Here is a 266,638-nt window from a genome sequence, read left to right as displayed (position 1 = left end):
CCATGGTATGGTGGCTGAGTTCCAGAAGAGGTCTTCTAGAAGACCTACCAGTAGCAGAAAGGACTCCAAGGGGTGACACAGGCATCTCTAAGCCAAGTTTAATCCAAGACCAGTCACAGGAAAAGTGACAGGTGGAAATGGGACCCTGCTGCGAAAGGGATGGTTAGTATGGTAATATTTCTGTGAGAAGGCAATTATGTGAGACTGGTGGTCTTTGAAAAAGACAAAAGTTTGTCAAAGGCACCAACATGATATTCTTTGGCTATTGTAAACAATGTAACTCAATGTAGTTCTGGGTGAGCTCTGGTTTTGATTTAATTACCACTGCAGAAAAAACAAAGTAAATACAAAACAGAAAAGTGATTAACTGCTAAAATTACAAGAATAATCACAAATGGAAAATCTGTCTCCAGCATGTTTCTCCTGAAGCCTTTAGACTGGAAAGGATTACCTGCAGCCCAAGAAACCAGATTGCTAAATATCTTGATCTTGCCACATATCTTGAAGGTGAGTGGAAAGTTGTTCAAATCTATTTTAATGTGCACCATCCTTTTCTCAAGTGCTGCACTAAAAAATGCAGCACGCTAATGAATGCTACCATATTGTACCCAGGGGGTTTAAGGGCCTCACACGAGGCTGAGCCCAAGCATGCAAGAGCTATTAGGAGATATACAGTAGCTCCTCTTCTAAAGTGTAGACAATATTCATCCATCAAAGAAGCCTTTTCCTGTCTAATGGGAAATTACCACCAGCAGCGCAGACAAAAGGATATTTATTTTCTCCAGTCGTGTCAGTTTGAGGGTCTGTCTGTCTTTCAGGAATAATTGAAGTCTGTTTGTAGCTCAGAAATCTCATTGTGTTCTGCAGTCTTGGAAAGCAGTGATTATAATTTCCTGTGACTCATACACAGGGATATTTTATCACTGAGGGGACTGCTGTCAACTGGGGCAGCATTCCCTGCCATCTTAACTGAAGAAAGGAGCACTTTAGTTTCAGACTTTTCCTGCACAGACCAAACCAGAACCTGTGTCCTTTCCGCAGAAAAGGAAAAGAGGCCCCTTGCTGGGATTGCCACTTGAGTAGGGTGCTAGTGTTTCCCTCTCAGTGCTTCTAAATTTCTCAGGACTTCTGACAGCTAAAACCAGGCTGCTGAGGTTCATTTTGAATGTTAGAGAGGAAATGCTGGCTTCTCTTAAGTCTGAGATATTTTTTGTTGATTTTTAATACAGAGCCTGTTCTTATGTGTGTGTGTGTGTATCTGTAAAGCAAAAGGAAATTCACACATAAAAACACCTACACAAACATCAATCTATCTCCTTGTATTCCTCCCCTGTAGCTGAATGCTTAACAAAAATGTAAAACTGGGACACGAGTAGATTAGAGGACAAAATGCTGTTAACAACAAAAGAGCTGCTCTTTTTTCTTCTTGTTGTTTTCCTTTTTTTTTTTTTTTTTTTTTTTTTTTTTCTCCTCCCCTGCTGGTTCCCACTAGATGATCTGTTACAATCCCTATTCCCAAACCAGGAGAGCACTGCTGCTACAGCCCAGAGATGCTGTGGGTCTCTAGCTATTGCAATGAGCAGCCTGCAGCTGATTTTAAAGTCGGGGAGAGGAAGCATTTCTCCCAAGGGCACGGCTGCAGTTTGGAGCCTGCAGCAGGAGTGTGCAGGAGTGCTGAGAGAACTGCCCTCCCAGGAAAAGCAGGTCATTAGCTGGTAGGCACTGCACCGTGTGGGGGAGAGGCAGAGCCAGAGGCTGCAGCAGCAGCTGTGTTTGCAGCACCAGCTGCGCTCACAGCGCCTGTGCTTCCTTGTGCCCAGGGATTTGGGTGATGAGATTAGAGCAGGCTGAGCAGCATGAACTGCGGTTTCTGCTTCCTAATGTAAATATCTTCTCTGTTACAGCATAGAGGAAAATAGTGAATGTTCGAGATGGGGGAAAAATCACGGGATTGGTGTGGCCTGTGACTGCGAGGCAAGTGTTGGTTCTGCCTGACTGGGCCAGATGGGAGTTTCATTGTTTGGCTCATTGTTGGGAATAACTCAGCATTAAGCTCTGTGAAGAGCTAAAAGGGCAAAGAGTAAAGAAATGAGATTATCCTTCTTCCCCTACAGCCAGGCTAGAGCTTGCCAAGGGCTCTGGTTTGCTTTTTTGTGCATCAGCATTTGTTGCTGAGCTCCTTCACACAGAGCCTTGTGAAGTTTTCTCAGCTATTTCTATTGTCACAGCTTCACACAAAATTCCTGAACCCTGTAATGTATGAATTCTAACCTGGAAAAAGAAAAATAAAAGAAAAAAAGAAAAAAGAATGCAGGGTTGCTTTGACTGTAGGGGCTCAGCCTCACGCCAGAGGTCTGTGAGCTCTGGCATTCCCTGTGCTTTATTCACTGCTGCAGTTCAGGCTCTGGGCTGCCTCTCAATCCCACAGGCTGCTGGATTTCCCCAGCTAGAAGATGCTACTCATATAGGAAAGGTCCCTGGTTTTGGGAAAGGTCCCAGCATACCCCTCCTGGCACCACACAGGGCCTGGGCCACCACTGTTCCTGGGACAGGCTTCCAGGAGAGAGTGAAAATGCAGCTTCCCTGGAGGTCCCTTGGACACCCAGAGCTGCTCTGTTGGCAGCAGCTCAGGCACAGCTGGGTGGAGCTGCTGATGGGTCTTGGGGTGAGTTGGCCAGGGTTGTGTTGCTGCAGCCCATAGTCCCAGTGACAATGGAGCAGCAGATGCTAAATCCTGCCCTCCTAAAAAAACAAAGGCAAGAAGCCACATGGGGAACAGCTTTGTGTCTTAAAGAGAGAGGAGTAGGTATGTTTGATCACACGAGAGCTCAAGTGTTCCCACAAATTCCCATGCCTCCCAAAAGCAGTGCAGCCGCCAGCTGAGCTTTGTCTATGACCTCATATACATCCAGTGTATAAAACACATACCACATATTGAACATTTGCATATGTTACATGTCTTTTGTTCCACTTGGGTGGCCTTTTCCTCCCCTTCCTCCCCACCTCTTGCTCCATTACTCATCCACACAGCTCCCCTCACGTTATTCTGGACGTGTCATTTCTGAAGGACTACACATCCCTGTCCTGCAGAGAATGGGGGCTCTGTTGATTGTCAAATGTTGAGTGGGTAATGATCAATGGGTGACTAATTGGACACAAGAGGGAATGAAATAGGTATTACTTAGCTTCTGCTCTTAATTAAGAGGATGCATAGTGCTGTGGGGAAAATCTTAACAAATGGCAGGAGGGGTTTTTGTCATTATGCAGGGTTTAATTACAAGCATTGCACAAAGCTAACATCCAGGTACTGTTTTGTTTCCTTTCAGGTGTCTCTCCAGGGTGTGACTGAAAAATGCCAAAGCAAGAGCCTTAGAATAAAGTAAGAGGAAAATATTTTTGCAGGCATGTGCCTAGCAATGTAAACAGCAAGACATGGAAGAAAGCCCCAGTTTTCCTCACAGTGCAAAAGTAAAAGGGGCAAGCCACATACAGAGAGCCAGAGTGAGACCATCCTGCAAGTTATGCTGAGGCAGAGGGGGTTAAAGGCTCACTGCAATGTCTCCAGGTTAATTCACAGCACCAATGTTAAAAGAGGAGCAACATGACAGCGCTTTATTTAAACAGTTAATCATTTGGAAGCAAAAACATTCATGATTTATTTCTCCAAATACAGAGATATGGTAGGAAATATGAGAAGGGGCACTCAATACCAACACTTTCTTCCTAATGAAAAAAGAAATATTACAACTCCTGCAGGATTAGGGAAAAAAAAAAAAAAAAAGCCTGTGTTACTTGTCTTGCCAATGAAAATCATCCTGCACTTGAATCTGTCCTTTCTATGACAGGCCCAATATGACTCATCACGTTCTGCTTGTAAATAATGTACAGATGAGACACTAACTTTAGAGACTTCAGAATTTTATCTGTCTTTCAGTGAGAGAAGTCAGTGGGGTAGGAAGTCTTCAAATATATAAAAGAGGCCTTCAGAAGGCAATTATGATGGCTTTGGTTTTGGGGATGAGGGAGGTTTTTGAAATGCTGAAATAAACGGGTATCTGTTGTCTAAGTTTCCTAAACTAAAAATAAGCTAATTGACAGCAGTTTCTACAGCTTTGTGGGAGGGTACTTAGGTTTGGGCTGGACCTTTGAAACCCACTCGGCAGACAGCGCTGCTAACAGAGTCAGCAGAGTGTGACTTTCAAGCTATTTTTCCTCTCTTTGTCAGGCTGTTAATAAAGTACATAAAGCTCAAGTGAGAGGAAACTGCTCCAAATATCTGCTGTTTTCTGGGGCTTGGCAAGTTAAAGAGGGCACAGAGTCTGGTTCTTTGGCCGCATTTGCAGACACCATTAGGTCTCTACGTTTCTGGACCTGGAAGTGCTCACACAAGGGACAGATCTCACAGCCAGAACCTTCCTGTCCTGGCCAACTGGCAGCTGTCTACAGGGGTGGCAGGTGGATGCTGTTGTTTGCTGGATGTTACAGACCAGTGTCCAGGGTCTGACCGGCAGAGAACAGAGGACTGTCCATACCCATTGTCAGTGAGGGAGGCCATCCACTGCATGAAGGGAGGTGCTTGCTGGCTCCACAGCAGAGGTTTTTACAAAGAAACCCCACAAATGTGGGTATTGATGCAATGTTCCAGGGGACAGTCTTCCTGCCAAGACCCCATGCTGCCTGCGTTCCCTGAGGAGCTGGACATCGCACAGCAAACACTCCATACATCCCTCACATACATCCCAGGAAGGTCAGGCACTCCCCAGAGCAACCCTCCCTCCCTGCTTCCATCCTGTCAACATTCACCAAGGCCCTGATTTTGGCTCCTGTGTGCCTGTGGGCCCCTCCCCCACTGTGGCACACAGGTGGCAGTGGAGCCACCACTGCTCCCAAACTGGAGGCCAGTGGGAAAACTGGCAGGAGAGGCAGCACCAAGCCCAGTGTGGTGCAACTCAGGCAGCCTTGATGAAAATGCCAGTTGTCAGGGTGTTCATGGTGCAAAACAGCTGTGCAGCAGAGGCCAGGCCAGAGGGATTAAACCTTCAGCTGGCTCCAATGACTGTGGTTATAGCACAGCCACTCCAGCCACAAGCATCTAGTGCTCATCACATCTGGGTCTGGCAGGGACCAGCAGGGACTGTCCAGGAAGTCCAGCAGCAGTCAAGGACAACTTCAGGATGCTCCAAAAGGGAGCCCTGGTGTCCTGCTGGCCTTTGCTTTGGCAAAGGAGGGAGGAAGCAGGGAAGGAGATGGTTAGGATGGCCAGTTCCAGGGCCAGGCTGATGTGGGGCTTCTCCAGAGGGAGGGAAAGCCCAGGCTGCAGGGCATCACTGCACTGCCATCAATACAATCACACTTAGTGCTCAGCTGGGGACACATGCTGTTCCCAGCTGCTCGAGCTTTCCCTCCAAAAATGTGGGCAGTCATTCCCTGATGAGAGGAGATAATCGCCTGGGCCACTGCTCTGCCTTTGGAGCGGTGGGCATCCAGAGAGAGCCCTTCCCGGGGGCAGGAATGCCGGGCGTGTGCTCCTTCCTCCGGCCCCCGTGGCACAGGAAGGGCACAGGGAGGAGCAGGGGTGGCACTGCCAGAGCTCGGAGCTCGGGGAATGGTTTAGAAGTCCCTGTGTGCGCCGGCAGACCCGCCAGGCATGGGGGCAGCGCGGGGTGTCCGCCTGCGGTCACTTGGAGCATGAGGAGCCGCGCCCAGGCTGCAGCTAAGCGAGCCCTTCCTAGGGTTAAACTCAGAAAATGAGGCTGGAGATCAGGGAGAGCTGCTCGGCTCTGCGTGGGCAGTCAGGACAGTGGTGTGGGCTGGGACAAAAGCGGCCGCAGTGGCTCTCCTGGGGCAGCTCCGGAGCTGTGAGAATACAGAAGTCTCAGCTTGTAGGAAAAGCGAGTTTCTGTTCCTTGAGAGTGTAGAAACTTGGAAGCGTCTAGAAATCTAACCTAAAAGAAAGAACCAGACGATAAACCCTTTTTTTGTGGTTCTTTATATAGTTCTTACACGCATCATGTGATTGTCTTCAGTAGTCTGAATCACAGCTGATTGAACATTTGGCACTGAGAGTACGCGGCCGAGGGCTGAAAGCAAGGGATGACTTTCCCGGGAGGCACACCGTTTAGCAATCACGGCGGGCTTCCCCCGAGTTATTTATCCGCGGCGCTCACGCAGAGCCCGCCCGGCTCCCCCGGGAGAGGCAGCGAACCGCACGCCGGCCCTGCCGGGGCTCTGCCGGGGCTCCGCGCTGGCACTGCCCACAGCGGCTCTCCCGCCGCCGCGCTCAGCCCTGCCTGCCTCTTCCACTTCCTGCTGCAGAGCCAGTTCTGCCGCTTACCTGGGAGAGGCACGGAGGGTGTCGTAAAAGCAAGGGAAAGCCGCCCGGCCGGCCGAGAAGGAGCCGGGGCGCGGCGGGGAGCGCGGGAGGCGCGCAGCCCTCTGGCTCTCCTCGGGCCGCCCAGCGCGACCCTCCCGGCCCGCAAGGTAAGCAGTGCCCGAGGGCCGCCTCTCTCGGCCCCCGTTTGCCATCAGCTCCTGAACCACGCTGGCTTCTCCCCCCTCAGATTGCTGTCTCGCTCGCTTTCTCCCCCTCTCGTGTCATGAGGGCCCGGCTTTCACAGATGGTTACAACATGTTTCAGCCTTTTCGCTGCAGTATGCTTTGTTTGGTGGTTCTTGTTCTTTTATTTTTTATTTTTTTTTTTTAAATCAGGAGGGTTTTCGGGTAAACACTGGGGACGGACACGCCTGATGTCGAAATGTTGTCCTGCCTATTTACGTAGTTGCCTGGCAATGCCGGGCGGCCAGGCCTGATCCCGCTCCCGCCTGCCTGGCTCTGCAGGCTCGAGGTGCTGTGTTGGCCCATGGCTTTCCTCCCTCTCCCTTGCCCTTACCTTTCCCCTTCTCTTCCCTTTCTTTTCCCTTTCTTTTCCCTGTTTTTCCCCTTCCCTTCCCTTCCCCGACTGACCTGGGGCTGCTTAGGACAGGCCCACAGACATGGTGAGGGAGAGGTGGCTGCAAGACTGAAGAAAATCACAGACCCTTTTTGCACCGTCCTCTATATCCTTGGCAAGTGTTAGCAAGGTGGTAGTATTTTTTTTTTTTTTTCCTATTAGAATAAAATCAGCCATATAAAACCCGCTCTCACTTCACCCAGTTTCAGGATACAGGTTTTGCAGGGTTAGCGCTGGCTGGGCACTGAGATTGGCACATCTGGGCTTACTGGTCCTCAACCACCACCAGCAACCCCGAGACCAGAAATTCCCATTTCCTGCAAGCCTTGGTGGGCTCAAGGCCTGGACTGGCCACACCAGTGTCCCACCACGACCAGATGTTGCTGTGACACCTATAGCAGGGATGCGAGGGGCACGGGCGGGTGGCTGCTGATGGTGCTGTGCCTGCAGTGCCGCCAGCCTTGCCCTTGCAGAGTGCTGGCAGTGTCTGGAAGCATGCTGTATTCTTTATTTTTTTATCATTTTCAATGGAGTTGAGCTTTTTTCCTAAGGCAGGAAGCAAGGCATGTGCAATTATGGTGTTCGTGTCTGTCAGTGCCCCCCCAGCCCCAGCAGTGGCTTTTGAAGTTTGGCAGAGGGTACATGTCTGAAAGATACACACATTTCTGCACGTTTCATGGCTGCAAGTGAACGAGGCAGTTCTCACGCCAGCTGAGGGAGACACGTCAGGTCCCGCAGGCTTCCCTCGCCTCCCCTCCCACCACCCCCGCAGCCCTCAAGCTGCAAAGTAGGGAGAGTGCTTAGGGGTGGGAGAGACATCAGCCCTGTGAAATACCAGGCCTTCTTTAGGAACCAGAGCCTTCAGTGTAAGGCATGAAGCTACAGGAAGGCAGGCTGAGGAAGTTGGTGCCTCCCAGGGTGCCCTCCATCCCACTCCATTGAGCCAGCCCCAGTTTTGTGACAGGAATTTTGGATGTCCCAGTGCCATGGGATGTCACAGACTGGGGGTTCTTAAGTGCCTGTGAGTGTTTTATCAGCACCAGAAATGGGTGGGAAGTAGCCTCTGGAAAACAATTGCATTTTTAAGGATACTGAAGATAATTGTAGACATTTTCATATTTCACAAAGTTTAGAAAACTGGCAGGGAATGCTGCTTGTGTCTGAGATGCCTGTTTGGATCCTGCTAGAGGGTGTCACCCTTCTAGTTTCTTGCCACTTACTGCCCAGCATTCCTTCAACGTCTGTATCAATGTCTACACTAAAAAGGCAAAAAAAATCAGGTCCACTCTAGCCTTTGCACCATGGATTTTCCAACGAAGCAGCATTAGTGCTGCAAAAGAGAATGTGATGTTTGCCATGCAGTAGGATTTGAAGTATGTTCTCCTGGCACATACAGATTTTCTTGCCGTGGCTTCAGTGAGAGCAGCTATATAGCCAGAGGAACATTGTTTTCATATTCTTTTTCTAATTTTTCCATAAGTCATAAAAATAAACATTACCTGTCCTAGAGGACTAAAAGTCTGGGCTAGGAATGTGACACATTGCCTTAGTCTTTGCTGTAGAGGGTACCCAAGGGAGAGGGTCAGGGTCCGTGATGACAGCAGCCAAAATTTCTCACAGTGAAGTGTGAAACTCTGAAGCTTGGATTTCTTTGGCAGTGCTTACTTAAGTTGTAGACCCATACCAGTTCCCACATTTGCACTTGCTTCTCCTGTAAGGATTTCTCTCTGGGTTTTTTTTGAGGAAAGTTGTGCCTATTGCTTCTGTAGAGAAAGCTGCACTTAGATTAAGTGCTCTTACACACTTACGCTCATCTCACCCCCATGGCAACAGCATTCCATGTGCATCCTCACAGCAGCTTGCAAATTCTGCATCCACTTACTCCCATCCTGCATATGGATAAAAACAGCACCAGGGAGCTTAAGGGATTCAGCCAAAGTACGCAGGAATTATTTAGAAATCAAGAAATTCCTGTCTGTCCCCACCCCTTGTGATCTCAGCTTAATGTCTACCCGTGCCATTTCAGAAATGCTGTGACTTGTGAAAAAAGCCCTGTCCTTGTGTGTTGTGCACCAGGGAAGGTGGGGTTTCTTTCTCATCCTAATGTTTTCTGTTTAAACAAGATAGACAAATAAAACTTTGATCAAAAGAGCAAAGATATTTTCCCCCTCTCCAGAAGCGGCAGGGAGCACAACCATGCTCGTGTTGCAGTCTCTCTCTCCTCTGCTCCTTCATGAGAGAAGGTTTCTAATCAAAAGCAGATAGATGGGTTAGTGTGTGTTTTGGGACAGCACATCCTGACAAGTCTTCGTGCTGGGAAACAGATGAAATAAATACCTGGTGGATTTTGCAGTCAGCTGCAAGAAAATAGCACAGATAAGCTAAGCCCAACACCCTTCCCCTTGTCCTCTTGCCTCCATGGAAGGACTTTTAGGGGACTTTGGCCATTGCTTCAAACTCGGGTGCTCAGTTCCATCTCTACTGATCTGCAGAAGAATTTGCTCCCCTTCATTTATGATCTCCCTGCAGGTTTCCAGGAGTGGCCATGGCCAGCAGCAGCTGGCTGTGAGTAGAAGGTCAGGGTGGCTTCCCCTGTCTTCCTGGCAGAAACAGAGGAAGAAGCTCTCTGGCTGTGGGAGGCCTCACAAGAAAGCTGGAAGGGGGTTCTTCTCAGGAGCTTGAATCACTGAGCACCCACCCACAAAGGTTATTTGTTGAATTAATGCACACTGCAGAACTGGGTGTATAAGGAGAGGAAGGAAAGAGTGGTTTAAGGAGTTCCCTTGACATTTTTGGGAGCAATCCAGGCTCTGTCCCTCTAGGAAGGGCCTCCGCACTTTATTACAAGCAGAAATACATACAACGGCTCCAGCTGGTTATCAGTAATCTCCTGAATAGTCAGAGGTGCAGCGGGGATATTAAATTCTTGACGTTTTCTGGCAATATCATGAACTGACTTGAAGTTGAGCTGTCTCTCTGAATGAGGTTGGCATGATCTCTGCTCTCTAGCAGCCTCCGTGCCAGAGAAGGGATCAGGCTACAGGTTTCTGAGGGTATTTCAGTATGCTGAAGCATTCCTTTCCTCTAGTTCTTCAGCACAGGAGACCAAGCAGGTAATTTTTCTGCCCCATGCCTAACTGTATTTGCAGGATATGCTAACTAGAAAAGTCGAAGGAAACAAAATTAAACTCAGCAGCACAAGGCAATGTAAAATACAGGGATAATGGGCTCTTTTGGGTCTTTTTCCAAAAGCCAAGAATCTTCAGCTGAGCAGAAATAATGCCCTGAAGTACTGCTGTTGGAGGAGGATGTTTTAGAATAATCTGTTAAATTTTCAGCAGTGTGGAGATTTCTCTTGGGAATTTCCATCCACATGCCATTGCCGGCATTGCTCAAAAAATGTTCAGCATGTCCTGGGGTTAATTTATCCCCGGGGCAATCGCTACAGACAGAGCTCTGCTGTTGTAACAGCTTGTCTCTCCAGCCAGGGCTACTGAGGGAGGAGGAGGATGAAGTCACATTTCCTACTTTTTTAATTCCAAAGCCCTCATCCCCTTGGTGCCTCCTACCTCGACCCTGTGAGAGCAGGGGCTGTGCGTGGATTTCAAAGCTCGGCTTTTGCTCACACCCTGCAGCAGGGTCTAAGCAAAAACCTATCTAAGAAAACTTTGCAGGTAAAAACATAAGTGATGGAATTGGATGTCTCTTCTGTCTGACCAAATTATTTCACTGAGGTATTTGGAGTAATTTTTTAAGCTCATGTTACACAAGAAAGAAATAAGGCTGTCTTTTAGATATTAAGTTGATTTGGGAGATATAGAGACATCTATTCAGAGGTTAAACTAATAGGAAGGACATTTTTTAAATATTCTGAAGTAAGACATTTGAAGAGTTTGGTGGCTGATTTGCAATACAGTTTAATAGTCTTCATTTCCCTTCTCCAAAAGGCAGACTAAATACATTAAATAACAAACTTTAAGAAAGCAAACCTGAATTTTTCTTGCCCATGTTGTCCCTTTCATTAGATTCATGTAGTTCATTTCATAGATAGCCAGATGTTAGCAATAGAACTAAAAAAAAGACCAAAGACTTTGTTGTAGCCTCCAGAGGAATTTAGTAACTTTTAAATCCTATCTGACATCCAAAACCTACGGAAGTCAATAGAGAGATTTCCATTTATTTCACTGAGCTCTGGATTGAGATCTCAGTTTCTCCACAGAAATCTGTTCTTCTTGTCACAGTGCTAAACTAAAGGCTATTGAGTACAGAGGATCTGAATTAGATGTGTTTTCTAGCATTTTCACCCAGCTACTTCAGAGACCATCAAAACAGTATCTTGGTGTATGAGGCATTGCAAATCTGTTTCTGAAAAGTCTAGTTTGCATGTTTGCTAAGGATTGTATCCAATGGAGGGATGATTAGACAATGCATGTGGCCTACAGAGGTGGAGCTGTACCCCAGTGCATGGCTGAATTGTGCTTTGTGAACACCAGGGTGAATTTTGCACAAGTTTACTGGAGATGCTCAGAGCGGGCATAAGAGTTTGCAAAGAGATTTGTGCTGCTGGAGTGCATGTCATTCACTTTACGACCAAAGGTAATGAGATATCCACAAGTTGAAGCATATCTGAGCAGGCATTTCAGGGCCAGCTGATCCAAGGGTCAGGTTTACAAAGCTGTTGAGGTAAGCCGAAGATAGATGCTTTGCAGGGCATTTGACACCTCTCCTTCACAGGTGCCTCTCTGTCAAGGGACCACTCAGCAGCTTTACAGCCCAGTTGGTGTAAATCTGACTGTGCTCTACTGACCTGGTGAGTCACCACCCCAGGGCAGTCATCATTTAAACTGACATCTGACCAAAGGTCCCGGGCAAAGGACACTTTGCCACCCTCACACAGCACAGCATCAAATCCCTGACCCGGTCCTGCATGCTGAGAGTTCGAGGTTTTCTCTTTCCCATCACATCAATTATGCCTGTTGGAAAACCGGGACTCAGCAGGCTTGGCCAGTGTTTGTTACCTGGCGTAGAGGAAAAGGGGAGCAAACCTGAGGGAGAGAAAGGTGATGGTGGTGAGCTGACTGTCAGCCTTTCCAGCCTGGGCACTGGAATGGCAGGAGCTGGTTTGGCACCAGACCCAGTGCTCTCGTGCAGGGGCTGCAGCTGTCAGAGCAGCAGCGTGTGTGCTGTGCTGGTGCAGCTAATAGCTGCTCTGCGGACTTGCCTACATGGGAAAATTTACCAGTGTAATTATCCCACTGTAATTATCCCAGGATAGCTCTCCCTGTGGATGTGCTTAATATAACACAGTGTATGTATGAATACATGGCAAATCTTCTGCACAGATGGAGCTTAAGTTACATAGAGGAGGAATGTTTACATTGCAGCCCAGCAGCAAAGCACAGTTTATATCCTACTTCCCAGCAAATGTTACACCCAGAATTTTCTGTGGCAGAGGTACTTTGAGGGGGAAGTACGTGTTATTTGATCTGATCAGCAAAAATGTAAAGCCTCCACCTTGCCCTGTAACATGGAGCAAAACATTTCCTTTTACAGAATCACTGTGGAAGCCAGGATAAAGGCTGGGACACTGCTTTGTACCTCTCTGTGATCCTGTTCAACTCTTTTTTTTATAGAGTAGTCATTTCAATTTGTTCTTAATTTGATTTTTTTATTCAAGATACTGTGACTGAAGTTGGGAGTAGCCCTTAGATTGCTAAAAGCTCTTCAAGCATGTTGTGATTTTGACTTTCTCTACCAGGCTTTCAGGCCAGATTATTTCGCCAAATGTTGTCATTCCCATTGCTTGAGTGCTTAGTCCCCTCTCCTCTGATAACTCCTACTTGGGATTGTAGCTTCTTCGATCTGATAGAAGGTGAATGGCTGGAGAAATGAGCACCAAGAGCATTTTTCCTGTACTCCAAAATGAGAGAGAATTTGCTGGGAGGAAGCTGAGCTGCACCCTGTAAGAGGATGAAGATGGCTGCAGTTCCTGAAGGCTGCTCAGCATTCACCCATCACTGCTGCTGTCATCCTGACTCAGGGTGAAGCAGAGGCATCCATCATCGAAAGTCACTTGACCAGACCAAATTTTACTTATAGCAGTCCCAAAAGGAAGTGATACTTTTGTTTTGGGCTCAAGTCAGTTCTGAAAAGGAAAAAAAAATTAACCAATAACTAATGTCTTTTAGTTTTCAACAATTTAAAATAATGAGAGTTGTGTTACAATAGACTGGAACACATGGTGCAATAAATTAAGCAGCAGCACTTGGAAACAAGATTTCGAATTGAAATTACTCTGTATGTGTATGGTGAAGTTTAGATCTAATGCATCAGCTGTTATTAGAAGGTCAGGAGTAAAATAATTGCAAGTGATTGTGTTGTCTGAATTATGCCTAAACCAAACTTCCAGACCTAAGCAGTCTGATCTACTGTCAGGTGCCAGAATAACTTCTGAGAGACAGTTCATCTGCTTTTGCCCCTCTCCAGTGTCAGCACAAACAGGTTTCAGAAATCCCATAAAATATTAGATTTGCGCAACATAATTTCCAAACCTTTAACTGCTATGTCTTTTCTAGCATCTGAGATAGAGTTATTTTAGGATTATTGCCCATGTGAAACTGTATCATGTTCACAAGAGTCCTTTTTCTTGTTTTCCAGCTTGCTGCGAAATCCTGGCCTTGCAGTAAGGCAGCTGACTCACTTCCGGTTCAACTAAAAAATTTGGAAATGGCCTCTGTGTCAGGTTAGTCCAAATTATAACTCTCTACTAGCTTCACTCCTGCTAACCCTCTACTTTCTTGTTTTGCCAAAAGTCAGCCAGATCTTTTCTGCAGATTTCTGCCATCTTTTTAAAAAGCGTTAAAGTATAAAGAATATAAAGAACACATATTGCTCTTCAGTATTCCAGCTCACAGTCGCTGAATGATGTTGGATGATGGGCATTTTACTGTGTGGCTGTCCATTTCCAGTGTTACTTTTCTCAATTTTTCAGGCACTTTCATGGGTCGAAGCATACCAGTCGAAGTGGATGAATCTATGCCATGGTCCCAGTTACCTGAACATGTCTTGGAAAAGGCTTTGCAGCCTTCTGGAGGGGATATGGAGGATGAGGAGGCCCAGAGCCCACGTGTTGCTCGAACACCTCGGGCCGATCCATCTTGCCTTTGCAGAGCACCAGAACATCATCACTCGGCACTGTCCATGGAGCCGGACAGCAGCTTGTGGTCAAGATATACTGATCCTGATGGAGATGGACACTTCTGTTCCCCTGGTGAATCAATATCAGGAGTATTTCCCTTGAAGACCCATTCTGTAGCTATGGACAAGCCAGGCGTGCTGCCAAGATCACAGCTTTCAGCTGACACCAGGCACAACTGTAGTAAATCTGAGCAGATCTTGTCTGATGTTCCTGAGGACTCGCTGGAGGAGAGCAGCCAAGGGAGTTCACAGTCACAGCAACCCTCAGGAAACAGACTCCTGGCAGAGCTCGGGACTGTAGATACAGGGTACAACTCCCAGTCACAAGATGTCATGGGCATCAGGCATCTGGAGCCCCCATTATCACTGGTGTCTGTGCTGAACCCCCAGGACCTCCCAGGACCGCTGATCTCCAGAGAGTTTGTGGGACCTGAGCATCAGCAGTGCCATATGTGCCAGCACTTGCCCCATCCCAACACGCCCTCGCAAGCCCACGGCTGCTTCAGGCACCGCTGCCTGGCACAGCAGCTGCCCCAAGGCCCATGTGAGTAGATCTCTCGCCCCACAGGAGCTTCTCTGGGTGTATCTCAGCCATCATTCACCAAGGGCATGTTCCCAGCACAGCATACAATTATTAAGCTCTTTAAACATCTAATTGCAGTCCATTTTACAATTTCAGTTTTTTGGGTTGTGTGGCTGGACTCTCTGCTGCAATACCTCTGAACCTCTAAGTTAAAGAGGTTGCAGTTACTCATCGAGTGCAGGCGAATGGTTTTGCCTAGAAACCAGCCTTTGTTGATCACACTAAGCATGCACAGCTTCTCCCTGCTATTTCATATTCTAGTCATTTCCTTCCTCCTTGCATCAGTCATTCGGCAGCCTCCTATACCAACTCAATTCCTGTTGTTTTCAGAGATTTCCTTGTTTCTCCTTGGATCCCCAAAGTTGAGAATTTCCTGTCAGGATCAGGATGGGAGGTTACCCTTGATCTCCATAAATAGTATCTCCCAGCATTATGACCAGACTCACCCATGTGTTTTATTTCTATGTGAAAAGAGCATGACATCCATCATCCTCATTTTTTTTTTCTGTTGTCAGCTGAAATGAAAGCTCATTACTTAAAATGGAGCCCTCTCAGCTGCTGGTGATTGTGTCGCTGAGCGCTGATGTGACTCCCTCAATATGGGCATTCTGGCTCTGGGAGACTACAGTGCAGTTTACATCCTGCTATTAATTAGTATTCCTTTTCAGTCCCTGAGATTTTTATCTGTTATTAAGTGAGCTTTGAACATTCAACAGCAATACCGTTGTTTTAATATAATTTATATTACATTAGGCTCATGAGACCCTGACCTGTTTTGGGCTGGCTTTGTAATAAAAAGCTTTAGGCCTGTTCTGATAAACCTTTTTTTTCTTTTTTTTTTTAGCCTTTTTTTTTTTACTCCACAGCATTTATATTGTATCTGTTTAAGGAGTTTTGTCATTCCAGCAATGTGCTGTAATTAGGTGTATGAAAGAGGAGGGTTTCAGAAATCAGTTTCCAGCTTTGATTTTGGAGCTTTGTAAAGGGGAAGGGGCTACAGACAGACTTCCAACAACATCAGCTTAACATTTGGAAAATGTCCTCTGGTTTTCTTTTCTATCTTCTACTTTCAGTCCAGCTTTAAGCAGACAAAAGAGCTGGTTGCATAACACTTACTATTTACCTCCATTTACCTCCTCCACAAGCAGGCATCCTGAGAAGTAGGACATTAACTGAATGAAGACATTTGGTTTGAAATCAGGAACTCTGAAAGGCTTTCTTCAGAAAAATCACTACCATTCCAGCCATATCCAGAGGGCAAAAAGAATAAAATAAACTCAGACGGCTGGAGCAGATTTAGTCGGGACCACGAAGCTGGCAACTGTACTCATGTTTCTCACATGCCTGGTACAGTGTAAATCACCTCCTGACAGCTCCTTATGTCTCAGATAATTGTTGGGCAGTGGCAACCCACAACAAAGCTCTGCAGTTTGTGTGGTGCAACACACCTCCCTTGGGGAATAGCAACTGTGCCTGGAGGCTCTAAGCTGGCTCAGGGCACCTGCTATTTGAGATACAACGACAAAACTGCTTCTGAAGTCAAAGAAATGTTCACAACAATGCTGTGTGCCCAGGGACCATTATTTCAGACATTTTTCTTTGAGGGATGTGGGGCTGTGTGGGCACACACGCCTGGCCACGCTGTGCTTTGAACTGGTGCTGCATCCAATATACTGTAGCAGCAGACAGATCCAAAGGAAGCTGGTGAAGCATTGGCCTTTAAACCTCCAAACCAAACTGTCCCAGATCCCTGTCACCTTCCCTAGAGCTGGTCATGAGGAATCCAGGAGGAAACCATATTGACTAGTAATATGGTTCTCCCAGATCCTTTCACCCTGTCCTGTTGCAAATAGTTAAGAGTGGGGTGGGAAAATCTCTTAAACCAGTCTCAACAAATACAATGTTGCTGACTCACAATTTCATCAGGAATCTGTGTAATTATGGGGTTGGTTGAAGGGGTTTTTTCTTAAGTGTTCGCTCTTGGAATTGGAGTATTTCATCAAAGCCTTGTTTTCTTTCGTTATCCTTCCCTTAAAAACCTCAAAAAGATAGATAGTTCTCATGGCTGCTAGGGAAAAGAAAGCATGACCCAAAAATAGCTAAAAGGATTTAAAAAAACAGTTTTGGGGGAAAAGAGCATTTGAGTACTGCAGCTTTTAGAGACAGCTCATAACACCATAATCATGCAGTGCTAATAAGCCCTGCCAGGCTGGACTTTGATCTGCACACAGCAGCTTGGAAGTGCACAGAGCTGCTGCCTAATGAAAACTGCAAGCAGAAAGACTGAGAGGAAAAAAAATAAAAACTCCTCTTCCCCAGTTGGGAAACAAACAGCTTACATTGCTTTCTCTTTCAGTTAATGCCAACACTTCCGCTGTATGATAGTTATTAATCAGTATTACGTGTGGCCAGTAACAGTAAAGGTTTTCAAAATTACTTGAGCAGAATTATCACTTTGGGCTTCCCCTGCAGCCTCTTGAATGGCAACGGGAGCAGCAGCAAGTCCTTAAAATGTCACTTTGACAGAAAATTCACACAGGGTGAAGTAACACACTAAGCGATTATTTTTCCTCTTTTCATTTACAATAATCACAGTCTGTTTAGCCTTAGTGTTGCAAACTGATTTGTTCCAGGATTTTGCATCTGCTTTCATGAGAACTTTGGGATGATTCATTTTCACAAGTCATTGCCAAAAAGAAATTAAAAAAAAAAAAAACCTTCCAAAAAACACTGAGGCACAGTAAGCACAGGGAGAAGGCAGCCCTGAATGTTTAACTGTCAGCTGTCCCAACAGCCCAACCCCAAAGAGGGATCTGAACTGTGCCGTATGTGAATGGGAAATAGCAAGCTTTAGACTCTAAAACATTCCTTCATCTGGCTTCTTTCCAAGCGAGATACCTGCAAATGCCTCCAAACTGCTCAGTTTCCTGAGACATGCCTGGAAAGGAATAAACACAAACTGAGGCAAAAATGTGTTGGCTGAAATGATAGTTGCTGCCTTTATTTTCTCACCCTCCCAGATGGCAGAGCTCCTTACCATTTTGCAGAGCCATCACAACCACTTCCTCCTGTTCCTGGACCTTGCATGAGAGTTATCCGCCCAGCCCAGCAAGTCATTCCAAATTACTCAAACCTTCGTGCCCCCAAAGGCACTGGAGATCGACTACCGCAGAGGACGTGCTCCTCCCCTGCTCCTCCTCGATTCCCGTAAGTATGCCTGGGGGGGTGGGCGTTGTGGGAAGGGGAAGTTCCCCTGATCTGATTTTGTGGGCTTTCAACCAGTGATTCTGAATCCTTGTACTGTGAGCGTGCCCAGGCTGCAGGAGTACATGTGAGATGCTGGGTTGTTTTCTTTATTTGCTCTTTTACACGCAGTGGGGGCCTGACCCTCCCCTAAAGGACTTCAAAGCCAGATACCTGGTACGTTAAGAGCACACTCTGAAATGCACGAGTTAAGGAAGATAAAAGCTTGAAGGCTAAAGGGGTGAGGGGTTGAAAAATATCTCAGTTGAAACCTTAGAGCTGTCCTGCTCTCAGGCAAAGGTCAATTTGGTGGCTTGCTGGGGTCTTCAGCTTTACACTGTACCAGCCTGGGACAACTCAATCACTGGCTTCCAGTGATTTCCTTCTTACCTCTTCTGTGGTACACAGAAGAAGGGAAAAAATCCCATTAGCTGCTGATACATCTCTACAATGCTGTTTGCAGCCTTTTCTATGATTTGTCATGGCAGAATATCTGGCACTTTTCATCCAGGGCTTTTTGACTGATTTTGAAATATTAATTTCCCAGACCTTATATTCTTATAAGTATCTCATTAGCAGATGGGAAATCCTGTTCATGCCAGAGGTTCCTTCAGACTCAGCTATCTAAAAACAAATTGAAGCTTCAGGTTTTGAGAATAGCTGAAATCAGATTGTTTTTATTCAAGTGCCACAATACTTGTGTTGAGTTGTTAAACTTACAGGCATTTGTGCTTGAAAACGTCCAGTTACATGATATGGTCTTGGCAGGGAACTGTGAGAATGGGCAGGACAAAAGAGGGCAGATAGCTGAAATATCATTCAGCTCTGGCCTGTGAAAATTTAAGGGCTGTAACAGGAAAGTGACACCAAGATAAGGGAGTACTTGCAGCAGAGAGAATTCCACTGAAGAGTTCATATGAAAATGTAAAAATATTGGGGGGTAGTGAGTATCTTTTGTGGTAGTAAAATTTAAAACCAGACTCCCAATTTTTGGCACATTTGTTAGATAAGGTTCAGTTTCGGGAAGATCTGTAAATTAGTAAATGAGTAGTGCTTTGTGGCCATTGATGAGGCATGTGTTGTTTTTATTAGTACTTTCTTCTGCAAAAAGAGATCCAAAATACTTGGGGTCTGTCCTGCGGCTGCGTGGCTGCTGCTTGCAGGCTGACTCCAGGAATACCAGTTATATGTTGGTAATATTTGCCTATAGAGTATTTTGTAACAGAAAACATCTGCACCGAAATGAATAAACCAAATCTTAATGTGACAACAGAAAACATGCTGCGACCAGCCTGTCATCATTCATTTAAGGAAGGCTAAGAAAAAAAAAGAGAGTGGTCTTGATTGACTAAACATCATGGCTCTGTGGGGAAAAGCTCTCAGAGAAACCTAAATTTCATCCAACAGATTCAACCCAGCATATTGCAAGCACACCTCACATAAAAATCTCAATAGATTCACCTTCCCATTGACTTAAAATCTGAAGCCAAAGTGTAGTAGGACGAGAATTGCTAAGTTTCCTAAAATCATCCCCTTCTGTCTGTTTACTACAATGGAGAAGACGTTAGGCAAGGTTATTGCAGGTCTGGAATGCCAGTCCCTGACATGAGAAACTCTGATTTGGGTCTGCCGTTTCTGGTCAAGAAATTAACTTTGTTCCCTTTGGCAAAGCACTGGGTTTGTCCAAGACTGGACGCCCTCCAGAGCTGGAGCTGGAGTGCCCTTGTAGACCCATTTTCCCAATTTCCACCTTTCTGTGAGCCTCTTGCATTACTCAGGACATGGGGAGAGCATCTGAGGTGCCATGAAGCATTCTTTAGCTTTAGATAATGGGAAGAGGTTACCCAAGGGCCACCCTGCTCCCTGTTGTTACATGCATAACAACATCCATGACACGCTATTATTTCTCACTCAGAAACAGCTTTTGCCTCTGCTAATTGCAAGCTGAACAGCTTTCAGCTATGATGTGACTTACTTCCTGTGATTAATGTTGTTTCTCTGATAAACTGTTTCTTGTGGTGGCCTGTCACCAAGGTATCCGTTCCAAAGACACTGTAATAGCTAAGCAGATGTGCTGAGCCAAGCATTTCTGCAAGAACTTTTCACAGCTAATACGCAGATAAAGTTCTTAGTGTGCTATTAAAAGGAAAAGAAATTCTGAATTTCGCCTGAAAATAAGTATTCTCTAAATGCTCCATTGCTTTTCTTTGTAGAAACCAGCTACCTAATGGTCAGCTGCCCCCCAAGGCATGTGGCCTGGATGAAGCATGTGGTTGTCCTTCTGACAATTTTCCATCTCCAGCTGCTGTCCCGAGACCTCTCAGCAACCCTGCAGCCAAGGGAACTCTGAGAACCAGCAATCTGCCAGAGGAGTTGCGTAAGTGGTTAGCAAATTTGTTCTGTGCAAGATTTTACAGCACAGCCTAACAGCTTTAGGTGGGAGAGCTCCAGAGTGGTGAAGGGGGAGGAGAAGGCAGGGGGAAATTACACAAGGCACAAAGACAACAAGAAAAGAAAGTACTGAGCGTCACCACATCTGTTGGGTGTGAGTGTCTGTGTTTGGTGGGATGGAATTACCCCCTTGACTCCTGAAACACACTTCTCATTAAGTGCTTGTTATTTTGTTTACAAAAAGTAAATACTGTTTAGATTGTTTTCATGACTCCTTGCTAAACAGGAAGTCCCTTTGAGGCAGGAGGGGCTGGAGCTTACAGTAAAAGACTAATAACAAACAAAGCCTGAGGGATAAAGTGTTTCTGCCTGTCCCAAACCAGACAAATATGTTTAGCCTTGACCTCAGTTTCTCCCTGAACTGGTGAGTTCGGAGAGGACTCTGAAACATGCTGAGGGCAGCACAGGCTCTGCCTGACATGCCTCTTTTGCCACTACAAATGCATTCACCCTCCAACTCTTAGGGGAAAGTCAGGTTTCAGAAAAATAGCTTCTTTCTGAATACCAAGCTGACTAGTAGGTGAGATGTACCATTGCTAAGAACCCTTCACATCTCTCCTGTGGTTTTGATTTTTCCTTTATTCTTCATTCTGTGTATCACCTTCCAAATCCAGAGAGTCACATCTCTCTGGCCTGTAGGAGAGAGTTATGATACCAGATGCCACTCTTGGACAGACCCTACTTTATCAGTTAGTGTGTCTTAGATGGAGGAATTACTGGGTAAAGCAGGGTCATCTCTGGTACATGAACAGTTGGATTAGATCAGCTGTCTGGTTTACTCTGATGCAAATCCATGAAAACTCCTCCCACAAAGGCAAGGACCAGCCACACAACCTGGGGGAGCAACAGAGGGATTTACTCTCTGCAGCTTGCCAGTAAGGCAGGAGGAGCTCAAATCTAGAGCAGGGTTTTGTACAGGGGGTTGGTTTCAACACTGAGCCACTGCACTATCCCACATCCATTTCATTAACAACCCCAGGAGACCTACATGGGCAGAACGTGCAGCATGGTGGAAAAGGAGGGCTGTGACAGTCTCACCCTCTGAATGGTGTATTTAAAGAGGGCTGTAACAGTCTTACCCTCTGAATGGTGTATTTAAATGTGTTCCATATTCATACAGACTCTCTCTCCCAGGCAAGGTCTTTATAACCTACTCGGTGGATACGGCAGTGGAGGTTATGAAATTTGTGAACTTCCTGACTGTGAACGGATTTCAAACTGCTGTAAGTATTCCTTCTGTAAAGAATGACTTTCACCCAGGAAAGAGGCTGTTCAAAAAAAAGCACAGGCAATACACTGTCCACTTAAATGTTTTTCTGGTTATCATCACATTTCGTAGGCTAAAGAAGATACAAATAAAATGAACTAGCCTTGGTTTTGCAAGCTGTACCTTAAATGATCTGGTTTTTTGGTTATTCTTCTTTTAACTGAATTTTGTGCTTTGAAATATGCTTTAGTAATGACCCTGGAAAATTTCACTTAGTGACACTAGATGGACAATTGTATGAGCTATTCCATTAATATTGTCTCATATTTGATCTGTAATATGAGTATTACAAAAGGTCAGTTTTATGTTCATTCCTTCCTACCTTTTTTTTCTCCAATGCTATTACAATATTGATTCTTCAGATGTGAGTAACTTTCTGCTAAAAAAGATCTAAAAGTAGATTCTAAAATTCACACAGCTTAATGAAACAGCCCATCTCATGGTTTCACTTGCTTTGTTATCCCTTTAAAAGTGATTTTGCTTTGTTATACTTGAAAAGGTATTCTAAAAATCATTGGCCTGAAAAGGTCTGTGTCATGCTGTCTAATCCCATAAGCCATTCAGATTTTTACTGAATTTCTCATGAGTTTGCTTCATCTTAGAGGCCCATAGAGGTTCTAGGATTCAGTGTTCATCAAAATCTTGATTCATATTTTCTTATTTCAAGAGCATATGCTATCTGACCCCTCAACCTTCAATCTTTGGCTCCAATTCAGGAAAGCATTTAAGCAAGTGGCTATCATTAAACTGAATGAGACTCAGTGGGGAGCTTTGCACATGCTTATTTACTTTCATGAATCAAAGATTTTTTTTACAGAGACTGTGATTATACTTCTCTCCAGCAGTTCTCTACTATGACCAATTCATAAGAAGGTTTTTGGGCACCATAGCTTTACAGAGTAGAAGGCTCATTAATAGCACCTTTGCTGGACAGGCAGCTCTTGGAGCCTGTTACAGAATAATAAATACAGCAAAATGGCCCCAAAGCAGGGAAACAAGTGGGCTCTCTGCATTCAGAATGGGAAAAAGAAAGACTTGAGAGCAGATTGTGACTCTTATCTTGAAAACTTGGAGAAGTTAATACTTACTCCATTGGTCACAGTCACTGATTCTGGTTTCTCGGTTTACTGGGCGTGCAGAGAAACAAGCAGTGTTAGTCATATTCAGTCCTATGAAGTCCTCCAGTGCTCTGCTGTCTCTGAAGTCTGGGTGACTGCACCCAGTTATCAGTGATCTGGCTGACTTCCCACCACACACCCTCAATATTTAGTTCAATATGAAGCTAAAGCTTCACACTCAGTATACCCTTGCAGTCAGAAAATAGCAGGTATTTGCAGCTATACAGATGGAGAAGGGGGGCAGCACCTTGCTCTGTCCAGTAAAAAATGCCTGGGTGTTGGGGGCTGGCAGGGCAGCCAGTCAAAGGGCCAGCTGAGTGGGAGCCCAGGAGTGTGCCTGCAGCAGCCCCTCTGCCTGCCTATGCCTGTCCAGCTGGGCTCCGGACTGCACGGAAGGGAGAGAAGTGCACGTACGCATTTCTCTCCTAGGGGATTGGGCATGCTTGTCATAAGCAAAGGAAGGAGTAGGTGCTCTGTCAGTGCCATAAAACAGGGAGGAAAGGTGAAGGGATGCTCACCACGGACTTCCATTCTCTTGCAGATTGATATCTTTGAGGACACAGTACGAGGTATTGACATCATTAAGTGGATGGAGCGCTACCTAGGTGATGTATGTAAGGGCAATTTAACCTTGTTTATAGCAAAGGTGACCTGAGGAAAATGGCTGAATTATTCTAATACACAGCAGGGACAGAATGAAAATGTGAGACCCTACTGTTGTCTTCCCTGCCTCTGTAGAAATGGAAGAGGCATTGCAGAGAGAGTGTAGGCAAATCTCACATCTGTGTCTGATGCTTCTAGAGCTCTTTCTTTGAGAAATGAAGTGCTAATCCTGGCATTCTTGCCAGATTCTAATGCTGCCTGTTACATCCAGCCTGAAGCTGCCGTTGGAAAAGTTGTTCCTCCATCCCGTTTTAATATAGTGGGGTTTAACTGTGCTTGGTTACAATGATATCTGTATTTCATCCCAGGCTGCATAGTCATTGCTAATGTTCATCCTTCTCACCTGTAGCTTTTACACTGATATCTAAAATGCTGAAGGGTTCTGGATAAACCATCCTACATTTAAACTGGAAATTGATATTCTCCTGGTTGATACACAGATTTGTTTTCATCACTTCTATCTATCTAAGCAGTAAAGCAGAGATTTATCTTGCTGCCAGTGCTGTCCCCTGCAGCAACAACTTCCTCTGAAGTTCCCCTGAGCAGTGAGTGCACAACTCCTTTAGGATCAAGCCAAATGGTTGGACTATACCAGTACAGCTAGGTGCAAACTGGCAGTTCTGTTACTGGACAGGAGCCATCATGGGCTGGCTTCCTTGGATTCTCGCCTTGCTGAGTGGCCACTGACTTTCACCCTGGCCAGATCTCCATGGTTCAGGAACAGGATGATAGAAGTGGTGGACTCTGCTCCACCTGAGCAAGGAAGCTCAACCATCTGAGCCAGCCCTATGCAGGTTTCCTGCAGGTGTCCATGCAGGCATGGTACAACTGCATGCAGAGCCAGTCTGGGACCTCTGCCATGGAAAGGCAATCATGCCTACTAGGGCTTGCATCAGGACAAATTAGGCTTGGGCTCACTGTGTGTAATGTAGGTAATGAAACCAGAAGGCAGGGTGACTTTTCTTTTGCCAAAAACATCATTATCACTTAAAATCCAATCTGACAGATCTCCTCTGAGACTTGTGCACAGTCAGTAGGAGAAACTGGTATGAGCAGAGAACAATCTCCTGCCTCCACCTGAGGATCTTTCTCTGACTACCCACCCCATAAAAGTTTGGTTTCCCTCACTGACTGTAAATACAGTTTCTAACATCAAAACCTTTACATGTGTGTAGAGGAAAGGACTGCTTGGACACAAGCAGAGGAAAGTGTGCAACTGGGCATGTCTCTTGCATACTCTCAACATCTGTAAATGCTTACACACATGTCAAGCTCAAGCAAAAGTAATTCTGGAGTATGTTGAATCAGAGTAAAGGATAATGGCTCCTTACCATATTTGACCCTGTGGTGGGGCAGATTCTCTTGATACAGCACAGAAGGAAAGAGTTAATTACATGCCAGGCTGACTGTAAGACTTGGAAGCCTTACAGAGCCTGATGTGCTGGGGATGAAAGGCAGGCCCCAGGTAAACACAAGTAGGAAGCTTTCATCTGCTGCATTTCAGCTGGCCTGCCATTAAGGAAGAGAGACATTTCCCAGATATAAAGGAAACCCGAGCTCAGTGTGGGGCTGGGATTGAACAGGTCAGAGGCAGGATCTGGGCTACCCTAGCAAGGTGGAGGAGCACTGCCTTCAGCCCATCGTGAACAGAGCTGCCAGATACCCCTAAACCTGCCCATACTCTCCACAACAGCCCCCGTCTCTGCACAGCCACCTCTCTGCACTCTTTGCCAGCAATATCAGCAAGAAAAAATGCCATTTCTGCTACTGAGAGCCCTAGAAGTAGCTTCCACAGACCATTGTATTTAGTAGCTTTTTGTATAAAAAAACATAGATTGACTAAATAGATGCATTTCTATGTAAGCTGTTGGAAAACATTTGGGTCTGAATTTGAAGACAAAAGTTTTCTGTGTATGCACATAGACACTCTACACTGATAAAAGTAGCTTTTTAAGACAGGGATTCCAAGTGTCAACTGGTAGCTGCTAATACATCTCTTGACATTTAGGTTTTCTATATTGAGATGTTGAGAAATAATGAGGAGAACGAGTGTATGAGTTCTCCTGTATTTCCTGCCAGAACGAATGAGATCCTCTTGTGTTTGCCAGGAACACAAAGATCACTTAAAACACAAACTGGCAGATTTCCGATCTGCCTCTACCAAACATGCTGCGTTTCTCAATTTCATAAAAGTGCTTTTCTCTCTAACAGAAGACGGTGATGATAATCATAGCAATCAGTCCAAAATACAAACAGGATGTGGAAGGGGCTGAATCCCAGCTGGACAGGGATGAACACGGTTTACATACTAAATACATCCACAGGATGGTAAGCAAGGACATGCATTTGCTGTTATACAAAGACTGTCTCTTCTTCTCAAAAGACAAATCTGTCTCCAAATGGCAGGTTCTTTGCTTTGTTTTCCCTAATCCCCATAGTTAAACACCCCTCTTTGGAATTCATTAATCCTTCCTCTCATCAGCTCAGTATGCTCATTAACATCTGCTAAGAGGTTCAAGGAAGAAAAATCCTATTAAACATGCTCATCTTATTTCTTCATATTCTTTATTGTTCAATGTTTTTCCCCTCCTTCACCTTCTTGAGCCTGTGTATAGCCCTGAGCACAATCTTATCTGACAGTGTCTGACCTTCCTCCCTCTAAACCAGCCGTTTTGCTTCAGCCATCCTGGAACTAAGGTCTTTTCTTAGGCAGCAGTAAAGCTGACTGAAGGATATAATTGCAAAGCAAAGGGCAGAGATGCAATGTGGGGCTCCTGGGGAGTGCACAGTGCCAGAGACACCCATCTCACAGATGGACATTTAGCCCAGAAGAGTCCGTAGTGCCATGAAGTTGATCCTTTCTCCCTTAGTTTGCAGTTAGCTGCCTTTCTCGCCCTGTATCCCATCTGATCCCCAGTGTGAATCTGCAGTCAGGTTTCTCAGAAGCTGTCACCAGCAGATGAGCTCTCAGCAGACTTGCTATCTGTACCATCCATGGAGTGCCTGTGTCCAGGCCATGGGTAACAGGCTGGGCCCTAGCTCACAGACCTGGCCTCTGGCTGAAATCTTTCACCTGTTTGTAGGCCAAACAGGGTGTTAGTCAACTCAGGCTTCACCAGCTCGAGATGGATTTCATGGGATTGCATCTGCAGATAAACCCACAATTACTTCACACCATGAAACTAAATGTTCAAGAAATGTTGACAGATCTTTCCTGTATCCTTTCTGTAGCAATGAAGAATTAGATTAAGTGGCCAAACCAAACAACACCGAATCCGCGAGCAATAGATCATACGTAGAGTTCGGATGCATGCAGAGAAAAATTGTCATGTCATTACAATAAAACTGGCATTTTGTTCTATTCCAGATGCAGATTGAGTTTATACAGCAAGGAAGTATGAACTTCAGATTCATCCCTGTGCTTTTTCCAAATGCCAGAAAGGTAACATACATGCATACTTATATACTTGCCGCATGATTAAGTGCATATTATTTTGATCACAGTGCAGCAGATGGAATCTTAAAACCCAAACACTCAATTTCTTGGTTCTTAATAGCCTACAAGTAATATTCCAAAGCTTATAGGTTTATGTATTCCAAAGTTTATAGGTTTATGTACATGCAAATAAAAAACATTTCATCCACAATATAAATCAGCGTATAAATGTATTTCTGATGATGAATGTACAACTAAAACTCAAATTGCCTTGAGCACGGAAAGAATTTAAATGGAGAGAGGCAATCTATCCAGGAAGCATGCTTTTTATATTAACCCTTTTATAATTTTGTCCAAATGCAATGCTGATGAGTGAGATGGGCAGGATTTATGACTGATGTGAAGAGAGGGTCTGGAGGAGGGTGTGTTGAGAATACAAAAATAAAGAGTATAATAAATACTAAAGTATTAGGCTGTTCCTTGAACTTCAACAGGCCCATCAAAGGCAAACTAAGATTTTTTTGGGACTTGCAATTTCATCTGCCCTCCTTACTTGTTTTGAAGATTCATTTGAGAATAAGAAATAAGTAATGCAACAGATTCCCACCTCTTCTACCTCACTGAGAGAATCTCTTGGATTTTTACAAAAACAAAAATATTAAAAGGCTTCAGTTACAGCTTCCTAGATCTCCTGCATTATATTCATGTTCACTTTGCATAACTAAATGCTTTGTGCACTGTTGGGTAGCTATCACGTTGCCCCTAGGTACATTTTAGAAAAGCTGCATTTTAGAAAAGTATGGGAAAATTCTTTATATTTCTTTGGGTGCCCAAATTTTGAAAAATGAGTCAAAATTTAAACAATGTTATCAATGGCTATAGGGCTGTGCAGCCCCACCGCACTTGCAGATTTTAGTATAATGAAGTTCTTTATTCAAGCACCACTTTAAGATCAGAAATTTGAAACTATGTCCCTGGGTTTGTAAAATATGTGAGGTCCTGTGGGTTGAATGGTACCTCTGATATTTCATGTCATTCAGAGCCCTTCCTGAGTGATCTCAGTCTGCTGCTTACCTTAACTAAGTACCTGGAAGACAGCAATGGTGGGAATTGGGCAGGCCAAACAGGGAAGCAGTTAGCATTTTCAGTCAGTCTTTGATGGGGGAAAGGGCTCCTAACCTTGGGGCTACTTGAGTGCCCACCATGTGGACAAACCACACAGTCTAGAGCCACTTGGCACCTTAAGGGTTGCAGAGAAAAGTGTCCCAGGAGGCACTATAGCTGTCTTGGGTCTCTGAGACAGAACAGTAAGTTATGTTAATTTGGGCTCAACTTTATTTATCAGAAGACTATTTCCAGGAATTTCCAGGGTTTTTTTATCCAGCTGCCTCTATCAAAGCATCATGCTCCAGGCTTCTTCTGCCCATCTTTTGTAGTCCACATAACCCTTCAGTTTTTCGAGAGGTGCCTTTCTCATTAAATTAAACAGATCAGCATTTTCTACTGCTGTTAAGCTTTAGCCTCTCCACATAATCCTTTGGTACATCACCTACCTTCATCTAGCTACTTAATGATAATGTAACTGAGGACATCATGGGTGGAAGGAGAGCACCAGAGCCTGAACAAGTTGCAGTAATGAAGTCTGGAGGCAGTCAGAGGAAGCGAGGTACCTGAAAAATTGCCAAGTATATGTACAATTGGATGATGTTGGCAGCAAATCACTTCAATTTTGTCTTTTTTGTACTATCCTTTATACATTCAAGTATTAGCATAGCTGGCAGTGGAAAAGAACAGAAAATGAAGATTTGGAGGTTTCATCTGGGGATGGGGCTGTTAGATGAGTTAATCTCATACACAGCACATCATAAAGCACTGTTGGTATGTAAAAATTGTCGACCTCCAACAGGAAGAGATCTATGTGATCCAAAGAGCGTTCATTAGGAAACTGAATAATGAGGCGAGGAGCGCACAACACACAGTTAAGGTGGAACTGGCATTTCCAACTTCCAGTCATACACTGTGAAAGGAAACATGGGTCTTGCTGGTTCAAGGTTTGCATCACAACAATCCACAGAAATGTGTCCTCCTCATCTGACCACCTGATGACCAAAGCAAGATTGCCCCATGCTAGGGATTCCCTCTGGAAGCAGCCAAGGGATGAGATGAACAGGGCTGGTGCCAGGGAAGACAGGAGATGTCAAACCAGGCTCTGCTGTCGCAGCCCTGAACAGTCCTGCCCTCTGCACTAATACACTCTGCCCTCTTCCTACCAGTTTGAACTGTGGAGTTATCAAATACTCTCCCTATGGCATACAGAGAATTTCTTCTCAGCTCACAGATAAACAGCCAAATTTAAAAAATGCAAAGGATAGTAACCATTTTCCCATTACTCCCACCTGCAATGACAGATGCTGTTGCATGGCAAGGAAAAGCCCCTTTCTCACTCTGGATTAAAACAGCAGTTATAGCTGCCCTTTACCCCTACACACCTCCCTCAAATTAAAACTATTGCCAGAGCTGATTCATGTGCAGGTGCTTTTTGTACTGACTTCATTATGGTATTAATGGTATTAAACAATTAAGGCTATTAAAGGAAACTGCACGAGCAGTTTTGGAAGCAAGGCACAGAACTTGTCTCTGGATGTATAGTGCCTCTCTCATTATATCCCCACTTGCTGATTTCTTACCTACTACACATTTCTCACACTAATTTCCATCTTAACTAATGATTTACCCATGTGGATCTCTTATCAAATGCATTTCTGAAGTCCAGACTGACTATACCTACTATATTTCCTTTGTCCAAAAAAATGTAGCTTCTTATCAAAGGCAGGGAAAGGGCTCATTTGGTAAAACCCCTGCTGTATTTAATTGCATTTCCTTCTATAGCTTTTAACAAGTTTTAGTAAAGAAACAAGTTCTGTGTAACAGTGGTATGCATGTGCATGCAAACACAGTCATCTTTCTTTCTCCCAGTAACATTTGAGTCTCTTGGCCAATTCCAAAGAGCTTTGTCAATGGAATTGTAAAATCCAGTCCTATGCCAAAATAAAAAGATAGCAGGTGGAGGCAAGAAGCTTTATTTTTGTTCCTACCAAAAGGAATGCTGTGGTATCTCTCCACAGGGATCTCCCTCTCTCAGGGAGACCACTGACCAAAGCCTATCCTTTCTCAGCCACTGGAAAAAGAGGAAGGTTAGGCTTTATAGATACCTATGTCAGACACAAAGCTGCTTGTTCAGAAGCCTAGCTGAGTCATACTAATGGGTCTGTAGGTGCCTGTGTGACTTACCTCCTTGTTCCTATACATAAATCCTGCAGCTCTAACAGAGTGGTTGCATCAATTAACACAAACTGAGCAGGGAAAGTGATGCAGCCTTGTTTCTACAGCTGTATAGGCCAAGGAAAAGACAGCCAATTTGAGAAGCATGATCATGGGAATGAAAGGTTTGGACTGCAGCTAGGCTGTTTGCTGGCAGCAGGACATGTGCAGCCCATGCCAGGGCATCCCCTGGCAAGGTGCCAGGGATGTGCACGCCAGCAGCTTTTTGCTTGGTCCTCTTGGAGCTAGCTCCACTAGCTTGACAGGAACTGTGCTGCTTCTAACAGGGGCTGTCTAGGGAAAACACTGCTAAATAAGAGGTCCAGGGACCAAGTGCTGCATGTCATGGCTCCACATGTTGCTTACCTGCTGTCTTATTTTGGTGTCTCCAATTCCAAAACAAATCTCTGTCTCTTGGTGACCATAAACTGATTTTGGTCAAGAATCTGTCCCTCTGTTAATTAGTGGTATTATAATAGCCCTTCACCCCTACACATCCAGGCTGTCCATATGGTGACCTCCCAAGGCTGTGGGAACGTGGGAACATGAGGTGTGAGTGGGCTTGTCTCCATCTGCCGGCTGTCAGTCTCCAATGCCATGGTGGTCCAAGCTTCATTATGTTAATGGATATGAGCCAACCCCTATGAAGGACTGTACCTTTTCCAGGATGCAGGGATTGGTGGAGGTTTGACCCTGCTAATCTGGAGATGCATTAGTCTCTCCTCAAGCTCAGCATTGGCTTCAGCCTTCTGCTCAGTTGGTCATAGCACACCATGCTTAGTGAAGAAATGTGGGAGGGGGCGAGGGCTCCATCATGGGCAATGTTCCTGTGGGGTCCCAGTCTTTCCCTATTGATCCTCATCCCAACGTTGAATGTGGTGTATAGATCCTTTAGCAGCTACTACTAGGGGCACTGAAATTTCTCTCTTCTCTTCTCTTCTCTTCTCTTCTCTTCTCTTCTCTTCTCTTCTCTTCTCTTCTCTTCTCTTCTCTTCTCTTCTCTTCTCTTCTCTTCTCTTCTCTTCTCATGTTTATTTTCACAAGCTTTTCAATGCCTGTCACTGACATCAGACTTCCTTTGAAATGTGGTGAAATTAGCCAAAGTGATGGCAGAAGAGAAAAAGAGACAGGCAAGCTGTGAGATCACAGAGAGTTCATTTATTTAGAAACCCAAATATAATTCTGAAGCCAAGTTAACATTTCTTGTTGTTACAGGAAGTGCCTAGAACAGACAAAATGAAATCTTCCTTGGCAGGGTCTGACAGAATCTGAAAGGTTCTGGTAGAGATTCAGAAGGATTTATGGGATTTAGCTTTTATTTTCCTTGTTTTTTTACAGGAACACGTGCCTACCTGGCTGCAGAACACTCACATTTACAGCTGGCCGAAGAATAAGAAGAACATCCTTTTGCGGTTACTGCGGGAGGAGGAATACGTTGCTCCTCCAATAGGACCTTTACCAACACTCCAGGTTGTGCCGCTATGAACATGATAACTTGAAGCACATGAGGAGCGGTTGTTAAAGGGTTGTTCCTGGCAGGGAGCCAACACTCTTCCAGATGGCTCTTTCTGATGACAGAAGACACTCTTTCTGCTAAAGGAATTGGTTGTCTTGGGTTACTCAGGCTCAGCTTGTTCTCTACCATGTTAAACATCTATTTCCAAAGCCGATGGGGCAGAACTCTCTTCTCTAGATTTTTAAATAAGCTACAAATGGAAAGAATGCCCACTTTTATTTTAACATCTGGTTTGAACATATTCTTTTTATTAGTCATTATAGCAGACAAATACCAGAAATAATGTTGCAATAAGTGTAAAATAAAAATTACATCCTCTTTTTTGCTCAGGGTTTCTTTAAAGATATTCCTGCTTTGTATAGCATTATTGAACCATCAGTTTGTAAATACACTATTAAATATATTTGCCTTTTGTAAGGCAATCTAGTATATCGTGTCCACTTCTATTATTGCTGGGGACAACAGAGAAATGGGTTGGGTAAGGCAGATTTTTCTTAGCCTGTCTTGCATAGACTTCTCTTCAATTAGAAGACTTTCAGATCTGAAATCTCTAGATTTTCCTTACAGTCTGATCCCTCACACCTCCAGCATGTTGCAGCAATAGTCCCCAGAAAGAGAGGTGAAGCATGACTATGTGAGTGCTGTCAGTGCCATGGAACACTGCAGTATTTTTTATGGCAGCCCTTTTGCTTCACTTCTGCTCTTCAGCCCTTATTTAAAACAGAGCATGTCAAAGGACAATTGGCATTTGGAAAGCCAGCAATTGTTAAGAGAATGAACATTGACTCCTACAATTTGCAGTATGGAACAATAAAATAATCAAAGATGGAGAGCCACAGGGTGCTGGCCACCAGGATGGCTCAACAACATCACGTCTGCTAAAATTTGAACATTTTTTTAACAGACCACATAAGCACGACTTCAGTGAGGAATTTTTGGTTTTTAACAGCCTTAACCTTATTGAGGTAACAGTGGCTTAAAATCCTGCAGCCCTTATTCTTTAGAGCAGTCTTACCAAGATCCTCCTCAGCTTTAATATGTGTCATAGAATGACCCGAACACAGCTTTATAAGAAAGTACATGTGTTTGGTAGCCTGAAAAGAAAATTAGCCCAGAAGTTGATACTCCTTGTACAGTATCCAAATTATTTAATTAGCTTTTCATGGAGGTGGTGCCAGCATGGTGTATTGATGCAGCATGTGCTTTGTGGTGCTCATGGAGAAAAAAAATTGAAATTCAGAATTTTCTTCAGCAGATTTTTGCAAAAATAACTGCAGCCATTTAAGAGAAGGTGTATTCAGTGGTGTCAACTCCTATGATTTTGATTGCGGTATTTGGTGTGCTTCTTGCAACTCTGGTTTCAAAAGGGAAGATCAACAACTGAAACAGGCTAATACTTGATATGCTGGCAGCTTCCTGAGAAGGCACAATAAAACTCTGTTAGGCAGTGGCACTTCTTGGCACCTACTTATATGTGGGGAAGGGAGGTCTGTTTTTTATGTGATAAATTTTCAATTAAGAAAATAACTTCCTAGTATGTGGTGACACCCTAAAATCCTGACAGAAATCTATCTTAAATGATCCACAAAGTAAAGACAAAAGGGATGTGGGTCGACATTTGGGGTCATCTGGAGTGCACAACAACATCAAGTTCAGCCTCTAGGTTGAGCAAGTCTCCTGAAATGCTGTGGCATTATCTGCCAACTCAGTATGGCTGCCTCTGTTATTTTAAGGTATCTGTAGTGTTTTAACACTGTGAAATAGTCTGTCTCAAATGGCTTCTGAGCTTCTTAGCCAATTTCTGCCACATTTAATAGGGAGGGCTCAAAGATACTAAGAGCCTTTTAGTTTCATGGAAAGAATTACCCAAGCAAAGAGCAAGCCCCAAACCCACATGCTGAGGAGGGAGAGGTTCTGGTCTCTTCCCAGAGGTGGACAGCTGGCCACCCTGGCCCTGGCAGGGGGCTGGGAGGCTTCTGGGATACACAGCCTGCACAGGTCTGGGGGAGAGAAGCATGCAGGGAATGAGGCTGTGTCAGTTTTGCTGCTTGCAAAGCAGCGTATTAGGGAGTGCAGTTAAGCATTCAAAATGATTAGTGAGGCTGGGTAGTAAATTCCTTTCATCATTTTGGCTGTCATCCGAAAATATGTGCTCTAGATTTACCACAGATTTGCTTGGTTTGGGCCAGGGAATTTCATTAAGTAACTCTCCTGCATCATGTGATGCACAAGGTTGCATTAAATGGTCTGGTGATTATTTCTATTCTTCTGTTTGAATGATCTTTTTCTGCAAAACAATACTAGCAGAGTGAGCAAGAAAAAGTAAGCTTTGCTGTTTGGAAAGTATAAAGAGTCCAATGTATTTAAGTGCTGGGGCCTTTTTTTTTTTTTTTTTAATCGAATAACAATTCCCAGGATTCATTGATCTTTACATTAGTTAGAGCATCCTACAAGGACAGAAACCATGATGGGGAGAGTGTGAGTAATGAGCTAGCAGCCTAGTGAATCATTTCCCCTAAAGCTTTGTATTTGTAGAGAGACAGATGGTGGGAGCTGTGAAGAGGGAGAGGCAGGAGAAAAGCCGGTTTTTGCAAACAGCAGAAGTATAGAGGATGAAAAAAAAAAAAGAAATAATCAGCAGGTAAGGGAGAAGAAGAAGAAGAAGAGACTGAGAATATACCAGTTGTTTCAAAAATAATGCATTAATGTTAAAATGGATTAGGGTTAAGGGAAAATACAGAAAGGAAATTGCAGAAAACAAGAGCTTTGTGGCTGAGAGAGGGAAAATTTAACAAAAGCAGCCCTAAATATGTATTTGTAGATGACCTCTTGAGTCACTTATTAACTCTATGTGTAAATAACAGAGAAGTAGCTGAAAATATGCAAGACTCCATCCTGCAGGCTGGCAGTGCTGCTGCCCAGCTGGAGCTGCCAAGCTGCAGGTACCCACAGAGGCAAAAGGCATCGCTTGGATGGTGACAGCACCAGGGGTTTGTCTCACAGCACCTGTACATTTGCAAGGGGTGTGTGGGAGAGGAAATCCATTGTCCCTAGCATAGAAAGTAAGCAAAGCAAGAGAGTTACATATTTAACACTGGGATGAGTGCAGCATTAAGATAGAAACAGAGGATTTAGAGACAGCCTGCTTTGAAGGCTTGCCAAAACTCAGACAACATAAATGCAGGTAAAGATTTTGTGTGCAAGTCACCTGTGTGACAGAAATAGGGTTGCAAAATTTTATCCCACAGCTAAGTTAGATTAGCCTCTCCAGAGAGGGATGTGTAGGGTGATTCAAGTACAAAGTTAATTTAATAAAGCCTTATACACAACTCAAGAAATGCTGCCCTAAGAGCTCATTTGCTCCTGGTAGGGTCTTAACTGCCCTCATTTGATACCATTTAAGAAAATAAAGCAGCAGACTTCCCTGCAGCCCCTCCGGGACCACCAGCAAGGCAGATAATGAAACTGGCTCATTAAAACAGCTCCACCAAAAGGTGCCTTGCTGAGAGCCTTTCCTCATCTCCAGCCACTGACCAGGCTGCAGGTAACAGGGACATGAGCATCGCAATAACAGCATCAGTCTGGGCAGCAAACTTGGGCAGTGTGGTCAGGAAGCTCTGCAATGAGATAAGCAGCAATTCCCACCATTTAGGATGCTTCTGGGTTGTCAGACAGAGATGTTGGCAAAGCTGACAGAGACCCCTGGTCTTAAAAGGGAAGGGCATGTGGGAGGGAAGGATTGGGAGATCTGTGGCCTTGCAGTGCAAGAGATCTGCTGTGTTAATGAAGTAAAACATGTCCCAGAGAGTTCTCTCACCCTCAGTGTGCAGAACAGGTACACGTTATCTTCCAAAGCAAACACCTCTCTTGTTACACTTTGGCTTTAATTTAACAGGTTCCTCCATGCCCACATCTGTAGCAGTCTGCTATTGTTTAACTGGTGTTTGGGAAACAGATCCTGCTGGAAGGTCACAGCTTTCATCAGCCTCCTGCTCCAATATCCCTTATCCTGATGTTGCTGCAGGGAAGCACTGCCACAGCACCCAGTTCACAGTACTGCTGGGCTGGCACTGCTCCTTGTCCCCAGAACCCCAACACGGGTCTTCTGCAGGAGCTCCAGGCTGGCACACAGCACAATGGTATCATTACATCTCCAGTGTGTCACTTGTCTTTGAGCTGTGCCAATAGATGCTCACACAGTCCCTTTAGCCAGCATGAACCACACTGGCACATGAACATCTCACAAAAGCCATTTGCAAAACCCTCTCTGAGACATCAGATGCATCTCTCCCACCTGCATATTACAACCAGTGCAGGAAGAGAAATGCCTGTATTTGTGTGATATTTGTATTACAAGTTATTGCTCACAGCAAGAGGTGTTTTCTCTGGGATGCAGGAGAAAGACATCTGAGCAAGCAGAGGTTCCACTGCCATGACAGACGGGTGCTGGATGCTACTGCCCACACAGGCAAAGCCAAACCAGGCCCTGAGATGCCAGACCACAGAAGAAGGCAGCAGAGTAGCAGCCTGTCCAATCCACCTCCAAATTAGGCCAAGAATAAGATGGAATTGCTTAGCCCCACTCCAGCCTTCATCGGCTTGGAGCCCAGCCTCAGCCTGATCATGGAACAGTGCTCAGACCACCAGCTGTGTGTCCCTGCCTCTGGCCAAGATCACTTGTAAACAAACAAAAAAACCATCTAAAGCTAAGTTTCCCAGCCTGGCCAGATCTGCCAGCTAGGCTACATTTCAAGGGCTTGCTGATGTAGATGGGACCAAACAAAAACAAACACACATACTCCCCACATTGTGGCTCTGAGCACTGCATGCCACTGCACAGGTCCATGCAAACTGCAAGAAATGTCAGCAAAGGCAGGTTTTTTAGAAACATTTGTTCTTTATTGAAAAGTATCAGGGACTTCTCCAGTTTCCAGAGGATGAGGGGCAAGCGCTTGCCCACCTAACCCTTGGGTCGGATAAGAGGAGTTTCACAGCAACCTCTACAGGCACCAAGTCCTTGGCACTAAATGGACAGATCCAGGGAATCTCAGGTGAAATGTGGATAAACCCAGTGGATGTAAATCCCCACAGGACTGGCTGCTGTGGAAGGGAGACCTGCCAAGGAGTAGGAAACTTCCCAGGACCTGCTTTGACAATTGGGCAGATGAAGCCCTCTCTGTCTGACTCATACCACATTCTGAGAATGGGAAAATGCACACTGTTGGAAAGCTCCAGAGAATCTCAAAACCATGGGCTTTCTAGGGCTGCAGAAGAAGGTACTGTAATGGCAGACACTGGACAAACAGCCCCCCCCCCACCCCCCAAACTACTAAAATAGTTAACAACTGAAATGGATTTTTAAAAAATCATGACTAGCACCTGCTGTGGTGAGCTCATTCTGGCTGAATTTCATTCCTTGGATTTTCCACTTCTTTTCTAAGGAAATACATTCTGGAAATATACTGTATTCTGAAATATACTGTCTTGGAGGCCTTCTTCAAACCCACCTTCCTTTACTTGGGCTGACAGCCCTTGCAGCATGTCTGTTCTGTTTTTCATCAGCTACACCCAGGGAAAATCTGGTAAATGTGATGCATTGTGACTGCCACGTTCAGCACTGCAATGCTCTCGTGCCAGCCTTGGGATTTCCAGCAAGCAGCAGGTGCTGCAGCCCACTGTTAAAAACCCTGCAGTCTTCAAAGGAAAAAATTCAGTGAGAAAGATTTCTAAACAGATAACACTACTGGGGATTGAGTTGAACATCCCAGAAGCAGTGAATGCATTAAAGAATCTTTCATCTCTAGGCTGGTAGAGGGAATTGAGCCCAGCTTGGCACTGACCAAACCCAGCCCAGTCAGTATCTGGTAGCATCAGTTCTCAGTGGGTGCTGTGTGCATTTCACACATGTGCAAATGCACAGAGCCAGATGCTCCTGCCACAGTCTTCCTCCCAGAACTTCCCTCCAAACAGACTGCACAGAGACACTGAAATCCAGCCTCAGCACTGATAAGACACTAGTGGTTCCCAAATGCCAAACCAACAGCATAAAGAGGACAACTGACCACCCCTTCTTACAGACAGAAAATATCCCAACCAGCAATGGTTCCAGATGCTTAGTACTGGCTTTCCCCACATATGGGGCAAAGAATCATTTGGAAAACAGAAGTTTTATTCTTCACTTTATTACCGCACTGCTGCAGACAGCAGAAAGTTACCCACTCACTCTGGTCCACCCTCCTTAGCTAAGAAGCTGAGACAATAGCAAAGTGGCCATTTAGGTAAGTTTGTTGAAGTCTAACTGATTAAACCACGTACATACAAAAATTATTGATTTTTATGGGTCCTATCTCCTCACAGCCCTATAAGATACAATTTTTTCCTTGAAGCACCAGCTGTGTATAAGCTGAAACAGCAGAAAGCCAGCAGTAAGTTTTATCCCAAAACAGTGATGAAGGGGAGCTCTTAAAATAGACACAATAGCACCTGAGAAGACAGACAGAGTATGATAAAGAAGTAAGAAAGAGGAAGAGAACTACACTGTATTAAATTGAATGCAGTAGCAAAACTAATCAGCTAGCATAGACTCATCTCTTTTGGTCTCTTTTTTCTTTTTTTTCTTTTTTTTTTTTAAGGGGTAAAATAACTTAGCATTTACTATTTCTAAAAAAGAGAGGAAAAGGAGAGAAAAACAGTATTTTCCTCCAGGCTTTTTTGTCCCATTTTAACTTAGAAGTTGGAGACCAACCTACTAAAGCAGTCCCCCCTGAGGATACAGCCATAGTGATGACAATTTGATATATCAGTGTATCAGCAGTCAAGAGACAGCTGCATCAAGACAAGACACACAGGTACACATGTAAAACACAAGGAATGAAAACTGCACATCTCAGATCCTAACACTGACTGATGCAGTCAAGACTCCTTGCTTGCTGGAGTTAATTATTCCCAGGAGTAATTAACAGGTTGAATTTTAAGCTCTGGGCTGGATGGACTTGGCATTGGAGAGACAGGTTTCACCACTCCCTCAGAGCAGTGCCCTGCTGTGAATTTTGTGACTTGTTTTATCAAACCAGATTATCCTTTTTCTTTTGCCATATTTCTCAGTTGTGCACAGTTCCCTGGTTTTGATGTCTTACAGAGTAGCTTGTCTCAAACAGCCCCAATGTTCCTGGCCCCAACTGCAGTTTTTTTCAGCACGAAAATTGTTCATTCAGAGACCCACACACAGGCTCAGCCTGTGCATACCTACACAAAATCAACATTGGATCTGGGGTGACCCTGTACTGCCTTCACATGTCATGAAATAAGAGGTGTAGATCAGCAGTGCTATTGTATGGAGAGAGGGTGGTGCTTGGCAAAAACTATCCAGGGCATTTCTGTATTAAGTACGGTCCAAGCCTACATCCGTGTTGATATCCAAACTGGTCTTTTGCAGAGAGCAAGAGGACAAGCCTTTATGAGACACTGCCTGTGAAACAGCATTGGTGAGAAAATCCAGTGCGTGCCAGGCAATCTGGTGTCACATTCCTTGCGGCAAAGCTCAGTAAAATGAATGCCTTCAAGGAGGCAGAGGGGTCCTTGCCTACCTGCTCCCTACAACCAGGACATTTCTTAGGTACATCACAGGAAAAGGCATTTATCCCACCAGACATATGGGGTACAAGCACAGGCTGCAAACAGTGTGTCTGAAAGCTCTGAGCCTGTCAGACAAGTCTCAGTGCCTCGACCCCTTGGTGCACACGGGCATTTAGCAAAGGCTTTGGAGGCATTGCACATCAGCCCAGCTATCAGCTCTGACTATCATGCTGTAGACGTGCAAGATTTAACAGCTTGCTTTCAGTTCTGATTTCTCTTTTCTCTCACATGCTTCCATTAGGGAACCTCTAATCAAAAGAAGCATTTTTCATAATTTTTTGTGTATTGCTGCATTTTACTTTGTTAGAAGCAGCTATGTAGATACAGCTGCCTTGTGCCTAATGCTGAATACCAGAAGGCTGTTCTTACCAAGAGCTTACAGTCTGACTCTATCAGGGATTTGAGTGGCTAACTAAAATCCTTTGCAAATTATCTGTCACTTCTTTGTAAGCCCTGCTTCCTTTCTTTACGTCTGAATTCGGACTGGGGATAATGAACTTCCTGTATCATAGACTGGGATACAAGGAAACTCATTGTACACTCACCAAGGAAGAGTACATCAGTAAGTAGCTTATGAGGCAGCTCTGATGGGTCTTGTTAGAATTACTTATTCTCCAAGTTTCAGGGGTTTGATTAAGTGGATCATGTGATAAACACTTATAATGAACTTCTTCAAATGCTGCCAGGGAAAACCCAGCAGATAAAATGCAGAATCCCATGGCATTGCTCTCTACATAACAAACTGATTACAAAGATGGAAAAATCACGCAATTCACTGGCTTCCTCACCCACTCAGGACAGCACAACAGTGTTATACAATCTTCTCTTTGCTGCCCCAGATTAAAGTATCCCTGCTACTCAGTCCAGTTCAAACTAGAGCAATTTTTCTCCTACAAGTCACCAGGCAGATTACAGCTAAATGTAACTACTTGCAAGAAAGTCTAGTCATGCTTCTGAATTATTTCTTTCTTATTAAAGAAAACAAAATAATACAAACAAACATGGTAATGGTTAGAATTAGATAATCTTTAAGGTTGCTTCCAACCCCAATCCTATGATTCTACAGGGAAAAAAAACAAAACAAAGAACTAAAAAAAAACAAAACCACCAAACTGAGCATAAACTCACAAGTAACATATGCTAATTTGGTTTGTTTAAAAACAGCAGGCCATAGTTGAGAGCATCCCTTGCAGTTTTGGCCCAGCCAATACCTGCAGCACCAATGAACCAGGGTTCTACACCAGCATCTGCTCTGCTCTCTCCTCACCCCCAGTTCACAGCTTTGTTGCTTCTCCTTCTCAGCAGCACAGCCTTTCTTCTTTACTCTCCCAGGTTGTCTCTGCCTAACAAGCTACAGCACCTCTGCAAAAGGCATCCTGGCTCTGGCATGAAGCAAGGGATGTATGGACTTGCTGTCGTGCTAGCCAGCATAAATCACAGCACTGCTTCTTCAAGGCCCTGACTCAGGTGTCCCTGGAGCTGTGTGATGGATGGGCTGCCTTTAAGAAAGTCTTCTTCAGGTCCTGTGACTGAAATGAAGGAAATACCCCAATTGCCTCTTCTCCTTGACTTGCAATACCCAGCTGCTTCTGCTACCATAGAGAACAGCTGCACCAGGACACACCCACTGGTCCCACCTGACTATTTGTCAGGGCTCTGCTACACAGAAAAGGATTTGGAGCTCTGCTGGCACTTGGAGGAGTCAGGATGGAGAAGACAACTGGTAGGCTTTTATCTAGATATCTTCTTTATCAAAGAAGAGAACCTGTGCTGCTGAGAAGGAGAAGCAACAAAGCTGTGAACTGGGGGTGAGGAGAGAGCAGAGCAGATGCTGGTGTAGTACCCTGGTTCATTGGTGCTACAGGTATTGGCTTGACCAAAACTGCAAGGGGTGCTCTCAACTATGTCCTGCTGTTTTTAAACAAACCAAATTAGCATATGTTACTTGTGAGTTTATGCTCAGTTTTGTCTTTTTTAGTTATTTGGTGGTTTTTTTTTTCCTCTACAGAATCATAGGATTGGGTTGGAAGCAACCTTAAAGAAGTTGGGCATGGTAAAGGTGTCAGGAAGTATGCAAAGATAAACAAGTGCTGGACTCCTAAGTTAGGAAATTGGTATTACCTGGGACCCTTAATTCAGTAAAGGGTTAATGAGGGCACCGCCCCCCCACCCCCCCTCACCCCCCTTCCTTTAAGCTAGTTACTGACTGGTTTTCCCTCAGTCCTGATCCCAGACTTTACAGAGCAGTAGCTGAGATGGCAGAAGCTGAGAGCCAGCCCACAGTAATGCCTGTCCTCAGGCTACCTTGCTCCATATCATCCCACTGACTAATCAGCTCTTTAGGGTCACTGGGTGAATTGCCTTAAAGGGAATTGCTTTGGCAGTTCAGGTGCCAGTAGAAACAAGAGGGTAAAGAGTGGCAGCTCTGTCCTGCCTGTCACCAGTAGGTCTGATAGCTGCCAATGCCATAGAGTGGAACCAAACTGGCAGTGCTAATTCCTCCATCAGAGTTACAGCCCTTGCATTTCCTTCCTGCCTGCCACAAGGCAAGAGTGCCCAGCCTGGCACAGAAGTTGTGCACCATCACTAGAAATCCTGCTCTGGCACAGCACCTGGGGAATGATCTTGGCTATGGCTGGCATTGAACCGTGCTCCCCACTCCATCTGCTCCCCATGCACAGAGCAGTGCCACATGCCCTGTCCATTGCACTGAGCAGCCTGCTAAACCACCTCACTACATACCAGCTACCAAGCCCCCAGATGTGCACAGACAGCCTTGCAAGTGAGATCCTATGCTTGCAGTTTGCATTGACACTAGAGCTGGCCCAGAGGCAAGTCTAGGAGCATCCTTAAGTACAATCCCAATGTGTTAACATGCTACATGAGTCGACAGCCTCATCACACCTAGTGCAGCTGTTACAAAGAGATGTAGGGGGCAAACATTGGCCAGATGAAGAACACAGGCAGGAATATCAAGTGGACTTGTCAGATGAATTATAGCACTGGTGGGGGGAATAGATGCTCTGCTCCTTGGTTTGACCATCAGAATGCTTATCCATAAGTTCTGTTTTGAGGAATGGTCCAGCAATTATGGCATCTCAAAGAAGTCCTAGAGGATGGAAAAAATTGTTTGTGTTTTTTCAAGCAGCCAATCTGTAAACAACAGCAGTTTAAAATGTACATCAAACTGTATGTGAGCTTTCCTATGTACCCTTACTAGCCATTAAGTTTCCCCAGGTCATGCTATTATTCAATTAATGGGATTGCAAGCTATAATTGAAGGGATAATACACCTCTCAGATCTCATCAGTTGTGATGGCATGTGAGAAAGTGGGCTTTATCTTGATTTATTTCACAGCCAAAGGGAATTCATGCATCTAATACCAAGGAAAAAAGTATCTTTAAAACATGGTTCTATGCAATCAGCAAGAATCAATAATAATACTGCTATTCGACTCAGTTATCAGAGAACAAAAGAATTTTAAATCTGTAAACCAAGCAAAAATTTGCACATTCAGTCATTTTCACTTGATAAAGGAGCCTTCCTCCTACATGACAAAACAGATAAAGGTGTTTGTGCTTTAAACCATGGATGCTAATTTATCCATGATCTAGTCTGAAACCCTGAATCAATTTGGAGTGCCATTCAGCAGGTGCCTTTTTACTGGTCTCATACTTGTGTGTATTAAATACTGTCCACAGATTTCCATTGTAGGCCTTTCCTTTCAGGCCCCAGGGACTGAAAACCTGGTGTACTCAACTCATAAATAAAGTTAGTGATAGCATGAGCAAGAAAAAACATAGCATACTTCTGGGAATCACTCCAGGAAAATAAATATGCAAGATGGCACATCACCCTACACAAAGCTGGCAAAGGTAAAATAACATTTGGGTTCGATCATTATGGAAAAGAAAATAATTCTGTGTTCATATGTACATGCTGATCTTCCACTGAGACAAAAGGGCAAAGGTAAGCCTGGAGTCTGACTCACAAGAAAACAAACCTCCTGGCAACAGTTGTGGCTTATTTAACCAAATTGAGGGAATCAAGTCTGAATCTGATCCCTGTTTTTCAGAAGGCCCATGAATTCTCTAGGAATGACCACAACCATTATTTCCTATCTCTATGGTTCATGACTCTTCTTATGGCATATGCTTAATTTTAAATTCTAGGGAAAGGTATTCCTTTCCCTCAACAGCTACAGTGCATGACTTTATACAGTAGTATTAAAACATGGTAAAGAACAAAAGAGGAGCAATTGTCCTACTTTCCTACAATGTGTTTGGATGAACATGCCCTCCTGTTTCCATCAGTGCTTCACTCTTTTTTTTTCTTGAATAGGATAGTACATTTACTGGCATTAACTCTTTCCTCAGAGTTTTTTCTTTTGCTCTCCTTCTGCTCTTCTCTGATTTTCAGTCCTTTCTACCTTTCTCTCTCTCTTTTTTTTTTTTTTCTAGTCTCCTGAATCCTTATTTTCCTCTTAGACTTTGCACTGTCTAATCCTCAGGTTAGTTTACTGTTGTTATTTATGAGATACTGAAAAGTTTAAGCCCCTGTATAAAATGTACAATAACAACAGGATTGCACAGAAATGCTCATTATTTAAGGCATGAATTGGCAGAAGACACATCTTGCAACTATGCAGATTGCAAACAGATGTCTACCTGTGTTTTTTGGCTGTGATTTGGAAATGTACAGAATTCTTTGAAAGCAAATGTGATGAGCTCTTGGCAATTTTAATTTCATTGTGGATAGGTCCATATTTTTGCTTTTAGAGATGATGGCTTACTGTTGTCTTATAACTGTTTGCCTGGTGATGTTTGCTGGCAATTTTGTTTGTGTTCTTAAATTTTATACATGACACTAGAACTGCACACTTGCTGTACAGACAAAGGTTTAGAATAAGCTATTTATTGGTGCCACATTCCATTAATAAGTTTCAAAATTTGGAGTTTAAAGAAACTATCTCAAAAGTAGTAACTCCCTCTATTTCAAATACTGTTTGCTCAGGTACTCTTACTGTTGCTTTGTGTGTGCATTTTAAAATTATTTTATCCTTTGTATGATTGAACATGCTTATACTATTTGGCATTACAACTTGCATTGCACAAAGAACCTGCAGGAAAGCTTTTCATTCCTGTGATTGAATGACTGCTAAGATATAACACCAGGGTTCAATGAGAGGTATATATGCCTACCTGCTGGAGCTGCATGTTTGTTTATGGGACTGCAAGAGCTGACAGAACTGATACAGCACATGTAAGCCTTGAGGCACCTGGTTTAATTTGGACTACAGAACACTCACCGTGCCTTTGTGTGAGAATCCCAAGGGTGCAGGAATACAACAAAAGGAGAAAGGGTGCTGTGTGGGATATGTGCACATCTAGCACTCATCATTACTGATAGGTAACTCATTCTCTGTTTTCCTCCTAGCAGTTACCCATATGTAGCACATATCCGTGTTTTCACTGCAGTGTACTCAATAACAATCATTAGATCCCTCCCTGGCAGATTCAGATTCTTGAGAGGTTGCAACAGGAGCAACACTTTATGTTGCAACCCATCAAGAGTTGTTAATATATGTAACATCTGTTGAACTGGGAAGGATGATGCTCTGTAGATGTCTAAGATAAATAATTTTCCTGCTGAAATTGTCAGCACAGATGCTGCTCTGACAGAGTATGATCTAGTGCTTTACCTGGAATTGCTATAACAATCTTAAAACAGACGTGCAGTCTGCAATAACTAGGGTAGGAAAAGTCAAGTGAATATCTTCAAATACTTCACTTTTTGTAGCTAACAGGGCACTTTTTACATCCCAGGTATAAAGAGATAACTGACTCCAATAACGTGGTTTGACAGAGGAATGGAGAAAGATGAATTCTCTAGTTCAGGTGGAGCTCCATAACTATCATTGACAGAAATTGGAGGATTCCATTAAGTGCTCTGTATCCAGAGCACAGAGCACAGAAGAGGGATCAGCTTGATTTTTCCATTTCTCTTGTCATTGAAGTCATTAAGAGCATAAAATTTTTGTCAAGGATAGGGACTTCTGTGAGCTGATGGTTCCAGACACTGGTCCCAACATGAAGCAGGAGAACTACCACATTTACCTTAGATGTACACTTCAGGAACCTTCAAGAATTTAGTGAATATAGACTGCTGCAAGTTCAACTTCTCTTGGTCTTTCAGGACTGGCCATGCTTCAAAGCCAGAAGATTAAAACATAATGAAGCAATTCCTGAAATGTACTCAAGATACTTCACAGGTCTAGGAGGAAAGTCTCATTTTCTTTGCCAAATAGAATTGCCTCAATGAGATCTTACCATTGTGCAAGAATGAGTGAAAAGCAATGCTTCCTATTCTTAACAGCTATCCAGCATGCAGGCTAAGAGAGGGAACAGCTTGAAGTACAGATACCAACCAAACAATTCCTTTGTTTGGTGGCTCCAAATGCTGGAAGTCCATTAGTGCTACAGTTACTCTTATCCTGAAGGATAATGGGAAAACAGGACTCTTTTGACAAGTAGTGATTAAAAAGATTAATTTTGCTGAGTCTTACTTAATTTTGCCAAGTAATCTGCCAATTTGAAGAACTGACAGGAAAGACCAAAAGGAAACAGCTGTCCCTGGAACATGGAAATCATTGCCTTGTTGGCCTGTGCTTGAAGATGTCCATTCAGGGCAACTCTATCCTGAGAAGATGCCTTCAACTGTTTTTGATTTCCTGTCTGTGTTTGGAGGAGGAGTATCTGCTGAAATCTTTTAAGCAGATATTCTGCAGACTCAACTACACGAAAAAAGATTTTATGCAAATACCATAATTTAATTTCTTCCTGGCACAAAGAGTAATGTCACATTCTCATATTATTGACATGAAGCCATGTAAGATTGCTAACAATCATGACGACCCTTCTGGTTCAGATATTTGTCCACTAGAAACTGGTTTGAGAGTCTGACTTAACTGTAAAGAGGCCATCCAAAAACTATCAGATGACAATAACTTTCTGTCATGACTTGTGTGGTGTCAAGACCTAACATATATCCTGTAAGTTACCCATTTCCTACAAGAAATTACTTTATACTATCATAGACTAGCAACTACCTATTCTGCAGTGAAATACTTACCTACTTTCTAGTGTTTCAGTCTAGCAAGCACAATTTCCTTAACTGACAGAATTTTTACAGTAAAAAGAGAGGTAAGGGTTCTGTGGTTTGGGGAAGTCAAAGGGAAATTCACTGCCGGGTTCCAAAGCAAATATCCATGTGACCATGTCTAAATTAATGGGTTTCTGCAGCTCAGTGCCTTCAACAAGAAAAAAAAATTTAAAAGGGGAAGGACACATTGATTTGTATGTGTGAATTTTCCAGCTAATCTTCCCACTGGACTTATAAGAAACTGAGTGATGCATTTGGGGTTTGTTATTTTAATCCTCACTGTTTGAAAGCCCTCCTTTGAGGGTAAATGAGACCACAGCAGCTGTGTCCACACTGTAATTGAACCAAAAGTCCTTTGGACCAGGAGCACACATGGTATAATCCATAGCTCTTCCTCCCTAAACCCTATCCACTCCAGATACATTATGGCACAAGGACCACCAGCAGACTGCCCATGACCATAAGGATGCTCCCGTACTAACCCACCAAACTCACTCAGGTGCCAACATGCTCTAAGGAAAGGGCAAGATGCCCATTTCTGAAGTCACTCCTGTATCCTCACAGTGCAAAATGTGGTTAAGCATTATTTTCAAAAAGGTTTCAGGTCTGCTTTCATTGTAGCACAGATCTAGGTCTTAAGTGATTAGGCAAATGCAGTAATTACGTAAATCTATAGCACTTATGACAACTGGAATTAAGACTGAGGAAGGATGTAAATGTGGATCTTGCTATCTTGCATTTGGTGGGGGAGCTTTTCTTTTTCTGAACATTGTAGTATATGAAAACCTTAATTCCATCACAAATCTTTACTAACAAATCAGGTTGATGGACAGAATGATAAAGGTTAAGCATAATTTGTTATTTACAGTTTTCAAAATCACACACAAATCCCCATGTTCTGAGTGCTAAACTCTTGTGACCTATACATATGTTGTTTATTTTATTAGACTACATGTGAATGAAGTGAACAGCTGTGACCTCCCCTTGTACTTCAAAAGGTCTCTGATAAAAAACAAACAAATCCTCTTTAAGTAAAAATTCTTAATTTGGAGTCATTCATTCTGCTTATATAAGGACTTATGAAATTATTCCATGTTTTTATTATATTCAGAATTAACAGTGAAGAGGCAGGTAAGGTAGAATTTCACACCTATTCACATGGAGTTTTGGAGTTCTCTCTTAACATTTCATTTATAATGCATTGTTCACCACCACTGTTTTCTAACCCAGAACCAGACTCATTGTAAGTGGACATACGTTCATGAAGCCTCTCTGTGGGCTGAAACTGAGTTCAAGCAATGCCACTTCCTCTTTGTGCAACTTTCAGTTACCTAAAATATGTTATTAAAAGGATTTCCCTCTTTGCATACATAATCTAAACAATTCTTTGTTGGATTGGGTGTAACTTTTTAAGTGTTATCACTAAACTAATACTAGTATTTAACTACTTTTAATAAAGTCACTAAATTACTGTGTCTGTGCTGTACTCTTATATTGCTTTTATTACACCAAATTATTTCTTTTAAATAGCTAATAGTACATGAAAACTGGGTGTGTGTAACCCATTGCTAAACTAATGCATAACCTTATGTAGTCTAATAAAGATTTAGTTTATGTCAAAAAATGAGACAATTAACCAGTGTAAGTTTTGAATGTGACTAAACCATGCTACACATATTTCACTGTAAAACACTCACAGCAATTACCACTGATTATCCCTTCTCCATGCCTCCTGAACTGCACACATTTCTTTTTCCCTCCAGAAAACACAGATCTTCAAATATAAGCACACATAATGAGAATACAACTACAAAACAAGAAAAAAGGCCTCTGAACTCAGCTGGAGAATGAGGCTCTGCCTCCCCAGCTACAAGATGCTGTTGATCAGCTTGGTTTTCTGCAAGACAGCTGCTCACAGCTTCTGCTAAGCTGTGAACTCAGTATGGGATGTGGAAGAGAGGAGACGGGGTACTGGGACAGGAGTCTGGAAACTGGGAATACTGTAACTCATGTTATGGTGTGAAGGGAACTGAAGAAGGAAAATGCAACCAAACCATTGGTTTGTGACTCACTGACACCGTGTATTTTATCTGCCTTGTTCTTGGCCTGTGCAAGGTTTGATGATCTCTGTCTTTGGTCTTCTTCCACTTACTCCCACTGCTATGTGAGCTTTTGCATGTGTCAAATGACCCAGATGTTTCTCCTCCACTCAGTGTCTTCTAATTTGACTGAGCAACTCCTGGGATTAACAGGCAAAAAATATATTACATAGGGTGTATTTTCAGTAACAAATTCTTCAGCTAATTGAAAGCTAAAAATTAATTAAAATATTTTTAAACATTTAGTTAGTAGATGACTGATTTGGTGTCTTCTACTTTTTAAAATTTTCATATATAATCCAAGAATAATTGAAATTCTATGATGAATTACCAGAGTCTGTTACAGATTCTTTGCCTTTTAAGACTGAAGTAACAGAAAAAATTGCTCCTGCTTGCCATATCACTGCCTGGAGAAATGAAGGAACAGGCAAAGAAAGCAAGCAGAACATAGCTGTAGCTGGCTGGGCTCATTTAATCCAAATATTTAATAACCAAATGTTCCTACCAATAAATAAGAAATAGTATTATATTCTGTATCAAAGGATATATTTGAACTCTCTTGGCAAGTTTGGCTTAAGCTTATGAGGTATGTGTTAGTGGAAAAGAAATACACAAATGAAAGCTTAATATGTTCTGAACTATTTTACCAACAAAGAGGAGCAGAGGACACAGTTCTGTACTTTGTTCTTGAAACAAGCAGAATAACTTCCCTCAAAGCCCACACTGTGAACTGCATAGACTGTGACAAGAGCCCAAGCCTGGCCAGATACCCAAATCAGCTCACTGTGCCCAGCTAGAGTCACGTCGTGTCAGTGGATATGTTAGCTTAAGGCACAAAGCAGTGATAAGATCGTATTTACCCAGCTGAGAGGAAAAGTGCAGTAAATCTCTCTGTGCCATTTTCCACCATGTTCCTCAAACAGTTACACAAGCCCAACCCACATTTCTCTCTTACTATGTCACAAATATAATCCTCTCTCTAATAAAATAATAATAGTAAAAGATCTACATTTGAAAAAAACATGTTAAATAATTTGCAGGCATGATTAATAGTTCTGCTGAACGGTAAAAATCCGGTTAGAGCAGCTAGGGTATGACAGTTTTTTAGGGGCAGGATAAAGTTTATTTGATTCTCTGGAATGGTGTGTCCTCAGCTGAACCTACCAGCCCTTTGCTATGTGAGGATTATAACTCACACTGCAGTTGGATCAGCCTCTGTTTCTATTTTTAGTGCAGAATTTGCTCCTTATTTAGTCCTGATTGCATAGCCAGAACTGCATTCTCAGCAGCTCAGTGAAAAGCCTGCCTGTTCCATTTTATAACTTTTCCAGGCAAAAAGATGGGAAGCCTGCAGCTTTCCAAACAGTCCTATTTTAGGAGCTTGCAACACGATACAGTCCAAAAACCCAAGGGCCACATGAATCCCTGCTGAAATACTATAGACTTTCCTGAAGTTTTACACAGCAAGAATTTGGCTGCTTCTAAGTTAACTGGGATATTAAAAAAAAAAAAAAAAAAACCAAAAAAAACAAACAAAAAAAACCAAACCAAAAAAAAAAAAAAAAAAAAAAAAAAAAAAAACAAAAAAAAAAACAAACAAACAAAAAAAAACCCAACCAAAATAACACACCTAAACAACCAAAACAAAACAAATCCCCAAATTCCAAAAAAATCTTCCTTACCCTAAATACTTTAAATATATCAACAGAAACAGTAATATACATCTGGATCAAATTCATCAAAAAGCATTTAATCCTCCTTAGATTCATAGTTTATAAATCCAATACAGGAAGGCAACTACTAGCCAAAAAAGAAATAAACAAGGAAAAATGGAAAATGTTGGTTTTAAAGAATCTCATAGTAGGGATGACCACACAGAAGTAAGTTTCTGACACTCAATTAAAACCATAAGAACATTTCTGGTTTTGAATAAAGTTTTCCTACTACAGCAAGGAATTTCTGCAATTATGTCACCATCAGCTAAAATGTTTCACATTCACTTCTAGGATTTGCTTCTGGAATATCTCCTCAATCATTTATACTTCGTAAGCTATAGTTCCATTCATTGCACACAAGTGCATAACTAAAACCCAAGATTAAGAAGATCAAGACCACTGAGAGGCTATAAACACACAAAATGCAAAAAATCTACATGGATAATACATGTAAAATACATATATACTGAAATATGATGTCAAAAATGGGTCTTATTTTCATGTGAGAAGACATTGCATCTTACCACACACTGAAATTACTCATAACTCCAAACAGGTCTTTTATTCCTAACACAAGATAGTTACAGCTTGCATGCACAGACCTCTTTAATGTAATCCTGAATCCCTTCTCTCCAAACCTGCCATAAATTGCTAAGGAATCGTTATGCTGGTCAGGCAGTGGTCACTGAATTCAGCCAGTTTTATTGTACATATAAGGATACCCAGCACTCTTCCTGTAGTGGGGAGATTGATTGCAGACAGAAATCTCCCTCAATTGCCCCTGTATTCAGGCTATTGACTAGTCCTTTCATGGCACACTGAGAACACAAAGGCAGATTTAAAAGAAAATTAACTGGAGGAGTAAAGAATTAAAATCAGTGAAGAGAAGGGGGAACTGACATATTCTCATTGCAAATTTAATTACCCCTTAGTCAAACACTGGACAAATTACAAAGCCAATACAAAACAGAAGGGCCATAAAAATTATGTATTCAGCAGGTCTGCATTTGCATATTCTGTGCTCCCCAAATATCTTACTGATTCTGTGAAAATGGAGAATATTCCAAACACCTGAAGTCAAGTTCCATACCTTGATTTAAATGACAGGCTCGGAATGCCACAAGAAGCACTCAAGATCACTATGTGGAAGGCAGAGGGTTAGAAACTGAAAGAACTGGAAATCATTAACTGAAAAGACCCAAGTACTTGAAAGCCTGTTCATTCTAGCAGCTCTCAGAAATATTGTGCCCTTGTACCCTGAGTGGAGATTACTGAAATTTGGTTATTTGGGATGTGGAGTGTCTCGGCTGAGCTTCTCAGTGTGACACATAAAGTTGAAATTCTAGCACATTTGGACAAATATAGTAAAGAAATACTGATCCCAAGGCACCAATGTGCAAATTGGGGCAATGAAATTACGATTTGTGTGCCTAAAAATTCATTACAAAAATTTAAGCATGACTATTCTGAGAGAAAGATATTTAAGAACAGACTTCATTCTCAAAAAGCTACTCAGTGTTTTTTCAAGATTACTCTAAGAGACTGAACTGCACCTGAAATCCTTCAGAAAGTGCCTAAAAACCTAACAGAGTCAGAGACTAAGATAACTTCCTTTAAGCCCTTTTGAAGAAGGCGCTTTTGAGCTGATGCATGACAGAGGACTCAAGAAGCTGATACTTCCAAGACATAGTTTAGAAGTCTGTACACCTTTACATTCCAGTAGGGTGTGGAGAAGTTTTTCACAGGGAGACCCTATATGTAATCGTTACAAGATTTTCTCTAGCAAGCCTCTGGCACGGATTTTCTTGTGAAACACCACAGCATAGTGCAAAAAGTATCAAATTATTCACAACTATTCTGGACATATTTTTTTCATTTTAAAAATGTGACTGCTGAGTCCATTTGGAAGAAAACCTGATCTAAGTGTATATAGTTTTGTTTGTAATTCAACACTATAAAGAGTACCCTAACAAATTAAGAGTATTTTTCAACTGATGTAGTAACTATTTCTGTATTTTCAGTTAAGAGTGACCACTTCTCTGTTTTGAATTAGGAAATCTACATAACATTAAAATAAATTACTCAAGTGCCATTTTAAATCAAAATGAAGTAGGTCACTTTGAAGTCAGCTTTGATGGGCAGTTTTGTTGTTGATTTTGGTCTTCTTTTTCAAATGAGAGCATGAGTCTGTTCCCTCAGCACCACTTAATCACTGGTAACTTTCATGAAGAGCAAACAAAAGGCCTCTTCTATTTATCCATTATGTTCCTAAGAGGTGAGAACAGCTTGATGCAAATGAAAATCATTAAAGCATTCTGCACTACCATTAACTGTCTGAATATGTGTCTATGCAAATGCAGCACATTACCCAGTGAAACTGCAGCCTCATGACCTTTTTCATGGAAAATCTATGCCTTATGACTCTCTTAACAGTTGAAATGCTTTCTATGATGTGTCTTTGTGTTTGGTTTGGACAGGTATAGTAATGGAGTGCAAGCCATTTCACAGAAACATGTTCAGTTTCAGATACCCCTTCACCCTGTCTGGGGAAGGGGTAACATCAGAGATACCTGGTTTGCAGCAGTGCTATGGTATGAATAATAAGCCCAAATGTGATTGCCCAGATCTGATCCTGCATGCATTTACACCCTTAACTTCACTCAAATAAGTAGTTCCACTTAAGACACAATGAACATATAATAATGTAAAACTGTAAGTGGTTTGTAGGATTAGAGGCCGAATTAGATATAAAAGCTACTGACCTAATTCTTTAGAACTCTGTCCTTCATGCAGCCATTTATGCCCAACCCAAATGGTGTGCAGACCCCAGCTATTCCCACTTGGTGCCATGGTGCCTGCCCGACGAGATGGGTGAATGTATGCAACTGAGAGAGTTTAGTCCTGCAACAGCAGTACCTGGTGACAGTAATGCACCACAACTCCTGCCTTCTTAAAAGCTTGAACCAGAGACATATTTACAGTAGCCCACTGTCTTAGGCTGCAATGCAAAATGTAAGAAACATGTATTCTATCACCATCTGTTAAAACCAGGTGGAGCAGTGCTCCTTACCTCTTCCATGACCCATTCCTCATAACTCTGTAACTCCTGGGGGGAGATATCCTCTGTTAATAGGCCAGCTGTTAAAACGAAGTGGGGCAGTTTTTTTCTCTCCTTCATGATCCATCCTTTGTCCAGAAAATATCTTCTGTTAATGGGCCATAAAGTCTCAATGCATAGCTAATAAAATTACATCAACCCATTGAGATATCCCACCCAGAGGAAGGAGCAAAGCATTTCCTACCTAGATAAAATCTGAGATTTAGAGTATCAGAGTAGCCCTTTTTCCACTAGATTCTCAGAGGAAGACCAGGCCCATCTTCATCACCACTAGACATTCAGAAGAAAACTACACTCTTCTACAGGATCACTGCTTCAACAGAACCACAACCTGTCACTCCAAGAAGACTGTAGCCACCATTTAATCAGACTATTATCAACAACCTGTCCAGCAGTGTGTCAGATTGTATTCTGACTCTGTCAGTGTTTTGTTTTTTGTATTATTGTATTTTAATTTTAATTTTCCCAATAAAGAACTGTTATTTCCATATCTTTACCTAAGAGCTCCTTAATTTCAAAATTATAGTAATTTGGAGGGAGGGGGTTTACATTCTCCATTTCAAAAGAGGCTCCTGCCCTCCTTAGAAGAGACTTGTCTTTCAAACCAAGACACACAGACACAACAGATTACAGGACATTTATTGCTGTTCAGTCTGTCTCTCTCCTTAGCACAATTTAGGTCAGTCTTCAGGCACAAATCTGCATCTGCTGAATAAGCTTTTTTAGAACTAATTCTTTGGCGGAGGTTATCTCCCCCTCCTTTGGGATGTATACCTTTGTTGCACACTTTTACGTGGCCAGAGTGGTTAGGACAGTACATAATTCAACAGCAGCTGAAGAGACAACAGTAGACTGGATTCTATACTTTCCATTTGAAGGACACCAAGCCAACCTCCCCTGTCTCACAGTCCTGGCACACTCTGAGGAGAATGCTTCAATCAGCAGGTAGTTGCATGTAAAGCATCTCTTATCTCCAGTTTGGGATTTTGCCAATCATGAATGCAAATGCTGATGAATGGAAGACTTATAAGACAGAAAAAGTTAGGAAATTTTTATTTCCTAGGCCTGCTTATGTTTTCTTCATTGAACAATAATTACATAGCTTACATACACAATACTGAGTGCAGTGACAAAGGACCTTTAGGCAGGCGCCTTTAGTACTCCTTTATTTGAATGTTATGAAAAGTAATTAATGCATTTCAAGGCCAGGTTGGAGGGGGGTTTGAACAAGCTGGTCTAGTGGAAGGTGTTCCTGCCCTTGGCTGAGGGTTTGGAACTAGATGATGTTTGTGTTCCCTTCCAAACTAAACTATTCTGTGCTTCTATTTGAAGTAGAAAAGAAATCAATCAAGGGAACTGAATAACCCTAAAGGTATTGTTCTGAATTTGGCAAATTGGCACATTTTAAAAACCTGATCTGACTTAGCAAAATGGTCCAAAGGAACAAACCTGAACACCAGCCTGCTTATCACCTGGGCCAGCATGCTGGGGGGCAGTTTAGGACCATAAGAGCAAGAGCCATTCAAAGCAGCATTCCCACAGTGGTCAGAGACAGCATTGCAAGGCAGGGTGATGCAGTGATCTCAGCAGCCCTTTTACATTTCCCAGTACAATTGCAATATATGGCAAGTAACACTAAAAAAGGATCCAAAGGAGGAAATTATGAATTCTACTCTAATGCTACAGTTCATACCAAATAATTTGGAATTTTTAAGCCTTGGAAGAAGCAGTCTTATAATTTTATTAATCATTAAAGTAAAATAAGCTTAAAAAGTTTTGGGTTCTTAAGAACATATATATTAGGCTAACAAGAATACAGTATTTACTTAAAAGGTGTGCCTGTAACAGACTCATTCATCTAATTTGTCAGAACACAAGAAATAAGGCTGTTTATGTTTCCAGATAATGCACTTTATCCCTTTGGCAACTACTGCTGTATTTTCTCTTTATCTGAGTAGAATTTAAGCAGAACTATTTATTTAAAAAAATGCTAATACTTTCAAAATATGATAAAAGATTAAAGCTACTCAGGATAAGCTTGAAAAACATCGATGCTATGGATTCCTTTGTTTAAAAGAAGTAATTTCTAAAGTACTTTTTAAAAAAAGCAATTCTGTGCCAGTAAGAAAAAGGAGAAATTAGGAAACTGATTAGTAACCTTGGCTGGAGCAAGAGAGGGGAAACTCAGATTACTGGTATTGAAAGCTTGATCACAAAGTAGTGACAGCTAAAACATTTAAACAGGCTTTTTTTTTTTTTTTTCTCCAACAGCAACTAAGAAAAGGTGGACATTTTTCGTAAGAAATCCAATTTCCTCTTCAAACAAAGATATATTAAAAAAACTTAGATTGCTTTTAAAAGCTTATTCATTACAGCACAAAAATAGAGTTTGATTTTTAATGTGCACCTAAAGATCTACCCAGAATAGCCACCATAGCTGCTATCCCTAGACAATGATCAAGGGGAAAAAAATCAGAGTATGGAGAAAAGGTATTGTTTAATGAAAGACATACCCATTTTCCTCAAAGCACCAGAGACCTTGGCACTGATAACTGTTGTTTCAAATGTCCTGTACTAATGCCTTATTTCTGAATGTTGCTACAGCTTTGCAGACAAGCACACAACTACACTTGATTTACTGACTGATTATCTTCTGTTTCCTTTTAAAGGTAAAGAATGTGTCTAAAGCTGAGTTTGAGAATATGATCACTTCTTGGAAGGTTCTCTTCCCTCTCTGAACAATATGAGACTCTTTCAAAGTTATTTTTATGGCATAAAAATTTCCTATTTTCCCCTGTGCATAAGTAGTTTTACTTACCTTTTTTTTTTTTTTTTTTTTTTTTTTCCCAGAAAAGCACTGTTAAAAGCCTCAGTCCTGTCCTCAGGAAATACAGGACAAAATACCATCTCCACAAAATAGCTCACAAAGTAGCACAGGGAAAGGAAGGTGGAGTATGTAAAGAGGCTGGAATATGGAACAGTACTTAATACTTCACAGATTTTGGGGACAGTGTTGTTTCACCTTATTAGCCAAGTCATCAAGTTCCTGCCTTTGGACAAAAACAAGTGTCACTGATTTTCTAAGTAAAACATCTGCAAGATTACTCAAGACACAGCAGGAAACATGCACCACATTGTAACAGAATCCAGTCCCAGTCACTTAACTGCACAGCTCCCAGAGAGAACATAGCCAACTTCTGGAAGCGACTACGTGTTTATAAACAGCACACATGATTTTCCTCCCCAAAATCTGGAAACAGAATCACAGTATCTTGCCTTTCAATCTGTCCTAACTTCAGTTAACACATTGCATTAGATTAGCAGATCTACTCTAGAATTGGGGGTTTTGCCCATTTTTCATCTCCAATGGTACCTACCTCATGCTTTGAGTCATAAAATGATCAATACATTGCTATGAAAATTAATTTTATTTGCAAGACTCAAATTGTTGAGGTAGATCTATGTGCTGATGGGATCTGTGTTTTCAGGGCCATCCTTCAGCAGATAGTACAGTACAAATAGAATTGGTAGACTGTCATAGTAATAAGAATATCTCAATATTAATATAACATAGTAATATAATCCCTTCAGTGCAAGTACAGAAAAAAAAAAAGAACAGTAGCAAAAAGTATTCAGTAAGTGAACACTTTTGAAACCAGGCTTCAGTAGCCACAAAATGAGTTTTTTAAACATCTAGATAAGAGCTTTACCTCTGAAATTGCATTAAATTTAATTTCAGTCAAAGCAAGCCTGAAAAGGTTAGTCTTAAAGGACAGCAGAATACCAGGCAATATTTAGCTTACAATAAAACAAACACCACCACTTCCCCCAAAAGCCAGACCAAAATACAGGGTCCAAAGGAACTCTTTAGATATTATGTAACTCAATTTTTGGAATGCATATGGTACTCTAATAAAACCTCAAAAATCACTTAGGATGTGCTTCATAGATTACAATGCAGAATGAGATGTCCAAAGGACTGTAGCTTAAAGAAAATAGTGACTATATAGGGCTCAAGATAAAGCTGGAATAAAGGAAAAACAGTCATTTATCTATACCTGTGGTGTCACAAGGAACCATTGTAAGGCCTTGTTTTATTTGACAGCTTAATTAATCCCCTAGAGGCTACAATGTGGGCAACTTTGAGGACACTGAGATGCTTCAACATAAATTAGTGAGGTTAAAATGCAGAAAAATGTAAAATTAAATTGAATACAAAAAAAAAAAAAAAAGCAAGCTACTGCTAAAGAAAAAGACTGGAAAAGACTGAAAGAAATATTCTGGAGCAGATTCTGGAATATATTCAGTGGGATGGAAATACCCCAGAGACATCATATTTGTAAAGGATCTAAGGATAACGAGCAAGCAGAAACTACAAATAGATTTGTAAGAGTACCAACAAAGAGATTAATTTAGATTTGGGTTGCACACTTGGAAGCAGTGTATTCTGGAGCAGGAAGGTAATGGTTTGTCTAAACACGGCTGTAGGCAGACTCTGCAACACTTTATTTATGGACAGCCAACAGAGTCCTTCAAGTCTTGTGGTGGACCAAACATCAAAACTCCCAAGTAATTAATTCTGCCCTACAAATATGGGGTCATACAGTCACCTGGACACAAAACATAAATTCTTCATCCACACTCTTTACAACCATGTCTGGAAATCGCAACTGTGTTCAAGGCATATTACAAGAAAGATCTATGCAAATTGGATGGAATTCACATAAAAATAACAGAAATTCTTTGGGAGCTGGAAAGAATCAAAAGGAAATGTTACAAGCCTAAACAAGTGTCACTTTACTTGGCTTAAGCTAAGCATGTAAAAAGCTAAAAATGCTTTTTTCTTAACATTCAGTTTGATCAGGAAAATTATTTCAAAGGAATAAACCCCAAGAAGGAAAAATAATTATTTGAGGTGATAAAAGGTTATATATACATACTTATTTAGGAACTCAGTGAAACATGTATTGAGTTCTAAACTAGAGGTAATTGTCCTAATAGAAAAAAAAAATATAGCAGGCATCTAAAACTTCAGTATAATGTATACATTCATATATGACAGGGACCAACACCAACAGAGATGGAAAAAATATTTAATGGAGCTCTGCCATCTTGAAGCTAATCTTAAAACATTTTAAGTTTACTCTTATAACAACACTCCTCTTTCCTTTCAGATAACAGATGGCTGTTTGTGATCTACATATTGCACTGAGGCTTCTTTCACTTTGATGCATGAATGAGGAATGCCTCCCATAAGTCAGACTACATGGCAGAAGAAAACAGAGCATCTAAAATTAAATGGCTTTCACTCCTTACCATCCAGCCCCATTTCTGTGATTCATTCACAGAAACATATTTCCCATTTTAAAACAACTAAAATTCAAATAATTACCACACACTCATGTGAATTTGGCTACACAAGTTATAGAAGGATGATACAGCTTTTGACAGTTATAGTACTTGAAAATTTTCCATTATGACGTCCTTCTAATTACTTATTATTTGAACCATTTGGGCTAACTGTCTTCACACCAGACATATTTCTCAATGGAAACTTTCAACTAAATGCTTCAGCTATTCATCAGAACTAAAATATGAAAAATTATGTTTCACTTGCCTGTTTAAAGCAACTCTTAAAATCATCTACCTGAGCTGCATTGTGTGGAATAAAAATTTCAGAGTGGGGAGGGATTGGCAGCCCTTCTGTAAAAATAAAACTATTACTTTGATATTTTTTTATAAAGCTATTCAAATACTCAACCACTTTTCTTTGTATACTCCACTACTTACCAGTAACTCTGTTGAACATACCATTTCCCAAAATAGTATTAATGCTCAAATTTTATATGTCATTACACACTGTTTTCTCTTTTGAGTCCATTCCCAACTTTTACAGTTATTAGTACAAAGCAATAGACAGGTTTTTAAATTACGCTGGTTCAGCAATGCCAACAATTCTAGCATTATTCCTCAAATTCTAAGACTAAATCAGTTCATCTTAATTAAATATCATCTATGATATTCTCACTGTCATATGTGCAATCTCTAAATGTCACTTACTGTTAACTGCTACCCAACAATGTGTGTTCTTATTACACTAAACTGAATTCCTTATGCAATCATATAATCATTTTACTCTTGACAATAGGTCATTTTCCAAGCATGGAAGGGAACCTCAATCACTCAATCACTTGTTGATATGTAGAATTCTGAAAAAGCAGATCAGGAACCTCATCTTTACAATTAAGTGTTTACTGGCCCTTTTCCTACATGCATGTGCTGCTTCTCAATTAAATATTCTTCCTCAATTTTTAAAAAAAGTGGCATAGTTCCACATTGTTACGCATGCAATTCTTTATTAATTTTTATGTTTCAATTTATATAATTTTCTTGAATACTTATGCATTTTCCTGTAGGCACATTCAGTGGCAGCTTTTTCTAATTCAGGGCAACAGCAAGACCTGAAAATAATAGAAAAAAAAACATTATTAAAAAAAAAAAATCCCAATGAAAACTGTTTGAAACATAAGTTGTTAAATGAAAATACAATCCAAGAAACAAAAATGGTCAAAGTTAGTTTGCATTTTCACATAAAGATTATGTATGTGAGTTTGTACATACAATTCATTTACAGGTAGGAACATTTACATAAGGCTACAATGCATGTTGTAGAAGGGTTGCCTTTTACACTACTGTCCAGATTTTCTGAAACAGAAAGTTGTACCATCTTCCTGGTATACAATGTGTTTTGTACAACGATGATGAAAACTCATTTATCCTAACGGTAAATTGTCTGCACTGATTAGAGGAACCCATTATTGAAATGTTCAGGAATCTACATGCAGTCCTTCTAGAATTTTGATAACCAGGTGCAGTCATGTGGAATAACCAGGAAACCTTTTCCATAATCTCATCAATCTCCATATTAAAACTTACTAAAATGCTCTGCCCTGCTGCTTTCACTGAGAGAAGAAATACATTTGTCCATTGGATATAAACCTTCTTACATGGAAAGTTCATTTTCAGTTTATGTCTAAAAATTCTACATTGAGAGTGTTCTTTGGCTTAAATATTTTTTGTTCTTTCTTAACTCCAAAGTTTTGGATCTTATTTGATATGCTGTTCTCCTTCAAATTTAAGGTTATTGGCAACTTTTATTTATATGCTAACTAGGACTGCATTAAAGACATGAAATGGGCAGACTTTACCTGGAGCCAACTTTCAGTTTTATAGTCCTTCTCTCAAAGCAATCCATCAGTACCTCCCATCAGCGATTCTTTACGTTATGCATCTTCCTTCTTTTCCTATATGACACTATACCGAATCTTTCTATGAACACAGATTAAATCTGATTATGGTGGTGCTCGGATGACAGTTGGACTAGCTGATCTTGAAGATTTCTTCCAGCCTGATGATTTTGCAAAATTTACTTAATTTTGTCAAATGATTATTTTATTCAAAAAAAGTACAGTAACCCGAACAGAATCTAATGTTACTACACCAAAGACATATCTGTTTTTTACTTCTATGCCTTTGCATACCCTATATTGTCATTTGTTTCCCATGTCCCACACAATGCCCATGAGCTTTCCTTCAAGCACATTTGTGACTTTCCAATCACATGGCACTGTTCTTGGCCTGACAGGTTCATTAAGAGTCTTTGCCAAAAGACTTCTTTGATACTTCTAATATTTTCATAATTGAGACCTAGTTTTGTTTTTGCATCAGGTTTCTAGTGACAAGACACTGATGGTGTACTGCCATTGACTACACCTCAGAGCCTACTGCCTAGCCTGTAGCTAATAATTGAGAATTAGAACAAATAAATACATCTCATTAATTAGGATCTTAAGCATTATTTCCAAAACACTGTTACCCCTACAAATTAATTCAGCAGCCTAAGAGCGACTTTGAGATAGTTTGGTATCCACAGGTTGTTCAATTCCTTGCTGTTCACATACTGTCTTCAGATTTTTGTCTGATAACATCCAGAGAGTAACTGACTTTCAGCTGGTCTGATGTGCATGCATGGTATTATTGCTTCACATTCTGGCTTTAGTGGGCTTAACTACCTGGAGTATAAGCAAGGCTTGTCAGAACCCTCATGTGAGGACATCTTGCACCAGGTGTGTATGGAGCCTTAGAGTCTAACACAATACTATGGATTGTCACACATGACAAAGCAAGTACACTTGGGCAGGCCAGAATTATACAGCATAGTACCACATATTTCAGTGTGAAGATTTGGATCTTCTTCATTCACTTAGTCAGTGGGGCTGAACTGGGAAATAATCTCCACTGTCTCCACGTGTAATGAATGCAGCCAGTCTGACTGTCTAGGCTGGGATACCAACTGGGTAGACCACATATCACTCTTTGTCCCTGTGTCCAGGTTTTCTCCCTGCAAAAATAGTGTTTCTGTCACCTGGAAAAACAGCACTCGAGAATACGTGAGCCACACTCAGCTCCCATTCTGAAATAACAGTTTGGATAAATCCTCTGACTGAGAAAGAACTCCAAGATTTCAGATCACAGATCTCAGAAATACTGAATATCCCTGAAATCAATAGGAACTCAAACATAGACGACTAAGTGGGTTTTGAAGTTAAAATGTACTGCTGGGAATTTTACCTTTGTGTTATAGTCTAAAGTCTTATCAAATTTTGTTGCATTCTGCTACTATAAATAGAAATTTCAAAAATGTGGCTTTTCCCTTGGCCTCCATCATGTTTAGTCACAAGATGATTGTGTCTGCTCATATTTGCATTTATAATTTTTTGTGAACTGCAGATATCATTTCGTGAGGTTTTGTTTTTTTTAAGTAGCTACACAGTAAGCATAAACAAAAACTGAAAACTGTCATGGCTTTTGTTTTAAAAAACAGGGCAAACCTTTATTGATTTTACTGTATGGAGAAATTCAGACTTAAAAGACAGTCATCAGTTATGCTGATAAATAATACTATTAATACTCAAATTTTGATTGTACAGCTGTTTAGCTGTGCATGATTAGGACCAGTTATATATTCAGGAGTGATTATTTTCATGCAAATACTTGGCTGGCTAATGGGGAGAACAGCTGCTGCTTAGCAACTGGAGGAACAGAGAAAGGGGGTGACTTGCTTTATAACAGGAAATGGGATGAAACCTTACAGAGAGAACATATAGTGTTTGGAGGTACCAGAGAAAATGAGTGGTAGTGCTCTCTAACCAGGATGTTTCTTTTTACAGTTACTGACACCCTAGGACAGCAGCTTTTTCAGGTAATGAAGTGTAAACTACAAGAAAATTTATGTATCATACATGCATACACACATGAATGAACAACACATAAAACAATTCCTAAAAACAAACACTGACACACAGATTGAAATGTAAGATATCCAGAAACCGGCTTTGCGCCTGTCATCTATGGAAAGGGTTAAACCGATTTTCAGACTTCAGCAACTTAAACTACAAGCCAAGCTTTCTGGAAGAAGTGCTCTCTTTCTTCCTGCTGCTCAATCTCAGTCCCTGCACTGCCTCCTCCTCTGTGCAAGCACAGAGTTTCACACCCCTACATAATGAGGCAGATCAAGGACCTGATAGAGGTTAAAACTCACCCATATTTCTCAGTGGGATCGCTTTTACCTGGCTCAGTTTCAGAGTCGTTTCTTACGCAGCTATTCAAATGCTTGCACTGACATGAGGAGGAGGGCAGGGGACCTCCTGTGACAGTGCTGACTCAAACCTTTACTGAAAATATAATCTTACCTTGGTGCAGCCCTGCAGATGAACCTAGTGACTGACTGCAAGACAAAACTGAAAGCAGAAGTGAACTGCAGGAAACTAAGGGAAACTGAAAAGGCACAGCTCAGAAAGCATGCAGGTTCCACAAAAGTGTCTGCATGGCTTTTAAGACTTTATATCAAAGATGAAAGTCACTTTATTTTCCTTTTATTCTGAGAGTAATATTCTCTCAGAATAACACTTTCAGAAATCAAATTAATACCTCATATGAACAACCCCTAGGTTAGGTATCAACTGTTCTTGTTCTTTCTGATTTCAAAGCATGGTTCTACCTGATTTAATAAACAACCTTAAAAATTTTGTCATTTTAAATAGAAGACTCTGCATGACATGCTTTAGCAAATCCTGCTTTATGCTTCTGAGAAGTTAGCTATTTCAGCTTTCCACACTATTCTACCATGGGCAATTGGTTTTTCTTCCGCAGGACTCCCAGGTATGAACTTGTGCTATGCCTCACACACCACACTCATTTAGGAGAAACCAGAATCTACCAGTGGCTCAAATGTCTTGGTTTATTCACCAACCTAGCTAAGAGGCAGATACAACATCATGTTCTCCTGCCTGTGCAGATGACAACAGAATACAGCAGTGCTGGATACCCCCCAGCACATAAGAGGACTGCTGACATACCTTCAGCTCATGCAGGCACCAGACCACATCTGCAGGCATTCAAAGACATTACACTGTCAGTGAAATACATAGTGGCGGGAAGACACAATGCTCAGCAAGTTAAGAAGATCATGCGAACAGAAAGAAAACAGAGCATGGAATGGAGTAACACAAGAACTGTTATTGTCACTACCAAAGTTCTATGGAAAATTAAGGAAATGGATTAATGAAGGAGCAGTACAAAATGTATTCCAGTAACAATAGTTAGAAATGCTGTTTGTTAACAAGCCCCACCAGCAAGCTTCTAGTGATTTATTAGCCTTTGTGAAATCTAAGTATTCATATGAGTATTTTTGCAGTTCCAAAGGTTTTCCAAATATTAGCTTTGCAAATGTAAACAACTGTCAAAAATTAAAGTTGTAACTCAGTTATTCTTTAGATATAATGAAAATAGTTTGGATTTCAACCCTATTTCAACCACTTCTGTGATACAAGATTGCTTGATGACTAGGTAGTTGGATTTTTTTTTTCTGTTCACATATAAATGAGTTTAAGGAGGAAAACAGATGTGAGCTAGAGAAAATAAACAGCTTACAAAGAAAGAGTAGGAAACCAGTTACCCTTGAGTAGACAGGCAAGCTTCCTGTTCATTACAGTGAAAAAAATGAAGGGTAGCAACTGCCTGACCTGTCTTTTGTTCAAATCTAAACCCGAAACACATGTAACCAAAATGCGAAACATGTGTTCTACACATTGGACGTTCGTCAGGTTTTATAGATTTGTACATTTGTCTCGTATCATCCAGTTGTGCACGCACATGTATCAGCATGGCTGAGTGCGTGCGAGAGCATTCGGCCTTTTAACTGGCTCATCTCCCGCACCGCCAACTCTTCGGATATTTGCTGCGTTTTGGGGATTTTATCCCTGGATCCGCAGCTCTCAGACAAAGAGACTGCAACAGGAATTTTAAACGTAAAACTCAAGTTTTTTCAGTGCCTTAACCTAAAGTCAAGCCTGTTTTACGGTTTCCAATAAAAACCTGCACGAGAGCGCCGCAAACCGCAAAGTAAGCTCCCCTAAAGGGCGGAGGAGGCGGAGGGGCAGGGGCAGCAGGAGCAGGGGCCGCGGGGCCGGGCCGCCCTGAGGGAGCGGGGACGCGGCCCCGCCCCCGCCGCTCCGCCGCAGCGCGCCCGGCCCCGCCCCGCCCCCTGCGCGCGCCCGGCCCCTCCGCCAATCGCCGCCGCCGCTGCGCAGCCCCGGCCCCGCCCTCTCCCGCGCCGCGCGCGCGCACCGCCACAGCCCGGGGGCGCGCGGGCGCCGGCGGGAGCGCGGCCACTCCACCCCCTCCTCCCGGTGCCGTCTCCCTCCGAGCCCCCATCTTCTTAGGGTTTCGTTTTTGTTGTTTTTATTTTTTTGTTTTTTTGGTTGGCTGGCCCCTGCGGCGCGCGGAGACTCACCTCCCCGCCATTCAAAATGGCGGTCGACCCAGCTTAACCCCGCCGTGTCCCGGCAGCGCTGCCTCTCCCGCCCCATCCGCGGCTCGGGATTCCGCAGCCTCACCCCCAGCCCGCGCGGCCGATCGCCGAATCACCGAGGCCGTCCCTCTCTCCCTCCCTGCCTCCTCCCTCGCCGCCCGGGGAAGCGATAGAAACACATAACCCCGCTCCCACGCGCGCTCGCGCCCGGCCTGCCGAGCCCAACCGAAAGATCGGGGGGGGGGGGGAGGGAGACCGTGTGTGTCGAGGAGCGAGGACACCTCCTCCGCTCGTTGAACCCCTTTCCGCCCCAACACACGGCTCATCCACCCCCCCACACGTTCCCCCAGTGGTTGCATCCGTGACGACATCATCATGGCAACAGCAGCTGCAGCCCGGGGCCGGGGCGCCGCCGCCGCCGCCGGGGCGTCCGCGGGGCACGAGCCCGCGCTGTCCCTGAGGGGCGCGCGGCCGCACGGGCTGTAGGAGCGCGCGGGGGGCGCGCCGCCGCGCACGCGCCCAGAGCGGCGGCATCGGGCGGGGGGAGCGGAGACACAGACAAGGCGCGTGCGGGGCCGCGCGCGCTCCCGCGGGCGGGCGAGGAGCGGCAGGCGCGGGGAGTGTTGCGCTCGCGCGCGCGCTCGCTGCGGCGGCGGCGGCGGGCGGGGGGAGCCGTGCGGGCTCCGCGCTCGCTCCGCGCTCGCTCGGTGCTGTGCTGGTGCCTCGGCGGCGGCGGCGAACAAACATGTTCTCAGTGCGGATCGTGACTGCCGACTACTACATGGGCAGCCCGCTGCCCGGCCTGGACCCCTGCCAGTCCCGCTTCCGAGAGGCCCCGGCCAAACGGGTGCCCGTCGTGAGAGTGTTCGGCGCCACCCCTGCAGGTAAGGGATGACCCCCGCCACCGGCGGCCGGCCGGGCGGGGACGTGCCCCGGCTGCGGCGCCGCGGGTCGCGCTGGCGCCGGCCCCGCCGCCGCCCACCCCGCTCCCGCTCTTTGTGGCTGGGTCGCGCCCCCCCTCCGCGCCCGGCGCCGCCGCTGCGGCGCGTCTCACCTGCCAGCGGCGGCCGCGGGGACGGCAGGGCAGCGGGGACCTGCCCCGGGTGCCGCGCCGCGCCCGCCCGGCGGGGGCTGCGGGGCCGCCGGCGCTTTGTGCGGGGCTGCCCCGGGAGAGCGGCTCCGCGGTGCGCACACCGGGGCCGGCCCGTGCCGCCCTGCTCCCGGTGCCCGCGGTCCTGCCCTTCCCGGGAGCTGCCGACGAGGGGAAGCCGCCGAGCGCGGGCTGGAGCGGGACTTGTGCGGCACTTGGGAAGTGGGGGCTCGTGTCGCGGCGGGGATCGCGCCCGGCCCGAGGCACCGGGGCTGTGCTGCACTGCAGAGAGGAGCGTCCTGAGCGCCGGCCACATGTTGCCCCCCGAGACTCCCGAATGTCACATGCCACTTCGCTGCCTCTCCGCCCTGTGGCCTTGTGCTTGCCGCCGTCCCACGTCTCAGATGCGTTTCTGACTAATACAAACAAATACGTTCTCAGAACAAATTTCTAGCAAATTAGACACTTAGGAAAATTAATTTAATGTGTATTGTAGTTTCCGCATACATTAAGTATTAATCTCTGTTTTTTGAGATATTAGACCTACTAAGCATCATTGCTTGTGATCTCTTTTCACTTATGCTGTATAATGCTGACCTTGGAAATTAAGGTATTTCTGCATATTTTATTGATTGGTGTGTTAAAAATTATCTCTTGATACATGTACGTTAAATATTAGGCAAGACAAAAAACGTGCAATAAAAGAGCACAACAGAGGTGTCTTTCCCTTCAGGCAGTTATTATAGTAGAGCAGATATTTTTGTTGTATTTTTTGTTTTGTTTTGTTTTTTTTTTTAATCCAGAATTAACTGTCTTCTCTTTTTAATCACAGAGAAACGTGACATATTCAAGCTGTTGTGTTCTGATGCAACTACAGCCTCAAATTATTAAGTGAACGAGTGGGATTAATAAACACAATATTGAAATAGTGGAACCTATTTTATTGTAGCTTTAATTCTGCGTACAAAGGAGATATTATGTAATAATATTTATGTAATGGCAGGAGTAACTATTTCATGATTAAAAAATGTAGAGCCTGAGGTTGTTGGCAGGTAGCAGGATTTTTGTGCGTGCGTGTGGTTAACTCATTAAGGCTTATTTTCTTTTAAGAAAATGTTTAGGCTATGCCCTATCATGAATGTGGCATCATAAAGTAAACAGTGAAGTAGTTTAGTTGTCCAGCTATTAGGAATACAGTAGGAAATCTTTGGCTTCCCTAACCATAAACTTTAATGTTAGTTTGCATAATAGAAGTGTTTCTAATTTGTCTTCCTTAGAGAAGACAATTCACTAGAGTCTACAAAAGCAGTGTTGCTTGTCTATCCTATGTATTTCCTTTTTAAACTCTTAATTTCTTTTAATATTCTGTACCTTTAGTAATGTTTGCTATTAAGCTTCATGAGCTTCTTATTGCATCTCTGCATTGTTGTTTTGGTTTTTTTTTCTTTTAGAAAAGCAGACAAATGTAATTCTCTCTCTTCAAAGGAATTGGACCTAAGCACTCATTGTCAGAAGTACTCTGACAGTGATTCTCAGGTTATTTCTTGAGAGCTGAAATTTAAAATGAAGTGTAATCACCTACATCTACACTGACATTTTCTTTGAGGAAAAAGGGATAGTGAAAACAACTTCTAGCATACTGTCTAATACAATAGGATGTCCTTATTGTTTGGCTTTCAGACAGTGTGATGCTTGTCTTCACTTGAGTTGCTCTGGGTGGGAATAACCCTTTCTCATTGTTTTTAATGTGTGTGCCTTGCCTCCAGGAAAGGTGCTCATTTGCCTTTTTTGCCTCCATGGTAGCAACCCATTATGGCTGTATGGCTGCTCCACCTCCAGCGTGATTAACTTTGCACGACTCTTAGTGTGTTTATAGCTGTGTGCCCAAGCTGTGCAGTTAATTGGGAGTCAGGTTCAGAACAGACTGCAAATTTCACCTGCTGAGTGAAGGGGGTTTGATTGGTATGTGGCAGTGGCTTATGCAGATGTTCAGAAAGTCAAATGTCTGGTACCACTGTATCCTTGTGTCCAGCAGCAGCTATAGACAGTGGTCCTGAAGGCACCCACCTATGCTTTCTGCCCCATCTTGTGGAGGTACTGCAATCAGTGAATGGCAGGGATTGCCAGTGTTACCTTTGAAGGCTTTTATGTAATCCAGTACTCAACAATTTGTAAAGGTTTACTGGTACAATCTAGAAAATGGAAGAAGCTTGTGGTTGGAGGAGGGAAAAAACAGACTTCTAATTAAAAGTGAAGGATCAGCTCCTAGAACGGACTGTGTCGGCAATAACATTTGACAACTTCTTTGTGTCTTTTGAGGAAGAAATCTTGTTGTATTTGGCAAGGCCATTCAAATTCTGTGTTGATGTCCTACATCTTTGCATAATAAGAGCTTGAAAGATGGGAGATCAAAATTTTGTTTAAGCCCAAAGACCCACCTGCAATATTCTGTTATTTTGTGAAATTAAAGGGTAAAATTCTGATTACAGTAGCAAAAGGTGAAGTGAGCTGGTTGAGCCATTTCATTCAGTTTTAACTGTTTGGTGCTTTAAGCAGACTGGGATGTCTGTTGACATAGGGATGTGGACAAAAAGTATAATTTCAGAAATGCTGCAACACTGCCATGGTGGTAATACAATGAACACAGTGTTGAATTCATACTTTATTGTATAAGAGCATAGATATTATCTGATACACCAGTATTTGTATCTCTAAGGGAGTTTCATTGCTGCTTATACATAAAAACAATAGATTGTAATTCACTAGGTAATGCACAAGTATGAAACACTCACATTCTATTCTCAGGCAGTATGGTCTGCTAACTAGTACTTTTGTAAATGCTTTTTGTAAAAAAGAAAAAAAACTTTGAAAAATTGCAAGGCCTGTTGTTTAGAGTGAAATCATAATGAAAACTTACTTTTCTGCTAGTGTATTGTTGTTAGCTGAATTGTCAATTCTTGAATTGTCATTCCGGTTGCTAATCTGAATCTTGTTAAGATTTTTGCAACCACATAAGTATCTGGGTATATAGCTTCAAAACAGATGTATTTAAGGTAAGACATATCTATAGTCTTAAAAGGCAGGTATGTTTATAGTTTTGTTTGGGAAGAGGGTATTCCATAGGTCTTAGACATCGAATCATGGAATATGCTGGCTTGGAAGGAACCCATCAGGATCATCGAGTCCAACTCCTGACCCTGCGCAGGACGCTCCAAGTGTCACACCATCTGCCTGAGAGTGTTGTCCAAATTCTTGAATTCTGTCAGGCTTAGTGCTATGACCACTTCCCTGGGGAACCTGTTCCAATGTCAGGAAAACCTTTTTCTTGATGTCAAACCTAAATCTTCTCCGATGCAGCTTCACACTGTTTCTGTGTGTCCTGTCATGGGTCACGAGAGTGAAGAGCTCTGTACCTGCACCTCCTTCATGAGGGAGTTGTAAGACCACAGTGAGGTCTCCCCTCAGTCTACTCCAGGCTGAACAGACCAAGCAGACCTCAGTGCTCCCCATGTGGCTTCCTTCTGCTCAGGGCCCTTCACCATCCCTGTGGCCCTCCTTTGGATGCTCTCGGTAGTTCAATGACTCTTGTTCAAGTTGCCGTTGACCAGAACCCCCACATCCCTTTCTGCAGTGCTGCTCTCCAGCATTTTGTTCCCTGATCTGTACACAAAACCGTGGCTGCTGCATCCCTGGTGCAGAATCTGGTGCTTGACCTTCTTAAACCTCATGTGGTTGATGGTGCCCATCTCACTGATGCTTCAAGGTCTCTCTGCAGGGCCTGTCTGCCCTTGAGGGAGTCAGCAGCTACTCCCAATTTAGTGTTGCTACAAACTTACTTAGTTTTCTTTGGAATCCTGTGTCCAAGTCGTTAATGAAGATGTTGAAGAGAACTGGGCCAAGGATGGAGCCCTACGGAACCCCACTAGTGACTGGATGCCATGTCTGTATTATTTTCACTCCTCTGAAAAAGTATGTGGAATTTCATTCCTTGTTTGCTAATTAAGCACTGTAAGTCACCCTAAGCATTATTCCAAACTTATATTGAATTATGGTAATCTCAGAAGAAGATTGCTATCTCACGTTGCTTCTATTTTGCTGCTACTGTAAAGATTTGTTTACTATGAGATCTCTTGCAGTGTATGGAGGTAGTAAAGCTTTGATTTGTTTCCTGCTAGCTCTTGGCCATTTCAGACTCTTGGAATCTGTCCTCAAGATTTCACTGACCACTTCAGAACATGTATGTGGATGCTCAGTTGAGTATTTCTGATGGGTGCTTATGCAGCTGCAGAAAGAACCAAGCTGTAAATCCATTCATAAAAAAGTCAGGGAGACTAGATGAACTGGGTGTCATTTTCGGAGAGACATTAATAAGCAAGCTGAGATTGCTAAATTATCACTTCACTTAACAAGATGAGCACAAGTAGCTGAGGATACTACTCATAAACCACATAGGAGATACCTGTTGGTGTGCGATAATGAGTATTGTCAAACATATAGTTGAAATATTAGCAAAAAAAAAAAATTGATGTGCATGTGATTTGAGGCTGATTTGTGATAAATTTTACAAAAGTAGGTGCACATTTTTAAATTGCTTTTGAAGGGTGTTAGGCTGAGAAATGTGTGTTCAGTTGACAGGAGAGCCTTTGGAGAAGGCAGATTAGGAATTTATGTAGGAAAAAGCAGTGTGTAATTTGAGGAGTAATACAACTGCTGTCCTCAACTGCCACTTTATGTATTTGTCTTGTTTGGAGGGGTTTTGTATTTTACATTATGAAATCACTGATCCAAGAAAGAATCTTACTTAGGGCAGCACAAAAACCCAGCCAGACAAAGAATGTTTTTAAGTTATTCTTGCATGCTTTTGATTACAAGTTTTTCTGAGGCTAAATGTAATATAGAGTAGGGGCTTACATTCTGCAAAATGTAAATGTATTTCAGGTAGACATCTAAGCTTGGTGCTTTGACTTCTTGGTTTTTTGAGAGAGAGGAGGGAAGAAAAGCAGAGGCAAAAGCTCCAGCTAAAATCTGGCTCCCTTCCAGCTGCAGTAGCTCTGGTATGACTCAGTGAAGGGGCCTGCTTATCTTCTTTCTTCTGTTCTTCCCCCTCCCCTTTCCCCCTTCGCTGACCTGGCCAGGCTGTATATCTGATCCCATCCAATGTCTGTCTTTGTTATTGCCCATTTGAGAAGGACTGAATTCATCGCAGGATCTTGCTGCTTTCTAAGCTCAGCTCATGATGAACTTTTCCTGTCCCCATTTTCACTACCATTTCAGACACTGTCCCCCACAGTGGTCATTCCTTGTAGCTTCCTTAGTTCAGTGCTCACAGCTCAGCATCGTTCAGTTGCTGTTACTTCCCAAATTCCATTTCCTAGAAGTGGGTACTACTTCTTGCCAACACTCTTCCACTTTCTTCTGTGGCTTCACAGTGAGAAGATCAGAAGAGGATGTAGCAATTGTGGTGAGGCTTGTGCCTTTGCTTTACCTTTTCACACCCTTTCCCAAAACATAGCATCTTACAAGTCTTGATAAAGGGTTATTCTCTGGGCTACAGCATGACCTAAAAGATTTTTGTGTAGTACAGTGTAGCTTCACTTCCAGATAATGTTTCTGCATCTTGCACTGACAGGCTTCTCATACTTCTGAAGAACTGTTTGAAAAATTGCCTCGTGTTAAAAGGATATGTTTTCTAAATTGTCGGGTTTTGGTGGGGTTCTTGTGTTTGGTTGAGGTTTTTTTTAAGAGTCTTCTGGATTTTTGTTGCTGGTTTTTTAAATTTTTTCTTTTAAGAGGCATTTGTTACATACTTTGTATAGATTGCCTGCTGAGTTACTTGAGCAGTGAGAGGCTGACTGAATAAACTGAGATTCTGCTTCTCTAGCATGAAACTGAAGTAGCCAATTTTATACTTGTATATATGCAACTTGCTAAAATTCTGTTTCTTAAATAAACTTTAAAATACTGTGACAAAATTGATGTTCTAAATAGAATCCAGATACTGGGTTCATAACCAATATTGTCCTTCCTGTTGTAGAGAACGTCTTGGTCAAGTCACTGAATATTTTTGTGCTGTTGTAATTCAATGGATAAAATACATGCATAACTAACCCTACATGCTTAAAACTCAATCAGCTGCTGACTTCAAAGTGTCCCACAAAGTAGCTGCATCTATATTGAATCTGGGATTGGTTTTTATGATTAGTGGCCTTGGAAGTAGACCAGGAGCTTATCTATCTCAGCTGTAATTTCCAGTTCTGTTACATACTTCTTAAGGGTGCTTTTTGGCTGCTTGTTGAAATATATTCTTTTTCAGTGTGTAAAATGAGCCTCCTCAAAATAGCACACTGGTCTGAAAATAGTTGTCTCTTATTTTTATCAGAGAAGCACATGCATATCACAACTGAGGTTGGCAGGATGAGATGATGTGTAAACACTCAGTGCGAAGCAGCTCCTGCTTAGTAATTTTTGCAGTCTGAGTAGACAAGATAAATCTCTAAAAGAAGGAAGCAGGTGTGATAATACCATGCTATCAATTTCTTCTCAGTCTCTCATATTCAGAGTTCCAGTATCGATCATTTAATATACCCTTTTCTACTAACTGTTGTCATTACCTTGGTTTTGTCCTTTACCCTTGGTTGACTTGATTGACCTCTGTGTGCAATGGACCTCTGAGAAGCATGATGGTGAACATATAACCATTTGGAAGAAGGCAGTATGAACACTCATACTGAAAGATTTATAGTCAATATTCTATCTCACAAATGAAGCAGCTGAAATTTTTAATAATTATTGGACAGAGTCACTGAAGATTCAGTCTCATGTCACAGGAGACCTGCTCGTCAAAATCTCAGCACAATTGGCAGTTGAAAAATTTTTTCTTTCATTTCACCTTAAAGAGACTCTGTTACCTCCAGCTATTGCAAGGCCAGTATCTCAGCCTCCTGATTTGTCATCACTGGATGTTGAAGTGACAACTGATGAACTCGCTTCTTTGCCTTTTCCTTGCTGTTTGTCATATGTGCTGTCCCTGGATGTTACAGTTGTGTGCATTTTTAAAGTTTTTGTGTATGTCTCCTCTGTACCACATTTATTCTGTAGGGAAAATGGTTTCACTATATTGAATTATCTCACATTTCAGGAACCTGTTCTTGACAGACAGCAAGGTATACCTGTGTAAAGAAAAGGATGAATTTACTTAGGGTCCCACATCAAATAAATAGCTGAACTGATAGTACAATGAAGAAGCTGCTGTCTACAAGCAGTGTTATTTCTGTGCTACTACACTGCCCAGTAATGGTAAAATAGATAATAATATTATATAATACTGTTCACATAAAATAATTTGAACAGTAATGTTCTTTTATGTGTTGGCCAAAGTTACAGTTGTGGTAACAATTATAATGTTAAGGCATAGGCTTGGTTCACATGGTCCAGGGATTGATTGCAAAGATCTCCTGTGAAATATGTATAATTACACATAATTGCACTATTATTCATGGTACTTATATGTATTTTGGTGAAAGTAATAATTCTGAAAAATACAGTGGAATAATCAAGTATGTGAGCTTGCAAAAGGCAGTTCTGCCAGTGATACAGTTAAGACTGAGAATAGAGCCCAAAATATACAAGAATCTAAACAAATATCAGAAAAGTCTGCACCAGATAAAGGGACTGTCTGAAATGTCACTTCTTGCATAGGCTTCATGCATGTTTGTTAAGGCTCTTTTCTTTCAAGAGCTGCTTTTTATTACAGGGGAGTTATAAGGTGTGCAGAAGTTTGTGTGTTTTTTGGCAGGGCATTTAAATAAAACTTCACACTTGCTGACTGGGCTGAGCCATATGGCTTATTAGGGAACCATTTGATGTCTGTACGTTCCAGCCTCCCTGTGATCAGTATGCAAACAGCCATTTTGGATAGCTTCTTCCCCGACTCATATATTTGCAGTCTGACATGTTGACTGCATGTTTATGAGTTCATTTTATGCTACTTTCGTGTATGTGCATGCCTTCTCTGGTTTCAGGTTGGGGAGTCATCATCCTTGGAGGATTAAAGTTCTCGGGATGTGGTCCTGGGCAGCCAGCTCCAGGTGGCCCTGCTTGGGCAGGGAATTTGGTCCAGGTGACCTCCAGAGGTCCCTTCTAGCCTCAACCATTCTGTGATTGTGGAGATTACTCTTGTCAGCAGTGAGTATCCAGGTCCTCTGTGCAGCCTGTTTGTGCATCCAGGTAAACACAGCTGCGTTTGAATGGTGTGGAAAGGTTGCCAGGCACCTAACTGTCTTTAAGCTGATTGCCCTGCGGCTGTGAAAGTTACTGGAAGGTTTTGGTGGTGTTGGTGAAAACTGATAAAGATTTGGAAAGAGGGAGAAACAAGAGAATATTCAGTACAGACACCATTGCTAAGCTGTGTTTGTCCCTTAGTGACATGTTCTTTTCCTAAAAATTAGAGAAAAAGTAGGAGCAGCCCTGCTTATTTACATTCAGGTTGTGCCTCTGTGCTGTTTGCTGACTAAACCAGTGTTTACTACAGAAAAGCTGTATGTCCTATTTTAGGTGCAATATCAACATGGAGTACTCAGTATGAATATTGAAAGGACTGTGGAATGTTGCACCTAATCCATAATACCTGACATTGCACCTCAGGGGAGGTTTACAATAGAAGTTTTCCGAGTTTTGTATAATGAGATGTATAATGAGTCTTTCATTTTGTGTTTGAAACTGCCTAGGTGGGTTTCTGCATAGCACAGATCTTATTAAGCTGTGGGAATTGGAAACTGATTCAGCCCTCATGTTGGCAGGTACTGCCTTCAGATCAATAATGAGCAAATTCTTATTTCTGCCACCCTATTATGCTTATTAACTAGATGAAGAGACTGTTTTCTGGAGTTCTTTATATAGAAACGTCTGTATTTTCTTTTGAAAAGTTACATGTTTAAGATAGCTAAAATGTTATAAAATACTTGATGAATCATTCTGTATGTTTTTGCATGTCTTTGTCCATCAACCATTAAACAAATGGATTTGTGGCATTCACATTCGTAAAGCAGTGAAACCTGTTTTGCTGGAAATCAGAAGAGATTACAGGCAGATTCTTATGCTGAGGTAAAATGAATCTATAGTATCAAATAATTTAATGTTTGAAGTGTTTGAATTAGCTTTGTGGAAGTGGCACTTAGCCATCTTTACTCTGACCAAAATAGTAGCAATAAAAACAATCCAGTCCTGTGAGTTATCTGTTTGTGTATTTCTTACAGTAGAAGTGTGTTTTCACCCTCTGATTAATGTTCATGTTGGAAGGGACATCTCTAGAGATTGTCTTGTGAGCCCCATCACCATGGGCATAGCAGGACTATCTAGACCAGCTCCAAGGATCAAAATGCCACAATCTAAGTACCTTCCAGTGTTTTACCATGCTCACAGCACACTTAACCAAACAAATAAAGAAAACCACCAAACTTTTTTCTAAGTTTCTTGTGTTTCAATTTGTGCTCATTGCTTCTTGTCCTTTAATTGGGTGCCACTGAGGAGTCAGACTCACTCTTCTTTAGTGCTTTTTATCTGGTATTTATACACGTTGATAAGATCCTTCCTACCTTTTCTTCCTGAGGCTACAAAATCTGGGCTTACTCAGCCTTCCCTTGTAAGTCCAGTGTTCCCAGCCCTTAATTATCTTTATGGCCTGACTGCAGTATGTCCATGTCTAATGCTGGAAAACCCAGACCTGAAGCTAGCACTCCAGTGTGCATCTTACCAGTGTTGAGTAGAGGAGAAACATCATGCCCCTTGTCCTTGCTGGTGTTATTCCTCCTAGTGGAGCTCAGGACACTCTTGCCTTCTTTGTGGCTGCTCATTTACATTCAGGACCCCTGGATCCTTTCCATCAGAGCTGCTTTCCAGACAGTCTGCCTCCAACCCCTAGTAATGTATGGAGTTACTCCTCCCAGGTTAAGACTTTTCATTTCTCCTTGTGAGGCTCCATAAAGTTCTTCTACCTATTTCTTCAGCCTGTTATGAATGCCAGCACAACCCTCTGGTGTATAAGGCACTCCTCCAGATTTTATCATATGCAAACTTGCTGAGGTGCACCTGTTCAATGTCTAGGTCCTTAATGAAGGTGTTAAACAGCAATGGCCTGAGTTTTGACCTCTAAAGTACACCACAAGTGACTGGCCTCTGTGATCCATTATTGCAAGGCTGCTTCTCCACACTTAAGTTGCATTCCTCTCCTTGCTGCATAACAGTCAAATCTGTTTTAGAGATCTCCACTTTTTTTTAACATGCCATCCTCTGAGGTGAAAGTATAAGCATTGCATCTCAATTCTGATTACAGCAAGGTTTGTTTTCTGACATTTCTAAAACTTCTGTATAGATATCTTGGGTATGTTATGACTATGTAAAAGTAATAAATCCTGGATCTGAATTTGCTAGGTTTTGATGGTATGTTTTACCTGGAAAACATGAGAATTTTGTAAAATAACTAAACATAAATCATCATGTGACTAAAAGGTGTTCTGTATTGGAAATACAGTTTTAAATTGTCCCATGTTTTTTTCTTATTTCAGAAGAGTGACATATGTTGTACATTTATGCCATGGTAGTTCAGGTCATTCTTTGTTCTGGTTTTTTATGGGTTTTTTGGGTTGTGGTTTTTTTCTTGATGGTGATTTTTTTTGATGTACAGTTCTTGAGGAATTGTGCATTGGCATGTGCATTTGTAAACCTGCAATTCCCGTGCAGAGATTAATTTAGTATCTTTATAGTACAGATTCCTGATTTCAATCTGATGCATTAAAAAACTCCAAAAACCCGCAAGAAGAAAAACCAAAAACAGCAAAAAAAAAAAAAAAACGACAAAACAAAACAACCAAAAAAAAAACAAACCCAAAAAACCCACCCAAACAAAAAAAACCCCACCAACACATTTGCAGATAGATGGGAAGAACAGAATAAAGTACTGCTAAGCATTTGCAGATTGTGCCATCATGTCAGGTTTTGGTGAATTTGTGTTCTTATGCCAGCAGTTAGAAATCTAATCAAGGAAATAAATAGTCATTTTTAACCACTGCTATATTAAAGATGAAAGTTTTAAGAATCAAAACCAGTTGTTTTAGGCAGCATGCAGATAATAGTGGGATAGTCCTCACTCCAAAAAAAGTTATGTTCTGTATAAATGGAGCATTAAAAGGTGTAGAAAGAGTGATATGTTACAAAAACAGATGGCATGGCAGCTTTGTTAGTCATTTTTTTGAAGTGGAATTTTGTAGGAGGGATTTCCTGAATGGAAAAACAGGGAAAGGGTAGGATGTGTTGAAAGGAAAACTGGGACCAGAAATGAATATGTAGAGCATGTGAGGTGAGGTGGGAGGTGGGGGAGGTTGGAGGAAGGAGAGTGCTGAGAGCCAGGACTGTGAAAAATATTGATATTGGAGTTGCAATAACAGGGACCAGTTATCCAAGGCTGCTCCCTTTTGGATTTGCTTGCTTTGGCTCATGGGGCTGACTTGTCCCCTGAAATTTATCTGTGGACTTGTGGCTGGAGGTACATGAGATGTTGCATGAGGTTTATTGCTCTGTGCAGTGGGAGAAGAGAGAAAAACAAAGTTCCCCTGACTGAGAATTGTCCAGGAAGTATAGAACATAGTGAAGAACAACAGTATTCTCATCAGTGCTATACAGTTTGCAAGCACCTTTTGTATTGCCTACTTTCATGACAATTAGTATTATTTTTAGGTTAAGGGATGTGAAAATGTAAGTAAAACAAATATTTGGTGTTCATCTTCCCAGTGTATCAATAAAAATTAACTAAAACCAGCCAGGCTTCAAGCCAGACTCTGCAGTGATGGCTGCACAAGAAAATTCATCTCTTGCTGGCTGAGAAAGATAGGTGGGCCTGCATAATGTTAGGTGCATATGTGGCAGGTTTCAAAAACAGAACAAAACACAAATGCTGTGAAAAACAACACATTTCTTCCACCTAATCATCTCTTTTTAGTGCCAATGGGCTTCTTGTAACCTGTTTGTTAATGTTACTCGGTTACTTCCATAAAAATCTTACTTATGTTGTATAAGTAAGTTGTTGTGTAATTACTTATTGTAAGAAAACCATAGCAATATCTTGTTCTTTCCAGGTTAGTCTTTGGCTTTTTCAGAATGTTGTTCTTCTATGGAAACCGCTAGCAATGCAGTGTTTTATGTTTATTAGTAATTTGGCTTCTGTAGCTATCTGACTCACAGTAAGCCATTTAATTACAGTGAATGTTTCAATTTTACTTTTTAAAGGATGAGTGACTGCATTTTTTACTTCTAGTACCCTAATGACTAGGGATTTGGTATTTTGACAGCAGAACATGTAATGGCGAAAAGCTGAAGCTTATGCATTTGGCAATAAAGTTGTGGAGATAAAATGATGGTGGAAAAATAACGGTAGATCAGGGTGGAGTTGGCCAGAGAAGTCTGAGTAAAAAACTGATTTAGGAGAAAACCTGGTGACATAAGATTGCATGGTAGTGCTTTTATTGTCTGAAGATACATAATTTGGTATGTAAGGCTCACGAAAAGCACATGCAATGTTTTAAAGAGTAGTACAAAACTTGTCTGTTGTTGCAGCTGCTTTGCAGAAGCTATCAATTGGAACTTGATCATACAGTTGAATCTCTGCATCAGATAACTTGATGAGTTGCCAATCCAGTGGTTTGCATTTCTTTCTTCTATACTTAGTTAATTTTAAATGTTTTATGGTGTGCAGTGCTGAACAAGAGTTTCTTGGTCCGAGAATTTGATACAGCAACCATCACATTGCATAAATGTTGCTTTCTGAAGCCTTCTGATTTTATTTGGCTTGTGTTGTGACAAGTAAATGGTCAGGTGTTGTTATTTGCTAGCGCTTTTACACTAAGGAATCACTTAGAATTGCAGGGAAGAGGCAAGAGAGAGGAAAGGACTCTTTCAATGTGCTTGCTGAGCTGAGGAGGCTTTGGGGGGTGTTTTTGGTATTCTGGTTTTTTGTTTGTTTTTTTTAATTTTAATGGAGGTAGACTCAATCTGTTGTCCTCAAGTAATTGGGTTCATTGTTAGCACAGTGTAATTGTGGTTTCAGCTCTTCTAGAGCTGAAAATAACAGCTTCAGACTGTTTTGTGAGCTGCATATTGATTCTGTAATGAGTAACTGAGAAAGCCAGATTTCTACTGGCTGTGTTCTGAATTACTGCATACACTGCAGCTTTGCAGAAGTGTGCAGTTTGGGTTCATCAGAGCAGTAAAACAAGATACTTCTAGTACTGGAGGTGGCATACTCCTGTGAGGATTACAGGAGGAGAAACAGATGAGGAAAAAAGGAAAAATAAATCTTAGGGAATCAGAAGTCCATTCCATCTGCATTCATGAAGGAATCTCAACTTTTTTCCATTTAAACATACTAAAATGGTTTCTTAATTTCTTGAAATGTGAAATGATCTGTTACAGATACCAGCCATTCCTTAAATGTAACTAGATGTAATTCTGCTACTCTGAATATAATCCTTCAATATCTCTACATCGTGTTTCAGTGCATACTCAGAACCATAGTCTTTTTGACTGAGTAGAACCTCGTATAGCAGTTACAAATGTTATGATACAGTTTTGAACAAAATTTTGTATGTTTAAATTAGATATGACTAATTTTTCACTTTTTTTTCCCTCCAGCTCTTGTATTTATGTCCTTCATTTTCTTAGAGTTTTCAGAAGAGTAGAGAAGGAATATGTGATAAGGAAATCTGTCCACTAAATCTTTGTTCAATACCAGAGGGACTGGATATGACAGCAGTCCCATGTCATTATACTTTGAAGTGTGTATAAGTTAGTATGGGTTTTTTTAGAGAAAGTTCAGATGTTTGGGAAAACATTGATTAAAAATCTTTTCAAGGATGAAATTTGTAATTAAGGATGATAGTGTCATCAATACAAAATCAATGATTTCTAGTAAACATCTGTGGAGATGAGGGCAGTTCTTTTCTTTTTGGTGTTGGTTTTCTAAATCTTCTTTAATGTTACCGCCAACTGGTGCCACCCAGAATCTCTCAGTGTCACTTTGTTTCTATGAAGCCTACATACTGGTGAAAGAGAAGGCATGTTGTGCTTTTCATAGTTGTAGTGAATTGAACCTTAATTGCAATTCCAGAAATTCTTTCCAGCCTTGCAGCCAAGGAATAAACAATCAACACCTAGTTGTTATTACTGTTTGAGTACTAATCAGCTACTTTTTAAAGTGTTTCTTTTTTCCTTGTAGCTCTTGTATTCTTTCAATTCTGTGTAATATCTTAAAAAAGTACCAAAGAGTAAAGTGGATTTTTAAAATCAACCTATGTTCTAGTAGCTGCAAGCATTTAGAACAATGAAATCTACAAGTTGACACTGGAGGCTAGCCATGTGAAAGCATAAGGTGCCAACTGCATGAATTATTTGTTTTTCTGGCAAATAGCCTCTGTATACGCTCATCCCTAACTCAGAAGTAAATCTGGCCTGAGGTAATTTCTGATTTTATGAGTTAGTTCAAGTTTAGTTCTGAAGTCATGAAGCACAGGTCACATCTGTAGTGAAAAGTTTTGCTCTTTTCCTATTTTTGTAGTTGCGCAGTGGGGTCAAAAGTTCTTTTGCTATTCAGGAATTTCAGTCACATTTTAAAATAAGCTCAGTTGCAACTGGACATCATTTTCTCTTATTGCCAAGCTGTATGTTGAAGTGTTTAGCTTTAAAAAGGCTTCTAAAGATCATCTCTCATGAGGTTATTTCTGCATAGGCCCATTCATAGACAAAAGGCTTTACTACAAAGAAGTATAGAGGTGGTTGGAATTGCTGTAGCTTTCTATTAGACTTTGCTCAAGCAATTAAAAAATGTGTTAAAAAAGAAGGCAAACAGATGTTTGTTACTATTTATAAAGAATGTGATGAAAATGAAGTGATCTTTTCTAAAGAAATAAAGTGAGACAAAAGAAATTTTGGATTTAATTAAGAATCATAATTTCCATTAAGTGAAAGGAGAAAAAAGAAAAGAAATGCAGTAGATTTTGATGATTTTAATTCATATATATTTAGGAATGGCTTGCACCTTTTTCAGTGGGGAGACAAATATTTTATGTTCTGTAATTGTTAATGAAATTCTTGATCCCCAGCTATTGAGTGGTGGCAGCCACAATAACAGAATCAGTGTGTCCAAAATGTCACATTTGCAGACTTTTTGTTAACACACCATTGTTGCAAGGAACCATGTGTTAGATCTTTCTTTGTTTTAAGACAGTTTCTTAATACGTGAGACATCAACATTTCAATGGACAATTCATCAGCTGGGTGCAGGGAAATTTGTGAGTAGATGATCTGGTTGATATGGTTACATAACAGCAAGATTTGATTTTTCAGTAGTATATAAGAATCACGTTTGCTTTAAAACTAATAAGTTTCTGGCTACCTCTAGTTCCATTCTTACAGTTTTTTTTGTTTGTTGTTTGGTTTTTTTTTTAATAGAAATGCACTGCAGATGTTTTTAGAACCAGTAATTGGAGTCCTGTTGGGTTTTTTAATGCATAATTGTCAAGCGTAGTTACTTTTTTGTAAGAAAGAATAAGGAGAACCCACAATCTCATTTGTGATTGGTGTATGAGATTAAGTTTTTAGTTCTTTTTGGTCATAATTTTGAAGTGATTGCTATTTTTCATGCAGTCATATCTTAAGGATTTTCTCTCCCCCACAGCTCCACAGTTTACATGCTAAACAAAATTTTGTACATCAAGACTTCAAAACCTGATAAGAGCAAGAAAAATCAAAATACTTACCATATCAAACCACTGCCCATTTAAGCAGTATCGCTGTTACTTGGTCATTAGTTTGTACATTTACGTATTAGAGTTTTCAATTGGATTAAACTCTCACAAGATAATATTTTAAGTTCGCGTTGCACAATTATGCTCAGATTGAAAATGTGCAGAATCTTTGCAAAGACATTTGACTTTTCTTTCTTTTAATTTGACTCCTGCAAAGAGTGGGTTTTGAGTTTTTATCACATACATAAATTGTGTGACTGCTTTTTGCTCTGAATGCCATATATGTGGTTAGTGAATGACTTTAAAATATTTAATCAATTATGAATTTGGTTATTACAGATATAGAATCAAGACTGAGGGACTGAATGACTTTTGTACAAGGTCATGGTAGATTTGAATTGGGATTCATCTTTGTTTTCATGCCACTAGGTATTTTAATCACAAGACCATAATTTAAGATAATGATATGCACTAGTGCTTCTAAGAATTCCTCATAAGATATATGCCTTTATGCCATAGTATTGTGTGCAGGTTTGTACAGCAACCTAATGAGCAATAGGCTGGACAAAAGACATTGTAGAATATATATATTGGAATGTCACTAAACAGAATGTTTCATTAAAAGATTACATTTTGAGGGGAATTAAAGAAGGCCTATTTCATTAAAGTTTATGCTTTTTTATCATGTGCTAGAAAAGAATTTGAATACTCTGTATTGATAAGTGGTTTTCAAGACTCACAGCATAGCATTTTCTACTCTGAAAATAAGTTTTGACTGTGTCTCCTAATGTTTCTGAACCATATTCAAATGCAAGTCTGCATATATGATAGTGCACTTCCACTTCCTGAAAGAATTGTTTGAAGGATAGCCCCTGACATAGTTTGGCTCACATAGTTCCTTTATTTAAAAAAAAAAAAAAAAAAAAAAAATCCTGGACAGGGAAACTTGGCAGGCAGTCATTGGAAAATAAAAACATGCCTCTGCCAAAAGTGTTTGAATTTGTTACAGTCATCTGGTCAGGACTAGTAGCTGCTTAGAGAACTATGAATAGCAACAGTAAAGGCAGAGGAACAATTTTTCTACAGGCACAGGGTTTAAATGATGCTTATTTGGAAGACTGCCTTTGTCATCAAAGAATTGGAAACATAGGGTTTTTTTCTCTTAAAGTTTTTTGTCTGATTAAAATCTGTTTATACTAATTATAATTAAAAGGTTTTGGACATTGATTTTAGGATAGGACAGTGCAGAAACATCTCAGTGATAGCAGTAAATTAGTGTTCTGGCCAAAGCCAAGAGGGAAAATAAATAACTTTACCTGTGTTTTTGTATTTCAAGGTCTTCTGGTAGTTTGGATGGCAATTCTTTTCTGCCTTTTCAAGAGGAAATTTTTTGCTCTGAAAAGGCCTGAGCCCGGGAAGTTTTAATAGCCAACTTCTCTTTCAACTTGCACAAGATTTATTATTTATTTTTCTCTCAATAGGAGGGTTTCAGGTTGTTTTCCCAGTCCACAGCCATAATCCTTAACACCATGATGTAGCAGTCATCTGTATGAGAAGTTCTGCTGGGTCTGTGCTTTGCTATTGATTCACTTCATATCAAAAGTAAAATAACTACATTCAAATTAATTGACTTGGATGCCAAATAATCAGCAAAGTGTTGGTTCCAACTATATAAAATACTTTTAAGCATAGATTTTTCATTCTGATTATGGCTGTCCTCAAAAGGACCAGGAGTTGGGACAGTGAAGTAAATATCATTGTCCAGAATTGAAGTGAAACCATTAGTGCTGAAAATAAAATGCACATAATTTCAAATATGAAGTGTGAGAAGGGGAAAATTTCTGTTCTGTGGTACTGGTGTTCTCAAGAGATTTTCCTAGCCATGAACTGGGGCCTCTAGTTAAGTAGTGCTCGTTGCTTTACAAAACTGTACATCCTGAGAAATGTTTTACTTCTTTTTTAAAGGAGCAAGAGATGATGGCAACTTTATACTTCAACAGCCTAAAACCATTTATGGACTGTGAGTTATCTGCAGCAATAACTGTCCAACAGACCTTAGGGATGAGAAAAACCTGGAGCTGTGATTCCTCACTATACTTCTGAACTTGTATAAACTTTTTCATCTGTCTCCTGATCATTAGCATGAAGTTGTTGCATGGCTTCAGGAACATGATCTTTCTTTTCAAATCGTGAAAATGTAAATAATTGCTTCTGAGGAAGACTTTTAAGTGCTCATTTAAGGTGTGTCTTCACTAAGCAATTAGCAGTGGTCCTTCTTTGGTTGTTCTCCAAAAGTATCATATATTTTACTTATATTTTAAAAGTATCATACAGTTTACTTTAACCTACTTGTATTTTCAGATTTGGTCAAGCTTACTGATTTTAGGGAAAATCACAGATTTGAATTCAAGCACATTTCTTACTCAAGCTTGTTGTGACTATGCAGCTCAAATTATTTTGGGGGCTTGCAGTCCTCCAGTCGTCTGGCTGCAGTTGTTCTCAAGGGGCATGTAAGCTGACAGTATGTGCTGCTAAATGCTCTTAGAGGATCTCAGCATGAAAAGTAGGACACACCACTAAAGGTACATGGATGAACAAAGAGTAGTGAAGATGCAGAGTCACTGACTGGTGTTTTACAAACACCTCCTAGGTGCGTCTGAACACATGAATAAAGCAAAAGCTGTTTTCAAAGAGGTGAAGACTACTGCTTCTCTGACAATAAAAAGAAAAATATGTTCAGTAGCTTCTAGTTCTTTGTTTTCTTTCATGGGTAACTTCTACTATTTCATTAGTTGTAGCACAGGGAAGCAATGGTTTGAGAAGGTTACTCTGTGTGTATTCTGCCACCAGCTGAAATAAAGACCTAATAATAAATGCTTGTTTCTGTAAGCTCTTGGATAAAAAGCAGTGAATCCACTACAGAAAACCAACTAGCATGGAATAAACTAAAGTTTCAAAAGTTTCATGATTTCATAAAAAATTATATTAAAAACACATTAAATTACCTTTCATAGCTAATCTGTATTGTTATTTGCAACTTTTTCCTATTAGTGTGGTAAGGAGGCTTTATCCTGTTTACTTACTAAGTGTACAGTGTTCTGAGACTTCTGTCCTGTCCACATTGCTCCCACTTTTAATCATAAACTCTCCAGCATGCTTTTTGTTACTTTGGTTTTTTCCTATGTGTACTAGCCCTGCTTTTGTATGAAAACCCTTAGTCTACATGGCCCTTTCATTAGCGCAGTGAGATGTCTGTATTTGGTTTGGATGTTGCTATTCCAGTTACCAGGTTCTACTGAGGAGCTTAATTAAGTCCTCTGGGTGTCTTAAATGTAGATGGTCTCCATCCTATTACTAAAATATGCAGCTTTTGAACAGATTACAGATCAGAACTGAGGATTTACTTTGATGCAACTGGATAGTGATTATGATTTTCTCTGATTTTCTCAGTGTATTGGAAATGCAAGTTCTTAGTGTTCTTTAAGCATTCCTGTTGCTTTTTATGATCCACTCAATTCAAAGGCTTAATATAGTAAGATGTGAAATTTTTAGATTAAACTTTTATAGGTATTTGATACCTTTTTCTGAACATGGTAATTAGTAGACATAAATTTTTGAAACCTGAATCAATAAAGTTCTCTTAGTGTAACTTTGTATACTGTTCCTTGCCATCTTCACTTTAAGCAGATTTTTTTTACGAAGTCACACTTCTAAGAATAATTGCAGCAATTCCAGGGGACATAAAAGAAAGCCTCTTGGGAACACTTGTTTTGTGATTTGTCATTTTGTTTTCAAATGAGAACCAGTTCTGTAGTTGTAGTTGCAAGGAAACATTCAACACAAAAACGAAGTCAATCCAATGTGTGCTTGAGCTGTCGGAGAGCCTGAGACAATAGCTCTTAAAACTATGCCAATCTGAGTGCCAGTCGCGGTAGTCCAGAATGTCAGAGTGTTTTACTTTTTGTTCATTGAGCTCTAGAAAGTAATACCATATTTACATGCATGTAACTTGTATTCTGGAAAATGTAGAGCCCAATAATCAATAAAGTTAGTGAAACAGCATACATAAGTGAATATTAAACTGAACAGCAGCTAACTTTCAGATTAGGAATCTCTTTTCTGAAGAGACATGCCAATATAATTAATGTCAAATCAGGATGCTTCATACACATAATAATTTATTATATTTAGTTTCTTGAAGAAGAGCTACTCCACTGCTTTTTCATTTGTTTTATTTTTTGTTGGGCTTAAGACTAACTTAAGGGATTGATGGTTGAGATTGGATGGCTTAAATATTTGTTAAAATGCATTTGTTTAGAAATTGGAGTCAAATGGAGAGAAAAAAAAAACCTTAACTGAAGTACTGACATTGCCCTAGACCATCTGCTTTAGATGACTCTGCTTTGAGCAGGGAGGTTGGACTAGATGGTGCCCAGGGTGCCTTTCAAACTCAACTGTTCTGCCAATCTGTTATATGACAGGAGAATTGCATTTAATATACCTGCATTAAAAATGGGTTTATCCAACTAGTTTGTATTTCAGATTTTCTTTGTTTTGTTGAAATATTTTATGCCATTCTATTGTCTTCAATTAAAAGAAAGAATACTTAAGTCATTTTTGTTAATGGAGCTCTTTCTCAGTTCTGAAGGGGTATCTATGTATCAATGTCATGAAACTCGAATTATTTATTCTGCACCTACTTGAGATGGTCTTTGTCACCAGATGTATTTACAAAAACTTGTAATTCTAGGTCGCTTACTTTATCATTTCTGTGGTTTGGCTTTCTTCTAATGTCTTCATCAAACCACCATAGACTTTGTGATTTCCTGAAAATGAAAGTGTAATAGATATCCTATTTGGGTAAAAGAGGGTGATTTCATCCAGGTAATATAAGGGAGAAGCTCAGTACAGCTAACAGAGGTGCACTGTAGTTGCTCATGAGGGAGCATTACAGACTTCTAAGAACTGAGTTTCAGGAGACAAGATATTGAGTAAGCAATTAAATCTTCAATCATACAAAGGCAAACAGGCAACACTTAGTAAAATTTGCATAGTTCGGATTAGGTTGCATTTGATTGTTGGCATTTAACAGCTCACTTAGTGTGCAGAGTATCCCTTCAGAAGATTTAAATTGTCAGCTTTGGTGGTCAAAGTGAGTGAAATTAAACTAGGAATACTGCAACACAAGTGAAAATGAGGAAAAAAAAGGAAGTAAATAAATCTGAGTTTGACAGAGCTTTTTTAATCCCACAAGTAAAATTTTAGAATGCAGACATTTCAACCAGAAATGAATGAACATATCCACAGGCTCTAATAATTATATGTATAGATAAAATGTATGTAGTTAGAAATGTTCCTATACTTTTAATGCACAATGTATCTGCTTTCAGTTGGACTGATTTTGAGTTCTATGATAAACATATTTTTGAGTATTTTTTTTGATACATTTTTAGGGTTTTATTCTTGTACTTCTTGTTTACTTTATTGTTCCTTAGCTGTATGCCATGAAGTACAAGCATACTGGCTCTTTCTGGGCTATTAAACAATATTCCTTCTAACTGGAGTAAAACTTATTAAAGTAATTTATTGAGATTAGAGGACACTCGAGAGCTGCTTGAGAATTTTTTATTCTAATTCTCACTGCAATGTAAAATTCAAGGTAAAAGTTTTCTGTTAAATGTATCACCTGATACCATATGCTTTCATTTGTTTTGAGTTATATGTGGTTGCAGAGTAAGAGCTGGAGCTCGATCTTTAGAAGAGTTCAGTAACTTTGGAGTTTTCATCCCTTTAAGGAGCATAAATATTTCACATGAGAAGCTACTGATTATAATACTTACTTATAATAATCTATTTTAGTGCTAGTTGACCATGCAATTAATCTGTATAAGTAACATGTTATGTTCATAGGATTCAAGACAGAAAGTAGTAGCAGTCATACATAGTTATGTAGATCACTTGGTAGAGGTTAAGTGTTCATACAAAGTGCAGTGTTGTATGTAAGAACAAAGAACGTAAACAAAGTCCATGGTATGGAAAACAGGGACTGTGAAAAGAATTTCAGGTCATTGCAGTGGCTGAATGAATATTGGTATGATGCTGAAATGGCTAATGTAATTTTTTGTTCCAACAGAAGGTTGAAGGTAGCATTTGTGAAACAGATGTGCTAAACTGTGTGACTCTGTGCCAATGCATTTTAAACTATGTAGGAAAAATATAGGAGTCTTAGAATAATGCTCAGAATGTTTTTTTTTCCTCTCTAGAGGATATTAAGGTAAACTCTTATTAGATGGTATCAGGAGCTTGTGGAGAAGTGATGAATTCTATTTTAGTAGGAAAACCACAAGAAAAAAATACCTGAAATTCCGGCTAGTCAAATTTGAACAAACACATAAGCAATGAAGAATTCTAGAGAGAGGAATTTAAAGACTTCTGAGCTGTCTGTTAGAAGAAAGTGATAGCCACATGTTCTAAAGATAGATGTAGTTCTTTCTAGAATGGCTACCCTTGGTCATGTAAGCCACAGACAACCAGGTCTGTAATGTCCTAGAAAACAGACAAATTGAAGAAGTCTTCCCGCATAACTTAAAAAAAAGAACAGTCCACTGCACCAGTATGATTCAGTGCTGTGTCAATGCAGGCTTCTTCTGGTTGGGAAACACTGCTTGTAGTTCAGTCTCAGCAATGTGGAGTACTAGCCATAGGCATGTGAAGTAGAAAGATTTGAGTTCCAGCTCCCCATTAGGCTCCTTCTGTGTTACTTCAGAGTTCACTGGCTTGTGCAGATCTGAGCTGTATGCAAACAGATGACCCAAAATTCTGGGAATTTAGATAAAATCTATGGGTAGGATTGTGTTTTCTCTATCTTGGAGCTCATAAGAGAGCTCACTAGCTTTGCAGCACCATTTTAATGGTGTTACCCTGTAGTAACAGCTATGCAAACTGTCATAGCAGGAGCAGCTGATACGCTGTAAATTTATGTGCTGGTTCAACCTGCTGTAACTTGTGCATGTGCTCATACTTCCAGGGATGACAGGCAAAACATCTTGCCTGTGCTTTCAAAGCATTTGAGCAATCCGTTATAGTGTCTTCAGCTGGTGTCACTGCCATAATGGAATCAGGATTTGAAACTAAATGTAACTTTTCCATGAAATGTCTCCGTGGATAATCAGGGTCTCTCTCTGCCATTTTCTAGCTATGGGAGAGGGAGATTAGTGTCATAGAGCAGAAGCCTTTGTTGTCTTCCAAAAGCAGCTGTTAAATGCATATTTGAGTAAATTTTAGCTTGATAAACCAGTTTTTGAGGTGTATGTGTTCTTAGAAATGTATCTGATTAATAATTCAGCATGTGCAGGACTGGATTTTTCAGACTGCTTGTGACCTAAGAGAGGATGGCAGTACTATGTGCTCTCACATATGTAGCTCAGGGCATAAAGGGCAAGTGGCTTCTATCTCCTGTCTGCTTGTTCTGGTTCTAAGAGAGAATCCTGTAGTGAATGCATACCTTATAAAATAAATGTGACATGTTTAGAATTTATTTGCTTCTTGGTTCTTTTTCCTTTTCAAATAGGATGAGCTGTGTATGGTAGCATTTTGGCCAATTGCAAAAGCAGAATGTTTGGATTCATAGAATCATTTGGCTTTATTATTTATCCATCACTGTTAAACGTTTCTGATGTTTATTGTATTTTGGCAGATGCTATTTTCTTGTTTCCTTTGTGTGAGGAAACTTTTCTCCAGAAGGATGTAAGCAACACATGAGACACCTTTTCAGTACTGCTGGATCTGGTTAGATCTGCTGAAAGATCGGGCAAATGCATCAGTGTAGTAAAGCCACTTTTAGTTTTAGTAAATACAAGTGTAGTTAGGCAAGCCCAGTCTGTTTTTATTCAAACCTCTTTCTGGCATATAAAAAGTAACACTAAAAAGCAGCTTCAGGAGAGCACAGCATCAGGCCAGGTTTAATTTGCTTCTGTACTATGTGAAATAGAAGGAGGAAGCCTCTGCTGTTCTTTTCTAAAGCAGCTGTGTTTTTGTTCGTGTTAGTGTTAAGCACTTCAAGTGTTCTCATCATCACAGTATTCTTTGAAACAGTCCTCTTTATTTCTAGATTGAGTTATTTATGGCAATACAAGTATTTCACTGGTACTGATTTGATTTATGCCATTGAGAGACCTTCCTGGCATTGCCATTGCCCTTGTCTCTTTTTGAGAGCGTGAGCGCTCATTGCAAAACATGGCTCAGTACTGTTTTGGAAACAAATGTTTCCAAATAGTCAGACCCATCCACTGAAAGAATCTTCCATGCCTTTGGAGATTTCCTACTCAGTTGTACTTTGCACAACCCATGTTGATGAAGTACAAGTCAGAATGAATCACTGGAGAATTTTCAAGTGGTGTGGAGATGTAGAAGGAGTAGCTGACGTCATCACATTTAGTGCAGGATCCTTATCAGTCACAGAAGGATTGGGTCTCTTCTAGACAGTGGGCTTCATTTGTTGAAAGTAGATGTCCTTCACTGAATATTCTCCAAATTTGGTATTATTCATTTATGTCCATCACAGAGTAACCACTCCAGTTTGAGTGAATATTTTCCTGGTTGAAACCCAGTTTTTAAAAGGAGAACTAAGAAAGGAAGAAAGTATTTTTCGGAAGATCACTACTTTCTGGCAAGTGCAGCTATGGTCTTAGTTGAGAGGACTATACTCTTAGTGGCAAACTGTCAAGCATTGTGCATTGTATTTCTCATAAAGCTAAATACCATAGAACCAGTATTATTTGCTTGGCAGTGTAGATTGCATTTGCTATTTTTGATTTAGCATCACTGGCTTTGATTATTTGAGCTGAACATATTCCTAAAAAGACTTCAGGGAGGTGATGTCCATTGACCATTCCTCTGTTTAAGAAAGACAGTGAAATGTACAGTTTAATTTAAAATATTACAAATATCAGGAAGATATGATTCTCTGTGTGCATTTATGGGGTTTTTGTGCTTTTTTGCTTTGTGTTACACATTGCTGTAAAGTTTCATCTTGGATGGTAGTAGGAGGAAACCTGATTTATCTGGTGACTATAACACATATAAAAAGTAAGGAAACTTTTAGAACATGGTAGAAAATATTGGAAGTTTCTTAGAAAATGCATCTTCCTGTAACAGCTTGAAATTTCCTCCAGTTTATTCAAATTTGAGTGCATGTAACATGCCCCTGTAAAATGTATTTCTAAATTTACATGTCTGGGAATAGCTTTTTTGCTTTCTTGCTGTTTCTGGAAGTAGCTGAAACACTGGAGAGATGTTGTCTATAAAACTGTGGTCTTAATGTAGAATGAATTACCTGTTGAAAGGGTCCTCTTTGAAGCAGTGATGCTTAACTCATCAGACTGCATGAATGTCATGCTGTTAAAAAATAGTAGGTCTCTGGACCAAGGAAAAAGATTCATCTGATTTTGTAGTATGTCTGTTCTTCTGACAATTAGACGCATGGAAATAAAATGTTTTATTTTTCCCCTCTCTCTATTCAGGAAAGGAGCATCTCTATATAGTCAATGTTACCGCAAAGTATGTGATACAAGTTTTGGATTGAAGCACTCATAGTGAAATGAGTCAAGACAGGGAGGTGCAAATAAAGAGGCTCACACATATAGAAAGGATTCATGGGCCCTAAAATACAGGCAGGTAACAAGACAGCTCGTGTTGTTTAAACATGGTGTGATAACTACATGAAGAGTATTAATGTTACCCATGTACTGTCTTGAGTCTGCTTACTTTTGCAGTGATTTTTCTTTTGCTGAAATAATTTACTTGGGAGTAGGGATGTTTTAAAAATCATTTTGACTGTATTTGCTCCATTTGAAGTTAGACAGTCACTTATTATATGTGGTTCCACTAGAAAAAGGAAAGTTACTTTGTGCATGTTTATAGTGCACACAGGGGGCTTGTCTGCACAATTTTTTTATAAGCAATGAGCTACAAATTGGACTTCTAAGCACTTTTTAAAGCTAGAATAAAGGTACTTTAGAAAATAGCCTGTTTTGTAATACACATCCCTAGAGCTATATATCTTCCAGTTGAGTGCAGATGTTAATTATTAGTTGGTTAACCTCAAACTTCTCTGGAGCAAAAATGTAAACCTGGTCACATGGCAAGCCACAGTGTTGATTTCTATCATCAGTACTTCTTAAAAGTTTTCTTAATAGTCTTACTTCTTTCTAAATGTTTTAAGTAAATTTGCATTCTTTTGCATGCCTAACTGCAGATTATGGTGGGTGTGTCTTGAATCCTGTATCCTATTCCAGTTAGATTGCTTTAGTTTCAATTTAAGTGATTTGATAAATCATAGTTCTGCCACAGTAACTTTGTGCAGATTTGATTGAATTTCCAATGCTGAGCCAATTTCTTCTGCTATAATTTCTTTGTGAACTTTCATGCATATTTGTTTTCCTTACAGAGATCTTTATTTATTAGTGTAATTACCAAAACTGGCATTGTTTCACTTGTGCTGGAAAGACAATTTATTGCTGTATGATGCTGTCATATTTTAATTCTCTTTAATTGTTTTAATCAGTTCTGGAATCACAGCTGTATTCTGACTATTACTATTCAGTAAATCTGTCTTAAAATGGTGCACTTCAAACTATACTGATTTTATTAATGTCTGGTATGTTGTGAACCCATAGCCTTTCAGTATGAACACATGATTTCACATTGGTCTCTCATTCTGCCCGTTTATGTTGTTCAGCAAACAGCTGCAAAGTATATACAACTTCACTGGTACATTTCTTGATTGTGAGCACCTCAACCATCACCTTTTTTTTTTTTTTTTTTAATGTGAGAAAGGGCAGAAATGTGACTTTCACCATTCAGTAGCCATTGCCCTAACTTTGATAGAGTTATAGTAACATTAATATAATTACTCTAGTTTTAGAAATACTTAATTTATTTTACTCTCTGGAATAATTAGTTCTTTTTCTCCAGATGAAACTCAAGTCATGTGATGTGGTTTACAAGTTACAAGAATAATGGGATTGTGTCTTGAAAATATAGAACAAATAATTTTCTGCTTTATTAGTGTTTGGAAGTGACTTGCCTTCTCAGTCTAGCTTGCCAAAAATACTGTAAAATACTGTCTGTCCAGCTTGCTTTAGGTGCAGGAAACATTTAGAGATGTTGTTTGTTTAAATACATCAGAGCAGTTAGTTAACTGGTATTTTCTTGTATTTGCAGAAAATAATTGCTTTTTATCTCTCTGTGGAAGGGGCACAACATGAAAGCTATATGGGTGTACCAACCATTCCTTCCCACTTGTAAGAATGTGGCAGTACAGGGCTTTTTTTCCCTTTGCTTTTAAAGCAGCTAACAATTAGATTGTACTTTAGAATGCTGCATATGCTGTTTTTTAGCTGACATTGATACTGTAGGAAGCAAGAAGTGTGCACAGCTGCCCTGTGTGGTTTTGTGTCTTTGTGTTGGCACAGTAAGTTGTGCAGTTACGGTGAACCTGGGGAACTGATACGTGTTGAAAGGGTAATTGTTTTGCAGGATGAGTTTTTAGCCAGGTCAGTGTTCCAGCTCAGTTCCTAGTGCAGATTTCCACAGTCTTGTTCAGTCTCAAAAGGAGAAATGGAGAGCAGGAGCAAGACCAGCTGATCTGGACAGCTTAGCTTTCTTCTGATTTTTGTCTCTACTGTACAGCTTTTTTCTAAAGAATGACCTCTCAGTATTATTTCTCTCTGTATAAACACCTGGAAGATGTTTTTTGTATCGAAATGCATGGATTGCAAAGAAGATTTTGATTTTTGTTTCCTTATGCTGTATTTTGGTTTTTTCCTTACTTTTCTCAGAGAAATAAAAGGATAAAAATTAAAAACTGAGGAACATGTATAGCGACTTTCCAGGTTTGTAAAACTGTGTGTTATTTCACTTCTTCCTAAGTATTGATGAGGTTAAAAGTGAGTAGGGGAAAGAAGGTAATATCTAAACATTGAAATGTTTTCCATTCAGTTCACTGTAATCTGAAAACTCAAAGATATAAATGTACAGTTATATATGCTAGGTTCAAATATGCTTTAATATATATATTTTAAAAATTTACTTTAAAATGTAGTAACTTAAACCGTATTTGTATTTCAACAGTAATTTGTAGGTAATATTTAAATAAATTTGGCATTTATATTTAGGAGAAAAAATAGACATAAGCAAGTACTTTACTGCTTTCTCTTGATGGGAAGTAAATCTTTAGTACTTCAGCCTGTAGTATTTGCAACCAAACTCTGCTCATAATTTCACCTTTTGATACGCTTGCTGAAATTGATATGTGCAGATGCTGAACATGCAGTACTGTCATAAAACTGGTTTTAGATTAAAGTGCATAAGGAATCTAGTACATTATTCATTCCAGCCACAAGGTGACTTGTGCAGTTGTTGTTCTTACAGAGCTGGAATTAAATGAGAAAGTATATGTTCACCACAAAGGACAGCATACAGCAGTGGCTCAATCAAAGGTGGTTTGTTTGCCAGGTTTGTTTTTTTTTTTTGGCCTGGGCTGATCTTGATTGAGAAGGTTAAATAGTGTGACAGATGTCACTTGTGCTGAGGCCAAATGTCGATCAGTTTTTGTTTGGTAGACAGTTGTTCTCAGAACTGATATGTAAGAGCTGATGTTATTCCTCTAATAGCAAAGTCTTTGTGTCATGCTACCATTAATGTTTTTTTTAGTTCTGTTTGTTCTGGTAATATATTGCAGTTTTCTGTAGGAATTCTGTGACTTAACAGCAACCTTGAACTTCATTAAATTGATGCTTTAATCTTCAACACATTTACCTTTTATGTATCTCAAACTTTTTCATTATTCAGTGTCTTACTGTTAATTGGCTTGCTTCTTTATATTGTTTATCAAATTGTAGTAAATCATGGGAGGTTTAACCTGAAATATGGGCTACACCTAAGCAACAAATGAAAAATATGGCTTTCTAGAGCCTTGGAAATACCAACATACATTTTGGTACAGACTTTTGTTCCTTCAATGACCTGAGACAAAGAACAAATTACCTTAGACCTTGATCTAGATCAGCAAAATCTGTCAAGTGGCATCTGCTGGTCAATTCAAATTGGTTTTTCACCTTCAGAGAACCATAGAATGGTTTGGTTTGGAAAAGACCTTTAAAGGTAATTTAGCCAAACTCACTTGCAATGAACAAGTTCATCTTTGATCTTCAGAGTTGTCAAATTTTAACTAGTTCACTTCCCATCTCATCTTTTCCTCATCTGCTGTAGGAGTTCTGAAGTCTGTGTTTAGCAGTGTTGCATATAAATTCTTTGTTAAAAGGGTGAAAATATGTCAGAAGTATTTTCCTGTGTATAAAATATTGGGATGATTTTCAATAACATAATAAAATACTATATTTTCTGATTTTCCCTTGCAATTAACACAAGGTGCTCAGTGATTCTAATCAATTATTCTGTGAGTAGGCATAATCTTTTTTATCATCCCAGTCAAAAATTCAATCCAAATTACACATTCACTCTGAGAGGGTTTTTTTCCTTGTAATACTGATGTATTTGAAATTCTTTTGGAAGTTATCTACAAGTCTGAACTGTGGTAGTGATAGCAACTTGTATATGAGAAACTGACATTACAAAATGAAAATACTAGATTTTAATTTTTTTAAGCTTTTGTGGGGTTTCAACAGAAAGTATTATAGTTTAGGTTTCTGTAACATTACAGTGCTTAATGGTTTAATTAAACATAGAACTTCTTTGCTGTTTTCGAAACCATTTTAACTGTCTCAGTGTAATAAAGGCTCCCTCTGCCTATTTAACATATGACCTACTCAGCATCACAATAAAAATTCTGAGGGAGTGGTGGGAATGCTATCTGTTACTACAGTGATGTTCACCTGCCTCGATGATGAACCTTTCTGTATGCATTGATGTCTGCTTCATCGGCATAAATTTCTTACTATGATAAATGAGATATGCATTATTCTAGTAAATCATTCAGCATGTTACTCTGACTTGCAGATTGCAGGTCTTTACTCTGTATGTGTAGCTAAGGTTTTGTGAGAGAGTAACTATCAGTTGTACAAATGCACTTTAATAATGTATGTGAGGAGTCAAGGGCTTAACTAGTAGCAGTTTGTTCTGGCACTTACTGAGATTTCTGTCAGTAGATTGGCCGTGTTCTCCCCCAGCACCAACACCTCCCACTCTGTGGTTTTTTAAACCTCTGTTTATCTTTTTGCGCCCCCTCTTCATGCAGAGTATTTTTTTTTTTGGTTGGGTTATGTTGTGGTGGTTTTTTTTGGTTTTGTGTGCTCACTGGAGACCAGCAGTCAGGCTACTGAGAACCTAGGGAGGGGGAATCTTTGTATTTTAATGCACATATTTAGTTATTGATGCACACTTCATTAATGCTATTCAACAAAACCATAGAAAAAATCCCATTATTGCTCAAATATTACCTTTATTTTTTATTGAAAAATTTGTGTAGTATCTCAGTCACAAAGGATATAGTCTTAAGCTGTACCACGGGAGGTTTAGATTGAACATTAGGGGTAAATTTCTTCACAGAAGGGGAGTAGTTGGGCATTGGAATGGGCTGCCTAAGGTGGTGGAGGAGTCACAGTCCATGGAGATGTTTAAGGAAAGACTGGATGTGGCACTCGGTGTCATGGTTTAGTTGACATGGTGGTGTTTGGTCATAGGTTGGACTTGATTTAGGAGGTCTTTTCCAACCTAATTAATTCTGTGATTCTGTGACACTGTCTATCTATCACTGCTATCACAGATTTGGGGAAAGGGAGAAATGGTGATAAGGGAGAGTTCAGATCTGAATAGAGCAGTGGAGAGATTAAGTAATCAATCCTTCAGTGCATTTTGACATTAGCTTAAAATGTGAAACTAGGTTGCTGGTTGATTTTTTGAGTTAGACCCTTTGTTTTCAGTGCAGGAAGGTAGCCACTAGTTAGTTGTGCTATGCACAGAATTTCAGCAAATTAAAATATAATAGCCAGTGAGTTAACCTTGTAAAATAGCAGCATTTGGACTGGGTGACGCTACGTCTGCAACATACTTCTGAGTTACCCTTCAAACCATTCCTTAAAGAATGTAGATACTGCTATGAATACATTGCCTTTGCAAGCGGGGCATCCAGTCTACACAGTCTTTACAGCTACTCAGAAAGTTGTTGAGTATGTACAAGACAACACATGAAATGATCTGTGCAAGGCAAGCAGTCTTTGGATACACACTTTCTGTGAAGTGCTCAGGTTTTTAAATTTTTTTACTGTAGCTCTGAAACAGAAAAAGATTTTGTGGATTTAATCATGTGAAGGAGTAGAACGGTGTGTGTGTTCTCAATTAATGATGGTAACAAGCCTAAGGTAAGGATACTACAAAGCCTGGGCATTCTTTGCAGAAACAAAGGCCTAGAACAGGCAAATAGCCATGAAACCCTTCAAGTGCTGCCAAAAGACTTTACAGAAGATGGAAGGAGGGGGAAGGATGCCTAATTCAGGGTGAGAAAGGAAAATAGTGTGTTGAAAAAACCCCTAAAATAGGAAGTAAGGTACTTAATAGTATTGAAAAATGTGTAGAATAAAATAGTAGCATTGGCTGTATTTCTGCAAGAGCATTCATTTACATATTTTGTAAAATAATTAAGAAGGCAGCATAATAACATCACATTTCAAGAATGACAAATGCTGTGCCTGCATTTAACATCTGGTGACTTCAGTCATGCTTTAGTGGATGTTAAGATCTTTGTTCACCTGGAAACTAGTCAGTAAAGACCCTGCTTGTTAGTCTCCACAACTGAGGGTGTGGCAGACACCTGAGGGCTATACTTGCAGTAGAAGGGAAAAAGCTAAAATGTAGATTATTTTACCATAGAAAAAGTCTAAAAAGAGCTAGTTTCATTTACTTTTGGTTTCAAGGATTTCTTTTGTTCTATAAGACTCTTACCCTGCTATGTCTTTTGTAAAGCAAGGAGGCTAATATATTGACAGGCAAAATAAAATATTACTGTAGAGTAATTTCCATATACTGTGCTCTTTAGGTGAAGGAAGACAATTTTTAAAACACTGAAAAATGCTGTAATCTGAATTTTTTTCTAATGCTGCTATTGTTTCCACTATTTAAAACTTTTGTATTTGCACTTGCACAGTACACCTCAAGTTAATCCTGAGTATCTGTTGATGATAAGTATTTATTGAGCAACTGCTAAATTGAACTGAAGGTTAAGAATTATATGAAGGAAAAGGGAGCGGTAACATTTTTGTGTATGTATGTGATACAAACTTTAGGATTGCTCAGGATTTACAATTCTGTTAGGTAAATCAGGATTCAGACCACCAGTTTTCAAGAATACAGTTCCTCTAAGTCATGTATAGAGCCACTCCCTCTCTAACTGCATTATAGAATTGAGTATGGCGAGGATGGGTTCATGGTACACCAAGTGCTGCTATTACCAGATGAAAATTGTTTCCCTTGTGTAGCTGCTTGGAAGATCCTTTCAAGGATGAAGTAATGAGAATCTCAAGTAATGAGAATCTTTAGGAAAAACTATAATAAGGATTTGAGGTATGTGCAATCTCAACTTCAAAAGCTTCAGTGAATTGAGAGCATTTTATCTTTCTGTCTGCTTGCTGTAATTTCTTCCCCACATGGAAATGTCTTGAATGTTCTGCACCTTCACACACAACCTTTTTTGGAAGTCTCGTGAACAGGCGTATCTTTCACTAATATGTTTTTAAGTAGGTTTGTTGTGAAGGATAATACTACCTCCCACATTGTTTAATTATGTATTAACACAACAAATGGACAATATTTATACCATTACATAGTTTAATGTAACCTATGGTAATAGGACTACTTTATTTTAGTCAAGTTTGTGGTTAAATATATCAATGTTGCATTGAAAGGTTTTATTACTTTGGTGATTAAAGTTGTGTATTGTTTTTATTAAGTTAAATCAGGTAGGCTGAAACTTCTATTCTGAGTAAAGGCTTAAAGCAGAGATTTGCAGCTGTAACACCTTCTGAAGTTTTCTGGTGCAGTTCAAGATCACAAGAAGGTAGAAGTCTACTAACATTAAGACTTGCTTTTCTTTGTTACCTTTACTGTCTGACATAGTATGTTTTAGAGGTTGACACCCAGAGGATCAGTTCTGTTAAGTAGTGTGTGCAGAGCCAGATTTGGCCAACAGCAAAATTCCCATCCAGTTACTTGCTTGTGCAACCCACCACCCCCAGTCTGGTAATGCAGGGGGGTAAAGGAGGAAAAACAGAAACAGCAAAACAATAGGTTGAGATAACAACAGGGAAATTGCTTACCAATTATCATTGCAGGCAAAACAAACTCTGGGAAAAAAATAGCTGATTTATTGCCAGCTAAAATGGATTCAGGTAGTGAGAAACAAACTCAAAACATTACACCTTTCTTCCCCCTTCCCCCAGGCTCAGCTCTATTTCTCACATACCCTACCCCTGTCATGCAAGCTCACATGGAGAATGGCATGGGGGTTACAGCCAGTACATAATGCTGTCTCTCTGCCTTCTTCCTCATCATGTCTTTCCTCTGTTCTGGTGTGGGCTCTCCATGGGCTCCAGTTCCTTTAGGAATATCCTTGTGCTCCACTGTGGCATCCTCTATTGCCTGCAGGGTATATCTGTTGTTCCATGGAGATGTTCCTTCTCCACTTTTCTTTGACTCTGGTGTTCCCTTTATTAAACATTTTCACCCAGAAATGTGCCCAGCTTGGCTGAGGGACTCAGCTGTGCTCTGCTGTGTGTGTGTGCTGGGTCTGGCTGTGTCCTGCACAGGGCAGCCTCTGCTCTCTTCCCACAGCAGCCTCTCTTCTGCCAGCCACTTGCACATAAACCTGGAACACAGAGTTAGTAAGATATTAAGAACACAGTTTATTTTCTGGGTCATGAGATTCTGTCCCCTACTATTACTGTCTATTGCTATTACACAACATGCAGTCATTTCAAAAGCTTACACAGAAATTTGGAAGGGGCCTGTAGTAAGGAAGTACTTCCTAGTAAGTTGCTGCTTGTCCAAAAATTATAAGCCTAAAACATACAAAAGATATTAGGAATTTCTTTATAAAATAAAAGGGTATGTGAGAAGGAATATAAAGTCTTGCAAAGTTGCTTATGGATAGTCTAAGAGCAGGGCTTGTATTTGTGGAGCACATCCTCTAGCTTTCATCAGCTCGAGACGTGGGTTGAAAAGACAGTTACCTGCAAGTGATAAAACTTAATGCAAATACAAAACCAAAAATTTCAATAAATATTTATAGAATTATTTAGTGCTGTTTGAAGAATACAGGAAGAGAAAACAAACAGAATGTGGTGTCAATTTAGTTGTTACCATAAACTAATGAGACTCACAAGAATGTGTATACTCTACAGAGTGTAATTTTAGGGAGATTACACAAGCTTGGTGTTGTCCAGGAATTTATAGTCAACATTTGTGAAAAGTGTCTATGGAAGATTATACTGATGAAAACACTGTTAACCTTACCAAAGGGCCAGGGTTTTTTTTGCCTGCAGTTTAGAGTAACAAATAATTTTTGGCAATAATTTATAGTGCTTTTTCTCTGAGTAGCTCTGCAGAAAAATTCCTGTTGAACAAAAATGTTTCAGTTGGTTTTGTGTGACACAGGGCAAAGAGAGGAGTTGTGGCTGGAGCAGTGCACACACATCACAGTATTTAAATAGGCAGATGAGCTTCCTGTAGAAGTGAAAGATCAGTAGCCATGACAGCTTTTTCTTTGAATATCTATCTGTGCACCATTCTCCATGTATGTGTGACTTGTGTCACTTGCACCAGGAAAGATCAGTAAGACAGAACTTGTGTGCCAGTGTGAGTCTTAAGTGAACAGTTGTGGAGGGAAGTGGAAACCAAAAGCTGTGTTACTGCTCTGCTCCTGCTTTTTACTACTGACTTGCTTTTTCATCTTTTACAGGATGTGGTGAAGTACACCTCATCAGTTTACCTGTGTCTAGTAAATACACTCTTTTCTGTTCAGCTATGCTTTGGTCAGAGTGGTCTAACATAGTCTTCCTGTGTTGCTTTCATGTGGTGGTGTTTCTTACTGGAATAGCAGCTTGGACTGTGCTGCCAGCCTGTGAGTGCCAAGAGCCCAATATGACAGCTAGAATCTGTAGCTGGGGCCAGCTGCTTTTGCCTCCTTTGTGTATTTTAGCTGGCTTTATACTGATTTTTTGACACTCATTTGAGAAATAGTTATATTGTCCAGCTGCTTACATAAGTAATCTGTCAATAGAGGAAGCAAGAATAATATCTTATATGGGTTTCATTTTATAGATGGGTCCTTAATAAGTGAGTACCTGACCTCACCTTGTGTGTCTTAAGAAAAGAAGAAAATACTATGGCTGTTTCTCATAACTCACCACCATCAGCTTGAAAAATGGTTTGTACTTGGCTTATCTTTGCTTTTTGAGATGCTTACCTTCTTTGGTTTTCTTTATTTCTGGAGATACTTTTAAATTATCTTCCATATCTCTGGACTTCCCTGGTTTTAGTTGAACTGTATAACAATAAATTTCTTGAGTTGTATTTCAGTTATTTTTGCTTGGTGATAACGGTAGGGAATAGATGTTCTTTTCTGATGATGTACCTTTGCATCTTATAAATGGCTAGGCTTATCAGTAGTACTTCTGAGATTGTTTTCTAATGTCTCAGCAGGAATTCAGAAAAGATCCATCCTAATCAATTCCAGTCAGGAGGAGGTAGTTTTATGGAGATAATCAGAATATCTTTGTTGAGTTGATATGTTAAATAAACTATTTCAACTTTTATGTGTTTTCTTGAAGTTTGCTCATTGTTTATGTGTAAAAAAAAAATCATTGGCTCTCCTACTTATATTAGACTAAAAAATGTATGTTAAAAATTCTCAGTAAGACAATGACAGTAGCTTTGCTTTTGGAACTTACAATTGATAATGCAAATTCTAACCTGTGAGGTCTCAAAGGTTATTTCTTCTTTGGATACTTCACGATTCAAAGTATCTAGTGGTCTTCTTCAGTTTCATGTGACTATTGCATTGCTTGCTAGATTGGACCAGAAAAGACTTAGTGAACCATGTGGTCTCTTAGGCCTAATATTGCAAAATGTTAAGACAACTTATACTTAATGTAAAAGTTGTCAGTGAGCAAATTAATTACATGGATGTCAGTTGGAGGTGTCAGTAAAAATCAGTGTTTCAAATGTAATTTTATTTTTCTGTATCTTAACCTTAGAGTTAAGACAAATTCAAGGAAGCTGGTAGATTTCTTGCTCAAATCTCCATACTGCTCAGAGACCTGCTTTTCTTTGATCTTTGTTTCCTGCCATAGCTCAGGGTATCACACCAATGTGCATCTAGTTATGCAGAGGTTTCTGTAATTTTAAATTACAGACAGAAAACCCAGCTCTTCTTTTTCACTAAAGATCCCTGCATCAAGGCTGAGGAATAATCTAATTGCAGTGAGTCAAAGGCCTCTTTTTACTAGTGTTGACTTTTCTTTTTTGGAATTTTTTTTGGTGTTCATAAGAGTTAGAGGTATTACATGTTGTAAGGAACAGTTACTGGCTAAGTAATTATTAATAACCAACCACTCCATTTGGATTCCAACAAATGTAAGAAAAAGATTTTTTTTGTTCCATTTACAGGTGTTACTGAAATAAGTGTTTTCTCACACCCTTGGGAAAAACTGAAATTTTTGGCACAAATATCTAATATTATATGTGAAATAAGGTCTGTGCACTCTGACCTTGATTATGTTTTGAGAATATCTTGCTGCTGCAAGGCCTAATTTCATTATTCTTGTTTCTCTGACATCCAGTATTCTCTGGTATCCAGGACTGCAATGTATGTAGTTCTCCCTTGTTTCTCAGTCCTTGTGAAAAAGCTGACTTGTTTGATGACTCTGGGATAAGATTCATTTAATCATTTAATCATTGAAGAAGTTACATTAATGTAACTCTTTGAGATTTGAAGTGTGAACTTGTATGTTTCTGAATGACTTAGCAAAAGTCTTAAGGGGGAAAGATCTTCTCAAGTTTTGTTAGGAAGGGGATTTATCTTCATCAAAGCATGACCTTACTTACAAGTCCATTGATGGTATTTGCTTTGTGTCAGAGGGAAGGTATGGTGGCTATAGTTTCACAGTGTTAGCACTAGAAAATAATTGAGACCTGTCCTTTTTCAGTAGCTCATTTCTGTGGTATTCAGTGATACAGGCTTGACAAGCCCACCCAAGTGGGCTGAATTTATAAAATTCATGAGGGAATGGACATGTATATTTGTATATACAGAAATTCAGTCTATATTCCAATATAAAATTTAGCTTGGGGTGAGTTGATTTGTTCACTGTTTTTTTAAGCTGCAATGAGCACTCAGACAAATTGCTTTGTGAAATAGTTTGAATTTCCCCCCAAACATGATCCTGGGATACATTTAAAAAAAAACAACAACAACCCACCCTTTCCAACTTAGCAACGAAAAAAATAGACTCCCAAGTTCAAATCCTCCCCAAGACCAACCAAACAAACTTGAATAAAGAAACTGTAAAACTTTAAACAGTTGTTAATTTTTTGATAATTATATTTGGATAGGGGACTCCTTTAGTTGAAAATCAATCCTAAGTGCAGCCATCAGTATACACTCAGATTTGTTGGTGACTTGGTATAGAAAATAAGTGGTTTGCTACCACTGCACAGTCCTCTCAGTTCACATGCTGCTAATATATGACTTTTTCCACCTTAAGGATGAAGAAGTTTTCTGCCATATAAAGCAGTTACTGTCCTTTATTTTTCCTTCGGAAAAAAACCCCAATCCTGTAGTTCTTCATTTATTTAGTTTCCCCTTTGTCTTAATGTATTATTGTTTGAAAAACATGGTACCTAAATAAGAATTTTATTTTCCTGAAATATTTTAAAGACATAGGCAGAATTCATAGATAATGACTTCAACATTATGAATGCATATATAGATGTATTTCAGCATTGATGAGGAGACATGATCGAGCTGACTTGCAAGAAGAATAAAATTCACCTCAAAAAATGGACTTGCAGTACCATTTTCTGAACATAATTTGAAGAGCAATGCATCTGACCCCAGTTTAAAAAAGGGGCAAAAAAAGCTATGCTGTTAGTGGGATTTTTGGGTATGCTTTCACAGGTGTAAAAGATTTGCAGGCAGTCCTCAGCCTGAAAGTCTTGTTATTGCTGCACTTTAATGGACTTAAGCTGTCTTCACTGGGTGGCCACTGGGGTATGATTGAGTGTAAATACTTCAGGCAAACTCCACCAGCTGAGAAATAACCTCAGTTTGAAAGAGTTGACTTTTGGAAATCTTTTCATTGGTCTTGTGGACCAGTGAAGTTGTGCTCCCTTTTTGTAACATTTGTCTCCTGGGTGATGAAAGCACAGCCAGTTTTGCTGTCCTCGTGCAGGGAGTTCATCCAAACAAAATGCAGAGGGATATGTGCTGCCTATCATTGTGGTGGTGGTTGTTAATCTGCAACACATGCTTACAGTATTTTTCTGTGAAAGTTTTTCTTTGGCTGGTGAGAAGTTATGAATTATTTTCGGCACTGGAAAGGTGGCAAATGGATTCCAGCAAATGGCTGCTTTGTTGCACTGTGGTGAGAAAAGAAGAGATAACATGCATTGCAATTGAGACTAAGAATGTGGTGGGTTTGAGAGGTCCCAGTCCATATTACTGTACTGCCTTGTGTGAATGAGAAGCACAGACTGTGGTCTAGCACAGAGGTTTTTAGGGTGTGTCCTTTCACTCTGCTCTTACTGCCGACTCACAGAAGCCAATGCTGGGAAGTAAGCGTGTTCTTAGAAGTCTAGAGATTTCATATACAGCAGAAATCTCTGAGGGATCCACAGATTTTAAAAGTTGGAAATTGCTTGGGTTTTTTTTTTCCACATGCCAACTTACGCCTTAATAACAAGAATACTGAGTGGCCTCATAGGTGCTCTAGATGTTCTTTTTAATTTCTGAGAGGTTGCGTGATTGATAACTGAGCTGAGAAATTGTTAAGCATCCAACATTTATTCAGTATGAAAAGTTATTCTTAGAGAGATGTTGTGTTATTACTATAAAGAAAATAATTAATAGTGAATTCTGTTGCTACACAGGTGTAATCATGTGTATATCACATAACCACATCTGTTCTGTATTGATTTTGTCAATGAATCAAGTTGAGAACTCTACATTAGTACCTTTTGTTTGAAACACACCTGCATTTGCGCCATAAATTTATCCTGTCTGCAGAACCTGAAAGTAATATGAAAAAATTCAGATGTAGCAACACTTAGAAGAAGAAAAAGTAGTCATTAGAGAATAAATATTTACCCTTTTTTTTGTAGGTCAGAAGACTTGTCTCCACTTGCATGGTATCTTTCCTTACCTCTATGTACCGTACGATGGTTTTGGACAGCACCCAGAATGCTACCTTCGCCAGGTGGCATTCAGCATCGACAGGGCACTCAATGTGGCTTTAGGCAATCCATCTTCCACTGTTCAACATGTCTTCAAAGTATCATTGGTATCTGGAATGTAAGTATGACCTGTCAGGAGTTTTGGTTGTTTGTTTTGATTAGCTTTTTGCGGTTGTACTACATAGAAGCACTTTGGATTTGGGTGATTGCAGTGCAAATTCTTTTTTATTCCTCACCCATGTATGTCTTCAGACAGGGCTGTACGAATTCTAAATAACTCTTCTCACTTGCCTTGACTTCAAATAGTTAACAGGTTTTCCCAAAAAACCTTCTTAACACACCATTTTTTCCTAAATTGTATCCTGGTGTCTATAATTTCGCAAAATCTGTTCTTAGCTTTTTCTGTCTCTGCTGATAGAGCAGTACTTTCTGTGCAGCATTTTCTACCTCTGGATTATTCTAGGTTCCCCAAGACCAGCCATGTCTTGCAGGAGCCTGATTCTAGGTGTTAATTTTTGGTTGTTTTTTTTTTTTTTTTTTTTTTTGTGTTCATGTGAAATTGCCCCCACAGAGACTTTCAAGTCTTGTTTATCTGTCTGATTCTTAGAGCAGCACAGACCAGGAAGTGGAGGCTCTTAAACATACATTTGCTATTAATCTATCAAGATGACCATTGTGTTTTATTTGGTGTAGCTTTCTATATTGAATGTTAGCGTTTTAAGGATTCTGTTAGTTAATTTTTATTTAGCTTGCATAACCAAGGGCTGAAAAATAAGTCAAATCATAATGAATAATAAGAAAATATCCTGGAAGAGCACAGGTAATTGAGATATATGCATTCCATTTTTCATCTTCAAAACAGTGTAAATGCTAATTTTCAGTGTTGTGCAACACTATGTTTTATTTGCTTTTTTCATGCATTTCTGGAATGCATTCTTTCTAATTGTGAAATGTAGGAAGATAATATTTCTGTTCCCAGTCAGTTTTGGTGGTTTCTAGATATTGTGAGTAAAGTGGCTGCAATAACTTGTTTTTATTTCCAATCAGAACTTTCTGATATTTTTTTTTTTACAGTAACAAAGGTCACCTACCAAATCTCTTGATGTTGATCTTTTTGTGAGAACTATGTAGACTGTAGTATAGTGGTTCATCTCAATAATGAAAACCAGGCAGAATAAACTGTTGATCACAACCTTTACTTGAAAAACTGAGAAAAGAGCAGGTAGAAATTAGGAGAACCTTCCTGGTTTTCACCTCTCTTGCCCAAGAATTTCTGAACAGTCATTACTGAAAGCCAGCTGCTCATTGCCTCAAAGCAGCATAAGAGTGTTTAAGGTATTTTGTTTGTTTGCATAAGAGACTATTGGGGAAGACCTAAATGAAGTACAACTTCATCTTTAGCTGGGTAGATAGATGTGCTTATTTAATACTGCTTATAGTAAAATGTCATTGAATAAATGACATAGCATAACTGGCTGGCCTCTTGCTTTTATTTCTTTCTCTCCAGGCCTTTTTATGGTTACCATGAAAAGGAGAGACAGTTTATGAAGATTTATCTTTACAATCCTGCAATGGTAAAAAGGTAAGGATGTGGAAGTATGAAGATCTGTCTGATTTCCTTATATCTTGAATTAAAAAGTCAGGTTTGAAACAAGATTCACCAGTAACTTAGCAATATAAAAGCTCCAAAATTATTGACTCATGGTTTTCAAAACGCTTGAAAATTTACCAGTTTTAAACACATCAATAATCTTTTAAAGCAGTAGAATATTAGGAAAACAATACCAAAACATGCTTTAGTTGTTCTGTGTTTACTGTAATTTGTGAACACTTAAATAAATTTGCATCAGCTTACTTTTCCTGTAACTCTTAAGGAAAACGATGCAACTTTCTTTCATACGGCTTCATTTCATCTGTTACGAAGTAAATTCTGGTGAGTTTTAATTCCAGTAAAAAATTACTGAATTTAAAATTTACTTGGAAAACTGAATAGCTTTTGTTATTAGACAGGTTCTCTATTTCTCAATAGGGTAATGTTCTGTTGTATGAAAGTGCTGTTGATTTCAATCTTACTGTCAAAGTAGCTGCAGTAAATTCAGGAATAAATAAAGAGGAATTATTTCCCTTGAGTGTGTGCTATTACATAGTGTAACTTGTTTTAAAAAAGGTTCCAATACATGATCATAAGAAAGGATTGTCTGATTGTCTAGGCAAGTGAAATTTTGCATTATTTAAGATTTCTGTGTTAGTGTATGACAAGACAGTTGTTTTAAAATTTGGAGCTTCTCACATTTGAATTGCTCCTATCCCCAAATAAGGACTGACACTTCACCTAAATTATTCTTTTTTTTTTTTTTTTCTGCATAAAATTTCATTTTTAATCCCAGTTTGTTACACTTAGAAATGCTTTGTGCTTTTCTTTATTGTATAGTTGTATTCTGTTAATTTGAGGTAAACTTACTGGTTTATAATTATCCAAATACTTGCAGTTGTTTTTTAATATGTAGCTGTTTAAAAGAGGATTTGTCCTTCTGCAGAGTTTTAAAATACTGCTTCTGAGTATACAGTGTGTAGCTTGAAAACCATGAAGGACATTATATGTATCATAAATATCATACATATGTCAATGAGAACTAGAGAGACTTTCAAAATTATTACTGTTGTGTAGGCATACAGCTGCCACAGTTGTTCTGTTGAAGGATTTCCATGGCCTATAGTGGCTTTTGGATCACTTGCAGGAATATAATATTGTAGGATGTTTTTTCAGAGAGCTTTGTGGTTTTTAAGCTTAAGGATTCAAGTCTGCTTTGCAGCTAACACCCAAATACTGTATCATTAGCAAAGATCATTTTTGGTCATCTATTATTGTGAAAACACAGTTCTTAAGTTAAAAATACATCTAAGGCAAAATTTAAAATGTCTAAGTACTCTATATTTTGTTAAAGTTAAATATCAATATTGTTGTACTGAAATAATTTATTTACATCCTAATCTGTCTTTTAGAGTTTGTGAGCTTCTGCAAGGTGGAGCCATAATGAACAAATCTTACCAGCCTCATGAAGCCCATATTCCCTACCTCCTCCAACTCTTTATAGACTACAATTTATATGGAATGAATTTAATAAACTTGGCTGCTGTCAAATTCAGAAAGGCAAGGAGAAAAAGTAAGATGTTTATTTCTTAAGACCAAATGATTGTTTTGAAGGCTAAAAACTACCATTTTGAACAAGATGTCTCTAGCTATCAGAAGTATATAAAAGCAGCACTGATAGGGAATAAGAAAGGGAATAATGCACTGAAGCTGCTGTGATGTGGTATTTGAAATGCATATTATTTTTTAAAATAATAGTATATATTTTACCAGTTATCCTATAATCTTGCAGAGCTGCTATGAGATATATTTTTCTTTAAAATATGTAACTGTTCAGTCCCATTTAATCAATTTAAAATAATCAAGTTGCAGATGAAAAATAACAAGAGATGTTTCCATGCATAGTCAGCTTACATTTCAATATGGAGAATTAGCTGATGCGCCACTCAGTAAAAACATGGCAGTGTTTCTTCCTGGACTAGCTGCACTGGACAAGTAGTGGAATTCACATTGGCAAGACTATTACAAAATTTATAGAATAAAAATACATGTTCTATGAAATATTCAATTACTAAAGACCTCTGACAATCAAGTTAATTGGTGTAACTTTAACAAATGCAAAATCATTTGCTATGCCTGAAAAATAAATTAAATACCAGAAAACTGCTAGTGCATGGTGCCGATATAGCTGACAAGGTTTGAGCTGGTCTTTCAGGTAGAAATGGGAGACTGAGTAATTTTCAAGGTCTTCTCCCATTCTACCTCCCTCTGATTCTATTCCTGAGCCTTGTTCTTTATTGTGCCACCATCCTATGTATATTGTTTTTCCTTTCTCTGAAGACTGAGGGTTCAGTCGTCAAGGGAGGTAGGAATTCTTCAGAGAGGACTTCACCAGCATGACTTTAGAGCACACTTCCTTGAAGAGAGACCTTTGAGCAAACCTAGTGTTTTCTTTATTTGTAGATCAGACAACATCTGCCTTCATTGCAAGTTTCTACTTACTGCTACTACCATTGTATCTGGAATATATTGTATATTCCCTTCTAGCTCACAAATAAGAAAAAGTGTGAAGTAGAATTTAGTGTTTTCTTTGGCTTCTAATTTTCATTGGGATTTGAGCTGTGGACCCAGGAAATTCTGAAGTTTACATCAGACTCTGTGATTTATTTTGAAATTTTCGCACATAGGAGAAGATGGAATTTAGGCTAAGATATTATTAGAGTGCAACAAATGTAGTTCAAATAATGTCAGTGTGTTGGAAGTGTATTTTTCTTTTTATATGTGTGTACATGTTATTAAGAAAATTAGATCATTTATATTATTGCATAGTTAATGGGTGAAGATGATATCATGCAATGCTATTTATACTTTAGGAGCAGGTGGGCTGGTAATATTAAATAATTAATGCAGTTATATAATGAAATACTTGTAAAAATTATTGCCACATAAATTAATTAATTTCTCATTCTGCTTTTTTCCTTAGGTGATACATCAGGTGTAAGTAAACATCATAGAACTCATTTGCCAGAAAATTCAAGCAATGTATCTTTTATTGAATGGGAAGAAGATGAAATACCAAGGTCAGCATCTCAGGTTTTTCTCTTGCATGCTGTATTATGTTATATTCTGTTGTATATTCCTGTATATATCAGCTTGCATGTCATACAGAGTTCCAGTCTCTCATTTAAAGGACCTTTATGTGTTTTACGTATTTTTTAAAAAAGTGATTATGTGACACAAATTATCATTAGTTTCTCTGTATAGTTTTGGTCACATGATGGTTTGTGGTTTAAAAAATCCAGGGGGGGAATAATGGACAAAATTCGACTTTCTGGGTTTTGGAATGATGACTTTGATGAAGAGTTAAGCAAGCTTAATAGTTACAGAGAGTATTTACACATCATTTCACAGATTGTGTTTTTGTAATCATCCTTAAGTAATGTGACCTCACTGGTGAGGCCACATCTAGAATTCTGTGTTCATTTCTGGCCCCCTCACTGCAAGAAGGACTTTGAGGGACTAGAGTGAGTCCAGAGAAGGGCAACAGAGCTGGTAAAGGGTCTGGAGCACAGGTCCTGTGAGCAGTGACTGGGGGAGCTGGAGGTGTTTAGCCTGGAGAAAAGGAGGCTCAGGTATGACCTTATTGCCCTCTATAACTGCCTGAAAGGAGGTTTTAGACAAGTGAGAGTCAATCTTTTCTCCCAGGTAACAAGTGGGAGGACAAAGGGGAGTAATAAATAATTGTAATAATAAACAATGAATAAAATAATTTACATTAATTTACAATAATAAACAATAATTACAATAATAAACAATTAAAGTGCCAGGGGAGGTTTAAATTGAGTATTACTTTCTTCACTGAAGAGGTGGTCAGGTATTGGAATAGACTGCCCAGGAAGTGGTGGAATCTCCTGGAAGTGTTCAAAAAATACATGGATGTGGTGCTTGGAGGGCATGGATTAGCACTGCTAGATTAATAGTTAGACATGATGATCTTAGAGGACTTCTCCAACCTTAATGACTCTATGATTCTATGAAAAGTGTGTTATCAGAATTTCAGTTTGTCCGTTTCAAATGGTAGCTATGTAAGAACCTCAGCTTAGAATTTTCATCTCTGTCTCCCACGCTTTGCCTTTTTTCCTAGGCATTTCCTACTCTACAGTTTGTAATTTGTAAACATTTTACTTCTATAAGAAAATGAAATATTTCTGGAATTTTGGGGGGTTTGTGGCCAGAGTTGGGAAGGGGAGAGGAACTCACAATATCTGAAGCTACTTTGATTTGTACTTTATTCTGTAAAGAATGAGCAGCAAGTTCATTCTTTAAGCTGTTTGCTAACACTTGGCAGGTCCTTCTGTCATCTAACAATCTTCTCAGTCTTTGGGTGCATTCTGTCATTCTTCTCTGAAGACCTTATTGGGCTCAATATGCCACACTACCTGCTAGTGTTATATACTGGGACAGTTTGCTTCCCCAGTAGAAAGTGTGTACATTAAACCATACTTCAAGTTTTTCTAGCATGCAAAAACATGAGCTTGTGTTGATTACATCTGGTTTTCTGATTTTATTACTGCTTTAAGGGGATTTTGCAACAACATTCAACTGATGGTTGTATTGCAGTTTTACCTCTGGTCCCTTTATCTGCAGTTGTTCTTGGGCTGTTTCTTCTTTTTGGCTGCATATTTCATTCACAGTCCGTTTCAACTTTCATTTGGCTTGGTTCCGCAATCCAGCATACTTAAACATTAAAGGCTGGATCATAAGTTAGACCAGGATTATCTGATGTTACTTTACACAGATCTGGGGAAGGCAGATAAAAAGGAAGCAAAGTAGTGCTTCCTGGCTGTCAAAACCAGGGAGGGATGAGCTCAGCAGAACAGGAGCCAAGGATGCATCCTCATGGCTGTAATCACAGGTCTTCTTTCCTCCTCCTTCAACACTTCCATGTATACAGCCAGGGCTGCAGCACTTCACTCATGCCAGTTCTTCTCCAGCACTCACATGTGTTCCAGAAGTGGGACAGTAAGAATAATGGGGAAAATGCCAAGGCTGTCCATTTCCCTGGTATTCATTTGCTGTACTTCTGCCAGCACGTAAAGCCTGAATGCTACATAACATACCACACAAATTCTCTGTGCACCATATGCAATGATAGTGGTAGTTCCCAATACACTTTACAGTTTCATTTATCATGCCAATTTGGCTTCTGAGCATTTTAGGATTATTAGTACAAGATGTTTCTCTTCACTCTTTTTCCAATTGAGAATCTTCTGTTTGGACTCCATTATAAGTTCCTATAGGATCTTTTATCCCATTTTTAAATTTTAACCTGTTTCTATTCTACTTCTGAGTTATCCTGCTTTTGTTTTCTCATACTGTGAAACATCTGGTTATGTATCCAGCATGTCTACTGGCTTGCCTTATCAACGTATTTCATTACTACACTGCTGTATTAATGAGATGTGAAGTAACTGGTCTATATTCAGTTCTACACATTTTGTATCGATGCTCTGTTCTTTTTATATAACCAAATAGCTCTTAAAATCCTTCCATAAATTAGGAACTTATTTATGATTCCTGCAACTGAAGTTGTTTAAATTTGATACTATGTTAAACGTTCTTTTGTCTCGAAAATTAAATTTATATTGAGGGTGTTCTAGCATGACTGTCTTCCCCATGCTGTAGGACATACATGTCATAGCAAAGAACAAAGGTAAACTTTTCTAGTCCTGATCTTACTCTGTTCTGTATCTACACAAAATTATTTGCCTGTTAAAATTTCTCCTGGATTATTTATGGGAGTCATCAGTTGAAACAGTGTTCTGTGATCAAACTCATACTGCAGTTTCACCTTCATATTCCCTTCCTACTTCATTTCTTTTCAAATTCTGAAAATTTGCTTCTAGGTTGGCTTAATGGATCTATAATTGTCATGATCAGCCTTACTGAGGGTAAATCTGACCTAAATAGTATGAGATACCTATCCAAGGAAACACTTTCAATTGTTTTCTGAAATGACTGTGACTCAACTGTTTCGTTTTGGTTTTTTTTGCAGTCTGCAGCATTACTCAGTAGCTGTAAAGCTGCCTTTCTTCCTTTATTTCTCTTTTCTTAACAAAGTAAGTTCTGTATTCCCAACATACTTACATATCAATAGCTGTGTTCATTTCTGGTTGCATGTGCAATACCTGCACAGTCCTCTCACTTTATTGTCCTGTCCTCTTCAAGTTCTATCCAGTTCAAGTTGAGATATATATAGCTGTTTTGTGAATTGTTTAGCAAAATTTTTTTACTTACTGTAATTTTGCCACTTGACTGCTATTTTCAGTAGCATTTGGAGTTTCTTCTAAATATCACTGAACTTCTAAATTTCTTTGCTTGTCATTTACATCAGATGTGAAGATGGCATAAATCTTTCCCTACCTTTCAGCTCTATGCTTACATTATTACTTGCTCTGTGAAGAAAAAGCAAAAAGGGGAAAAAAGACAGTCAAATGTTGTTTGAGACCACAAAATTTCTAGGCCTGTCTTGTATTCCTAGTGACTAGGATGTCTGTTTGGACACATTATCCTTCGTGTACATTAAGAATACATTTTAGAGATAGTCCAACATGTATCTGCCAAGTCCTTGCTGTAAGTGGCAGTTAACAAGTTCTCTTGTTTAACCAAGCAGTGCCAGTGATTGGGCATTTCTTGACTTTGGAACACAGTATATCACCTGGCTGAAATACAATTCTGGATACCTGGAAGGTAATATGCAAAATTTAAAAGTCACATGTGTAACATGAGCAGCATTTTGCATGAATAAATGTTGATGATGGTTCCTTATTTCAAAAAACGTTTGAGAACTGTGCCAAAGTTTCTTGGTGACTGAACTCCCTCTTTCATGCTAAAGAGCACCCTGCTACTTGGCCACTTACCAAGAATAGCATTCAACCCAGCCATGGATTGCTTCTGGTTGCAACTCAGTCTTGCTCCTGGCAAATCTCCAAATTATTGACTTACTGCTATGATAAGTGCACTGTATTGAGCCAGATACACTTTTTAAAATGAAATTCTAGAGTGATTCTGTTATCAAGTAGACAAATGTCCAAAATCTCTAGTGCCTAGGAATCCCTGATGTTGTAAGGCTTTTAGGTATAATACTTGCTAGTATTATTGCACTGAAATCTGCAAGGCCTACCCTGAAAGATGCAGAGGTCACTTGAACCTGGTAGTGCTATCCAACGATTTTTGACATCAGGAGTTCTGGACATGGGATACATTTTGTTATCCCACTCAGGCAGCTGATAATAAATGATGAAACACTTCTGTGAGTTCCATTGAGAAAACTTTCTGGTAAACATCAGATTTACAGTATCTGCCAGTCTAGTCTGCCACTTGGACATGATGTGTTAAAAGCAGAATGATTGGTAGAATGCTTTTGAGAGTCACTTTCTTATTTTAAATCCTAGATTTGCCATTAGACACTAGTTTATATGGAAGTGGAGAGATCTGACAAATAACACTTCTGCACAGTCTAGCAGATATGTAATATTGCAGATTTTTGCTAGGTTTGTGACTGTCATAATTGCTTTTCTCGCTTGTCAGACTGTGCATGTTTTTATTCAGCTATTTGATTTTTTAATATAATGTGCACATTATTTAAGTCACTTAAACATCCTGAAAACAAGGACATGTGTTCTTGCCATGAACAGAGTATGGAAAATTATTATGTCAAATTTTAGAGTGCTTATCAGCACAGTTGAGTAACACCTTTCAGATTCTCCATGGAGTTAGTTTTTGTCCCTTTGCTCAGTTTAACATTACAAATACCTCACATGTGGCCATTACAGAACTTCTTTCCTTTGGCTTTCATGAATATTGGTGAATTAAGATACTGACACCTTGTTGATTATTATTCAGGGTTTTTAAAGGCTTTGATCTACCTAGCTGTATGTAGTGAGCACTTTTTGAAAAAAATGTTGACTGTAGCTTTAATTAATTGCCTCAACGTCTGATAAACCAAACATTGGTAGTTTCTTTGAGCACAAGTTTCATCCTAAACTATAATTTTTATATCAATGGATAGTGTGAACTATTACTTTCTTCAATAATAAGGAGCATTTTCTCTGTTCACAAAATAATGTATTTGGAGTTTTTAATAAAAAGTAAAATGGTTTTTTATTGCAGTTTTTCACCTAGTGTGTAAAAGCAATTTAAAATTAACTGGTATGACTATCCCAAATAGCCTAACCATGGCAACTCAGTGTTGTGCAACCCTGATTTATCTTGGTTCTTCAGAGAGTAAATTTTTGTTCTCCTGCAGCTGGGTTGCTTCTGCACTACTTCACTTTACCTTGTCTTTCATATATCTGTATTACAAGTTTTATTTTGTGAACAATTCTCTTTACATTTCTTCTTACAAAATGAAACACAGATGCTATGAAAAGCTTTGCCTGGGACTTGCTAATTCGTCTTTTCTAACCTTGTTCTAATACGGATATTCTCAAGTCATGGTTTTGGCATTACCTAAACCAAAACTGATGCATGCAATGTGAGGCAGGTGATAGTCTGTTGGATAAAGCAATCTGTGTATGGAACAGGCCACTTCTGAATATCTTCCAAGGCATTGCAACTGCTAATGACATGAAATAGTTCATATTTTCAGTTAACTACAGCTGGGAGACTAGATGTGTTCTGTCTTCTTCATGCTGTCTTCTCACCTGTTAAAAACAGCACTGCAGCTGCTGGGGAAATGTGTCTTGATCAGGGAGAATGAGAAATATGGTTGTTTTGTGTATTTTCCTGATATGTTGCACACATTTGTTTTAGATGAGCAAAAGCACCAAATCTAGCAGCTGACCAAGCTATTGCCAATACTCAGATGAAGCAGTTCCCAAAGCAGCATGTTTTGGAACATATTTAACATTTAACTGTGTTTAATAACTCTACTTCAGGATATTTTGTACTCCCCCCTCACCACCTCATGGTTTTGTTTTAATCAACATAAATTAAAATGTTAGAAAGGCCAGTTAAAGCTGCTCTGCTTTCATATGTCCTTCAAGGGTTTTCCTGAAGTGGGGACAATTGACTTCTTGGCCTTTGTGGCTTACCTGAATGTTGCAGAAGCTTGTAGTGCTACTGCCATGACTTCAGCTAGTGCAAGTGTTGAGCAGCTCACCTTGACAAGGATGTTCACTACCCAGCTAATGAACTGGTTCTGTTGGGAAGACATTTCTTCAATCTAATGAAGAATTTACTATGTGTCAGGTGTCTTCATTAGCTTCCACATAAATCTTTAGAGTGTGCAGTTTTGACTGCCAGTCCTGCCTTCATAATGAGTGTTAATGACAACTATAATGATAAATCCTAGATTTGTTTTAGAAAAGACCTGTTATTAGCTCAGTGTTTTTAATTTTAATAATATGCCATGTAAATTGAAATACTGTAGTTTTTGACAGAAAGGCTCCTCATACCTGTTTGATTTAGAGCTTGGGCAAAATGACCTGACTCTTTTCCTTCTACTTGCTCAAATTGTTTGAATGAGTTGCGGACAAAGAACACGCTTCAAATTAATATTACTATGGAAAAATACTTAAGTACATTAAAATCTACCAGTTTGTTTTCAATTCAGCAATGTTGAATTTAGTGTTATTTTGATATGAGAAATCCATATTAGAGTCTCTTTTAAGTAGGAAATTTGATTACTTGGGAAGGTCTTGGCCAATTTTGTCTTTGGTCTTAATCAGTTCTCAAATCACTGGCCATACTCTTGATGATGGAAAACCAAGACATGGCGCTGGTTTTTTTTGACAAAACGTCCTAGCTGGATGAAGGGAAAACAATAGAAAGCCATCACTGTCAGAGGAAAAACAAATGCTTCAGTTAATGGTTTTGGTCAGCAAACAAGCTCTTCAGAAATAGGTCACTAAAATGCATTTTTTTCTTAAACTTTTCAAAAAATTTCCTTCTTTCTCCCCAAAGCTTTGGGATTTTTTATTGTATTTTAAAAGAGGAAATTAGTGAAAGTGGGAGGCTCAGATCTTTGATTTTGTATCTCCAGGCAAGTCAAGGCAAGTCTACCACATTTCTGATATCACTGACCATCCTGTATCATGGTCTCTTTTTGCTTGTTCCCAGAAGTGTTTTGATTTTGTAAAGGGAGCTAACCATTCTTGCAGCCTCTTCCCTCAGTCTCGTTTCCCAGTGATCTTGCAGTTGTTTCTTACTGTGGGATTAAAGTATGAGTTTCAGCTTGCCTGCAGTTCCTGTTGCCCACTGTGCAGGCAAAACTCTGAATCCTTTGATGAATGAACACCCAAAGTGTGTGACATGAAAAGTATGCATTTTGAGCATAATGTGGGCTTGTTTCTCAGCTGATGGCATGACTGGGAAGAGAGGGACGTGATGGCAATGGATTGTCTTTAAAAGTGTGTCTAGAATCATAAAATAGTTTGGGTTCAAAGAGACCTTTAAATATCATCTACTCCAGCCCTCCTGCTATGAACAGGAACGTCTTCAACTAGATTAGGTTTCTCCGAGCCCTGTAACCTGGCATTGGATGTTTCCAGAGATGGGAAATCTCCCACCTATTTTGACAGCCTGTTCCAGCATCTCATCACCTTCATCATAAAAAAAAAAAATCTTCCTTATGTCTAGTCTAAATTTACCCTCTTTCTGTTTAAAACCATCACCTCTTGTCCTACTGCTACAGGCCCTATAGAAAGTTGAAGAGCTTGGAGTGGATTTTCAGTGTTGCCCTAAAAGATTTTAAAGGGTAAACAGACTTTTACAATAAACCTGGGAAGTGGTTTCTGTTTGTTAGCTTCCTCCATAAACTCCTTAAAATTTGTTCACTGACAGCAACAGGTGGAGGGTCACTGACATTTGCAGGTCTGAAAAAGCACAGCAGGAGGGTGATCAGATAATTGTACAACAATCTTAAATCTGTTTCTAGTATTTTAAGTCTTCATCAAGCCAGTTGTCTTTAGTTCAGCATGTGTTTTGAGTTGTTAATACTCTTTTATTCACCAGGCTAAATAAAGAAAAATCTCCAGAAAAAGTAGCTGTAAATGTTACAGTGCTCTGCATTGTTCTGAACTGTGAATGAGAGACAAATATTCTTACCACTGTGTTTTCTGGGTGCATGATCCTGCCTACACATCTGGTCCTATTGGCTGAGTTCTGTAGAAAATTTCATTTTGTATTTGAGGAGGAGAACATTACTGTAATTGCTTTAGTACTTGTTCTCTACCAGCTCTCTCTTCTCCTCACAAAAGAAAAAGCTAAACCCTTTACGTTGAAGATACAAATTTCTTATCTAATTAGATTTGGATATGATCGTTTGTTTAAGGACTTGCAGGTGAGGGTGGCAACTGATAATTGTGGGTTCAATTAGTCACTCCTGTTCTGAATAATTTTAGATATTAGTCCAGTTAAAAAGCAATTATGATGCATGTTTCAAACTCAGTGTATTGATAAAATTAACCTGTGGTATTTATGTTGTCACAGTTCTTTAATGTTGAAAGGTGTTGAGCCACAAAGTACCTGTGAATTGGAGGTGGATGCAGTAGCTGCTGACATTTTGAATCAACTGGATATTGAAGGTGAAGCATTAATAACTTTCCATGTAAAATGGTTTTAGAACAGAAACCATGTTGTCATAGTTCACTCTTCTTTTAAAGCTCATCTTAGTTAAATCACAATTCCTGCCGGTGAATTGTTGATCTCCAAATTTATAAGGTTTTTTTAAAATAATTAACTCTGAAAGAAAAGAGGTTATAAAAATAGTGTCCTATCAGAGCAATAATAGCAATATAAAGAGATTTTTGTAAATGTATAACAGAAGTTTCAGACCTATAGGAAGAATAATAATGGAAATTACCAACATCATACGTGTACATGTATGCATGTGTAATACATACACCTATATATACATATATACACTACTTGTTGGGAAGACAAAAAAAAGCCAAAGATCTAGATTACAAATAAGAGATCTAGGAAACAAATGAAGTTACGCCTTAACTTTTACATAATACCAAATCCTAGAGTAAGGCAGGAATGGCAATTAAAAAATAGCAGGCTAGAATGACAAAGAGATGAAGAAAAGTGTCAGAATCCAGTTTGGGGAAAGAATGCTTTGTCATTTTGGCAGATTTCCCTTCATGTATAATTGCATATTTCAGCCCAGATTGGCAGGAACCCTGGTTTGCAAGCTATATGGGAGGATGAAAAGCAGCGACGGAGACAGAAATGTGAATCTTCTCAGATTAAGCCACCTGAGTCTCAAGGTACCAAAAAAAAAAAAAATTGTGTAGATGTTAGTGCAAAACTTTGAATGAGAAGCAAGCAAAAGGACAAAATTTTTAGATGTACTATTTTTCCACTTCTGAGCTTACTGATGGTCCAATATGTGTTTTCCAATTTTGAAAGCAAGAGTATGTAACCTTGCCTAACAACATCATGATTCAGCTGTCTGCAAAACGTTCTAGACAGAATGAATGATAATGGCAGCTAAGATTGCATGCTTTGTGATGGAAAACATTCAAATACCGACAGAACTAAATCTCTTTATCTTGAAGCTTTCCATTGTAGTTTATGCACAAGGGCAGTCACATTTAATTTCTGCAGAATTATTGCTAAGATGATATTAGATTAAAATTCTAATAGGATAGACAAATCCCTGTATTTTTATGTAAAATTCATTACACAGGGAAGACTGTGCTGTGCAATATAATTGCATAACAAGCAGGCTATTCTCCATAGAACCTAGGGCATATTTCTTTTAAAATATGAATGATATTTGGCAAGTAAGACAGAGGACTGCAAGAAGGAAAGAGGCAGATTTCTGGCTAAGGCAGACTACTTTCTGATTGACTTTTTTTCTGTGTGTCTGTGTAATGTTATTCAGGCTCCATAAGCCAGACTTCTCAAAATTGTTCACTGATTTTTTCTTCAATGCTTACCTTGGTGTAATTGCATCATGATTTGTAAATGCTGTTGATACAGTTGCAAATGAGGTCAGTGGGTGTATGTGAAGTATTTTAAAGTTTTTTTTACTACACTTGGAAAGTCAGCTCTCAGATTTGGCGCTGAAAATTAGCAGGCACTTCAACTTTGAGCCTTTTCCTAATAAAATCAGTCATTTTAGCTACTCTCTGTGTTGAGAGATCAAAGTAAAACTGAATAACAAATATTTTTCAAATTTTAAAGACCGTGGATTTGTGCCAGCAACAGAGAGTGAAAAATTTTTTCAGAAGAGACTTAAAGAAATTCTCAAGCAAAATGACTTCTCTGTGTAAGTGTTTAGCCATTTGTCATAAAATTTAGTGTTCTATGCAAACCTTAAATATGCATTTAAAACTTGCTTTTCAATTAACTAGAACGTTGTCAGGATCATTGGACTACAGTAATGGATCAGAGGAGTTCTCTGCTGAGCTAACACTACATTCTGAGGTACTTTCACCTGAAGCCTTTCCATGTACACCAGCTAATACAGTAGAAGTGCATGATGATAAACAGATGAACAAAGGTGAGTTTTTTTAATATCATAATTGTTTTGGCATAAACCTATGTTATGGTTTGGTTTTGAAGTAAGCCAAGGAAGTTGTGATTGCTTGTTATGAAAAACCAAAGGGTGGTTTTGGTTTTATTTTTATTATTGTTAGAGTAAGCCTTTCTAAAATTGCTACAGCAAATAATGGAAACATACTTGGATAGTAAAATCCATTCTGAAGAGGCCTGCTTTCATAATGTATTGGTGTCTCTAACTTGGAAGTTTTACGCATTCTCTGGGTTTTTTTTCTTTTAAAGACTCCGATAGGATGCATACTGATAAAGAAGAGGAAGCAGTTATTAATGAAGAAGCAATTTTAAACATTGTGGAGAATAGTCAGTGCTTTCAACCTTTGTCTCAAAGACTGAATCAGACTACAGCTTTTAGTGAGTATGACTGGAATGTCTTTTCTTACAGACTATTTTATTGTTCCACTGTCTTTGTTTTCCCTTAGGTTACCCATCATGAAAGAAAGTAAGTGGTTTATCTCAAGGAGTTTTTCAAGCAGGTTGAGACTTCACACACATACATACCCACACACACACACTCTACCACCACCAAAATACACCCTGTGTTTTCTAAGAAATGTCACCAAGACTGTATTTGTAGAGGCTTCTCTGTTTGACTGGTTCAGTAAGCCCTGTCTTCTTGCCAGGTCAGCTCAACGCAGTCTCTTGTGGGTATTGCTCTTCCTTATGCTCCTAAGGCTATAAGCCTAAAACTATCAGAATGAAGATGATTTTGACTGGCTGTCCATGATACTCTTGCAGTTACTGACTGCATCTTTCATACAGTTAAGGAAGAAAACATGCATATGATCTGTCTTCAGAAGCTCAGCTGTCTGGAGATACTGGGCAATAGTAGGTTGATAATGAGAGGCAAGTTGCAGCAGTGCATTTCCCAAAATTTTTAGTTACAAAGAATGGTTGAAGGCAACAAACAAGAAGCAAAATATTAAAGAGGAAGAGAAAAACCATGACAGTAAAAATTGTAAGTGACACGAGGTAGAAAAAACCATACAATAACCAAAAAAGAAACTTGTATGAAAAACTGTGTTAGGTAGAAATAGTTCAAATACTCTAGAGGAAATGAAAAGCATATATTTCATGATTTATCTCTATGAATGTTCTTTGGTAAACATACTGTATAATGTCAATATGAACCACATAGTCTGGGGCAGGGAGGAGTATTTAAAACCCATAGTAGCCTTCATTTCTTTTGATACCTATAGGGTATGTGCTTGGACAACAATATATGTCTGTGGGTAATACAATATACAACCTTGAAATCCTTTCTTGCTAAGAAAGGAGGAGTAGATAAAGTCAGATTAAAAGTGTAGTGCTGTATTATTTTGCAGATAATAGGCAAGATTTTGATTATAGAACTTTTATAGGCAAGGATTTGGATTTATTGAAAGAACTATAAGAAATTCTGTGGGAGCTGGCAAATGTGAGCAGACCTGAGAGGATAAAAAGTGGCTAAAATAATATGTAGAGTATGCCTTATGACTCTACATTAGAATTGCTCTACCAAATTAGTGTGTTGAAATGATCTGGTTTTTTCCATTGACTAGGTAATCAAATTGAGATTATATGACTTTTTTTGATCTTTTTTCCTCTTCTCCCGTCTTGTCATGCTGATTCCTGATGTATTGTGTGACTAGGAGTAACATGCTGCATATTGGAGTCTCATATGCTCCCTCATAGCCTGCACCAGTGTTCACTCTTCCTCTAGTAAAATTGTAGTGCCACAGGGACTGTGAACCACAGATTTCTGCTATTCACTGTAAATTACACCCCAAGGTTCATATTAACATGAAGTAGATGTTGGAGTTTAATGATGAGCCTCACAATGGGAAAAGGAACCAAGAAAAGAAAGTATAATTGAAAATGGGTTAATTCAAAAACTCTGGGAAAAGGGATGGTTTCTGTTGTAGAGGGTTGCATGGTATCTTGTGAAGCCTTTGCAAAATCAGAATAATGCCTTTCTCACCAGTGCTGAGATCTATTTTATATAATTCTCAAGATCATTGTAATCATATGATGCTTCCAGAGGAAAGAAAGTAGAGATTGTAGTTCTTCAGCCAGAAAAGGAGAGAGAAGTAAAAAAGATGCCTGGTAGACTGGAGGTCATAAGTTAGTTATGAGGTCAGATGATAACTAAGTAGGATGAAAGTGAGAAAAAAATTATGACTTGAAAGGATTTTTAAGGAAAAATAAAAAAGATACACGCATAAATTACTGTAAGCTTAGGTTAAATAAAAGAAAATATAAAATTTAAGAGAGGAGTAAAATCAGGTAAACTTTCAGTGTGTAGAAAAACCTTGGAATAGAACAGCTTATAGTGACATGAAAAGGGAGCTGAAGTTGAGCATTATAGTTAAGAACAGAAGGAGGAATAGTTGGTTAAAATCAGCATCCCTTTTCACAAGGTGCAGTGATTGAAAGTCCTCAAGTGATACAGAAAGAAGTGCCTAACAAAGGTAATGCAGCTATTGAGCAAGAGGAGGCAGTGATACAGAAGCTAGCACTCAAGCTGAAATTAAAGGGGAGAGTGAAGCTTTACTGAATGTGAGGAGGTAATAGGAGAATGAAGAGAATGAAGAGAGAGAAGTGTGTCCACTATATCTAGTACAATCAGAAGAGGAGTAGTAGAAGTAGTAGAAATAAAGTTGTCAAAGTTTTAGATACAGAACTAGAAAAGATGAATCATAAAATTTGAAAAAATAAGGTAGGAAAAGAGCTTTATTTCTGTAGCATGCCTTGCCTTGGACAGTAACAAACTAGTAGATTTTAAAACAGTAATGGGCTTTTTTTGTTTGGTTGATTTTGTTTTTTGCTGATAGACTGTAACTAGTCATTTACAAGTAGAACAAAATATAGATTCTACTTGTATGGGCTTTTTCTGCAGTGGGCAGTAGTGCTGATGAGGCCATGATTGATCTGTTGGCTGGATTGGAGAATGATGGATATCAGATGGGACATCAAAAAACACTCTCTCACCATCGTTCTCTTGGAAGCTGGCGAAATTCTCAGAACAGTGATGATGAAGAAAATGAGCCACAGTGTGAGAAAGAAGAAATGGAACTGAGCTTGCTAATGTCCCAGAGGTGGGACAGTAGCATGGAAGAGCCTGGGCAAAAACGGAGGTATATATTTTCTTTCCTTAATATGTTATTTTTTCTGCCAGATCTTTCCTTCCTTCCATCTTGTTTTCAAGTATACTGTGAGCCCAATGAGATGTAGAGAGGTCTCTGTTGACAGCGTGAAAAAATCTGTGCAGATCTTGGGATGGAATGCAAGTTGTTCAGATGATTATGTGAATCATCAGTGTCACCTGGAAATAAAGATTAAGTGTCTAGGTTTGGCCAAACATAAGCTTCGAGTTTGCTCTTTGAGGAAAAATTAAGTAAGCTTTTTGTTCTACAAGTTCAAATACATGAAAGCCTTTAGTGGTAACTTGATTGTAAAGTCAAAGCTTGTATATGATACAAATGTTAATGTGTATCTTGTACATGTTTTACTAAAGTCAATATTTTAGAAGTATTCGTATGAAAACTAACCAAGCGACCTGAGGAAGAAACACCCATTTGTTTCCATGGTCAAAGCTTAAATCAAAACATGAATGTTGTTCACTCTGCTTGACTGCTAAAGGTCAGCAACTTCAATATGTTTAAGGCCAAGATTCTTGGAACACCTTCTCAGGTTGTAATGACCTTTTGTACAGTCTGCACTGACAGGCATTGAAAGAAGCTATATCCAGTTTCTCTTGACCCCTGCTTTCAGCACACCTGATATTTATATTTCTGTTTGAAGTATGAGGAGCTTCACAGACACAACATTTTTATATTTGAGGTTTTTTCCTATATCAGAAATTGTAATCATACTGTGTTTCAGAGAACCAGAGAGGTATAGAAATGCTTCTTTTATTTCCCAAAGGCACATTAAACTTGTAACAGAACCAGAAGCTAGTTCATTAGTCTCCTAGTTCTAGAGATAATTGATCTCTAAAGCTAGTTTTCCTATCTGACCTTTGATTTTCTGTGGTTTTTTTCCCTCACAGTAGTCTGAAAAGTTTGAAATTTCCATCAAAAACACTTAAGATCAAACTTCAGTTTAGTGGTAGTTACTGTGAAAATCTGTATCTTGCAGAATTCATTAGCTCAGGCACAGTTCTGTATGGGCTTGACTGTACAACTTCAGGAGTCAGGTGGGATCGTGAAGCAATTAACTGCTTTCATACAGTAAAGAATCCTATTTAAAAACTCAAGAGACTTGATAAGCTGTCTCACTAATATCTTGCTCACATATGCCTACACCTTAATCCCAGAGAGAAGCCACTAGGGAAAATGTACATGCCATGTGCTTCCACAGGGAGTGAACTTCTGTTTAGAGGGAATTACAAGTTCTGTTTCACTGAGATCTCTACAGAATTTGGACTGATTTCTGACACAAGCCATGGGTATCTTTGTCCCCTGCATGATTCTGCTCATGCATGAAGAACCAGTTTGAGTCTAATGATAGATCTGACTTTACTCTGCTTAGGCCATCCCACCTGTATGACTTCCTAATGCATTCTTGCATATCCATATTATGGCTTTTCTGTTAGTGAGTATTTACCATCTTGCATTATCTCAGAAAATATATTGAGCCAATGAGGAGTAACCACACCCTATTGAGTGAAATAAATAGCTTGGGTTAGATTTGTATTGAACTGGAGAAAAACACCCACCAAGACCTGGACTAGTTCATGTATGGTGATAATCATGTGTGTTACATAAATTTTCCTGGAATCCAGATTGATGGGTTTGAATGAGGAGAAATCTAGTTTATCTGCAGAAGTCATCTCCAGTCTGATTTGGTTTACTAAAGTTGATTTAAGATTTACCTGGGATTACAGCATCATTCAGGTTGGAAGAAACATCCCCAGTTTGATATTAATTTGCATATCAAGCTAATTGCTTTGTGCTGTGCTTTTCCGTGTTTTGGGAACCTAGAAGAGGGACAACTAAGCTCATTTAGATCATGGAGACTGTATCTAGCTGTGCTTGTTACTTGATTCTCTAAGTCATGCTTCCAGACCTGAGTGGAAATTATGTTGGTTACATTTGAGTCTATTGTTTCTGAACTAACAAATCTGTCCTCATCTAAATTAGCTCTGTGCTGACATTCAGATGTCTGGGGTGGTACCATACATGTAATTCATGCTGGTCTATCTCCAGTCATAAAAGAGTTCTGCAAAAGTAAATTGTATTTAGGTTATTCCCAATTTTCTTTCCTGTAACTTCAAAACATTTGTATTTATATCTTTTGAGGAGTAACACAAACAACAAACAAAAAACCACAAACTTCAGTTACTTAATATGTATCTGGATTTCTTTTGTGTAACTACAGAATTGCTTATTTCTGTTAAGAATTTTGTCCATCTCACATGTTATTTTAAAGAAGAAATGAAATTCCTAAGTGATTGTAGTTATAATGTACTGGAGGATTTGTTTTTTTGTGGTTTTCTATGATAGTCTTCCTTCCCCCATGCCCATATAAAGCATGCCACCATAAAGCACAAAAAATTCATAGTAGCTTTTCGTTGTAGGTTTGCTTCTTTTTTTCCCAGTGAATCTATGACTGTGGACATGGCAATGTAGAACAGTTAACTTATTAAAAGCAGGTTAAGTTTTAACAACAACTGCTTCAGACCATTCAGTGAGAGGTGGAATGAAACATAGTTTTCTTGGTCATGATTTAGTTCAGCCTGCCAAGAGAGATAATTGTTATAATACAGTAGAGATTTATTAAAACAAAAAACAAAATGAAAAACAACACACAAAAAAAAGCAAACATTTGTTTGCTAACAGCTAAACTGAAGTAATTTTGCATAGTTGGTTTAGTCTTCAAATTTCAAGCATTTTGAAGAAATGAAATTAAATCTCATTAAAACTGAACTAAAATTAACCATCTAAATGCCTTCCCTATATCTTCTTAGGTTAGTGAATCCTGCTGTTTAAAATGGTTGGCTACCACTGTTGCCTCTTAAAATAGTAACATTGAATAATATTTTGACTTTCTTAGTGAGAAATGTGGCAAAATTTTTGTTTCCTTTTGATCCCCAAAATTACACAACCACATGGCACCACACCTGAGTTTCATGTTCCTTGTGGCTCCTGGTGTTCTCTAATTGAGGTATTATGCATCAATTAGTTCCTTCACTTTCCTCCAGGTCAGCTGGCAAAAATATGCATCGAAGTTCAACAGAAGAGGATTCATCTTCGGAGGAAGAAATGGATTGGAGCAGTAACAATATGCTCCTAACTAATCTCTCAATACCTCAGTTAGATGGAACTGCAGATGAAAATGGTGGTAAGTAAACAGAAAATCAGCTTTGGAAGTTGAGTCATAGTTCATTTTCACATCAAATTGCTAGTTCTCAAAAGTGCTGACCATTTTCAGTCCTTGTTTCAGTTGGTAGGAAAAGTTCTCATCAGATTGCAGAAGCAGGCCCTTAACATCTTCCTTAAAAAACAATTTTATTTTAATCTCCATGCTCTGTATGAATTACCAGGATCTGTTTTTCTTATTGCATCAATGATCCAAAAAAGGACATAGTTTTATTAGTTTTATGGAAAAAAACCAAATATGGTATTAAAAGTAATGATTCTGTAAGATCATTTATCCTCCTAGGATTATTGTAAATAATAAATGTATTACTGTGTAGATTTAGATGATTCTTTGCAAGTATTTGCCACACATGCTAAAATATAGTGAGCCTTTGTTTCATTCCTCAGATTGCCACTGCATAGTTTTAATTTATGAAATCCCATATGTGAATGCAAAGCCACTGCAGAGAGAACTGCCTTTCAAAATCTGTAAAAAAAATGAATTAATCTGTAGACATCTTTAGCCATCTTTATAACATGCTGGCAGATCAAAGAACATTAGTCAACATTAGAATGCACACTTTGAGGTTAGGCAAATATATATAAATAATATTATTTGTTTCATTAGAAAATATGCATTTCACACTATAATATTCAGTTGAGAAAGTGAAATATATGATCTTATTAGATAGATTATAGATAACCACAGCTATTCTTTTGTGTTCAGTGTTTAAAACATAGTTTGCTTTTTCCTTTGATTTTATAGGTATAATGGTAGGATTAATACATGATTTGATGTACTGCTAATATGATTTGCTTTTGGCAGATATACAGTTGTGATTTCCTTATTTGCCATACTTTGTTTGTTGTAATAAGAGATGCTGCTGGCTAATGAGACTGTTTCTTAAGTAATGATTTAAATTTAAGCATATTTTAAGTTTGTGACATATTACATGCAGATTGTCAGCTTTGAAAGTTTACTACTGTGAACTTTTACATTGATTTCTTGTAATAGGAGACATAGTAAATTCAAAACAGATCTCAGTCCAGGTCATTTAAATTAGAAAATGCCTATCCACACATGAATCTGTGTCCATATGATCTGACTGACTGACAAGTATTTTTGCAGTTTTTGTATCCAGATAGCCAGATATTTACCAGGTGTTTGTTGATACCACAAAATTCCCATTTTCTGAGTTTTCAGTTAATCATCCTCATTCTTTCTGTGGACTCCTACCCTCAAAGAATTATAGGCAGCATATCCCAGCTGTGTTTCACAGCTCAGGGATTCTGTGTATGCATTAGAAACAGACTGGGGACTTCCTTTTATTTTTCTCAGCCGGCAGCAAATAAATTGCTAAGCCAAAGGCAGTATGAATCTAAGATAATCCTCAGATTGATTGAGACTTACAGTAAAGGCCCAAAGGATCCCCAGTCTAGTACCTCAGTGTGCAGCACTGGTTCCAGGTCATATAGCATGTTTCACAACTTCTATCCCCCTTCAACAATTCAGCTAAAGAGGTGGACACATGAACAAATTTCTGTGTGCCAGGTGTCTGTGGTAGCTGCCTCTTTGCAGTGGTACAACCTCTGTCAAATTATTTGTTCAGCAAGGTTATGAGCAAGCTCACACTTGTTAGTTTGCTACCACATCTCTGTCCATACTTTCCCTGCAATAAATGTGGTGATGAAAATCACAGATACCATGTGATGAGTCTGCACAGGACAAGTTACTGCAGTGCCTGCTGGTCTCAGATGGGAACATTAATACATGGATATGAATCTAACTAACTGGTGCAACCTTCTTGCACGAACACATGAAAGGATGCTGCATTGCTCTGCTTTATAGAAGTGTAGGAAACTACCTATATTTAACACACAGCACACTTCATACAAAGCCCTTGCCATGTTGTGAGATATACTACTTTAGCTTTCTGTGCAATGACTTCTCTGTATGGGGAAGGTAATTTAAATAAGTTTTTTGTTTTTCAGAGCCAATGAATATATATACTTCTGAGGGAGAAAGCAGAGTGCAACTTTCCTAGAAAACAGTGTGTTTTTATGTAGTCATTTGAAAGTGATTGTGAAGCCTTCTTTCAGAAAGTCAGCATGAAATCTTTGACAATTGTGTGCAAGTCTGCCATTGAGGAGTAACTGACAAAATGCCTGAGACAAATGCAGTGACAATGTGATTTTGATAAAGCAGCTCGTGTAGTCAGGGTCTCTAGTTGTCATGATTATAAATGTAATGTGATTTGCAAGAGTTTTTTGTTTGTTATTTGGATGGGAAGGCTTTCAGGAGAATACTATTAAAATTGTTAGTGCCTTAGGTTATTTTTTTACAGGAAAACTAAAATAAAATTGCTTTTCTTCCATTTCAGACAATCCTTTGAATAATGAAAGTTCTCGAACTCACTCCTCCGTCATTGCAACAAGCAAAATGTCTGTAAAGACCTCAATCTTTCACAAAGATGCTGCTACACTAGAACCCCCATCTTCTGCTAAAATTACTTTTCAGTGTAAACACACAAGTGCCCTTTCTAACCATGTTTTGAATAATGAAGATTTTGTAGAAGACCTCTCACAACCAAACGCAGAAACAAGACCTGAACTTTCAGTCCATTCTCTTACAAAAGAAAGCACTTACTCAGCAAAGTACCCAACTCCATTCAGCAATAGTACCCATGCAGAAAACTCTCACAAAGAGAGTAACAAGAAAGATACTCTCCCAGTTCCTTCATGTGGAAATAATATTTTTGACTATGAAGATGATATTTCATCAGTGAACAGACCAATACCTAGTAGGAAGTATATTAGCATTAGAAAGGCTGAAAAGGATGTCTCTTTTATGCATGTGGGCCGCCATATTGGTGACAACATGTTGAATAAAAACTTATATAACTTTTCTGATATGAGCCACTCCAAAGGTAAAATGTCCTCTGAAGTAAATGAAAAATCCAGCAATGCAAATATAAATAGTTTTTTTCCAGCAACAGCTACAGAAAATTGTGAATTGGTATCTTGTTCAGGAGGCAGTCGAACTGTGGTACATTCACTTGAAAATAACACTGATGAAGGTGGCCTTAATAAGCTTAAAATTAGGTATGAAGAATTTCAGGAGCACAAGGCAGAAAAGCCAAGCCTCAGCCAACAAGCAGCACATTATATGTTCTTTCCTAGTGTTGTTCTTTCTAATTGTCTCAGTCGACCCCAGAAGTTAGCTCCCGTGACATATAAATTACAGCAAGGCAACAAACAGTCCAGGTTGAAGCTGAATAAAAAGAAGCATAGTTTTATCAATCGTCAGGAGCCTGCAAGTGTAAGTGATGTTGCATCAGTGAAGGAAGGCTGCTATACCCAAGGTAATGCTTGTAGTAACATTCCTGATAAGGACAGTGCTTTACCTAGTGACTTAGTTCAAGTTCCTCTTGAGGCTTTTGAAAACAAAATGCCTACAAGTACTGCTAATTACACTGACTGCCAGTTTGCAGATGGATCTCTTGAAACTGAGCAATCATTTGGACTGTGTGGGAATAAATACACGCTCCGAACGAAGCGGAAGGTAAATTATGAGACTGAAGACAGTGAGTCGAGCTTTGTCGCACACAACTCAAAAATTAATCTACCTCAGCCTATAGAAAGTGTTGAAAGTTTGGATGGGTCTCAGAAGTCTCGAAAGCGTAGAAAGCTTTCTAAAAAATTGCCACCTGTTATTATTAAATATATTATCATCAATAGATTTAGAGGGAGAAAAAATATGCTTGTTAAATTGGGGAAAGTAGATTCTAGTGAGGAAAGAGTAGTACTCACAGAGGAAAAGATGAATTTATATAAAAAGCTTGCACCTTTAAAGGACTTTTGGCCAAAAGTTCCTGACTCTCCTGCAACCAAATATCCTATTTATCCACTAACACCAAAGAAAAGTCACAAAAGGAAAGCAAAGCATAAGTCAACCAAGAAAAAAGCTGGAAAACCACAAAAAACAGGTAGTACAAATATTAAAAGAACTTTGTCTTTCAGAAAAAGGACTCATACAATTCTTTCTCCTCCTTCGCCCTCCTACAGTGCTGAAGCTGAAGACTGTGACTATAACTATAGTGATGTTATGTCTAAGTTAGGTTTTCTTTCTGAGAGAAGCACAAGCCCAGTAAACACATCTCCACCTCGCTGCTGGTCTCCCACTGATCCAAAAGCAGAAGAAATTTTGACCAACCTAGACAGAGAAGCTTTATTTAGTAGGGGGCCCAGTATCTATAACAGCAAGACTGTTAATACTAGTGTAGGAAAAACTAGTCGAGCAAAAACTCAGGTTAAGAAATCTAAAAAGAAATTTGCTAGCCCCACTGTATCTACCAAGAAAAAGAAAAAGATTAATCAGGCTGATAAAACACCAGATGATGGAAAGAAGAAACCTAGAACAAAACAAAGAACAGCTGAAAAAGCATCCCCAAGAAAACGTGTTGTATTTAAAGATGAAAAAGGAAATGGTCGCTCTACTACAGAAGTCAAGTTTGTGCTGAAACATCAAGATCCTCATGAGATTTCCTACACCTCTGTCTGCTCTCAGCCACTTCACAACCTCAAAGACAGTCCTCTTCCTGGCTATTCAGCTGCTTATCTGCCATCAGCACAGCTCCCTTCGACTGATGCACAAGATAATTCATCAGGCTGTTTTCACTCACTGATGGAAATTGATAAGCCTGTAGATGCACAGTGTTTGCCTGCTCCACGGGAAGACCCTCATCCATCTTTTACATCTTCTCCCATGGCATCTGGAAGGGAGGTACCAAAAATGAGCTCTCAAAGGTCCAGGACTCAGAGTACTATATTTAGAATGAAAGATTCTGCTCTCGTTCAAAACGTATTTGATCCATCGAATCACTCAACTCACATAACACAGAATGTTCATACCTCAAAAGATAAGACTTCTCCAAAAGCAGAAGAGATAAAAAATTTGCAAATCAGATATTTGCCACCAGCTGGGAAATTAAATGAAACTCATGACTCTCTGGACACAGCAAAGATGGATCAATTACATAATGCTAACTATTTGCATTTTAAAGACAATAATCAACAGCAGATTTTTTGTTTACCAGAGGCATCCAAGCATTCTGATCCTTGTTCTTCTATTCTTAAGCCATCTGAGGAAAACCCTGGGCCACTTCAGATGCCTAAAAACTGTTTTGTAACATCTTTGAAGAGTCCAGTGAAACAGTTAAATTGCAATCAAAACCAGAGAGGATTTATTTTAGATATGTCACATTTTAAACCAGAAACCACAAAACAAAGGCCTCTGTCAGAAACAGCCATGCAACCAAAACCCATCTCCCAGTATAAAAACAGGAACATAGTGGCCCCATCAGCATTTGGTGAAGGACAGTCTGGTCTGGCTGTTTTGAAAGAGTTGCTCCAGAAGAGACAGCAGAAAGCTCAGAATGCCAGTATTGCACAGGAGCCATTGCCAGACAAACCACAGCTGAGTAAGGGCATACCGTGCCCTCTTGAACAGAATAAAGCCATCAAAAGGCCACGGTCAGTCACATCATCAAGAAAATCTCGTGCTCCCAGGAGCACAAAACCTAAAGAAAAAACAGCAAAACTTCCAAAAATGGAGTCTTCAAGCCAGCCGATTACTAGCTGCATCGATCATTCCGTATCTGATGACAGCCCCATTTTTTTTTCAGACCCTGGTTTTGAAAGCTGTTACTCACTTGAAGACAGCTTATCTCCAGACCACAATTACAACTTTGATATTAATACTATAGGGCAAAGTGGATTTTGCAGTTTTTATTCTGCAAGCCAGTTTGTCCCAGCAGATCAAAATTTGCCCCAGAAATTCTTGAGTGATGCAGTTCAGGATCTTAGTTCTGGACAAATAACAGAAAGTGACTTTCTATGTCATAATGACCAAAAATCTGAGGAAGAAAAGCAACATTCTTCAAGCACAAATAAATGGTTACGGTCTGGTTCCCTGAGCCCTGAGCTTTTTGAGAAGACCTCACTAGATAATAGTGAGAACCACTGCCATAGTCAATGGAGGAAAACCATTCATTCTTCAACTTCTAGATCTAGTTTTATCGATACGTCTTGTACCCAAGAGACTGAAGTCTGTTTAAATGAAAAATTCAAATTGAATAGAAGTACAGTAAATAAAGAGAGATTTCTTAATCTTTCTCAGCCAACCTGCTCAGACTGGATTCAAAGCCACATTAGAAAAGAAACCACTTTTGAACCATGTCAACCACTTGATTCAATTAATACCTCTTTTACATCCTTATTGTCATCACCTGATGGTGAACTTATAGACGCAGCTTCTGAGGATTTAGAATTACATGTTTCAAGAAACAATGAAGCATTAACTCCAACTCCAGATAGTTCACCAAGATCAACCAGTTCTCCCTCACAATCAAAGAATGGAAGCTTTACACCTCGTACTGCTCACATTCTTAAGCCTCTCATGTCCCCACCCAGTCGTGAAGAAATCATGGCAACTTTGCTGGATCATGATCTCGCAGAAACAGTTTATCAGGAACCGTTTTGCAGCAATCCTTCAGATGCTCCAGAAAAGCCAAGGTACTATTGTTAAATGCATTTCCTTCTACATGTGATTGCGATTATATTAAATTTAATTTAGTCCTCTAAACAATTTTATGCTGTTATGTGGCAGAGATACATGAAAGATCCCACCTGATATACATCTATTTGAAGTTGAAAATTGCTGTGCTTTCAGTCCAAACACCCATTTTCTTTCATGATACTTTGGGTTTTTTATTGTGTATTGTTTTAGTAAGTGGGAATGTGCCTTCATAGTTTGTAAAATAAAAACACTGCACATGGGAGTTGCATAGTGAGAAAACTAGTTAGTAGTACTCTGCTTTTCTGTCATCTGGAGGACTTCCTGCAGTGCAGTTTGGAGTAAAACAGTAATTCAGACTTCTTTTCTTCACAGGGAGATTGGAGGACGGCTTCTCACAGTGGAAACCAGACTTCCAAATGACCTCCTTGAGTTTGAGGGGGACTTCTCATTAGAAGGTCTACGACTCTGGAAGACTGCATTTTCTGCAATGACAGAAAGTCCTAGACCAGGATCTCCTCCTCATTATGGTCACTCTACTGTTAATAAAAGAGAAAGTAATAGCCATAAAACTAGTGAAGACAAAAAAATAGTCATAATGCCATGCAAGTGTGCTCCAAGCCAACAGCAAGTTCAGATATGGCTTCACGCCAAAGAAGAGTATGAACATTTCAAGAAATTACCTAAGAGTCATTCTGCTGAGCTGGCAAAGGCAGATGAGAATTTCAGCTCTGCAGTATTGTCTGAAGAGAAATCTATAGAAGTAATAAAAGTCACTAAAGATTTGAATTTGTCTAGCCTGGAAGATGAAAGACCTACTGTGCCTACAAAGAATTCTCCTGCCTCTGTGGCAGAAAATACAAAAATGCAAACCAAGGAAACCTGTGATAAGTCTATAAGCACTATAGGAACTTCTGTAAATACTAAAAATGACATAGACTCTAATAAAACTTCATGTGAAAGCAAGACACACACTACTTCAGCTCTAGAATGTGATAAGGAGGAGGAGGAGGAGGAAGATTATTATGTCAGTTACAGTTCACCAGATTCTCCAGTGCTTCCTCCCTGGCAGCAGGTGGCATCTCCAGATCCTAAACAGTGCAGTTTAGAAGACACAGAGTGGAAAAATCAGGAAATAATTTTGTCTTCTGTGGAAGGAAATTATGTTGGAAGCACACCAAATTCTCCACGCACCGAAGAGGACATTAGGACATCCTTTGACATATCCCCATTTCCAGTTAATGAAGATCCTGGAAATTCTGAATCCATTTGTCTACATAGTACACCCATTGTGCACAGAAAAAACCAAGATGGGATACCTGAAGTTCTTGGGTTTACTCCTTTATCTGCAGGTAAATCCATTAAGTGATCTAATAATACACACACACACACACACACACAAACATCTGAATATATTTCTTTTGACATAGTAAGAAAAAAATTGTATCTCTGCAAAAATATATTTAAAGTAGCTTTTGAAAGGAAAAATTCCATCCACTATTGTCGAAGTAACTATTGAATTATTGAAAAAGTCTAGAAGTAGAATATCCATTTGCTTCCTAACAGTCTCTAGTATCTGAATTCTGAAGTCCTGGTTAAAAGCTTAATTTAGAGGTCTTATTTTAGAGGCTTAATTTAGAAGTCAAATTGCTTATGAGGGGGATTTTTTTAATCTTGTTGACTATATTGCTTGTATTTTTCCAAAAATAATCTTAATTCAGAGTGTGAATAGAGTTGCAGTGTTCAAGATGATAGTGATGTGAGGCTTTATAACTTATTTCTGTTCCTAAATGTCCATAAATACCAAATTGTAGTAGTTGTGCTTTAGATTTGACAAAGGATAAAGCTGTGTTTGCTTATATACATAATACTTGTTTATAATGCCTGTTATTTCTTACATGTTGTTTCATGCCTAGACAATACCATTGAGGCTAAGTAGTCTTTCACTCTTGTGTTTACAGAGCCAAAAGCTCAGAAACTGAGCCACAAGAGGGGAAGTAATACTGATGGTCTTCGAAGAGTACTTCTAACCACACAAATGAAGGTAAATTAACATGTTCTGTACAGATGTATTTTTATTATGCAGCATATACACAGTTCCATTCTTTCTTCTTCGTTGTTTTTTGTCTTTTTCTTTTAAGATAATGCAAATACATTTTAAATGGTAGGATACAATTGTTACAGAATCAGAGCACTGTCAAAGTTAGGAGGCAATTTATGAGTTTACTTTGGGGGAAGTAGTGTAAGTTGGAGATTGAGGTTGCTCCTCTAGGGTAATGAGATACTAATGAAACACTAGAGAGACACCATGTAAAGATATTTTGCTCTTTGAGATACAACATCTTTTTTAAGTTCTAGTGTGATTTCCCTTTTTTATATACATATACCCAGACCTGTGTGTATTTATGTGTCTCTATGTATATTAGTTTTCAGACAATGTTCTAAGCATTTTCTGAAACAAGGAGGGCAGTTTGTGGTGTGTCAGCAGAGGAGAAAGAGGTTGGACTTGTTTTACTTAAACAGAGTTTCTGCTCTCCATGTTGTAACAATTGGCGGGCTAGGTGCATTACTGGAGTGATCCAGTAGTTTTTTCTTCTCAGTGTACTCTTACCTGTTTCAAGGAGGTACTTATTGTACCTTTAATTCAGTGCCTTAAAAAGTGATGACTGAAACAGGGGTTTTTGACAAATTGCTGCTCAAGAGAGAATAGAAAATTGTTGGTTTCCATATCCTCAGACTTCCAAGAAAGCCAGTATGTGTGGGACTGAGGTTTTTTTGGTAGGGTTCTGGGTGGTTTTGGTTGTTTGGGAGGTTTTTTTAAAGCAGCCTCTTGCTTTCCTATGAATTAAAATTATTCCTATGAGGCAGAAAGATACAACTGTTTTTTGCATGTTGAAAAATGAAATGAGGAGATAGTAAAAGGTTGGGGACTTTTTAGTAATTTGTAGTGTAGCATTTCTGTTTTCATTGATAAATTTGTATTTAATATTGCATATTATTTAATATTACATATGAGTTTAACAACCTGTGTTTTCTCACTATCCTGTGCTGTTTTCTTCCCTGCCTCATAAGAATCAATTTGCTGCCCTTGGTGCTCCAAAGAAGGAGACTTCCCAGATTGAAGGACCATCTTTAAATAATACTTACGGTTTTAAAGTCAGTGTGGAAAACCTGCAGGAAGCAAAGTCTTTACATGAGGTAACTTTACTGTTATATGTCACTTTGTAAAATGATAATTTATCAGGCTGCTTTTATACTGCCAGAAATAAAAAATCTTTTTCTCCTGAGTCCTTATGTGGCTTAAAAATTAAGCAATCTGTGCTGTCTGCAGCTTATGGATAGTTGACCTACCAGTTTCAGCTTCCTGATGTCCAATGCCTCACTAGACTTCACACTATTTTGGTTGTGAAGATAGTAAACCTCCCTTTAAAAATAAAAATAGGGAAAAAATAAAAAGGAAAAAATAGTAAGTTTTGCAGTAAAACATTACTTGAAAAACTAGTTGACCATCATTTTCATGGATTGTTTCCTTAAGAAATAAGGCATGTGACAGCAATCAGTAAGGCCCTCCTGGTATTTTTATACTTCTTACCTTCTGAACCTGTTGGGCAGTTTCTACTACATTTGACATAAGGGTGCTTATCTCAAAGAAAATCTCTATATATTTAATGTAGGTATGTGTTTGGTGTGGGGAGAGGAATTAAAGTGCTGGAGAAAGGGAAGCAATGTAAATACAGTACTGCTGTGTTTGGCTGCTGACAGGGCTCACAGGGCAAGCAGTCTGTGTATGTGTGCTCCTAGACAGTCTCCACATCTGGAATTAGCTGTTGGCCAGAGGAGATAGGGAGATAGCACTGAGTGAAGGACATAGGAGAAGCCACAAGAAACCACTGACCTTGGAGGAAATAGAGATGGAGCTTTGATAGTAAAATTTCACTCAGTGATGTTTTTAGTGATTTAACATGCAAACCTAGAAGAAATCAGGCTGCCCCCAGGGCATCCTACATACACAGAAATACTTCTCATTTTTCCCTCATAATCTGTCCAACCTCTCCATTAATCCACATTAATAGCACTTTTATGCAAGACAACAGAGCAACAGCATAATGTGGAAAAAGGATTAAATAATACTGTCTTTACTGCAGAGTCAAAATGTATGTAGGGACAGTATACTGTAAACCATTCTGCATTTTCATTCTGTAAACCATTCTCTGGCAGTATGGTGTGAAAGATGATTAATGCAACTGAAGGCAAAGTTAGGTATTCTCCCTACTTTCTTGTAAGACTTAGTCTTCATGCTTGTCTTGGGTGAGGGACAGAAGGGAGAAGAAAAGACCAAGAGTGATTCTTTGTTCTTGATCAGTTCAGAAATGTGATTCAGCTAAATATACAAAGCTGTTTGAAAAGACTACAGGAATTAACAATTGTTGAAGTTGAACATCACCTAATTTTTGTCTTATTTTCTGCTTTTGATACAAGAATACAATACTCAGAAACACATACGGAATTTTCGAAACTGAGTATAAAAGTGTTTAATGATTAGTCTTAGTTTTTCCTAAAATGGTGCTATTTGCAAAAAAGTGAGCTCCAAAGATTCATGTTTAATGATTTCTATTAATTTTCAGGTGGAACCTTGTAGTTACAATATAATACCACCATATAAATATCTGCACTGTCCTCACTTGTACTGATAGTCTTCTCTTAATATTTTTTTTAAGAAATCTGCAGAACAAACTAACAGACTGTCTTTATTTGTTGCTAGGTCCAGCACCTTACCCTCATCAGTATGGAGTTACATGCTCGAACAAGACGAGATTTGGAACCAGATCCAGAGTTTGATCCGATCTGTGCTTTATTCTATTGCATCTCATCAGACTCAGCACTGCCAAATACCGATAAAAAAGAAATCACTGGTGCTATAGTGATTGATAGAGACAGGACACTCTCAAGCGAAGGTTCCTATTTCTTTTTTTCTTAATACATTTTACAAAAATGCTATTTCGTAGTAATCAAACAGTAGCAAGCAAAATGTAAGAGTATCTATATTACTGTGTATCTCATTTAATTTTGTCTTGTTGAATGGCGGTATTAAATATGGAGTTTTCCTACTTATATCTTCCAAAGAACTATTGCATGGGCTGTAAACCACAAAAAACATTTGCGTGTGCAAAATATCCATGTTTGCGTACTTGTGGACAAGCTCCTGCAGTGTTCTAAAAGTGTAAAGAGGAAAACCTGCCTTTAGTTTCCTACTCAAGTTGCTGGATAGCTACAAGTAGAAAATGTTAAAAGCAAGACAGTATGTTTTATATTTTACTTAAGGGTTATTTTTGTGGTTTTATCTGATCCTTTTAGGATCTAAACAGGGGCCCTTATTCTATTGTACCTTTTTGGCTTTGTTTAGACCAGTGATACTCAACCTGTGGCTCTAGAGCCGGATGTGGCTCTTCATGGCCCTACAGGCGGCTCTCGCAATGTAGGCATCTGATCGGCGCTCCACTCTATCAGGCAGCGCGGGGAGCACTGAGCAAATGGACCAGCAGTGTGGGAGTCGCTGAAGTTCCCCCTCCCATAGGGGGAAAGAAAAGGAGCTGCTGGGATCCCCCCACAGGTAAGAGTAGAGATCACCTCCCACCCAGCAGCTGTGGGGCAGAATGGGGGAAATCTTGCCCTTTTGCCCCTTCCACCCCTCCACCCCACTCCTTCCTAGCAGCCAGAAGGGATTGAAGACAGAGTGCTGCTGGGAGAGAGGATGCTGATGTGTCATGTCGTGATGTATCAGTGTGTGGTGGCATTAAGGCAGCATCATCACACATTGAAGTGTCATGATGGGGAAAAAAAAAATCACACTGTTGATACTTGATTTTTATGGTGCTCTACAACTCCATTTTATTAAGAAGTGGCTCTCCAGCTGTTAAAGGTTGAGTACCACTGGTTTAGGCTAGTAAAAAAAAAAACCCCAAAAAAATCTCAAACCAAAAATATCCCCAAAGTAGTCCTCTTTGTTTCAGGGTTTCTTTGGCATTGTGAATGTGTATCAAACCACAAAATACTGTCTAAAATTTTAAGCGTGGACAAAAACCTACCAAAAATAAATTTAGCAATAAGGCAACAGCTTCTTCTTTTACCAGTTTATTTTTCAAAGTACTGTAGATATTATATCATGTTAAGCTAAGTTCTTATTATTCTAAGTGAATTTTATTCTGGTATTATATGCTTGTTACTATCTTTAAAAAATTTATTTCCATTATCTTACTAAGTGAGATTTTTCCACAGTATAGCCACTACGGCTCCCTAGGTGTGTGCCACTGATAATTTATCAAGAAAAAGCTTTCTGTAAAAGGTCCAATGATATTTGGAAAAAACAAATGTTCTGATCTGGTTTTGTTAGTGAAATAAAATGATGTGTTTAAATGTTATTGTGACATTTGTTGTTTTAATTGGTGTGTGCTGTCAATGCTTTCTTGGTTAGAAATTTTTGAGTTCCCTGTGGAGTCACTTGACATTGAGATAGAATTTTTTTTTTTTCCTTTTGTGTTATTAATGCTTTGTAAGTCACAGTACTCATTTTAACGTTTATTTCTGAAAGCACACTTTTCTTAATTCTTAAGAATGTGTCAGAGTAGAATGCCTTTTAAAAACTCCAGTTCCTAAAATCTACAATGTTGTCATAACAGAGATCATACTATCTGTTGAATAAAGAAAACTAAGTATGTGTTGTACATTAATCATTTAAAGAGGGTTTTTTTTAATATGGAAGGCAAATGCTGAGTTCCTGCATGCATACAAATTTAGATATTACTCAGAATTATCAATGTGGACACTCTTAATGTGCACTAAGTGAGCAGTGGCTCATGTTCTTCCATTTCTGTCAATAACTTAGCAGTGTGCTAAAAAAAAGAACTATACTCTTATAAAGCATTTTCATTCTGTAAGGCATCTTGTAAAGCACTACTTTAAGATAGCAGTTAAAATTATACTTTGCATAAAAACTGTGTGAGCTGTCATATAGTCATTTAATATTTCTTATTAAAAGTAATTTTCTAATAGCTGGACTCTTGTACATGTAAAATAGTGACAGTTCTCATGAATCAAGTTTGTTTATATTTGAGAATCTGTGCAAGATTACCACTAGAGCAGAATTCTACAAAGTGAAAAGAAAAAATTACTCCATTCAAAAGGAACTAAATAAGTCCATGGAATTAATTGTGCTAATTTTTAAAGATATAAATAAGTTGTATTCTGTACTTCTTCTAAGTTGTATTTTTTATTCTAAAGCAGTATTGTTGACTGAAGTAATGAAATTCCTTCTGAATTGTGACAGGTTTTTTTACTTTTTATTTTCTAGGGAGCAGAGACCAAGCCCCCTTGCTTACAAGATCTGGAGTTACAGGACTAGAAGTCAGTTACGCTACTGATGAAAGAACTCTTTTCCAGGAAGTAGTGAATATTGTAAAAAGGTAGCATATCTGTACGTTCTGCTTTTATTTTTCAGGCTTGGAACAGCAGATTTAGTTCCTTCAACCCTTGCCAGTCTTTCAAATGCTGATTTTTTTTGTTGTTGTTTCTCTCAAAAGCTTATTTCTAGAGTGGACAAGCATGGTGGTGTTTCGAATAAAAATGCTTTCTGCTTTTCCTTTTCTTGACAGCAAGAACGTTCAGATCCTCTTAAGCAGCTGAGTTACAGTCTTGAAATTTATCAGCCATAAAAGTAATCTTTTTTAACAGACACCTTTCTTGTTAACCCCTGAATTCATTACACATCTCTCTCTGAAACTCACAGAATAGGAGATATTAAGAGTACTGAGAGCTTTAGAAAACCCCTCAGACAGGAAGTTTTCTAGGAACTCTGAGGAAAGACACAAGAAAATCTACATGGTACTAAAACTGCTGCAGTTTAAAATAAGGGTTTGTTGAAAAATCAGTTTCCATCATTAATTTTGTCTTCTCTGAATGGAATTCCCCTGCTCCATCAAACTTGGAAAACTGCTGGTTTTCCCCATCTCCACCAAGGCTGAGAAGCCTGTCTGGGAGCCCTCTCGCCTGGTGCGTAGGTGGAACCACAGATGTCTCTCCAGACCCTACTGACAGGTGCAAAGCTGTAAAATTTCAAGGAAAATAAACAGATTTAAACTCTGAGTCACCCTGCTGGAATAGAGGCACAAGGAAAAAAAAAAAAAAAACTAGGCAGAGTACATTTGCAATTCTTTCTCTCTCCAACCAGAAAACCTCTGATGAGAAAGGCTTTGACCAACCCCATGAAGCCAGAATACAAAATGAGTTGCTGAATGCAATCAGCACAGGGTGGGTCCTGACAGAGCAGCAGATCCCTGTTCAGAGAAGACAAAATTCAGGTAAGGAATATAATATTATTTTTCTCTTTCTTGGAAATCTAGTGCTCCATCAAACTTAGGAAAATTACTCAGAATGAGAAACTGCCAATAAATGAAGAATTCTCCACCAGTTGTGAGGAAGTTTAAAAAGTGGCAGGAGAGAAAGAATATGGTAGAGAGAAGTCAGCAGTTAAAATATTTATCACTGAAGAACAGAAGTCTTCTATATCTGTGCATACTGAGGGCACTACAGAATGAAAAAATCATGCAATTCTGGTGTACTTCAAGATGGAATGTACCATATTGCTGACTGAGAAATCTCTGCTTATGAGATCTTCTCTAGTGTGTGCTAGCATATTTTTTTGATGCAGCAACTTCATCCACAAAGATTGAGTTGGTTGACTTGTATTCCTGGAAGAGAAAAGTTTTGACCTATTAATAGACAGATAGAACTACTGTCATCGTCCTAGTCTACTTCCCTCCCAACTCTAGAATAACACCTCAGCTCTCAGACTGTGACTCTAGATTCTGAGGGACTCTGAAAAGCTAGTTTTTGAAACTTGGACCAGATCTACAGTTTGCTGCTCTTTTCCCCACTTTATTTTCTGTAGCATGGGCACAAAAAGGAGAAATTTTGTCAGAGTAAATGTTTTGTATTTCTTAAGCACAAAACAAGTGTCTAGGCCCAGAATAGCTTTAACTGAAGGAGGTAGGATGGTAAATTATGGAATTAAGAAGCAGTGGACTGCAAAAACTTCCTCAATGAGAAATTAACAAGCAAGCAGCTTTAATGAAAATTAGTAAATCAGTATCTTATATTCTGATACATGCTTCAGGCTCGACAGTAATAGGCTCTTGTGACTGAAGCATGCCCAACATGACTTCAGCCTGGTTTTGGTTCATGTTCTTGTGGCTTCTTGGGCTGTTGGAGGAAAGGATGGAAGACTGAAATTCCAGATTCCTGGCGTAATGAATGACAGACTGTTTATTCACTCTTGATTGTCAATATCATGAACAGACTTTATCAACTTGTTGGAGTACTGACAGGGAGGATCTCTGCTGCAGGAGGAATTATCTTACACAGTCCAGTTTTAGAATTCTTGTTCCTATTTCTAGTCATTCTCTTGGTAGTTGGCATAGTTCTTTCTCTTATTCCATATATGTGAAATTGTGGAACATACATACTTGTTTCAAGTTCCATCCTTTTACTTTATTTAGGCCTTTTGTTTTCTATCCATTTTGGCTACTGAAAATAAATAGTGGTTGATTCTGTATCTTCTTGTCAATACATGTAAACTGTGGAAGAACCCAGTAGAGAATTCTTGGTCACTGTTTCCAGCATGCAGATGAAGGGAAGGTTATTCCTGGAAATTTGTAACTTCTGCAATACTCATAACTCATCAGTGTCTTTGACTAGATTTTTTTCACTGAAGAGTGTTTCCCAAACTTTTTGTAGCAGAGCTAAAGTTTTTCTACGTTCACTGAAGATGTGTTTTGCTCCAGAAAGTTCTCTCTAATTGATGAACTGAACTTGGATTCAGTTAATACCTTCACTGTGAGGTTGTTTAGGCTGTGCCAGATCTGAATGGTATTAACACTATGGTTAATACCTTGGCATCTGTGAAGTAAATACCACGTTAAATATTCTGGGATTTCATCTATTCTGAAAGTTCACAGATTTGTCCAAATACTGGGGAGAATAAGCACCTCTGTTTCTAGGAGATTACTGGGAGTGACTAAGCTGTGAAATAGAAGTACTTGAAAATGGAGTACCAAATTCCAAAGTCTATGCAGAGACAACTTTTTTTTTTTAAAAAGATACTGGAATACTGAGGTTGAGGGTTGACAGTCAGGAAACAGACAGAAAGGAAGAGCCACAAATATGAGTTTGGAGGAGGGAGGGAAAGACAAACAGCACAGATCTGTGAAAAAGAAAAGCATCATTAGGTTGGTTTTTGGTACGCTGACAACTGTCTTAGACTTTGAGAGGGAGCTGCTCCTGCATAGGTCTAGATTTCCCTTCTTTGGTAAGTTGTCCTCTGGCTGTAAACCAAAATCAGAAGGGCTTTAGCTCAAAACTAGCATAAAGCAGCTGAGAGACAACATTTTTCTAATCCTGTGCAGCTACTGGGGATGTCCTAGAAGCAGAGAGATCCAAGCTGTAGGCTCTCTGGAACTGTCGGAAGGGATTTTTTCTTTTTTTTTTTTTTTGAAATGTAGCCTGGACATGTATTACTGTCCTAAAGCATTCTGTTGTACTACCCAAAGTGCTTTCTTGATTAGAACCTTTGTTGACCATAAGCTGTCAACTGCACTGACATGGGAGAAAAAATGGAAGAATCTTTCTGCTTGAGGAAGTAAGAGAGCCATCTCCCTGAACTGAAAGGCAGGAAAAAGAGTAAACACATTTACATACTTCCCTGACACAAGGAAGCTGACTGAGGTGGAGAAGGTGGAAGGAAATGCTACAAGAATGTTTGCACTGGGATTTAAAACATAGGAAAACTAGGGATGTGCAAGCCTGATGGAGCAGTGGATTCCCATGAAAGAGAAATTAAATGTCTGGGCCTCTCCTTCACTTTTATGGCAAATTGTTGCCTTTCTCTTCAAGTGCAGAGGCTAGCAGATAGCAGAAAAGGACTGGTCCTGCAGGTGGGAGAGGAGCAAAATTTGGGGAATTCATGTGAGAATGCACAGTCCCCATCTCAGACACACAGAGGATATGAAAATAGGGCGGGCTTGAAAAGAAGAGTAGTAGATTCAGTGTTACTTGAAACTTATCAGATGCCCACAACTCCTTGTCTCCATTGAAGTAATTTTGATAAAATTACACGAATGGAGTATAATGTAAAATTTTACATTTTGGGGATAACATTTGTGTATTAATTAACTGTTAATGTTTAAGACTTAAATATTTTTTATAATGTATTTCTTTTAAGATATAATGCTAATGATTTTTTTTTGTTTGGATACAGTGCATTTTATTTCTTCTTCTGCAAACTCTCTAGCAACATTTTCTTCTTAAAATGGAAATGTGCTAATCTAACCTTCTTTTACAGGCCAGTATCATCTTCATCAGTGACATTTTCCTGTAGAAATCTGTATTTAATGTCCTGTATCAACTTCATGGATTTTTATTTTCTAAGGCAAACTGGAAAAATGTTTTCAGAGATTTCAGTTGCGCATTTGAGTCACCAAGTATTCTGTTGCTATGCACAGTTACTGCTTTTGTCTGTATCATAGGTCTGGCATGGTTTCCCACCCTTTTCCTCTTAATCATAACTGGAAGAAAAATAACAGTCAGGAAAAGCAGACACATAATAGAAGGGAAGGTGTAACTGGGAGCTTTAGTGTTCATTCACTAAATCGTCAAATGAGAAAGAGGAAGAGATGTCATAGCAGCATATACGACTTAGCTGGAAAGGAAAATAATCGCATTTCTTCTCCCTGTAGCATGTATGAGTTGAATGCTAATGCTGTTGTGTTTCAATCCTGCCAGCATAAATGCTGCTTTTCATCTTTGCAAAAGTCTGGCAACAGCATGCAAAGCAGTATCAGGCCCATCCTTTTAACAAAAGAACATATGTTGGCAAGCACATCTCTTACTCCTGTCGTGTTACTCCTAGCCAGCAACTTTCAAATATCACTATTACAATTTGCTAGTTTCTTGCAGGTGTAACAGCTGGTATCATTACAATTTCTTCTAATAAAATAGCCTGAGCTGATGATGAGGATCAGTTTCATAGTATACTGTTAAAATTGTGAGACGGGCAGATGAAACATATAAAACTTGCCCTCTTATCTCACAGCCTGTTGTCTGGGACCCCACATGAAAAGGAGAGAGAGAAAGTGAGAGAGAGTCACACTTCAGCTGAGCTCACATCAGCTAAACTTTGGGTTTGCCTGTTCATTTTCCTATGTGGAATAATGTAGTGTTTTAGCTCCAGACATCTCTTCTCCTCTAATAGCAAATAGAATACCACAGGAGATTTGGGCAAGTGTCACTCTGTTCGCTGATACTGCTGGCATACAAGATTAGGCTGCAGGAGAGGGCATTTCTGCTGCATATATTGGGGACATAGTTCATCAGAAAGGAATATAGAAGCAAGAAACAGTGTCTCTTACTAGGTGCAAGAAATTTGATAGGTCTCTTAAACCTGTTGCGTAAGGTGGATCTTATGCATATGTAGGGCAGGAGTTCAGGGTTCTGAATGTTACTTAGTAGAAAGGAGTTCTTCAGTTTAATGTTACTTTGTTTTTTCCTTCTGAGATACACTTGTGAGTGCATACACAGATACACATTGAAATTACATACATGTGTAACTTACTGCAGTACCTGAGCAACTCAGTTGCCAGTAGTTAATTTGTTTTCATGCTTTTAGCAGGATCTTAGTTTTAAATATGGGAATTTACAGTAAAATTTGATCTCACCATTTACTAGCTACTCTACCTTGATTTTCCATTTAGATTGCTTTGTATAAGTCATCTGACTGAAACTTAAACATCTGTACTTCATTCTCAGTCTCTAATTCGCTGTCCTTATCACCAGGAAAATTACACAGAACAGAATCTTGGTCTGCAAGAGGTGACTAAAATACAAAAAATGGTTCACCCAAAGAGGCCTTTTTGTTCAATGATAATAGAGACCAGTTCAGAAAACTTGAGATGCCAAAATTAGCTGAAATTAGACACTCCCCTTAATACATGGGTAGTGTCTAGTTGGGATGGAAAAGCAAAGTAATGTGCTGTAAAGTAATAGCCTATAACTCAGTAATGTGCAGTTACAGGCGATCCCTAATGGCCTAGACAAGCAAGACTGAGTTAAAAACTAGTACACTGCTTTTTAAAAAAATCCTTTTATTAAAAAGCTTTCCTATCTACATGTGGATTTACATAAAATTGTGTTAAAATATGTGATACTTAAGATAGATACAATTTGTTTATATAAGAATAAGCACATATCTGAAAATATCAACTAAAGGGCTTTTATGTCTTGTCCTATAAGAACACGTTCACATCTGAAGGATACTAAAGAAACAGTTCTTGAGATTATATGCAGATGGATTACAGAGGTCTTTTTTTTCATTAGGTTAAAAGGTAATGAGAAGATTGCCTCCAGAACTGGTGAAATGTGTTCAGTTGCAGTAGTAATATAATAGTCCACTAGATTTTTTTAAGTAGGAAGTGAGAAAGATAATGCCCTGCTTGGGCAAGTTAAAACCCAAAGCAACTGTCCTTCATCAGCTGGTGAAGGACAAACTTCACTAACTTGCTGCTTCCAAACAGTTCTTGTTTCTGTTCAGAACAGGCTTATAAGAGAAAGCAAATTTCTGGCATAACAAATATTGTTTTGTGTACCACTTAAGCAGTTCTTCACGAGTTTCTGATTCACATTTGCATCTATCATGGAACTCATCTGCATAATGCCTTGTCCTGTGTAAAATCTACAAGTATTTTCCATTTTGAATTGTGTGATGCCAGTTTTCAAATATAATGAATGACTACTTCCCTCATTTTAATTAATCACTACTGGTTTGCAAAATGCTAGGACCAGGATAGTTTAGTTTCAAGAATTAATTTGAAAATATTTTAATTTTTATAATGTTTATTCTATGCTTGTTATAAACCCTGGCATAATTCCTTTTTATTTCAAAGCTGAAATGGGGCTATTAATAATTTTGGAGCATCATTTCATAATCATTGTATGTTGTGCAGAGCAGCAAGCAGTCATAACTCTTTTTGACACTGATTCTGCTGCTGGAATGAACTGCAGGCTAGCTTAAGTCATTTGTCCATAAATTGTTCCAAGTTGCCTTGGAGTTGTACCATTGGTAGAATAGGTTTCCATATTGAGTAAAGTTACTGCTTCCACTCCTGGTGATAATTTCTGCTTCCAAAACCTAATAATTATTATTTTGACATGATCAGCAGATGGCAAAATATCCCCCAAATTCAAAGTGCTAGTTCTTTTACTTTCTGTAGAATGCTAGAAATCAAAAACTTACGTTAGAATCCCCTGCAAAAATTGTATCAAAACCATTCCCTCACAAGCAGTAAGTAGGTGATAAAGGGGATTTTTGCAACTTCTACCAGGTGCAAAAGCCCAGATTGTAATAAAGAGAGAGCCATGCTGAGTAACACCATTCAACTATTTTTCACAGAACATTAGTGTCCATGACAGAAATGTGAAAAAAACACATTTTTGGAGATATTGTCAGAGTAATTAGTATCTTCAAAGTGAGTTGTCATTGCCTTTGGCTTGGACACATAAGCAAGGAAGACACTTTCCTAATAAAGTCTGAAGCTTCATTTGTAATGTTTATGATACAACTAACGCAGTATTCAGGGAAAGGGTGTTCTGTATTTAACAGTCAGGAAATGTTTGTAATTTTTTACGTGTTTGTGGATGCAAGGAGTACAGAGTTCCTCTTCATAATCAAGGCCCCTGCCTACTCCCTCCATAAAATAAGGTCTACAAGCCTGCATCCTGTTGTAGGGCTGGGCATAGACCATGGTATAGGATCCTCAGCCTATCATCCATCCTCTACCTCCTGACAGCTCCCTGATGTCATTCAGTTGTATTGAATGCTGCCTGCTGGAACTCAAAATCCTTTAGCTGCATTGAAAGGAGCACAGAATCATCGAGGTTGGAAAATATGCTGAAGATCATTTAGTTTAACCAAGAAGCAGCTATTCATCCTGAAGCTTTCTTTCTTTTTTTTACTATAAAAATAACAGCTATCTCATGTTACTTTGTCTGGCCTCGTTCTGCCCAGCCCAACAAAATCATTCTTAGGCTATTGAGCAAGTCACCAGACCATGACTTCTGGTATACTTAAAAGTTAGGTGATGCTGGCTCCTCCTGTGCTTCATCTTTAAAACCACATTGTTTCTCCTTCTGTCTAGTGAGCTCTATTCTGAGTCTTATTGGAGATGATTGTGTCACAAGTAAATTCTGACTTTTCTTTTTGTCATACTTAAGCCAGTCAAATTTTCCAGCTGCAAAGAGATACAGCATAAAATGAGTTTTTCTTTTAGAAAGAAAGTTATCTGAAATAAAGAGGTATTTAAAGAGAGCTGGTAAATACAGTTGCTTTTCTCTATGTTTCAGTTTAAACATCTCTTACTCAACTACAAATTGTAACTCCCAATAAAGGGTCATCATTTAGGACCCAAAGTTCTCTCTGACTACTCAAAGTTACACTGCAGTATGCGTGACACAATATTACCTGTAAACATTCCAGTTAACCTACTGGCAAATTCTCTTCCATAGGCATGGCTGTATTTCACTGCACATCTGTCTCAGTCCAGTAGCTAAGTTTCAATTTATACTTGATACATCCTGATGCCATCACTAAAACCTGATGAGACCTCAGTTTTGTTCTTTATCTGTAAAGACTGAAATAACAGAAGTGTGTAAAAAAAAAATTCCAATGAAAATATTATTTCTAAATATTTTTGCCGTTGAACATTAGTAAAATTCCCAAGAGATTGCCTGATTAAATATTGTCTCCTAGTCCAGATGCTGCTTTCATAAATACTGATTGTGACTGCATCTTTTTTAAACTCGACATAATTTGAATGCAAGCCTGTTTATACTTTGTTCATGGAAAATATTTTTGTAAATTATATGAAGCTCATTTTTTCTTTTCCCCCTACCTCTCTAGATACGACCCAGACATTTTGCTAGGCTATGAAGTCCAGATGCATTCCTGGGGTTATCTCTTACAGAGGGCTGCGGCGCTGAATGTTGATTTATGCCAAATGATTTCTCGTGTGCCAGGTAAGTTAACTTGTTCAGGTCTTCAGTTCAGTTCCAGTAGAAGCAAGTTAAAATCTATGAGCAAATTTAAAAAATAAATGCAAAGTATTTCTTCTGATAGACCTTTTTTTTCTGTTCTTGCTCCTGTGTTGTTAGTAGTATAATCACACACACCCACCCCCAAAAAAAGTTAGAAATACCAATGAGATTCTAGTGTTTCCTGAATTTTCAAATTCCTGGCATATTCCACTTCTCTCTGTGTCCCATATTCACAAACCTAGATTTACATTCTGTAGTCGTTTGTTAAGTTTTCAGTTCTTGGAGGTGCTTCTGCCACCAAACCTTCTTTTGCTTTCCTTGGCTCCAGTCATTAAGAGTACCTTAATCATCATTTGTGGTTTCTCTGGCTGGAATACAAGAACATAAAACTGCTCCTGAGCAGCAATTGTCCTGGACAGCAGCTTTGTAATAAAATCTTCACTTTCAATGACTATTCTTGTACTTTAGGCAAATTTTATTGGGCCCAAGTGCATGATGGGTCCCTTTGGCATTTGGAAAAAAGTCTGTTTAGACTGGCAAGAAAACTTGGATGAGAATGGTAAGCCTAGTGTCTGTACTTAGCCAATAAATAGAAGCCATCATTCTGAAGAATGGAGTTAGTGAACAGCTAAATAAATGTCCTGTTGCACCTGAAAAGAGTCAGGATGACTTTTTAAATGGAAACCCGTCTCAAAAATTTGTTGTAGCTCTTTGCTGTCATCAAGGTGATGTGGTTGAGGGAGGTTTTAAAAATCAAAACTGTTGAAAAAGCTGGTTTTGTTAGGGCTCCTGCCAAAGATCTGTACAGAAATTAAACAGCTGTGAAATAAGGAATCCATTACTTATTGTTCTCTTAAAAACTTGAGCCTGTTGCTTTGTAATGGTTGCAAAAGCGAATTTTGAGAATTATGGAAGAAGGAAGATATAAAGCAATGAATATGAATGTAAATGAAAAATATGTAAAAATCTGTTGTGTGCTTGTACCTCAAATACTGAGGTTGTAACCTCCTCATAACCTCCCCTCCCATCAAAGTGGATATAGGGGAACTGGTAAAGATGAGAAGGATAATCCCAATGTGTCTAGTAATTTAGTAATTTGGGGTTCCAGACGAGACAAAATAGTGGAGGAAAGGTAAAATCCTATGAAATAATGAGAAATGTAAAGGGAAATAGAGATTGGGTTTTCATGGTATTCAAGATGCAAGAACCAGAAATCAAGTGAAGCTAGCAAGTGGCAGCTACAGAATAGAAGCTGATTTTTAATGACAGCATTGCTGAACTCTTGAGTTCCTTGTCACAAGAGTACGAATGCTTAAAGTGTACATTGCTTTAAAAGGTTTTAAATTCTTGCAAGAAAAATCCATTAGGATCTATGATATATGTGAAAATAATGTCTGGCCCAGGAAGCTGCAGATGGTTAGAAGCTGGAAGAGTTGTAGGGAGAATATCAGTAACTGCTTCCCCCATCTTGAAGCATCTGCCTTTGAGTATGTGACAGAGCATGATTCTGGACTACTTGAGTCTTTCAGCATACCCAGCACAGGACTCATCTGGCCAAGAGAATATGATGTTTTAGAAGCACTATGTTCACACACTCCTTCCTTGAGGTTTGAAGATTTGTACACTCTTGATACGTTCTGTACTTGTGGCATGTTTGGAAAAGAACTGAGTTATAGAGTCCTCCCAGAGACAAGAAAATGCAAGAAAAAATGTATATCTTCAGCTGAAAATTGTTGGCAATTGAACCTTGGGGAATTTTTTAATGCTTTATTTATGAAAACAGGATCACATGATAGTTTAAATATGAATAGGTCATCAGTGCTCATAAGTTTCTTTCTTCAGCACAAAGCTCTCAAATTTATTCTTCAGGAATAATAATGGATTGCATGAACCTTGTTATTCAATTTCCTTGATGGCTCAAACTGAGATGCTGCATTAGTTGCAAAATTATGCCTCTGGGTACAGTCTTCAGAGGTACTGAAGGATGTTCAGAAAAATTTTTGACCCCTTACATCTGAAGATTTGCAGTGTCTGTGATAAGAGGAGCAGTAAGTGTTGTAAATCAAAGATTTCTTAAAATCTCCAAAGATCACAAAGATTTACTGCTCTACTGTGGAAGTATGGCTGAACAATCTCTTCAGACTAGGACACGTGCCTCTGCTGTTCTCAGAGGCTGAGTCTCAGTTCTTGTCTTGCAGGACAGTTCTGTCTGCACTGTAGTTGATGCAGAACCAAACAATTAGAGCAGCAAAGTTGTTAATAGTACTCATCTTCCTGACATGAGCTCTTCCTCAAGTTACTGATTTCAGGATACACATGAATGGGTCCTCAAAGGAGAAAGGGAACTGTGTGGTTCCAAATGGTAGTATCGAATCCACATGTATTTCACAGTCAGGTTTCCTTCCCTACAACTATGAAGTCCCACACAACAGGGGTTCAGTTCCAGTGAAGGAAATCAGATTTGTAGCCCTTAACATTTTTGTACATGAAGTTCAAGTGGGCATGCAGAGCACAGGCATGATTTGCACAGCACTGGTGTTTGTAGTGCCAACGTTCCTGTGCTAGCTGATAGATGCTCACTCAGAAGTGGAATACATAACACTTAAAAATGTTTCTAAGAGCTGGCATTATATTAAGGTAAGTGATTTTTTTTGACAGAATTGCAGCAGAAAGATGAGAAAATGTTTACACTGATGATGTCTTCCTTGAAATGCCATGCCATAAATGTGGGCTTGCACGCATGACCAAATACGTGCAAGTTGTTGTGTTCTCTGTTGCTTTGTGGCCTGTTTGTCCATGGTTTTGACTTCATCTGTCTTCCTCTTGCTTTTCCAACCCCTATTCTTCACATTTCCCTCTGTTCTTCACATGCTGTATTTTCAGAAGAGGAAGTGCTCCTTCAAGAAGTATGCTTCTCTTTCCTCCTGTTGAAATAAAGGTGGAAGGGACTTTCCCTTTCCCTTTCCTGTGATTTCAACTTAACAAAAAGAATGCTGGGCTTCTCTCTGGTGTTGCTTTATTGTCTGAGTCTGGTGCTGCCTCTGCCATTTACATTCATAAGTCATAGGGCACATCACAAGAGAAGTGCATGCTGTGACTCTGTGTGGTCATATATTCCCACACCAGATGTAAAGTAGTGCAGGTTTTTGTAATATAGCTCTGCTCATCACAGGCAGAGTTCATCAGGTCGTGGGTCTCTCTTGTGATCACAGTATAGTTAGCTGCCTGTTTTTTACCAGCAGAACATGAAACAAATTTAATATAGGAAATCTCCCAAACAAGTCAAAGGAGATCTGGGATGACGCTGCAGAAAGAAGAACTGACCAATAGGTTCTGCTTCCAATAAAAAAACAAATTGTGGAGAGGAAAGAAATACAAGTTCTTCATTTTCACAGGAGATCCAGCATGTGGAAATGAAGAAAAGTAGAAGAAAAAATGTTGCTACTAGGTGGGGCATTTTTTCCATCCAAACATGGAAAGAGAAATTGCTGGTTTTCCTCCTTAAAAATCTGAAACAATGAGGTTAAAAAGATAGTATGCATTTTGATGAAATGTACAAAAGGTCTGCTCAATTTTGTCAAGGATCTGTGATTTACTGATAAGGTCAGACAATGACGATAGGTTTTCTTAACCATGTTTTAATTGATCTGGCACACATTTGAAGATCAGCATAGAAAATCAGTCTGTATTATGTTGTTTCATGGCAGTTCTGCAGTATTTCAAGCAATTTCTACTTCTGTCATAAAGGGTAAATGTGCTTCATGGCTGTCTGAGGATCTAATTGTTCAGTTCTGATCATTATTGCAAAGCAGTGTGTATCCACACATCTGCACTCTGTCCAAAATGTTCTGCTTTTTATTAGCAGGGTATTGTACAGACTGTGCTGTACCTGATAAATGAGTGGTGGCAGAATACAAAGCAACCAGCAAAAATGGGTATGGATTTAGAATTGTGGGAAGATTGCCTTGAAGTGATTTCTCTCCCATTAAACTAATAAGAAGTAAGACTGAGAATCAGTGTATTTTCATAATGGATTTTAGTCTGTGGTAAAAAACATCTGTGTAACCTCTGGAAAGTGCACCAAAACTGGAGACTTAAAATGGCTGGAAAAAGGATAGTTTAAAGAAATGTATACCAAAAATACTGTCTTCATGTTGTGCACTACTGCATGTGCAGCTGACTCTCAAGTAACATTTCAGTGAAACCAAAGTAAGAGTTCTCTGCAAAGGGCAAGAGTAGAAAAACTTGAGAGAGTTTTATTTAGAGATTGTGTGGATGATTGGTAAATAAATAATTTTGTGGATTTAGCAGTAATCTTTATTAATTCTTACTTTTCTAGAGAGCGCGAATTTGGAAGATGGATGGCTTGATCTGGTCTTGACTGTCTTATAACTTGTCTAACTATAGTCTCCTTTAATGTCTTTAGATGAAAATAAAGAGAACAGATTTGCCACTGAGCTGGATGAATATGGAGCAGATACAATGAGTGAAATAAATATTGTTGGGCGAATTGTCTTGAATATTTGGAGAATGATGAGACATGAGGTAAATTTTTTGGCAATTTTTTGGTAATGTTTTGGCTTACTGAGTTTTTTAATTACTGCAGACTTTGTTGAAAGTGTTTTTTGTCACAGTGAAAGTATTGTTGACTTCGTTTCATGTAACCTATGTAATTTCTAGATTTTTTTCTTTTTACACCTTTTCAAATAGACTAGTTTGCCAGTTTGTGAGAATGGGTTTTATATATCTCTAAACTGTAAAGTACTGAAGCCCTTATTTTTCAGTAATGTTTCTTAATGATTCCCCTTTTCACTGATTTGCAGGTTTTGAGAGCAACTTACTTGTTTTAGGAAATTGTCTAGTATGTTGCTTTTTACTACATTAAATACTTGAACATATTTTAAGTTGTCAGATTTACTCTTTTTTATTTTTTTTTTTTTTGTTCCATTTATGGCTTTCCATTTAATACTCAAGTAGACCAGTCTTTACAAATCTTGTTCTGACCCAAATTCAGACATGATCTTTGTGAACTGCTTAATTCTACATATTCTTTTCTTCTAATTGATAAGGGATGCTTTTTCCTGACTTGTGAACAGTTAGAGAGTCCTAAGAATGAATGCGAACTTTTTAAATAAAAAATTAATGGATTTAGTTCTTGCAGTTTTTGAAAAGTAGAGATTTTTTGATTATGAAAGCCATCATGCATCTTGACATGTCTACTGTGTTTTTCTAGGTGAATCTAACAAATTACACTTTTGAAAATGTGGGCTTTCATGTTCTTCATCATCGTTTTCCTTTATTTACGTTCCGAGTTCTGTCTGATTGGTTTGACAATAAGGCAGATGTCTACAGGTAATGATCTGTTAATCCATTTTGTTTGCTGTTTTTAAGGCCAGATTCTTAACATTGGATATAGATGTCAGGTAGTCACCTCAGGAAGAAATAATCAATTTAGCTTAGGCATTAAAGTAGGGCTTATTTACTTGGATGTTGTCTAATTATACCCTCAATATTGCAACAAAATACTTTCAGTTACATGTTCAACATACCTGAAGAGATATACCATTTTAAAGTTCTGTAATGTCTTTATTTTACTTTGTACATACTGTTCATCAGAAGGGCTTTTAATGAACTGCCAGGCTTCTGTTTTGCTTCACGTGCATGTCAAGAAAGCTAGGCTTAAAAGTATTACAAAACAGCACACAACATGTTAAGGCAGTAGCTATAGCTGCTTAAAAATACCTTCACATGACGTTTATCACAGTCAGTTTCACTCTTCTTGAAGCAATTTGGTAGTTTGTGATATGAACAATTCGTGAAACTGAGTACTGATCTGCATGTTGTTCGTGACATACATAAATTTTCTGTAAAAGTTGAATATTGTAACTAAGTGGAAATGTGGTTTTTACTGAAATTATGAATTTATGTTCAGCTGTGATGGGCATTTTTTATACAGAAGGATGTTCCCACAAAGGTCCACTCAGTTCAAAAACTTGTAAAGAGAGGAGGAGGTAGTTGTGTCTGTTTGGGTAATTCTTTAGGGCTGTGAGGAGAACAGGATATAGTGTGTCATTGCAAGATGCCTTAACAGTAGCTTGCTGTAACACATTCTGTGTATATATTTAGAAAAATACATTTATATATGCCACACTTTTGAAAGAGATGTATGAAAAGGTTCTAGACAAAAATTTTATTTGGTGGTTTGTTGCAAGGTACCATAAAAATACATTTGTCTTAGTAGAAAGAAAAGCACACTTCTGATTGTTTATAATGACATGTTCATTCTCACAGATGGAAAATGGTTGATCATTATGTTAGCCGTGTTCGTGGGAATCTCCTGTTGTTAGAAAAACTGGATTTGATTGACAGAACAAGTGAAATGGCAAGACTTTTTGGCATTCAGTTCCTACATGTATTAACAAGAGGCTCCCAGGTAAGACTTCATTCTCCTTATACTTCACAAAACTAAAAGTTTTTATAAATGTTCTAGTTCTTCGGTATCTTCTCAGTCCATATGTGTATTTTCATAGGATCACAGAAGGCCGTTAACATGAATTAATACAAAATTGAAACATAAAGAATAATGTTCAATTTATTATTGCTGGTTTTGAATTGCCTAATCTCAGAGTTTAAAAGCAGTTTTTAAAAATAGAGTTCCCCAAATGTAATCACACCAGTGAATCTTTTCTACTGCCTTCAGGAGCACTAAGCTTTCCCTTTGAGTTGGTATTGTTCACACTTAGATGAGACTGAAAATGAGTGCTTTCTAAAACATTAAGAGATATAATTAATCATGTTTTAAAAAGATGAGATTAGTTTTTTTCAGGGCAGACAAAGCAGCATTGAATATGTTCTAAGTTACATTTCTGGTGCAACAGACCTCTGGGTGAAGTTTTACAATAAAACAAGAGGGGCTCTGGCTTTATTAAATACAAGATGTTTGTGGTTCTATTATTTTGATACCAGCATCAGAGGGAAAAGGGAGCAGAACAGAGCAAGAGGTGCACTTTGTTTGGGAGCCCAGCAGTCTCCAGTAATACCAAAAGCTTTCCTTTTCACTTATCACTTTTGTGAGTGACTAGGCTAACTGAACTGCTTTCATAGCTACATGTGAGACCTGAACAGCACCTGAAATGAGAGTCAGCTACTCTGTCATGTGTTACAGCTCTTCTGTTATCATAACCCTGCCAGATATGGGAGTGTCTGAAGCTGCAGTTTCCTTAACAATTCAATCCTATTAAAAAACTTCTGCCATCTTTTTTTCTTAGACTGCAGTTGGCTGTGTTGTCTATTGACCCAGAGCAGGTTCTTGTTGGTCTTTCTGGTAATGACCCTATATTTGGGGGGTAAGGGGAGCAGGCTGGCAGGCACCATTAGCAGAACCATGGTAGTGTTCTGTAGGTATTTGCCAGTTTAGCTCCCCAGTCTGGTTTGCCATATTATCAGACAATGCCACTGTTGGAGCAAGGGAAGAGAAATGCACAGTTAGGGACAGAGAGTGTAGGACTGGCATACTGCCAGCATAGATATGCTTAAATTGTCATGATTGCAGCCCACAAAGACTGTTCTGCCTGTCATTTTCTCAGATGTCTGTGAGTGGGAGTGAGCAACAGAAGCATGCTGCATTTTTTATCCTGACTGTTCTTTTCTCTTCCCTTCTGTGCACATATGTTCTGTTTCCATTGGAACTTTCTAGATAGCAAAAATGTCACTGTAACCTTATTATTCTCTACACCTCCCTGAAAGGAGGCTGTAGTGAGGTGAGTCTCCTAAGTAAGGAGCAATAGGACAAGAGGAAATGGCCTGAATTTGTTCCATAGCTGGTTTAGATTGGATATTAAAAAAAAATTCTTCTCCAAGAGGATGGTCAGGCATTGGAACTGGAATCAGGCTGTCCAGGGTCACTTAAGAGATGTGTAGATGTGGTGCTTGGCAGCTCTGGATTAACAGTTGGATTTGGTGATCTTAGAGGTCTTTTCCAACCTAAATTTAATGATGCTATGAAAACTAGGGAAAAAACCCCAAATCTACCTCTTGCTGGAACCAGTCCCTGACCACCTTGTCATATATCCAAGTTCATCACTGGACACAAATTAGTGTGCAATTAGTGCAAGGCAGCAGTGGCAGTTTATGTTGCTCCCTAAATACACATCAAACCCCAACCTCTTTTTAAGGTTCAGGGTCTTGTTAAAGCTGTTGATTCTGTAAGTTCATTTAGAGTTTCAACGTTAAAGAAATTATATGTAAGCCATTCAGTACAATGATTGAATACATAGTGTGTCAGGCAGTCTTTAATAGTGATTTAGTTGCTTACAAAGCACAGGATTTTGCAATTATGTAGAATAGTTCTTTGATATCTTGGGATTTTCGGTCCCTTGCCACCCGTGTATGTAGTTTTCAGCTGTTTGGTTTTTATTGTGAATGGACACAGTGCATACCTGCCCATTTGTGCTTGTAAAGCCTTTAGTAAGGCATTAAGTAATACACAAATTAATGGGGCTGGGTTTTTTTCTTGTGTTGCCAGCTACACATATGACATTTTATGGTGTCTTGAGCAGGGTGCTTGTTGTTATATATTTCCTTGTTGTGTTCTACTTGTGGTATCAGGGACAAAGCATGATACCCAGTGCATTTACTGCGTATTATATTTTGTTTTCTTCAGTGATCTGCAAGTCTAACAGTACTACAGTTTAGCAAATGGTCATTCACTGACAGTAGCATGGCCATCCACATATATTGTTGTAGGCTGTTGGGTGTTTATTTTTCCATATACAAAAAGTACTCAATTTTCAATGATTAGGGCTAAACAAAGAGGAAACACATGGAAAAGCTTCACTATATATAATACAAAGTACAGCATCATAGAATGGTTAGGGATGGGAGGGAACTGAAGATGATCTAGTGATATAAAATACAATTAAAATATACATTAAAAGCATGGCTATTTAGTTTGGAAAAGCAGTTATTTAAACTACTAGTTTAAATTCAGGAAATCTAAGTGTGTGTTTGCACTAGTTTGTTCTGCACTTTTGAAATGATAATGGTTCTATCCAAACTGTTCTGCAGTACCGTGTGGAGTCTGTGATGCTGCGCATTGCCAAGCCAATGAATTACATTGCTGTGACTCCCAGTGTCCAGCAGCGAGCTCAGATGAAAGCCCCACAATGTGTTCCCCTGATAATGGAGCCAGAATCCCGCTTCTACAGCAATGCTGTTCTTGTCTTGGACTTCCAGTCCTTATATCCTTCCATTGTCATAGCATACAACTACTGTTTTTCTACCTGCCTGGGACATGTGGAAAACTTAGGAAAGTAAGTTGTTACTGTTTTCTCACAATCTTTGATTCCACAGACACTTGAGTGTCTTTTGTAAGGTACCGAGAGCCCCTGGTTGCCATTGGAAACAATGGGCACGTATGAATAGCACCATTTTCTGTCACACAGTACAGATGACAAAAACCTGTCATGTGGTGGGTGTGTGCATGTGTGTATATACATACATATACACATCAATACAAATTTTTAATTAAATGTAGAATTAGACTCTCAAAAACCCCAGGAAGCAGCTCCGTACATGTGTGTATATACACCTCTTAGATTATTGTGGTGATGCTGGTTTTTAATATTGCTTCAGAATAAATTAAAATTATTATAAATCCACCATCTGTATTCAAAACTAGGCTGGGGTTATTCCTTAATGAATTATGATTGTTCCTATATCACTTCTAGTTCACTCTAGTTCTAATTACTTAAAATTAAAAGATACAATTGAGTTATTCTTTGTAGCATCTTTTATTGAACTTAACAGTTATTCTGTTAATTGGAAAAAGATCTCACTGCTCGTTCTAATTACCTCTATTTTGAGATAAATAAATACCAGTATTTTGAAGAATGGAAAGATGCCTGCAATAATTGCTAGGTGTCACCTTCAGGTTTTCAAGTTTCTGATTTGAAATTCTGAATTTGTAGGAAGAAAGTAAGTGCAGTGTGATACTTGGTAAACATGCATGGTTTCCATAGGGGATTATAGTATTGAGCACATACCTCCACTATTTGGTAACACCTCCAGTATTTGGTAATAATTCTTAACACAGAGCAGAATTGATAAATTATGCATGCATTGGAATTTAGCTATTTATTACTACTTTGTTCCTAGAACCTTCTATATGTAGCTAAGAAATTTGAAATTATGTTATGTTTGTTTATACCTGAGATTATTCTGTCCTTGCTGATATTATTAGCATTTAAATGTGAGCTGATGTTTTTGCTTGATTAGTCTATAAATGAATGAATTGTCTTCATATTTAAATTTTCTTTTTATTAGGTATGATGCATTCAAATTTGGCTGTACATCTTTGAGAGTACCTCCTGACTTACTCTACCAGATTAGACACGACATCACAGTGTCACCCAGTGGAGTAGCTTTTGTCAAGGTAATGATATTAGTGCTCTGTGACAGCATTTTCACTGCCTGTTGGCTGACTTAGGATCAAATTGATATTGTAGTTTATATTTTGCTACATTAAGAGCAGACAGAAAGGGGAGGTTCATTCTCTCATTTCACAGTGTTTTTTATGTTTGTCAAAGTGCTGAACTTCTGGCATTTCAGCAAGTAAAATGTCTTTATGCTTTCCTTTATACTGAAGGCTTATTTCATCTATAATTAAACTGTATTTTACTTGCGCGGTTTGGGGATCAAACGGTAATTATCTGTGTGTAACAATTCATTTTTCTTCTGCCTGTATAGCAGAATGCTTTCTTAGAAAAAGGGTAATGATTTGGGAAATGAAACTCCCTGACTTGCTTTCTATTGTTCTCATTTTGTAATGTGGCCTGCTGGCTGATGTGTAATAAATATGGCCTAGACCTGCTGAAAATAGTTAGGCATTCACCAGCATACCTGTATTTAATGTAAAACAAAAATTTTAAGTGAAGAATATTTGCAGAATTTTTTAAAGAGAATGGTCCTTCAGCATTTAATACTTTGAGAATTAACAGCTGAATATTGAAGGCCCATTTTAGTTAATAAGGTTATCTAAAGATTGCATCAGCAGGGCTGATGAATACAAAGAACAAAAAGCTATTTGTTCTGTCCTCAAGAGCTTTGCCTGTATTTTAGGTTCCTTATAATATTTGTGGCAGAAGCCAAACTGTTGGTGGTTAGGGCATCTTGCTAGTTAATTTATCTTCCTACCAGTGGTTAACTAGCAGCTCAGGGGTTTGATTTTACTCAACTGTTTATGTTGGACTTTCTAACACCACGTTTTCCTTTGTTCCCTTTTCGGCAGCCTTCTGTAAGAAAGGGTGTGCTGCCAAGGATGCTGGAAGAAATCTTGAAGACCAGGATAATGGTGAAACAGTCAATGAAGGCTTATAAGCATGACAAGGCTGTGACTCGAATGCTTGAAGCTCGTCAGTTGGGTCTTAAATACATAGCTAATTTTACTTTTGGCTATACTGCTGCTAATTTTTCTGGAAGAATGCCATGCACTGAGGTAAGGGTTGCAGGTAAAAATGTATAAAAATTTTGGAAAGACACTAGTAAAAAACATTATTATTATTTGAAGCAAACTAAATACCTTCAGAAAAGCTGTTTTTATTTGTAGTACTGAAAATCAACACCTTAGGATTCATTTCTGATTTTCCATAAAAATTTCCTCCTTTCTTCCTCCTTTCTTCCTCCTTTCTTCCTCCTTTCTTCCTCCTTTCTTCCTCCCTTCTTCCTCCTTTCTTCCTCCTTTCTTCCTCCTTTCTTCCTCCTTCTTCTTCCTTCCTTTTTCATGTAAAGGAGCATTTGGAGTTGGCATTTCTGTAGAACTGTTTCCAAAGGTATATTAGATTACAGTTCTAATAGTGGAAATAAAACAAAATATTGTAGCTTTTTGTTAGTTTTCATAGGAATCAGCAGAGTCCAAAAACTAGAGATCCTGAGCAGTCTTGTCTTGCTCTGTCGATTTTTAATACTTCCAAAGAAATTTAAAACATTTTTTTCTTTATTTTAATACTTAATAAGTTTTGATAATTTTTCTTTTAGTTCTTGTTATTTGAGGGTAAGTTATGCAACCTTTTTATTTATTACACGCATTTAGACCATGAAATAAAATATATAATCTCAATGCAGTGATTTTCATAAAAAGATCAAGCATGATTAGACTGTATTTACCAAAAGCTAGTATTTGGTTTAGCAATAGAATAAAGATTTTCAATCTAACTTTGCAGATTGGAGACAGCATTGTCCACAAAGCCAGAGAAACATTGGAGCGTGCCATTAAACTGGTGAATGATACAAAAAAATGGGGTGCTCACGTTGTATATGGTGATACAGACAGGTAATTCATGGTCTGCTTCTTAAAATGTTTTAAAATCATTATAGTTCTTCATAAATAGATTTTACTTTTCTGTGAATAAGGCAAATTTATGATGCTGAAAAGGGTATGTGGATCTTCTTTGGAGGTTGCTTAATGCCTGCAGAATATGCAAAGCGAATAATACTGAGTTTGCTCAGGTTTCTTTAAGCACTTTAAAGGTTTTCTTTCTTTTGAAAATTATGTGGAATAGAAAGAGGGGGGAAATTTTTTTTCGGTTGTGAATTAATATAATTCTAATTTACCAAATTACTATTTTTATGCCTGTTTCTGATGCCACTTTTATTTTGAAAAATAGAGTATATAAAACACAGTAGGCATTGCACCTCGAGGAAGGCACTGTTTTAAGCTTCAGAAGTGGATACAATTCAAAAGCAGCCACCAGAGCATACAAAGATATTATTAGGCTGCCTGACATACATTTTCTCAGTCAGTCTTTCATCTAAATAATAGCCATGCTCTAGGCATATCCATCTCTGTTCCACACTTGGATAATTTTTCAGCCATTGGGAAACAAAGCTTGACTGGCTGTCCTTTCTTAATAACTTACGAATCCAGTGACTGATTTCAGCCAGATCTGATAAAAGACTTGACATTTCAAAGATACTGAATTCACAGTGGTTTCATTTTTAAAAAAAATGTTGGAGAAAGGAAGTAAAATCCTGCTTCTGCCCATAGTGGGGAAAAAAAGATATCCCAGAGTTCTTCACAATTCTTTCCGGGAAACTCCAGTTTTGCAGTGCCTGGGAGCTGTCCATTCCCTGCCTCATCAGATGGTCACAGCCCTTTGGCACTCCTCATCTCATGCTGAACACCAAAGTTTCTCAGATTTTTGTCTTTTCTAGCTGAAGAAAGGGAGTACAACTCATGATAACATTCCTGCCTTTCTAGCAGGAAACTATAGCTTATAGTTTTCAGGAACTATGTTGAATAGATTGGCACTCACTTCCTGTGTCTGATTTCTTGTAGCATGTTTGTACTCTTGAAAGGAGCCACAAAGGAGCAGTCTTTTAAGATTGGTCAAGAAATTGCTGAAGCTGTAACAGCAACAAATCCCAAGCCTGTTAAACTGAAGTTTGAAAAGGTAAAAGGAAAATATTTTGCTTGAAATGTGTCGGGTGTTACGAAAATAACAACAAAAACCACACAAAAGAAAACCTCAAAAAAAAAGTTGAAGATAAAAGATTTTCCTGAGCCCTAATGTAAGGGGAAGCAAGTCATGTGCTGTGCTGGTTCTGTGGGTGTATTGCAAGCTCCTTAATGCCTCAGGGACTTTTTCAGAGGAGCACTAACTGCAATGGGAACAATAAAAAGAAATATTCCTAATTTCACATCAGTGGCTTGTTGTACTGGCAGCATCAGGCAGTTTGAAGTCTTGTCTCATCAGTTTTTGGAAATATCTCCCTCAGTTTGGTATTGTATACCTACAATTGAATCAATATGTGCAACTTAGCAGAGGAAATGTTCACCATCCCCAATTCCTGCGCATTAATTACAAGCCTGATATTTATTTTTCAGCCAGCCTTAGCACATTTCAGCATATGTCCATGTGATACATATACCTGTAAAATGAAAAATCATAAAAAATCCATTCAGTAATCTTCTGGAAGAAATATTAACCATTACAAATCTTTTATAGAAGAGTAAAGCAATATGTTACTGATTTTGCTGGAAGTTAGTCACTATAAAGTCATTAGCAATGTGTTCAGGTCACTTAGCATTAGTACAAATGGTGGTCTGGATATTTTCAAAGTACATACCTGACTCAACAAGGTCAGTCAAAATTTTTAAGCCTGAGGCAACCTAAACTCACTGCTCCCTCTTCCATGACAGTCAGAAAAACACAATGTAATTCAATCACACTACGAAGAAGAAATTGTTCTCCATTTTTTCATTTGAAAGTAGTCAAGGAATACTTACACAGTTAAGAATGAAATAAGAGGTTGGACAAAACAAGGAAAAGAGACCTTGATCCTAAAAATCCATTCCTGAGAAAACTGTTCTTCAAGCACAGGCATTTAAAAAGCACACTTTCTTCAAATGGAGATACTAGCAGATTTTTGGCATCTCCTTATTAGATAAAGTTTGAAAACAGAAAGTTCTAAGCCACCACTTTTGCTAGGAGCATTTTCTTCTCTGGTGTTTAAAATTAAGTTGTCTTTATAAGAAAGAAAGATAATAGAGTTACATTAGAAATGGTGACAGGTGCAATCCAGAAAAATAAAGGTGCTTGCAACAATTTATATTGTGTGTCACTTTCCATCTGAGCTTCGGCTAAATGAAATATAAAGTGATATAAGAATGGAACACTGGAGAATCCAAAATTCCTCATCCATCCTTTTAAGAGTCCTTTGATCTATTTGATCAGTTGTAATGATTTAACAAAAACACAAACAAAAATCCCCAACAAACAAACCAACAAAGCACAGTATTCCTTAGGAAACCCTCTATGTTCAAAGTCACCTTATATTCCCAACACAATCCAGACTGAGTTGTCTTCTTTCTAAACATTCCAGGTCTACTTGCCATGTGTCCTGCAAACTAAAAAGAGGTACGTGGGTTACATGTATGAAACACTGGACCAGAAGGACCCAGTATTTGATGCAAAAGGTATAGAGACAGTCCGAAGGGACTCCTGTCCTGCTGTTTCCAAGGTAAAGTATTCATAGATTTCTTCCTGAATGAAAAATTATAACCTTCTGTTATTTCATTTTATATTTGTCCTTTCTCAGAGTTTCTAGTCCTTTGAGGTGTCTTAATCTTCATCTGTTTTTCTTGTGTGAGTCATTTGAAAGATAAATTGAAGATCTTTTACAGCATTACAAGGACTTGTATTTTACAGCTTATATTTTATCCCATAAAAAGCCCTTGGCCCATGTAAGCCCTCTCAAAGACCATTCTTGATTCAGTTCATTTCAACTGGAAGTATTACTGCCAAATGAGTGAGACACACTGATCTGTCTTCCAAATAGCTCACTTACATAAATCTAGTTCAGCTAAGAATTGCTTTAAAATACCCTTTCTTGCCTGTTTATTTTAAGCTGTGTATTGAGAGGTTAAAAAGGAATTAGGAAATCTTGTTCTTAGCCAAAATAAAAGAAATTTATGCCTATAAAAAAGGTTACCACATAGAAGGGCTTATTAAAGTCATGGCAAAATATTTTAGATGACAGGGAAAAGCATCTTCTCTCTCTTGAAAGTTTCTATAATTGTTGAAAAAAACTTAGTGCTGGAGTATGGATGATGTCATGAAAGATACGGCAAACTGAGGAAAAAGCTGTCCAGTAATGTGTTTATGAATGTCTTTGAGTGGAAGAGATTACAACCTGTTGTCTTATCAATATCCTAGTTCACCACTGGTACTTTTCTAAGCAGTGTATTTGTATTTCCATGTAATTTACGGAATTAATTGGAATTAATTGGGGTTTTTTTTAAATTCAAACATACATGTTTTTCTCACCTTTCTCCTTTGGTTATAAAGATACTTGAGTGTTCTATCAAGCTGCTGTTTGAAACACGGGACATAAGTCAGATCAAGCAGTATGTTCAGAATCAATGCATGAAGTTACTGGAAGGAAAAGCCAGCATGCAGGATTTCATCTTTGCAAAAGAGTACAGAGGGAGCTCAGCATACAAACCTGGAGCCTGTGTACCTGCTCTGGAAATCACCAGGTATTGAAATCAAGAAGTGCTAATCATAGATATTTCTTATCTTCACCTTTGTGCTGACAGGTTATGGGTAGTAGCTCATAGGACTTTTCCTTGATCTTTGTATTGACACGTTATGGGTAGCAGATTGTGGATATTTTTTCTCTTGACCTTTGTACTGTCAAGTCACAGGTAGCAGTCAGATCTCTCCTTCAAATACTGCTGAAGCAGTTGTCCCTGACTTTCTTCTGTGTGTGAAAAGAGACGGTTCTAGAAAGCCATTTTGTAGTCCTGGAAAGAGCCACACATTCAAGAGGAAAGTCTTGTCAGAACACCGTAATAGTGTGTTCACTTCTGTTACTTAGAGTTTGGGTTTTGTACAAGGGCTAGACTCTCAAAGATTACTCATCACTCATGGTTATAAGATATGTTACAAATTGTGACAGTGATGTCTCTTAGTGCTATGAAATACATTACCAGGCATAGTTTTTCATTTTTAATAAAGTGCCTAACTTAAAGTTAATTTCATCCAGTTGATATCCTTGATCACTAATAGAAAAATAGATAATGTAAAATGGAATATTTTGTCACCTTGCTTAATACAAAGACCTTCTAATTAAGCTATGCTTTTTTAACAAAATACCATTCAAGTCCAAAACTGATACCTACTTCAAATTGAATTGTCCTTTGCTTTCTGAGCAAAGGATAATTCAGTTTGAAGCAGATATCATTCTACTGAACTAGCAGTCTCAGAAAGCAAAGAACCAGAATTTGACCAGAAAGCAAATTGTACTTGAGCTCTATTTAGTACCCTGGCTGTTTCTTATTCAAATATTTCTTCAAGGAAGTGGTAGCTAGAAAACAATTTACATTCAAATCCAAGTGACCTGAAACACACCATGTCTTTTGGGTTTGTGTCCCAAGTTCTAAAGTTTAAGTCCCATCAAAAGACAAATTAAAAATGAAATATTTTGGTCCTGTGCTTCATAATGGGCACTAACTGGAGAGCAACCAATCTAGTCAGATGGGGAAGCTTAGAGGTGAAAGCAATAACTGTGCGTGTGCCTCTGGCTGGTTCTGAAGGCTGTGTTTGACAGGAGGATGCTTGCCTACGACCGCCGCTCGGAGCCGCGCGTGGGGGAGCGCGTGCCCTACGTCATTGTGTACGGCATGCCCGGCCTGCCCCTGATCCAGCTGGTGCGGCGGCCCCTCGAGGTGCTGCAGGACCCCAGCCTGCGGCTCAACGCCACCTACTACATCACCAAGCAGATCCTGCCGCCCCTGGCCAGGGTGTTCTCGCTCATTGGCATCGACGTCTTCAGCTGGTACCACGAGCTGCCCCGGGTGAGTGACTTCAAACAAGAGTTAGCAAGTGCAGCGCATCTGGGTGCGGTGTTTGGTCTTGTTGTGACTCTCAGTGGAATGAGGTTGATAGGAGGCAAAGGTTATTTTGTGAAGCAGTGTTTGATGCTCAAATATGCAGTCCTGATTCTTAGATCTTCTCTGTGGGGTTTTTTTCACATAGTAAATAATTTTTTCAGCCAGCCCTTCTGTGCAGGGTTGATCACAGTGATCTTTTGTTTCCTGATCTCTTCTATAGTTTAAGAGAATATTTTGCCATAACTCTGTATTTTTAGCAGTATGTGTATGTGCATCTGTTTGGCCGTACCATCTTTTAAATCTCTCTATATTAGATGTTGGAACTCCTATTTTTCCAAAATGTTTTGAAGATCTTTCCTTTTTATAGAAAAGGTGACGTGCCCCAGCAGCAGGAACACTTTAAAAATTTGTATCACCAGAAATTTAAAACCAATAATATACAAACATGACTTCCCTAAAAGTTAAAGTCATTGAGAAGCAGAAAAAGAAGCATAAGGTAGCTGGATTTTAGTTTGTGGTTCCCCTGACAAAAAGGAATGGTGAAAGTCAGTGTATCTGTGTAGTTGGGTTACTCTGCTCAGAACAGACTTCAGTAGCATAGTAATACATTGTGTTCCCACTGCAATATAGCAGTATAGCTGTATTTCCTAATACAGCCTTGATTGACTTCAGTTCTTCTTTTCTTTACCTTTCCAATGGCACCGTGGCAGTCACATTAAGTATCTCCAACAAGCTGTTCTAAAAAGGTAAAAAGAGCCCTGGCTTTCTGCAAGGCCAAGGACCAGCAAGGAAGTCACAGGGAGCAGAGCAGCAGGAGAGTGAAGGATAGCACAAAGCAAAGGTCGTGCAGCAGCAGGAGTAAGTGCAGAGAACAAGCTTCCCAGGTTGATGGGCCAGTGGTGGAGCCTTGTCCAAGGAAACCAGAGCCATGAGCTCATGCCATGGACCAAAGCACCATGGCAGAGCTGTACCCAGGACTGCCTGGCACAGACACTCAAGGGCAGGCAGCATCCAGAAGGCAGCCACTGGGGCTGCAGCCAGGGCACGTTTGGATGTGAATCAGATCAGCACCTAAAAAAGGAACAGCTGCAGGAGGCAGAGTTTGAGGTGAGATCAAGAGTTAAGCAAGTGACCAAGGATTTTTTTGGCTACTGATTCCCTGTGAAATAAGTGTGGAGGAGGGCTCTGTTCAGTGTATCACTTCAGGGCCAGTGCTGCGCTCTTCAGAGTGCTGTGATTGTTTTGTGTATGAACCCGTGCCCTGCAGGCCATCTTGCACTTTCTTGCTCCTTTGGGGAAAAAAAAAAGTATGCAATTTAGGAATAAGGCAAGCTGCTCTCTTGGAAGTTCATTACCTCTTAATTATTTTTCTTAACAGATCCAGAAGGCTGCCTCAGCTGCTCGCACTGAGCTGGAAGGACGCAAAGGCACCATCTCCCAGTATTTCACGACCTTACACTGTCCTGTGTGTGATGAACTGACCCAGTATGGGATCTGTAATAAATGCAGAAGCCAGCCACAGCATGTGGCAGTGATTCTCAACCAAGAAATCCGAGAGTTGGAGCGTAAACAAGAACAGCTGGTCCAGGTATGATTAAAGCATTGTCAGATGTCTGTCAGCAAAAGACAGAGGCTGAAATTTCAAAGCAGTGTGTTACTGAATACTCCCACAGAAATGGGAAATATGGTCCTGGTGATTAATGTGCTGCAGCTTGTTGGCTTTTCCGATTGCTGCCGAGGGCAGCCACAGCAGCTCTTATTCTCCTAGGCTTTGTGGAAAGCTAAGGCCAAGGAGGGGATCAGAACAGAAGATGCTTTTCTGATTTTCTTCTGATTTTTAAGAGTTCCTTATATGGTTTGTAGGTCTCTTTACATAATGACAGAGAGCTGTAAGAGTGTAGAAGATTCACTCTTTCTTGCATTAAAATAACGTATGATGTTCCAGAAACAAAAATGTTTGGGCCAGGAAATTTATTTTTTTATATGTATAACATGGATGTAGTTTAGCTTGGTGAGTTTTTCTTGTTACTTTTCCTCTAGATAGGAATTTTCCAAGCTGCATTTTTCCCTTGAGCTAGAAGTCAATTAAGAGGGTAGCTGACTGTGCTCATGAATACATAACAGCAAGGCATAATGCCTCCCTTTGTGGAAACATATGCATACCTTCACCAGATTTTCATACTATCATATTTTATAATTAATAAATATTTTAGTTAAAATTTATTTGTAGCACTAGCACACAAACCATTTCAAAGACTTGTCTGAATGTCAGGGATATAAATGTTCCTAAATCTAAGCATTGATTTGATAGGTTTTCATGGGGTTGCTAAAAACGCACTATAATTCACTTCATAAATATTTCATTACTAAGGTGTGGACTTCTTGCTTATTTTGTAATATTTGCCCTTATCTTCATTGTGAATGGCATTCCTCATTGAAATGAGGAACTGCGTGTTCTGCAGTTTTCCTGCTGTAAAAACTTTGAACCCTTTGCATTGCTCTTGTTCTGGGAAAAAGCAGAACTTGGCAGACTGGTCCAGCCCCACAGAAGGATCAGTGAGTTTGTTTAGTGCATTCTCTTGTCCCTGCAACACTCAACAGCTCGGCAAGGCCTGGGATCCTGTCCCAGTCAGTGTTTGATGTCTCTCTAAGATCATCTGTGTAATTTTAATATGAAGGCAAATTTATCCTTCACAGCTTAAATTTTTAGCCCTTTGAGATTATAGACATGCTGGAGCCAGCAGAAAACTGATGTAACACTGAGCTGTAAATTATTTTAAACTGCACTCAAAAATTACGTGCTCTGGGTTAAAACCACAGACTTCTCCCCTCAGCACAAACTGAGCTTAGGACATGTCTCAAGTACCACTTAGTTTGGTCCCTTGCATTTAAACCAGCTAAAGCCTCTTTCAGAAGAACTGGGATAGATGTAGTTTGAGGTTACAAAATCCTGTTCCTTCTGGTCACAGGATTGGTATCCTCTGAGGTGCCACCTGTGGGACTTGGCCAGGAGGGGCTTCCCCTCTCCAGCTATTGTCAGTCTACAGGGATGTGGTGCTGATGCAGACCTGGCATCAGCATGGAACAGGGAAAGAAAGAAAAGAACTAGTTTTAGAAGCAAAGGGTTACAATTTGGGTTTGTTGATCAGGCTATGCAAATGGTAGGATAAACTGTAGCATTTTAATGTTACAAAACAGAGGTGGTTGGAAGGAAATTTCAAAGGTTTTGGAAAAACTGTTGGAGATGGCAAATGCTGCGAAGGTTAAGAATAAAACAGCAAAGCAGGGGCCTTTAGTTTCCTGAAGGTATCTGCCTTTGGAAAAATTGTGCCTGCTGCTGTTTTATTCCATCGGGTATCTCAAGTTAGAAGTACTTTCAAGCAGCATTAAAAAGGAGTTCCTTGAACAAGGAGAGCAGTGCAACTTCTGTGGCCTGTGTATTTCTGTGTTGGGATTGATTGACTCTGACTAGGTAAAACTCTAATTAAAGCTTATCTTGAAATTAAAGTAATTAATTATTTAGTCCCTTTTCTCTGCAGAGAATTAACTGCAGGATAGGAGTTCTTTTTTCATTAGGAGACTTTTGTAGAGAGTTAAGTTTATTGCAGATAGAACACACTGCCTTGCTTAAACCCAGTCAACTTATTTACTTTGTTTTTTCAAATGCCACCACATGCAAGTAGAGCTTAATTAGCAGGATTGAAACCCAAGCTGTTGAGTCCTGCTGTTGCTGTCTGCCCAGTTCAGTGGGTGATGCTGCCAGCCACCCACCAGTGGCCAAATGAGCTGTGTGGCAGCAGCCCAAGAGGCTGAAATAGAGAAGGGAGCTGCTGTGGATCCCTCCATGTTGGGGAGAAGCTCTGTGCAGAAGGGCTCTGCCTGTTCTGCTGATACAGGCTTGAGGATTTAGTAGTCCCTAGTGGTTTATGCCTCATTTGTGTCATTTAACAGAATTGTTTTGCTTTTTCTCGTGTAATGCAGATATGCAAGAACTGCACAGGCTGCTTCGATCGGCAGATCCAGTGTGTCTCCCTCAACTGCCCAGTACTTTTCAAGCTCTCCAGAGTGAGCAGAGAACTGTCAAAGGCACCCTATCTCCGCCAGCTGCTTGACCAGTTTTAAATGATCTGTGTTACAGGATTCCAGGTGCTATTTTTTTTTTCTTCAGTGTTTACCACACTAGGACTATTGTGCATGGTGCTTTTTCAATTCTCACCTAGTCCAGGATTTCCATTTTAACTGTTGGGTTTATTATCTGAAGAATAATGAACACTTACCATAACTAAATTAAAAACAAACAAACCCAACCCATTTGTTGATCTATGACTAGCTCACTTTTTAAGATGTAAAAATTTCTTCTTCCTTTCATGTTTCTAACATACTGTTTTATAATGCTGATGTTGAAATAGCTCTGTGTAACATCTTGTAAATCCATTTCAAAGTAGAAGTCAAGTTTACTTCCTGGAGGAAGGAGCACTGAAAACCTCTTGAAACGATAAAACCATTTGTGTGTGTTCTTGAACTGTCAGTATCAAGACGTGTTACTTATATATTATCCATTCACTTTATAATTTTGTCTGCAAAATATTTTGTAAATACACTTTTTTACTTTTCAAACAACTGAGTAAAATAATGTGCAATGACTTTTATACAGATAATTTTAAAGTTGGTTGGTATATCTCCTCCTAAGTTTTGCTTGATTCCAAGTAGATTGTTATTTTGATCAGACTGTGCAAGCAGTAGTACCATGTGTAGCATTTTGAAACATTATTTTCTAAAAATTGCTGTCTTGCTTTAGCTATTAATGGGGCATTGTGAGGAACTGTGCAAAGACATTTTTGTTACAAACCTGTGGGACTGTTGCAATACTTTAAATATAAAATTTTATTCCATTTTTGCTTGTTTTGTATAGACATTTCTATTGCTTCTAAATATGCTTAAAATATTTTCTTTCCTTACGTACTGTACAGTTAAATCTTATTTGCCACCATCTTGACAAAATGTGTATTTAGAATATTTGTATAACTGTATAAAATGGAAAAGGAATTATGTGGTCAGTGCATTGTTTTCTAAACTGGAAATCATTTTGTTTTAGAAGTTAATAATGGAAACCATATTAAAGTTGAATAAAATGATATGGTAAAAAATGATACGGGTTTTAAAAATATTTACCCTCAATTTGTTTCCCTTCTCTGGCACACACAATAATGTAAAAACAAGACTGCTCAAATCAAAGTTAAGAATCCAGCCTAAACTTCAGGATCTAAAATAGCAGTAGCAGTTCTTGGAGGCCTTCCCCAAACCAGAAGAAACATTTCCACTTTTCCATTAGTCAAGAAAGGATCAAGTTTTAAATTTAAAATTCCAGAGGAAGTTTAAAAAATACAATAAAACTTTATTTACATCAAGGAACCTGAGTGCCTTCTCCAGGTAAGAATTTATTACAGTAAAGACACAAGTCAGTCTAATAAATGTCACATTACACAGTACAATGTTAAACCCACATCAAGCAGAATAAAAAATATTACATCTATAACAGAACATCCACAGATTGCGGCGCACTTGTATGCAAAACAACTTTAAAAAAATCCAAAACATCAAGGCATAAAACTTTACCTGGTCTTGCATTCAAGCATTGGTCATGTACAGAATGAAAGTGCAAATGCCAGGAGTGAGTGCTTGCAGTACAGTCCAGCACTTGGCAGTGCTTCAGGATAAATAAAGTACTTAGCTGCAAGAGGTTACCTTTCACACTGGAGCAGAGCACTCATCTTCATACTGTTCCTGGGTTTGTGGACAAAAATAGGATTCTTATCAAATTCAGGTATCTAATCCATGGATTAAAGCTCTTGTCCTCAACAGAGGGATGGCTTTTCTAGCATAAGCAGGGCAGTAGTAATGTAATACAGTTACTCCAAGTAATTTCAACACCTAATATGTAAGTACTGGAGCTTTCTGGAGGGCCCATAACTTAAAATAGACCTGCACTGTAAATAGATCCCCACTTCAGCTGTATATTCCAGGAAGCAGTTTACTTTGAAAAGAAATTTAAACATGTGAAAACTAAAATTCATTGTCTGAAAACAAGCCTTGAGGAACACCGAAATCCAAGAGCAGGGAGCTAAACTTTGGTCATTGAGGGTGCCTAGAATTGCAGGGTGCATCCTTGGAAATGTCCTAGATCTTGTTTTAAATTGCTTCAAGCATTTCATTTTCAGCAGGCTGGTTAGGGGGTAAGGAGAACTCTTTCTGTCCACCTGTCCCACTTCAAGTTTAAGACCAGAATTAAGACACTGAAGGCTCCAAGTCCTCACTAAGATGATGCTAAATTTAGGAAGGTCTCCACACATCAGTGGAAAGTGATTCTACATAGATAATTCTTCAGCTTCCACTGTTTAACAGCCACTGCTTTTTGGATCTTTTATTCATGGGAAAAGGTTTCTCTTACCTTAGCATTCCAGCCTGTTGTTCCATTCCTACTACACAGGCCTCTTGCATTTTAAGGAGGAAATGGGGATGAATTGAAGTTACTCAGGAGTTAAAAAAATAAAATCTTTGTTTCATGCAATATTTTTACAATTGCTGGGAAGATGCTGATCAGAAACACAAATAAGTGTGTGTGTATATGCAGTAGATAACCTTCTAAGAGATTACAGCATATTTCCCAAGACAGGTTTGATTTAATTTTCTGAGGTTTTTTAGTATTTGATTATGCAAACAATATAAAGTAAACTGCCCATGTAAACTATCCCTGAGAACAGTCTGACATGTAGAACATTCTGATCTGGAATTTCATCAAAAATTAGCATATGAATTGGAGGAGTTTAGAATCTTCCTGCTTGCCCAGTATCTTTAAATTATTTTCTTCTGGCAACATGATCTTGGGTATGAGGAGACTTTTTTATAGCAACATGAACACAGGTGAAGCCAGAGGAATCAGAGCTCCAGTGGGGAGCTGCCACAGAACAGTCTCCAGATCTTTCATTGTGTGTCCTGCACCTTCTCCCTCCCCCTCCACCAGTGGGATCGGTCCTCACCATCTTTCCCCTACTTTCCACACACAGGGAGCAGCGTGCAGGAAGAAAAACGGGAAGAGGAAAAGCAGTAAAATGCAGGTTCCAGCTGCCCTCATTCCATCCACTCTTCTGCCCACCACAGTTTGCTTCCACATCAGACCAGCTGAGCACACAGCTCACTCCTGTCACCTGTGCCTAAGCAAGGACTGGCAGTTACAAGCAATTTCCATTCCTGTAAGGAAACAGATCCCTTGTGCCACAAGTGAATAATTTTAAAGTGCAGGTTCATGCATTGCATTGGAAAAGATGCCACAGGAGTTCATCAAAAACACAAGGGCATTTAAGTGCTAGCAGCAGAGGGAGAGGCAGGCCCTGCAACATGGCAAGATATTAACAAAAAACCTTTCACTACAAGTTGATCCTGGCTTCTTATTAACTTCTCAGGAAAGGAAAAGGCCATGCAAACTTAGGTTGCACACTTGGAGAACAAGAGAAGGAACAAAAGCAGACCTGGAAATTCAGGGAATCCATCTAAGATTCTGTGTTATGTTACACCTAGAGCCCTTTTGTTAATAAATGAAACCTCTTAGCATGAAAAATAATAATAAAAGTGCAAAGTTAAAAAACCCCAAACAAGAGTACATTCTGATCACACTTAACTAACTTGGAGTTCCCAGCTGACAAATGGCAAGATTACTGTTCAGAGACAGATTTTGCCATTTGCTGGTCCTTTTTTTTTTTTTTTTTTTTTTTTTCCCTCTTACTGGGAGGGCTCCCTGGCATGGCTGCACCTGCCCAGGGTTTCCTGCTTAGTGGCAAACCTACACATACAAACCAATAAACCTACACATACAAACCAATAAACCTACACATACAAACCATGGCTTCTCTGTTAGGGAGAGTCCATCTCCATGTCATCCTCAAAGAAATAAAACCCAAACGTCACCAATCCAACTGGCCAGGGACAAGTAGTCATACTAGGAAAGGAATGTCTCATTCAAATCTTCATTGTAACACATTACCCTATTAAAGTCTTGGGACAGGAAGATAGGGAAGTTGCTATAACCTTAATTTAAACAACTGGCTTAAAAATACCATATATTAAGTAATCTTTTTTACCTGAAGGGAGCCAGCAAGAAAGATGGAGTGGGACTTTACAAGAGCATGTAGTGATTTGACAAAGGGGAATGGCTTCAAACTGAAAGAGAGTGGGTTTAGATTAGATACCAGGAAAAAAAGTCTTTTCTATGGAGGTGGTGAGGCACTGAAACAGGTTGCCCTGAGAAGTTGTGTATGCCCTGGAAGTTTTCAAGGTCAGTCTGGACAGAGTTCTGAGCAACCTGGTCCAGTGGAAAGTGCCCCTGCCATGGCAGTGAGTTGGAAATGGATGATCTTTAAAGGTCCCTTCCAACCCAAGCCATTCAAAGTTTACATGATAATTTTACATCTTCTGCATACATTTGTTGATTTCAGTGATAGAGCCATAATTAAAATCACAAATACTTTTGATTATTTAGATTTGTTGCCACTGTTTAGTAGGTTGGATTAATGCATTTGAGCAGATAAACAATGACCCATTTTGTGTCCTTTCTCATAAACTGCTTTTAAATCATCCAAAGGCTTTGTTTCACTCCTAAGAAATAATTTCCAATTTTTTCTTGTCTTTGTCTCAGAACCAAAAATTTCTATAGTTTGCTGAAAGGTTATTCAATTTACAGCTGCTGGGCATCACCAGAAATTTTAACTGATCTGATCACACGCAACTTTCAAACGCAGTTTGAAACATCCCTCCTTCACAAGGTAAGAAAGTCCAGCATTACCCATAAGAGGTCTCTCTCCTCTCTCATGAAACCATTTTGTGGCAAAGTACCTCAGACCTGCACCTTTCACCCACCTCAAGAAACTGAGTAGTTTGAGCAGTCCCCTTCTTCCAATTACAGCATCTCTTCCTTGGATGCATGCCTGACATTTAGAAAACATCTCTTATGTTTTAACAAACATAAGCATAGCCAAACATTTATCATGTTGCCCCATTCACATCACTGAGGACCTTCCCACTCCAAAACATATCCCTGCAGGCTGAAAATGAAAGAGGAGAAAGGGCTGAGCAAATGAACATGCTGAGCTCTGCACCACTATGAAAGGATTCCTGAACCACTTGACAACAGCTACAATTCAATTGCATTTCCATTTAAAAAAAAGAAAAAAGCCTGTTTTGACTCTATTCACTTCTCCCAGTCAACATTCCCATTTTGTCTCCCAGGGGAGCCACCAGCAACCACTGGAGCATCACCCAATATATCGTCCGGATGGGGCTGGAGAGAGGCTTCAGCTGGAGCGTCCCCTGATATCCTAAGGGAGGTGTCCGTCAGCGAGTTTTTCAGTTTGTCATTCATTTCTATTACCTCAAAGTCTGCATCATTCCACTCTCTCACCTCCTCCTCATCCTCCTCATCCTCAGTGAGCCTCGAGTTTGACAGCAGAGCTTTCCGGGTCTCGCTCTCGCTCACGACTTGCGCGTCGCTGTCCTGGGGAGCGTTGGCCAGTTTGTGCATGACGGGGAAGAGCAGCACTGTCATTACAGAAGTGGCAAAGGCCGTGTACATGACGACAGGAATGTCGTGGAACCTGCCTTGGAGGTAGCCCACCGCCACTGGAATGCACATCTCGCCCAGCGCCGCGCCCACCACGAAGAGAGAAGCCGATTTTCCTTCGATAACCGTGTACTGCTCGATCCAGGAGATGCCGCTGGGGAAGATGGTGGCCATGGACGCTCCGTACACGGCGGTGCCCGCCCACAGCGAGGCTCGGTAATGGGCGAAGAAGGCCAGGGCTGAGGAGGAGGCAGCAGAGCACACCAGACTCATGATGATCATGGTGACGGGGGCCAGGAAAGCGGCGCCGAATATCGCCGCTCCTCTGCACACGGCAAACGCGCCCCAGAAGACAGAATTCAAAGCAGCTGCTTCGCTTTCCGTCATCTCAGCAAAGACCACCGCGTAAGTATATACATAAGAGCCATAAGTGACTTCTGCTCCTACATAGAACAAAAAGAATACAAACATGAGACCAATTAGAGGCCAGTGGTGTTTGGCACGCTTGCCCTTCTGCGCAGAAGCCTTTGATTTGTCTCTGGCTGAGTTGGTCTTTGAATACAAAACAAAAAAGAAGACAGAAATTAAGAGAATGTAGGTCCCTATGATAATATAGGACCACAAAAAGTTTCCGTCCTGATGGTCTTCTGGTGCTGGTGTAGTTGATGCAGCTGATGCTGTTGGCACAGGCGCCAGGACAGACTGGTTTGTCTTTTCAGCCTTTGCAAGTTCTTCAGATTTAGAACCCCCTGAGTCCACTGTAGCCAGGATCGGAGCCAGAAATGCCCCAGCAGCAAAACTGAAGTGCAAAGCCTGCATGTGTGGCCCAGCCTCTGATCCCCAGGTATTCAGTGCCATTACATTGCCACCTGCAGATCACAGAGAGAAAGATTCATTTTAGTCTGAGACCAGGTATTGTTTAAAAGAAAAGAAAAAAACAACACAACAAACAATAACCTATATTACAAATTCAATATACAATAATGCCAGGTTTAGCAAATACAATGTGCAAAACAGCAGTTAACTGAAATTCTGCCTTAAATTCATGTGATTACTTGAGCCTTAGGAGGATATTCACAGCAGTCAAAACAAAGAGTCACACAATGGCTTAATCCAGTAACCAGACAACTGTGCCAGGGGAGGTTTAGATGGGGTATTAGGAAAACTTTCTTCATGGAAAAGGGTTGTCAAGCATTAGAATAGGCTGCCCAGGGAAGTGGTTAAGTCACCATCTCTGGAGATATTTAAAAGACATGTGGATGTGGCATTAGGGACATAGTTTAGGGCTGGACTCAGCAGTGCTGGGTTAAGGGTTGGACCCAGTGACCTTAAGGATATTTTCTAACCTAGGGACCCCTATAATTCTATGGTTCTAATTACCCTGCTTGACAATTTGCAGCATTTTTCAGCCTTTTTTAAATGGGAACTCCAGCTGCTTCTCATTTCTCTAAGTATCAAAAGCAACAATGTCCAGTGCTAAGAATCAGAGGCCTCATTAAACACCCCAGGAAAAATAACAATGCACTTGCTTCTCATGGGCTGGGCTCACCCCACTGTGTTCAAATGACTTTCCAGAAACAGAAGGGTTTACATCAATACTGTTGCAAACACCAAACTGTAACCAAACACTGTTAGATTGACAATAATGGTAGGAAATAAGATCTCAGAGAGGTGTTTTGAAGTATTCCCTCAGAAGAATGCAGGAAAACAAAACAGTAATCAAATTCCTGTGTAGTAGTACAGCAGCCCTTGTCACTCAGCACTTTGCCAATTCAATTCAGCTTTGCTTTACTGCCTTGCTGTGAGCTTCTTCTGCTACTCTTGCTCAGCATGGGAAGTCTCCCTGGCTCTGAGGCCTGATCCAAGCAGTACACCCACTGAAGGTATTTTTACCATTGGCTGACAAGACTTCCCCATAAAAAGAATTTTTAAACCAAGTGCCATGTGCAACAATCTTACTGGAGGCAGCTGTGCACTCAGTTTATTTAGCATGACTTGTGCCATTAAAAAACATCTCTTCACTACTGGATCCTGTGCTGTCCTCTTTTTACATCTTAGCAGATCTCCTTCAAACCCCACAGAATTAAGGCAGACAGTTCACATGTGCAGCCATCATTCGTCTGTGTTGCCAACCAGCCAAGCCACCATAGCCAGGCCCTGCCTGGGATGCTTCCAGAGCTGTTTGGATGGCTAAGTTAACACATGAGTCAGCTCTTTTCTCAGAAATAACCTGCCCTGAAGGTGATCAGCCAGCTCCAGTAGTACCTTGCTGGTTAGTCAGCATCCCCAGGCTCCTGCACTAGGGCAGCAGAGTCAGCACACGCTGCTGGGACATTGCTGGAGAGGTGCCAGGAGTGGCTGCCTGGTGTTGCTTCACCACCACGTGCTACAGCAGTGCCAGAACACTCTGCTAACTGATGTACTTCTGGGCATTTCCTTATCTCCACATGCAAATATGCCAGTGTTTCCCAGGCATCTCTAAGCATGTCCAACCCTGTGCTGTGGCCTTGCCTCCTGATGCAAACTGCCTGCTAAAGGCAGCCATCCCTAACCCAGCCTGTCTGAGCTGTGCCCAGGGGACTCATTTCTGTGGGAGTTCATTTTCCATACCTCCACTCTAACTGACCTTTCTGACCACACATATACCTGCTCTGCAACTTCATCAACATATCTCAGAATCATAGAATCATTTAGGTTGGAAAAGACCACTGAGAACATCTTTCTCTAGTAATAAGCAGAGGCTAAGAAACAGTTTGAACAGCTTTCCAGCAAAAGTGCTGAGTTCAGGGTTTTTTTCCTGGGCCATTTGCAGCATGCACATGCCACAGACTTAGGATCTGGGGGACAGAACAAATTCCCAGCCACCTAAGCATGGCTGGCCAAAGGTGGAAAATATCCCTTAATTCAGGGAGATGGGCACCATGGTGCTGTGAGCCCCCAGCTGCAGGTGGGCAGCTCTGCCAACAGCAGCTGTAAGAATCTCAAACACCAAGGCTTTGCTCAGGACTGACTTAAGCCCAGCTAACACTAATGAACCATATCATGACCAGCTTCCTGTAAATGTGTAATTTAAAGAAAACATTGCTTAAAGAGCACAGGGCATTTCCTGTATGCCTGTAATGGCCCATTGAAATGCAAATTAATCTCCCCAAGCAAGAGATACCCTACTCTCCATCCCCTAAAAAAAGGCCAGTCACACACACACACACACACACACACACACACACACAGAGGAAGCCTCAGGACCAGATTAATCCAAGAATCACAGCCAGGTAAACAGCTCCCCTCTTTTAATTCAAGATGTATCACAAGAAAAAACAGTAACTGTTTTAGTATGCTTGAAGTTTCCAATTATTTTCGTGAAAGAATTGCCAGACCACAGAGGGCCTTACCTGTGTCCAGAATTCCCATGGAACCTCCAATAACTGACATCAAGACTGTTAACAGCAGGGATTCCTTACACCAGGGTATCCCATAAAGACCAGCTGCTGTTCCAAGCATAGATAAGGCTGGAAAGGTTAAAAAACAAAACAAAAAACTCACATACTACAGTTTTCATTTAAATAACACAGAAGACCAAGAAATACAAATAAATTCATAATTATTAACGTCACAGAAAATCCTAATAAGTGATGCAATGTAAATACCTCAATCTGTGGCTAGCAGTAGCAGCTAGAAAGTTCACCAGATCATTTTTTAGTTGGAAAAAAATTAATTTAATCAGGATATAAACCCTGCATGACAAACTTCTTTGGCTAAAGCAAAAAGAGCAGCAGCTCCTGCTAGGACACTAAGAAGTCTTCAAACTTCTGATTTAGAAATGTGACTTCACCATGAAATCAGTAAAACATGAGTTTGAACAGTGTCAAGCCTGTCCTCTGAGAACTGCACAACACTTAATTTGGCTCCATTTTTTAAAATACCCCAAATAACTAAGCTCTTAAAAATCCTATAAAGTAATTGTACCTTGTCTACCAAGTGATCTCCATATAAAGATGCTGACTTTTATTGATATTCTGTTCTCACATAAGGGATGTATTCCAAGGGATTTCTGGAGTTTTAGAGCTACAAAATCTCTCATAAATACATTTAGCAGCAATTCGTTAACTGTATTAGTTTTGCCATTATTGGCTACGCTTGCAACATGCCATTTCAAAAAATATTTTTAGCAGATGGAAATTGCTGTTATTGCCATTTGGGAGGAAGTTCAGCAGTTCAATTCTATGCTTTTAATTGCCTCCATAATAAAACAACTTACAATTAGTATCTTGAACAGATAGTATTCGCTTCTTAGAAAGCTTGTACCAGTCCAGCTGGCCCTCATTTTCCAAATCAATACATGATCATAAATGCAGCAGATACTTAAAACATCAATGGGGGCTGATGTAATTAAGAATTTAGGTTGATTCCAAATAGAAACAGCAGCAATATCCAGAAGCCTAAAGATACTTGGAATACATGCCTCAGAACATTTTTGAAGGTGTGCATGCTGAGCTGCATGAAGAAAACACTAGAGATGGGGAATGTAAAGTACCAGCTCCTCAGGTGCCCCATTCAGACCTGAAAAGAACTTCTCAGCAAGGGCTCAGCTGTCCACTTCAGGTCCCTGCCTGATAATTAGCACTTTAAAATTTCCTTAAACAAACACAGGTGATGTTTTCAATTGTTCCTCTGTATAGAGTTTTTCTCTGTAGCAGAGTTCCAGCAGTTGAAAGATGGGAGGTAAAAGTACACAAGCCAAAAGCTCTTAGAGGCAGCCCTCAGATGATAAAAGTGAGAACAGATTCAGTGGTTCCAATTATGATCTTGCCATAAGCACTACCAAACTGGAAGGGATTAGTAGATCCATCACTTCCTGGGCATTGTTGACAGCTATCCTCAGGAAAAGAAAAAATACTAAACTATTTTAAGTTAACATGCATTCCTACAGGTCTGTGCACTGATTCCATTACAGAAGGCAAAGTCTGACTTTGTCAGGTGCACAAGGAGGAGCTTGAAGGAAACCCACTCCACAACTGCAAACACCAGCAGTGGAAAAAGGGATCTTATCTGAACTGACCATGTGATTACAGCACAGCCCTTAAGGGAGGCACAGTTCTCTGAACTAAGGAGAAGAAGAAGAGCAAGCCCTGGTACACATTTTAATCCATAATTTAGAGCACAAAGGCATTTGAAAGTAAAAAATATAGGGCTTCCACTACTCTGTGTGTTCTGAGAATCCCTGAGGGAATGAGACACTAACACAACTCTAAAAGGAGCCCCTCCCCTCCTTTGTGGATGCTGTGTGGCTGATGGCTGAGCAGCCCTGCTCTGCCTGGACAAAGCCGGTCCAGGAGCAAGTTTCCACAAGTCCAGAAAACGGGTAAAATCATCAGCTCCCTACACTTTAAATGTTCCCACCATTACAGACAGCAATTAATGTTTCCCACTTTAAGTAAGTCAAAATTTGGCTACGGCCCTCCAGTCAAAAGCCACAGGCTTCGCCCAGCACACGCTGATGAGCATTAAGTCAGGGAAGTAAGGGAAGGGGAAGTTCCCCCATAGAAATGAGCCTCAGTGTGACTGCTGGAGGTTTCTGCTGCACACACGGCAGCCAAAGCACAGCTTCCTGTTCCACGTGTTGCAGAATGTCGCTACAGAAGCCTGTTTGTTACGTTCCAAGAGCCCCTAGACCGTGCGCATTACTTTAAGTGAACTGAAAAGAGTCCAGCTCTTCTCAGTGCAAAGCAGAGGCAGACTGGTGGGGATTGTGTCCGTTCAATCCCCGCTGTCGCCGCCGTGTCCGGCGGGCCCAGGCTCTTGGCAGGGATGCTGCAGAGCGGCACAGCGGTGTCAGCAGCCCGGCAGAGCGGAACATGGCGACAGCGAGCGACAGCGACCGCGGGCACCGGGGACAGCGGCACCGCATGGCACGGCCCCGCTCCCTCGGGAGAAGCAGAAGCTGGCCCGGACCGGGTCCGACGGGCCGGAGTCACCGTCCGGCGGCGCAGCACTCACCGAGCAGCAGAGCGGCGTTCATGCAGTCGAACAGCACCCCGCCGACCACCGACCCGGCCAGCGAGCCCAGGGAGCGGCCCACGAAGATGTAGTAGATGTCGCTGACGTTCTTGCGGACATTGGCGGCCAGGTTGGGGAAGGTGGGACCCAGCACGGCGATGCTCATCCCCTGCAGGGCAGAGTGCGGGGTCACCTCGCCCGTCCCGGGTAGGGTCCGCAGCGCTCCCCGCAGCCCCGGGCGGGCCTCGCTCGCTCATTCACTCACCAGCCCCAGGAAGGAGGCGCAGAGCACCCCGCTGATGCACCAGCGCAGCGCGGCCCCGTCCGCGCCTCGCCAGCAGCGCCATCCGCCGCCGGCCGCCCCCGCCTCCGGCTCGGCCTCGTCCGGCTCGATGAAGCGGACGCGCAGCTCCCGATCATCGGCCATGGCTCCCGCCGCCGGCTGCGAGGGCCGCGCCGGGCCCGGGGAGCGCGGCCCCGCCCCGCGCACGGCGCCGGGAGCAGCGGGAGGAGCGTCGGGAAGAGCGGCGGGATCGCGATCGGGCTCGGGGGGCGCCGCCGCCGCCGCCGCCTCCTCCGCCGGGGGCTCCTCCTGGGAACAGGGCTCGGCGCTGGGCAGCGACATTCCCGGGACAGCTGGCACTCCACACCGCTGCGAGCTTGTGCCACAGTGCCCGAGGAATTGCCCTTATAAACCAGCATTTATTATTTTAATGATTTTTAATCTGTGTTATCACTCAAAGTGCACTCGACCTTTCAGACAACCGGTCATAAAAGGTCTTTGTCTTCCACAACTCACGCTAATAAAGCTTCTCAAGTGAGAGAGAGCTTCTAGGTCTGCTAAGGACAGGTATTAAAACATGCCGGGTGGTATTAAAAGTTTTAAGTATTAAAACTACATAAATTCCTAGCACTCACGTGGAGCGGCTCTCAGACCGCAAGCGGTCTCCGTGCGCGCTCCCAGTCTGGCACTGAGGCGCTGCTCCCTGTAAGGAACGCTCTGAGTTTCACCGAACTTGTGAATTAAAGCATCACAAACACTCAAGATAATTCTGAACTGCACTGCTTTGTTTTGCGAGCTGCTCCTAACAATTAAGTACTGGGATATAAGAATGCACAGAGAGCAACCCGTTCCCGTTTCTTCTGGCACTCGCAAGAATGTTGTGAGTACGTTCCTGTTCAGGATAGCCTCGGTACATTGAGGCATTTAAAAAGAAAAAAAACAAAAAGCCCTGCTTGCTTGCAGATAATATTTAAACCTGATCGATCACACATTCCTACCTTTACAAGGGTGCAGAGTCTGAACCGTGAGGTACCTGCAGAACACTGCCGAGCTTCTGCTGATACGTCCAGCAGTAGAGGCAATTCCAGATAAAATAATTTCAACTGTAAAATAGTAGTAGTCACACACAAGTCAAGCCACATGTGTAGATGTTAGTGTTTTGCCTTGTTATAAAAGCAGCTTCCTGAAAAACGGTTTAGCAGGATTTGAAATGCCTTTCCCAGGCTACTCCTCACTGTTGTTTTACACGCTTCGAAAGAAGCTTTGTACACTGAGTGTGTACAAATGGCAACAGCACCCAGGCACTTATAAAGCTTCTGGGCATCTTTTTCAAATTTTAATTTGAACCACAAGCAGCCTAGAGAATAACCCCAGGTGAAAAGGGAATATTTCACCAATATCACCAGATATATTTATTAAAGAAAACAAACATTTGGCCCTACCACAAAGGAAATTCCTGGGACTTACTGAAGCTGTCACTGAGTGTGAAGTGCCACAGCGTGGAAGTGGATGGGGATCGTGCCACCTCTCCTAGAGCGCCTTCTGAGAAAGCTGCTCGGGCAGGCAGAGACAGTCACTGAAACCACACTGCCACAGCACAGAGAGGTCAGCAAAGAAAGATGAGAAGGGCCCTGGATAAAGTTCCAGCGAGCTTTATTGCAAAGTCCCACCAAAGGAGTCAGGGACAAAGGACCCAAAACAAGGCAGTGTCCCGGGTTAAGTGTGGGGTCAGGGGCAGGTCCAAGGGCAGGGACCTGCAGGGAATAGAGGCAGACTGACAGACTGCTGCAGAGCACCGCGGGGGAAGCCTTTTATCTCACTTCAAGGAGCGAGGCATTCTCAAAAACTGTGCCAGACTCTGCCAGGGCATTACCCTAGGAGCTCCCCAATAGGCTCAAGGGCCGCCACAAATGAGGAAACAATTCAGGCTTCATACCACCAAGGTAACTCAAAGGGAAGTTGGTAGCAGGCCAGTAAATGATTAAAAGTCCCACTGAATTACACTGGCAGTTCATGAAGCAAAGTCAGAATTCTTTTAAAACACCAGTTAAGCTTATTTTACCAGTTTTCTTCCTGCCTTTTGTGAATACAACTGCTTCTGCAAGTTTGATATTAAGTCCCAGAATAGAAAATAGAGAAAATTAATTTTTCAGAAACAAATACCTCAGTATCTTAGGTTTTTAAATCATTAGTCTTAAAATGGGTTGTCTATAAAATCAGGGTGAAATGGGTTGCACCATATATTAATGTAGAAGCAGCAAATGTAATGGGGACATTTCAGTCAGACCACAGTGGCAATAAAAGCTGTAAAGACATTTTGTATAAAAGTCTGCACATTAAATTCAATAATTATCAGAATACAACAAAATTACATTTCAAAATGACAAGTTTGACATAAGAATAAGACTAAAAATGATGCATACAGTAACAAATAGGGAACTACCATCTTTATTCTGAATAATTTGAGACTGATCACAGTTCCTTTAGCACCACAAAAAATATTAAACATTCATTTCTTACCCTTCTAACAAAGCAGAATTTGAAAGACTGGAGTTAAGGCTAGCAAAACATGTACCCTTTAATATCAAAAACAACATACAAAATATGATGCCTACAAAGATACTTAAACATGTCAGTGTTGTCAATATTAGCAAACATTTTAGTATAAAATCACTCTAATCTTAGCATATGCACTTTCAAAACATTACAGCTGTTGACACAAGATATATATAGACTGGAAGGCATACTGCACATATGCCAAAGTTTACATGACCAGAAACTCACTGGCTGGCTGGATCTCTACTGGTGCTGTGCTTGTCAACAGGCAGGCACACAAAGGAGGGGATCACCTTTTCTTCAGCCATCTCTCACATTTCAGAACTACACCTCCTCTAGTGAAATGCAACATGTTTGTGCACACCCTGGTCAAAATACATTGTATTTATAGATACACACTCTTAATAGCAGAGGGTCCTTTCTGACGTCTGCAACACTTCCAGCTCTCCAAGGAGGAATCTGGGCCCCAGACCAAGCATTGCCTCTGCTCCCAGCTCAGAGGGCACAGCTGAGCCCCTCTGCAAGCAGCAAGGCAGGGAACTGCCCTGTGCCAGCACAGGCAGAGAGAGCCCAGACCTGTAAGGATGACCTGAAGGATGGAGCACTGATTCCCAACCTGACACAGACCTTTGGTGGCTGCAAGGAAGCACCTCCTGTCCCTTTAGCAGCACCTGTACAACCCAAGGCAAGGAACTGAGCAGGGCACTTCTGCTTTACAGTGGCAGCTACAGCAACTTTGACTCACGTGGGCAATTTTCAGGGACAATAAATTGCCATTGGAAATAAAATTAGAAAAACCTTTTAAATGCTAATGCTGAGCAGACAAACACCAGGATGCAAGAAACTGTAACTAAGTTATAATTTGAAGTCTGGCTTTGAGATTTGTACAGGTCTTCAAAAGTAGCCAAGACATATCCAACAATACTTTATTAGTTATACATTGGATCCTGTTGCATAGCTGAGATGCAATTAAGAACCCAAAGGGTTTTCCATTATTTCAGACTCTTTGCTGAACAGTTCTCTAAAGAATAAAAGGATCTCATACCTACTGAAAAAGTATAAAGCCTTGCTCAGAATTAGTATTGGTTCAATATCTGGTGTATTAAAATGCCAGTGTGAAATTTCCTGTCCTTCGTGATGCTGTCGTTTAAGTGAACCTCTTCCTACTCATTTTCTTCTGAAGATTTACCCTGAGAACATTCAATGAAAAGATGATTACTCTGCTTATAGGATACAAGAATAATGTCTATAGAAACTGTTCTCAAGAGAGGGATATATCAGAGTGATTTACGGGTTTTCTTGAATTAAGCTACTATTTTAGAATCAACCCCCAACAAGATTAAGGCTGGCATGATTTGGGTCATCAAAACAGGATTTACAGCACGTTTCCCATGAACAGGTTTTCACACCTAAAAATAAACTGTCACAAAGTCTTATTTGCATTTATTCAGTTAAAATAAAATTGAACATTCTGTAATTTTCTCCATTTCTACAATATTTTTAAAAATAAATTTACTAAATAGTTGCTATTAGTGTAGGGTTTGTCACATTTTTAGTTTGAGGGATTGATTTGGTTTTTTAAAAATAATAAATAATAAATAATCTCATTTTTAAAACCTCTGGGCATACAGGATCTAGTATCTCTCTCAATAAGTTTCTCAGTGGTTGGTCAGCCTCAGCACAAACAATCTGAGCTTGTTCTTCATCTTACCTAGCTTTTGTCCAGAAAAGAGCATTTGTTGCTGGACATTTCCCCCACAGATACAAGCTAACAAAAGATGCTAATAGAGTTCTTGAACAGTAATTTGCTTTACCTTCTCTGAAAACCCTTTCCAATTTTAGCATTGTTGCAAAACAAGCACTGCCTCAGAACTGGGTTTGTTATTCCAACACCATCACACCAGCAGAGCTTCCTTTCTCCTAAACTCTGCTTCCCTCTCATCCAACATCCCACTCATTAGCTGGTTTTACCATAGGAATCACTCCTAAACAATTAGCCACCATACCTTCCTCATGGAGGTCATGGTTCTTGCAGTTTTTGGTTTGTGGGTTTGAGGATTTTTGTAAATTTTATGCAAATATGAGAGTTTGGATTAATTTTTTTTAACAGCATGGCAATAATTAATCCACACTCTTGATATACTATTCCCATGCCATTTATAAATCTTTACAACTATTATTTTATATACTCTCCCAGATAATTTAAAGTTGCAGAGCAGCAAGTTGGAAAGATGCCATAATTACACCAAGATTCCCAGTCTCAATCATTTCAAATTGCATCAGTGATAAAAAAAGCAGCAGCTTTGCTTTTGGTATAAAATTCAGGGCTAAAAACACACGAAATGCAAGATCTATGATGAACACTAATTTTTCATTACAGAACAACAGGAAACGAGAGTCTTTTACCAACACTTAGCCAACAACACCTTCTGTGTTGTCTGAATGGAAAATAATACTGAATAATCATGTTCGACAGAAACACTCCAGACAAGAGCAGCATTGGCTGTCAGCATCACTTTTGTAATGAAGGTAGTAATTTTAATTAACACTACTATGCATAATTTAAGGACATTTTTAGAAGTACTTACAATGTGCCAAAGCACAAGTCCCAGTGAACCTGAAGGGACTTCTGTTTTCCAGGTTAGCCTCCCCCCCACCTCCAAGTCCCTCCACATATGTCTCTCTAACATTTTAAAATTAAATTCTTTTAGACCTCACTCATGCAAAGGGGATTGAAATTCTGCAACATAAAAAAAGCCTGAGCTTTGGTCTACAATAATTAGAATGCTTTGCATGATTATATTTAAAGAATTTCTGTCAGTTGCTAAATGTAAACATTAAATGCAATAGTATTGCTGTTTTATATGGGTTTTCTGAGCAATTTACAACAACACTGGAAAAAGAAGAATGAAAATAGAAAAGATAGCAAAGGCTATAATTTAAAAAAAAGAGGAACAGTATGCCTCCATGGTTTATGTAAAGAACAGTTACTAATTAAAAAAAGCACTTAAATACGCATTTTGTTCAGATCACATTTAGTTTACTCTGCTATGACAGTTTTAAATGAGGCAACAAAAATTATTTGTATTGAATGGACCTGAAATAAAGAATGATTAAGTATTCCAGTGATTGCTGAACCATATCCACAGACAAGCAATGTGCTTAGAAGTGTTTTATGATCAACTGAAAGGCAGTGTTTTCATCTCAAAGTATTATGCTTTTAAACATTTTTCAGAAAAAGAGGTTACTTGCTTGACAGTGTATAACACCTAAGAATACATAAGCAATGGGGCCATTTGTTTAAGATGTTAAGCAAGAAGTAGGACATGAAAAGACATTTCTTTATATTTGAATAAAATATGGAGCCATATAATCTATAGGCAATTGAGCACAGCTATAAAGACATGTAATAAACCTGCATGTTCACTTAGTGCAAAAATCTTTAATTGCTGAATGTTGTTTTAATAGCTCACGTATATTTCCACATTAAAAACAACTTGGTATTGCACTTAGAATGTATCCTTTAAAGTTGTCTTGGCTTTATGAAGCAAAAAAAAAAAAAAGGAAATCCTAACAAGTACAATGGAATACTTTAAAATTTAGTCTAATTCACAATACTGCTGCAAAGAATTAGTCAGTACAGTTTTAAAACTATCCACTACTCTGAGGTTTGGCTGAAAAAAAGATTTATACACGTACACCTTAAGGGTATTGCCTTCACCAAATAATAATAACAATAATAGTAATAAAAAAATCTATTATTCAGCAGCTTAACTTCTGAATGTGTTTGCACTTGGAGCTTGGTTTGCACGTATTCAAAACCTGAGCCCATCAAAAATGCCATCGTTAATGTTCTTTGGGCTACTGTGAAAGGTGAATGCAAACACAAGTGAGTGTTTCAACAGTTATATAACAATTTAGCTTTCTAATGAAACAATCATTTCAGCAAAAGGATGCGTATTTGTGTTCACAATAGAGAATTATAAAAGACTGTAAACAGCATGATAAACTTCAAAAAAACAGATCAGTCATAAGAGCTACTACATTATCCAGTATAAACACTCAGGGGTGTGCCTGCAGAGGATGGATCATAGACATCATTGCAAAATCCCAGGTCAATGAAGGAAAAACAGCTTTCACATTTCCAGAAATCAGTCCTGATGGATTAGAAAAATATTCTCTTCACACACAGAATCACTATTCACGTACACACTAAAGCTACAAAACTTCAAATACCTTGAAAATGTGGCTTGAAATCAAATTCAAAGACTTGTCAAAAAAGTTCAATGGTATAAAAGATTCTTGTAGCAGTTTTGCAATTTGAGCAATAGTTCAAGACTTCAGTATCATATAATATCTTCAGCCAAAAAGTAGAAATCTAGCTTCAGTAGGAGGAGGTCAGGATGGTACAGGGAAAAGAAAAAGGCATCAAAAGCCAGAATCCAGTTCTTTGACTGGCTTTTCTGTCGTGTCTGACACCAAAGTGCTTTCGTTTTCCAGCATTTTCTCAGTAGTTTCTCCATCAACAGGTTTTGCTCTCTCTTTCAACTTCTGCCGTTCGTGGACCCAGGGGATGAAACACAAAATAGCTCCTCCAATGAGGGGAGGGACTCCAGCCAGGTAAAATGCCACATCGTAGGTGCCAAGCTTATCCCGCAGCAAACCTGGAAAGGCAGAAAGTTGCCACTCATAAACAATGGGACCTCAGGGATCTACAAAAAACAGGTCATGGCTTTGGGTTCAGAAACTCAAGACCTGGCACGGATTTTAACTGCTGGAAGCTGACAACCTGATGGTCAACCAGAGGTGTACATGGAGGTACAAAGGTGTTCCAGAGTTGACGTGGAGCAGTAATGAAGATGTCAGTATGTCACTCCTCCACCAATTAAAAACTGCTTTCTAGCCACTAAAAACATGCACCATCTTTCCAATTTGAAAGTTGCTCATTTGGAGCAATTTGCTCATTTTTCTCCAGCACCTGTATCTTGCCATGACTTAGAGAAATTCTCCCTCCTTTTGGTAACAGCTGCCTCTGACCAATATGCCCATTCTTGTAATTCTAGATATATTCCATATATTGCATTCCTCGTGGCCTCCTTTTTAATAAGAGTGTTTTCCAATAATTCATTCTAATTGCTCTTTCCAAATTACTCCCATTAGTGCAATTCCATTTAAGTACTAATAGCTGTGACAGTAGGAAGCAGATCAGGAAGCACCAAGTCTGTGCTGTTCCAGCATTAAGATTTTGTCCTTTATAATGCTGCATAGTTCAATTAAGTTTTACAAAGCATCTTTCGGTAGCACTCACCAAACCTCAGGGTAAATTACCACTGAAAATCATCAGTGGTTAGGAGTACAGCTTTAGCTATTTCTATCTTCCAAGAACTTCCAAGTTTTCATCTTCAAAACCTGTACTTTATCTGTCTCCCACCAAAGGATGAATAAAGCCAGCACTCCTATTTAAAGTGACTGGAGCTTTTATCCTCACAATGATTTTAATATGAGCAAATCTTAGAATCCAGTTAATTTTCAGATTTTAATTTGGAGGCCCTTTGTAACATGAGCAACTAACAGGCTGTCACTTGCACAAAATGGAAACTGTCAAGTCCTAAATCCAACTGGAAACCTATCTATATTTCTTTTGCGGAATGTTTTACACCTGCATAGCAATGAAAAACACTGAGCAAACTTTGAAGAGTGCAGTAAATTAATAACCCACGAGCAGCAGGTAAATTTCCTGTATCTTCTCAAGCACACAGAGATGTCAAAGCTTTACATGTGATGAAGGAATGGGAAATGCGACCAAAGAGTCATGCAAACACAAACACATTTACAGCTACAAACCCTGGCTACACTCACCTGCAATGGGTGGACCAACTGTCATAGGCACTGACATGAGCCCAAGCAGAAATCCGATGGCCTGGGAGACATCCTGAGCGCCCACGAGCTCGAAGGCAATGGGAGCCATGATGCAAATGAAGCACCCATCAAACAGGCCCATGAAGAGACACACAGCAACAAGAGCTCCAAAGACATTGCACAGGGGAATCATCATAGACATCAGCCCGATAAAAAAGAATGAGGCCACCTAAGCATGAGCAAGAAAAAAACAAAAATGCATTGCACCAAACTTGCAGATTTTAAGGGACCAGCTGAACCTCCTTGTATTTGCAGTGAATTAGATTGCCTGCCTGTATTCACTTTAAAATAATCAGTCTCCATGGATTACCACCGTCAGAAGTCACATATTAAGATAAAACAAACACCTAAATTGTGATGGGCAAAGAAAGTCCACTACCCATTTTGCAAGCTTTGAAAATGCAATTGTAATCCACTATCCTACAGTGATTGTGTAAGGTCATTTCTCATGCACTAATATTTTTTGAGAAATAACTCACAGAAATATTAAAAGTTTAAGATAGCTGGAATACTGTAATTAAACTCCTCACTGTTTTAAGTAAAAATATCAGTATTATGAGTGGTTATTTCAGGGTGCTTATACTGAACAGAAGTGAAAACATTAAATTTTTCCATAGAAAAAAAGGTATCCTGATGTACTGCTGTAGTCATGCACACTTGCAAAGATTTTCTAATATAATCTTAGGTTATTTATTTGTTTTAGATTAAAGAAATAAAGCTGTCTTTCAGAAAAATGAAGCAGAATTAGAAATAAAATAAAAGCAGTAACAGTTTTGCCTGTGCACCATCCATATGTAAGCACCCAACTGCAATAAAACATCAAGGAATCTAAATTCATCCACGGCAACAACTACAGTAGAACAGTAATTCTTTCCTAAGAATTTTTGATTTCCATACTGTAGTGCAGACAATCCCCACTAGATGCCTCCCTTGCTATTCATTTGAAGAGACCAAATGGCGCACACACCTTGCAGTTGCCAATATGAAAGTCAACTAAAGCTTTTAAAGCTTTTCCAAAATCCCTAACACTAACAGTATTTAAAAAAAAAAAAAAAAAAAAAATCGTTTAAGTGTGGAGGGAAAGTAGAGTATGTTCTCCTCCATCTCCAAGCTTTAGCATTTCTGGAAGCCAGGACTCCTTCTGCAAAATCTCCTCAACTAAGCACCTCTTGTATTGCCATGGCCATACCCCTGTGTACTATGCACAGAACATATTTGATACCAAATTAGTGCCTGTCAAAGATCAAGAGATCCAAAACCCTCAATAGAGAAACATGGCTTAATTTTTTCCCTGTCTGGGGAAAGCCATTATGAAATCATAATCTGGGAGAGAACAGAAAGAAAAATCTAGAGACTCCCCAAAGGTTCTCACTCACATACTAATGAACAGTAATTTCTTTCATTCGCAGCTGAAAACAGGAAAAAGACATTTTCATAGCACTAAAAACAAATCAGAGATTCATAAACTTTAAACCAAAAGCTCCTAGTATCAAAACCCATAAACTGAGTTTTCTAGAGTTTTGAAACTTCTCAAATTTGAATCTCCAATCAGTTAATTCTGTTTACTTATTAATAGTACCCAAAACCAAATCCTTCAGAATCCACAGTTTGAAAGGAATATAGAAACAATAAAGACATACCTGTAAATATATTTTTTTTGCACCAGGAATGTAATCTGCAACTCTGCCAAAGACCAATCTGCCAACTCCTGAAGTAATGCCCAGACATAGCAGAAGCACTTCTTCTGGCACACTGTCACCAAATCTGTCTTTTACATGATTCATCTGTTTAAAAAGAGAAAACAAATTTGCTTTAGAAATAAAAGATAGACCTTGGAAAACCTGAGTCAAATAGAAGCAATCTGTCAATCTCAGATTTACAAACTCAGATATAAATGGTCATCTGACTTACTCAGCTTCTACATATTTTAAAACACAGTATTTAGTGCAACACAAAAACAATTTGAAATGTGCTGTTGCTTTATTCAAAACTAATGAACTTAATCCAGGAAAACAAGAAGACTCTGTCTAATATAAACAAAACAAACACAAAACAAAAAGATAACAAACACATTCTCTTCAACCACTCTTAATTTAGTGATAGATGCAAAGTAATACAGAAGCTCTGAGGGCTACCAAGCTTGCAACATGGGTCAGGGCAGGAGCAGGAAGCAGAGAGTTGGAGACCAGACAGTGAAAGTAGGAAAGGCCCTCAGGAACATCTCATCCCAACATCCATGATATCCAGGGGCAAGGAGGACAAGGGGCAGAATCCAACTGCAGTGCCAAACACAACAGCAAGCACTCCCAGGAGAGGGAGCAGCTACAGCAGCAATGAACAGGGCAGACTGGAAAAATGATTTATCGGCCACTTCAGCCTGAAGAACTAAAGAAACTGATGGATGGTCCTGACAGCAGACCATCGACCACAACAGCATAAACTACCAGTGTCAGTAAATCCAACTTTTCAAGTCACGGTAAAAAAAATATATATCACCATATATATATATATAATATGTCACCAGACTGGCTTGATGGATTTGGAATTTCTTATATTCTCTCTACTTCCACAATATTTTTTGTTTGTGGTTTTTGCTGCCATTTTTGGGGGGTTTGGTTTGTTTTTTTTAAATCATCCCTAAAGAACAGAAAATTACCCACAAGAGATTTTTTGTACTGTCGCTTTTTGGAACATGCTTGGCAATACCAAATATGCCGAAATAGGCACTGGAAGATGTAGAAGTCATTTGCACAGTTCTGCAATTTCAATGTTGATAAGCAGTTCTGAACAAGAAAAGCAAAACTAGTAAAAACAAGTGAAAGTTCAGAGTTATGAAAGAGTAAGCAGAAGAAACTGATTTCAGGTAAAGATGTAGTAAAAACATATGAGGGACAAGGTAACCACAGGCTGATATCACTTCAAACCAGAAAACCTTTAATTTTTTTATCTATAAAATGAAAAAGTTTGATTTTAGTAAATGCTTCTAGAGCAAAATGGTCTCAATTCTTTCCTGGCCAGAATATTAGTGCACAAGCAGAGCCCTTTTTTCCAACAAGAAAATAGGACTTGCTGAGTTAGAGCAATTTTCTTAAGTATAAAATCTGTTGATTTTTTTTTTTTTCACATATCACAGAAAGCCTATTAAATCTAATATTAATTTGTCCAATATAACTGATTTTGCAAGAAAGAATAAAACCAGAATAAACCCCCTTCCTTTTTTAAGAAAAACTTCTAACTTAAATTGAAGACAGGTGCTTGTTCTGTTTTTGCCTTTGCTTTGTAAGACACATTTGGGAACAGAATCTGATGAAATTTTTCATCTGAAATGACATATAAGCATAAAAGATAAGCTGTTTTACTTATTCCCTTTCTGCCAAAAGTGAGAAAAGGAAAAGCTGACAGTTTTCCCACCCCTACATTTATGTGCCTGTCAACACCTGCTGGCCCAGCTGGCGAGAGAAGTCAAGGTGTTCTTTGCAATTTTTGTCACCTGTTCCACTTTCAGGTTTCTGCAGCCTCTGGATTGTTTAATTAGCAGGCCTGATCCATCCACTCCCTGGAGGCTTTTCAAGAGGCAAGATAAAGCTCTACATCTAGATAACTATTAACCCTGCACCTGCAACTGAGTAACTGGATTCCTCAAAGCAGCACAGGGGGTGAAATGCTGCCCCTCTTCCATCAAGGACGGAAAACACTGATTCAATTAACTCCTTAAGCAAGAAAATAACTACTACGCATCCCAAATTTAAAAATATCTAAATTAGTTGTTGGTTTGGGGATTTTTTTTGTTGGGTTTTTTGGTGGTGTTTTTTTTTTTTGCTTCCACTACTCTTAAGTGCATCATAACTAGATAGGAGAATTTTTTCCTCAGGAAGGCAGTGGAAGGCTGTCCAGAGAGCTTGTTCAGTCTCTTTCCTTGGAGGTTTTTCAGGACCAAGTGGAAAAAAAAAGCCTGAAGCAAGCTGGCCTGATCTCTCAGAGCTGATGCTCAGATCCTAAACAGCATATTCAATCTTCAGTGACACAGTCACTAAGTAAGCTGTAAGCAGCAGCAGTATTAACTGTCTGAAAATACAGTGATTCAGGACTAATTCAGTACTGTAACTCTAGGTTAAATATATGCATGAAGCAGCTCAAGCAAGATTCAGATTTCCACAGCTTTTTAGCTGTTACAACTACTCAAAAATCCCATGATGAGCAATTGCTTGTGAACATTCTCAGGCACTAAAGCTCTCCTCACAGCAGAACTATACAGAATTATACAACCCTGCATTGTCTACAGCAGCCAAGTGAGGACCCAGCCACACAAAGGCAAAAGCATTTCAATGTGTGTTGTGCCTGTTCTCAGTAATGTAGCTGCTTCTTCACCCAGGGCGGTGTGTATGCTGAATTGCAGGTAGAAAAGACCTGATGAGCTCAGGCAAAATTACAGTCTAGAGCAGCATAGATTCTTCATTTTTTAAAAAGATAAAATTATCCTTGCACAATCCAGTTTTCCAGATAAAGATATATAGACAGTCAAGGCCAGAACTGAATGCATCCCCGGCATCAGCATTCTTCTTTATAATTGTACTCTCTGCTATCAGGGTGAGACACACAGATCTTGTTGTCCAAAATCTCATTACTATTAGAATGAGACTAGAAGAAATACCAGCCACTTGATAGTGGCTGGAATACTGGAATACAGTTTTGGTTGACCTCTCTCCAACCAACCAAGACCGAGATTTTGCCAAGACCTTCCCTTCACTGCACACACATTTCAGTTACATTCACACAGTGAATCAAAGACATCAAGCTGAGCAAAGCTGTCAATCCTTTTTTCAAAACAACCTGAATCTGAAATAAGTGGTTATGAACTAGTAAGAAATAATTCTGTCAACCACTTTTTTCTCCATGTATATTCCATTTTGGGGATTTCCAGTCAAGCAAAGCTTTAGTAGGCTAAATGCAATAGTGTCTTTGACCAATGGCAGAATATAACCTAGGAAACTGAGCACATGAGAAGAAAACCACCATTTTCTTCAATTACTGATGTAAGTCCTGCTGTCTGACACTTTCACTGAAAACAAGCACAAGGATAAAAGGAAATGTTTAGAGAGCACTGCTGGTATCATTCATATACTAGTAATGCTATTAACTGCTCCAATTTAAGTTTCCTGAAAGAGCTGAGGGGGTGTAGAAGCCTAGAAGATAAGGGGGCTTGTGTGCATGTCTCAAACACTGATAGCCAGATAGCTGTGGAGCCAACCAAGGATTGTTGGCAATAACATACTGTGAAAAAGAACAGTGTGTGGCTGGAGAAGGGGGCCATGCAAAGGTAGGGCAGCACTTTTCCAGGACAAATGTCCTTGTTCTGGCTCCCAGAGATAAGAATGGTGCAAGCACAGGAATGAGGTCAAGAAGCCAGTACGGATTGCAGGGTGGAATCAGGACCAAAAAGCCCTGAAACCCTCCAACCCACTTCCAGGAAGGTCTACAAGAACAGACTGTGTATAACCTTCTCACTTTCTATGCATTTTAGTTATCTCCAGGGCAGAGAGAAGTAGCCCCACCAAGGCCAGGTGGCACCCTGGCCATCCCATCAGCTGGATGAACACTGTAGACAGGATTGGTGATCTCTTTCTTTGCAGTGAACTGTCCTGCATGATTGGAAGTTTCAGAAAGTGCTAAAAGCAGAGCATAAAATAACTCCGGATAATTCACTATTTATTTTCCAACATATGGACTCACCACAAAAATGGGGGGTAAGGAGGGCGAGAAACAGAAAAAGGAACTTGGTTGCCAGCAAGCTTTATACTGGGCACCAGGAGGATCACTTCAGGCAAATACATTTCTAGCCCAGACTCCACCAAAGAAACTTTTATAGGTGAGCAAAAAAACAGCAAAATGATCCAGCAACTCCCACACTTCTGCAGAAATGATGAAATTCATGTTAAGAGACAGAAATAGCATTACTAATACCTAACCCGGATCAATTTTTAAGGGAGTGTCAATATCCTGAGATAATTCCTATGAAATATTACTACACTTAAGTGTCTTCACATGACAAATACACATATACACATCTTCAAATAATTCCTGTTTACACACTTGCCCCAACAGTGGTAATACTTCTTTTTATCTCTTGTCAGTTTAAACTATGGTAGAGAACAAGGAAAAAATTAAATAAACAAGGTGATTCATTACATGCCAACAGGAAATCTTCTCTTATTCCATTGAGTAAAGCAGATTAAACAGAATAATTCATACATCATGAAGATTCAGAACAATCTGAATTTCTTAAGTAAAACTGAACACAACAGTTAACAGGTTAACTGTTAAGCATATTTAACATAAAAAAGTATTAAAAATTCAAAAATATCAAGGCTGTGACAATTACACAGTTAAAATAATTTTGTGGGTTGATTTTTTTTTAAGTAGCTAGTCCTGAAGCCTTATGCCAATAAATAATAATAACTCAATAATAATAATAATTTTTTCCAAATGTCAAAGCTGTTAGTGTTATCTTAAACAGCATGAGAAGGAAATCAGTGGCTTGGTGTGGCTTTAGCAGCAGCAGCAAGACAGATAAAGCACACACGGATCTTTGGAAGCTCACAGTGATTGAGCACAAGGATGCAGAATAAAGTCAGGCATCCACAAGAAATGAAGTGTTATGTACACAAGGGATGAGAGTTTAATTGTTGGCTAAAACTTACCCTTTTAATTTTTTTTAAATTGTTACTATTTGTGACTACAATCTATATTTTACTGTTTCAGTTCTATTTCTTGTGGCCTAAAGCAGTTCTTCCAGGGCCTATTTTACTCTCAAAACTCAATTATCAGCTACTATCAGGACATCCTACAGAGTTGCAGGCCAATCACATTAATTTGAAATTCCAGAATAACTGCAGAACTATTTTTAAACATCTAACAGGTAACATCACAAACTAAGGACGAACACAGATTTGCAGATGTAACAAATTTTGACTTTGGCCAGCATTTAGGAATTCTCTCAAATATAATTCTTATGAGACAGTTTAGAATACATGTATAATACAAGAATAATAAAATACATCAATTCAGAACATGACATGACCTTTACATACTGCTCAGTAACAGTAAGGCCTTAGCTGATTTTTTTATGTCCTGTTTTGTACATTACTCATTATTACATGGACCATGCGTACAGAATCCAAAAGAAAGACCTTGCAACAGATATGATAAGTATGACTTATTAATGAAGATTTTTTTAAATATAATAATTTAAAAAGGTCCTATACCAAAGTAAGCTAGTATTTAAAAAAAAAAAAAAAAAAAAAAAAAAAAAAACATGAGTAAATTGGATAAAGTACCAGCATATCTTCAAGCCTTATTTTCTGTGATTCCCGAAGTTATTTGTTGGATGTCTTCGATTAGTCACAGATGCATAGTTACTGAGTGTTACAAATTAAAAACTCTTCATTTAGTTCTAGCTTGGTAAAACTCTGCTGCATATTTGATTAAAAGGAAACCTATGACTGAAGGAATCAGTTTTCTAACATTACCACATATTACTCTTTTTAAAACACAAGTAATTATTTTCAAATCCTTGTGGCATTTATTAATGTAATAAAATGTTATCAGTTTACAATTTATATAATTGAAACCAAGCACATTATATGATATGCTATGATTAATGGAATATCAAAGCAAAGGATTAGGATATTCTGCACAAATACTGTACAATGCTACTGTCATTTCCTAAGAGACTGATGTCTTCTCAACAACAGCATCTTTGTTACTTATATCACATCTCTCAAAACAAGACTCCTTCAACCACAGGATTGAGTAAAATTTAAACAGATTCTCAAACCTCTTTTCAACCACCACAGAAATCCCAGGGCATCCACAGCACTTCAGTACTAGAGACCTACTTGTGGACATGGTCATAATCCCCCCCAGCTTTCATAGGCCTGGGTGAGGCACCTGACTCATTCTACTGGGGAACAGAAGAAAGTTCTCAACTGTCTCAATTCTTCAAGACAGTCCTAAATACACTGGATCAAGGCCTTGAGAAATTGAATCAAGAAGTCAAATTTTCATTCAAATCCTAAGGAAATTATGATGATAGTCCCTCTTCCTCATACAGAGATACAGTCCTTACTCAGGATATAAACATATACATACACTCTTTTTTTTCATACCTGGAGCAATCCAAAAGCACTTTTCCCTTTTCAAGGAAATATTCTGCTCAGTAGTAATGAAAAATTTAACCCAATAATCAGAAAAGAACCTGAAAAACAGCTCAGAGCTTGGCAATTACTACAATCAAATAGAAAGTGCTAGGTTTTGAGATTTCCTCAAAACTGACAGTGAGATATTCACAAGTCTGAATAGGACATAAAAGCTAAGAGGTTTTGCATACAGCTCTTCCTGGAGCAGAAACTGGACACAAAAGGTGGTCTGTATATGAGTGAAAGAATTTGGCAATGTTTGTTATTCTGTATGAGGACAGCAGGGCAAAACCAGCTGTGATCCCAGGCTTCTGGGCACATGAAGAGTTTGAAGGGCTCAGTTCAAGTTAAGATGTTTCATTTCAAGTGTCCAAAGACAGGACTTTGAGTTTACCATTAAAACAAAACAAACCAAAAGGAAACACACTTCACAATTTACTCTGACTTTGAACTATACCCTCCATCTGCTATCAGAATAGTTTGCACTATGCCAGAGTACATGAAATAATGTGCTGCTAGAGATAGATACAAAGGAAATCATAATGAAACTCAGACCTTTCAACCTGCCAGTATGGCACAGACCTGAGGAATATCTTGCTCTTATCCTTCAGTGTCACCACGTAGTTTGCACCTGAGCACACCTGCTATCTAATGTTTTTTTAATTTAATTTACTTTTACTTCTAAAAAAGTCCCCAGAAAGCCTTTGTTTAATTCTTTTTTGTTTCTGTTCTTTCTATACCTATATTATTTATCTTCAGTACTTATTTGAAAAACATATCTAAAATATGCTTTCAGTAGCAATTACAAGTAGAAAGTGGGAAATAATTTATTTCTTTTTCCACCACCACCCCAATGTCCAAAGTGGATGATCTAACCAAGAATAAACACTTCCAGGTCAACATTAAGGAATACTGGAAAAGAAAAGGGTTCACAGGATAATGACAGAAATAGGAAAATAGAAGTGGGATAAAGGGGGAAAATTTCACTAACCTGGGCAGTCAAACTGCAGCAGATGTTGAGATCTGAAGGGAGATAAATGCAAAGATTAGAAAAGCAAGTAAAGCATGGGGAGTCACTGAAGATTTTGGGTCTCAGAGATACCTGCTTCATAATTATATCAGACCTTAACAAAACCAGTGTCTTGTTTGTCTTCCATTAGAGAAAGAAATATGATAGATTAAGTGGATGAGAAAGGTAAAAGTGCTAAAACTGACAGCTATACCTAGTTTTAGCTCTTTTAGAATATCTACAGACACACAGTTACAAGTGGACATAATTAAAAAGATACTTTCCTACCATTACAAGACTAACAGCAGATTCTGGAAAATAAAAGACGTGATAGACTTCAGACAAATGACTGATGTAGGAGATCTGAAGAGGTTTCTTGAACAGCAACCCATAAAAGCAAGTGAATGGGGTGACAGAGGCTAGTTTTTCCCAGTTTGAATTAAAAAAAAAATAAAATCCAGACACACCCATTGGATATTCATTATTATTTTACACAACATTCTAAAGGTAGCAAATTTATGACATAATACAGGTGGTTGACAAAACAGGCAGTACTTACCTTAGAAGAACTGATGTGTTCACGCCTTACAAGATGTGTTAAGTGTATGTACTTTACTGTGGATATGCAGACTTTGTACGTTAAAGTTCAGAGATTTTTGGTTACTAGAGTCCTTAGAGTCCTACATCAGACTCTTCATCATGCTCTGCCCTCAGACAGAGGAAAACAAAAAAAAAAAAAGAAACCTCTATGCTTCTGTCTCCACTGTGGAATCCAGGGGCATAAGAATTACCGGGAGGAAAGAGGTGTAGGATTAGGACTACACACAATGCAAAACCTGAAGAGCTTCACATATTGCAAGGTAAATCGTTTCTACTATGGCTCCTTGGGCAAGTCTCCCACTGCAGAGAACATGGAGTCACTGCCACTGTCTGTGGACAAGGGCAGAAGCTAAAACACTCGTTTCTCAAATGAGGAGATGTAATTTAGAGGTGTCACATCTAGCAACATTGAGGCAACACATCAGAGTGCTCTCCCCTCTGGGGAGGTTTGAAGAGTTACAGAAATATTTCTAAGAAATGAAATGGATCACGATTAGGATTTTGTTGGGCAGAGCATCAAACACTGCAGTGAGATTCATCCTGATTATCATAACTTACCCCAATATGGCAGCTCAGAATTGCCTGAAAAATCTTAGGTGGTTTCTATACCCCCTTTATATTTTTTCCAGTATAATTCTTCCTAATGATCCAAAGCTTTTGCCTTGGGAGGGTACAGTTTATAAGTGGAAAATGTCAATTTTTCATAATAGGCAGAATAGATAGAATATTTTGTTCTGAATAAGTTTCAGAAATTTCCAGAGTAGATGGAAGTAAATACAGCTTTCAAATTACATATCAAGAATTTCAGACAAGTTCCTATGAAAGCTGTTACTACAGAGGATCTCACAAGAACTTGGCTCTTCATTCTCCAAGCTGATTGCACAAGACAACAGTTTTTATTGGCACATATTTTAGGGGGCAAAGGTTCAAACACACTGAATTTCCACAGCAGAATCTGATCTCTTGCTAACAAAAACAAGGCACATCACTGACAGAGAGTAAGAAATGGGCAGAGACAAGCCAAAATAGGTGGCTTATAAAGAACAGAGGTGAAAGTCAAGTCATCCTCAAGGCTTGATTTAAAAAGGTACTCCAAAGTGATAAAGTAGTTGTAGAACAGTTAAATCACACGAAAGACACAAACAACAGATCAGAAGGTGGAAGGAAGAATCAAATCTGGAAAACAAGTCTGTATCAGCTCTAATCCATATCAGCATGTCCTCCCATTAATTATTATGTTTCTAAAGTGAAAAAGACTACTTTTCTTTTCTAGAGAGCAGGAACAAAATGGATATGCCAGCAAAAGACAGGAAGCACAGACCAGCAGAGAGCACTATCCTTTTGTCCAAGGACAGATTATGTGGGCATAGCACTAGACCCAGCAACTTCCAAGTGACAAACACAAGATCTGGAGACAGACACAGCCACCCAGAAGACAGACTAATATTTACCCAAGTTGTCTGATTTTGTGATGCAGCCAAGAAAATGAGTTTGTTTATATGCATGAAAAAGTTCTTTTGACTAACATGTAGTCTACAGCAACTCTAGCCAGCTTCATGACTCTCCCATGAATAAAAGTGCTTGGAAGCATCTTTACTTGGCATTCTGAGATGCATTTTCTTTTCCAAGAATCTTAGAGCAGAGTCCAAGGTGATGCTTTGTTTCTCAGCAGAAGTATCTACCTTCTTTTTCCCTAAGCATTAGGTCTGCAATCTCACTTCCCTGCTCTCTGGAGGTCCAGATGAGCCTATTCCTGGCACATGCAGATTTCAGAGAAGCAACAAGACATTGAATCCTTAGCATCTATCTATGGAGGACATGAAATCCAGTAGTTAATTGCCTACCAAGACAGATTCTCCTAAGAAAGTTGTTGGGAAAAAAACGGCCGAACACAAACCATTTTTTCATCTCTTAAACATGAAACAGAACACACACATTCCACATAGCTACTGCTAACCAAAAATCTCTACATATGCGAGTACATACCCTTTGTGGAATATGAGCATGGATAAGCATCAAAAGGAAAAGCCAGATTTACATAGAAAATTAAGAAATAGGCAGCAAAGCAAGGTGAGAAATACTGAAATATTTTCCCTGAGCTATTCTGAAGTTTTAAGTCCGTGTCATGGTAACTTTCACACTGCATATCAATTAATGGGTAGCATTGTATACAAGACTGCAGCCATATTTAAACCAAAAACCTAATTTTCAAATATAACTAGTCATTCTTTAAGAGTATTTTCTTCATAAAAAATATTTAAAATTTGAAAGGCAGACTTTACCCAGACACATTTTTATTGCATTATCTACAATCCAGCTGCTTTTTTTAAAAGTAGAACACGTAATATGTGCACTTTTTTTTTCCAGCTACTAGGTTGTTAAATTCAGTTTTTCATCCTGCAAGATGTCAAATACTATAAATAAGGCAGGACCTGTCATTAGCAAGAGGCATTTAATAAAATTAACTACTAAATCAAACTATAAGGGTAAACACCCCAAAAGATATTACTACAGGACTGAAACACTGAAAGTATTAAGATGATATTATCAATCCTAGCAGTATTCCTCATAGTGGCTAAATATTGCTGCATCAAAATAACAACACCGGGCCCCTTTTTGTAAGTGTGTCATAATTAATATTTTCCTAAATTCACACTGAAACCTGGTAACAACTTCAGTCACTGCTTAGAGAAGACCAGGCAATGACAACATTCATTTTAAGCAGTATTTCTTTTCACCCTGCTAAATAAAGCACAAAAAGCAACCACATCTTGTAAGCTACCAGGCATGTGACCTTGTATCAAATTTTAACAGAAATTACCTAACAAGCTCCTAAGTATTAAGGATTCATGATCCTGATTGAGTAAATATTTTTTAAAGGGTAAGAGAGCAACACTAAGCCCTTAACATGAGACTGCTGAAAAACAGAAGCTCTCTATTTATTATTGAAACAAGCATATGACAAGTGGCACAGAGAATAGGTATACTTTCTTTCAAATATACTTCATTTCCTTGTGAGACAGTCCTTACTAAAAACACTTGGAAAGAGCATTTTCTGCTGATTTTACAGATTTGTTATGAATTCACAATTTAAACCAAAATAGACTAAGCAAGGATTTTACTTGTCAGTTTGTCTATTCTAAAGAGGCACAAAAAAAAAAAAAAAAATATCAATCACTAGTTTGGATTGGTTTTAACATTGAGAGGAATACCATTTGATTTAGTAATCCTATGACTTATCAGTTTGTTCTTCAACAATCTCAGTTAATGCTGAAAGTATATAATAAACTTAAGCCAAAACTTATTTATAGTCTTTATCTCAACCAAATTCCCAAGTTATATGTAACGGAACACCTATTGATGAAATTTGACACCAATCAAACTGGGATAAGAAAAGCTCTCCCTTTTGGTTTTCCCCTGCAAGAGCCAAAAGGAATCTGATGCCTGATAGCTACCAGTCAGGATTCATGTCAAGGAGCTGGCAAGAGTTTCCAGTTCATATCTAGCATGCCATATAGTCAAGTCATGAGTGCATTTAATTTTAATTAGAGCTACATAATGAACAGGTTGTTTCTTTGCTTTTAACAGCTTTTATTCCATATATCAAATATAGTGCAGAGAGTTAAATTGCAAAGACTTGGCTAATTCTGTTATTTCAAAGCCCAAAAAAGTTTTTACTTTTTGGTTTTTTTTACTACAGAGGTCACAGCATGTATTCTTCTTTCCAACAGACTTCAGAAAATGCAAGAGGCATGAACAGAGGCTGGGGATGGCACAGAAACATATAGAGACCCTTGGTTGGGACCTCAGGAGCTCCTGAGCAGCGGGAAAAATTCAAGAATTTTAACATAACAAAAGCTGTCACTTGTCTAAGGATCATATCCCTTTTCCAGTATTACTAAAGTTTTAAAAATACAATAAACAGTAAAACAATAGTAACTTTCCTTTTCAAAAGCTGAGGAAAGTAGTCTCTGGTTTGGTAGATGTGCCAGTGAAAAACCTTATTTTTTCTTATAGCCTTTGACTTATTTGTAAGTGCTTACTTCTGTGTACTTCAGGAAGTACACAAAATGTGGCTTTTTAATCAAAAGCAGACAAAACTAGGATAAAAAACATCCAGAGCTACGTACTTGAGCTGAAGTATCTGTGTTGAAGGGCACAATCCATGCTATGCCTTCATAAACACTGATTTATTTACTTTTTCAAATACAGATCCACAAGAACTTTAAGTAAAATTGATTATTTAGACACAAGTAAATGAAAATGAAAACTTGTGGGTTTCAGGGAGGGGTTTTGACAAGAACTATTCAGTCTAAGTTTTACTAAGCTGAAGCTTCCCCTCTCAAAGGGGGCATACAAAGCACGTGTCTGTCTGCCATTGAAGATTTTATGTTATAAACACTTAAGCATCATGGTTTCTCTGAAACTCTGAGCAAAAAGAGTATCTTCATATAATTGAGGTAATCTTTAAAATATTAGATTCTAACAGTACACTGGAATAAGTTTTATAGAGTTACCAAACACTGTATTAGAAACAACCTCAACCAAATTATTTTCCTATACTAGAGATTTATTTCACAAGCACAGTTTGTGCCAGTCTGATGGGGGGAAAGCACTCCACAGGAGTGACAGCACCCTACAAAAAGAAAATTAATATTATAATATTATATAATATAGTATAAGAGGCTTTGTTCTCTACGAGCCAACTAGCTGCTTTAGCTGATTTATAAATAGGAAGCAGTAATACAAGCATCTTCACAAAAAAAAAAAAGAAAATACCACAAGTTTTTTGTTCAATAAATATATTTTAGAAGTTCTTTGTACCTGTTTGTATAGACGTATTCTTCAGTTCTCTGCAAGGGTTAGGAATAATTTATGATCTGTCCAATAGCTTACTCTAGAACACTTGACTCCTACTCCTCTGAAGTTGGTTTTATTTTAAAGCATCTCTAAAATGCTTATGGGGAAATAGCATAAGGATGTCATGTGGATTGCATAGTCTTTTGAAATAGGCTAATTTGAACTGTTATACAATAAGATCTACATGAATAAAAACTAAGTTACAAGAACTAACCATTAATAAAAGTCAGTTTACAGCTGCCTGAAAACACATTAGCTGCCACCAAAAGGTAATTTTAAAAATAAATATCTGATGCAGAGTCAGTAACCTAACCAATTAGGCTGTGACAGCCACTTGTAATATTGCATTAAAAATGGCTTTTGAGATATTGAAGTTTTTTGACAGAAGCAAAGGTATTTATTATCATTAATCTCACTGTTCTATCATGGGGGAATAACGAATATTAAAATGTTTTCTGTTATACAGAGTTATACTAGAGTTATAATAGCTCTATGAAATATTCTTAATATGAGCATGTGTAATGGTCTCAAAGCAGCATTCATTGAATATTTTGGGCTTTTTCCCCACCTTTCCCTTTTAAGCCTTTTGGTTTACACCACTTCAGTTTAGAGAGCACCACCACCAAGTTGTCCAAGAATAATTCACCATTAAGCAGTGCAACGTATGTCAGCCAGCCTGATACAAATGCCTCTGTATCACCAGTTGCACCTAAGTGTCTCAGTTTAGGAGTGTACTACAGGAAAAAACTGCTAGGGAAATAACTCTAGTACATGTACAGGAACTGGCTAATTGACATCTTCCCCATCACCAGAAGCCAAAGCTCCATCAGCTGCTGAATACAGCAGTAAAACACAGCTCCATCTGGGAGGGACAGGATAAGAGGAGTAGTTATTTTAATGCTGTACCAGTAAATTACAAGGCTGAAGTTAGAGGGACAGAAAAATCCAGGTATTTTGCTTTTAATAAACCTGGAAAATGGTGAATTCTATAGACGAAAAAAATTGACACTTAAACATACCTCAATACAAAGGAGCAAAAATTACACTTCTAACATGTTTCCCATTATTTACTCCTTTTATACTTCCTCTAAAACACACAAGTGTCACTGGCAATGCATGCAGCTGAGTACCAAAATAAAGAATTCTCTTTGGAACAGTATAGAATATTTTTCAAATCTCTCTTTTCATGGTTAAAGAATTTTAAATCTTGCATTGAGAACAAAGATATCAACTGGCTTAACTAATACTTCCGATTAAAGCACTCTTTGAATAAGACAACATCCAAATTAATTTTGTGTTTCTCCCCAACACAATCTGCAGTTTAAATCTGGCTTCCTATCACCAATTGCTTTCTAAATCAATAACACAAAGGCAGGCAAGCAGTTATAGTTTCAAACACATCACACTTAGGAAGAAATATGCACTTACCAAGTGAACATAAGGCACAAAGTATCCAAAAAGTGCAGCTGGGATCCCAAAAGCCCAGATTCGGTAACTGAGAACTTTGAAAACGGAGAAATTGCAAATCTTTTTGGCAGGAGGCAATTTGAATTTTCCCTTCTTTCCTCCCTGCTTGTCTTTGGTGTTGGGAACGAGAGGTTTGTACGTAAACCCAGCCAGGAACAGAACGAACATTAGGATGCAGAGGACGCGCAGGGTGTTGTAGAGGTCCACAGAGTCAATGAGGACCCTCAGGAGGAAGGGCAGGGACACTGTGAACAAGCTGCTGCCTGCAGTGACAATGCCATTCACCAGCCCAAGGCGCTTCTTGAAATAGTGGCCCAGAATGACCAGGGATGGCTGGTAGGCAAACGAGCAGCCGCAGGCAAACAAGATCCCGTAGGTGAAGTACAGGGGTTCAATGGTGCTGCGCCAAAAGAACAAATCAGTGTAAGGATGCTCATTCACCAGTTCCACAATCAATAAATCAATCAACATGATTCACTTGCATATACTTATAGTTAAATAGAACTATATTAGCTTAATTCAGCAACTATTTTATCTCCTTCCATTGAAAAATTTCATAGAATTCACTGAACCGGTAGAAAAAGAAAAGCCACATTCAATTATAATTGCATCAAATAGTGTGGCTAAAAAAAGTTTTAAAAATCATTGTCAGGACAAATTAGCCACATGTAAGTTCAACACTGCTGGGTTTTCAGATTTTTTTTTGAAAGAAAATTGTAATGTTTTGATTTACAAATTTTGTCACTATACTAGCAGTTCAAATGTAATACTGAACTTTCCTCATGAACCCAGAAAAATCAATTAGTTTGTTATGAAAATAAAATAACAAATGTGGCAAGCATTATTACTGAAGAGCAAAATATTTAAATACTGAAAAAAATTGTAATGTAATATATTAATAAATTACAGCCTCTTTAGGTATTCATTTTTTAGAAAAATCATCTCCTTCTGAATAAATATGTTAATTTCAGTGTTTTGATATATATATTGAATATGCTACAAAAGAGCTATAAAAAATTGTTAATAAGGAATGAAACACCTCCTCTCATTATTAAATTCACGATTATTACCATTTACTCTACAATTAAAATAAAGCAGAACCATTGTAATTGATCACAAACATGTAAAAACTATTAAAAAGTACTGGTGCATGAAATGGTAAAAGTACGAAGTAACAGAATTGGTATAATTAATTAAATTAGTGCTGTAGTATTAGTTAATGAAAGAACATTTTTTAACACAGATGCAGGCAGCATGCAAGAAATTTTTACATGAGTTTTCTGAGGTGGCGCATGAGAGTTCATATAATTTTTTTAATGCTGTGTTTACAATGAACCTTCACCTCTTGTTTTATCAGTTAATAACTGCTTTTAAAGCACTTCTGGAAAAGTTAATCTCTAACTTTTTTTTTTTAAAGAGCATGAATGCTTTATGTAGTGCTTTTCATCACAGGATGCAACCTGCCAGCACCCCTCTGTACAAAAATAGATTCCACAAGCTTCCTATGCAATTACAGAACTTGTTAGAAGAACAGTATTTGACTAACAAAGGTCTGAATCCAGGAAATCTGGTTTTGTGTATTATAATGAAAAATTATTATTTGTGTAACATAATTTTGTCACAGTCTATATTAAAATATCCATTTCTGAAACTGATGATACACAACATAAGCCAGCAGAAATAACAAAGGGGAAAGACTTATTACCTTTATTAATGGAAAATAACCAGGAAAAATAAACCCAGAAGTTACAAAATGAGAGGAGCAACATCACATAGTGAAGAAAGTGAACTTTTGCTTCCATATGTAAATTCCCTCAGTCTGCAGCACAACATGCATACTAAAACATTGTCCTGCATTATAAACACATCTCAATTTCCTAAGACATAAAATTTATATTAAGAAATCAGTGCAATGCAAAAGCAATAGATCATAGTAACATGTCTGCTTTAAAATATTTTACTTCTAGAACACTGACTTCTGTACCTGAACTATACTCATTTAATGAGCTGATAACATCACAGACATAAATCATTTTAGTGTGAATAATATAATGAAACAAACTAAGCACATTAACCTGGCATGTACTCTTACAAGAATTCACTTCTCAAAGTGCTCTTCAAAGTTTAGTTAAGCTGAAATATTTTCAAAGCCTTTACAAAACAACTTGCTCTCACACGTCTCTTCTGTGCCCTTGTTCCATTGGGTATCAGACAAACACAAGAATGATCTTTGTCTAATGACAAGGGTGGTTTAGTATTCATCACTCAATATACTACTAGGAAGGAAGAAGGAAAAAAAGACTTTTCCAAGGCATCTTTTAGCTTTTACCTTACATTTAGTAACAAGCTTCTTAAAACATATCAAGACGTAGGGGGTAAGTTTTTTTGTTTAATAAAATTAATTAAGCCAAATATTTGCACCAGGATTAACCATTCAGATCACAGCAGCTCACATCCATCTGGTTCAGAGTACAAGCACAGAAGAGACATTTTCACAAGCTCTTTGCCTGTATAAATACATTTGCACCTAAGTGGAAAGCTCTTCTGAATGTAGCTTGATTGCTCCTATACTTGTTCTGTTAAGGGTGGGGAAAAAATAGTCTGAGAACTAGAACTAAAGGATTATTTTCTGCTACATTTTACACTCTATCTTCACTAACCAATTTCTGATGGTGACTAAATTAAGTAAACTTCCTGTTTGCTCATCTTCTACAGGGTACATCCAACAAATCAGTTGCTCTTAATTCTTAAGATTTACTCTGCAAAACTTACATACAAATGAAAAAATGAAAAGAAGTGAACAGATTAATTTTAAACTAGAAGAAAATAACACAGAACAAATATGCCTTAAGTATAGTCAATATACCAAGGTTTTATCTATCTCCATGTTTGGCAATTGGACCAGTAAGAACAGAAGTAAACATCCAATTCCACTAGAATTTTAACAGCTTCCTGGAGGCCCTACTGTGGTTTTATCACCATTAAAACGGTTTCAAAAGAAAATTAAGTGTACAGTGCAGGAAAGGAAGACAACAACAATGTTTATGTAAAAACACAATATACAGCAAGTAAACATACAAGTTTATCCTGGACAATACTATTGATCTTACAGCACTAGTCTTGCTGTTGGTATATTTATATGCAGTGGTTAAATAGGGACTCTTGCTTTTACTTATAAACATATTTTTAAAAATACCTTTTAAGTTGAAAATTCATGAGTCATAGTTTGAAAGACAAAACCAAACCCAAATAAAACAAGTTTTCTACAGATAATATAAAGCAGCACTGTTCACACCTTCTGTTGATTAGATCATTATTACAACAATAATAATTTGATAAAACGTTTTGAAAGTTATGCATTTAAGTTTCTTACCTTACAAAAGAACTTGAAAGGAGTCCAACAAGTCCTACTGCAGCTCCAATAACAGCTACTTTTCGACAGCCAAACAGGTCTGTGAATATGCTGACTATTGGGGAACAGAAGAAGACCATTCCCATAGAAAGAGAGCTCACCCATGCTGCAAAATAGAAAAGAAAAATTTTAAAAAAGACATTTTATAAATTTTAAAAGACCAAGTGACTTCAGCTTTCAGTTAATACTTGTTTTCATCTAGGATTTTATGTTGCTGAACTAACTAAAATTAGGTAGCAATTGAGCAACTATTTTTAAAATGTTGTGATTACATCTTAAAATGTATTTACCTAACATGGTAAAAAAAGCCTAACAATTTACATAATCAACTAATTTAGATTTTATCAGCTCAAAGAATGCAATTAACTTTTTTGTAGCTATTACTTCTACTCATTTTTTTTATAAACACAGACATTTCTCTAGTAACTAATATACAAACTGATGCCTAGGTCATTAGAGATACATCTGAGGATCCATATTCCATTCTGATATCAGTTAGTTCATTTCACTTGACTTAATGCTAGACCTTAATGACTTTAAACAGGTACATTTGTGGAAAAAGAAATTAATAATTTTAAAACTTCATTACTAGATGTAGATCATACTGAACATCAATAATGAATAACCAGCAATAGGCTTCTATACTATAATATACACATTAGGAATATGACTTTACTTTATACTAAAAAAGCTTGAGTTAGTAAAACCACTTCCGTATATAATGGGAAATTTTCACTACTTTTGATACTGCTCCAGCTTTACAGACATTGTGGAAACTGTACTTGGCTTATTAGATCATTAAGATTCAGTTCAGGTGAATCCACTATAGTTTCAGCCACAATTGGGATTTTTTTAGCCCAGCTAAAAAGTTTGTTACAACTAAAATGTTTGATATATATAGTAACATATGTATTGGAAATGTCTCCACATATATGGGGGAAAAATGGTCTAAACAGGAAGTGGAAAAAGCTGCTAATTCAAAATTAATTGGAAAAAATATTTTCACTTCACTTCAAATTGTACAGAAGACAGGGTAACTTTCAACCTGAAAAAGAGTTTTACATCTGTGTAACTGGAATTTCATTTAGAATATCTTTCTTAAAGACATAGTTAGATAAACAAATGTGATTCAGTGAAGGCGGCAAATAAAATTACCTGGAAAAGCATGTAACCACAAGACTAAATGAAGTATACTGGCAAGTAGATCTACCACTATCAAGGCTTAGGAGATGTGTTGTTGAAGTGCCAATGAGCCCTACACATTAAGACTTCGCTTTGCAAGGCACTAAAGACAGAAAAAGAAACCGACAAGCAAAAACTTGTTTCTTCTGAGAGTTTACAAGGTAAATGAAAGACAAGTGAATAGATTGCTAGAGAAAACCAGAAATGAGTACAAGGCACAAAACCTTTATTTCAGGGCAAACAGTGCTCTCAGCAAACCATGGGAACTGTTTGGGGAAGGGAGGGAGGGATGGGTGTTACTGGGATTTTTTGATCATGTGATAACAGAGTTTCAAGGCACAATCTAAAGAGTGAGTTACTTTTATGGCCTTTTCCTGTGTAGGACTACCTCATATGATAGCCTTGCCAGTCTTGCACCTCTGCAGCAAAAACTCAAGCTGTATGAAGGGACAGCACAAGAGACTAGGAAGAACAAAGACCCTGTGACACTGCCTGAACAGCAAAGACCAAGTTTAAGAAAGGTCTAATCTTTCCCTGCAGTTGAGGTGTGCTCAAGAGCACCTTGGGTGTGTCAGGACATAGCCCCTCTGAGATCTGTCCCATATTACAGCCCAGATGGCTACTTACGGGACAAGACCTTACACAAACCAGTATGTAAGCAGCAGTCTGAGGGAGGAGATGCTCTCACACAGCCTGGAGACCAGCCAGTTACAAAGCTTCTAAGAAGTCCAACTTCTACAAGACTCCTCCATCCTTTTGTTTATCTTTCCCAGAGTGAGCCTGCACATTTACTGTCCAAAGGAAACTGCAAACAGCAGGTGACAGAATGTCTATTTTGGCCTGTCACCCTCCCAACTACGTGGTGGCAACACCACCATGAACAGTCCTCAGCATCTCTGCATCATTTGCAGGGCAGCACTAAGAATCAGTCCCCCTCCTGCAAGGCCAAGAGGCAGCTAAGTCTTGAGAAACAGCCACCACAAGTTCAACATGGTAGGAAGGTACCAAGGAATGGCTGAACTGCCTGTCATCCTTCCTGCCCAGGTACAAAAAGATACAAAGGCAACAGACACAAGACAAGCACACCAGAGATGACTGGTTTTGAGAATCCAATCTCACATGGACCCTATTCATGGAGACAAGACAGGCATCTGAAACTGAGCTTAAGTAGCTTGCATAAAGTAACAAACTAAATTACTTTAGAGCTACAGGCTCTGATTTTATCACCATTCTACTTAGTGAAGTCAAGGATTACAGTGTTCTTTAATGGCCTATACAGCTAATAAAATAATTGAAATATGAAAGGCTGAAGTGAAGACATTCAGCTCAAATTAAACTAACAATATATTGATTTTGTCTCTTTGCGCTTCCAAGTACTCATGAAAAAACTATGCCTTTTTATCACTTGACTCCCTCTTATTATTACAATAATGACAAGGCAGAGCCTAAAAGAGGAGGCTTCCACTGCTTTTCAACACAAGAGACAGTTAAGATAAATGATGGTGCCTTATCTGAAGCATTTCAGAATGGAATGGTCATGTGGGAATAAGTTCCTCTGCAGAAGTGGGAGTCCATGCTGTACCACTTATCTACCTAATGAGAACTGGAGCCCTTTAAATTACTTCTTCAGGTTAGTAAGTTGCTCTCATTAGCCTACAGAAATGCAATTTAAAAACGGTTGGCATGTCCTTTATTAACAGCTTTAATACTTATTGAAAAGAATATTCTTGAAGGTAAACTTCACATGTAAGCATAGATAAAGAAGATGTACTGTCTTCTTGCTTTGTGAAGAAATCTAGCATCAAAAATAAACAGAACATTACATGAATAAATCTTTAGATGCCCTAAGGCAAAGAATTATTGCAGTAATATCTCCATTCGGTGAAGAAAACTGTGCTTTAAAATCTATTCAATAAATGCAAGTAATTTTTTCTCACTTCGTTTAAGTACGTTTTCAAGAATCCTTACACTGTTTCATGCATTATGAAAAATTTCTTCCACATTTTTTTTAAACTGTCCTAAGTAATACAAAAAATTACAAATGCAGCTTGCCAGAATACTGAGAGCTCTCTAAAGCAATTATTACATATTAATTAAAGTATTTCTCCTCTGGGCTACTGGCTGCTTTCCTGGCACAAGCTGGCCATATTCCAGAGCTGCTAATTCAGGTAATAATATACAGCACCTAATTGCTACATATAACTGCATTCATATTCATACACAAAACATTTTGATTGCTATAGAAGAAAACCTATTCCTACTTTATGGGCTTAAACATTCCTTAAGGCACAGGAAGTTAAGAATTAGCTCCTCAAAATATGTAATTTTTCGTAGATATAACAATTCCTAGGCTTCCCTAGAGGATGGAAAAGTAGTCATCCTTAAGATAAAAGTATCAGACCAGAAAGCAGCTGTACTGAAAAGTCTGTTTGTTTGTTCTGTGCTACTGAAACACATAATGGATTACAAAACTCGAAGTTTTATTATAAATAGAATTATTCAAACATGAATGTCACAGATACATGTTCTTTCCTGATTAGTTCACTGAAAATCTGAACATATAGTCTGATATTTCTTTAATTCCTCTGTTCAAAAATCTACAGCAATGCAACTATACCACATACTCAAAAAATATGCTGCTGTTCAACCACAACTATTTAAAAAATAAAAATTATTTCAAATAGTGTCTTTACTATAAATATAGTATCTAATATCTGAGCAGTCTCAGAATTATTACCATTAGTTAGATTACACAATACATATTTATCTGCCAAAATACAAACCAAGCTATTAAATATTTTAATTCATTTTTAAGAGTCAAGCACTAAGATTTACAGGACAACAAAAAAGAAAATATTATCATCATGTTCCACTGGGATGCTTTATCATGCACAAATTTAATTAAAGGCTACTCATCCAAAACATTCTTCTTTAAAATCAAATTTTTCTAAGCATTACAATAAGAAACTTAGCAGTTTTATCCTCAAGTGTCTTTTAAGTGGTTGGCTCAACACAGTAGTAACACCCTTCATTCTTCAATGAGATTTTTTCTTTACTATTTTCCCTTGAGATTGTTCTGGATGAGAAAGGGAACAAAACGCTACTGTCTAGAAAACAAGTGATTTGAGGCAAGAAAAGTAAAGGCACTTAGTAACTTCTATAAGCTTGAATAATATTTAGCTTTCACTATGTTATTGGTTACAATACATGCAAGAATAAGGAAGCCTGTTTAAGGCTCCCAGCTTCAAACCATTAACAGCTGAGACACTTTGTAAGCCTATTATTGTTTTTCTTTATATATAAATTTGGACATTACTTCTTTTCCCACTGTATTTTTCAATATTCTGGCAGTTTCTCATCCATGAACTGCCAAGCTTTCCTGGAACACTGTTGTATTTTCAGCATCCACAACTTCTTACAGCAAAAATACTCCATAATTTAACTGTGCAATGGGTAAAGGACCCATACTTCTATTATAGCCACTTACACACATGGATATTCTCTTCAGCAAAGCAGAAGATTGGCTTCCATAAAAAGATTCATTATGGAAATAGTTTGTGAATTTGAGAGATCCTGTTTTGGAAGAAGCAAAAGTGGTTGTTGAAAGTTATTTCTGGAAATAATTTGCTTGTCTCAGCTAGTATTAATAATTCCTTGCCTATATAATCACATTTACATGGCATTTAATTTTTAAAATAACAAAATAATTGCAATGCCTTGTAGATCAAAGAATGATTTAGCCCAGTATCCTGTTTCTGACCACCACAAAGTACTCAGACAAAAAACTGTGGAAAAAGGGCTAGCATCCTGCTTTTCCCCTGGCTACATCCTCCCAACATCCAGCAATAAGCAGCTTAGAAACAGCCCAAGCAGAGTGCTCCATCTAACCATTCTACAAGAACATTTAGTTCCATCAATATTACTTTGGCTTCTCTGCTTTTGTTACAGAAAATGCTCAGACGCCAGCACCACATTAAAAATAACTCTCCTTGGCTTTGAACTTACTTGTATTTAATTCCTCCTCTATAAGAAACATTAATCATGCCTGCTGAGGTTCCTCTTGAAACCCATGATTTTATATGCCTTAATCAGATCTGTTCACACTAATTTCTTCTACAAAATGAAGAAACTTTTTGATTCAGTCTTTGTACAGAAGATGTACTCTGCCCCTTTATATTGAGTCTGAGTACATCCCACTGTTTCTGAGGCCAGAATTGCATGCAGCATTTAATAAGTTTCTGTGCTAGCAATTTATTTCCCAGTCTCTATGTTCTAATTTATACTTCCTTTTCCCACCCTCTTTTTGTTCTTTATGTACTGCAACTGCTTCAGAGTAAATATGTTTAGAAAACTATCCATGACCTTATTTTCCTACAAATGGTAACCATGACTGAAGATGTAGACGCCTTTTTTGTACCCCTTATTTGGATTACATTTTTCCTCATGAGACATGTATGTAAACTGAATTTAATCTGCCATATTAATCACTCAGCAATAACAGAAGAACACAGCAAGTCTAGTGGTCAGCCACCAACACACTCCTGTCAGATGACACACTATAGAGTTTGAATTTGCTCAGCATGCAGAACACAAGAAGCTCAAAATTGATCTAATCAGTTCCTCCATGTATCTTACAAGTGATTATTACACATCTGAAGCTGCCTCCTTTTCCTAATGGTGCACAGTGATGAGACAAAAACCCAACTGAAACTGAAGGAAATTCCAATTACATGTCATGAAAATGTTTCACCACAAAGGTAGCAAAACTTTAGAAAGTGTGACAAAAACATTGTGGAAATTCCTTTCTTGGGTGTATTTAAAACTTGACTGGACAACACTGAACAATCTGATCTAACTCAGAAGTTGAATGTATTTTAACTTGGCTGGCTTTGAGTGAAGGGTGTCAGACCAGATAACCAGAGTCTCCTCCAACTCAAGTTATTCCATATAATTTATGGAACATGACTGTTTTAAACCCCTGCTTCTTGAAAAACTGGATTCTGAAGATCGTGTTAAACAACAGCAGCTCTTCAGGAAAAAAAAAAAAAAAAATTTGGTTGGCAATATGAGCTTCTTCAGGTAAAAACAAAAAAAAAAAAAAACAAAAAAAAAACAAAAAAAAAAAAAAAAAAAAAAAAAAAAAACAAAACCAAAAAACAAAAAAAAACACACACACCAAAAAAAAAAAAAAAAAAAAAAAAAATAAAACCAAGCCATAAGCTTAAAACCATTTCTCCCCCTAAAAATGGGAAGGGGTTGAAGGTATTCTTGAATTCTAAATCAAATAGATCCTAACAAGTAGATCTTATGAGACCTGTTATTAAAATTAGAGATGTGAAATCTATTGCTTAGAACTACTGTATCTACCTCCTACTGATGAAGTTTTTCCATCAGTATTGTTTTATTCTTGTTGCCTGTGCCCAGAAGCACTGGGTTATCCTTTGCCTAAGGCACTTCAGATACATCCTCTTTTATCCGTTTTTTTTTTTTTTTTTTTTTTTTTTTTTTGTCCAGGGAAAACCAGCAATTTCCAAAAGAAGGAATTGCTCAGAGATGTTAGGTAACTAACAGATCAACACAATCATTAGACCCAACAAATATTCCAATATTTTCCTCCCATGTCCTCTGAGAGCCTCTGTAGGGCAGCCTCCCTGAAATTGCCACCCCACCTTTATCTAACCTATCATTACTCAAAGACAACATCAGATACCTTGTGCTACATGCTTTGCTTACACCTGCCTGTGAAAATTGTTTCAGAGCCTGCTCAGTAACTTCTCATGAATTGTGAGGAATTTCATCAGCCAGGGGTGCAAAAGGGAAAACAACTGCTTTCCACACTGCCACTCCTATTACTGAGTAATCCACAGATCCCAGAATAGTATGTCAGTGGGAAAGGAAAGCAGATGTTAAAATGCATGTACAGACACACTTAGAATCCCTTCTGTCAAAAAAGTGCACTGCTTCTTCTATCCAAAAGAACTGCTGATGCCATTAGAGAAAGTATGTGTTTAAGGACTAAAAATAAATTTATGACATAATGCTGCCACAGGAAGTATCCTATACTCTGAATTCAGGTTACATGACTACAGCTTTCAGTTTGCTTACTTTCCCATGTTTAGTTTGCAGATGTCTGAGCTAGGCTCTCCCTTAAAGCAATACTATAAAAAATATCTTGAATTCTAAATTAAATTAAAATTCTGAAATACTTTGGGCAAAGATAATTCAGCACAAGGAAGTGCCGTCTCTTTTGCACACCAAGGCTATCTTCAACATGCTTTGGAAATCAGAATTATCTGTAGAGGATCTAGTCAGATTTCCACAACACACTCAGAGATGATGGCCAACACATGAAGATTTATGAACCAGGAACTAGTGAAAGTATCCAACAGGAACACAAGGCATTGGGGGATTTCCTTATCACTGAAAAATACTGCTTGTTATGATGCATCTGAATCAAATAACTAAATATGAGTCACTAAATCCCTACAAGGAGACCTTTAGAACAGACACCTTGTTTACCTATCACAAAGCATGAGAGCACAACCTCTGCTTTCAGCAAACGTGAGATCATTATCAGGCAGTTTGAATCAACTTATTCTGAATGAAAGATTGAACTCCCAGATTTTTTCAATAGCTGTAAGCTTTCCTGTGCTTATGTACAGCATCTCTTCAGTGTACTGCCTCTTGGCCATCCAAAACGCCACTTCAGGTTGATGTATGCCATGCTGAATGTAATGCAAGAAGGTGGAAAGAAGCATAAACTTGCAAATGTGTTGTAACATTGTTGTACAAGCAAAACAAGCCTGTAGGTGTAAAAACCACTGTCAAGTCAAAACACAGGCTTCTTTCTTTCAAGGCTTTTTACACCATACTCTTTCACATGGTATGTGACAGACACAACACCAAGTGCCAGAAGAGTCACATATCCCTAATACAGTGAGCCTCCCCAGGCTTGCCATTTCTCAGAATTGGACTAGACTAATTTCATCCTTTGCCTTCAAAAGTAATGACAGCACAAGATCAGAATTTCTACTTGTGTGCATAAGCAGGAGGAAAGCAGAACAGTGGAAAAGAGTATTCACATACTGTCAAAACATCCTACACCACTGCAACTAGCCAATTATTTAACCAACATCTGATTTACACTTGCTGTATTAACACAAGCTTAGGTAGAGTGTTGCAGCCTTATTTTATTTTTTTGTCTTGTTGGTTTCCCCTTTAACAAAACAGATACTAATGGTGAATACAAAGCAAGTAGCATAGGAAGATAATAAAATTTTCTTCAAACAACAGGGGAGTAAGCATAAACCTGAAACAGTTAAAGATGTACTTAAAGGCCAACAACTCATACTACTAGAGAGACTGCAACTCTAACAGTTTTTAAAGTTAGAGGAAAATAAAAAAATGCTAAAGTTAGCAGAAGCTAAAACAAAAGCTCAAAAGTGCAGCGTTAGACAAAATATTGCTGCTAGAGATTTTAAGTGTTAAGCCTTCAGGAACCTTTAAAGGAAGGCTGAAGTAAATCATTAACAGAAAAACACGTGCATTTGGGTTTCATAGCAAACTGAGCTTGACCTTTGACACTTAATAAAGTCTGAAAATGCTGTGGTAGGAAGAATAAACAAGGAATGAATCGATAAGAAATGGCTGTAACCACTTGTTTTTCCGTTTAGGAGTAATACAGGAATGTTTTCTGATGACTCTTTTCAAAGCACAATGTAATCACATTTTTAAGTAACAGCCCAAAAAAATTGAGCTCCAGAACTGATGTCCAGGCACATTTTAATCTTTCCTTTCGTCTTCTCAAATTAGTACTGGTTTGCTTATTCTTTTTTTGTTTTTTTTTTTAATTCCAAACAATTTAAGGCCAAGAATCATGCTCTGTTTTGATTTAGGATCAGTAATTTTCTGTATAAGGAAGTACTAGCTATTAACTTCAAAGATTACACTAATTTTCCAGAAAGATTTAATCCTAACTGCTTTCCCAACCAACAGCTGCATACATTCCAAACTTATACAATGGTCTCATGTTCATTATGCTATCTCTCTAAAACGTGAGACCATTGTATAGATTAAACATCAATATTCAAATTCCTAAACTCTTAATGGAGCTATCAATCTTCTTTCCTTCCTTCACCTCGCACTGGGGTGAGACCTGCAAATCCAGGTTTCCTTTCAATTGACATAGGCATTCATTTCACTTCAGAGTATCAGAAGCTTTCCTGAGACCATGAAGATAAAAGCAGCATGATAAAGGATTCTTACTTCACAAGTACATTTGGTACACTATTTAAAGTTTGGGAGCACAGACTGCCACCAAGCAACTCACAAGCTAACCCTAACTTTTCACATTAAAAGATCCTTCTGAACCTATCAGGATTGGCTAAAAGACCCCATCACATGGCAGTAACTTCAGATCAACAGATTCTAACAGCTTTTCTTCCCTGATTACATCAACATATTCCCCCTTATGTTCTGTATGCCCCTACAAAATAATCAAACTTAAGGTTTTAAATCCCTACCCTCAAGGCTCAAACTGTTATCTAAAAGATATTTCAGTGTTACAAACCACCTTTTCCCACTCTCCTCTCCAAAGCAGTAATCAGTCAACAGGCATTTTAAGCAAGGGACAGGCTACTTACCATAGAGGAAAAGGTAGACTAGCCAAACTCTATTGAGCAGGCCAAATAAAAGAGCAGAGCAAGCTATTTTAGGGCAAATCATTTAGATGCTGCAAAACACAAGTATTTTTGAAGGTAAGATCTGATTGTTTAACTTACATCTGCTTCAGAGGGGAATCTGTATTTGCACAGAAAGAGTGTCTATTTTGCAACATGACTTTACAAACGACTTTAGAAACCAGACAAATGTTCAGAGCCACATGCCTGCATTTAATAATACAAGTACAAACACTGAACTATACAGTAAATTTCTGTCTTTGGCATTGAAACACTATTTTGTGCTATACTTATGTGGAAAGCTACATTTGACTTTAAAGCAAGGAACCTTCAGGTAAAGTGAGGTGACAATTAACAAGTTCAGTACTCGTCCTTCATAAAGAATGCTTTCTTGTTTTATCACAATTTTATCAGTCCTATCACAAATACAATGCCAAGTGGATACAGAAGTCCAAAACACTAAGAGCTGGATGTTGTTTTCACAGACTGAAGAAAAGGGGACTTCCAAGTATTTAATTTTCTTTTACCCATATCTCCTACTCTCTGCCCTTCAAGAACACAAAACTTAAGCAAGAGGGGCATTCTAAATTTTTGGACAGCAAACAAACAAATCAAAATTTCCTCCATTTCAGAGGATTAATAGTGAGAGGAAATCATTTGCATGGAAAGCTTGATAAGAACAGACAGCACGTGTGAAGGAATAAATCTTTAGGTCAGCATGTGCCCTTTATATCAGTTACACTCACGTGCACCCTAACCCTCACAACCAAGTGAACCAGCCACTGTAACTCTTGACCTTGTTCTTCTCTCTCATCCCCATAACAAAATTTTCAAGTGTGCCGATATGACTCACTGGGACAATAAACTATTTCTCATTAACTTAATGCCAGCTACCTAGGCAGTTATCTATCTGACTTCCAGCAATCTAAATGGCCATGTTGCCATTCATCTAGAAAACTTGAACAAATTGCTAAACTGCACACACACAGTATTTTTATCTTAGCTAAGCAGCTGGATGTGACTTGCTGCATAGGTCAGCCTGACAGATACAGGACATGTGCAGCCAGCTTATTCAGATACTCAGCAGATGCTGAGTTCACATCTGCATATTTCCACTTATTATGAACAAAGGATTTTGAGTGAAGTCTCAACACTGGAAATATCACAGGTTGCAGTTATAATCTGGATGATATTTACAGTTAGTAAAGCACTAAAATTTTTTAAACAAAATGCTTCCTGATAAGCTGTTGAATTAAGACACCCTCCCTCAAGATAGAACATACTGTGCAAATCCTATTTTCTGCAAGACCCTGAAGTCAAATCAATGGGAAGGAATTTGGGAAAGTCAATTTTTATCAATCTTTAAAATTCTACCACAGAGGGACTTACTCTTGTAATGCCAGCATGCCCTGGGGCAGTAAGTTATTTGTGTTTCTAAACATGCCACTTTCCCCTAGTTAAAAACAAGCCACAAACCAGAAGTGGTTTCTCAGAACAGCTGTGCTTCCCAGGAGGCAGTGGGAGGAACAGCAGCACTAGATGCACCCCACACTCCCAGAGTTGGCAATGCTTTCCAAAATGACTTCTGGCTTAAAAAAAATGACCCCCAAAAATATCACAGGGTTCCCTGGGCATCTAGGCATGGCATTAGGGGAATTTGAACTACATGGTGTTTTAAGGTCCCTTTCAACCCAACCTATGCTATGGTTCTCTGATAAAAATGTTTTGGGGTTTGTTTTTTTTTTTTCCTTAGGAAGTACTACTAACAAACAGGAAAGCAAACGCTCCCTAAAAACTGTTTTAAAGAAGCACCACACTTCAAGTTAATAATTTAGAGCTGAGAATTTGAATATTGGTGGATTAATCTCAGTTAGACACCAGGTACCTACCAAGCCACGCTATGACTCCCCTCCTCAGCTCAGGAGAGCAGAGAGAAAATAACTAAAGGCTCATGGGCTGAGATCAAGGACAGGGAGATCAGTCACCAATTACTGTCATGGGCAAAACAGCCTCAACTTAGGATAATCAGTTTAATTTGTTACCAATCAAATCAGATTAGAGTAATGAGAAGTAAAACCTAATCCTAAAATATACATTCCCCTTCTTCCTGTGCTCAATTTCATTCCCAAATTCTCTGCCTCCTCCCTTCAGTGGCATAGGGGTACAGAGAATGGGGGCTGCAGAGAGTTCATCACATATTGTCTCTGCTGCTCCTTCCTGCTTACACTTTTCCCCTGCTCCAGCATGGGGTCTCTTCCAGATGGGACAGTTCTCACTACCTTCTCCAGTACAAGTTCTTCCCATAGGCAGTAGTTCTTCCTGAGTCTGCTGTGCAGACTCTTTCCCTGGGGTGCAGACCTTCAGGGACAGGCTGCTCCACCCATGGGGTCACAGTGAATCTGCTGCAGCATGAGTTCCCTCTCTTCAGGGAGGTCCTGAGTTTATCCAAAAACCAATTTCAATCCAGTTTTTTATAGCCATTTTCACACAACTTCCTTATTTCACACACAGCACCAGGTACTTCCATAGCAAAACACAGCAATTTAACTTTAAAATATAAATAAACAGGCAAGTAATTGAGTTAATTGAGCACTGTCTTAGTATTTTTTAAGTGACAATATTTCTTTTGAGTTAAAACTCTTTCCTTGAGATAAGACACAAATCTTATTCTACAGCATTTTTCACATAGCTAAGTCCTCTTTAGCATTACAGGTTCTTTCCTTTATTGTATAGTATTACTTTCCAAAAATTATATGGTTATGCTTAAGACATCAAATCAGCTCTCAAAATACTGAGTACCCTTACAAAGTAAATATGTTAAGTTTTTATATAGATAAAATCCCATCAAAGATAAGGGAGTAATAATGCAAATATATTCCACATAAAAACTAGAAGTGTGTAAAAACTATCATAACTGGAATATAATGGGTTTTTTAGTCAAGAAAAATATCTTTCTATTCCATTAATACTGGTACTACATTACTTATTCTTTGATTGTGCATCCACCTTCTTTACCAAAACTGTGGTTAAAAAAAACCAAAACCACAACACACAGTCCATCAAATTTTGGTTAGGGTTACAATCTTCTGAAGATTGCTTTAAAGAAAAAAAATAGTTTTGCTTGATAAAGATCACACTATCTTAGTAATAAACCCAATGTTATTATTGACTATTTTGCTGTATTCTGGAAAAATATCAGAAGTCCAAAGCTCTTATTTAAAAAATAAGTAGGTATAACACCACAAAATGGAGCCAATCATATTGCTGGTTCTTTTCCTCCCCTTTTTTCACCAATGCCTTTAGCTCTTCAAGCTTCTGGATGCCTGTTTTAAAAAGACTCTTTGTACCTGCCATGAGCAAACAAACAGGCACATAGTGTCCAGTATAATAAAAAAAACAAAACAAAAAAAAAAGGTCTGGGTTAAAACACTGTTTATTGTGTTTATTACTTCCTTAATGTAAGCTGGTTTTGGGTTTGGGTTTTTTTTAAGAGAAACTATAAAACTTAGTCAAGGAATCAATTGCCTCCTTCAAATATCTGATGGGATTTGGAAGATCTCAGGAAGTTTCAATGCCCTTCTCCTTAACTGTTCACTAGAAAAAAACTTTTTACTTGTTGACAAGAAGCCTAAAACCACACCTCTTCCTAGAAACTAGTAGTTTTGCCTTAAGTGAGAAAATATTAAATACTTCCTTGCAATGACAAGCATTTTTGTTCTGTCAAAAGCAAGAACTGTTATAAAAACAGTACAGATTTTTTCCAGTTACAATGAATACTAGTACATTGCAGAATAGTATAACAGTTATCACAAAAGACAAGCACCCAATTATTTCTGCTGAAGGCTCACTCTCCATCCAATAACATTTCACTCTGATTTCTTAGAATCTCTGCATTTTACGTATGTTCCATTTCATCAGCTTGCTACCTTAACACTAAGTATCTCAGCTACTATGGCCATTTCTACAGCCACATTTACTTCAGTGCTATTTCCAGAATTCTATCAATTAAGGAATTATACTAAGAATTCTCCACCTACACAGTTGAACTCCACATGAGTAAGTCAACTATTATTCCCTATTTCTGATTTTAGGGGAAGAGAAGTAGTAAAAATAACAGAGCATAATGAAAGTGCTATTGCAACAGTCACTAGCGTGAACAGTTAGATTAACATTAATTATAGCCCTACTTAAAATACACTAGTCCTCCCCTTCTGGTCCAAAGCTCAGTAGAGCTGGCTAAACAAGACCTTTCCAATTCTGAAAGGTCATCTTTAATTCCATCATCTCAGCAAATGAGTTTTCATGTACAGTGTCCAGGTGGCAACAGGTTTGTCGTCCTGAAGAGTGACTGTAGCATTTACTCTCAGGAGCACTAAATTGTATCAAGGGGTAAGAAGGCACTGCAGCTGCACTGAAATCCCCCTGGAGATGTCCCTGACAGGTAAATCCACAAGTAGCTTTTATACTGATAAAAAGAGCATTATTGCATCATAAAGAAAACCTTCTTTGCACTTCCTCCCAAAGACTAGCACAGCATAAGAGTTGCTAGGACAGAATATTTTTCTTGCAGCAACTGGAATACAAGTTACAGAGCTCAGCAGCTGTTCTAAATTTTCATGAAGTCCAAATATCTTCATGGGGAAATAAAAACAAACAAAAAAACACCAAACAAACACACCACCCCCAGACTTCCATGCCTGATCCCTAAACAGAAATATTGAAACTTGTTGCACATAGCTTGACCTTGATAGGATAATGTAACAAACTAGCACTAGGTAAAAGTAATCAAACAACATGAATTATTAGCTGGCCTGCTCATGAGTAATATTGGAGAATTTTCAAGTAAGAATGAACACAAAAGTACCAATCCAACAGGCTGCACAAGTAATTAACTATTGGGAGTGCAGACAGCAAAAGAATAGTGCCTATTTTTTAATTATTCTAAAATTATTAAAAACTAAACTATAGCAGGCATGTTTCTTTAGCTAAAGTGTTTCAAAGAAAAGCTGTTGACACTCAGTATCCCCCAGCCAGCCCAAAGCAAACAAAGAATCAAAAGTCCTCACTGGTTTCAATTCAGAGTGCAGACTGGGGTGCAGAAAGCCCTGTGGCTTGTGCTTTATTTCGCAAAAAGCGCTGGGTGCCAAAGAAGGATGAAATCAGCAGTAATGTGAGGAACCCTTGGCAGGTCAAACCTGGTAACAACCCCACCAGTTCTCTAGGAATCCACCTCCAGAAGAAGGCGGCTGCTCTTCAGAGAGTTTAAGGAAAACAAGAGAAGCTTTACTGTACGGGGAATGCATACTCAGCCCAAGAGAGGAGGTGAATTGGGAGCCTGAAACTGAGGAATTGCCAAGTGTTGAGCAGGTTTGTAGCATCTGAGGATGGATAACTCTGCAGGTATGAACAAGACACGAGCTGCAATACCAAAACCAAGCAAAGCATTAAGCTCATAAGCTCCAACAGTAAAGCTAGTGTGACACTGGAGTCCTGTGTTTCCTTTGGCACCAGCAAGGTAGACAAAGTAAGAAAACGGAAAGAAGGAAAACTAGGCAGATTTCTTGGATGACAGAATAGGAAAAAAAAATTCTAATAAACTGAAGCACCATACTAGAATGTGCATGTGAAGTAGCTAACCAAATAAAAAGGGAGTAATTTTAATAACAATTCAGGCAATAGGTTTAGAAAGCATATTTTAATAGTTTAAGGAGTAGTAACAGATGAGAAACTGCTATTGTGAAACAGAGGCATGTGATCTTTCCCTTCTGTACAAATGCAGAGACATGGAAGCATTAAGACTGATTGAACAATGAATGGGAATGCCTGGGTGTGGAAACACCAGAAGGAATAGCAGGAGAAAACAACAGCACATGTTGATCACACCTAAATTAGCAGATCAAAGATCACAGTATACCCACACATCGGTCCTCAAAATACCTTAGTCAGTAAAACAAGGACTACATTTACACTATAGCAGGGGACAAACTATAGGTTAGGTCATTGAGAGATAACAGTAGGAAGATAAGCAACAGGATTGAAGATATAAGGCAGCCACAGAAGGAAGACAAGAGACTGCATAAATTCTAATCTAAGTAATGATTCAGAGGTGGAACAGGATTAAGAGATCCTCATCACTATCATCTCCTACAAGGTACAAAAGTCCAGATTCAGCACGTAATTACTGACTTAAGAAAAACTCAGCAGACATTAAAGCTCCAATTTAATTAATTCTCTCCCTGGGTGTTCCTGGCTTATAAACATCACAATTTAAAGACTAATTCCATGTACCAATACAATTATGTTTTATTGTAATACATTCTTAGACAGGTACATATGGTATCTGACATTTAAACTAGGCAATGAAATGTCACATGTCGCTTGCATCCTTCAGTCATTTCTTAGAACTACTTACTCAACCCAATGACCTGAGCAAAAAGTAAGAGCTGATAAGAAGGCAGTGAAAACAGCAAAGTAAAGCTTGTTAAAAAACAAAGGGAAACTAATTAGGAACAAAAATTTGATCTAATAAATTATTCTGCATGAATAATGATCAGCTTGTCAAAATTCATACTGTTCATTCATGAAGCTCACAGCTGGAAACAGGAGGGATATTTCAGGTCAGGAATTAGGTTCTTTGGCAAAAACTACACAAAGAAGTTTGCACAACTCCTGCCAACCTCATGCTTAGCTTGAGGCAATGCTTTTACTTTCAGGACCTCTGAAGCAAATCAATTCTAAAAAAAAAACCACCACCAAAAAGCTTCTAACAGTTACTAAACGATTCTGGTAGTTCTACAACCAGTTTACTACTAAGAATATAACAGACTTCTTACGAGAAATTACAGAAACTTGAAAATAAAAAAGACCCAAAGCAACAATGCTATTTTAATGTGCTTCTCTTCCACACATAAATGCAACTAAGCACAGCTCCTCAGAAGACAAATTCACTCAAGCTGCTCATAATCAAGACGGCTAGTGTCAAACTGGGTCATTCCTGCTTTTCAAAACCTGCAAGAAACAAGGCATGAAAGTCTATCTTTCTCCCTTGCCCCTCATCCCCAGTCAGAAAGAATCTTCACATAACCTTGCCAAGGCAAACAGATGATGCTATACATTGCAGTACTGCTGAACATAAATAATAGGTTTCCTGACAGTCAGCACTAAATATTTGCTAGGTGCCAGTTGGTAAAAGCTTCAAGACCACAACCCTTTTTATGGCTTTGATATTGCCAGATAAAAGAAAAGTATTATTTTTTTAAAAGTATGGGGATAGGAAAAAACCCTTTTTTCTTGTTTGAGGGGGAAAGACCTCAGCATTTCCATGTGGCAAAGATAGAACCAGGAATTGTTTTTAAAACTATTCCTCAAAAGAACAAAGGCTCTTCAGTACATAATTAGAGAATTTATATTTTTAACTATGTTTTCTGCATTTTGCTAAGAAACTAGGATAAAACTTAGAAGTGAGAGTTGCCTTACTCTTTAACAAGGTTTATTTTCTTTCTACAGGAATACTCTTCTCCTTCATCTAATTTTTTTTCTAGAAAGCACTGAAACAAAACAGAACTAGTTGTTCACCCCACTGATGTCACAGCCTCTGATACAAGACCTCTTCAAAGAGGCTGAATATCATGAACTTTTGCACATCTAAAGCAGCTTTAAATACTTATCATTCATCAAGCAATTGTGAATCATGCGATTAAACTTCTTTTGAATAAAAGGTTTTAAGAAAAACAGTGTTTAGATATAATCACTTATCGGGAATTATCTGGATATGCTAAAATAACATGCCATTCAAAGTATGGTTAAGGATGGAAGTTGTAGCAGCTTCCAATAAAGGGCTCATCCATCACAAAAGATTCTTAGAAAAATAAAGTTTCCATTTGATAAGAGAAAAGCCCTCGGAGGTATGAATAAAGTAGGTTAAAGAAACAAGGAGGGTCAAATTAGCATACAGAGAGCAGTTGTCAGCAACATCCAGAAGGAATCCATTTGGAGTCCCTTGCTGTTTGACAATATTAAGTAATCACCTGGAAAACAGAGAAGGTGTAAAGAGACAAAATTCCTCGTTTTTAAGCTTCGTAAGCATCAATTACTGGATACAGAACATTGTCTTAGATAAATTTCCAGTGTGAAAGTCTCTTATTAAGCATTAAAGAGATACAGCTGGTTTTATAAGGGATAAGTATTGTAAGAAACCCTTCACATGTACCAACTTGTATCAGTGGGAAGGAGTGGCTGATACGCTAAGGTCAGGGTTGCTGTGTGCAGGGACAGGGACCAACATGCTGAGAAAAGGGTAAGAGCAGGCAGGAGGAATTCAGAGGCAGATGAAGTGTCTTGCACCTGGGATGAAAGAACAGGAGCCAGTACAGGCTGCATGTCAATAGCATAGACAGCAGTTTGGCAGAAGGGCACACGTGAGACCTCAGGACACAAGCTGAATGTGAGCCAGCACTGTGCCCTTCAGCAATAAAACCTGACTGCGCTCCAAGCTGCATTAGCAGGAGCGTTACCAGCAGGCTGAGGGACACAGGCATCCCACTTTCATGAGGCTCTACTGGAGCTCCTCTGGCTTTTCTGCACTCAGAGCAAGAGACAGACCTTCGAACAGATGTTGGACTGAGAGCAGGAGAAGGCACAAAGATAACTGAGGGCTGGAGCACCTAATATTGGAGGGAAGACTGGCAGATGTGGGGGATTTCAGCCTTAGGAAAAGTTTTGGAAGGCAAAAGGAGTGCAGATCTTATTGACATCTACAGTTACCTAAAAGGCAGTGCAAATGTAACTACAGTGCTCAAAGGTGCACAGCTATAACACAAGAGGCAGAAGATGGAATATAGGATCTCTATCAAACCTCAACTGGACAAAGGCCCCAAGTAATCTGATCTGACTGAACTTGTTTGGAACAGGGAATCCAGAGGTCCTACCCAGCCTATTATTAATATAGATACCATAGATAGAGTTTTCATAAGCTCTAAAATCCACTGCCAGTGTGCCTGAAAGGAAAGGTCATAAATCTTCCTTGCAAATTAACAGGAAGATCCATGCAAAGCACAGCATTACAAATTGAGGTTTCGGAATGTTTTTATGCAATGAGTTTTTCTCCATAGCTACCAAACACAAGGAAGAAGATACAACAGAAATAACAAGTAACCATATTTTTTGATAAACATTCCTTAGTTTACCCTAGAGGTTTGTTCCCAAGTAGCTCAAGTTTATAACAGTAAATAAAAGATCAACTTTAATAATTAAATTGCTGCCAGAAAATTACAGAATCTATTACATAGTTCTGTCAGCAGCTCCTGATTCTCCTTGGGAGAGTTCTCATACCACTGAAGATATTACTTTAAAAGACAAAAGTTGAATTCAATTATTCAAAAAACTGTATAATCAGGTATAATCATAGCACCAAGTCAGTTTTTCTCAAGCACAGTCATGCCAGTGAGTGCATTGACACAACACAACCACTCATTCACAGCAACACAAATCCCATTTTAAAAAAAGCAGTAAATCACACAGCCAGGCATGTATGCAATAAGTTGTGTCCAAAATAAAAGCCACTACTGCTTCTAATTATGCCATGTTCTTGGTTTGCATTCAAGTTAGGGTCTGGAAGTTGTATCAAGGCAGGGGTTGGTCCCTTCTTCCAGGTAGGAAGTCATAGGTCAAGAGGACACAGTCTCAAGCTGTACCAGGAGAGGATATTGTGAACTGCATATTAAGAAAAATTTCTTCCCTGAAAGGGTGGTCAGGCACGGAGAACAGGCTGCCCAGGAGAGTGGTGGAATCACCATCCCTGTAAGTGTTCAAAAAACATGTGGATGTGGCATCTGGGGACACAGTTTAATGATAAGACTTAACAGCCCTGGATTAATGGTTGGACTTAATCTTAAAGGTCTTCTCCAACCTCAATAGCTCTGTGGTTGTACAATGTGTGTACTGATTCTTTATGCATATGCATAGAATTCAGAATTTGAACCATCTGGGTTTAAAACCAACTTTCAAGTGCGCAAGAAAGGTAAAAAGCAATTCTAATTAACTCTTAATTAGAAATAAAAAAGCATTGGGAAATATCAAATCAAGAAGTCTCTACTAGCAGTAGTCCATTAGCAGTAGTTCAGGAAACTCAAAGACAACAGTAGGGAAAAAAGTAACACTCCTTACAATTTATTCTGCTTTTGATATGCTGTGCACAGTGAGATACTCTTGACCACCAAAAAATACCAAGAATAAGCCATTTTCTTGTTTGCCCAACTGCATTTGTGAAGATCCATAAGTTTAAAACATAGTTCCGCACTGTGTACCAGTCTATTCAAAGATTTCATTTTTTTTTTTGCAAAATCTAATTCTAAATACCTTAATATTTTCACTATCGAAATTCGACTCTGCAATGACAAATATAAACAATATTGACTTTTTTCCCCATAATCTATTAATTTCCACTGCATGCAGCTTTTATTAAAATTTAAAAAGAGCACTGGGGCTATGCTGTGGCAAGAACAAATCTGCAAACAAGCTGGGTTTGACTCTGCTTTTGTACTTTCCTGAAAGTATGTGTCTGCATTCAAAAACAGAAGTCCCTGAGTGCAAAAGGAAATGCTGTTTCCTTCTTGTGTGTGGAAAATAAAACATCATGTATTTGCAACAAGTACCTATGACAGTACATAGCTTTTACACTTCCACTGTTATCAACCTGTGGATGGTATCTGGACATTGACTGGAGGAGGGTTCTGCATTTCCATGCCACTCTGAATACAAAGTCAAAAACCTTACAGGGATAACAGTTTGTCCCTAAAGAACATCAATAATAGTGTCCTTATATAACAGGTCTGCTGTATCTTGATATTTTGACAGTAGCTAAAATAAGTGGAAGGAGAATAAATAAAGCTCACTTTTTCAAGCTGAGGAAGTCTCAAGCAGAGATTCTATAATAAAGATACTATCTACAGGACAGAAGTGCAGTTCTCATTGACAGGCAGAAACATATTGTAGGAAACAATTACTTCCAAACCAAGTACTTAATCCAAGTTAACCCAGGACATTGTTATCACTTTGCCAGAATCCCTGTGGAGTTCTGATCAGACATGTAATGTATTAAACATTACAACAAACAGTGTAAAAAAATCTGAATGACTATATACTGTTTGTTGTAAAGATCAGATACAGAATAGGAATTTGGCAAACAAATACAGATTCTTATAACCTCAAAAAAAAAAAAAAAAAAAAAAAAAAAAAAAAAAAAAAAAAAAGCATTGATTGCCCATAGCAACAGAGATAGAAAATACCCATCAGGACAAAGATCTAGGAACCCTTAAAGTACTCCTTAGTTATCCTGCAAATAAAAGGCGTTGAAAATTATTCTACATTTTATTCCACAGGGAAGAATTTTATGTGTATTTGAGGCTCGCTTGCTTATCTAGTTATTTTTGGGCTCTGAATGTTTCCAGATATATGTGTGGGGGAGGAAGTCTGCTCCTAGACCCAGTAGAAGACTCCAGTGAAGTCAATGCCACTGAGCAGGAACTATGAATGAGGACTCCTAACACCTTCTTCATGCTGCTCTCCAAAGGCAAAGCAATAGGATCACCAGCAAAAAGCAACATGACTTTCAAATACCAATACCCTAAAGATATACATCACAAGGCCACACAAAGAACTCAAAGAATTTTGGACATTAACCTGCCTAAGTCAAATGAAGGAGAATAAGGAAAACTGATGTAATGTCAGGGTAGACTATCTAGAGATAAAAAGCACACACCTTCCTCTATGTCCAAATCAGAGGACCAACCCAAAACAGTAGTTACTTCAAACACAAAGTGGTTAGGTCATTCAAAAACAGCAGGACATACTGTATCTTATTGCACATACCTCCTACGACTGTACTGACAAACTTCAGTCTCCAACTTAAACTTCAGTTGATAAATAATAGTAAAACTCATAAAGGTGTCTCAGTTTTGGCTGGGACTAAACTACAACAAAGGGGAAGAAGTTACATTTATCTCCACTGCATATATTTCTATATTGTAAAGTTCAACTGCAATAGTTACAAATAAAAGACTGAAAGCTCAGCTGCTGTTCATTTGTGGTTAACCTTTTTGCAATAGTCCACTAGTTCTGACAGCTCCATAAACTTACAAAACTAATTTCTTTAAGAGCCAAGATCTCCTACTCAGCAAGCAATTATCCCAAGATTAGTGTCTGGTAATTCATTTATTCTCTTCAATGAGCAGAAATAATAGGAATTGGGTTTCTGTGACTTTAAGCAGCTCATGCTCAGTTACCACCAGAAGCTCAAAGTCATCACAATGAATTAGAGTAGGAAAATAGATTAATTGGATTAAGTGTTACTTCTACATTTCCCTCTCTGCAGTAGAAAGTGGAGAACATATTACCTCATTAATGTAAGGAATGTAAATGTAAATGTAATAAGAGTAGTAAAACTATTAAAATAACAGAAGGTATTTCCATTTTCCTGCATTTCTCCTCTGGTTTGAGAGCTCAGAAAAGCAGACAGCTACAAACAGAAACTGTAGAAATAAGGGCTTCATCTTGGCAATTCTCATCAGTAAGGTATCAAGAGCTAACACACACAGGAACTCAGATCTGACAATTTGCTCCTGAAGATCAACAGCAGAGCAAAATCTTGAGATTAATTATCTAGATAACATTCTTAAGGGCAAAAGAGAATCATTTCCGAAATTAAAAAACCAAAAATATTCTTCAAGCCATTTCTCAACAGAGCTCCACTGACCTTTCCAGATACTGCCATATACAGACAATAACTGTTAGGAAAAGAAGGAAGTGGCTCTTCATTTCCATGCAGATACACAGCAGTGCCACTGGTTGCCTACACCTGTTTGGGCCAAAACCACACAGCATGCTATTCCAAACTATTTTCATAGCAACTGGTCTAATTTCTAGAGAAACTAAAAGAACTACAGAACAAAACAAAAACAAACCGGTCAAAACAAAAACAGAAAAAAAAACCCCCACACACAGTCCCCAACACAAAAAAGGCAGAATATTCAAGTTAAATAAATTATTAAAACAAAATAGAAACATTTTCATATATAATATGTATTGAGCAGATACATAAAAGTAAGTACCAATGGGATCATCATCAGGTTTTTCTACATCAAGAGATCAGCAAACAATATCTAGGCTTTCAGATTCTATTATTCTATTTTATTTAATACCAACAAACTAAAAGTAACTACTAATTTCTTGTTATAGCTAAATACTTTCAAGTTTTAACTTCTGCAAGGTCTTCTTAAGTGGTTTCCTTAGAATATGAAAAAACATTACCAGAACTATTGCACTTGTATTTGGATATATCCACCTAAATCCTAGTTAGATAGTTTGTCTATTAGACAGCTTCCTCCTAAAAAACATTCCAAGTTTCATTTACATGTATTTGGTTATCCTCCTGAGATGTAATTAACGCGTGAACAAAAGCCTCAAATAGCATATTAGCCCAGCCAACACTTAAAAAAAATTTGAATGGCAGGTACCAGCTGGCATCTCTCAGATAGTTTGGCAAAGCACTAGGTCCTGCCATGACAAATTTCAGAGAAGCAATGCACTGCTTCAGAGAGGAAGCAATTTGCAGTTTCCAACTTCTACCAAATGTGGGACTCAGCATGAATTCCCTCTCCCAGACAGGACATAACTGGCTGGCATCTACGTATGCCAGCAGCTCTATAGCCCTGCCAAGACCAAAACTGGAAACAAAAAGGTTAAAGGGTAGTGGAGGGTTGGAGAGGACACACCAAGTAGCCCTATCTTGCCTCCAAGAACAAGCTTTACAAGTCTACCAGTGCTGGCTGGTAAACTACTTTCTGGATGTTTTCACACTGATTTTTTTGCTCTTCTTTGCAACCTAATCTTTCTCATCAAGAAACCACTGGCGTCAATCATACTCAGAAAAGCTGCCTATAACTACCTCATATTTGGAAACAGCTGAAATGGATCCTATACCTATAATTACAGCCTGTTGGGAGTATCATAAATTCATTTAAGCATTCCAAATACAAGATGAATTTACCTTTCCAGAATCATCCAAAAGTGTTGGCTACAAAGTCAGCATCAGCACATTTTCCATGATATAAAGTAAATTTTAGAGTAATTAGAAGCTGAAGATCATACATCACATGGAAGATTCATCAGCAAATAGAGCTAAATTACTGACTACATACAAGATCAGAGCATCAAAGAGTTCCACAGGGCACTGCTTTCTGTATTGAACCTATCAGGCTCTGACAAACCTTCAAAAGAAAGATAAATTTGGCAATAACCACCTAAATACCCAACCAACCAGGTTTGCAAATGTGACTTCTAAGTAGCATGGACTGGTGTGCATGTCATTGCAGATACTTTATTAGAGCAAAGACCACAAAGATGTACCACATACTCCAAAGGGTATGACAGTACTTTTTGTGTGCTACAGGACCCCTGGAGTTGGATTTGATTTCCATGTGAAAGAACCGAGTGAGGATGCCTGTGTGAGTGAGGAGTCAAAGCTCCCACTAGAGGCAGTGCAGATCTAGTCAGCACAGCTTGGATTAACTGCAGAATTACAGCCCACCCCAAAGTTAAAAGCTGGCATCTGCCCAGCTGAGTAACTCCACAAACCACTGAATGCACTCAGACCTTCATGTACTATAATCTGCCAGTCGAATTCCACACCTTGCCAGTTTTCTCCAGGTGTAACACCACTCTTGTGGATTTTGCATCACTGCCTGAAAATGCCACACAATATACCAGTGCAGCAAAACAGACAAGCAGAGCAAAGCTAAAGGAAAAAAAAAAAAGCACCAATGAAAGCAAAACTCATGTTACTGGTACAGTGTGATGTCAAACATCATTGAATGACTCGCACCAGTGCCATTCAGAAAGACTGCGTCTCACCTCAGTATATATCATGCCTTTCAGAACATAAAAAACCCCACCAACCACCACATTTGCTTCAGCACTCCCATGGTGACCCAGATAAAAACAGGAAAAAAGGTAAGGGAGGGGAACAACTATATATAGTTTACCCATTTATTATTTTAACACATGCCAGATATAACTGAGTGCTAAATGTAACTATAATATCTGAAACTCTCCTTAAATTTGAGGCAAGCATATGAACAGACCAGCTCTAAAAGCCTATCATACTGTCTATGACAAAATACTTGTGATACCCTTCTCTTACTCAACGGAAATCCACCACTTACAGAATTTCACAGAAGCTATGCCCATCTAAGCTAAACCAATTGCACCCAGGAAAATGCTTTACAATTATGAAATCACTACATAAGAAACAGAGAGGTAGCTAAAGACAAAAAGTAACTGCCAAAGCAAACAACAATGCCAACAAGCACAGCTGTAATCAGAAGCAGTACAAGTCAGTTGGGAAGATAAGCACTACTTATATGAACAAACAAATCTGTGTGGAAGAAGCATTCGAAATGGAGGGTGGCTTAACAAGATGTCCCACTTTTAAAATAAGCAGATACCTTTGATCTCCTCTTCACCAGCCCTAACAATAAGTGGAGGCTCCTTTTTCCTTCCTCTGCACTTATTCTAGCCCTGAACTCCACTCATTTCAACTACCTCTGTGTAAACACTGCTAAGCCATTCTTTAACTACCTCTTAGTCTCCCACTAAACATTCATGTGCTTCCCCAATCACCGATTCAACTGATGTCTGTTTCACACAAAGCTATACTTAACACTTCACTAAAAAGTTGGCCACTTCAGGCACTTATTCAAGAAAAACAACGGACTTTATTCGTTATATAACTTCATACTTAGCAGCAAGATTACTTTAAAATGAATTCACCACTCCCAAGCTATGAGTTTTGGACAAAAGATAGGTGGTAGTTGTGGCAATAATGACATGGAGAGCCTGAGAGAAAGTTAGTTCATGGCCCTTGTGATTTTCTGTCACAAAATTTTAAGTTCATATAAAGCAGAATTTATAAACTAAAAGGTAAATTGTGTCCTGGAGAGCATCAGGCACAGCATGGTCAGCCAGACAAGGGAGGGGATTGTCCCCCCACACTGGGGCAGCCTCACCTTGAGTGCTGGGGGCAGATTCAAGGACAACGATGTAAGAAGGGTATAAAGTGTTAGAGCATCCAAAGGAGGGCCACAAAGATGATGAAAAGCCTAGAGGGGAAGCCCCACATGAGAAAGGACTGAAGTCCCTTTGTTCATCCTAGAGGAGACGGAGGAGAGACCTCACTGCAGTTACAGTTACAACTTCCCCATGCGAGGAAGAGGAGGGACAGACACCGATCTCTTCTCTGTGGTGACAGTGGCAGGACCCAAGGGAACGGCCTGAAGCTGTGTCAGGGGAGGTTGAGGTTGTATATCAGGAAAAGGTTCTTCACTCAAAGTGGCTGGCCACTGAACAGGCTCCCCAGGGAAGTGGTCACAGCACCAAGCCTGACACAGCTCAAGAAGCATTTGGACAATGCTCTCAGGAACATAGTAACTGCTGGGGTCACCTTGTCCACTTTACCCATTTTTAAGTATGAGCACTCCTAATTATATTTTAGAGTCCACTGAGCCTCCCCCACTCCATATTTTAGTTTAACACACAAAAGAAAAGCAGCAACAAGGTTTTAAGCCATTGGAACAAAGTTGTGTTATCTTAGTCACAGAAATTACTCTCTTCAAAAAAACCAGATAAGTGTGTTGAAGAAGAATTCCAGAACAGTTCACAGAACACTCTACAGATCTCCTCAAGAGATCAAGAAAAAGCAGAGCCCTGACCCTCTTTTGTTAAAGCAATGTCTTGAAAAAAGCAGTTAGTCTTTTCATTATAAGAATGCTGTTCATATAATCCTCATCTTCTGCACAATAAACACTGACCAGAAATCTCTCAGGCTGAGATCCTATCCTAAAGAACTAGCCCTCAATATTTAGAGAATTCACAGGGCTTACGAACAGCTGTGAGAAATGCTGAGATTTACCACCTTCAGAAGACAACATAATTTCAATGTGAAAATTTGCTACAAGTTTTAAGTTTCTATCCTTTCCATTCTGATCCTTAACTTGAAACCTAGAGGAATGCATTAAGAACCTATATCCTTTTTGGTTTGAAACTCCAGAACAACCAGATGGAGGCAGTTTTAAAGGCATAACATTTTTCACCTGGGTTTTAAGTTTACTGTTTGTAGCACCTCTCTTAACTACTCAGGAAAACATGCACCTGGAATACTGTTAAGTGGGATACCACATAAAACAAAAAAGAAATCTCAGTTGCTCAGAGACAGTATCCCAAAGAACAAGCAGCAGAGTAGTTTGTAGGATATCTGCCTTTCTTGACCTGTATTTTCCGAATACAATTGCCCTTAATAGACACAGCTAAATTATTAAAACTACTAAATTTTATTATTATAACATTTTTATAATTATTAAATCATTAACATTTAAAAATGTTTTGAGCAATTCCTGAAATATTGATATTTCCAGATAAAGTTATTAATACAGTATACAGCTGTTGGCACAGACCTCAATGCAGGAACTGAGCATAACATACATTAAGTGCCTTAAACCACATATACAAAAGATGAATACTGCAGCATGAGGTTACATAAATTGCATGCAACATACTATTTTCTTTGCCTAATAGCATATAAAACAAAGAGACAGAACACTAGAGGTGGGCCACACTGGCTAAACTTCTGACTGCATACAAAGGCTAACATTGTCCATACCAATTTTGTACAGTTCTACTCCAGCCCTCCCACTAATTTATCCAATTCTGTCCCAGTCCCCCCCAACACCTTCAAGGGTCAGTGACTTCACTGCATGAAACTAAATATTCATTAAACTGCTGCACTATGAACAAAATACTTTGATATGTACAGAGGTGTAAAATGCTGATAATGCTTCATGCTTCAATTTGTAAAAAATGGGGTTACCCTGATAGGATTAGAAAACACATCCCAGGCTGCACATTTAAGTTTCCAGAAACTTCCTAGTGTTGATTTAATTTTCTAGATCACTGCCAGAACCCAGCTGTGGCAGAAATTATAAGTTGAGAGCTCTAATTTCTTTCAAGTCTGGAATGCAGTGCTGGGTTTTGAAGAGCCTAAGTGACATAAATATTTCAAAGGCAAGAAATTACTTGAATTTATAAAAGAACAAAAGGGCAACTTCAAACTCCCTTTCGTGTGCCAAAATCATAAAGGCTTTCTTTAAAGTACATACCTTCAGTTTTGTCACACATGACAACTTCATCCAATGAACTCAAGGGGCCATAGGCACTATTTTCACAGATAAATTGAAAGAGAATCCAAAAGTCATCATATAAATAGTACACTCAAGATTCAAAATATTATCTAGCCATACTAAATCAACTTTCTGATAAGGCTGTTACTCTGAACCATGACACATACCACTGTCACGTCCAAAATATGCACCACAGGTCAGGCTGTCAATTTCAATCTGACGTGCTTTGAGGTTAACAGCATCTTTGGGTAAAGCACTGCTACCACACCTTCCTTCCTCTCATAAAAACAAGCACACTGTATAGAAGCAGATGTCATCAGCCAGCTCCAGCCACTTTGAAACTACTACAGTATACACCAAACTGGAACACACTGACAACAAACAGGCCCCGTCTGACCTGTGGAACCCACTGAGATTGTTCCAATCCCAGCATGTTCAGTCACAACACAGGATCAAGTTACTGTCCTAGAAAGCCCTGGCTGTGTACCCCAAGCACACTTTGTGCTTCCAACTCTTTGGACAAGAGCTACACACATCCTTGGACCAACCAAATCCATTTACTTTACACCAATGTCGTTGTTGCTTAACTGCTCACTCTGCATGTGGTTTAGCTGCCATCCAGACTAATTAGAGCAGACTAAGCAGCTCCTTAAGAGACACATGGCTAGTACATGCCTGGGTATAGAAAACAAACAAGGCAAAGCCACAAAAGTCAGTCCAAGGACAACAGGCAAGTTTAGAGTGCTGATACCAGAGGCAGCACAGACAAAAGTCTCCAAAGATACAGCCCGTCTCAATACTCACTCCAGATCACTTGGTAATGTATACTAACCTTCTCTTTTCCTCTTGAATTCTTTGACTCTTAAGATTTCAGTGCAATATAGGAAGTGCTAAAACTAGGACACCTCTAATTAGAACAATCTCTTTTGATGTTGTAGTTAAATGGGGGTTTTTCTTCCTTCAAAACACATTTTCCTACCTGATACACAAGAACACTGTTCCAGGCTTCATCTAATGAACTTGCCACTAAGCCATGTTTAGGTCCAAAAGAAAGGACTGCTCATTTATTCCAGACTGCAAAAGCTTAAAGATCAGTTTACTTAGAACATTATATCAGTGTTTTATCTTTGCTCTGTTACAGCTGTTATCAGTTACAGCACTGACAAAATACAGCTAAAATTACATGGTACCAATATCAACATACTCCATCACAATGAAGTAGGAAGATTTATTCATTTAAGCAATGCATTTCCTATTCACAATATTTTTATTGAAGCATCTTGAAAAAACTGCTAAAATCCAGTTTAGGAGCAGGAAGATAATCTTTACTGCATGTTTTACAAATCATTTCCCAGAGGAAAACAGCCAGTGACTAAGAATTAAATTAATAGTAATATGTTTTGAATTACTTATTATTTCTCCAATTTCTGTTCTTAAAAGTGCAAAAGAAGAAAGAAAAACCTATTGGGTACTTGGAAGATATACATAAAGTACAGCCCAGCTGAACAAAGCACACTGCAGAAGGTAAACAGCCAAAGATTGCACTACTGCTGCTTACTCAGCAAAAAGGCAGCAAGAAAATTGCTTTACAACTTCCAGTTCCAGTCTACCATCTAACTGATACCATGTCCCATGGGATTACAGACATGCTGCTGATAAAGAGGCTGGGCTCAACATCCCAGTAGTCCCTTCCTGTGTGTGGGAACAAACCACCACTGATAATTTTTAAATTGGTCCCATCCTTACTAAAGGGCTGCTATTAACTTAGCTATTAGAACCAGTCATTCCTATCCAGTTCCCACAAAAATTAAAGGCAATATCTGAAACAGAGCTGCTGTTATTGTTATAAATTAGATTTCTGAAACAAAACCTGATAGTATAAGATCACAAGGAAATGTTTTCTCAGAGTTATTCTATCTGCACATTTTTCCTGCAGGTTGAACTGCAGTGGTCTAAGGCAGCATGGTTTGTTCACAAAATGAAAGAATAAAAACAGGCTGTGGAAGATAGAAGAAAGAAGCTATATCATTCCTTCACACAAGGACTATTTTAAAACCAAGCAGTTGTATTATCAGTGCTACATTAGCTTTGATGCAAATAATGAGTGCATCTCCTTCCCTGGAGTTCACAGAGCAGAAGCAATTTCAAATTAGGCAATTACTTACTGAGCATTATAGATGAATGCTTATTGAAAAATCCTTATTTTCCTTAGCAATACACAACACTAAGTTAGAGTTTTCTGAAAATCTTCCTCATTTCAAAGCATGATCTTTGATGCCTACAATTCTACTAGAAGAGCATGGCAGGCAGCAGGCACTTAGACACCTGAGGAGGTGTGTGCTGGTGCAGTATTTGTGTTACCAGGTGAGGGAAACGTGGGAGGGGGACAGCACAATGTGTGACACTGGAGGTGACAATGGATAGACTCCACCTTCTCTGAGCCAAACTCTTCTCAGTGGTATTCTAACAGGAAGCAAGAGGCAATGGACAGAAATTGAAATAGAGAAAATTCCATTTAACGGTAAGAAAAATCTTCTCACAGTATGCACACTGGCATTTTGGAGGCTTTGGAGGCACTTTGGATGGAGTGTCCATCATTGCAAATTATCAAAACCCAACTAGGAAAGGTCCTTGGATACCTGCTCTGGCAGACATCGCTCCAAGTAGAGGCAATGTTATTATTGTTATTATCTCCAATTAACTCAAACTGGCCAAAAGAATAAATAGACATATAGTTGTATTTATGCTGTCATAGTTTATGACCAGTCCACTACATTGCCTCATACTAGACTAGTAACTCAATAACAGAAAGAGATTAATAGCATTTAAACTTCAATATGGCCTTCAGTAACACTCCTCTCAGGAGGCTAAAGTAATCACTTAATAAATAAAAGAGAATAAAAAAGACTGATAAAAAGGAGATAAGAGACTGAACATTATCAGGAAACAAAGTGTCCAGAGGCAGGCAGACTGTGTTGAAAGATCAAATCATGTTTATGGATAGACAAACACTAAGCACAGGTACATCTTGCTAAGTCTAAGAAAAAGGTTTATTAATAAACATACACATTTTGCTAACTTCCCCTTTAGACAGTAAAATGAGGAAGGGATCTGAGAAACCTCAAAGAATGGTAGCCAGGAAATGGATGAGTAAGATGGCATCAAATAGACTGCAGGGACCAATTAAACAAAACAAAGTTGAAGAGCAGGGAGTAATGCACACTGGAAAACTTCAAAGTCAACTAAGCTTCACTGACTGCAGATACTAATAATAAGCAGCAAGAAAAACATGATGTTATGTAAATAATGCAAAATAGACAGCACAATGTCATCATAGTACATTACCCACACCAGAAACCAGTAAAGCCGCATTTTGTAACATGACACAGTACCTTTCCTCTCTACATTACAGAGCTAGAGCAACAGAGACATTGACAAAGAAATAACACTGGGAATATGAAAGGTGTTTCACATGCAACAAAACTATTACAAATAGAGTACAGTAAAACTTAGTATTCCAGTGGATTGTATGAAGGAGATTTTAGAGGATATAGTTTTGTCTGACAGGCAGCACACCAGAGCTCATAACTAGAGGCACGTGGATTTAATGCAGAGTGGTGACAATTGCCAACCATCTTTAGAATTCTATAGGGATGTTTCATCACTATAAAATTCAAGTACTGTCTCTAAAAAAACCCAGAAAAATTAACTGCTAACTAGCCTTCAGACATATTAAGAAGATTATTCTCCCTAACAAAGCTGTTTGCTGCAAGTTAACCTTCAGATGGAAGAATCTAATCAATGTGAAATCCAGTAAAGGAAAAAAAAAAAACCAAAAAAACCCACCAAACAACCACAAAATTACTACCTAAGTAATCACTCTGCCGGGAAGTGAACAAGACTACAAGAGAAATGCTCCAGAGGCATAAAGACACTGCATGTGTGTATGCATAAACAGTAGTGGTATTAATCATTCTGGTCTAAACAAACACAGCATACTATAGAAATTGCCTTCAACTTTCCAGTTTGACCCAGCCACCATATCAAATACTTCAGAATCTTCATTTACATAGGTATTTATAATCACAAAGCCAGGTCAAAGTGGTACAAAAATGACTACAGCTGAAGAAAATTAATCACTACTCATATACAATCAGGTTCCACTATTTATATATATCAGGTTAGTTTTCAGGTTAGAACTCACTCTTAGTTCCCCTCTCTGGTTTCAACAGCCACAAAAACATGAGAAGGAAAGCAGACTACAGCAGCACAGATAATCATGTGCACTATGCAAGCAATTCCATTGTTTCCTTGTGTAGCCATTTTTTGTTCAAAACTGAAGTCCAGCTTTTTGTGGAACTACATCCTCTACTGCAATGTAATCCTTATTGACCAATGTGTTATACAGTAGCACACCTTGTACCTCACACAAATTATACTTGTGTGCTCTGATAACTTCTGCATTCCAAATTTGACTTAGTACTTGGAAAGAAAAGTCAGTTGCTCTCTCATAAGCCATATGACACAGGTCCAGCCTGACAAGGTTCCCAATTTACTGGACACAGCAGCTCACAGAGAAACATAACTGGTTCTGAAGGACAGTTACACAACAATGACTTGAATTACATCAAAATTGCTGATGGTCTTTATCTCTGGAGGAAAACTCAGGAAGATATCAAAAGACTCAAGAAAAGAATATAAAGGAAAAGTTCAAACTGTTCTGTGAAATGATCCCTTGTAGATCTTTGTAGTTATTCAGCATTATCTTCTCAGTATCTGAATTACAGCCTGTATGTGAAAGTAAAATCAGAATTCTCCTCCCTGCCCTATTGAACTCTCAGCAATCTAGGTCAAAGGCTCCTGATGTTGCCAACAGTGTTGAGCCAGCCAATCAATCATCCTGACATCCAGGTACGTCACCAAAGGCTGCACCTTAGAGAGCCAAACCCAGAGGCACACAGATAACCAGTCCAGGCAGGGTGAGGTGGTATCTTCTAGGAACACTGGCTAACAAAGCAAACACGTGGATGCAGAACTCTAATAGCAGTACATACTCCCTGTGCAGGTGATACCTGCACACACACAGGTGTACTTAATGGTTGTATATGAAAGAATAATCCAGCAGAGTTACAGAACCAGCATTGCAAATCATAGAATTAAGAGCAATTAAAGTAGTGGAACTGGTAATTTTATCTGACTTTTTTTATCTGACATTTTTTTAAATGAAACCTACCATTTTTATCTCTGTTACCTGTAGTTTTCATTTGCCTTTTGAAAACAAATATGGGTACATATGCACATAAAAACCTATGTAACAGAGGCACCTATCAAAAGACCAAAACATGGGACTATATGGAGCTCTCATAAATCTGAAATAACAGGATCAGCTCAGTTCTCCTCATCCCCATGTGACAACTCCAATAGGGAAAGGAACCAAGTGCTCTTCCTGCCAGACCCTGGACTAGTCTGTACCAAATCCTTCCCTTCAAGGGTGATCAGGCTGCAATTGCACTTGAACACTAGATCGTTCCCATTTCCAAGGGCCACAAGCCTCCTGTATTTCACTCCCATTGTTTTTTTCCCACCCAACTTGTTCCTCAAACACAATGAAATATAAACAATGAACAGAGTAGTTTCCTGAGACTTCAGGCACACCTTTCTAGAAGTTTCATACTTACACTAGGGGCTTTTCCTCTTCTGGAATTGTGAATCTATTAGTTCTCAAACAAAAAATGGCTACACAAGGAAACAATGGAATTGTTTCTAAACTGCACTACATAAGCAAAGAAACGAGTTTTTGCTAATACAAATACCAAAATACTGTGTACTAGTTGTATTCAATTTTTGTTTCATAAAAAGTTGTCCCTTGGAGGAATTTGACTCCTCTATGATCCACAAGCTTTTTCATTAATACTCCTAAATCCAGCAATAATGTAATTATAGTTCTTTATCTTATTTATCAGTGCTGGTGCTGCATGCTGTAAACAGCCTTGCTGCCTTGACTCTACTTTTGGTTCCTTCCATTCCTCACCTACAACGCAGAGTCACTTCTTGACTACATCTTCCTCCATTCTGCCTCCTCCCTTTTTGCCGTTCACACTGATCAACACCCACCCATCTTCTAACACTAACAAAAACAGCATAGAACTATGATATTTAGAGCCCTCCCATTTTGCCTTGCATTGGCTTCTAAGATATTACAAGATGTTATTAAGAGATATCAAAAGCAGCTTTTATTACAACCTATTAAATTCCTCCTTTCAGGAAAAATACCAGGCAAGAGAGGACTACTGACTGGTCCCAAAAGAGCAGGCACACAAAAACCTCTGGCAACACATGTGTTCTTGGCAACAGCTAAGTAATCCTGTAGTAAAAAAAAACAAAAACAAACCAAACAACCAACCCTAAACAAACAAAAAACTAACAAACCACAAACAGACCTGAATTCTTTGGTACTGTGGATCAACTGCAAAATTCCACAGACACCTGGGGTCTTTAAAGAAATTACCTGGAATACTCATGCCTCTGGAAAAAAAAAATAAAAAATCAGCATTTCAGATATTAGAGAAACCTTTTTTTCCCCCAGAAGGATTAAATTATTAAACTTTTTCTTTCCAAAGCAAAGCCCCACAGCAAGAAAACTTTCATTAGAAATTCCAGTTTTCCAATTCATTAAACTTGACTAACTCAGTTACCACTGCCAGGTTTGAGTTTCAATCAGTCCAAACAGAAGAGACTCAGCAGATTAAGTATCAATTTGAATCAATACCATGGGAATGGTCAGGCTAGACTTTTCTCCAACACTAAAATCATAGTGACTTCTCCATTCCTGTACTCATCAAAGTACTTTCAGGCATTAGAAGGAAAGGAACAGTTTTTATCTGCTGTGCTTTTGTTTACAGAAGACTTCTTGCATTTGCATTGCTCCATCACATGCACACAAGCCATTTAGTCAAGGCAGCTGTCTTGCAGTATTTCCTCCAATTTGAACCCATTTGGATTAAAAAATAAATAAATAAAGAGGTACCCTCTGCATTACTCAAACCAGAGTACATCTGCTAAGCAAAACAAAGTGCAACAGTGTGCAGCTGTAGTTCCCACCCCAAATCACTTATAAAGCAATACAGGAGGTGCTGGCTACATCCAGGACTCAGAACTTCCTGCTCTTCTAAGCAGGACACAAAACAACTAGGCTGTAAAGCTGGGTTCCATATTTTCTCCCCTCCCCACTCTTTTCTGCAATTGGGCATATTTTCAAAAACATGAGTGGAGCACACTCACAATCTCGCCTCACTTAGATACTAGTGGTGCAATTACCCTTCTGGAAGGTAGGAGATAATTTCAGTCTTTCTCTTGTTGATTATTTGAACCACTGAAGTACTACCTAAAGACTTTTTTTTTTTTTTTTTAGTACAAGACAAGAACAATTTTTAAAAGATAGTTACTATCAAACCAGATACTCAGGAAAAGCAGTTTTTACACTTCTGTACCATGAACAGGCAGAGTATCAGCCACTCATTTGCTTCTGCATTTCTGACTGGCCAGGGGCTCCCAGGCCAGTATTCAAATGTTCTCAGCACATTCTCTGAATCTCATCCTTCTCCTGTACAGTCTAAGGAACCTAGGCACCTACTTCAGGATGTGCATTTCCCTTCTGAGAAGCAGGTACTGCCCAATTTCATGTGCAGATGTAGCTTCCCATCTTCCTAACTCAAGCACACTGAGGAATGCACCTTGTATATCACTGCAAATGATATACAAAACTGTTCAATGCCAGAGAGAACATCACTTAATGCTCCACCACAGCTTTTCAGCTTTCCTACTTCCCTACTTCAGTCTAAACACCTGCCCTAGTTTCCTACTTCAGACAACAACAGTTATTAAGCTGCAGGAGGAAAAGAAACTACTTTGTCTTAACAGCTCTACTTTAGGCCCACTTATGCAAGTATTAAGGAAGATGTAAATTTCAAGTAAATTTCAAAAGGTCTGTAACACCCACTCTGTACAGAAAGTTTTCTAGAAGGCTTACCAAGGCTAGACCCTTTTTTAAGAAAGGACAAAACCATAAAAGAAGGTTTTTATTTTTCAGTATTTCATTTTAATAATTTAATGCTAAGCTATCCTTTATGCAAGTCAACCTTATTATTTACTATAATAACACATAGATTTAATACTGTTCCTTAATTTCAGTTGTTGTTATTCCTAGAGCCAGAAACTGCATCTCCTCAACTTACGAGCACAAGACACTTTCCACAGAAAACTTACATAAAATATAACAATGTATGCTTACCTTTTAACTAATTGAATCTTATGTGTCTTAAGTGCTTTAGATCAGTAACATGTGAGAGTACAGTTAATGCCTTTAAAGTTTAGTAAATATCGTTAGCTTCACTGGTGAGTTTTGTGACACTGGTTGCTGCAATAAATCAAAATGCTGGGTTTGGCAACCGGTCAAACCCATTCTTGGCATATTTTAAGTGTCACTATACCCCACTACTAACTTATCATTCAGACTAACCTTTAGGCTAACGGGGGCAGGGGAATAAAGGTTTCTGCGTGTATTGTAATCCACACTGCACAACAGCGGATGCCTGAAGGTCCAGCGGTGGAAGAAGCGAGAGCACACCTGCTCCTCTGCCGATACCCCCGGAGCGGCTGCCCGGGGAGCTGCCCTTTCCCTCGGGCTATTCCCGAGCGCCCCAGCCGGCCCTGCCCGGCCCTCCGGAGGGGTCTGACTCCTGCGGCCCCCGGGGCTCGGACACTGAGGGCGCCGCAGCGAGAGCCCCCGGCCGGGACGCCTCTGCTCCCGGGGAAGGCCCGAGCGCGGGGGCTGGAAGCCGCCCCGACCCCTCCCCCGGCCGCCCCTCACCTGTTTTGAAGACCAGCTGCTTGTCGTCGCTGCTGCCGAAGAGCCGGAGCATGGAGACGAAGAGGACCCCGCACGAGTTCTGAATGCCGAAGACGGCGCCGTTGCACCACATGGCGGCCAGCATCACCACCCAGCCCCAGCCGCCCTCGGGGGGCTCCGGCGCCGCAGCGCTCCCGGGGCAGCCCGGGCTCCCGGGGCCCTCCGCCGCCGCCCGGGGCTGGGCTCCGCTCTCGCCGCTGCCGGGGCACCACTCGCCGCCGTTCTCCCGCCGCGGCTCCTGGCCCGCCGGCGGGCCGGGCAGGGGGGTCGCTCCGGCCGGCTCTCCCCCCGAGCCCTGCGGCTCCAGCTGCTCGCTCACCGGCGCCATCCTCGGAGCGGGTGCGAGACCCTCCAGGCGCTCGGCTCCCGCCTTCCTTCTCCTTCCCCTCGCGACCTCTCGTCCCCCGCCCGCTTCAGCCCCTGGCCGCGGAAGCTGCGGGCATCCTGTGGCGCTCTGTCTGTCCTGTCTGTCTCTCTGTCCGGCCGGTGTGCGGGACCGAGCGAGCCCAGCGCACACCCCCCTCCTACCGCCGCGCGGCCGCCGCTTTATTTTAAAAGGGGGGCTCCCTCGGGGGCGTCAGCGGCAGGAGCGCTTCCCTCCGCGCCGATTGGCCGCGGCAGGGGAGGAGGGAGAGGGGCCGGGGAAAGGCAGGCGAAGCCACGCTCCTCTCCCGCCCCCCCCACCTTGCCCGCCGCCCTGGCTCTCGGCGGAGGGGGTGGAGCGGGGCGGGCCCGCGCCGTGTCGGCGGCGGTGAGCGCGCGGTGCGGCGGCCGCTGGGGAGGGGAGCGGGCGGCGGAGGGCGAGGCTGCAGCTCCGCGGTTAACGGCCGCGGGGAAGCGGCGGGCGGGCGCCCCGAGCCTGCACACAGGTACCGCGCTCCGCCTCGGCGGGCACAGCGGTAAACAAGCCCCTGGCCCCGCTCCCGGGCCCTGCCCGCTCCCCACGAGGCGCGGCAGCTGCGCCCGGCGCTGTCCCGCCCGAGCCGGGCCAGGGGGAGAACTCTGGAGCTCCCGCCCCGGCCGTTCGCAAACAACAACGAAATGGAGAGAAGGCGCCCCCGGACGCGCGCCCCCCGCCGCACGCACGGCCCCGCCGGCGGCGAGAGCCGGCTCCCGGCCCTGCCCGCGCCCTCCGGCCTCTGCGAGTGCAGCGCCCACCCTGCGCCCGCGGGCGGAAGGGCTGCCAGCCCCGGCACCGAGCGCCCGGCTCCAGGGCCCGCGGGGCATCCGCTGTCCTCCGGGACAGCTGTCCGCTCCCCTCGGGACACCCTGTGCCCGGGCAGACCGTGCCGCAGCCGCTTCTGCCCGTCGTCTTTCCTGCTTTTTAACAGAGGAAGGGAAAGTACTTGCTCCTGCAAGCACACCTCTTGACACGTTTCCCATTTGCACAGAGGCATCCACTCTTGACCTTTCCTCCCCACAGCCAGGGAAGTGAGAGGAGAGGGAAAGCGCAGGTCAGGAGTGTTAAATGACAAGTTTTTGACTTATGATCCTGCTTCCAAGCTTGCAGGCGCACGTCTGTCTGTTCCGCTGTTTGGCAGCTGCTCACGTTTTTAGCAGTTTGGGCTTGATGAGGAAGAGAGCTTCTTGAAAGAAAATCAGCAGATTAAATCTTCGTCCTTCCCCGTGAGATTCTGAGGGCTCAGAGCATCCTCTTGCAATCATACACCATCCCCATTTCTTCCCTCAGAGCTTGGGCTGCTACTGCTGTGCCTGCTGTGCCACCCAACTCCCCAGCCTGCCTGCCAAAGCCTCTTCCTCCTTTTTTGACCCTGAATCACCTTCTCCATCCTACCTACCAGTGGCCACACGGAAAAAAAACAAAGCCCAAAACAAAGCACTGATTCTTAAGAACGTGTCTTCTGGTTCAGCACACATTGCTCTCCACATGAAAAGTAGTAGTAGCTAAAGAAAGAAAACCATATAACAATGTAAAATGCATTTATTATTATAATAACGATTGTCAAAGCAAAGAGAGAATATTTGGCCGACCACTGAAAAACACATCTGTTCCCCCCAAGGAGCAAATCTGGATGCTTTTTAAAACCCCAAGCCTATGATAAGCTTAACTATGCTTAAAATACTTCATAAGCAATTTAACATGCAAAAGTTTACAGTTTACATTCTCCTCCAAGTCTTTGTCCAGAAGCTGTTTTCTAAATCTGTTGGGTTTTCATACAATAATTAAAGCTTCCTCCACCACAATATAACATTTTTTTAACAGTTATGACAGAGCAAACAAACCTTTTTTTTTTCCAGATTCAATCTTCATTACACTCATCAGCAACAATTAACTTGATTAAACTTTCAGTTGCTTAGAAATAAACACAGGCAAAATCCAAGACTGGATCTTAATGTGACAGATCCAAGGGGTCATGGTTCTACAAACTCTTATATATGTTTCTAACTCTTAGTGAGACTCCTCAGATGGGAATCCTGAATAGAAGCCTGTGAACTGTATGATGGAAAGTCAAATCAGCTCGAGGGAAATGCCACATATTTTTTCAGTTTTGGGCAGTGTTCAGTTAAGCTCAAAACTAATCCCCTCTCTGCATATTTTTCAAGGCAATATTTATGTACTGCAGTTTGCCTGTTTCCTATAAACATTATAATGACTCCCCCACTTTTTAAGATAAAGGATGTGTCTTTAAGAAAACCCATTGTGAATATATGGTGTGCTGCTTCCACTTCTGTGCATTTTAAAAAAATATTCTATTTTCCAATCATTAAATGTTTCTTATAGCCTGATTAGTATGAACAAATTATTTTGCCTTTCTCCTCACATTTGGGAATGCATAGTCAAAAAATCAGATTCTCCAGTACAAACAGTTTTTATAAATGTGATGTTTATAACTATTCTGAATGTTTCTTCAGTATTCTATACCTTGTTGTCCAATTGCCATTTAGCTAAACTAAAAAAGGAAAAAAAAGTAGTATTTACATTAAAAAAAAAAAATAGGTGTGTGGGGTCTTCCTCTAAAGGCCTTAAGTAGGTATCTGGAGAAACTTTGTACCTCTGTTCTGCTCCTCTCAAGAGCTGAGCCTCTTCCCTTTTGAGAGAGGTCTCTTGAGATCTCAGCTATTTCCCTAGTAGTTCCCAAGAACAAGAACAATAAACTCTCATTCTTCATAGTCAGATAACTTCCATGGAAAATGTACTTTGCAAACAGAATATGGGAAGGTTTGACTGCAGTTTCATATCTGAAGTTTTTGATTTCTCTTTTTTTGTAACCCCAAAGATTTACAATAAAAGCACTGATGTTTAAACTGGTGTTTAAATTATTGCTAACAAAGAATTTTAAAAGTATTATTTGAAAAAAATAATACTTACTCTGGAAAAGTAAGTGAAAGGAAAGCCACCTTTGTGGCTCTATTATTAGAGCCCTGTATGTTCACAAGAAAAAAGTTGCAAAGTCAAAGGAAGGAAGATGGACATGAGATAATCACCATAAAACAGTGAAAATAAAGAGGTTGCATAGATATAGAAGATATACGTCATATGTAGATAACTGCATGTGTTTCAGTGAAATTGTTATTACAAACAAAAAGAAAAAGTCATAAAACAAACAGCAAAACAGAGAGAAAAGTGGGAAAAAACAAGAGAGTATGGATAAGCTGAGAAATGTGATGAGAGGAAAGGCTTGGGTTTGTCTAAGATTCCTTCCTGCTTATGGTAATGTGCTTGTTTTACATGTTTTATTAATACCCTACAGCTGATAACAAACAGCAATTGTGCATGCAAAAGACATAATGCTCTGCAACAGACATCTGCTATGGTGGTACTCAGGCTGTGCCTATTTTAGGATCAATACATAAAAGACCAATGCCAAAGGAAGAATTTGCCCTATCATTTGTGGACTTTTAAAGGCCCCAGGCGCTGGGAAATGGCATCTTCTGCAACCCTATCTGAAATTCTAGCCAGCTCCCCATTAAACATTGACTCACTTTCTCACAAGCCATTGAAAATAGACCAAGACTTCAGTAGCTCTCACATGCAACATTTTCTTTGACCATAAAGAATATTTCAATTGTCTATGACTTAAAAAAAAACCAAAAAACCTATATTGTTGAATCATGCTTCTAGTGACACACCAAGAAAGCTTTTCTGTAAATCTTTTTTTTTTTTTAAAGCTTTCAAGCAAAAGTAAAGTGCACAGAATGCCAAGTCTGAAGAGTATGTGTTCAGAGAGTTTAATTCTTCCTTATTCTGTTGATCTGATTAGAATTTGTACTGTAATCAATGAAAAGGGTATGCCTACATCATCCAGAAAAAAGGTAGGTCTTCAATAAAATGCCTAACTTTACCACAAATTTTCAACAAGGAGTACAGCAGAAGCAAATCCAAGAAAGAGAGGAACTATACAGAGAGGACATGAGGCTAATATAAAATCTTGTGGTCAGTTAGACTAATGCATGATATTAATGATTAAGCCTTTCTGTTCTTTAATTTTCAGCTACTATTATTAAGACACCTATTCAGCAGAAGGATTTGGACTTAGGTCAGAAAGATGAGATAAACAGGATAACCATTAAAACGCAAAAACATATGGTATCGCCAACTGCCTGAAGATCAACATCAGATTAAATCCTATTCAGTAAGCAGTGTTTATGCATCTCTCAGCCAGACAGGATGTTCTACTGATGTTTTAGACTGGGCTCCAACTGAGTCGTATGAACTACCAGGGCTGCATCTGACTGCTGAGCAGATGAGTCACACTTTCAAAGGTATAAACCACAGATTTTACTTGTTTACTGTGGGGAGTGTTGAAAATGTCTAACCTGAATTTGATAATACCTACAGTAGAAGTTTTCTAGACTGCTATTAGTTGTCAAGATATAGGTTTCCTCCTAATTGCAACCAGTATGAGAGAGGGAAAGAAAGTAGAATAGATGTCTAACTAGTGAAGCTAAGGAAAAGCAATACTTTTCCTTAGCTTAGTCCAGTTCCCACAACTGCATTTATTTAAAACACCAATTCCAGACTTAACATTTTCCTTTTTTAGGTTCACCTTATGGCTCAAGTCTGGCTCCTTTACAAATTAAACTCAGGTTTAGTTTATCATTCAATAAAGAGTGGATGGGGCTTGACCAGCTATTGTCTGGAATATGGTGGACCCATAACTGCTACTATTAAAGGTGAGCAAGTGAAAGAAAGTTGCGCCACTACCTGTCAAAGCCTTCTGCCCCTGCCAATCCCCAGCTGCACAAAGCTAAATTTTTGATGGTAGACTTTTAGTGTAGGATTTCTCTAGCCTACCTTGTCACCACTGTGAACATCTAATCAGGGACATCAACTATGTAGTGCTGATAGGCAGGAACAGGAGCACAAATTACATTAAACATTAACATTTATGATAAGTGATACTGAAGGAGCCCAGATGACTTGCTTAGATGTACAAGTGAGAACTCCAGACACCTAAAATTTGGTGAAATTAATCCCACCCATTGATATTAAGTTGAAGAACATCTAAAGATAATTTTTATTCTGACCTCAAACACAGAATTTGTTTTGATCCTATTGCTAAATGAGGAAGCATGAAGAATACATTGTCCTAGCATGATCATTCACCTCTCTCTTGGCAGTGAAATAACTAACAGTGTTGGCAACATTCTCATTCAGGTTCAAAGTTAACTTCTCTTTCAAATGAGCAGGAACTGCTTCAAGCCATTGTTTTAGGCTGTCTTCAGGCTTGGTTTGATACCACTAAGCAGATCAAATATTTCATACTGCATGCATTATCATAGGATCTAAGCACCTCAGAGTCCCTTCCTTTGTTTATGTAGATTTAATATCTTCCAGACCACCTTTGCAATCTCAAGAACTCAATTTTGTTTTCAACAGAGAAGCAAATGTTTTACCAAATCAACCAAATCAAATTGCTGTCTAGAAGCAGAATTTAGTTGGTTTTTCAGTGGCCACTCAGTTAACTTTTCAAGCTGCAAAAAGCTGAAAAAGAAAAAAAAAAATACTACCTCTGTCAGTAATACCTGGAGTAAAAACCACCAGGAGTAGAAGTGACACTAATATTAAGAATTCTAATTTCTATGGAAGTTAAATTAACACTGTTGATCACCCTTGTGCATTTGTCCCCTTGAAAGTATTTCTGTATTAAAGGCTATAGCAAGGGCTAGCAGGTGGTGGTGGCCCCATTTCAAGGTATGATTTACAACACTGTCAGCATTTTACTTAGTAGGTAAGCAAAACTGTGTATCTAGGTGAGTCAATTCAAATATTAAGGCATATGAAAACTGTTAACAAAGTCTTCCATGTAGAAAGTCTACTTGCCTTTGCAAATTGAACAGATTTGTGTTGAGAAATACAACATTAAAAAAATCTGACATTTTAAGAATGTTATAGGGGTTCTAAATGCAACAAAGAATAGTGTCAGGCTGTACATGTTTGCATGGAAGTATTTAAAGTATATCAGACATTAAATATATGGTAAATAATTTCAAGCATCTACCTTGCAGCTGGTACAGAAGGACTTAATTCCATTCTGTTTTTCTACTCATGAAGAGTTTCTTTAATATGTGAAAGATTAACAAATTTTGTTGCTGTTGTTGTTGTGATTTTTTAGGTTTATTTAAAATTCTTAATGATTGTCCTCAGTCTACATCTACTTTTAAACTATCATCTGATATCCTGAATTGGAAATTGGGTATCCCGCAAGAAAAATCCCACTCTTTTGCATGTCAGTTAAAAAAAAATTACATACTCTCTCTGGTTCACTTTTCTCCAACTGATAGGTTATTTAACACACAATTCATCCCATGTATGGTAATAGTATGGTAATGTGTAAAATAGATTTTAACAAAGGTATGTGAAAATGCAACATTAGTTTGCAATGACTGTATTTTGTGAAATAAACATAACAATTTTTCTTAGCACCATTAAATATCTCCTCTCTTTCAAAAGCAGAATTAAATTAATCCTTCTGTTGACAGGGATTTTTAAAAGTTAAATAAGTCCTGTATCAGTAGCCTTCCTCTAAATATGTATTTGCTTTGTGGTTAAGTAAAAATATACCACTTGTTCAAAAGTAAGCACATTCATAGGCCCTGCACTTTCTATTTATACTCTGATAAAGTCCATCCCTACAAGATTAATGTAATAACCGTTACTTTACAAACAAAAATAAAATAAATTAGTACAGAAAGATTTCTAGTAGAGCATATATTCACACAAATCAATTCCATTAAGGGATCCTAAACTGCCCTCCCTGTTACTTAGGCTGAACAAGACAGTGTGCTCTCCCTGGCCAGCTTCACCCATGAGGAGTACAAGGTTACCTTACAGTGCAGCATTTACTTAAAATCCAGATGTGAATCATTTAGGTTCAGTGGCTCCCAAGTGCTCTTTGTCCTCCCTCTGAAACAGCATATTTTGTAACTCAAGAGATGAACATAGGCTAAGATTCCTCTCTGGGAATCTTAGATGCATTCCCTAAGACAGATAAAATTAATAATCGATTTTCTTTATCATCACAATGATCTTCCCAATTATTCAAAATAAAGATTATGTAAAGATTTTACATTAGAGAAGTGTCTGAACCCAACACTGTGACATAACAGATGCAGTATCCATTTTCAGGCAGAATTATTCAGTATATAAAAGGACTAACCATTTAGGTGTCTGTTTGTGTCTTATATTTTAGTTAGAACCACTCTAAAGAAAACACTTCCCTCCTCTCATCAGGGTGAAATCAAGGTCATCTTATTTAAACTCCCCGGGATAGTAATATTTAAAATGAAATTACACTCCACCTAATTATTTTACTAAAAGCCTTCAACTCCTGTAAGCTCTTCAAGTAACATCTAAACCTTTAAGAAGTTGCCAACTGTATGTATAATACAGTACACAGAGTACCACCCTTTGAGGGAAGCTTGCATGTTCAAATTGGGCCAAATAAGCAAAAAGACAATATAAACCCAAGCCACTTAAACCACATGAATAATTCCCAGGCACTTAGAAATCTAATTTATAACCATTCACAGGCAGTGCTATTGTCGTTCCAGAATTCACTTTGCTGGAATTTACTGAAGGATACTGCTGTGTACTAACAGGATTTTACCATTAATAAGACCTATAATGCTACTGGATGGGCATGAAACCTGTGTACTAAGTTATGTACAATTCTTCTATTTGAGGTAAATTTGCTATGGAGAATAACACTATTAATCATTAAGTCATCTCAGGTTTCTGAATTATCAAAATATGCCTAATATTCCCTAAGAAAACCACCCCTGACATCAGGAGATGATGTTAAAAATAACCTGGAATTCTTAGTTTTACAGAAAGAATGTTTGCTGTCCTTTAATGACCTACTTTGTTCCCAGGCATTGTAATTTTGTAGTTCCTTTGATCTTAAGACATTTTGCTAATTGTATTTGCAGGATATTTGATGTGCTGCCATCAGTCAGTAGAAAAGCAGAAGTTAAGGTACTACCAACCCTTTGTTATATATACCATTATATATCCACATATACAAGAGGACCTTTTGTTTCAAGAGTTAGGTTAATATTCCAAGTGGAAATATTTCCATTTGGAAAAGGTTGAAGAAGAAGAAAAGGAATTATTCTCACATAAGACTGTTTACATATGAATGATTATAGAGTAAAAACAGAGTTGTGTTTGCACATAAATTATTGTGGGGTTACTACAGAGCTTTAACTTTAGACCTTCTTTTACTTTATAACTTGCACCCACATAGCAAATGGGAAGAGTTAACCTGGTGTCAAATCCCCTTGCAGAAACCCTTGTTAAAACCCTGCTCACCTGCATACATCCAGCCTCCTATCTGCTTTTCTCCCTGGGAAAAGTAAAGTTTTGTATTCAGTGTTGGGAGGGTTGATCCACTCCAATTTAAATACAATTAGCAAGATTGTTACACAGGTTGCAGTTGCCAGATCTTTATGGCTCCTAATACCTCTGCCAAAGTACACAGTATTTTCTGGTTTCAGTATGACTTTGCAAGGCTATCGGCTGGAAAAAGCAAGTTTTTGGTTCTGCAATGAATCCAAGCATAGTCTGGAATTACAGACACTTAGAAAAATCCCCAACCTTGTGTTTGACTTCAACTTTCATAGCAGGAGTGTGAGTAATTTCCAAAGGGATTTGAGTGGAACTTATCCCATTTTGCTTTTCCTGGTGTGCAGGATCAGTGTGAGAGAGCTAGACTTCTGATTTTTTCTAATCAAGATGTGTGCTTCTTGTAAAGACAAGGTGTCACTCTCCTTTTGGAGAGCAATGTATGAGAAGATACTACCTGGAAGCACAAGTTGCCACAGGAGGCTTGATGTGTGTTCTCCGGTTAGGCATCAGCTTAGTCTGGTTGTAATCAAACTCAATCTCCCACTTCCAAAGCTTTGCTGATGCAGAGAGACACAGTGTTCCTAACTCTGGATTTCTCAAGCAAATTGGCAGATGCAGATCCATGTTTAGCTCCATTTTCACCACCATGAGCCTCTTCTCTCTCCTACCCCAAAATCAACCCTCCTAATAACCTGGATGAATCCCTTCTGCTCTTTCCTAATAAAATGGTTTCCTAACAGCAGTTTTCAGAAACGAGTTTGATGTTAAAGCAATGAGCACAGGCTTAGAGCAAGAATTTCTTACCCATTAACATGTAAGAGTTACAGGTTTGTTTGTTTTTTAAACAAACATTTGAACACAGTCCCTGTGGTCTGCCTAAAAACTTCACCAACAGCAAATCCTGACCTTCCTTGTAGCCTGGGGCCAGACAGCCCCTCCAACTTCTGCTTCAGCTGGCTTGTTTCTGGTAGTCCAGACTCTCCCTCTCTCAAGGAAGCACTTTCTTTTCTGACTGTGAGAAGACTTGTAACTCAGTATGTCACAGAGCACAGGCCACAGAAACACGAGGGCAGACTTGGCACACTTCTGGTCTGTGTACAGTAGCTTGGGAAAGGACCTTGGGTTAAAAACTGTTACTCACACTCTCAGTCTAGGAATGAATTCTCTCATTATATTTTGATGGTATCAGTACAACTGGAAAGTAAAACACAGTTTCAAATATTGAGTGTTTAAAAGTAAACCTGGCTTCTTGGCAGGAGCCCTAGTACCTCTTCCAATAATTTTCCTTTTATTCTCCCTTCAGCCCTCAGTCTCACATCATGACAACTAAACTTTGAGCCTCATAAAGCTAGATAAATCTTGCTTCATATCCTATTTATGCTTCTCCAAGCAGAAAAGTTACCAGAAATTATTTAAGGAATTTCTTCCCCCCACACTTACTGAGAATTTCTGTACCCTCTTCTGGTCCAGTCATTTCTGTAATGCCAGCTTGGACCCCATTCTTAACCCTTCCTCCTCCCTACATTGGGAGTTACCAATCCTGAGATGTAAAATTCACAACATTCCCTAAATAACACATTGTAGTTAGCCCTACAGAGCCACTTCAGTGTGAAAATGAAACAGAAATTCAGGCAAGGAAAAGGAAAATATCAATGTATTTGTCCATTAATCATTGTTCTATCTTGCCAGCTTTTTACATCATGCCTGAAACTTCTCCCTTTTACAGCAAAGCCTAACTCAAATTTACATTGATTTCTCTGCAGCAGTCTTCCCTGCTAACCTCCTCCAGAAATCTGTAATTTAATACATATATTATCTGCACCTGCATGCTCTGCTTTTTTTTTCCTTCTGAAATGAAACAGGTCATTTCACATAGATTTGTAACAGCAGGAAACACCCTCTTGTATTAGCTTTAATTTCAGCTTTCCATGTCAATACATGTCAGGAACATTTGATGTGACAGAAAACATCCCCAAAGCAATGTAGATTCTGCAATACCATTTAAACAGGACCAAAAGTTCCTGTGCTGCTTGTTAGAACAGCAAAACAGAGTTAACTGCTGAGTGAACAGAACACTGTTAAGTTCTTTTCTCCTTAGTGTATGACAACACTGATTTCACAACTTGAATAGCTCTGGCATCTGATTTGGTAGTAGCTGACAGGAAACCTGAACACAATTTCCAGAGGTGTTTTTATGCTCAGTGTAGCGTTACGGAGACTCAGCTACTGCAAAGTCGTATTTCTGTACTCCTTAAAGGCTGCCTAAGGACATCTGACAAAGCAGGAATTGCCATCTGCTGGCCAAGCCGGGAATGGGCTTTGTCCGTAATTTATTACTACATCTCCCTGACTAAATTTGGAAATGGATTTGAGCAAAGGAGACGGTGCCACTGTCAGCTGAGCCTGCCTGCAGGACAGAAGTATGTGCACACTTCTCCAGCTCACGCTGGAAAAGGAGGGAAAAAACTATAGAGGAGGAGACGAGTTTGGGGGATCCATGATGCTGAAGTATTGATTTTAAAATAGATGGTAAAATAGTTTCATTTTCATCTGGAAATTATACGTTAATTTTTATAGTTTTGAGTGACAAAAGGAGAATCTAGGGGTGACAAAACCCTTGCTGCTGGAAGAGGAAGACCAAGTCTCTGCAAATTTCTGTTTCCAGATAAGAGCTGCTTAGAGGCAGCAGGGAGGCACCACAGTAATCCCTGCCCGTTCTCAAACAAAATCCTGTATAGCACAGCACAGTCATTCCCTGACTCTCTTCTCTCATCTGTTTTTTCATATATATGACTTTTTATGTCCCAAGCCCTTCCATCTCCAAACTCCTTTCACAAGCCACCTCCCCAGCTCTCAGAGTCAAAACATTTCTCCTCATTCTTTCAATCCAGAACCTCTCACACTTTTCTTCTTCTTTCCCATCCTTACTTAAATTTTCTATTCTACCAAGTCTTCTTCCTTTTCCCCTAACTCTTCATGCAGACACAGACCATTCCACTGCACAGCTGGTTTGTAAAGAAGTAAAGTAAAAACTTCTTCTTAGTATTCCCCAGCCTTAGTGGAATTATGATAAATTGAGTTATTTCTACTACTCATATTTTCTAGCAGGAGTTCCATAGCTTAAGTGCCTGTGTTAAAAAATTGCATCAATTTATGTGCCACCTATTTTTTTCATTGCATAGTCCCAAATCAACTGCCTTTTCCCATAAAAGAGCAACAGGGACGAGAAAAATGGCCTCAAGTTGTGCCAGTGGTGGTTCAGATTGGGTATTATGAAGAATTTCTTCACTAAAAGGGTTGTCCAGCTTCCTGCCCAGGGAAGTGGTTGAATCACCATTCCTGGAGGTATGTAAAAGATGAGTGGATGTGGCATTTGGGATGTGGTTTAGTGTTGGATGTGGCAGTGCTGGGTTAATAAATGGTTGAACTCAATGCTCCTTGAGGTATTTTCCAGTCTAAATGATTCTGTGAACTCCATGTCATCCATGAATTCCTGTATTTTTGCAATATTTATTTTCAGTTGTATCATTTCCAAGCAGAAGACCTATTTATTCTTCCTGTAGAAGATATTTCACATCTTAAGATCAGCTTTGGCTTTCTCTGAGTTTAATTATAGCCCTTTTTAAGGCGGAGGATGGGAAGAGCTCAACTGCATACAGGAGGCAGAGTCTGGACAAAGTTTGGATTTATACAGCAGCAATTTTTCATACCCTGTTTCATTTTCCTTGTACTTATTTCCACACACTAATTCTTAACATTTTATTATTTTTTTTTTACTGTGAGTATCAGGATGACTTTTTTCCTTTCTCCTACAATTGCAAGGTCCCACTCCCTTTTTAATTGATGTCAGTTTTGTTCATCGTTTGAATGTAACAACAATGCATTTAATTTGTGTGACATTAAAATGCACCTTTCCAATAGTCTTATGGATATCTTTGCAGGTGCCAGTCATCTTTACATCATCAATCAAACTTCATTGTAACAGGTTATCAAACTACAAGTTATGGAAGATCTTAGCAATAGCTCCCTAAACTGTGTCTAAGTGGCACATAGAATTGTGGAAAAGACATTTGAGATCATTGAGTACAACTGTAAAAATTTTACTGCCCTGTCCACCACTAAGCCATGTCCCTAAGCAAGGCATTTAGAAGTCTGGAGCTGAGCAAATGCCCCAGCTGCAGCTTTCTTGGAAGGGTCCTCCTGTTTCTGCAGCTCTTTCATCTGCTGGCACTGGCATTGCCAAGACAACGCTGCACATAAATATTCAACCTCCATCTGAACAATAATCTAAGAAGAGAAAATAAAAAGTGCTGCACAAGTCAGAATTAGTCATGTAAAAATACCTTTGATATCACACACAATTCTTTTCTCAGAAAGAGCAGAACTAGAAAGAGTACAAAGAGGATAAATAAGCAATATTTGTCCTGTTTTATAGTTTGTGTGAAAAACGTTCAAATTGACCAAGACACTTCAGCTTGGGAAAGAAATCAGTAAGGAAACGGAGGCCTGTAAAGTCATGATGGACATGAAACAGGTGAAAGGAAATGTTTATCTGATAATATTCAAATAAAAGACCTAAAAAAGGTCTGAGAATATGATCAGACCTCAAGTTTAACCCTGTTGAGGTTTCTGCTCCTTCCACATTACTCAATAATTCTTGTGCCACTCAACAAAACTAAATTATTAAACTAACCAATACAGAGTATTTAAGATGCCAAAATTGCATACTTACCCAAATAAAAGGAAGAATCATAAAGAAAGATGTGGTAACAATAAAACACAATAAAAAGATTACTTTCAGCTCAGGAACTGAGGAGATTTCTCTATACGGAAATAACAGGAGAGGTATTGAAATAAGGCTCCTGTTCTCATTCTCTTTCCCAAAGTACCAGGAACTTAGTGAACACTTAATGCTCATTTTAAACTCCCAGGGTGAAGCACAAATGCAGTTCCATACTACCACAGGCACTGCAGTGAATTTTCTAATATTTGAGGAAATCACAGGGACAACCCATCCAGCATATAAGAGGTGAGTCTTACCTTTGGGAAAGCAAGTGTCTAAATCACGTCCCTTCAGATGAAAAGGACTCTTAATGCTAACTGAATGTAGTTGTTTTTTGTCCTGTGACATGGGTGGAAATTCAGAATGTGTAGAAGTAAAAACACAAAACATTGTGCTTTTACTAAACTAAATTTCTTTTCCTTCAACTTACAAGAGAATGAGAGCTCTATTTGCATTATTATTAGTGTTACACCAAATATAAAGGTATGAATGTTTCAAAGGTGACAAATGAACTTTCTCCTTTCCCTAGGGTTCTTATACAATGGGAAGTTTGGCCTTTTTATTCTGACTTGGAACAACACAAATATTGTGATTCTGAGAAAGTCCATTTTTTTAGCAGCTTATTTTTCTCATAGACTAACTATGAAACACCAGTGTGTTTGTTTGGAAAAGGAAGGTTCCTGTCACTTGAAAACATTCATCTTGGAGATATCTTTATTCACACAACTGCTAAACCTTAGTGATCTCCTTGAGATCTCTCCCTCAGCAGGAAGTGAGAGTAGCAGTGAGCTCACTGAGATTTTCTGGCCCATGGAAACTGGATGTATCCCACACCCAAACTATCTATCTAAAACAACAAACCACCTTAATCTCACAAGTACTTCTTGGCATGCACAAAACACAAAGGAGGAGTAACGTTCCCAAACAAAGAGGAATGCTTGTTCTCATTAAGGTTTCCCTCAATGCAGGGAAAACAAGGAGCAGGGGTCTCCAGGACAGACTGTGTTCAACACTTCTGCAGTGCATGGTTGCAAGTAAAACAGGAGAGCTTGAAGGACAAGGTCCTAGAGCTTGTTTGTTGTATAAGCAGAAGCTACCACCATTCAGGAAAGCCACGTTCAGCCTCTGAGCAAGTGTCTGGTTTAGTGTCCAAGAGGGTACATAGAAGACCAGATAGTTTCTGATTTCAGTCATCTGACTTCTACTGTGAGAAAACACTTCTGCTATTGTCTTGTCTTAATAATCTGGCTGTTCTTTCTTAACATTCATTTGTTTTGCTGACAGAGTTGGGCCCATGGAAACTAGCTCTTTACCTAGGTTGAAAAGTTCATCCTGTTCTACCTTTTAATAGAACAACAAAACTTCCCTATAAACTCAGCTCCCAGAATTGACTACAACCCTAGTAAAGCTGGCTCTGACCAGCATTGTGAAAATGTTGGCACCATTTTCATAAACCACAAGTTTTGACAAGCTTTTTCCCTCTTCTCTGCTAGCATTTAATACATCTTTTTATTCAGGCATAAATCTCCTGCCACAAGCATGAGTCCCTAAAGGAACAAGAATTACCTTTGACAGAATGTCAAACCTTTAGGGTAGGTTTATTGTGTCCTATGCAGCTCATATCCTGAAAAAGAGTTTCACCTTTCACTTCTTCATAATACTACTCTAATGATACTTTTTCCTTAACATGGACAGCTTTGTCTACACATGCTTAAACCTTTCAGTCACTTAACCACATAGGCCACAGAATAGATTTCCTTCCAGGAATTGAAAGAAAAGTAACTAAGAACCTAAATAGCTATTTCATCCTGAAAACAGTAACACAGATCTAATGAAATTTAAAGGAAATTTAAAATGTTTTTCATAGCTGGAGAAAATAACTAAATCTGCCTTCAAAAATTTAAGGCTTATGTTAAGATGTAGCATTAGCTTTCCAGGTAAAACATGCATGAAGTATTTCTAATCATGCTCAGATTAGAACAAGCCCAACTTAATCTTTTATTCAAGTTCATTAAACAAAATCACTTTATGCAGCTCAAGAAGTCTTGTTCGTGAAATGGCTCCATGGCATCAGAGGGAAAAGATGTATGTTCATAGTGGAAAAAATCTTTCCAGTTAAACCAGAAGCCACATAGGGAGTTTTGTCAGGGGGTTACTCCTGACCTTCAGGAGAAGTTTCCTGAATATTATTTTGAAGGTTGCCTTAAAACCAATCTGGACCTATTTCTTCTTGTTTTGCTAAAAATGGCACAGAGACGACCTAGCATCTTTCTTACAGCTGGTATTGGTCTTTGTTGGAAAAGTTCAACATTTTTGAGAGGTTTTCTTTGCAAAGAAAATGAAAAATCATCAGTGGTTCCACTTAAGTCAACTTTTTCCCGACCAAGTGACGCTGACAGCTGTGCCAGCTCCACCCTAGCACAGACAGCAAAGGCTTCAGCCACAGGAAGGTGCATGGAAACCACCAACAGCAACCACACCAACAAGGAATTTATGACTTCCACATTTTTTCTTTGTTCCCAAAGCAAATCAGCTTAGTTAACCTTTGCTATCACATCTGTAAATGGGTGTTAAAAGAGACCATCACAGGGAAAGCTGTAGTGGAGCTTACTAGCAAATATAGATCTAAAACCCCACTCATTTCTTCAAGAGCAAACTCAGAACTGTAGTAATTCTCAAACTTGGGCACTGTCTTACAGATATTGCTATAAGCAGCAACTCAAGTAGCAGAGCTCCTTCACATCTCCCATCCCACCCCAGCCTTTTGCTGCCTCCCCAGTGCACATCCAGTTGTGCTGTGAGCCAGATCAGGGAGTTCATCCAGGCTTCAAAGCAAAGCACAGCCCCTTCCCTCTCCCCTGCCTGCCTTTTCAAATGAATTCAATTCCCTGACCTGATTGCCAGTCCCACAAACAGCTGCACCTTCCTAACTACTTATTCAGCACTGCTGCTGCACTCCCCACATGGTGTTATCTATAAAGTGTTTGGTTTGTGGGTTTGTTTGGTTTTTTAGAGAAATATTATTATATATGACCTACTGCCTCTGAGAAACTGGAGAAGGCTAATGGCAGGAAGAGTGGGTATCTTTCTCTCTCTGGAAGGAGAGAGGGAAGTGCCCAGGAGTTACCAAGTCTGTGAATCTTTCAAGCAAGCCTTTCTGCAGAGCCCTGAAGAGGTGAACATCTGAAACACAAAGAGAAACCCCTCACTCATCAACTACCGAACTTTATTTTCCGTACAATATCCTAAAGCCCTTAGGTATTTCAAGTATGTTTAGAAAAGAAAGGAAAAAAAGAAACAAAAAAGAAGTAAAGCATTTATAAACTTCTTTTCACAACATAACATATAAACCCTGTCTAACATTTCTTTCAAATAACCCTGTTGAGCAAGGAATTATTCCTGTGTGCAAAATAAACCGACAGAAGCTGAAGTCTATTGCCTCTTATGAATTAAAAGCTCATTACTGTTTATTGGCATGTTTCATGTGCTCTTTGGAGAGCCTCATTAATGCTTCATAATAATCTATTTTTAACTGGGAAAAAAAATAAATTAAATGACAGCAATGGGAGATGAGTGCAAGTTCTACATCACACTCAGCAGCTGTGACTGCCCGTTTTTGGCAGTGACTCACACCAAACAGGTGAGAGGCTCACAAGAACTTTGCTTAGAGATGTTTGGGGTGAATTTATACCACCCAATATCTCACATTTCTTTTTTGCATTGGGAGACTAGTTTCTGTCACAGGCAATAACATGACACACAGGAGAGAGAGAGAGAGGAGACATTTTGCCTGAATCTTCCTCCTCCTCACTTTTGTGGTCCCTTCCTCACCTTCCTTCAGAGGAGAGAGCAACTTCTAGGCCAAGGAGCTCGGTTGCCACTGGAGAGAAACAATAGAAAATTGCAAGAAAAGCTGAAAAGATGCAGCTACTCATGGACTTCTTTGGACTAGCAAAACAAGGAGCTAGTTCAAGGAACATGCCTTTATCTGAAAAACAAGTGAAGAGGGAAAAGGGTTTTAAACTATCTTTTGGCAACAGACCATCTTGGGCCCCAGCATGCCTATCTACAGCTAACAGAGATAGTCACTGCTGCAGCAATAATTCCAGGGTGTACAGCAGCATCAGTAATTCTCCTGCCAGCAGCAAAGATCAGTGGTGTAATTTTGCAGATTTAAAAGTTTTAAATTTTGCAGATTTAAAGCTGCTACTACCTAAAGCAGCCTTAAAACTGATCACAGAGCTCTGCCTTAAGTGACAGTCCTTTCACTGCATGCCTGCTGAGCACTGCCTTTTCCAGGGAATACATCTAAATGTTGGGAAACAGAGAGAGAAACTTAAATTCTGAAGTTCACCTTACTGTGCATTGCAGCACTGTGTATGTGAAAAATACAGTTTATTATGCATAAACAATACAAGACAAGAAGCTCAGCTTCTTGCCACAGCAAAGAGATGGTCTGGGCAAAAAGTGGAGAAAGGGCACTGCAGCTCTGTAATGTTTGTTTTGGAGGCTGAGAGGATGAAAGGAATCAAGAGGAACAAATTGCAAGAATCAAAACAAAAGAGAGGGCCCATATGGGTGTACTTCAAGATTATGGATGGAGTGAGAAATCCAGATTTCATAGGTGTCATGTTGCACACAGAAAGGATTACGGGATTATCAAGGGGGAAAGTTGGAAGAAAATGGGATTTTGTCATCAACCATGCATACTCCCTGTTATATTCTACTGAGAACTTCATGTCTATTTCCCCTGAATTACTTGTGCTTATCTTTGAGAAGCAGGGTGGGGGGAAGATCAAATAAACAGAATATCACAAAGTCAAACAAAAACAAGAAATGAAGAAGAG

At 39.2% G+C, this 266,638-nt stretch overlaps 4 protein-coding genes across 8 annotated transcripts; 2 read left to right on the top strand and 2 right to left on the bottom strand.

Moving 5' to 3' along the window:
• Positions 1–5,571: 5,571 nt before the first annotated feature.
• Positions 5,572–32,171, top strand: TRAF3IP2 (TRAF3 interacting protein 2). Of its 3 annotated transcripts, XM_056488082.1 has the most exons (10): positions 5,572–6,480; positions 13,607–13,691; positions 13,941–14,690; positions 17,750–17,936; positions 20,186–20,349; positions 21,558–21,646; positions 23,350–23,418; positions 25,683–25,799; positions 26,839–26,913; positions 31,567–32,171. In XM_056488082.1, exons 1-10 carry the CDS (start codon positions 6,094–6,096, stop codon positions 31,711–31,713), a joined length of 2,070 nt encoding a protein of 689 aa, XP_056344057.1. In that variant the 5' UTR covers positions 5,572–6,093; the 3' UTR covers positions 31,714–32,171. The 3 variants fall into 3 exon arrangements, 2 of the variants coding, with proteins under 2 accessions (XP_056344057.1, XP_056344058.1); XR_008840158.1 differs by lacking the exon at positions 31,567–32,171 and having other exon boundaries at positions 5,984–6,480; positions 23,350–23,413; XM_056488083.1 differs by lacking the exons at positions 5,572–6,480; positions 13,607–13,691; positions 13,941–14,690; positions 17,750–17,936; positions 20,186–20,349 and having other exon boundaries at positions 21,619–21,646; positions 23,350–23,413.
• A 33,785-nt stretch (positions 32,172–65,956) lies between these two features.
• On the top strand, positions 65,957–172,443 carry REV3L (REV3 like, DNA directed polymerase zeta catalytic subunit). 2 transcript variants are annotated; one of them, XM_056488081.1, is made up of 32 exons: positions 65,957–66,229; positions 105,618–105,807; positions 107,197–107,271; positions 108,693–108,853; positions 110,264–110,360; positions 118,774–118,868; positions 119,451–119,555; positions 120,478–120,562; positions 120,648–120,796; positions 121,078–121,206; positions 123,731–123,968; positions 127,037–127,173; positions 129,575–133,766; positions 134,143–135,119; positions 135,729–135,811; positions 136,840–136,965; positions 138,530–138,722; positions 141,116–141,227; positions 149,768–149,883; positions 154,328–154,446; positions 155,135–155,253; positions 156,193–156,334; positions 158,968–159,212; positions 160,225–160,333; positions 161,189–161,395; positions 162,120–162,229; positions 163,235–163,349; positions 164,782–164,919; positions 165,747–165,937; positions 167,011–167,257; positions 168,672–168,881; positions 171,275–172,443. In XM_056488081.1, the coding sequence occupies exons 1-32, from the start codon at positions 66,091–66,093 to the stop codon at positions 171,413–171,415; spliced, it is 9,492 nt and encodes a 3,163-aa protein (XP_056344056.1). In that variant the 5' UTR covers positions 65,957–66,090; the 3' UTR covers positions 171,416–172,443. The 2 variants fall into 2 exon arrangements, with proteins under 2 accessions (XP_056344056.1, XP_056344055.1); XM_056488080.1 differs by having other exon boundaries at positions 127,037–127,176.
• A 220-nt stretch (positions 172,444–172,663) lies between these two features.
• On the bottom strand, positions 172,664–184,485 carry MFSD4B (major facilitator superfamily domain containing 4B). Of its 2 annotated transcripts, XM_056488085.1 has the most exons (5): positions 184,182–184,485; positions 183,166–183,587; positions 182,901–183,069; positions 180,296–180,412; positions 172,664–177,772 (listed from the first exon to the last, which is right to left on the bottom strand). In XM_056488085.1, exons 2-5 carry the CDS (start codon positions 183,523–183,525, stop codon positions 176,535–176,537), a joined length of 1,884 nt encoding a protein of 627 aa, XP_056344060.1. In that variant the 5' UTR covers positions 183,526–183,587; positions 184,182–184,485; the 3' UTR covers positions 172,664–176,534. The 2 variants fall into 2 exon arrangements, with proteins under 2 accessions (XP_056344060.1, XP_056344059.1); XM_056488084.1 differs by lacking the exon at positions 184,182–184,485 and having other exon boundaries at positions 183,166–183,685.
• A 1,132-nt stretch (positions 184,486–185,617) lies between these two features.
• On the bottom strand, positions 185,618–248,785 carry SLC16A10 (solute carrier family 16 member 10). Its single transcript, XM_056488089.1, has 6 exons — positions 248,158–248,785; positions 211,163–211,307; positions 207,751–208,189; positions 193,299–193,442; positions 191,599–191,827; positions 185,618–190,403 (listed from the first exon to the last, which is right to left on the bottom strand). Exons 1-6 carry the CDS (start codon positions 248,522–248,524, stop codon positions 190,168–190,170), a joined length of 1,560 nt encoding a protein of 519 aa, XP_056344064.1. The 5' UTR covers positions 248,525–248,785; the 3' UTR covers positions 185,618–190,167.
• Between the last annotated feature and the right edge of the window lie 17,853 nt (positions 248,786–266,638).

Source organism: Oenanthe melanoleuca, chromosome 3 (assembly GCF_029582105.1).
Source record: "Oenanthe melanoleuca isolate GR-GAL-2019-014 chromosome 3, OMel1.0, whole genome shotgun sequence".
Taxonomy (NCBI): domain Eukaryota; kingdom Metazoa; phylum Chordata; class Aves; order Passeriformes; family Muscicapidae; genus Oenanthe; species Oenanthe melanoleuca.
Note: the sequence above shows the minus strand (reverse complement) of the source record. Positions and strands in the feature narration are given on the sequence as shown.

Excerpts from the sequence above, each read along its gene's own strand:
- REV3L (XM_056488080.1), top strand. The coding sequence starts at position 66,091 with ATGTTCTCAGTGCGGATCGTGACTGCCGACTACTACATGGGCAGCCCG. Across the intron at positions 133,767-134,142 it reads GATGCTCCAGAAAAGCCAAG|GGAGATTGGAGGACGGCTTC; the intron begins GTACTATTGTTA and ends TTTTCTTCACAG. Across the intron at positions 138,723-141,115 it reads CAGGACACTCTCAAGCGAAG|GGAGCAGAGACCAAGCCCCC; the intron begins GTTCCTATTTCT and ends TTTATTTTCTAG.
- MFSD4B (XM_056488085.1), bottom strand. The coding sequence starts at position 183,525 with ATGTCGCTGCCCAGCGCCGAGCCCTGTTCCCAGGAGGAGCCCCCGGCG. Across the intron at positions 183,070-183,165 it reads GCGCCTCCTTCCTGGGGCTG|GGGATGAGCATCGCCGTGCT; the intron begins GTGAGTGAATGA and ends TCTGCCCTGCAG. Across the intron at positions 180,413-182,900 it reads GAACGCCGCTCTGCTGCTCG|CCTTATCTATGCTTGGAACA; the intron begins GTGAGTGCTGCG and ends TAACCTTTCCAG.
- SLC16A10 (XM_056488089.1), bottom strand. The coding sequence starts at position 248,524 with ATGGCGCCGGTGAGCGAGCAGCTGGAGCCGCAGGGCTCGGGGGGAGAG. Across the intron at positions 193,443-207,750 it reads TTGTGCCTTATGTTCACTTG|ATGAATCATGTAAAAGACAG; the intron begins GTAAGTGCATAT and ends CTTTTTAAACAG. Across the intron at positions 191,828-193,298 it reads CAAAAAAAATATATTTACAG|GTGGCCTCATTCTTTTTTAT; the intron begins GTATGTCTTTAT and ends GCTCATGCTTAG.
- TRAF3IP2 (XM_056488082.1), top strand. The coding sequence starts at position 6,094 with ATGACTTTCCCGGGAGGCACACCGTTTAGCAATCACGGCGGGCTTCCC. Across the intron at positions 21,647-23,349 it reads TGAACGGATTTCAAACTGCT|ATTGATATCTTTGAGGACAC; the intron begins GTAAGTATTCCT and ends ATTCTCTTGCAG. Across the intron at positions 23,419-25,682 it reads TGGAGCGCTACCTAGGTGAT|AAGACGGTGATGATAATCAT; the intron begins GTATGTAAGGGC and ends TCTCTCTAACAG.